This window comes from Siniperca chuatsi, linkage group LG1, assembly GCF_020085105.1.
Source record: "Siniperca chuatsi isolate FFG_IHB_CAS linkage group LG1, ASM2008510v1, whole genome shotgun sequence".
Classification (NCBI taxonomy): Eukaryota; Metazoa; Chordata; class Actinopteri; order Centrarchiformes; family Sinipercidae; genus Siniperca; species Siniperca chuatsi.
Window position 1 is genome coordinate 27,918,411 of NC_058042.1, and position 246,309 is coordinate 28,164,719.

The 246,309-nt window shown below is 40.9% G+C and overlaps 9 protein-coding genes, 1 long non-coding RNA gene and 1 pseudogene across 16 annotated transcripts; 5 read left to right on the forward strand and 6 right to left on the reverse strand.

Moving 5' to 3' along the window:
• Positions 1-10,704: 10,704 nt before the first annotated feature.
• LOC122865408 lies at positions 10,705-20,203 on the forward strand. Its single transcript, XR_006375476.1, has 3 exons — positions 10,705-10,778; positions 10,893-10,996; positions 20,028-20,203. It is a non-coding gene; the product is annotated as an uncharacterized LOC122865408 (long non-coding RNA).
• Positions 20,204-41,070: 20,867 nt separating this feature from the next.
• On the forward strand, positions 41,071-55,416 carry pepd (peptidase D). Its single transcript, XM_044174718.1, has 15 exons — positions 41,071-41,221; positions 42,668-42,851; positions 43,433-43,560; positions 44,495-44,558; positions 46,848-46,895; positions 47,446-47,507; positions 48,317-48,361; positions 49,314-49,389; positions 50,104-50,150; positions 51,216-51,284; positions 51,950-52,027; positions 52,120-52,268; positions 52,695-52,879; positions 53,648-53,839; positions 54,860-55,416. The coding sequence occupies exons 1-15, from the start codon at positions 41,205-41,207 to the stop codon at positions 54,992-54,994; spliced, it is 1,479 nt and encodes a 492-aa protein (XP_044030653.1). The 5' UTR covers positions 41,071-41,204; the 3' UTR covers positions 54,995-55,416.
• Positions 55,417-60,907: 5,491 nt separating this feature from the next.
• On the forward strand, positions 60,908-68,533 carry LOC122877433 (annotated as a pseudogene).
• On the reverse strand, positions 68,058-110,136 carry LOC122865443 (thrombospondin type-1 domain-containing protein 4-like). 3 transcript variants are annotated; one of them, XM_044173910.1, is made up of 19 exons: positions 109,802-110,136; positions 109,293-109,341; positions 109,112-109,166; positions 108,799-108,868; positions 107,193-107,515; positions 105,614-106,040; positions 104,543-104,645; positions 102,207-102,343; positions 77,968-78,172; positions 75,081-75,256; positions 74,783-74,879; positions 74,389-74,490; positions 74,042-74,171; positions 73,267-73,471; positions 72,488-72,661; positions 71,770-71,943; positions 71,421-71,600; positions 70,447-70,591; positions 68,058-70,054 (listed from the first exon to the last, which is right to left on the reverse strand). In XM_044173910.1, the coding sequence occupies exons 2-19, from the start codon at positions 109,306-109,308 to the stop codon at positions 69,912-69,914; spliced, it is 2,862 nt and encodes a 953-aa protein (XP_044029845.1). In that variant the 5' UTR covers positions 109,309-109,341; positions 109,802-110,136; the 3' UTR covers positions 68,058-69,911. The 3 variants fall into 3 exon arrangements, with proteins under 3 accessions (XP_044029845.1, XP_044029932.1, XP_044030023.1); XM_044173997.1 differs by lacking the exon at positions 109,293-109,341; XM_044174088.1 differs by lacking the exons at positions 102,207-102,343; positions 104,543-104,645; positions 105,614-106,040; ... (3 more) ...; positions 109,293-109,341; positions 109,802-110,136 and adding an exon at positions 88,654-88,849.
• Positions 110,137-117,039: 6,903 nt separating this feature from the next.
• Positions 117,040-155,720, reverse strand: LOC122865567 (leucine-rich repeat-containing protein 49). 4 transcript variants are annotated; one of them, XM_044174219.1, is made up of 20 exons: positions 155,586-155,720; positions 154,446-154,575; positions 154,240-154,305; positions 154,088-154,157; positions 153,807-153,932; positions 153,460-153,565; positions 152,716-152,919; positions 151,801-151,867; positions 147,922-148,065; positions 147,383-147,454; positions 142,465-142,526; positions 140,121-140,268; positions 137,857-137,940; positions 136,152-136,327; positions 133,980-134,075; positions 124,876-125,110; positions 123,894-124,079; positions 122,873-122,982; positions 119,663-119,816; positions 117,040-117,884 (listed from the first exon to the last, which is right to left on the reverse strand). In XM_044174219.1, exons 2-20 carry the CDS (start codon positions 154,533-154,535, stop codon positions 117,669-117,671), a joined length of 2,412 nt encoding a protein of 803 aa, XP_044030154.1. In that variant the 5' UTR covers positions 154,536-154,575; positions 155,586-155,720; the 3' UTR covers positions 117,040-117,668. The 4 variants fall into 4 exon arrangements, with proteins under 4 accessions (XP_044030154.1, XP_044030240.1, XP_044030406.1 ...); XM_044174305.1 differs by having other exon boundaries at positions 155,592-155,610; XM_044174471.1 differs by lacking the exons at positions 153,807-153,932; positions 155,586-155,720 and having other exon boundaries at positions 154,446-154,755.
• Positions 155,721-160,431: 4,711 nt separating this feature from the next.
• larp6a (La ribonucleoprotein 6, translational regulator a) lies at positions 160,432-166,165 on the forward strand. The gene is made up of 3 exons (XM_044174591.1): positions 160,432-161,335; positions 163,104-163,296; positions 164,212-166,165. Exons 1-3 carry the CDS (start codon positions 160,557-160,559, stop codon positions 165,307-165,309), a joined length of 2,070 nt encoding a protein of 689 aa, XP_044030526.1. The 5' UTR covers positions 160,432-160,556; the 3' UTR covers positions 165,310-166,165.
• A 3,390-nt stretch (positions 166,166-169,555) lies between these two features.
• tm2d3 (TM2 domain containing 3) lies at positions 169,556-174,854 on the reverse strand. Its single transcript, XM_044174851.1, has 6 exons — positions 174,222-174,854; positions 173,624-173,725; positions 172,381-172,541; positions 171,919-172,093; positions 171,083-171,158; positions 169,556-170,948 (listed from the first exon to the last, which is right to left on the reverse strand). The coding sequence occupies exons 1-6, from the start codon at positions 174,325-174,327 to the stop codon at positions 170,783-170,785; spliced, it is 786 nt and encodes a 261-aa protein (XP_044030786.1). The 5' UTR covers positions 174,328-174,854; the 3' UTR covers positions 169,556-170,782.
• A 568-nt stretch (positions 174,855-175,422) lies between these two features.
• On the reverse strand, positions 175,423-188,040 carry tars3 (threonyl-tRNA synthetase 3). Its single transcript, XM_044195300.1, has 19 exons — positions 187,672-188,040; positions 187,265-187,351; positions 186,786-186,973; positions 186,370-186,493; positions 185,904-186,028; positions 185,418-185,535; positions 185,011-185,075; positions 184,800-184,878; positions 184,453-184,599; positions 182,209-182,307; positions 179,530-179,696; positions 179,240-179,402; positions 178,949-179,086; positions 178,402-178,479; positions 178,209-178,309; positions 177,529-177,633; positions 177,104-177,176; positions 176,852-176,966; positions 175,423-175,980 (listed from the first exon to the last, which is right to left on the reverse strand). Exons 1-19 carry the CDS (start codon positions 187,990-187,992, stop codon positions 175,832-175,834), a joined length of 2,442 nt encoding a protein of 813 aa, XP_044051235.1. The 5' UTR covers positions 187,993-188,040; the 3' UTR covers positions 175,423-175,831.
• Positions 188,041-189,781: 1,741 nt separating this feature from the next.
• ulk3 (unc-51 like kinase 3) lies at positions 189,782-204,130 on the forward strand. 2 transcript variants are annotated; one of them, XM_044195312.1, is made up of 17 exons: positions 189,782-189,936; positions 190,681-190,825; positions 191,153-191,293; positions 191,599-191,719; positions 192,057-192,152; positions 192,492-192,635; positions 193,379-193,461; positions 194,785-194,940; positions 195,164-195,269; positions 195,412-195,452; positions 195,645-195,747; positions 196,354-196,418; positions 196,812-196,890; positions 198,431-198,471; positions 201,046-201,093; positions 201,357-201,420; positions 202,997-204,130. In XM_044195312.1, the coding sequence occupies exons 2-17, from the start codon at positions 190,721-190,723 to the stop codon at positions 203,011-203,013; spliced, it is 1,410 nt and encodes a 469-aa protein (XP_044051247.1). In that variant the 5' UTR covers positions 189,782-189,936; positions 190,681-190,720; the 3' UTR covers positions 203,014-204,130. The 2 variants fall into 2 exon arrangements, with proteins under 2 accessions (XP_044051247.1, XP_044051256.1); XM_044195321.1 differs by lacking the exon at positions 201,046-201,093.
• A 3,777-nt stretch (positions 204,131-207,907) lies between these two features.
• On the reverse strand, positions 207,908-211,351 carry si:ch1073-459b3.2 (growth arrest-specific protein 1). The gene has a single exon (XM_044202280.1). The coding sequence runs from the start codon at positions 210,640-210,642 to the stop codon at positions 209,893-209,895; it is 750 nt and encodes a 249-aa protein (XP_044058215.1). The 5' UTR covers positions 210,643-211,351; the 3' UTR covers positions 207,908-209,892.
• Positions 211,352-213,083: 1,732 nt separating this feature from the next.
• cplx3b (complexin 3b) lies at positions 213,084-219,794 on the reverse strand. Its single transcript, XM_044203604.1, has 3 exons — positions 219,180-219,794; positions 216,144-216,231; positions 213,084-215,904 (listed from the first exon to the last, which is right to left on the reverse strand). Exons 1-3 carry the CDS (start codon positions 219,335-219,337, stop codon positions 215,680-215,682), a joined length of 471 nt encoding a protein of 156 aa, XP_044059539.1. The 5' UTR covers positions 219,338-219,794; the 3' UTR covers positions 213,084-215,679.
• Between the last annotated feature and the right edge of the window lie 26,515 nt (positions 219,795-246,309).

A 246,309-nucleotide genomic window follows, 5' to 3' on the forward strand; every position in this document is an offset into this window, starting at 1 on the left:
CAAAAGAGGGCAAGGAGGGGAAGGACTGCAGCTTGTTTTCTCTACTGAGCACATTGTTCACTTCAAAATTGGTTAAGAAGTCAAGATACAGTATCATTATAATTCCAGAACAGGATGACCCAGACAACACAGATTTTAATATAACAAGCAAAAAGACGTGTCACTGATAATGTGATTAAGGAGAATATTAGTGTTTCTGTAATCAGCTTGTATACAAAGGAATTATCTACCTTGTACTGTTAATCACTTTCAAGAAAGATACTGTTAGGTGCTTTCAAAGTCTGTATCCCTCGCCCAGTGCCAGTATGAAGATTAATGGACATCTTTCTCAGGTTATGACCCTGGAAAGAAGTTGCCTCCAGGTCTGCCTGCTTAGCTCTGTCCTCTTCTCTTAGCTGTTTCTTTTATGGAGCCTTCAGCCTTTTATTGGGGTGAGTCGATACTGCATGTGAACTCATGACCAGCGTCAGACACAATCTATAAATCTTACAGTGTCATAACATAGCTGTCTCATATTGTGTTTGGCTGATAGGCAGGCTAATGAGTGCCAGTATTTCTTGATTAGTATGTCTTACTGTATATCATGTCACCTTATTTACTTTTTAATGCCTGTAGCCCACTCACCTAGGCTACACAGACCAACCAGCAGCATCAGTTTTCTTGCAGGGAAAAATTTATAATAAATGATTTTGTTAAATCTGTTGGCTCTGGTTGTTTGAGTGAGCCTCTGATGAGTCATAAATAGTGTTTAATTCAAGACACTGAATTTACATAATTAGTTTTATGCAGTGCCACTCTGAGTCAGCAGCTATGTTGTCTTCCATATGAAGGAAGCTGGCACATTACTTGTGGACACCAACCGCAGATTACGGTCAGCTACTATTCCGAGTCTTAATGCCACAGGGAGATCATTACTATAAGTGAACAGTGATCAGAAACATTTCTCATATATTGGTGACTATGATTATATGAAAGGAATGTTTGGAACAATTTTGTATTAATCACTTAATGGAATTCACTTCACTTTCTGAAACTATTTTTTGTTGGGGACTTCAAAGACTACACAAAGACTTTGTGTCTTTTATTTACTTAAAGTTCAGTTTCCATTGAAGCATTTCATCACTTCAGATACACTTTCGAAAGTATTTTGGCATAGAATGAGGACTGTGGATTTTGTCCCCCATCACTTATACTGGAAGTACATTAGGAAGGGATCTCTTAAAGACCAGTATGAACAGGAGAAATGATTACAGCAAGCAAAACCTGTTTCACTGTTCATATGGGGACCTTACTATTGTTTCAAGACAGACCTGACAAATTGTGAACCTATCCTTTAAAGAGAACCTATTATGCCCTTTTTCAGCTCTATATTTTTATTCTGGGATTCCACTAGAGTGGCTTTGCATGATTCACAGCTACAGTAATTTAGCTTGGAAAATAGCGATATGTGAATATTGGATGAATTTACTGTTTATCAGACCACAGATGAGACAAGAATTAGGTTGGAAAAATGATATACGCCATCAGAGCAGTTTTGGGGGGCCGGGCCTCACTGCTTACTGTACAAAAACACACAACTTTTATAACTTTATTCACTGATTTCCTTCAAGTAACTAATTAACTTTCATTCACAACCTTGAAAGCACTTTCTGCGAGACATACTGAACAACCTCCAAAAACTTGAAGAGTAGTAGAGCAAAATAGTCTCGCAGAGGCAGACCTATCTCCACACTTCATTTTAGCGCTAATAACTCAGAAAAAATGAGCGGGTGGATGGACGCGTCCCTGTACTCTGGCACGCTCATAGCCTCTCTGCCAATGACAAATGTGTGCCTTGGTTACGTAACCAAGGTATGGGACAAGATGGTGGAATTCCAATGAGGTGTTGGAAGTGGTGTCAGGCAGTGTTTTCTGAGAGAAGACCTCCCTTTGGCACAGACTTTTCAGACCTTTTGCATGCACAAAAATGCTATACAACACAATCAAGGGCAGGGAAAACTCGAAAAAGCATAATATGGCCTCTTTAATAACAAACAGCTATCAATGACAACATTACATTACATCATCAGTTACTGCACGTTTTATAGCCTCAATTGCCATTTTAATGTGTTACATTAACATAATGCAGTCACAATATGGGTCAATTTCAAATATGTCTAACAAGGCCTAACCTAAACAACCAATTAGGTTGGTTGTAAGTATCTTCATTCCAAAAATGATCTGGCCCTTTCTACAGAAAGGTTAAGTTTAGGCAACAAAAAGAACTTGGTGAAGGTTACAGGAAGATCATGGTCAAAGTAAAAGTTGGGAAATCATGGGCATCATGGTTAAAAGCATGCACTGTTCGTACAAGACTGGATATGAACATAAATCTGGAATTATACTTTGCAAAGATACACATAATCGTATCTTTGAACCTACACAGAGAATGGTGCTATGGGTAATTGTAGAATGCAGGGGCTAGAAGAGGAGCCGACGCGCACACCTCCCAAAACTCAACAACACGTTGTGTTGATCAGAGCGTCAAGCAAGCTGATAGGCTGTTCCAACTCCCGTCAGGAGGAAGATTTGAAACAGAGAAGAAAATTGTTAAGTTGTATGTACAAGTATGTAATACACAGCCAAGCTAACGTTTCCAAATGACCCTCATGCAGCCCGGTGAAGCATGTTTCAGCATTAGGACATTTTGCTACGGTCAAACTACAACATCATGCAAAGTCAGGCCACTTCCGCCTTTGCTACTTACTGAGGACAATAATTACTCACAAGACCACAAGAGGTTGCATCAGGCATACTGTATAAACATAGACTATTTTAGGGGTTTAAACAACTGACCAGTGCTGTTGTTATTAGCCATGCCAGTGACGTGGCTGAAGGGATGGTAATGTTGGTCTGTCAGTCTGACAGACCAACATTACCATCAACCATTTTGGTCCACACTGTATTTTTCAACAAATACTGGATTGCATTGCCATGATCATGAATTCTGTATAGACATCCTACTTATTCTGGTGATCCCCTGACTTTTCCTCTAGCCCCACCAGCAGGTTGACATTTTGGGCTTGACAACTACTGCCTGAATTGTCATGAATTCAGTGACCCAGAGGATGAATCATAATGACTTTGGTGATCCGCTGACTTTTCTTCTAGCACCACCAGCAGGTGAAGACTTATCCCAACTTATCCTGTTGCAGCTAAATTTTGTGCAGACATTCAAGGTCCCCAGAGGATATATCCAAATCAGTTTGGTAATCTCCACCATGAGGTTGACATGTGGTTTTGAGTGAAATGTCTCAACAACTGTGATGGATTACTGTGAAATTTAGTACACGTTCATGTCCCCCCTCGAGATAAACTGTAATGCTTTTGGATGATCTCTTAGCGTTTCCTCTAGCGCCACCATCAGGTCAAAACTTGTCCAATACTTTGGCATATATCTGCAAAACTGATGACAATCCCAGCAGTCTCAGCTGTACTTTGTGTTTTGTCCTACGTAACAAATGTTAGAATCATAACATGCTAAACTAAGATGTTGAACATGGTAAATAATAAACCTGCTAGACATCAGCAGGTTAGCATTGTCTTTGTGAGCATGTTAGCATGCCGACTTTAGCATGTTGCTCAAAGCACCACTGTGCAGCCTCAAAGAGTTGCTAGCATGACTGTAAACTCTTAGTCTTGTTCTGGTGAGGACAGTCTTGCATCCAAGCTTGTCTGTTGCTTACTTTCTTAGCACTGCTCCTTTCTGGAAGCAGTACCTGTCAGTATAAAAACACGCTGCCAGGCAGAACTCTAAGTGTTTTCTACTATGAAAAGAATGATTCTGCCTGACGTAACTGTAATTGTAAAGAGCAATGAGACTCATTTTAATCAGGTGTCTAAAGCTGCTTTGTTCAACTTTGTGTGGGCAAGGACAAGTAATGCTTCCATAATCCATAACAGCTTTTGATGCTACACAGTGATACTATAATAATATAATAATAAAACTTTATTTACAGAGCACTTATCAAAACAAAGTACAAAGTGCTTCACAACAAGAGAAATAAAGATACTGGTGTATAATACGTCCTAAAGTAGAAGGCCACAAGCGATATGTTTATGTGACTGTCGTTTCTTTTTTCAGTTTTACACTGCTCAGAAAATCCAGCATACAAACTGGTATTCACTAAGCCCTTATATTTGTATGTGTATATCTCAGAGTAATATTTTTTTTTTAATTAGTATTGCACAAGGACAAACATACACATGCCCATAAAGGAACAGAATAACAATACCATACATATATACAGTATGTACAGTACATACATATACACACTCTCTTACACATACTTATTTGTTCGATTATACAGACAAAAAAATTACATATTCACCTTTAATAGACCTTCACCATTCTCCATGTTATATTTAACTCCAGCCTTTACCCTGACTCAAAGTATCTGTTATTAAATTCTGTTATTTCTTCTTATTATTATCCTTTTCAAAAACCCACTGATACTTTGTTCAATGTTTAACTGTTGTCTTTTTATATCTTAAATATATATATGCTTTTCCCATCATAATGATCATCATTCATCATCCCATAAATCACCAAACATTATAGTTAAGGGTCAACTGTAAGTTTGAGTTGTAAACAAAGATCCAGTGGTTCTCAATTCAATTTTAATCCAAAATAATACATGAAAATCTGACTCCTCTTCCTCCCCACAAAATCTACATAAGCCGCGCTGTTGAATGCTCCATTTTTAAGCATTTTCCTAGTAGGTAAATAACTGTAAATTAGTTTAAATTGTAAAATGGAGACATCAAAGGTACTTGTGTAAATGCATGTAAAAACAAATCCTCCCATTTTGACTGAATAGCTACCAGTGCAGCACATGCTGTAATTGAATTTAAAATTGAATACAATCAAACAAAGGGTTGTGCTCTTAAAATATGAGTCATGATTTCATGGACATGTCACTTCATATTGTGTTTGCCTCATGTGATGCACCCCTCTGTGTATCTCACCTTCTTTGACCCATGACTAAATATAAACATCTCCTCCAAAAATCTCCCTCTGACAACAACGTTCACTGCAACCCAAAAATGAATTTAAACCATGAAACATCAGCTAATGGTGTTGGCACAGTTATAGATAAATAGATGATACTTGGAGGGAAGCCTAATTGTATTACAGCTTTGATGTTATAACTCTAAGAATTTCATGTTCTCAAGCCACTAATTTCATTACCCTGAATCAAAGAGCACACTCACTGAGCACACGATTGACATGAAGTTAGAGAAAATTAGAAGTTTTTTTTCCCAGTCTAACCATGGCGACTTCACTTCATATTTATCCCAACATGTGGCCTAAAGCATCAGCAAGCAAACACTTCAAGTAGTGATAAGTAAAACTAAAAGCAAAAAGAAGTGCTCTTATAAAGCAGAGGAAGTGTTTGATAAAAGATTAAATATCACATTACTCTTTCTAGCAGACACATCAGGAAATAATTAAGTCTCTTTAAAGCTTTTCCTGTGTCTGTGGAGAGTGGGTGCTTCTCTCCCACTCTTACATTGGAAACCAGAATCTTTTTATTAGTGCATGCACAGTATGTATTGGATTGAGTCTCATTAAACATTGGTGCAGAAGCATTTGGCTAGTAAAGACAAACAGACAACATCCTGCTGTAGAGCAATAAATAATGACACAAGGCCGATGGATGATAGGACTTAACAGCACAAAGGACATTGAATAAAATATGAAAAATGAATAATAAATGTGCAAATACACATACAGCGATCAATCACTGTGCATTCAAGTCTGCTCAGTGTGTGAGAAATGTTCCTTTCCTCCACAAATTCAGTATTTATATCCATCCCATATTACATCACACAGTGCATTGCATCTGCAGAATTGTACTGAGTGTTTGACCATGCATTGGTCGAGTGTACTGAGAGGTACTTAAGAGTGACTGCAATAAAAAGCTTCAGTATGATATGAGAATAGAAGGACACAAAACAATAGAGGCAGCAAAATGGCACAGTGTGCAGGCCTCTGCAGATGTTGTAAAGTAGTCCAAAGCTTGTGTAAGTACCATAATAAATAGGAAGATAATGGTGACGTATGTGTGATAGTAACAGGTTTACAGTCAGTACAGTGGTTTGGGAAGACTAGTGCAGACGCAGTGTTGTGATAAACACAAAAATCCACCTTTGCCATTTTATTCAGCTTCTACTTTTATCTTTCTCCTGTTAGTTGTGCTCACTGTAAGGCTGCTGGCAAGGGGAAGTTAGGAATTAGATAGCTTTGCAGCAGCACCTCTCTGTGTGACCGTCCTTTACGTACAGGATTTCTCAGCATTATGTAACATGTGCTTGTATGTGTAACCTTGAGCCACAAGGGAGCAGTTTGTGAAGTCTGTCGACTTAAATTTAGAGCTTTTTCCATACTAGGAAGTCAGTATTTAGTTAGCAGGCAACCAGTTTTGACTCACTACCAAATAGTGTGAGATACAGTACAGTAACTGTGTGCTGTCAAAGTCCAAGTAAATTAAATACAGTTAATGGAACTTCTTAACAAATCACTGTCTGCAATTTTCCTTTTCAAGCCTCAGTGCCATTTCAAATGACTTCCTGCATCTCATTTTGTGCAAATTATTTCGCTATGTGCTGGAAGATCTCAGTGTGACTCTTCCTTCATTGCAACTCCCCTTGAACAGCTACAAAAAAAAGTTCCAAAGTTAGAAGTTGGGGTGCTTTTCATGTTTTGTGATTCGTCAGCTTAGAAAATGCCTGGCCTCGAGGATTTATTTTCACTAAATGCTATCAGTTGAAATTACATTACATAGTGTAACAGATTTAACATTAGTTACCAAGGAGGGAGAGAAAAGCATGCATTTAGATTGCAGTTTTAGAGTATCCAGAGAGCAGTTATTTTTAACGTGAACTGGTTGTGGCATTTTTCAGTGCTTTTATTTAACATTACAAAGAACAACCTGAGATAGCAAGACCCATTGCTTCTAGCATAAGTACATTGTCTGTCTGCCCTACTCTGCCTCTCTCCTCTGTCCTGCTGTCTTGAAGAAATGCTCTGGGGAGTGCAAAAAAACAAAACAATTCTAACAAGTCCTCACCTTTGGCACCAGAAGGAAATATCAGATGCAACCTCACAAGATAATTGTGTCTGCAGTCAGAAGCAGGTGGGGGTGGGGGGCTTTCTCTGAGCTGTTTTTGGACTCCCAGACAGAGCTGTAAGCCAGCCTGCTCAGCTGTAATGGTCTTCGTGCTTGCCTGGCTGCCCTTGGCATTAGACGCAGACCTTTATTACCCTGCAGGAAGCCGATTCATTATGGCCACGCTTCTCTCCTCTGCAAACTTTCTATCCCCCCCCCATTATCAAAGATTACCAAAGAGAGTTCAAGGGCTGAACCGTTCTGATGATGTAACATTTCTCAAATGAGCCGGGACGCCAGTCAGGCACATCTCCCACTAGAGAAAAAATATTGACTTATTTTTCCAGGGTTGGGTGGCAGCAAATTAATTGAAATTGTGTTATTTGTTGTTTTATAAATGAAAATGACTTTAGCGACAATACATCCTAACACAACGGGTTGTCGTCTCAGATTAATTGGAACTTGGGAATTAAGTGTAGAAGAGATCAATGATACCAGGTGACGTCATCTTTGTAACCATGGGTTACTGCTACTGCTGTTATTTCTGTGTAACTATTTTTGTAAAAACATTAATCATCTCTGGTGTCTGTTGCTCAGTGAGTCATTGGAGGTGGTGTCACTGGTGAAGAATCACCAAGCAGGAATCATAAGAGAGTGACTAAAGATAGACCGTTAGGAACATCTCGCTAACAAGATAACAACTGATTTCCCTGACATTTTGAAGGAATCAAAGGCCGCCTGGCAGAGAAAAGTAAGACTGCAGCATGGTGCGGAAGAGAAGTTGATGCTATGATAAAAACTACACAGAGATATACATATATATATATATATATCTATATATATATATATATAGATATATATATATATATAACTTTGCAAAATGATTCTCTCTATGAAATCACAATGGTGTACTATATGGAATGATGTCAGTCTAAAACAGTGGGTACTCTTACACAAAACAAACAAACAGGGGAATTATTAATAGTTTTGTCACTTATTGTATAGCTTTTACTCTTGCTGACATATTTTAATTAGTTTCTTGTTGACGGGGAAAAAAAGGTTATTGATACTATGAGCGACTATAAGCACCAATGAAGTAAGTGTTTAAAATGTACATTTAATGTGATGTAACTGAAATTCAAAATCCAGCAGGAGTGTTCCTTGGCTGAATTCATGTATTGAGAAACAGATATTTGATAAATATTCAGCTAGGAGGGTACATAGCTGATGTAATGATCAGAGAGAGCAGATCTCACACTCGCTTGTTGCTGTCTGTTCTCGCAGCCTCTGATTAAGACAGATAAGGAGCTGGAGGTCCTGCGTTACACTAACAGGATTTCCAGTCAAGCCCGCTAAATTGTAAAACCTTGCAAGTCTGGACAGACCTGCCACAGGGGAGAAGAGCTCCTTATTCAAACTCATCACATTTTTCAAAAACCCATGATCTAAGCATTTCGGAGATAAGAGGTCAGCATCATCTGCAGCACTGTGTTTAGGCTGTTAGAGATTGGTGCAGCAAATGCAGAAACTAGGAAGTCAAGCCTCTAGCAATACAAACAGAGATGACAACTTTTAAACTGTGTGTGCAAAACAGTATGGTTAACTTGTGTTTTTATGTGTATTTATTAACCTCCTCTTATCAAAGAAATGTTTGGTGAGCGTATGCGCTAAGAACACTTCAAATTTGTATTCATAGATACACTCACTCCACAGAGCAGCTCCTCTACAGCAGCTGAGATTAAGGCCCGCTGTTTCCTCAATACAAACAAAATCACATTTGGTATGCTTTTGTCAAATACAAACACACTTATTACATTTAAAGGCATGTATCCACGATCATCAGGCTTGCAGGTCACAGTGTGAGCAAAATATGCAATCTGAAAATAATCCCATAACACTGGCGACCAGTTGCAGCAACAGAGCATTGGGGGACAGTGAATCAAGTTGTGCAAATAGTTTGATTAGTTCTACTTGCCAGCCTGCATGCACAGAGCTGTGATTAAAGCCAATGTGGTACTTAGTTTTGGTCACAAACCCATGATTTCTGCCAGTAAGAAAACCTTACCTTAACAACAATATGTTACTGCTCTGTTATATATAGACAGGATATTTATCAAGTCTGACATTCAAACAGAATGCATTTGGCAGACAAAACACATCAACTAAACATGTTTCCTGCAACGGCATTAATGTGCTCTCACAATCTATATAATCTTTTTCACTCAAATGTGGTTTGAGTAAAGCTGGGTCTAACCTAACGTATAGTTCTGTGTTAAGATGTTATGGCGTATAGCTATGGAGCCTCCACACATAGCGGCCAAAGCTACACTGTAGCTGATGTGTGCCTCTTCAAAAATCTACATGTTGGGGCTACGGCGGTTATGGAGACACTAAGTGAACACTGCAAGAACCGTGATTGGTCAGCTTAGGCTGCTTGTGTTTCTTCCCACAAGTTTCTGATGCCCCTGGTTATCGTTCAAAGTAAGTTAAAGTAACAGTATTCTCCTTTTCAGTAACACACATCTAACAAAGCCATCTGCACTGCAAACCTGCTCATCTCCTCTTTCTCTCTCGCAAAATAGAACTTACCTGGATATGACTCCACTTAGATAACTGCATGCATAGTCTGCTGTCCCAAAGTAAATGAAAGAATGTAAACACAGTTACTGTGGGCAATATAATTAAATCACAAGTATAAATCAAAACCGACAATGTAGTTATCTACGGCTTAAGGCAAAATGGTGCTTTAATTCTTTTTTCAGTATTAGAACACATTCCAACCAAACACAGAATATATCACTGAAAAAGATACATATTTTCTCACCTGACACACAGTGATTACCATGTAGGGATTTACTATTCTCCTCTCAGCCAACTCCAATGTAGTTAACAGTGTTATTGTATAATAAGATGTGAGGTGAATTTTGAAACCTCTAGCTGCTCTATTAGGTCAGTTTCAAAGTTTCTTCTTGAAAAGTTTATGCAAGGAACTTTACAACAGTCTTGCAGAAGAGGTCAAGTGGAATGTGCATTTAGAAACTGAGCCATAGGCTAATTAGAAAGTCCAGATTGATGGCATGCACTTTAACCATGAGAAATAATTGCTTGTCATATCTAAATTGATTAATGAAAGACCTCAGAGAAAATATGAATGTTTTTTTCTTTCTTTACTGATTAGAAAGTGAAGATGTTATTTAATTGGGCCATGGCAAGATAGGGGAAAAAAATGAAATCTCTGAACTACTTTACCAGAAGATTCTGGTTGTGCATAATGTGACACACTAAAACACTTAATGATTACAACAATTAATCAGTTTTAGACGTGCTTGTGTAAAACAAGAGGGAGATCTCCTTTCGCGACATATTCTGGTGCAGATAATTTGTTGTTTTTTTTAAACAATGAAACATGCACTGTGTTAAAGGGCAAGAAAACGGAATAGGCTGGAGAACTTTTCATAAACTGTTGCCTTTTGGACTAGAATAACACATTTCTACTTCCCTCTGCAGTTGCAGAGGTGGCCTTGAAAGACAAGGCTGATTTCTCCTCTTGCCTCCTGGTTAGACCAACCTTGAGCTGCCTGAGGCACTGGCTTGTGCTTTGTGCTCCCATTTTCAACAATAAAGCTGGTGATGTATATTAAATGACATAGGTCTTCATAAGTGTCATTGTCTCACTGGTCTGATGAAGACTAATATCTGCACTCCTTTCACCAGCTGTGGCTTTCTCTTTTATCGCTGCAGGGATACTCTGAGAAGTGCATGGGCAGCAATGGAGTAAAAAAACAATAGATTCCACATGTGGAATAAAAATGACTCAGCTGTCTTCGAAAGTGTCTGGGGTCAAGGTAAGTACATATGAGCAGGCCCGTGCATATTTATCTGAGCAGAATGTTATCTGTTATCTGTATCTGTAATCTGTTAGGATGCTCCTTCAGGGACTTAAAATAACATCCAGTAGAGGTCTGAGTGGGCATAAGAAGCAGATACTTTGTTAAATGCAGCATGTCAGTGGCCTGGAATAAAATTACTGTTATTAATTGGTACAGTCATATGATGTCATTAACGTCTTACAGTATCTGTTTATTTCCCTCTTGCTTACAAAATTGAATAAACATGTTATTAGACATTTCCACATGAACACTTGGATGCTTTAACTGGCCTGTCTGTTAAATTGAAATGAAGCTCTAGAGTAAGTTCAGTCAGGAAGACTAGACTTCCTCACGCTTAAGGCGTAGTTATTTTCACTCCTCTCAAGCATGCTCACTTACATTTCCTGCTGTCATTATCTGGGGCTGTCAAATCGGGACATCAGCTGCTCCATCAGCTGGTCTCATCTATCCAATAGCACAGTGACACACCTTCATTGTCACATCCACTTCAATTCCCTAGCCCCTTACCCTAACCTTAACCATCACAACTAAATGCCTAACCCCAACCCTTACCCTCACCCTAACCATAACCTAATTCTAATTTAAGTAAAAAACTGCTTACAAATCCTGCTTACTTTCTCATTCCACACATCTGGAGCCAAGTTCAATTAAACCAGACTCTCTTTGAGTTACCTGACTTCCCTGAGCCTAACATTGGTGATCCTGAATAACTGCTATCATGAAGCTGGTTATCAACTGGCTCTGTTAACTCCGGGATTTCCAATCCAGCTAGGAGCGTGTTCTAATTACATACATCATCATCAGAGCCACAGCTATAAATAAGTGTGGGAATTACTATATATGTCTTTAAAATAGAGTGAGTATTTTTGGCTTTTTTGTCCAGTGATGAACAAACTATTATGAATATGTGATGGACATTATTAAGTTAAAAATAATGTAAGACTGTTTCTGCTGCCAAACCAGAGAAGAGAGGAGAAGAAAGTAGTTAATGCCTGACGAGGTCTATCTGACCAAAATGTTGCATTTATAATCATGGGAGCTAATTAACAGTGAGTGTATTATTTTTCTAATAAAAGGTTAGCCGTCCAACATCCAGGTTACCATGGTGATCTACCCTGGTTAAAAGTGAGCCAGCTTTGTGATATCGGAAAACCTGAGCTTTGTTAAACGTTTTTTTTTTGTGTGTCAGTCTGTTAGGTTGTATGTATTGTTTGTGACCAACAGAATTTCCCTGAGGAGACATTAAAGCCAACCTTGAACCTTAACCCTTGGGTCAGCTGACATCAATACAGAAAAAGCACTGATTTGATTTCACCTCCACAACTGATGTTAAAGGGTGGTGCATTTAAAAAATACTGCATTGCAGATTAGCCTGAATACTCACAGTTAAGGTGACCGCAGTGTGATGGGCTGTACATAGTTTGAGGTCGACATAATTTTTGCTGAGTTTAATTGACACAGTGAAGCAGGAAGCATCCTCAGGGTCAGTGGGAAAATGTAAGAATGTGTCTCAAGGCCTCTCGTATGTTGTAAATCTGACAAGAGGTGGACTGCGCAGCCATTTGACCCTTGGACCTGCTTGATGAGAGGGTGCTGTGCAGGGTTTGGTCTGGGGAATAGAAGCACACATTGTATAAAGTTGATGTAGTGTGTTATAAGAGAAGCCCAGTGTGAGGTCGTCTGACTTGCATTCGCATTAAGTCAATATATATGGAGGCAGGGACGTTCCATAACATCTTGGATGTTGTGTCCTTCACCATTGTTTTCAAGCTGACCGCACCATCTGTCACTGTACAAAAAGCTTGTACAGCGCAATGACAGAAACACGTTGCATGTCACCAGCATGTCTGCGCTGCATTTAATTCGTTTCACTTTACTTTTGGGATGCTGTAGGAGAAATCTACTCTTTTTGACCCCAGATTTTCTACACATTTGACACCAAACAACAGTGCACAACCATCGCACACACCACTAAACTTTGCTAGTTGCACTAACACTTTAATGAGGGAGATTATTTTGGTTCATTGAAATGTCAAAGCGTGAACCGCGACAAGCCCATTTACATGTCCCGTGGCCTGGCAAGGAAACTATCCTTGGCTTTGACTTGACAGGGTCAGCCTGCTTTGGCTTTGTCTTCTCTTGGGACATCATTAAATTCCTGTTTCCAGCACCTGAACCTCTTTTAGGCATCTGATCACGTTCCTCCCTATCTCCCTGAGTTGTAATATGATGTCCTCTTTCCATGCCCTGGCTAAATTTTTAAAACATAAAGTTTCTCTGGTCACTTTTTATTTAGCCATGTATGGAGATCAGGCTGTGTTGGATGGCCAGCTGACCTTTTCAAATCATCACAGGGCTTGGCCTAGATTGTGCCACTTAGCTAAAACAACTAAAGAATGGTTCAAGACTCACCTGAGCCAGCTTTATTAAAGAGGAAAGTCTTAAGCCTACTCTTAAATGTGGAGATGGTGTCTGCCTCCCGAACCCAAACTGGGTTATGACTAGGAGCTATGACTTCCTGAAGTCTTGTCCTCACTGTGACTAAGCAAAGTGGCTGCTGGGTCCAGCTTCATGTTGAACAGCCAAGTATGTGAGTGGTATCAATCTTCTCATCTAACTCTTGGCAAGAACACTAGTAAGTGTATTTAAGTGTTGAAGTTATCTTCTAACAGTGATGGTTCTTTGAACCCGAATTTGCTTTTGACCGGCAAACCTGTCTCAGTTGTTGACAATTCCCTGGACAACAGTGTACACATATCAATACGTCAATTCGGTAAATTGATTAGATACACATAGATGTGATGACACAGCGCTCCCTTTGTGTTGTCTTTTGTTCTGCAACAGTACTGTCAGGCACGTTGACCTTGACCAGAAGAAAGATGGAAGGCAACAAGTTGTGTCTTCCATTTTAAACATTTACCTGGTGATGTTATTCTGAGCAACTTTCTAAAGGACAATTGAGCAGAAGACATGGCTTTTGATGGACACAGTGTCAGAACCCTGTAATTTGTGGCAACTTTCTGCTTCGTATTTTCAACCTTCAAATGTAACTCAGACCTACAGACCTACAGTCACCTTTACAAGCCGCCAGTGAGTTAAAGTGCACATCATTATTTGAAACTGTTGAAGGTGGGTGAAAAAAAAATCAAACAAAAACATGTTTGATAAAATCAAACAAAAACATGCTGGGTAAAGATCAATGGATAAAAACATTTTACAATCTCTGCAAAGTACATTTTCTTGAGTATCTGACTAATTGAGGAGCAGGAAAGCTTCAATTCCAGCTGTCAGTCATCTGTACCCCGATTGCCACTGGCTCAGAGAACAGTTGAGGGACAAATTAAGTGCATTTGGTGTTTATCTTCACATTTCACAAATGCAGCTTCAAAAGCCAAAAAGTGTGCATGTGTGAAATGAGGATCTCAAGTTCATCTACTAGAATGAGGCTGACTGTTCTTTTTTTTTTCTTCAAACATACTGAGGACTGTCTTCCTTTTCACCCTTGCCTTTGTTCTACATGTCATATCACGCTTGACTTTAGCAGAAATACATAAGCATTTGTTACATCTATTGTCAGGGTTTCAAGGATTTTGTCTTTTCTCCTTTAGTCCTACTGTTGGAGTCATAATACTGTGCCTTTGTTAATGCTGAGTGATGAGAGCTTTACACATCAGCTAAACACCTGAAATGTAAAAAAACAAAAAAAAGTGTGTTTATGTGATTAAGCCATTACAAAACGATATTGTTCATGTGTGTTAAATTGACAATAATGAAACACTCAGCAGGATGGATACTCAGATTTGCTCAGAAATGCATATAGTGGGCTCTAGAGATGGATTTTACCAGAAAATATAAAGTATTAGAGAATGGTGAGTGAGTGTTGGGGGACTGTTAAGGGAAAGTAGCTATGGTACATATCCTTACAATATAGTTAAATGTGTACTACCCTTTCTCCATCGAAGGAACATTATGTTACTCTTCAATATCAGCCTTTGTTTTGCAGTATATTTATCCTGACGCAGATAACGCCTCTCTCACAGCTATATCCAGAATTTCTTTTGCTCTTCAAACCAAGCCAAGATAAGATTTTGTGCTGGATTTTGTCTCCAATAAATGGATGGGTCCAAACAAAATGCTACAGGGATGCTTAGGTAATTGTTTTAGCCGATCTGTGGCAGTGCTGTATCTAGAGCCATCTTCTGTGTCAAAACTGCGACTGCTGACCACAGATATGGCACAGTGCTGTACGTCTCATCTCGTGATCAGACTGATTTCCTCTGATACCATTGTCAGATGCTCCAGTATGTGCTCAGCTTGTCCTGTTTGTGTACTGGAGCATGATAAAATGGGATTGTACCTGTGATCCTATCTGTTTCTCTTATTGTAGTCCTGTTTCCGTGTGGATGCAGCATTTGACCTGAGGGCTGATGATTATAAAAGAAAAGGCACATCGCCAGTGGGAGCTTCTTTATCTCTCATCAGTTCCATTCGGGCACTGAGATATTGTACCGGGCATTTGAGAGGTCTAATGACTATGTGCTAATTAGAAAGCAGACAGAATGTGGCAGAGCAGGTACAGGTGAAGGAGAAGTACGGTGGACGCAGGAGGACTGCAGGGCTTTGTGAAAAGGTCATGCGAGGCAGCTGTGTACCCACTGTGAAGGATAGTATATGACACAAGGACAGAACCAGTGACCCAACACTCACTGAGTGTCCTGACACTCCACGCTCTGCTTGGCATACCTTTCATACGACACACCTGGTTTCTGACCTGCTTTCATATCAGCAAATTGCAAAATGACCACTTCATTTCAAAAACATTTGTTAAAGCTGCACATGGAATTTTTTTTTTCAGCAGGACCAATTCCCTTGATTGCAGTGACAAGCAACTTTGAAAATTGTAAAATTCATTGCCCAGCATAATGTGATTAAAGTAAACTCCACACAGAATTTTCATGCAGAGAAGTACAGATGAAGCAAACACAGTGACGCCACAGGTACTTGGGACTGCAGCCCTAATTTGTGATTCTGTCTGATGAGTCTGGAGTATTTTTGCATTAAAACAGGCCTAGCGTAGCTTCAAAGATAAAGTACCAAAAACTAACCATTGTATGGAGTAAAAAGTACATTCCATTTTAAAAAAGTAAGTTACAGTTCCACAATTATATGCATTTTAAGCACTGATGGGCTCAGTGGTAATCAAACCAATAAATCTGGAAGTGCACCTCCTGAGCTGTTCATGATGTTGTTTGATTCGTTGTGAAAATGGGGAAAGGACAGAGGCAGGATATTTATTATCCATGGGGATTCAATCTGTGAAGATGAGAAAGCGTTTGGTGATTTCATTAATGAGTTTTGTTGCATTGAGTGATCACAGTCAGAGGGTCTCCACAGTCAACAATGGTGGAAAATGTAATTACTCTGAAAGTAATTATTCATTCGTGCTTCGCTTGAAGGATAACTTTGAAAAGATGGTGGTTGCCTGATGGTGGTTGATGCCCTTGCCTTGAGTTATAACGGTACTGTCAGCTGATGCTAGAAGGGATCACCCAAAGACATTTTTTACCATTGTGGAAGTCCATAACCTGCATTTATTCTGCATTAGCACAGCAAGTACAGCTTTTCTTTGGTAGGTTTTGTAACTGGCATATCATTTTGACCAGCCAGCTTCCAGACCAGTTTTTGTTGCTTTCTGACTGAGAAAGAAGCAAACATTGATTTTAACAGAAATTCCTCTTGGGGCTGGAGCAAAAATGTAGTTTGATGTGGCTCACTAAGCAAACAGCAAACAATTGGTTCCATTTGGAATGAATTTATTTTCAAATGTCTGTTAAAGTTTGATAGTAATTTATAGTCAAACTGATATTTGTATAAGAAAATATCATCTAAAATGATACTGCAGCTATTGTGCATAATTTTCCATTTTTTTTAAAAGAGGATAAATAGACCAATTTGTGGATACAGCGTCTAAGCTTCAGGACTCTGGGGGAGCGTTTCCCATGGAAGCAGTTGCCTGAGCCAGCATAGAGCCAGAGCGCAATTAAGTCCCGCCCACACCGGAAGGTAAAGCAATTCATCACTCTCCATTGACTTTGTATTGCGTGAAGGTGCCTCCTTGGTACGTTGATCTGCCAGCAAACAACAGAAAAATGCCTAAAAGCTGCTGTGTGGTGGGATGCACTACCAACAGGGTAAACAACCCAGAACTAAGTTGCCGAACCAAAGAATAGGAAAACTGTGGGATCCTAACACTCAGTTACGTAGCAAGCATTTTGTCACGGGTCAAATATCCAAATGCCAGGTTTAGGCTAACTACACTTCTGTAAGTTAAGCTAAAGCATTTTGACAGTATGCAACTTGTGTTATAGTAGAATGTGGATAAATCAGAAAGCTATGCAGCATTATGTTTGCAAGTGCCTTAGCTAACTAACGTTACAGTACTTCTCCAAGAAAAGCAAGGTATGGAGAAGGGACACTTAGATAGAGTTTGTCATTATACCTTTCCCTCTCTGGTAGACACAGGGTGCTAAAATAATCCTTTGACATGCTGAAATCTAATTTAGCTAGCTACAGGAATTTTGTTAGTGTTCCAGCTCTTGGTTGTATATTGTTGCGCTGATTGTTTTCCCTTGGGCGTGGTTTTTGGGAGCATGGCCCGTTTCTGGAAGTTTTTATTGGACTTTATTAGATGTAACCCACACAGTCCACAAATGTATACCACGACCCACAAATATTTCACTATGCACAAACCTTTATACAGTCTATGGCACAAACATGTATTTTTTTATTGTGTTGTGTAAAGACATTTCCACAAAAATACAGCAACTTACTATGTAAAAACGTATTTTAATTTCACATAAAAATGATAAAGGTTTTACAAATGTAAATAGTTTCACCACAAAAAGACATGTAAAGTGATATTTACGCGTTTGTGGATCCATGTGAAATTAAAATACGTTTAAGTTATGCTCATTTGCAAATCACTCTGTATTTTTGTGGCTATGACTTTACACAATACAAATTAAAAAAAAATACATGTTTGTGCATAGTGAAATATTTGTGGGTCATGGTACACATTTGTGGATTGTCTTCTGTGGGTTACAACTAATAAAGTCCAACAAAAATGTCCATACACATTGCACTCTGTCTCTATTGCTAGAATTCATGCTATTTATTTCTATGGTGCACTACCAACTGGAGCACATCATAGCCTCCTACAGAGCAAGTATCATAGTGTATTGAAGCAAGAAGCAAGAAAGGTTGTTTGTGTTTTGACCATTACACACAGAGTACTCAGCTGGTGGTTTCTTTCCAGGATGGTAAGGGAACACCAAGTATCCGCATGTCAGCTCTGCTCAAGATCTGCAGGTTGTCTTTCCCCTTCACTGTGCATCATACTACTTGTTGTGTTGGTGTCTGATAAACATCATACATCCCCTCATCCCAGCGTTTCAATGCCAAAATCATGCCCTCCTTCATCCCTGTGTGTCTCTATTGCTGTGTTCATGGAAGGATTACCAGCTGGGCATGTGGAGTACATGGACTAAAGCCTCGGACTATGTGCCAAGGAGTCTTTTTGGCATCGCTGCATGAATTTGTAATATCTCATGAACTGCACTTGGAATATGAGTCTACATTGGTTGTGTTGCAGTAATCTATGAGGCCTCAGGCTCTTACTTCTGCTGCATCATGTTATCATGATTCCATGCTCATTCCCATTGGTATTTTTGTTTTTGCCTTCACGTTGATACTGGTAAAGTGTACTGGCTATTTGCTGTTGTTTAGATCATTTCTAATGGATTTACACTGGAGGTGATAAATGCATTAACGCTATTGATTTCAGCCTGATCTCAGCATTCAGCCTGCACTGATAAACTTTTGCTAGATCCTGGAGGGGATTTGTAGTGGGCAGTTGTTTTATTCAATGTTGTTTGATGTGCTATATATATATATTTTACTTTCTGGACTTAGCTAATACTTTGCAGTGCAAATGAATTAAATGTTATGAAGATCTATCAGTTTCTTGTCCTCACCATGTTTTATTACTGAAATTTACTTTGAAATGCAGTATGGTTATATTCTGTCACCCCTAGCATTATTATTAAGGACTATATAATGTACTTAACACAGGACAAATAATGATTTGAGTACAATAAAGAAATTTTAGGTGTGGTCACACCGCGATGCCACCAGGGCCTTTTGTGTCTGCGGACCACGCCGTCACTCGCCGCTGCCGATTCACTGCTCGGTTACCTTGCTGTATCGCCACCCTCAGTTTTTCCCTCCATCTCCAGTCACCTGACCTACACCCACCTATACACCTACCTCTTGTTCCCTCATCAACCACCCAGTGTATATTTACTGGCCCCTTTTCCTGGTTTTGCCTGCCTCGGTGCCTCTGTTTGGTTTTGTTTGCTTCTGCTGATTACCTACCTGTTACCAACCTCTGCCTTGTTTTTCAACCAAATAAACACTTTTTTAACTTCACCTTTCTGGAGTTTCAGTCTTGCTTTTGAGTCCACACAACTTGATACAAGCTGTTACGCCTTGTCTTGATACAGAAGACTCTGCTCAGTCTGAAGTTCATCATTGTTGGGATATTGAGCACCAACGCTGCGTACAATACACTGTGGTATCTGAATGAGGCTACATGGGGTTATGACCCTGTCAAAATAATAATTTGATGACAGGATTAAACTCCTAGTTGTCAAATTTGCCCCAGCTTTAACTATACGGGTGCTGTATAAAGAAAAACAGTTGTGCTAAGCTTTTATTACAATACGCACTGAAACATTGTGGTATCACACAATAATTAATTTACAGTGAATTAAGATCAAGTATCGATCTCCAATTCAGTCTTCTGTTAAGCCACAGTCCAGTTTCACAGTTTCTTTCCTGATGTGCAGTGTGAATGTGTACTGTGTTATGTTATGCTACCCATGTAGTGTGTGAGTTTGGTGAGATCTCATGAGCTTATCTGTTCCAGAAGCAAGGCTGCTGCCACACCAGGTAGGATGACAAAGCAGGCTGGACACTCACGCCCACACTTCTGGGATGGATGGAGATCTTCACAGTGTTGGGAGTGCCCTCTAATGGCCGGAAAGGGGAAACAACCATAACTTCATGTGTGAAATGTACGTGTGTGGATGTGTTAATTAAGAAATAAATGGATTTTAATAATAAATCTGAGGTGAACTCTGTCACTATAAAATAATGAAGAGAAAAAATGTATATAATAAGTCATTTATTCTGTTTTAGGAAGATATCCACAGCTAATTATAATTAAAATACATTACATAACTGTTTACACCAAATAATTGTTTTGCAATGTTTTATTTTTACTTTGTGGCTCAGTCCCATCCACCAAGCTCTTAGTCTGCAAAAGAAAGCACTCAACCACCATTAGGCAGCACATTCAAGTTTTCCAGTTAACCATTTCAGAGTAGAATTTCACCTGCAAGGTAAAATGTCTATATAATAAAAAATAGCGACTTACAGACTGGGCAGAGGAGGATTAGGCCAGGGATGCTGTGGTGCTAAAAACTGAGTCAGTGGCCTGATGTGTATTAGATGTGTATAGAAACTGTATTTAATGTGGATCAGTCACATCTGGCCTCACCTAATCCTCTTAAAAAGGACAGTATCAGTGATACCGTTCTGGCGTATCCTTAATAAATGTCACTAGATAGAAATGTCATGAAAACATGTTAAAGGGACAGTTCACCACAAAATTAAAAAGTGTTATTCATGGTATTATATCAGCATTTGTTCATGTATTTGTTTATCACCCTACACAGCAATGCAGAATGACAACATTTAAGTATATACATTACTTAACCTATTGATTATCACACTGAAATTACATAATATTAAATTGAAATGAAAAGTGTAAAATTGTAGACCACTCCAGTTTCAAACCTGTAACCCTGCATTATAGCGCATAACTATAACCACCACGCTATAAAAGGCCGCTCAACTTTCCTCTTGCAGCCTAACGTTTAAGACTAAGGCAATATAACTATAAGGCTCTGTTTAAATTAGTCTAGGTAGAGCAAAACCTGGCGGACTTATCACAGTAGAAAAATTGTTTTTCTGTGTTTCGCACAGAGGCTCTCCACTCTAACATGTCACGTGAAAACACTTGAAGTCTCTCTGTGAATGCCGAGAGCTGCAAAGTGGCCAAAAGTCTTTTAGTGGCTGAAACAGAACATTACACTAAAACAGCTTTTGTTCGAAAACTATACAACGTATCAAAAAGCATCAACATATGTCCAAGTCTCATGTGTCATTTAAAATTTAAATGGCGTTTATAGGTGAAATATTGGTGAAGTTCCAAACTTCCAAAGCTCCAAAGTGAAAAGGCATTTTACATTGAAACCTATGGAAGATTTTTTACTTTTTGGCGATTTGTGTAAAAATCATACATCAGATTGCTATCAAAAGTCATAGCACACATGTCATCGCTGTTGTGTCCTATTTGGGTTTCTCATAGCAGGGATGTGAGCTCTTCCCACACAGTGTAAACAACTGACATGCACCAATTTATGAGCAGAATGTTATCCAAAATATGTGTACTATCCCATCCAGTTATGTACTCGACGTTCATAACCCTGAAGGAGGTGATACGTAATAATAATACTAATGTATAGAGTTAAAATTGTGATTGCTATCAGAATGAAGTAAATGTACACAGATTTTTCTTGGTGTCAAATAGTTCAGAGAAATATGGAACTGTGAACTGATAATTGGTTTTTAGAGGATGTTTTGTATTGCATAAAGTACCAGAAAGTTTCTGAGGCTTGCGGAGAAAGAACCTCCTTGTTGTAAAAGAAAAACAAAAACAGATTGATCACCAGTATATACCCACTACAACTCAGATTTTTTGATAATGTCCTAGCATTATGAAAACAAATATATGCTTTATGAAAGTATGAAAGTAGTAGATTGTGGCTTACATGTGCTTACCATAAGTTAATACACTTAATATGTTATATTTCAGCGGTACAATTGGCTAAATGTTTTTGAAGGCTTACATACAGAATGCATGGCTCTCAGAGAAAATAAATCATGTTTACTGGCTTCTACAACTGAAACAGTATTGAATTGATTTTCAGCATGCCCACACTAAGTAATCCTGTTTATGTATCCTCCTGTGCTTATTGCTGGGGTGATTCTTAGAGCATTGAAAAGGAATGAAATGAAATGAAAAGGAAAAAGGGAGATTTTTGGAAGCTGCTCCATTTTAAGCTGATACAATTTAAAGTGGAGATTATTAACCTACAGCAAGCAAACAGAGAGCTCTTGGATAACAGGAGAAAGCAGATGCCTCAGCTACACTTCCCCAGTTCAGCTTCTCCAGAAATACATCCCCTATGTCCTTGAACAGGTTAATTAAATGCCTTTTAGGTCTCATTAGCCCTGCTAAGAACATGTTTTGCTATATCACTTGTCTTTTTTTAACTCTACAAATGTATCACCTCGCTCTCTTAGCAGATTTTGTGCAGACCAACGGTGTCAAACAAGAAGACTGGAGAGGTCTGCACGCACTTCTTGTTTTCTTTTCTTAAAAGCAGCGGGGGGGGAATAGTGACATCGTCACCTTTCTGTGGAGGTGATGATGTGATTGAACTAGCTGATTGTGTGTATGCACCTGTGGTAGAGTACAATGCTGTAAAACTATTAGTGCTATTATTCCCTACATTGATGGCAGGCTGAATGTCTGTCATCAGATCTCTGCACTATTCCCGTGATGCTTTTAAGAAAGAAAAACAAGCTTGATTGTACAGTGTGTCAGCAGACGAACACAGGACACAGAGGTAAGTGCAGATACGATGTAGGTTTATTGCCACAGTAGTAGATGTACACAAAGTAGTAAACACTATTGCAAGGACTGGAAATGTCCATGAGAGTCTTATCTGCAGTAGAAGTCCATTCTGCTCACTGATAGTGACAGGGAGCAGGAGAAACAGGAGACAAGGACACACACACAGGTTGAGGGGAAGCCAGAAGACAAGGCGTTCTTAAGTGAGTCAGGTAGTACCTCATGGTAGCGTTGAGACCAGACAGGGCGTGCACCGGAGAAGTGTTGCTTTATAGTGCAGTGGGTTGATTGGTGGCAGGTGTGTGTAATCAGTATTCAGGTGATTGTGATCTGATGACTGTGGTGGGTGGAGCTGGTGGTGTCTGTGTTGGCTCCCTGACAGTGTGCATGTGCTTCCTCAAAAAAAAAAAAAAAAACAGTAAAAACTTTAAGAGTTTAAAAATAAATGGAACCAAAACGTTAGAAACCATTGTTGAAAATCTGTTTTATGATGAGACAATGGTTAAGGTTCGGATAGGTTTAGGCACAAAAATAATTTGGTTAGGGTTAGGCCAAGATCATGATTTCAATTAAAATAAGTACCTTGTTATGGAAACATTGTGGTTTGGGTTAACATTAATATTTTTACAGCATTTACTGTCGGTAGGAAACATGAAATGAACAGCAAATGTCTCACATGTTGGTCCAACGTTTTGTTGAGCCATCCACCCACCCCGACCTCCTCCCTCTGCTGAGTTTGTCGCTCTATCACTCTATCACTTGATTTCTTCCTTTGGACTAGAGTCATAATTCCAGCTAAAGGGCTTTGCCACTTGAATGCAAACACATGTGGTTTTGAGGCACTTGCTGTTGCGTTTCTTTGGGAGGACAGCCTCGAAAAAAACATTTCTAATGTGCTGCGAGTCCAGTATAAAAGGTTCAGACTTTTATACTGGACTTTTCAGAGTCTGAAAATTTCACCTTAAAAACTTTCACTTAAAAACTACATATATAAAGCCAGTAAGTGGCCGTGGTGACATTTGTGCCATCAAAGTTACATATAGCAGTAATGCTAAAATAACTGTTAGTTAAATTCTGGCAGAATTTTTAAAAATGAATGTTTACAGTAAATGCAGTGTTGGGAAACTAACTATTTAGATAGATAGATTGAAGTAGGGATGCACCCATCCTACTTTTTCTTTACCGATACCTTAACATATCAGCTGATACCAAGTTTCGATCTAATGCCAGTGTTGCAGTCTTTGTCACGCATGTTTTATCGGTGAACCTCACTGCGTGGAACTCATTGGAATCATTCTTAATAAGGAGGGATTGCTGCAGCCCTCAGTAACTGACTGTATGTAACGAACAGCAGAAACACTTCATTTTTACAATGGAGTCAATGATATTGACAAAGAAACTGTATACTGTGACTGATCCACATTGAATACAGTGGACCGGTCACATCATGGCCGATGCCATATCCACTTAGTCATGTCGGTATCGGTGACAACACTGATCCAGTGGACCAGATCTGTGCATCGGTAAGAGGGGGTGGGGGCGGATCGATACCAAAATATCGCTACTACAGATATTACGTCTCGTTTTGAAGATCGATTCTAGCGTCAATAGGATCAATACTGTTATATTTTACTATTTATATTTCATCAAAGAGTAGAACTGTCTGTGCAAACAACATTCCGTTGTCGTGAACACATCTTAGTGCACGTACTCTTTGCTTCTCCACTGCTGTTGTCGTGTTGTGTGCACTCAAACAACATACGCGTTGCGCACCCTGCCGAGTTTAATCCGACACATAATTGCAGTGAAAGAGGAGCATCATTTGGAGCTATTTCACAGCTGTGACTGAAAACGTTGCTAACTGCAATGTGTGTGTATCAAACTCTGGTCTCACAGGTGGCAGGTAGAAGTTCTACCACTCAGCTAACCTTACAATGATTGCTAACCTTTGGCAAATCATTTAGTGGTCATGAAAATGTATTCAGATTTAGCCTACTGATGATGCATACACCTCATTAATCATGACACACTGCTCTTCCCTATGAAAGTACACACGCCGCTTTTAATAATAAAAAGAACTAGTATCAGTATTCTGGTCCAGTATTACTTGGTATTGGATCGAAACCAAATTTTGCGGTATCGCCCCCCCCATTGCTAAGTACACTTTGTCATCAGATTGCACCTTTAACCTCATATCCTGCAGATAAGAGTTTGGTCACCGGTTCTTTTTTTCTTTTTGAGACATTGCAACATTGCATCATTTAAAATAAATAAACTGGTTGAATTTAGCTCAGTATTTTCATATTTCTGATGTCCTGTTAAGTTTGGAATAACAGATTGGGCCTTTAACTGTTCAACCTTGTACTGGCATTGAAATGGATTGAATCGTTATTTTTAGCATAACATTCACTCTGGTCCCTCTGCAGACCACTCTGTTCCTTAATTTGAGAACTAGAATGTGACTCATCATAATCTTTTAAGGCGCTCCAAATTACATTACAAACAAGGTCAGAGCACATTCAGAAATAATAAGATTTTGATAATCATTTTTAATCCCCCCACCCCATAAGATAAATTGCGTCGTTTATTTATTTTGCATCAGTGCTGTTGCAAATAAACAGTTTTGGTTTCCACTCTCAGTGAGGGGATGAATGCTCCTGTGTCTGCCTGTGAGATCGCAACGTTAGACAGTGGAAACAATCTCCACCCTACCCCACAATGCACTTGGGTCAGGTTCATTTAAGTGTGACCACGGGATTGGTCCCTCCGGGAGCAATTAGTTCTCACTAAAAGATCTGGTATGGTGGGAGCAGCGAGATGTCAAACAATTACTTCACCCTTCGTCAGCTAAACGCCTGTTACCCTCGGCTCCTGAGAGGGTGAACTGCCGGTGTTTTGTGTTTCTGCGTGACTATTCCCTAACTGCATACAATGCGGCTCAACATAACCTGTATAATGGGAGGTGTGTGTGTGTGTGTGTGTGTGTCGATGCACACATGGACTGAGTTGCTTAAGTAAAAGGGATAAAACAATTGTGTTGTTTTAAAATCCTTTCACCCATAAACCACGAGGTGCTTGTTTGTTAATCAAACTCTCAAACATGCATCAAACTTGTTTACTTTTTTCTTTTCATCAAAACCTTGACGAAAGGAGCAACGTCAGATCTGATCTGCCAGCTCTTCTCTGTCTTAAAAACTGATGCAAAGTAGATGAAACTTTGCAGAAAACAATGCCTATGCGCTCCATCACATCAAAGTCTCATTCATCTCAGTCATGTCAGTCAACCTGACAATGTTTTCATCACGTAGGAACAATGTGCCCCATATTTGCTCTCTCTATAAGATAATAATATAAATCCCTGCTAATAGCCGCAGTTACCACCATTAACATGTTGTGAGAGTAAAGTTGGCTTTGACAACACTGATGAAAGTTTTGCCGTACTATGACATTCTTTTCATCTGAAGCACAAAGACACCTAGTGACAGGAATTATTTTCGTTTGGCAAAGAGAAAAGACCAGTTGTTATGGTTACAAGTTATAAATAGAGCAGCTAGGAGTGTAGGTGACAGGGGAATAGAGAGTTTCAGGATGAAAGATGCAGATGAAATCCACCCCACAATCCCTTGCTGCAGATCTGCTAACTTACAGGGCAACATCCACGCAGGCAGACTTGGGAACATCAGCCGACAAAAAGAAACTTGTGTTGCATCAATTAAAGTATGCATAAAAGCTCACCTGAACATCATGTCATCTGTTCTTATTTCTATTTCCTGTTGCTGCTTTGTCGAATGATATCGATGGCAAGAATTGTGTTAATGGCTACTGTGACACTGCAGTTTTAAAGTTCAGTCTTGAAATAGAGTAGCATGGCTTGTGTCCCCAGCCTCCCCTGTGATCTTTGGCATTTGTGTCATGCACATTGTTCTCTGCCCCAGTGCCCAGCACTGAGGGCCTCCTGATACAGCCCGTAATTAGAAGCAGCTCAAGGATTTAATGAAGAGGCGCTTACTTGATGGCAGCAGCGCTTGAGACATTGCCAGTGGCTCTGACTTCAAAGCTGGAGATATGGCTCGTCAGCAAAGGCCGGGGGAAAGCTGCAACAAGATAACAAGTCATGGCTTTCTTTTGATTTGTGGCATGCCAGGGCACTTACTATATAGGTTTGCAGCCAGCAAGGGCATGCAAATGGTTGATCAGTGTGGCATTGCGCTACTGGGCAATGAGTATCATCAGCAATAGAGCCCAGTAATGATGCGAGTGGGAGGCAAGATAAGATAAGGCTGCGTGACTTTTCTCTCCCTGCTGATTCCCAGTCAGTAACTACCAGGATCATCTACTTTAGAGTGCGCTGCCTTCCAGAAACAAACTCTGGAGGAGCTTTGTGATCAACCCAAGGCTTAGAGGAGGAGGATATGTTTCAAAGTCATTTTCAACTCTCTTTGACTGCTGCGAACCTACGAAAAAAAATCACTGTAGTTCCTCAGGAAAAGTTAAATGACATTTGCAATGTCTGAATGAATATTAATGAGAGTTGTCAGGCTACACCCCACTACTGTTTGCTTGTAAGGCAGGTGAGTGTTGGTTAAGTGCAATGTTAATCATACAGTACATGGTGTTGTGTGCTGGTCTGTGAGGATTAATGAAGTAGATAATGTCCTCCGCTGCAAGAGTTTCCACCCCCACATTCATTTCATATTAACTACAGCATATTCCTACAACTTCACCCCGCTGATAAGATACTTTCTTTTTCACTTTGAGATGCCCTCAAATTGCATTTAGCTGTTTCATAATTCCCTTTTTAAACTGTTATATAAGATCGTTCCATAGGGTATATACTGTACACTTGTATACACACTGACTTTGAAGCATTTGGGAGAAGGATTTAAGATCTCAGGCGTCTTTTTTTTCCCCAAATTGTAAAGCTCTAGATCTGATTACAAATGTGCGTCCTAATCTCAAATGAGGAAGAAAAAAAGCAAATGACAGACGATTTCTTCTCTATTTCATGGTGTTCAAAATTGTTTCAGTAACACAGTCATTATCTTTCCCACTAGGCCCCCAGATCATCCCTGTCACCAAAGAAAGACCACTTGGGGTTTGAAGGCAAAAAGTCTGTTGAAAAAAGATACTAGCTACATCTACTTCAAACATGGAATTACACTATATCCAACATGATTAAGTTCAAACAATGAAAAGTTGAGGTAGATTTTCTTAGTTTGCTTTCTTTTTCTTCTGTTAGCTCAAAGCAGGTCTAGGATTTTTGTTTTATATTCGAGACCCTTTTGAGGATCATGCGCACCACCTTTAGTTCTCAGCTGTTTTTATCGTTGGTTACATTAAACAGCCAATACTTTGGGCCCACATGAAATAGATGCATGATGCAAGATGCATTCATGAGCAGCACTTCATTGATGTTTCTTTGTGTGCAGGCTACGTTCTCCTGTCTGGGTGCTGGATAAGAATGTCATATAAATAAATAAATTAAGATGATTTAACAACCCATACTAAATGATTCCATCCATAGCAAACAGTACTCACCCACTGATAGAAATACAGGTATAGAAGGCTTAGGAAGAACTTAGGCTGTACAGGAATAAAGGCAGCCTCAGGTTTCTTCTTTCAGTCTATTGTATGTATTAAAATTACATGCTAATTTTTACATGCACAAAGTAACATGTCCAATGTGTTATGAAGCACATTTACCATCCAGAGCAATATGTTACCCTTAACCTGAGCAGAGCACAGAAGTCTATTTGTGCTCTCTGGTATCCTGTGTTCATTTGTGTCCCAGAGGACAGAAAGTGTCACCTGTGTGATTTGGATGAGGCAGAGAATGAAATGCATTTCATATTCTGCTGTCCACTGTGTCATGATCTTTGAGCTAAGCTTTTCCTGAAAATGTCTCCTGGGCATCCCAGTCCGTTCGGCATGACTGATGAATGTAGATTACAGTGCATGTGTACATACAAGGCTTTTGACTTGGCTCTGTTAAATGACATCAACGTGAGAAAGCGTTTGATGTTGAATTTGTTAAGTATATATCTGATGACACTGTGTTTTAAATCATATGTAGGGCTGTTACAAATGATTATATCATTAACAATTAGTCTTCAAAATACTATTTTATGATTAATACGATTAATCATTTGAGCGATGAAATTGTGTTTTGTCAAAACAACACTTCTAAACCCAAAGCTGTTCAGTTTATTATTGTAGCAAGACAAAGAAAAGCAGCAAATCTTCACATTTGAGCAGCTGGAACGAGCCCATTTTTGGCATTGTTTTCTTTAAGAATCATCCAAATTGTTGCTGATAAATTTTCTTTCGATTGACCAAACAATTAATCAGCTAATCCACTGGGATATACTATACTATAGTATGGATACAATACCATGTGTTTTCTTGCTCCTCTGTATTAATAGAAAAAGGTGTTTTGTATGCTGGCACGGCTGGGCACCCTTATATGTATGACATTTGTATAAACGCGTTCTTCTAGTTTACATTTCAAGCTGTTCACATTTTGACACTGCCATTGAGTGTCCCTGTTTACATAAATCAAGATAACTCTAGGTTTGGCTACAAGTTGCAAAGCTGAAAATATCTTTCCTTGGACACGTCATCATGATAAAAAAAAAAAAAAATTTAGCATGCATGATCTGAAAAAATTATATTAACATTTTAATCTCATATTATCTCTGGCAGGAGAGGCAATTATTTTGTGGTGATGGAGTGTCACAGCTAAATGAATAACCAGTTGTCACTGCACACCACTGAGGACAGGGGGCATCGCTGTGTGAATATAAAGCCCAACGTATCCGCAATTAACTTCTACCCTCCATTCCCCTCCAAAGCATAAATAACATTTATGTTCCACAGTTTCTATCAGTTGAGCTTGTTCTGCAGGGTTAGGGATATTATCAACTCATTACAATGGCACAGACACAGCCTCCTTTATTCTCATTAATCTGCCAGTCTCCACCAACTCCCACTATCTTCACCTAATGAGTATTTATGACCTAGGACTATCAGCTGTGATATAAGAAATTACACATACAATACATTTTACATTTGGGGCATTTTCCCTAAAGCTGATGTTTAAAACAGTACAGAAATAAAAGTATTTGAGTGGCAAAACAGCACATTTATAGACTAGAGTGACAGATTGATTATTGACTATAATTCTTTAACAGTATATTCCAAATACAAAAGCAATGTAAAACCTCAATGGTTTTCATTTGTAGCATTTCCCCACCTAGCCATCTCTCACCTACATTGTTAGTCTGCAAATCACATCCCATCTAATGAACAAAGCAGCAAGGCGAGTTTCCCTCTTTGTTTTTTCAGTTTCCATTTCAGTTTTGACAGTGTTCACTACGTAGACTTAATTGATCTAAATTAGTATAATTTTCTCTGCAGTGTACCACATCAAAATCTGATCTTACACACTCTCACAGCTGTTCAACTTCTCAACCAAACCAACTAGGACGTTAGATTAACAAACACTGCTTCTTTTAATGTCATATTCTCTCCCTTTCTTAGGTTCACGAACACATAACCGGCCTTCAGACTGCTTACGTATTTGCATATATAGTATGTAGAGCAAGGAGAAGCGCAGATTAAAGTCCTGGGTGGCCTCCACTTTCTTAATTTTAAAATTCACAAGGAGAGAAGGGGGAAGGAGGAGAGAGACAGACAACAGAAGAGAAAGACTCACTGTGTGTGCATGTGTTTGCTGATGTGCTGCTCAAGGACTCATGGAGCTGTTCGCCCATGTTGCTCTTTCAGACAGAACACGTGGCCTTTCCAGCCTGATGAAACCGGTACAAATGGTCGCTTTCTGATTTGACGTCATCAATTGTCAGTGCCTTCCAAAAGTGTTACAAATGACTCACAAACATGTATTGTAATGTGGTTTGTCTGGAGTAAGACTGTAATACGAACCAGCTACAGGGAACAAGCAGCCCAAACAACGGTGTTATGGGTATTACAAGAACAATGGAATTCTGACAGATGGCGTGAGGCAGGTAGGTGTTGGTACAGTGCTTTTATTGTATAACAGCTGAAGGTATATGACATACACTGAAGTGTTTAATCAGCTACTGTAAGCTAAGTTATTCTATTAAAGTTGATCTAAATTAAGATTTGTATATTCTGTTACGTGTGCATTGTGTCAAGGGATCAGTTTCAAACATGCAAAGACAAAAATGACTTGATGGCAAATCAGAAAACAGCTCCAATGTATCAGCTGAAGAGTGATAACAGCAACGCAGGAGTGGAAGGAAACACTCTGCATGTGTAGTTCACACTGGATATTACACTGTACCAAGACATTCTGTAAGGTGCCTCTGCACCACACCCATTTCTGGCCAACCGTGTCTGCTTTTATCAATACATGGCCCCATCTCTGCATTTACATGGAACTGGCAAAACAAAAATGAATATTGTGTATGAAAAGGAGTGAAAAGGGGAGAGGAAAATGAAAGAAAGACTCTTTCATTTCAATGTTCTGATAGATATTTTTAAATGCATTTATTTGCAATTTTACCTTGAGTTTTTTTTCATTTAATTCTGAAGCTTTCGTCCATGTTATTATTTCTATTAAATATTTCATTTTGACCTGATTAACACTTGTAGATGAGTATACATCTACATTTGGGGTTAAAGGGTCCACCATTATTCAGTGTACCATACTGTTATTGGATGATAAAAGCTGCATTAAAAAAAAAACAACCTAGACCTCTTTCCCCTGGTTGTCTCTCTCAGCTTAATGAAATGTCTCACACAGAGAACTCAGACATGAAAGGGTCTTTACACCGTAGTAAGTCCACAACAGACTCAGGGTCACAGTCTTTCTAAAGCTCCCCTTAAGTCCTTGTATGTTGATTTTGATTGACTATGTCTATGTCTGAGAGAAGCATTTGTGTCATTGAAAACAGATGGTTTCCATTCTTTCTACTCCTGCACTGTAAAACCTGAAGGACATTTGAGGGTAATAATGACTGATCTGCCAAATGCCTGGGACACTGGCACAGCTGACCTCCACTGGAAAGAACTTGCATAATAATTGAAATTATTTAGCGGCTAAAGTGAGAAGCTTTAGAGCAATCCAGTTTTAGAATTTGACGAGGATAAATCCTGATGAAATATGTGCGCTGTCCCTAATCCTCTTCAATCATAAACAGCTGTCCTGGGTTATGGATGGGACTGTTGCTTAACCTGCCCAGAGAGCAGCATTAGCTCTGTCTACACTAACCCGATCGCTTTTCCCCACCATCTGTCAAACTTTTATTCCTCTTGTTTTTTAAAGTAGATTTGGCAAACTAAACAGCATTTAAAAAAATGGTTTCATTACTTTATGAGCCTTTATTTGTTTTTTAAGCTTTTCTTTAAGCACACTTCGCTAAGCACACACACACACACACACACACACACACACACACGTGTCCTAGTTATTACTGTATTCTCACTTACCCACATTGGCATCTGGGTGCTACTGAGTGCAAACACAGACAGTCATCACCTTCCTTAAGTTAGTTACAGAATGGTATAATGTATGCCAATTCTTGCAACCTGCAGGGAGATAGTTTTGCTGTTCGAGCTAATTATTTTGGTCTGACACAGTGTTTACATGTGTGAAGGTCAAGGCTGGAATTTATCCCGAAGACCCTCTGGTGTGAATTTACATGCAGAGGATATAAAGAATATGACCATTATCCTGCTGTATTTATTCCCTTCTCAAGCAGCAGCAAATGTCTCATAGTGCATTCTGCTTTCAGTTTCCACTATTTAAGCTTCTCACTGGAACTTTGCAATTTTCCCAAAGGACTACCTTTTGTGTCCCCATATTGTCTCTTGTGCCATTTTTACATAAATATTTGCACATTGTGCTCATAAATATAAGACTAGGGGATAGGAACTGTAAAAGATCAGTAACAAGAACAATAATTAATATTCATAAATGTAACTTCATCATTTTTAAAATTCTTGAATAACATATTGAAGTTATTAAACTACTTTCTTATATCGTTCTCAACGCTATGGTTAACACTGATACATGTTTAGAGGTATTATATGACTTACAGTACATGTCCTAGTTAGCATGAAAAGTAGAAATCTCAACATTTCAAATAGGTGTGGCAGGAGCCTGATGTAGAACTGTGAAAAGTGGTCCAGTTTAATTCCACTAACCTGTTGTAATTACTACTTAAAGTAGTTGCAAGTGGCTGTGAAAATGTTATCAACTACACTGAAAAAACTACAATCCCTTCCTAAACCACTTGACTGATACTCTCAGGTCCATCAGTGGATGGACGACTGTGATTGTACAGGGACAGCTGACAGGTGTGAAGGATTTAAACCAATTCTTATAACATGGGTAAACTGATCTGACATCCTTGCTTAATAGGATGAACTGCAGCTCTGAAACAACATTGTCAGCGTTCCGTGTAGAAATGTAACACCATCGCCACCAGACAAGAACATTGATATTGAACAATTCTACAAAACCCCAGATTACGCTCAATGACAGTGTTTTTTTTATGTCCACGGTGTTTTTGTATGTCCACTGCCAATGTTTTGCCAATGTGTCTTGGCAACTATGGTATGGTTAAGGTTAGGGAAAGATTTTGGTTACAGTTCATAAAAAGGCTATAAGATGTTAACTGTAGGTCCATGCACTACACGTCCATCCACTACCACAACCTCCAGACTTAGGGCGCACAACTTCCTGCATTGGTAGTGAACATTGCACTGGGTGTAAATCGTGAGGTGCGGAATCATCCAATATGGACCTAATTTCTTGGGACACGTGATTGGTAAATGTGAATGCTGCTGCCGATCATTTTCATTGAGAGATTGTCATGATGTTTGTGCTGGTTCTAACACACATTCACCAAGTCATCTCTCATTGAGAGATCCATGATAAACAACAAGGTACAGTCTACAAGAGGATACCAACTAGGGAAAATAGGATTCAAATGAATCATCTCTATTAATTATCATTATGATTCCTTTAATAAATGTAGGTCTGTTTGAACACTTTACCAGTGAGAAGTAAGACTGTAATCAGATATGCTTATGCAATGTGTAGAGACAGAATCAGACACAGTTTAGGACATGTTCATGAATAAACTGAGTGAAATTAAATATATTACTGCTAGGAAAGCAATGATGAAGAACTGGCTCAGTTCAGTCCAATTATTCACACATGTAAAATAATAAAAGAACACAATGATAAGTTATTATCAGTACTGAGATTGAGATTAAATTACAACCTGACCCATTATTTTTTGTTAATTCAGCAGTGCATTGAATGACATGAGAATTTAATGAGAGGCTCTGTTAGAAGTAAAGCATGCCTCGCCTTGGTGTCTTTACCCAGGTTTTATACTGACATGCTAAACTCTAATGAGGGCATTGGTCACATTGCTTCAGTTAAGAGTGGTGTAATACTGATGTGGAGTAAAGAGTTGCCACAGAAAGCAGGTTTATAAATCAGGATGTAAGAGATTATGATAAGGCTTAGTGATTTAATTATATTAAACTCTTTGAACAGGCTGTAGCACAGCACAGGGACATGATCAGTCCAATTTGGCTATACAAGGCTTTGGTACTGGCCACCTGGCAGGTGTGAAACCTGCCTCCCAATGCAATTAGTTTTCCAACGCATACTGCACATTCTGTAGCTTACATAGCTAAATCAGCTTGAATTAGAGTTGTATTGAGCAATATTTTGTATTAACATTGAACAAAATGACTCTTGCTAATGTCAGGCTGCTGACTGCTGATCCAACTGAGAAGCACAAATCCAGCACCTCTATGCAGCTTTCAGTCATTTTCACCTCATTATCTTGGTCCAGTAAACCACGCATGCTGGTTCACAGGGAATTGTGGGCAGCTCACCCACAACTTCACACAAGCCGATTATTAGCTGTCCAGCATAAAGTGGCCAGGTAGCAGGGTTCAAACTGCAATTAAAATTCAACTTTTGGTTGGATGGCCAGAGAGAGGACTGCTCATACAGTGTTTCTCTCTTTCTGATGGATCCTTACGTTGGCCATTGTTTGCTAACAAGTCATCCATAAGAACTTGATTGGCTCCTATTGTTGACTCGCAGCTTGATGCAGCCCTAACTAGTTCCCTCTGTGCAAAAAGAGCAGAGCAGAACAACTTGTTCTCTACTCCGTACAAGGTTATTTACGCAGCTCTGAAGGTCTGCACTGCCTCCTATAGCCATGTTTATCTTGTTCAGCTCTCTGGAGATCAGCCTCTAGTGAGTCTCCTGACTACAGCGGGCCTCTCAGAGGCATATTAACAAGATGGAAACAAGCAGAGCAGACTCTACTGGACCATTCATCTCTCGCTCTGGCATCTCGGCAGATGGAAAGGAATTGGCACATCATACTTGTGCCACCAGCATTGCACACATGGGAATGCAAAAAATAGTGACTGTCAAACTTTGAAGGATAGAAGTCTCATAGTAAAGACGACAGCTCACTGTTTTTTCCCAAATACAAGACTTGCTAAGTATTAATATTTCATTTCAGTAAACTCTATGTGGGTGAGTGTTGGTATGTTTGTGTTTTTGTCTGTGTGCATGTATTTCAGCTGCCAATCCCCAAGGTCACCTCGTGGATAGTTAGTTAAATGTCTAAATAAATGGTCTTTTGTGTGTTGTGAAACATTATGTCCCATAGGCTTATAAAAACATGTAAACCCATTTTATAATGAAAAAATGCGATGAAATCAATCAGATGATTTCCTTAAGGGTTTTGTCATGCAATCTGGACGTACCATACATGAGGAGCAGTGTACATGGGGCCTCAATAGATCAATTCCACCTGCCAAAGCAAGATAGATTTGTACTGTCACACATGTAAATGGTCTGTACTTGTATGGCCTTTCATGTCTTCTGACCACTCAAAGCGCTTCACACACACACTACATATCACATTCATACACAGAATGCTAACTGCTCATCAGTCCAAACTAACTAATCATTCACACACACCGAAGGCACAGCCCTCGGGAGCAATTTGGGATTGCCCAAGGACATTTCAACATGTGGGCTGGAGGAAGCCAGGATCGAACCGCTGCCCTTCTAATTGGTGGACGACCCGCTCTACCACTAAGCCACAGCCGCCCGAATGTGACCACAAAAAATGTTTCCCCTCCTACAGACACTGTGTATTTGTTTAGAAAAAGCAGTCTCATCAATAAATGATCCAATCCAATACATTTCAGTCAAATACATTAAACAGGTGGGAGAAAGATGATGGATTTTCATTGTTATTAATATAACCATATTTAGCCAGAGTGAAATACAGAACACAAATAGTAACAGCAGGAAGCTTAAAATATGCACCATACCAAATGTACCACTAAGCACACTTTTCACTGTAAGGAAAAGTGTGATTTCCCCTGTGCTGTTCTTATGTGTCTGAGTCTGTCAAAACAACTTTGGTTTAATTTCTTAATGGAGTGTAGGGTGTTGCAGTAATTAGCCTAGTACTCATCTGCTTCAGGAGCTACTAATCTACCTCAAACAGACCCCCTACTGAGAGAGCCTTAGCTACAGTTTCCATGCTTTTGTTAACTCAGCCCTTTGTGTGGTTGTTCAGATAGTGATGAGTGTTTCCATGCAGGTCTAGGTTCTAGGCATTATGTAGCACAATTTTCAAATCAGCAGTGCTCTTGTTCCTACTGTGTAGGGGCTGATTTTTGTTCTGAAATCAGAGAACAATGAAACTGTTAGTGCTGCATGAACAGACTTATCAGAATAATCTTAATAATTAGCCTTGACCTACCACCCGCTATGTTGTAAACCCACATTCATATCTTCCCTTGCTTTGTTGCTAGGCCGTTTTGTAGATTACAAATGTAATAAATACAGCTTTTTGTCTTAAATTGGTGGAAGAATTCCGAGGGCATGCTAACACATACAATGCAAAGGGAGAGTGCATATCACAAATTTAATTCACATCTTGTAGAAGACATACTGATACTAATTTCGACTGGTCAGAACAGCAGAAGCATTTGATGTGCCTGCTTGTGTGATGATTAGAGAACACTTTGTAACATCTAAAGCTGCAGACCAGGAAAGGAGGAGTAAGGAAGGAAGAAAGTGCTTCAGATGATGAAGATGTATAAGACCACTCTGAGGTGATTAGCATTTTCTCTGATCTTTGACTGCTGTCATCATAGACACAAAGTTTAAAGTGTGTCCTGTTTCTCACCTTAGACAAAATTTCACGTTATCGCAACTAGTCTTTTTCTTCTGCTATGAGTTTACCTCCTACAGGCAGAGAGAAATCTCACAATCTTTCATCCGATGAAGTTATACTTTAATTTAATTAACAAAAGCAGGTTTTTTTATATTTATTTAACAGCAGTGGTGTAGTTGTGCCCACAAGCTATTTTACATTTCAAGATTTTTTGTGTGTCTGTTTCTTTTTCAGCACTCCCCTCATTCACATTCATATTCTTGCTTGCCTTCACACCTGAGCTCTCCGGTAAGTAAAGCTTTACACTGTTATCCAGCAGCTTGGGAAAAAGTGCCTCCTGCCTTGCAATTTATATTTCCAATTGGCTGAGGGTCATGCGCTAGCTAAAACTCAGAGATTGGGAGTATGACTAAATATATAAATGAAACTTCCTCAAGGCACATTGGTTACACAGACAAGAGATGTGAGAGACACACAACAGTTTACTATTACTCACAGTTTACTAATTTTCTTATGTAGTATACAGTGGCTGGTAATCCCACCTCAACCTCAGTTAAATCATCTAAACATCCATAATCTTAATTTTTATCACCTTCATCCCATAGTTTAATTTATAGAATTCATATACATTTGATGCAAGTGACCTAAAGTTAAAACTAGAGTTGGAGGGGAGCCGCCAGATTAAGCTCAGTCAGTAACATGAAAACAATCTGGAATTAAATCTATTTGAATAATTAAGTTTTTGTTTATATGGTGGTTTGATGCCTTGTGGCAGAAGTTAATACTTTACCCACTTCTGTCACAGACACGTGTGTCTGAGACACGATCACCAGAAGGTATTACAGTAAGAACCCACTCAGCAGAATCCATCTGCCTTCAGGCAGCTTTTTGTGTTTTAATTAAACCCTCTTCTGGTCATTTGAAGAGAGTAAATAATTAGAGTCAATAGTGCTTCTCACCACACTCCACTATCTGCCTAATTGACTGAAGCATTTTTGTAGGAGAGGGATTGGCTTAGTTTCTGGAGGAAACTTAAAGTGATCTGAGTGTGAACTCTCACCCCCTGTTGACTTGAAAAGTGGCTGTAATTGGCCAACTTGGATTCATGATGATTTTAATGGATTCCGGTAGTGACAAGGCATTGAAATGGATCAAAAGTATCAAAATGTTCACAGAGCCTTGTCAAATTACTCCTTTGGACTTTCCGAGTCCTCACACAAGTGGTGAAAACTGCTGTTCCTCCTGTGGACAAGAAGGAAGCATTACCAATATTCACTTGGAATATACAGTAACTTGCCCCTTTTTTCTATGGATTAAGTACATCTTGCTTTAGAAATGATCTCTTTTTAATATCTTTCACCAGAATTGTTATGCTAGTGTGTGTCCCCAGCCACCCTACAATCTTGCTGGCCTACACATTTATTTATTTTGGCCCTTTTTTGTCCTGGAAGTCTTAGTGTCTTTGAAGACGCGCCTCCTTCCATTGCAAATGTCCAACGCCCGCAAGGAGTAAAGTCAGGAGTTGAAAGCTGAGCAGTTCAACTGTATCAGCACAACTTACAGCTGGCACCAGAGATAAAATTTAGGATGCAGGGGAATTGGCACTCAGTCTACAGTGACAGTGGTGGCTTGACGCCTGGTGTCCCAGAGTCTTTCTTTGTACTTCCAGCAGAAACACCTCCTCTCTGCCAGGGGGCCACTGAGGGGGAACAACTAAATTATGAGTCTACATGAGGATATATTCCTGTGGCGTGTCAAGAAGGACTGTGAATCAAGCCATTGATTTGTCTATGAACTAATCTGACTTTTCTGTAAGGTTATTATTGTATTTTGCAAGAAAAACAAGGATGACTATAATTGGATTGTACTTTGGCCTTTTTAAAAGTGGCCAATGTAGGCTATGCACATGAATATAATGAGTACTGGGTAGAACTGCCTCTAGTTCAAATTAGGCACAACTTACTGAGAGCAATTGCCTCATTTAACTGAGACCACACTGGTAGAAAAGGTGGTGGAAAGGTTAGGAGTGTTATTAATAATATCTGGAAATCTAAATAAGTCGTCAGTGTTCATTTTTCAGCAAAATACTAAGTCCAAATAACGAGTGCACACTTTAAAAGAGTTTAGACATGGACAAATGATGTTTGCAAGTACTTTATACTCTTAGTCTTATTGACTACTTAGATATCTTCCACTCCAGACGTTCCAACAGTTTTTGGTAAATTCCCCATCCACCTCCATTAAGGTTAAAATACACGTTAAAGATGACTTCCATCCACCTGGATTGGAAGTGTTTATGAAACTATCAGAAACTTTATTTCTGCAGAAAAACAGATAGGTGTCAAAATATCTTGTCTCCATATACATCTACCTGTCATGATAGTGAAAGCTGCTCGTGTTTCATTGTCAGTGTGTCAACCCTCTTGACAGTCTGTCATCTTTGCATGGATGCTGTCTTTTATGACACATTGTTACCTGCATCATGTATCTGCAGTCATTCATAATAATTAATTATTTCTCAAACTCTCCCTGCATTGTGAGAAAAGAGAGTTGCATCTCCCCCTACTGTTTTTACTGTAAAAGCACCATTGCAGAATCAAATCAAAAGAGACATGATACTGTACCTTTCCAAAGATGTGTATGTGTGCCTCTGAAGGTCTCACATCTCACTTTGCTTTAAGAATATTAAGGTTTTAGTTTGAGTTTGAATGGAAATGTATATAACTGAGAGTGTGTACTTGTAGTTTTAAGGGCATGCAAAAGCCAAACCTTAATCAGAATAGCCACTGCTGTCTGGGAAAAACAAAGAGAGTAACGTTTTCTCATGTTTCATAGTTAAATTGAAGGCTGCCTTATGTGTTTAGCGAGTTTCCTAACCCCTGGGCACTTGATAGATTAAAAATGACTTCTTTAGTCCACTTCTAACTTGTAAACAATGAAACTGGTACACTGGTTATAAAGCGTCTCACCATGTATGCATGTGAAAGTGTAAACACATTGTGTTCCCTGTAGATTATAGAACAGGTTCTAATTCTCTTAGTGTGGACTCATTTATATTCATGACCATGCATACTTTCACTTCCTCAGCACATGAAAAAAAGGAACCAAAAGCAGATCTCCTGTGTGACTCTACAAGGTCAATTGTGCTCCTCCTCTTTTCAATAAAAAAACAAAACAAAACTCTAATGTACAACTGTAGATGTATCTCAAATGATAACAGGGGAAAAAAACAGTTTGGAACTGAGAGCTGGATCATGTGTGTGTATCTGTATAGTATGACTCTGTATATTATGGCCTTTATATATATATATATATATATATATATATATATATATATATATATATATATAAAACACATTGATATGGTTGTTTTAGCTACATTTATCTAATTAACAGCTCCAAAGCAACAATGTTTACATGTTAAGTCATTGTAGCTCTCAGCGGACTTGACTTTGCCAACATGAACCTGATGGCTCATTTATCTTCATACCTAACCAAAGCACTGTAAGTGTAGCCATAAATTGAAAAACGAATAAGTACTCAAAAATGTATTAATGTGGCAAAAAAAACCTTACATCCTATTGCAAAAACATGTTGAGTGTGGCTTCTGTATTATTCGCTGCACTTGTTTGCCATGTTTTTCATAGTTGTTTGCATCTTTCTGTAATAATTCAATCAGAGAATTTTGCTGCCCCCTTATTGTACTGTATAGTAAGGACGCAACACACCATCAGTTTTATACCTATATTATATATCACTGACAACTATTAGTACTTGCAATGATGTGACATTTAGGGGGTGAAGAATTTTCACCAGTATTTTCAGTAGTAGCCTAGCTCATGGGACAGTATTGTTTTGAGCCTCTTTCTTCTTTTTAGCTTTTCATTTTACGTGTTTTTAATTTGTTTGATGGTGTTTTCTCCTATTGACTGCAGGACTTTGTTAACGACAGCCGCAGTAACATCATAGGAGGAGCCTCTCGATGCAACTTCACTGTTGAGAGTGGTATTTCCTAAAGACCTGAACGCAGCACAATGCTACGTCAGCTGACTAGCGCCAGAGCCGCATGAAACTCACGTGACTAGTGTCAGCACGTGACAGTTTGGACCAGAGCATCAGTATGGCTGCTGCACCACAGTGAGTTGAGTTTTCTGTTTTCTGACAGCTCTTTGACTGACTACACTGTGTATTTATTTAGTTTAAGTCAGAATAGAGTCGCGTTAGCTTTTACTTTTTAGTCAACCGGAACATAAAAATGTCCCTTCGCTAAGCTCGCGAGCTCGTCTGATAATAAAACTGTTGCCACGTAGATGTACCGTTACTACACTGTCAACCTGTGTAACTAATACCAAAATGTTTTGAAGTTTAGTTTCGTAAGGTTGTAGCGACCTTTCTACAGCATTGATCCAATTTCCAAATTTTTAAGACCGAAGTAAGCATGCCTGCAGCTGCTTTGAAAAACATTTCTACAGTAAATGCATTAAGTTCCCAACCTTTTTGGCTTGGGGCCCTTTAAAATGAAGCAATGTGACCCCTCATCACAGAGGTGCCTACTGTTTTATTTGAAGGATGTTTAGAGGACTGAAGGGCTGAACGTATTCCAATATTTTAAAAGATAAAACAAAACTTTTTATTGACAATAATTTAGAGAAATAATTTTGTGTAACAATTTATTTCCTGTCTTATCCATTTGCTCATGTTTGACACCTCAGATTTATCTTGGGATCGCTAGAGAACAAGCTTGTTTTTCGTGTGATCACGACACAACCCAGGCAGACTGCTTGTGATCATTACGTAAAACTGTATAAGAAACTGCTGTGGTAATCAAAGTTGTCAGCAATCAGCAGACATAAAGTGATCTCTGCCAGAGATTGGAACAAACATCAGACACACCTTATCACCTTTTTTTATTCCTGGGCTATTGACGGGCAGGGTATCTGGATTGCAGTGTAGTACTTGGTCGTCCTCCTTCAATAACATCATTTACCACATCACTGGGGCTGATCTGTCCTCACAGATACACAATCACACCTGTACTGTATACTCAGCCAACAGTAAATGATACAGAAATCCTTGAGCTATAAAATTCTATGAGGTTATGGATTAACCTTTGGTAAAGTCCAGGCTGAATCAGATATGTCTTGTTTGTTATCTTATCAGCAAAGCCACGGACAGAGACCAAGATTTATAACCAAGACCTATCAGTTAAAAGGATATCTATCTGTCTATATCTGTCTTAACTCTTTCTGAAGGTGGATTGTGGTTCATGATGGGTCCGCTCTCCTTGCTGTGTGTGAGTGTGTGTGTGAGAGAGAGAGACCGTAACATCTTCAGCTCAACAATTTAGAAGACATTAAATTAAGTTCTTCCCACTGCAGCTGCTATATACTTTTGTGAATAAGCACTAGGATATCTGAGAACAGTTGAATGATGGTAGGGACAGTGTGGACAAAATTGTCATTTTAGGCTTGTGCACTTTATGTCAAGGAAATCCTAATCCAGACCTAGAGTCCTTCAGTTGAGGGTCAGTCTCTCCAACCACTACTCCACTCTGAGCCACCCTATCTCTCTCTGTCCTCTCAGACCTGTCTACTGGCTGGGTAATGACACCCTGAGGGTGTCTGCAGCCCTATTTGCAGAGAACCGTCGACGACTATGCAAAGGGCTGAAAGCCAAAGACGGAGTGGTGCCGCAGTCAGTGGTGGTGCTGCAGGGAGGAGAGCAGAAGCAGAGGTACTGCACGGACACAGACCTCCTTTTCAGGCAGGTAAGTAGTCTTGAGTCGACTCTGGGATTGGTGCAAAACAGAGGCTGAGGTGGGGCGGGGTCCTGCGTTTATTTATCCATCCATCCACCCATGATCCCCAAGCCAGCAGTGAGTTTAAGTCCCTCCAGCATGTCCTGTGTCAGTCTCCTCTCAGCTGGTTGTGCCCCGATCGCTAAAGCGCCCAGAGGGCGTTCTATCGAGGTCCCACAAAAACCTCACCCAGCTTCTCCTAAAGTCAAGTCCAGTTCCAAGCTCCTCTGGCACTGTTAATCTCCTCACTCTGTCAAACATATGTAGGCCAGCCACTCTGCAGAGAAATCACTCATGTTTTTGATTTCTTTTTCACTCCCACCTAAGCTTGTGACTTGTAACGAAAAATCAATGGGCACATTGAAAGTTTTGTTTTGTTGCTGAGCTCTGTATTCAGCTCTCTTGACGTAACTGGCCTGATCAGGGACAACGTCTATATATTTTTCAGATTATGTAATAATCTGACCAATATTGGCTAACTTCCTGCTTTCTTCTAGCTGACTATTATTTTCTCCTCGCTAATGCTCTGGCTGATTCTTTGAATTCTGCAGGAGTCTTTCTTCCACTGGGCTTTCGGAGTAACCGAGCCGGACTGTTATGGAGCCATTGATGTGGACTCTGGGAAATCCATCCTTTTTGTTCCCAAACTGCCTGAAAGCTACGCTACTTGGATGGGAAAGTGAGTCACACTAATCTTCAAAGAGCTGTGTACATGGCCAACAATCATCACCAGCTGTGAGCTGTAACTTGAAGAAAAGGTTGACAAAGTCATGTGCTACACAGTTACATCTTTTACACCCAGTATAAACATGTTTTTATATACTTGTTTGTATTTAGTTTATTTATTGTAAATAACACCAAGAACCATTTAAGACTTAATATATTTGTCATCACCCAAACCACCTCAGACATGTTTGACTATACTGATATCAAAGCCTGCTGCAGTATTTCCAGTCCACACTGTTGTATTTATTATTTTTTTATTCAGTTTGTTTTGGAAATTATGAATCCTCTTGCAAATGGTCAAAAAATACAACTTTGACAATACAACTTTAAAATGACATGAACTTGCGGATGAATAAGACAATTTTACACATTTGGCTGCTTTCTCTGAAAACCTGACAACCAGTTGATTGCTGCGCTAGGTGAATTTTATGAGGACAGGCTGTCGACCTGGTAGAGCGCGCGCCCCGTGCGGCTCAGTTTCGAATCCAACCCGTGGCACTTTGCTACATGTCATCCCCCCCTTGCCCCCCACATTTCCTGTATAAAGGCAAAAAGCCAAAAAAAAAAATCTTAAAAAAAAAGAAGTGATGCATACAGTGTTACAGACTCCAAACCACCGGACATAAGATCTGGAAATAACCTGCAGACTCTTGACCATGTTTGGTGCCCACTATCTGACAGTAAAACAAATCCTTTTCACTCAGGAGTTACTTGATCAGCACTTGAATGTGCTGGGTTCTTCATTAGTTTTGCTTTCTGCCTCTGATCTTGGTTCTGAATACTTCTGTTAGTGTCTAACCCCTCCGTTATGTTTTTACAGATCTAATTCTTTTTGTTTGTTGACTGTACTTTTCTTTACCAGTTGTGTGTTTTGCATCTGTTGACAGGATCTTTCCTAAAGAGCACTTCAAGGAGAAGTATGCTGTTGATGAGGTGCAATACGCCTGTGATGTAAGTCTTGGTGCCGGTCTTAACAGCCTCTGCGTGCGTGACCTTTTTTCTGTGCAGTAACTGAACCTTGATGTTCAGTCACTGAGCTGTGAAGTTACAGCAAAGGACATTAGTACCTCCGTAGACTGTTTTAAAGGTGAAAGTCATGTCTTTCATTTAAACTTCCTGGCAAAGATATCGGTGGTGCCAGATAGTAGGACCCATATTAGGTTCGTACTAGGACCTCCTACAGTAGAACGTGACATTGCAGATGTTTTTAGTACAGAGCATTTACATCTACTCAACTAAACATGTCAAGTAAAATCCAACTGTGAAGCCTTTTGAGCCAAACATATTTGTCACAATGTGTTATTCAAAGGGATTCAAAAAGAAATGGACATGCATGGAACATTTTAAGATACTCTTTGAAGCCTTTGTGTGTTTGGGGCATGTGCACACGGCATGTGTGTGTGAGAGGATGTAAAAGCTTTGAGGCTTGAAGTCCATGACATCAATGGCTATTGTCTGAGAAAACGTGGGCAGTAGTTGGGCTCACACAAAGCACATGGAGCATCATACTGATAATTAAATTGGTAGAACAATTAATCAGTGTGCATACATCTTACGGAGATCAACCACCGAAATTCTCTGAGGACTTTTATTTTGAGTGGGGTTTGGGTTTTTTTTATATTTGTAACCTGCAGCGCCATTATCTTATCTTCAACAGCCTAGTCTAAAACATACTGTACATTCCTGTTGAGACTGTCTGTAATTGCCTATTTTGAGAGTTTGGGAAAACAGTCATGTATATCGGTGTTGACAGCAGATTCCCAGGGGAGCTATGTTGGAGGGTTGACAGCTCCAATGCTATTTTGGAGGTGTGCATGTTGACAAATCAAAATAATATAATCAGACTCTAACAGCTTTCACTGGCAAACAAATCATTTAGAAGTTAGCATTTGAAATGCACATACAATTTTACATTCATTTCTAGATTTACACTGTGACCTTTGGATGTCTCATCCTGCTGATATTTCTGGTATTTTTACATCTCCGCACCTGCCTGAGGTGTTAGATTTCCTGATTAGTCACAGTTTAAGAATCCAATTATCACTTCAACCAACAGCCTGTTCTTCCATGTAGCAATAGCAGCTCAACACTGCAATATAATATTAGAAAACATTATATCATATAATAATTGCCTCAGCATTTGTTTAACTAATAGTCATCTAGTCAGACAAAGAAATCGGTTGCTGCTGATCAGCATTCAGTTGGCAGTGCTGCCTACAGAAGGACCTAAAGGAAAACAATATTTCTTTTCTTTTATCAGAACCAGGTCATGAATATTTGAGCAGGTTTCAATTTTTCAAACACTCAGACATGGGAGGTGTTGTTGCACACACACTTTTATCAGCACTGCCCTGCTTAACATGCAAACAGTTCACCTTTAGATTGTTGAATGCAGCATTTTGTGGAGAAAAATGTGAATGTGTTTTTCATTCTTTTTAAAGTATCTGGCCAGTCTTCTGAGTTTTCATGATATCCATATTTTTGGATCTGTGATGATATTTTAAGAATATTCCAAGTATGTGCAATGAGTGTGTTTGTTACCACTGAATTTCCAAGTTTTGTTATATTTCAGAAAAACTTCAAAGTTATTTTATCTGGCTTTACTTGACTTGACAAGTGTGTTTTACTCCAGTGGTTTACAACTACTGCACACATGAACAAATCTTCATGCATAAACGACATTTAAAACTCAGATGTCTCCTATCAGATATTTTCTGTCAATAAATGAAACAAATGTCAGATTTGTAACTGATCAAATGGTTGAGGCAACTTCTTTTTTACAGGTTGAAGTTGTTGTTGCAGCTAATCGTTGACTTATTGAATCACTGTATAACTGAGAATGATATCCTCAGAATGACATTAAAAACTTTTAAGCACAATAGCAATTATTCCAATGTCTCAAAATTAAGCTCCAATTCACATCTAGATTTTAGGCTGAATGTTAACAGTTAATGTTTTAGGAAGTCCATTTTAGTGGTATTAATAATAACAATGCTCAAATATCACCACAGTGTCTGTGAACACTGAGTCAGGGATCGGTTATCTGACATTTAAGCTGTTGGCAGGAGTAATAAAGTCACTTGAGGTTTGTGTTGAGGAAGTGTGCTGCTGAGGAGCAGAGAGGCCACGTAGCCACAACGGCGTCTGCCGGAGTGACCTTTATATGCTGCAGCCTCAGAGCAGAAGAAAACTGGTGCTTGTTGTATCTGCCCTAATTGCTCCCTGTCTGCTTCCTTGCAGATTGCCGATGTCCTGTCCAGCCTGAAACCAGCAGTGCTCCTAACACTGGTATGCTGTTGGCTTGTTTTGCAGAGTGTCGTCAGAACAGTGCATCACTCATTCCTACCTGATTACAGCTAGTGATATATGGTTTTATTTAAAATCAGACGACTGATCACAGGACTAATTCTTCAGGTGTGGTGTGGGAGTATTTTATTTATTTTTGAACCAACTTTAAGGATGGTAGTCTGTAAAAGGTCCAGTCAGATCTGCCTCACCCTACCTCACCTTGCCTGATGTCATCATATAAAAAAAGTCCTTTCATTTTGTTTGTGTGGAAGCTGTAAACCATTGACACAAAATATCTACTGAAAATCTGAATCTTTAACATCAACTTTCAAAAACCTGATAATTATATTGATCAACTGCTAAAAAGTGCAGTGTGAGAATAAATGTAAACTCCTTTTACTAATTCTACAGCTTCTACAGTCCATCTGTCTTTACAGAATAGATCATCAGCCTGGATATAAACCAATTGAAAGTCCTGTATTGACATTTGAATGCACTTGGTGGTGATGTCATTTCACTTTTTGTGTGTGTGTTTTTTTTTTCCATGCAGCGAGGACAGAATACAGATAGCGGGAGCATCTGCCGTGAAGCCTCCTTTGAAGGAATTAGTCGGTATGTTCAATTGGCATCAATTTACATTAATAATTATACTTTGTTTGGGGAGGTTATTGTTTTGTTGTTGTTTTTTTTTTTTTTCTTCTTTTATAACCAAGGATACAACAGACTCATGCATACCGATTGTTGCTGATTAAATTATATTCAGAATTAGGTTAATTAAGCAAACAATCTTGCTTTTGCTTGTTAGTTATCAATTAATGACAGTGTTACTGTTCTTAGCACTGGTCTTTGTTCTTTTTTTAAACCTCATACATTACACCATTTTATCTGTTCTACACTTTGACCCCAAATGCTTTGAAAAAGAAGTCTCATATACTTATTTCAAAGCTAATATAGACATTTGCATCACATTGCATTTCAATAAGGAGAGTTCAATTGGAAGTGCATAACAATATTTATTGAGGTTAGCAACAGAGAAAATATTTTTTGGCGATTAGACTCCATCGATGTGAAGTGTCACCATTAAGCGTAGGCACATATAAAGATAGGAAAGAGGACAGGATCGCCCCGGAGACTAGATGCTGGTGGTGGTAGAGTAAAGCCAGCAGGTGGTTGATCGAAACTTGGTGTTGAATCTGGCTGGTCAAGTATGGTGATGTCAGAGTTATTTTACTGTGACAGCATAGGAAAGCGGAAGTGACAGAGAAAGACAGAACAGCAGGAAATAGCAGACATTCACCCACAGAGGAACAAAGGCCGAACGTCAAGGAAGAGATCTTCCTTATTGAACTTTTGCCAAAACTTCATTTCTATTTATAATGTGTCTGTTTCTTGTTCTTGTTTTTTTTTTTTTTTTAAATCAGCTTCCAAGTGAACAACACTTTTTTACACCCAGTCATTGTGGAATGGTAAGTAATTAAATGTTTTATAATATTATTCAGAAAGCCCACTCAAGATGAAAATAAAGACTCTCCCTTAATTACCTAAAAGTTTCTTCCGTCAAATTCTGCTACCTTTAACTCACAAACCTTGGCAATTACAGCCACCCAGTCAGGTAATTGTGCAATCCTCCTAGCATGTCTTTGGCTTGTTTTTTACCCTCTTAGAATCAGAAGCCAGTTCGCACAGATGTAATGGACTTCGTGCTCGCCTGGTTGTCCTTGGCATTAGAGTTTGCACCCCCCAGATGAATTGACATTTTCTGAAATAAGGAGGAATGCTTTTCAGGCACACTGCCTGGGAAGAAAGACTTCATTGAACCCCTCTGCCCCCTTTTCTCTGCGGCGCTTGCATGGCTCTCATTTAATGGGACATTTATTATTTTTTTACTTTCATTAGTGTTACTATTGGTTACCACTGCCTTGTGTTATTTGTTTCTATTATTGTAGAAGTCCCTAATATTCTCCAGTATCTAGCCATCAGCTACTGCTTTCCTAACACAAATGAATGTGAAATGGTAAGATCAGCAGGCAAAAAGCTTCAGCTCTAACATGGTCTTAAAGCTGAGCTTGAAATCAAATATGGTTTAAAACATTTTCAGCAACGGCAGATTAGGAGAAAGTTTGCCACTGGAATTTCAATAAATGACAGGTCTCATTTATATACAACGTTCCTGGGAATGATGGAGGACCATCTGCCAGATATTGGTTCTCTACATCAGTTACTGCATCAGCAGTGTATATTAGAAAGATGAATTTCAAAAATGTCTATTTCTGCCATCACAATACAGAAACTGTATTCCTTTAGCTCAATGTGAGAGTTGTATGGATTCTCTATACTGTTAAGCTGCACATTCATCGTACTGTGCATTGATAAACTGGCAGTGATTAGAATGAGAGGCTGGTCTGTCTGTGTCTGCAGCCGTCTGATTAAGACCGATATGGAGCTGGAGGTCCTGCGCTACACCAACAGGATTTCCAGTGACGCCCACAAAATGGTAAGATCTTGCTCTGCTAGACAGAGCATCTGCAAGGGTGCTCAAATGGGGTGCTAACATTTCGAACAATAAAGGAAAGGAATAGAAAGAAAAGACAAGTTCAGAGCATGAAAATAAACACAAACAAGTACCAAGCAGCTTACTGAGCTTCAATCTCGCCCAAAGGATCCAAGATGTCAGGATCCTCTAAGGCTATAAACTGTTTAAATGCTATCAATTTTACCTACATCCCGTAGCTTTGAGGCCAGCAGTTAACAGAGATAGCCTTTGACCAATAAGCTTTAACATTAAAGCAATACTTTACTTCAGCACAGGACTTTATCGCCATGAATAACCTCTTCAGGGGTTGAGGAGCAGTTAACCACTCAATGTTATCTGTCCTCTGAAATCACTTACCATGAGCGTTCAATATCGTTTTCCTCCTGTTACGAGTGTGATCATTAGACTTAGTTTTCAGAGGTATGTTTTTACCCTTGTGTCCCAATGAAACTACATTACAAAAGTGTTATATGTCACGTCAGAGGAACTGTGACATGCAGAGGGTCGAGCATTTTGAGCCACTGCTCCGTCAGGTACACACACAAAACGATTATGAGAGTTTGGTGCTTTGTGCATATGGTGAACATTGACATCCATTTCAAAAGAGTCAGTAACGGTTTTATCCAGTAGTTTTTAAGTTTGCTAATCACATATAATCACACTTTTTCTCTGTAGGTCATGAAGCATGTGAAGCCTGGACAGAAAGAATATGAAATGGAGAGGTAAGTGATGCATTTTGTCAATTGATCCTCGTTTTTCATGCCAGAGACATATAGGCCCATGTTTGGTGACAAGACAGAGATATAAAAGTCAAGACAGACATTCTACTTCTAAGGTTATATCTACAGTATATGCGGGGATTGAAGCAGTCCTTATTTTATTTGACTTTACTTTCAAATAGTCTCCTGATAATACATTTTATAGCATATGGAGACCAACTCTGCTACAGTCATGAAGAAATGTTATGCCTCAGTGCATGTCGACGCTCCAGTAACTATCATTATTACATCTTATTAGGTACAGTGGAGTAAGGACTCTGAGGTTCTTGCTTGTTCTGGGTTTGCTACATTATGTCACATGCTTCACAGCCCACGTAATGACACTGGCAGACCTGGCGCTGTCAGTTGTGGATGGCCCTTTACTGTATGCTTAGGTAAAAAGTCACAAAGTAAAAAGTCTATGAAATATAGAATGAAATACTAAGCAGATAGATTATTACAGGAGCAGCGTTATAATCAGATGGAAGATCAATCTAGATTGAGAACTTAGTTTTCGTCATGTTGGAAATTGTGTCACAGTGAAACAAGTTTCTGATTCACCAAAAACACAAATGTCAACGGTGAAACACAATTTACCCATAAATGGCTGTCAAGCTGAAGAGGCCGGGAGCAAAACACAGAGTCATTTGAATGGTAATTGAATGAATGTCTTTTAATGTTTGTATATTTTAATAAGATTATTTGCTGTGTTTTGTTTTGTTAAAAACAATGTTGTGTCAGAGCAGCTGTCAGTCATGCTCATTTGCCTTTGCTGTGTAAGAAGAACCAGGAAACGTGGACTCATCCTCTTACACAGTGTTGCAATGCTGTCGAGATCCATCGAAGTGTTTGATGTGCTTGACCGTGTGATGATTAAAGAATGAGTGCTGAATGAATTCTTAAAAAGCATGGAGTCAGGAAGAGGGCAGCGAAAGTCCTTTAGCTAATTAGTGTTTTCTGTGATCTCTGCTGAAATGTTTACTTTCCTTTTTCTTACTGGGTGCTTTTCTTTTTTTCTTCTCTTTGCAGCCTGTTCCAGCACTACTGCTACAATAAAGGAGGGATGCGCCACACCTCCTACACCTGCATCTGTGGAACGTAAGGCTTTGTCAATTAATGTTTACCCGTTTCATTCCTGACTTAGGCTTCTCCAAAGATACATGTAAATGTCATAGGCTGCAGAGGCGCTGACGCACACACCTCAAACAAACACCATCAAATGTTGTCTTCACGTCAGGCAGAGCATTGCTGCAACACTTTATAACATCCTTTCAGCCTCTGTGGAACAGAGGAAGTTGAAGTCTGTAGCTCTGCAGTATCCCGATTGGCTTATTGGCCAAACCACCATCAAATTCCTCTTTGTTGCAGGGTAACTGTTAGCTAGCAGCATCATTATGGATGAAGAATTCTGAAATATTGCGATGTTGTTGCTAATCGGGCTTTGGCCTTTTGTATTAAAGGCCATGCGTAATGAATACTTCCTGGCGATTAGTGGTCAGTGGATGCAAGCTATTTTCCTGTTCAAATTAAGAGCTTGAAAAATGAGCACCTGATCATCTTCAAAGGAAATTGATGAAACGTTGAAAGATTGGAACCCCTCTGATGATATTGAAATACATTATTTAATTCAAATTATTTTTCATGGTAGCTTTATATAAGTCATATTCAGCTTTATATAAGTCATATTCAATGCAATTACCACCTTTGTGTAGTAGTTGTTCATAGTTATACTATTTATGTATTGTGTTATTGTTTAACAAAAGAGGCGATAACTCCTCCATTCTCCACTACGGCCATGCTGGGGCTCCAAATGACAAGACAATTACAGAGGGAGACATGTGGTGAGTAGCCTTCAGTAGTTTTTAACTTTCGGCTCCAAAACACTTTGGAAATAAATTTGACTGAATTAGTTTTGATGTTTTGTCCCCCGCAGTCTGTTCGACATGGGTGGAGAGTACTACTGCTACTCCTCAGACATCACCTGCTCCTTCCCAGCCAACGGCAAGTTCACTCCAGACCAGAGGGCCGTCTACGAGGCCGTCCTCAAATCCTCCCGAGCTGTCATGGCTGCCATCAAACCAGGTTATCATCTTTTAGTCAGTTTAACTATTGAGTACACTTTACTGACCTACGAAAAGTACTTAAAATGTAATCTTCTGCCCTCAAAGAAGTACTACCAGCACGGGGTTAACTGCTAATTGTTTTGCATTTTATAGGCATCTTTTTTGTTGTAAAAACCATAATAATGACCATGGTGACGGCATTTGACTTTAAATCTCCAAGGTTTTCAGTACAGTTAACATTTTTTAAATTACGGTTGCTGCGGTCTTGTAAATAATATTTCTTTGTAAACTACACTTGGAAATAAAATGGAAACCCGGTCTTAGATTCATAGCTACATATTGAGAGGCTTTCGGGCTTAGAAAGATAACCATGCATACTTAAATTTAAAGTTCAAGACAAAAAAAAACCTTCTGTTCTTTATAAACCATGCTGTTTGTGTTGCAGGTGTGAAGTGGACTGACATGCACCGCCTGGCCGACCGGGTCCACCTGGAGGAGCTGGTGAAGATCGGCATCCTGAACGGCAGCGTGGAGGACATGCTGAAGGTCCACCTGGGCTCCGTCTTCATGCCCCACGGCCTGGGACACCTGCTGGGCATCGACGTGCACGATGTGGGAGGATACCCTGAGGTGAGAACGCAAGACGTAACTTCTGAGATTGCCCACATCACAACCAACCAGTAGTTAGTGCTGTAACAGGCACAGTCTCCAGAAAGAAGCAGAAGAAGACACAGTCCTGTTCCTCAAATATGGATGTGTCATCAATAATAGAGAGACCCTCTGTGCAGAAGTGAGAGCTGAGCAAAAAGAGGCCAAGCTGCAGGAACAAGTTCAGGATGAGGGCAGGAGAGAGGGGAAGGGGAAATGTTGTCTGAACACTGGACAAAATTCTCCACCACAACCTGAAACCGTCTGTGTTCAGTTATGCACTTCTGACAACTAAATACAGAAGACATTTAACCCACAGTAGCTCCAGTGGAACTGCTGAGTGTTCCCCAGCAGAAGGTGTCAGTAATACAGGGCTAAGTCCTGGCTTAATGAACTGACATCATTTATCTCTAATCACAGTCTGAACCAGAATTTTCTTTCTTCTTATCTGGGTGGAAAAGTTTTGAGCACTGGACTCAGCTGAAACACAGTCAAAGGAGATTCACTGTGACACACTCTGATATTTTACTGTTTTACTGAAGAACTGATTCGCATGAAAAATGCACAAAATCTAAAGTAATGGTGGTTTCCTGTAGCGGTGCCTCCATTTAGTCTGGGCTACAGTTATCCTACAGTATATTTCATCCAAAATAAAAAAGAAATACTATCTCAATACGGTTATCAAAAAAAAAAAGTTACCACAGTTAGTTTTTTGTAACTGTGGTTTTAACAAACTGTACTGTTGTCCAGGGGGTGGAGCGTATTAATGAGCCCGGACTGAAGAGTCTTCGGATGGGCCGCCTGGTGCAGGAGAGGATGGTCCTCACCGTGGAGCCCGGCATATACTTCATCAACCACCTGCTGGACCAGGCCCTGGCCAACCCTGCTCAGAGCTGCTTCATCAACAACCAAGTGCTGGCTCGCTTCCGCAGCTTTGGAGGGGTCAGTCTGCTTGCACGGTTTCATTTGGTTGTGTTTGTTGGATTGGATTCACCAGAGCGGTAATAGAAATGAATCAAGTTTTCTACAGGAAAACCCACTGATACTGAAATTAACTCACCAGAGAGCTCGCAGGGCAACACTTACTTGATTCTTGGTCCACAGAATGAAAACATTGTTATTCTTTCATGTGTTGCAATAGGCTACATGACTATGACGCTAAAAGCTACAAGTAATGTCACTTTAAACATGCAAAGACTACAATGTATTACAATGTATTACAGTATGAAAATTAAGGCTTAGACCTGGAAAATCAGGGAATTTGATAAATCCTTAAGGGAAGTCGTGATGGAACCAGACTGTTTTACAGTTAATCATAGAAAACCTTTCTGAACTAAAAAGTATCACGAAGGATCACAGATGTGCTTTGACTAATTCATGTAAAAGTCATAGATTTTTATGTCAGAGCCATGATCGCGATCAATCTTATGTCGTGAAAATTCATGAAATCTTAAATCACTTACTTAATTGGTGAGATCTGTTAACGTAGTAGCTCCAATGAGCCCATACAACACTACAAGGACTTCTGCAAGGTCCAAGAGACGTTTAACAGGGGCAGGTTTGGTTCAGAATTTTAATGTTCACTTTTTCACTTAAATAAGTAGTTTAGATAAAATGGCAAAACAGTGGATTTGCATACAACTGTTGTAAGTGTAGGACTTACTGTGTCTGATCATTAAGTTGACAAGTTATCATAAATTATATAAGAATGATAATCAATATTATGAAATTGTACAAAAATTGTTGAACATTCCTTAACACACACTTAACATTTTCCTTGATGACCATTTAGTTAAGTTAAACTTCTGCCATGTGAATAGAGATTTTTCAGTGACCGATCCAGCTCATAATCAACATATGAATTCTTTACATTTTTGCATTTACATTGACTGAGTTTGCCTTTGAATGTCTTCCGCTTTGTTTCCGCCGTGTTTGATTGACTACTATGTCACTGTGGAACAGGTTCGCATTGAAGATGACATCGCAGTGACAGCTGATGGCATAGAGCTGCTGACCTGCGTCCCTCGCACCGTGGAGGAGATTGAGGCTTTCATGGCAGACTCTGCAAAACCCTTCAGCCCTGTCGTCAGCAGCTAGAAATTCTGACTGACGTCTCACAGTAAAGTCTGAGCTGTACTCTGCGACGACATTAACTACTGCAGATAAACAACAAGACTATTCTTCGGTAAAACTGAAGTTATTACTCATATCTCACTTATACAACAGATACACAATCAAGATTATTATTAAGCAGTACAATTAACACGATAAAAAGCAAGGAACATGAAAACTTTCATACAGTATCTTTATAAAGCTTTCATAATGTTTTGAAAATTGTGATGCAGTCACTTTAAGGGACAAACTACTTTAATAAAATAAATGTGTTCATTTATGTGCGTCCCGGAAAAATAAATACAATTTTTTGAAAGTAATTCTTATTCTTATATTTTCCTCTTTGTAAACATTGATTCACAAAAAAATGCTGTGAAATTAAATTAAATAAACATTTTAATTTGCAACTGTGTGCAGCAGATTTGTTCATTTATTTAGCTGGTATTTTGTACAAGTATTCTTTCATACAAATACATTGGACCACAAATGTTCTTTATCCACACAGTAACCAGAGTAGTCCTCTTGTCCTGACAGAAGAAAATGTCCTGACAGTTCCTCTTTAAGATGGATAATTAAATCAACGTATAAGAAGTGGAACTTCTAAAATACAGTATGTTTGTTGTAAGACTGCTATTGTCCTCTAGATGGATGACTTAAATCAGAGACATTTCTTCGATGTAAAACTGAATCAATTCAGGAATCGCACAAGGAAAGTAAGCTGTAAAGTGTACAAATATTTAGTGATTGTGTTGTATTTCAGAAAACCACAAAACATGAGAATCAGTCTGAACATTTGAAATTTAAAATGTATTCTGTGTTGAATTGATGGATTCTGGTATTTTTGTGAATGTTCTTTGGAAAAATCAAGAGTCACAATAGTTATTTCCCTCACAGATTGAACAGATTGCATAATTGAGTCATCCTGAACTTAAACATTGATGCACTCGGTATACAGTACTCATGGATCAGATGGAAACAGTGCTCGGGAGGCACTGATAACATATAAAAGCATGATAACAGCTGAGAGGCGCGGTGTTCAGGTTTTGAATGGAACTGAAAAAAGGTGTTAAAGCAGAAACTCTAGATCACAGCGGGCCAAATACAGTAAAATGATTTCGTACATAATTTCGTGGGGCAGATGAACTAAACGTAAAAGACACACTTGCATATATTGGCCACCAGGGGCCACTGTCATTCAATTCAATGAAAAATTATTAACACTGCTTACTACAGACACTGTTGCACCAAACAGCAATATATCTCAATATCATTACATGAGTCAACTTTTATGAACTCAATATCAAAGATGGGTGATTTTGCTGTCCCTAGAAGCTCACAGCCAATAAAATATCATGCTGGGGGCTTAATTGATAACTAATATTTCCTTCTGAATATACTGTATGTTGACACAGACCACAGTATTGAAACAAGTCAATCAACGTCGAATTTGTCATTCCAACTATAAAATTGCAGTTGAAATGAAATGTTGTGTCTTAATAAGGAGGGTGCCAAATGTGACAAAAAGTCAGACAAACATGAAGCCAAAACAGACATTCACATTTGTCATTTTTTATGCACGATGCCTGCAAAAGTGACGTTGACCAGGACGAAAATTTGAGCCCATTGCTGGACAACAGGTGCGCAAAAACCCACAGGTAAACGAAAACCGAGCCAAAGACTGCCTACAGAAAGGACAGTAGAGACTTCAGGTGGGACACAGTGAGAACTTGACTTCAGGTACAGCCATTTCATCAGTCCAAAACCATTGCAGTCTTTCCAACAATGCTCAGGTAAAAACAGGCAGCACGTGGTACATAGCACATAGTTGCTTTTAAAAAAATAAACTAATAAACTCGTATCATTGTTAATTAAACGTTTCTCTTAAAAAAAGCCGCACGAATCAGCTTGGATGAATAAATTGGCATATTTCAAGTAAGTGTTTTGCTGCCACATTTATTTATGTATTACGTTATTAGACCAGGGAACACAATTATTGAATTTCATTGTAAGTCAGTACTTTAATAGCCTAATAGTTACTGATTTTTAAATAAACTGTAAGAAACTCCTTGATCATTGTTAATTAGACGTTTCTGTTAGAAACAGGACTTTTTCTTAACAAGTGTACGCACAGATCAGCTTTAATGCATAAATTGGCCTACTAAGTGTTTTGCTGCCACATTTATTTGTCTATTAGCCTACGTGAATTCACAATTATATCACTATTTACATGCTATCTCAGCCTATCAGAAGTCAAGACAGGACCCGAGCTGTCACTTTTATTCTTTAAATAAAACTGATAATCTTTTGTATTTTATTTCCCTTGTTAGGACCTGGTGAGTCTTTCACACTTTGGCCCTAAATATCAATAAATCACGCTGCATTTACAGATGCCGCCCAAAACGGACTAACATGAAAAAATACAAAAATATAGTCCTACAATTTACCAGAGCTGAATAGTTAAAAAGACTGAACACTAAAAACATTCAGAGATCTAAAAGTTTATGTTCACATACAAGTTCCACATTTCTCTAGTTAGTTGTAAATGCTAATGTCCACTACACAGCTTAAAACCAAAACAATAATTAAAGCTGCAAGCAGCGACGGACAGGCCCTCACACCTGGCCGCGCGTTGTGGCTCGAAGCAGCCTCTGAATTTTCACATGTTCTGGACACTGCAGGAAGGAGTTAAATGTAACTTCCTGTGTCCACTCTGTGGCTCTAGAGAACACCCACTATACGTCATTTTCCAGTATATCAAGTGCATACCACACCCTGACATTTTCATGTGAATCAAATGATGATTGTCACGCAAGGCTTACTTCCTGTTGCCAGTAGGTGGCGCAATGACTACAACTCCTAATGTAGATGTCCTCAGACCGGGACTCTTATCAACCATATGAAATTTCCCGGATTGGACAAAGTACACTGAAGTTACAACAACTTCCTATTTCACGGAATAATGTGTCGCCACGGAATAATGTGTCGCCACGGCAACGGCACACAATCTTCACAATGAAACATCATCAAGGTCTTAAGACTCTGCTGAACAAGTTTGAGATGGGTGTGGTTAATCTGCTAGAGTAGTTTGTAAGAGTATAGGGCCTGTAACTTCCTGTTGCCAGTAGGTGGCGCTATGACTTTGACTCTTATGAAACATGAAGTTTGGAACAAATATTACCACGTACACTTAAGTTACAACAATTTCATGTTTCTTGGAGAAACATCAATATTCGAAGCCACGCCACAGACACACCCTTCAAGGAAAACTCACACTTAGCACAACTTTTCATCGCGAAAGTCTCAAACATGTGAAGTTTGAGGCAGATTTGAACATGTACACTCAAGTTACAACAACTTCCTGTGTGGATCCCCTGCCATTTCAGAGCGCCGGTGCACCGCTTAACACCTGATGGCGAAGGCGGGAAAACTGTTTAAATGGAGTGCAATCTGTCAGCCAGCGGCAGCAACCACGTGACTGTCAGCTGACAAAACAAACAACAATGTCGGCCTACAGGGTAAAAGCCACGGTAGCTTTCCTACCTTCTCCATGGACAGCAATGTTCCCAATATGATTTTATTTAAGCCTGAATGACATTCAGCAGTTCTCTGTCTTTTAAACCGGTTTGTGTTTGTATGGGCCATGTGATCGAGGTAGGCATACACGCCGCTGTCGCCGCTTGAACTGAGCGGGACATCTGGCGTACGCACCGGCTGAGAGGCCTTTTAAATGGTGTACAGACTCCGCCTACTCTGCGCACACATCAGATCTTTAAGAGAAGCTAGTACCTTCCGACGTTGTCTTTTTCAGTTTCTTATTTCTTCATTTAGCCACAGCAGAGAAGAAGATTTCAACTGTTTGTATCTGACAAGAGCTATACTCGCAAATATATGCAAAAGCTATTAAAAACACTGACAAGCTCCTCTACGGTGAGGCCCTCATGAGGCATGGGTACTAAAAAAAAAAAAAAAATATGGCTGAGGAAAAAGCCTGACAGGAACCTGGAAAAGCCCAGCCCCATCATCAGAGATGACATCTTCCCCACAGAAACCATGAAATGTATGACCTTTGTGATGGCTGGGATGTTTGACATATTGGGTAAGATTAAAATTATCTAAAAGTTTGATAAAATCAGAAGTAAAGGAAGAGGGGCAACAAAAATGGCCATTAAAATCAAACATTTCTGTGTATTAGTGCAAGGCCACCGCCTCAACCTGTCAATCTTGGCTGGTGGGAAAATAACAATTCTTGGGGGGACAGAGGGGCACAATCCTCAGGATTAATCCAAGACTCTGTCATGATTAAATCCTGGCAGATAAACGATGTATTAGCAAGGGATCTTACATTAAGGAAACAATAAAGAGCTGTTTCAACCAAATCAACCATACCTTTAGATGTTGAGTTAAACTGCCTTGTTGTTTCGATGCTGCATACCTTTAGGGAAACAGAGTTCACAGGAGTTCATGAGTCAGGACGAGCTCCATCAGGGAAGAAACCAGCGAGCAAAGAGACAGACAGATACAGAGATGTAACGGTAGGTGACAGACGGACGGAGGAAGGTAACTTAACGTTATCTGACTCACGCTATTTGGCGTCGAAGCCCATTCTTCTTTGTTTCGGGGAGCTGAAGCGTCAACATCCAGATAACTATTTCCCACTGTGGGGCCCTGCTGCTAGCTAACGTTTGCTAACGTTTGTGCTTACAAAAGCACGGTAGCCGATAACTTATAATTAACAACAACGGGAAACAAGCTAACCCACCAGGTTCTTTCATTTCAACGATGTTGTTAGCTTTCTTTTGGTTGTACGACTAGCTTCTCAATTCACTGAGCGTTTCTTTTCCAGCGACCTGTCCAATTTGTAGTTTCATAGAGGTATGACATGACAGTGACGGCAGGCTTGCCTGCCTAGCTAAAGGCCACCAGTTTAAGATGTCATCTTTAACCACGCTGGCTGACTAACATTTAACACAGAGGGCGCTGTTTCACTCTTTTGATGAAACTCAGTGGGAAAGTTTCTGCCAATTGACATTCATGTGAAGAGTTTTCATGAATATAATATACAGTCACTGGTATAATCACTGTCAGTCCATTGGCTTAAAATTGCCAGAAATTCGGCCCTCTAAAATGGTCATGGAGTGCAATCAATACCTCTACAAACCATTGGACATTGTAAATTTCACGAGGTATTTTTGAGTCTTGCATGGCTGGACAGGGTAATGGATTGTATTGTAGTGCATTATTGTGTCTACCTCCTCCTGTAAGTACTCAGCCACTCACGCCATCTACCACCTCAGTGCGGCAGATCTGTCCTCGCAGTTATACCTGTAAACTCAGCCAGCAGTGATACAGAAATCCTTGAGCCATAAAATCAGTCAATCAAGGCTGAATCATAAACGTTGTGTTTGTTATCTTATCAGTCAAGTCACGGGCCAGAGACCAAGATTTATAACCAAGAACCATCAGTTACATAGACAAAAGTGTGAAAAAAACAAAAAAGTATTCTCCAAAACAGAGAGCGAGAGAGAGAGACAGAGAGAAAGAAAACAACTTCTAACTATTGAAATGCCAATGTGGAACACAGAACTAAAAGTATCAGATAACCGCTGCTTGGCGCAGAAAGTCTGCGGTGAAATTATGGACAGGTTAAGGATGTGTGAATCCACTATGTAGCGCCACAGTGGCGCACTTTGGTTTCTTTTGGCAACCAAATTCTCCATCGTAAGCTGAAATCACAACATCTCCAGCTCAACAAGTCAGAAGACATTAAACTTAATTCCTTACACTGCAGCTGCTATACATCTTGGTGGATATCAGTTTTATTTTTGCTGTCATTAATAAGAATTAGTTTTGCCTATAAACAAGGCTCCCTGAATGCATAGGATTTCAGGAAATAGCTGAATGATGGTAAGGACAGTGGGGAAAACATGCTGTGTAGGCTTGAGCATTATATGCTACTATTGATAACACCCATTATAACAATCTTAATCTAGACCCAAAGTCTCCAACCACTACTCAGACCTGTCTACTGGCTGGGTAATGACACCCTGAGGGTGTCTGCAGCCCTGTTTGCAGAGAACCGCCGATGACTGTGCAAAGGGCTGAAAGCCAAAGACGGAGTGGTGCCGCAGTCAGTGGTGGTGCTGCAGGGAGGAGAGCAGAAGCAGAGGTACTGCACGGACACAGACCTCCTTTTCAGGCAGGTAAGTAGTCTTGAGTCGACTCTGGGATTGGTGCAAAACAGAGGCTGAGGTGGGGGCGGGGTCCTGCGTTTATTTATCCATCCATCCACCCATGATCCCCAAGCCAGCAGTGAGTTTAAGTCCCTCCAGCATGTCCTGTGTCAGTCTCCTCTCAGCTGGTTGTGCCCCGATCGCTAAAGCGCCCAGAGGGCGTTCTATTGAGGTCCCACAAAAACCTCACCCAGCTTCTCCTAAAGTCAAGTCCAGTTCCAAGCTCCTCTGGCACTGTTAATCTCCTCACTCTGTCAAACATATGTAGGCCAGCCACTCTGCAGAGAAATCACTCATGTTTTTGATTTCTTTTTTCACTCCCACCTAAGCTTGTGACTTGTAACGAAAATCAATGGGCACATTGAAAGTTTTGTTTTGTTGCTGAGCTCTGTATTCAGCTCTCTTGACGTAACTGGCCTGATCAGGGACAACGTCTATATATTTTTCAGATTATGTAATAATCTGACCAATATTGGCTAACTTCCTGCTTTCTTCTAGCTGACTATTATTTTCTCCCTCGCTAATGCTCTGGCTGATTCTTTGAATTCTGCAGGAGTCTTTCTTCCACTGGGCTTTCGGAGTAACCGAGCCGGACTGTTATGGAGCCATTGATGTGGACTCTGGGAAATCCATCCTTTTTGTTCCCAAACTGCCTGAAAGCTACGCTACTTGGATGGGAAAGTGAGTCACACTAATCTTCAAAGAGCTGTGTACATGGCCAACAATCATCACCAGCTGTGAGCTGTAACTTGAAGAAAAGGTTGACAAGTGCTACACAGTTACATCTTTTACACCCAGTATAAACATGTTTTTTGCATTGAGTTTATCTTTAAAATGCAACAAAGACTTAATGTTAGTCATCACCCAAACCACCTCAGAGACATCTTAGACTACACTTATTTTGCTTTCTCATTCTGATTTTTCCCCCAAACTGTAACATAACCCGTGTATTGTGTTTTTATAGATTATGACTATTAAAAACAAGAGTATCATCCTGAAGTCTTCATATGTATATTGTACTTCTCTTTACCAGTTGTATCGTAGAAAAGGTTTCAGTCGTAGTCGAATGAGGGACTACACCATCTTTACCAGTTGTGTGTTTTGCATCTGTTGACAGGATCTTTCCTAAAGAGCACTTCAAGGAGAAGTATGCTGTTGATGAGGTCCAATACGCCTGTGATGTAAGTCTTGGTGCCGGTCTTAACAGCCTCTGTGTGCGTGACCTTTTTTCTGTGCAGTAACTGAACCTTGATGTTCAGTCACTGAGCTGTGAAGTTACAGCAAAGGACATTAGTACCTCCGTAGACTGTTTTAAAGGTGAAAGTCATGTCTTTCATTTGAACCTTCATTTGAAAGATATCGGTGCACCAGATAGTTGGACCAATATTATATATATATAATATAATAATGTTATGTTTTTACTCCATTTACATCTACTCAACTAAACATGTCAAGTAAAATCCAATTATAAGGCAATTGCTGTTCAGCAATCAGATGACCTTTTTTTTTTTATCAGAACCAGGTCATGAATATTTGAGCAGTTTTCTATTTTTCAAACTAATCTTCACAACTGCATTTTAATCATTTAAGCAGTGATTGCACTTCAATATCAATCATAGCAATTATTCCAGAGAGGACACAACGGCATCTGCCGGAGTGACCTATATTCTGCAGCCTCAGAGCAGAAGAACACTGGTGCTTGCTGGATCTGCTGCTCTACTGTGTGTCTCAGCCTTCTAATTGCTCCCTGTCTGCTTCCTTGCAGATTGTTGATGTCCTGTCCAACCTGAAACCAGCAGTGCTCCTAACACTGGTATGCTGCATTTAAGCTACTATTATCATCCATTAGTAAAATCCCCTCAGTGTGGTTTGGACAGCGCATCACTGCAGGTTCCTCTGAATACAGCTACTGAAATAAAATTCTTATTTTATATGAGATGATCGTGATCATCTGAGGCCAGACTTGCCAGACTTTTCATTTATGATTATAGAATAGATCATCAGCCTGGATATAAACCAATTGAAAGTCCTGTATTGACATTTGAATGCACTTGGTGGTGATGTCATTTCACTTTTTGTGTGTGTGTTTTCTTTTTCCATGCAGCGAGGACAGAATACAGATAGCGGGAGCATCTGCCGTGAAGCCTCCTTTGAAGGAATTAGTCGGTATGTTCAATTGGCATCAGTTTACATTAACATAATTAGACACCTATGCATACTGATTAACTTAAATAATTTAATTAAGCAAACATTCTTGCTTTTGCTTGTTAGTTATCAATTACTGACAATGTTACAGTTGTTCTTCGCACTGGTCTTTGTTCTTAACCACAGCCTTTTCTTGATTCCACACTGTGCCCTTAATTAATTTTAAAGTCACGAGTTTATATTTAAAATGGTAACATCATTCTCTGCTCGACGGAGCATCTGCAAGGGTGCTCAAATTGGTATATTTCAAATTGTCATCTAACTAAACAAGAAAGGAATAGAGAGAGAAGACAAGTTCAGTGCTTTGATACTTTAGGTGTTTATTGTCGTGCTCTGAACAACTTATTGAGTTTAAAACTCGCCCAAAGGATCCAAGATGTCAGGATCCTCTAAGGCTGTAAACTGTTTAAATACTTTCGATTTTAATTTCATCCAGTGGCTTTGAGGCCAGCAGTTAACAGAGATAGCCTTTGGCCGATAAGCTGTAACATTGAAGCAATACTTTAGCAATATTGTCACACAGTTATGACCCCTTCTAGATGTGTGTAGTAAAAACTGAAAATCAGCAAGTGCTGGAGGGCTCTCTTCCTGCCTTTTTCAAGCCTTTATAAACACCATGCTAGTGGTGAAATATGGGATTCACTTGACTGACCACAGAAATGTCTGTGCCCCAGGTTGCATTTGATTTCACAAAGTGTTATATGTCTGGTGTCTGAGAGGAGCTCCACCGGCAGGGCGTAACAGGTTCATGCATTTTGAGCCGTTGCTCCGCTCCATGTAGACACATGACACATAACTATGTACAGGATTTTAAATGTTCTTTCTCTGGCGCCATCGGGTGGTAGTACAAAGAATGACACCGTGGTAGACAGCAAAGCCATGCCACTAAGGCAACATACAGAAGCACCAATTTTCACTGGATTGTTTCTACAAACAAAAACTCTGAAAAATCTGAAAGATGTTATAATCACATAAATATTCTATACAAAATAACTAATGATTTTAGTAAATTTGTGGACAGAGTCAGTAATGGTTTGGCCCAGTAGTAGTAGACGTAGTATAAGGAAGTTCTTGGTATTCTTTTTCTCTGTAGGTCATGAACCATGTGAAGCCTGGGCAGAAAGAATATGAAATGGAGAGATAAATGGAGCATTTTGTCAATGGAACTTTCATTTTTTCATACCAAAGTTGTGTATACACCCATGTTCTTGCCTTTGCTGTGTAAGAGGAACCAGGACACGTGGGTTTGTCATCTTACATCTTGTCATCAAGTGTTTGATGTGCTTGACCGCGTGATGATGAAAGAATGAGTGCTGAATGAAAGTAATTCAGCTAATTACCGTTGTCTGCCATCTCTGCTGTGCTGAAATTGTTTTAGTTTCCTTTTTCTTCCTGGGGTTTTTCTCTGAAGGGGGAGCTTTTTTCCCCCCTTGCAGCTTGTTCCTACACTAAAGGAGGGAGGCGTCACACCTCATATCCCTGTATCTGTGGCACGTAATGCATTCAGCTGTCAGCTAGCAGCATCATTATGGATGAATTTTGTTGCTAATCAGGCTTTGGCCTTCTGTATTAAAGGCCATGTGTAATGAATACTTCCTGGCGATTAGTGGTCAGTGGATGCAAGCTATTTTCCTGTTCAAATTAAGAGCTTGAAAAATGAGGACCTGATCATCACAGAGGCAAAGTAAAGGAAAATTGATGAAACACTGAAAAGACTGGAATCCCTTTGATGTTGTACTGAAACACACTATTTAATTCAAAATAGTTTTTATCGTAGCTTGGATAAGTCACACGTCATGTGAGTATCACTTTGTGGTGTGTACTTACTATTTATCTCTCTTTTCCGTCCATGTATTGTGTCATTGTTCAACCTCAGAGGCAATAATTGTTCTGTTATCTTCCACGGCCATGCTGGAGCTCCCAATGACAAGACGGTTTTGGAGACATGTGGCGAGTAGCTTTCAGCAGTTTTTAGATGCGAGCATGGAGTTGATGGACTTGGACAAATTCCCCCGCATGCCAAACTGCTCCACCAATGGGAAAGCAATATAAGCAGCAGTTTAGACCTTCAGATGTAGACATGTCAGCGTTGCCTTTCACAGGTAAAGAAATATATAACTGCTAGAATCATAACACTTGTGCCACCTGCAGGCAATGAGTGGTTACAGTTCTACATTTAGGTTTACCATTTGTATCTCTCTTTAGCTTAAATAAAATAATAGAAATAGAACATCATTATGTCTGACTAACTAACCTCCAGAAGATATTCAGTACTCAAACAGAAATACATAAATACTTAAATAGCAAATGTTAACTTTTGAAGATTTTGTAAGAAAATTCTTACATTTCAAGACATGAATTGTGCACATGCGAAAGTCAGTCAGTTTAGTAACTATTGATTACGCATTACTGACATATAAAGAGTGAACTACACTTCAAATTCTCATCAGTTTATCACCAGCATGGAGATGAATAGCATATTGTTTTGTTGCATTGTGTTTTTGTTGTTGAGAAATCTAAACCACAGTGATGACTATAGTAGTGATCTTTGACCTTTAGATGAGCCTAAAAACTATTTACATTTCAGTACAGTTAAACAGTGATATGTTCTTTTATTACCCTTGCTGCGGTCTTGCAAATAATATTTTCTTTGTAAACTACACTTGGTAAACTAAACCTGGTCTCATACTTTGAGATGCATTCAGTCTTAAAAATGCAAACATGCGTAGGTATATCACTATTTTTGGTTGATACTGTAATGGAAACGGACCTTCTTGTCAGCCTTGCATAATTTCTTGCCGGTATAAGCTAATTACAGGCTGCACAGGGATGTAGGCCCTGAATCATATATATGAAATATATTGATTTAATGTAAGCATGGTAAGATGTATTTAGAGTTCAAGACAAAATAAACCTTCCGTTCTTTATAAACCATGCTGTTTGTGTTGCAGGTGTGAAGTGGACTGACATACACCGCCTGGCTGACCGGGTCCACCTGGGCTCCGTCTTCATGCCCCACGGCCTGGGACACCTGCTGGGCATCGACGTGCACGATGTGGGAGGATACCCTGAGGTGAGAACGGAAGACGTAACTTCTGAGATTGCCCACATCACAATCAACCAGTAGTTAGTGCTGTAACAGGCACAGTCTCCAGAAAGAAGCAGAAGAAGAAGAAGAAGACACAGTCCTGTTCCTCAAATATGGATGTGTCATCAATAATAGAGAGGCCCTCTGTGCAGAAGTGAGAGCTGAGCAAAAAGAGGCCAAGCTGCAGGAACAAGTTCAGGATGAGGGCAGGAGAGAGGGGAAGGGGAAATGTTGTCTGAACACTGGACACACACGGTTTCAGGTTGTGGTGGAGGATTTTGTACAGTTATGCACTAAATACAGAAGACATACTGTATATTAACATCAGTCATATTTCCTGGTTTCACTAATGATAAGACCTACAGGTGATGGCACAATGAAATATCAGTTTGAACCTCATCATCTTTTCAGTCACATCTCAGTAATCACTGAACAGAGTTATGAGCTTTTGATGAATACCAACATCTGTATTCTTAGACAGTAGCCTCCGAGGTCATATTTTGTGGTTATATTCAGTGTTACAAAGTTTTACTGGCTGCATACAAAAAAATACAATGATTCACTGTTTGAGTCTGGGTGGAAACGTCTTGCTCATCGTCGGACCTAAAGTCTCGCCTGAAACCCAGGCCAAGTAAGTTCTTAAATGTAAGCAATGCAGAAAGAGAAACTGTTTTAATTTAAAAATGTCTAAAATTAAATGTAATTGCAGGTTCAGGTAGCTGTGTCTGTGCTCAGGGAGCAACCTCCATGTGGTCTGGGCTGCAGATATTCTACAGTATATTTTATCTCAACTCGTGAAAAAGTAATACCATTTTTCTCGTATTTAACAAACTGGACTGTTATCTAGCCCAGACTGATGCATCTTCTGATGGGCCGCCTGGTGCAGATAGCTGCTTGTGTATAGAGCTGCTGACCTGCGTCCCTCGCACTGTGGAGGAGATTGAGGCTTTCATGGCAGACTCTGCAAAACCCTTCAGCCCCGACAACAGCAGTTAGAAATTCTGAATGACGTCTCTCTGACAGACAGACAATTAAAAGGGACAAACCATTTCAGTAGTTTGAAAAAATCTTAACTCAAGGTCCACTTACTAGCTTTTTTCTGGAGCTTTTAACTGCATCTCCATCTTGTCAGTGGTTGTAATTGTTTAGTTGTCATGGAGATACCTCGGTTGTCATCACATTAAAACTAAGAATGAAATTTTGGTCATGTGATTTTTACCTAATGTCTGTGCCTCCGGGTAAAATACCTTTTTTTTTTATAAAAATGACTTGCATACTAATGAGTACATTGGACCACAAGTTTTGTGTGAACCAGACAGTCACTAGAGTAGACCTCTTGTCCTCTGATGTAAGAACATTTCCTGACAGTTCTGGAGTTCTGGTGGAACTTCTCCTGTAAATCTGTTTGTTGTAATACCACCTTTGTCCACTAGATGGATGACTTAAATCAGAGCCATCATTTCCTCATCTTCTATCAATGTGATGTAAAACTAATCAGTTTAGAAATCACACGAGGAAAATATGCTGTGAATTATACAAATAATTAGTAATTTTGTTTATTTCAGAAATCTCAGAAACACCTCATGAAGATCAACTGTTGAACACTTGAAATGTAAAATAAGGCAAAGACAGATGTTTTATTAGTTGCAGTCATATGTTGAATGCTGAGGGATTCTGGTATTTTAGTTCCACTCTTGATTGTTTTTGGGAAAATCAAGGGTCATGTCATCACATTCAGGACAGGAGGTTTTTTTGCTCTTAGAGATTGAATTAATTGCATACTTGAGTCTTCCTGAACTTTATGGATGTAGTGAGAGAGGACATGAAGTTAATTGGCGTGAGTGAAGAGGATGCAGAGGACAGGGTTAGATGGAGGCACATGATTTGCTGTGGCGACCCCTGAAAGGGAACAGCCGAAAGGAAAAGAAGAAGGAGTCTTCCTGAACTTAAACATTGATACATATACAGTACTTATGGATCAGAGGTAAGTTTATAGTGCGTGGAGGGAGCTGATAACATAACACAGAAACAGTTGAACATTTGAGAGGTACGGTGTGCAGGTTTTGTATGAAACTGAAAAGGGGGTGATATGGCAGAAAAGGCTGGTTTAGAAATGAGGATTCACTATTAATGTAAACCTCATATATACACCATACCAGACTAATAGTTGTAAAATACTGTCATGATTTATCTTTACAATCAAATAATATTTTACAGATAATTCAATGTATTTATGATTGGTGATTTATCAGGAATTGTACAATTGTGGAACAATCTCCCACAGGAAAAAAAAAAATAGTTTGAATTATAGTTTGTTTCACCTTTACAAAAATACGTTGGGTTTTTTGACCATCTGCTTCTACCATCCAGCAGGCTGTGGAATGCCTACATTCAGTTCAGAGGCTGTGACTGGTGGAGAGGCAGAAAAAAGGTTTTATCCCCACAGCTAAAAAGGGGGCCACCGGTGGCCGATAAACCAGCGTCCTCCCCGGGGAGCCACACAAATAAATAAAGAGGGATTTTTTTCTCTTCAGTTGCTAGGAGGACTGTCGGAGAAGCTTTAAAAAAGACCTATATCATTCACTCTGTCATACATACATACTGTATATACATACATATTACATAGGCTGCATTTACACCTCATGGCTGCGCTTAGGCAATCAGAAAAACCTCTTCTATGCCACAATTCTGACATTTTTCTTGAATCCATGCTGCGTAAAGGATACACCATCAGCACCATGGAGGGTTTCATGCACAGTATTTGTTTCTTAGGAAAAAGTGTTAATTTGTCACTGTCTTTAGTTTGATGAGGTTACATATCTTTGGTCAACAAAGTGGGTGTTAAATAGTTGATTATAGGTGAGACAGCATCGACTTCATATGACCTCATGCCATAAATCTGAGCATTGTAGAGTAAAGAACCATATTAGAACATATACTTTCTATATATAGTCCACCTTAAACAGTTTACAGGTGCTCTCCTCTTCATATCATGGAATCCACAAGAGCCATTATTCGTAAAAGACAGCTGCAAACTGCTCCCCTGGAAACAAAAAAAGATGGATTCTTTATTTTAAACGTGGTTAAAATCCATAAAGTTTTTTGTAGCTTCCTCGGTTTGCTACTGATCTCTCTCACCCCACCAGCGCTCTGTTTATCCAGTGAGTGGATTCCTGTCCTCTACTGTTCTAAGATATTCCTTTCTCCCAACAGCTGTCTCCAAATGAACCAACAGAAATGTTCCTTCTTCAGTTTCCATCCTTGGCAATCAAAAAAAGTGTCCAAGGTCCAGCCGGTCCACTCCCCTGGCTGGCCCAGGAACAGAGTGCCTGCAGCGGGTATTGAGTCTGGCCCAACATGGAGCTGAGGGACGCTAGCGCTAGCTGCGGCCCCGATGAATCGACTGTCTGTGGGCCACTTGTGAACACGAAGCACAGCACGTCATCTTGTAGTAATCGTACACGCAGAGGCGAGCCTGGACCACCACATTGCAGTTAAAGTATTTGTCTCTGCAGTTCTCATCTGAAACAAAAGAAAGGGTTGATCTTGTATTTCTAAGTTGCAGCATATAATACATGACCCTTATTTAACCAAGGGAGCTGACTAAGAACACATGACAACAGACCCTGGGTAAAGTGTTGCAGGAGATGGGAGGATTACCAACATTTATAGCTTCCCAGTGCTGCTTGAACTTCTACTGTTGACTAAAGTTTAGGGTTCAACGCCTTGCTTAAGGGGCAATTTCCATTTCAAGCATTCAGAGATGGCACAGAACATTACTCATCTACTCCTCATGCCAGGAGTTCCCCAGCTGGACATTACAGTCACAAAAATGACCTTTGTGTTCCTAAGGGTGCTAAAATCATTAGGAAGAGTCAGTAATATTCCAGAGAACATGTTGGGAGATGACTGACCTATGTGAGGTATGCAGGGCTCTGGGTTGCAGTCCTCCTTCTTTGCTGGTCTCAACTGCTCTTCGCATCCCTCGCTGGACTGCATGTCGTCAGACAGGCAGCGCACCTCCCGCACACGGAAACCTCCCCCACATGTTTTTGAACACTGGGAGGACAGGAGTCAGTAACAGCAGTCAGTCCCAGGTTAATACAACTCCACCCTAAAGTTGGTCTACTGCTGACACTGCAAATATTCTTAATGTTGTGATCTGAACCTTTAAAAAAAGGACCTGAAAATGTATTTTCTCAATTAGCTTCTTGCTATGAGTGATGGGATCCTGCATAAACACAGTATTTTCTGCCAAAGGTAGAACAGTTTAGTTATTTCACATGGGAGATTGCAATATTTCTTTTTTTCTTTGTGCTCTTCTCGCTGGTTTGAAGTGGGCGGGGCTCAGTTGGAAAAAGGTGATGGTCATGTACTTCAGTACACCAATCAGCGTTTAGAAACATTTGAATCAAAATGGCAATTGGTGGGTTGTTTGGTCACTGTCAGTCAAATCTGATCAACCCAGAGAGCCCTGATGAGGCAGATTTGCAGAGTTTTGTATTATTTATTAACTCTGATTGTTGAAGTTAATATTTGATGTTATTAGAGAAATACTTAAGATTTGAAACCAAGTTTTTTTTGGGGGGGGGGGTTAAATACTGTCATTCATACATGATAAAAATAGCATACTATGCTTTTCTATATCCTATTCTGACAGATCAAAGGCCTGCTGTATAAATGTAACTGTGAATGTTCGCTCAGTGTATACTACAATGTGTCTACATAGGTTTTTGAGTGATTTCTTCAACTGGAGCTACCCAGATTATCAGCTTTGTTGGCCAATAATATAGTTAAGAGTTAAAGAGTAGTAGAGAGTAGTGAGTAGATGCCTTGCTCAAGGTCATCTAAACAGCAAAAAGGGGCGAGGGTTTCATATCTTACTCACCACACTCCAGTCAGTGTGGTACCACTTTGCTCCACAGGCCTTGAGGTTGCAGCTCTGCTGGCTGAGGGGCCGCTCCAGGGAGGAGCACTCATACAGTGGCATGATGGTGAATCCTTCATCTGACTTCATCAGGCACACCACTGACCTCTGCTGGCTGCCTGCGCCACACTCTGCAGAGCACTGGGTCACGTACAACAATAGCACAAACCATATAGATTTAATTACACAGTGCAACAATTGAGACAGGAAAAAAAAATAATCCTGACATGTCGACGCAAAATCACTGTAAAATCCCAAATATTTGGCTACTCCAGACAACGTCCCCTTAAGCGCAGGGTCATCTTCATACCTGGCTCCAGGGGCCTGTGAACCACTCGATGCGATTCTCACAGGGGCCGTTGTTGCAGACCTGAGAGTCTGCGGGCTGCTCGCTGCCACAGCCCTCCAGAGGAAGGCTGCTGATGTGGTTGGTCAGGCAGAGGATTCCCCGGGTTCGTACACCCATCCCACATTCAGCTGAGCACTGTGGAGCAAACACTCCTTTTACAATCTATGTTGTTTAGCGGCTGACTGGCAAAAATTATTTCTCTTTTTATAAACCGATATCCCCATTTAAAAGCCATTACTGCATGCTTTTATTTTGTGAAGTCACTAAAATACTGGGCCATAACCTGATTTAAGTGGAACACATGCATCTCAAATGTATTTACATTATTTTCTATATTTAGTCATTCTAATATTCTCTATTTTACAAAAAAATAATCCCTATTCTCTCTCTTCCTAACTCTTATTTTACTCATTTCCTTTTCTCACACTTTTCCTTCATGACCATTCTACAGTAAGGGCAACAGATTATTCACTATAGCTTGGACTCTTAAACACCTACTAGTTAGTTGTGATGGAGAACTAAAGCTTTATCCAAGCTGTCAAAATCTATAAAAGATCTATATATTATCTGGTTTTCAAAAACAGTTGCTGGATGCATGAAGACAGACCTGCACAATGACTACCACTGTTATTAGAAATGAATGAATGTTACTATGCCTCCCATTGACTCTAACACCTACCCTATTGCCCCACTCGGTGTAGAACCAGCTCTTGGCACAGGTTCCCATGTCACAGTTCTCTACATCGATGGGCCGCAGATTCATGTTGCACTCCTCATCAGGAACAAAGTCGCCCACGTTGCTGACACAGCGTACCTCTCGTGACCTCTGACCCAGCCCACACGGCACCGAGCACTGTGGAGACACAGGCTGCATGGTTAATACTGTGCTGTGGAGATAAGCACTGCTGGAGAGACTGGATTGCTCTTTAGCTTTATTCAGGGCACCGGTGTGTCACTGAAAGAACTGGATTCCGTTTGTGGTTTTCCTAGGTGGGCTGCTTCCTTTCAATGTTTTGGAGAATTACTATATATCTTCTTTATGCCCTGCAAAGCCCATAGAGGAAATATAGTGTGCACTCCTACCTATCCATCTATGCAGTGCCTGAATGCTCACTCTGTTAACATACTTCATTAACTTTAAAGGAGTAGTTTAATATTTTGGGAGATACACTTTTTCGCTTTCTTTCTGAGAGCTGGATGACAAGATCGATAATACCGCCGTATCTGTCCGTTCAAATATGAAGCTTCATATTAATGAGACGACAAAATGTTAATACAAGTGTCAAAGGGAAAAAAACTGTTATGATACTGATGTCAGGGATAACATTTTTAAAACATGCACAGCACTTCCTGTTAAACCTCATCTATTTTTTTAAAGCTGTATGTCATCAAAGATTATGTTGTACGCTAACCGTAGAGACACGTCAGACAGGTACAATGCAGTCACATGTGACTCACAGCGGTCCACTCGGAGCGGATCTGCCACTCACTGCAGATCTTCAGCTGGCAGGTACTGGCGATTTCGGGCCGCTCCAAGTGGCGACAGCGGCTCGTGTGGACATTGAGGGTGCGGTTGGCGTAAATCTGGCGACACAGGACCTGCCGGTGCTGCATGCCCAGGCCGCAGGTCTTACTGCATTCTGACCACTCTCCAATATCCCAGCTGCTCAGGTGAAAATCACAAGAGCTTGGTGTAAGGAAGGTATCCCAGTGTATATTACAAACATTTATGTATGTATATTATGTACATTTTGTTGTTTATATTGCGATTTATTCATATGAAATAATGTTTTGACCACCTATGAGAATGAGGCTGTAAATGGTTCCATCTGTAAATCTTGTGTTTCTACATTTTGAAAGAACTATTCTTATATCAGTCTACCAGGTACAATAAGACAGCATTTGGGTCCTCTCAGCTAATACCATTATTTGACTAATGATCTTAAAATGTGAAAAGAATTTGTGAATACACCATTCTTCATTACCTCTCAGTGGTACCTAACATGTCTGGATACTGCTCATTTTCAAGAGACAGGAGCTGCGATTACAGCAGATATAATCACATTCCTGATCTGATTAGCAGATATGATGCTTTAAGGGTCTTTACATAACATTACATAACAGTAGTGTGTATACTTTTTAGTCAACTTTCTTTCGGAGTGGAACGCCTTCTAAATTTAGCAGTATTAGGCAGTGTGCACGAGTGTGAGAACAGAAGAGTGTAGTCTCTCACAAGGCTGGGCAGGGCTGCAGGTTGCAGGCCTCTTCCTGCGGAGTCGGTCTGCTGCTGCTGTCACACAAAGCATCTGATACCTGGACATGGTTCAGCCGGGAGACACAGTGAAAGATGGAGTATCTGAATCCTAAAAAGCACACAAAACAGATATTTAACTTGACTTGACAGCAAGATTTTGGACATGTGGAATTTAATGTAACATTATAAAATATTACATTACAAGCACTTCTGGTTGCTTTAAATGTTGATAATGTAAAAATTCAAGTTTACTTTCCTTTGGCTTCCTTTGCAGGTCACTCTGTATGTCTGCAACTAAAAACCTAAATATAAATGGTTTGACTGACCTTTACCACAGGAGGCGCTGCACTCTGTAGCACCAGCCAGTTTCCAGTTGTACTCTCTCGGGCGTCTGGGTGGCTGCACGACGGGAACCTGGTTGTCGTTCCCTAAGACGTGGACACATGAGTTTAGATGCACTAAGAAATGTAACAATATTCAGAGTAGAGTCACTGTGGTGAACAGATGGGTAAAGTGAAATTAGATATGAGGATGAATAAATGCTTGCTTGGTTGGGCAAGTTGTATGAATAGATGGATGTGTGTAGGGCTGCAACTAACTTTATTCATTTAATAATTCTGCCGATTATTTTCTCGATTAATTGTTTTGCCCATAAATGTGCAATCAGACAATGCTATAGTAATAAGCAGTTGGGGGGGGTACAAAGTGGGTCTCATTTACCATCTGGTCTGTGGTTTGGTTGCTGAGGGTCAACTGGTTTCTCAGAGGGGAGAATGTACTCATAGTGAACACCAGGGTTTGGCTGCTGGAAGATCATCTGAGGTGAAGTAGATGAGACTCAGTAACAATCATAAAATAATGAGGCGTGTCCTTCTAAAATGTGATACCTGCTCTGAAAAGTGATCATACAATGACAAACTTTAGCTCCTCAGGTTAAACTTAAGCCTGTCAGTATGAATAAAAAGAGAAAGAGTCACTACTGTAAGTATCTGGAGGTCTGAGTTGATTTGTTACTTACATAAACGTCCAGGATCTCATTGGTGGGCCCTTCAGCAACAAAGGACTCCCCAGCTGTGCTACGGATTTCGTTGGGTCGGCGGTAGGTGAACATGGTCCCCCCTCCCTCATACTTCCCTGGTCGGTCAATGGCCCAGTTTCCATTAATGATGGATCGCCCTGATCGGCTCCGGAGCGCTGGAAGAGACAGAGAGAACAACCACACAATCACCACTGACAGCCCTGAGCTCCAACGAAAAGAAAAATACTGCCACAACCTCTTCCACATAATTATTGTTTAATGTAAAACCATTTAGGCATAATGAGAACTGTAGTACAAAAAACCCCTCTGACACTGACTTTCTCCACCCAAAAAAGTAATTATAGCTAACAGAATAAATGCTCTCACGTGCACTTTCAAAGCAATGCCTTTTATAAACGTGACAATCTGTTTGCGCTGGCAAGTCTTTCATGCAAATCCTGTAACAAAATATCCCAAGATGTTTTCCATTGATTTCATGGATTAAGTACAAGAGGCCATTAGGAAAGCATTACAAGTGTAACATTAGACAGGCTTGTAAAAGAGTGTTTGGACAACTAAAAGCACTTCAGAGATACACAGCGTCGAACAGAGGCCTGTTGAGGGAAAATCAGGGACACGGTGAGGATACAGTAGGTGGCTCCTGCTACACTCCTGCCCTTGTCTCATATTCTTGTTTGCATTTGAAAACCTATATTTCCATTTTGAAAAAAAAAAAATAATAATTGTTGCTCCCTGGAATTTTGAACCCTCAACATCAATTCAAAAATAGCATTTTAAGATGACTCCTGTTTATTTTATCCACACAGATGTTTCACAGTTTCTTACATTGGGAAAGTGAAAGGAGCCATTGGTGCCCGCATGATTTACGCTTCTGCTTAAAGAAGTGTTCCAAAATTATGCTAACAGTACAGTATGTGTGTGTGTGAATGTGTAAATGTGTGCGACTGAGTGAGTGAATGTTGCAGAAGGTGCTTATAAATGTGCATGTGAACGTGTGCATGTGTGTGTGGCTGTACATCTCTCAGTGTACTTGTGGGTATAGAAATGGTCACTTCAAATTAAAGAAAGCAGAGCGTACTTGGCATCTAAGTAGTTGGGATTTGAAAGGTAGCCACTGAATCCATCCTCAGAGTGTTCCTAGTTCTTTTATTACTGAGTGGTGAAATTCCTCACCTTAATTAAAAAGGATGGTGAGGCTTTAGGGGTAAGATCCTCTAATGAAAGCGTGTTTATGCACTTTCCTCGAGGGTAGCGGCCGTGGGGGGAAAATCATTTCCCCTCTTCCTCCGAACTTACTGCTGAGTTGGGGCATGGCTCTCATTAAACAATGTCTGACATTCCAACAGTCACTTCTGAAAATAACCCACTACTGTGTCCCACTGTTGTACCTCTATAAAGATGCCAATTATCTGTGTAGTGCGTTTCACTCACAGGCTCCAATGAAAGGCTACACCACAGTGGTGGATGGTAATATAGGCTGCACGCTGGAGAAATCCTGAAAAAGTGACACTGCCACCTGGTTGATCTGCCTTTTCAGACAAATCTAATTCATTTTACAAGCAGCTGCTGCCTGCACAGCTGGAACTAGTAGAATTGTCGAATGTCAGCTTATCACATGACAAACATTTGTTACATTTATCATTTAACTATTCCTACCATGACACTCTATGAACTTTTTTTTATTTTACAGTGGTGTCATACTTTCAATCTGTAACAATACTATATGTGTTGGATGGAGATTCCCATTTTTTCTATGTGTGTTTTGAGCTGGAATGAAGGCAGAGCTCTGCAGCAGACTGCAGCTGATGAAACTGTAAACCTGGATGGAAACTGCAACTAGCTGCGACAGAACACGAGTACCCCAGCTAACACTGCGAGGCCTCATATTTAACAATATTTTCAGTTGAAATATAAAAGTAACCAAGATTTACCAGCTCAGAGCAGAAGATAGAAGTGAGATACAAGTCAATACAACTGCCTCAATGATTAGAACCTGTTCTTGAATAAAAACTCAAATGCAATTTCAAGACCTTCCCAATCTCCTTCCATTTTCATGCATTACTAACTGATGTTATTCATTTAGCAACAAAAACCCTGTTCTCAGGCAAACTAATAAATGCCAAAACAGTATTATTGTAGTCTGATTTTAACACAATAACATGAAGAACAACAAGACACTATCTCTGTTGGATTTCTGCCCAAATGTAGTTCACTCAGCCAACTCACGTGGAATGGATTATTATGTAAATGCAAAATATGTACAGCATTGATATTTGGCCTCTAGGCTCTCCCAGAAGAAAAACACCAAGCTCAGCCCAGCAGGGACTGGGGCGTGACGATGATTACTTCCCTCCTTGGAAAGACAGACTCAGAGCCTACAGGTGGAGGCTGAAGCTTTTCAAAATGCTATATGAACAGCAGCCGCAGTGGCAGCAGAAGCAGCAAGTAATGACATAGCTTTCAGGTGGCAGCAGGCACGGCAGTGAAAGAGTGAGCAGAGCACTGACATCTTAAGTACACCAACATAACGAAAAAGGTATGCTGGATATATGTTGCAGTGAGAAGAGCATGCCGTGTGAATGTAGCTGCTGACTCAAGTTGACTGCCCGAACTCGCTCATTTTCAATCCTAGTCAAAGGGTAAAGCTGTTTTTGTTCTATTGGTAGTTAACTGTAGTAACATTCACCCAGATGTAAAACAGTAGCTAGAATAAAAACCAGCAAACCAGCCCTGAGCAAGAAAACGGATGACCACTGCTTTCATTAGCTTAGGTTTCTCTGTTGTGAAACTACAACCATGAGTGCAAACACTGTGTGAACTGGTGCTGTGGAGTACAGTATCAACGTGACGAGCGTTTTTTCCCCACCTAGGTAGTTTCTGCTCTTCACCATTTCTGTGACGTTGATCTTGGTGGCTCCCTCTGGGATCTCCATTATCTTGTGGTAGCCGACCTTGGACAAACTGTGTTTAAACACTCCAGAGACCAGCCTGCAGGTTGTGTTGTCGCCTCCACACACACCGCACTTGTCCATCACCTTTCCTGATCCCAGATACTCATCGCAGCCTAGACTCTGTGAGACAGAGGAGAAACAGAAGTTAAAATGAATGAAGTGTGGAGTGACGAGCGTTACAGAGTGAAACAGCGGTAGCTGAAGTATCAAAGTGTGCACTAAAAGTGTATAGAATAGCTGTTTGATTAACTGGATGTGTGCAAGTCCATTCTGGGTCAAATAAAAAAGAGCTAATTAGGCATAAAAGATTATATTTACAAAACTAGGCTGCACCTGCAAAATGAACTCCATAAACTCACATCATTAACTACAATCATAGAATAACTAATTAGCAGAGATCTTGTTACTTTCCAGAAGGCATCATTTTGGAGTGACTGTCTTTGAACTGATCCCAGAATTTCCTTCCTAAATCTCTACGGGTGTGAGTTTTCTGTGTCACATTGGTGGTAATAAATGACAGGAAACCTGGGCACAGTAAAAATAGAACAGTTAACATCAGCAGTCCATAAATCCACTCAAATCAGCAGTAAAAGCAACTTGCTGTGCAAACAGGTGGTGAAGCAGCCAAAACTGGTCTGTCTGAGCTACCGTACAGCCAAACACACTGCGCTGTGTTTATTGCAGTCCACAGACCACAGGTGCCAATAAGGAAAAACAGTGGGCATCGGGCGGTGGGGGGGGGCCTTGGTTTCCATGCGGATTCCCTGATTGAAGCTGACATTTCTCTTGCTGTGTCTTGGAAGATATTTCCCTCAGAGCTAATGCATGAATGGGTCCCAACATTCATAAAAAAACATGTTAAATTATTAGAACTTCCTCATAAACCAATGTGGGACTGCTGAGCTTTACATGTGGTGGTGAAGTGCCAAACCTAACTCTAAAGAAGAATGACAAACACATTTGAAGGAAGTGTATAATAAGTCATAAAAATTGCGGTCATCTCCATGGGTTGAGCTGTACTAGAGCAGCCGTAAGTCAGCTGCAGGTCATTGGGAAGATGGATAGAGGGAAACACAGAGAGCAAGGAGAGGACAAGGCGGTGGAGAAAGATAAAGTAAAGGGATGAAAAGTGGGATAGAGGGAGGTATAGTAGGAGAAATGGTGGCCAGAGGTGGACTGAGGCAGTTGGGGTGAACTCAAGAAGAGAGTCTGGCTCCCTCCCACCCGTAGCAGCTCACTCTGTTCTGGGCCAAAACAAACATGAAGTGCCTCCTTCCACACAGGAAATAAGTGATGAGAGAAAAGAACAGCAAACTGAAAGTGCTGGAAAAAAATAAAATAAAACTGTGGTCACTGTGGAATTATGTTGCAGTACAGCAAGGGGCTGAATAAAGCCAGGATAAAAATCACTAAACATAACACAATAACATTCAGGGGAAAGCTGCTGCGTATCATGATCTTGCGTTACAGATCAGTGAATATAAAGCAACTCCGAATACTACAGACTAGCAATGAACACATAACGCAGGGCAAAACACATTTTGGGACATTTTGTCCACCGTGGAAAACATAAAAATGCAATCAAGGAGGACTGTTAGTGACATGACTACCAATGAATCTCCCCCGCGTCTCCATTTTCACCATAAATTCAAACTAAAACAATTATAGCAGCTAGGCAGCCTTTGCCTGAAAAAGGGAAAAATGTTCCTCTCATAAAATAGACGCTGACATGGTGAGAGGTTATCTGTGGCCATTTGGATGGGAAAATGTCTGAATCAAAACATTAATGTAGGAGTGGAGAATAAGCAGTGAAAATTATTGACCCAAAATCTGAATTGTCAATGTAATATCATATGACTGTGGATTTAAAAACACACTGGGTTTTTGTTCTTCTGATATGGGAAGAGCCAAGAGGTTTTATGCCTACAACGCAGGCAGCATGAGAGCGTTAAGGGACTACTTGATATCTAGTGATTTGGACAGTTGCACCATTGAAATCACTAAACTGTCAAGACAAACTTTTCAGCCTCGGAGTAGCATGCTGCACAAAACACTAACATCCTAATCTGTCCCTGAATAATTGGCCAAATTGTCACATCTGCCCTCCAGGTTGTCTCTGAAAAATATGACCTCGACTGTGAACCCATCAAAATGAGGTGTCTCCGGTGTCAGGACACATGAACGCAGCCACGGCTCGGCAAAAGCCTCGCTAACACTGAGAAATCTCAGTGTTGTTGATGAACGAGGAGGCAGCTTTGGAGTCTTGGTCTAGTTTCTTCACTCAGAGACCACGTCAATGCATTTTTCACCTTCTCTCTGTGGGTGGCTTGTGCCATCTGGTGAGGGAAATCGCCCTGTTTTCAGTGGAATTACAACAGGATTTTTAAAATGTCGCTAAATCTCACCTTCATCTGTATATGGTTACATGTGTCAGGACGGTGGAGTCGACTCCCAGTCAACTCGCCAACACTGGAAACAACATGATATTAAAGTAACTCCTGATGGTGTTGTCCCACAAGATGCAAGATGGGTTAAACTCATCATAGTGCAGAGTTTCTGTAACAAACTGAACTCTCACACAGCCAAAGGCACTTGTCACTGGAGATTTCTTGTACTCCCACAAAACACAACAAGACTTTTAGAATTAGACACAGACGTCCAGAGGTGAGTTTTAGTCTTTAGTCTCTTTCTCATTGAACAACAAGTTTAACCCCACGGGCCTATAGATCAATGATGGCAGCACTTCCAATCACTTTAAGACAGCTTTAATGTTTGAATGCAAAAATTAAAAAAAAAATAAAATTAAAAAACTATTAGGGGAGAGACTAAACCTTGGTGGCCAGTGGTCAGCATTCTGGTTATTATACGTTACCTGTAACACATAATTGAGTGCGCCTAAAATGAATAAAATTCCAACTACTTTCTGGGGTCTTGTGAATTTAGGGACCTTAAAAATAGAAGGGGCTTTTACTTCGTATTTTGCTTAACCTCTTAAACCCACAGCTGTCTTTCACTTATTTTATTTCAAGGCTTATGGCATAGCCACTATATGTCTTAGGAAATGTTATTTTAAGGGCAGGTTAGCCTATTCACAAATGGCATCATTTGAGTGGTACTACATATGTATATGGAGAATTTAAAAAATGAAAATAGTATTTTAAAGCAGTATTTAATTTTTGTGGCCACTTGGGGGACAGTGGAAACAAGCTGTACACACAACATTTACATTAGTTAACAGTTGCTTGTTCACAAATTCAATAGACTTCATCTAGAGTCTTGTTTCAGGCAACCTGACAAATGTCAATGCGATGCTCACTCCTTTTAGCTCTGTTTTTGTCTCCACCAACTCTTGAGAGAAATATCTGGTTCTTTAGCTGCTAAACACGAAGCTTGAAAGCTCCGTTTTAGCTACCAAGTAAGGCATCTTACTTCTATTCGATCTTTGTTGAGAGTTGCACATGTGCATGTTTAGATGTACTTGTGGAAACAGCTCAATTTGTGCATAATGATACGTGTTACATAGTGACGTAGATACATTACAGAAGATTAGGCTGGACTACAATCGAGCTGTTTTCAGGCAGTTCAGGTGCAATGTTTTCTGTGGGAGAGAGTAACTCCCTTTGGGGTGGACTTTGGGCTTTTTCACTATGCAAACCTATTATGTGCACAAAAGGATATAACACAATAAAGAAAAGGGTAAAAGCCAAAAAGCATAATATGACCACTTTAAAGGGGGTAAACTGTTACACACAATAACTGTGTTGGTGATATTTACAGACAATATGCAACGAAAGGTTTGTGTTTTTTTTTTAAATAAACAAAATGAAAAAAATCACATGCACTGAAAACATGTACTGATATACACTACTACTAATACTAATACAGTAACACCTCTAACAATTTCAAGCAACTAGATTATTATATAGGCCACATACTTAATACTGAGTATCACACTGTAGCCCAGAAATAAGTGATGATTTGCAAAGGCCCCTTGATCTGTCTGTTAGAGCGTGATTGTAGAAATGATTCCCAGTTTGCTGTTTCACTTGCATGTGTACAGAGGAGTCTCCTCTCTGAGATAAAGATTTAGAGGCAGCAAATAACTGTCTAAACCAATATCAGAGAGTTGGGGGGAAAGAATGACAAATAGACATTTGTATCATTCCTTAATACTTAACATGTACATTGTCAAGATATACAGTTGCACAGGCACTAAATCTCTTCCCGACAGCTTTGGCATAATGTTACAGTTGCCTTGCAATAATAGTGCTTTTATCCATGTAGGAGGCCTGGTTTGTGGCTCCACACTAGGAATGCAAATATGAATAAAAAGCTAATGCTCAGAGGGATATCATGCTTAAATTAACAGCAGTGGTAGACGCAACATGCAGGCTTTTAACTCCTCTCTACTGTGGTAAATTAACTTTGAGATGTGGTGGAAAACAGGCTCTACTTGGTGCTGGAATGTCTCAGAATGTGAGAGTGTGTCCGTGGACCTTATATGAACTCGTTAGTTTTGCAGCGGTTCAAATCTTCTGTGAGGTTCTGTCAGACAAGATTATTTGTCTCTTTACCGGGTGAAGTGGGATGTCATCAGGCATCACAGCTCTCTTGTTACATCGGTCAAGATGTCTGATGCAGTTCATTCTGTGACCAAGATTATACTTTTATTTAGAAGGGTTATTTATACAGGCTTATTAACAAGATTTCGTCTGCTCAAACTACATTAGCGCTCCTCTGTAACAGACTGATAAACGGCAGTGGTCTGGAGTCTTTCTGCAACAGGGCTGCTGAAGAGACTAAATCTGAGACCATGAGTTATGGGATTAAATACAAAATGTATTTAAAAACTACAAAGCATGTCAGAGAGAGAGAGATTGGAAAGTGAAGGCACCAGTTTCTGTGTCATGTACACATGTTAGACACTGTCAGCCAGTGTTTAGGGTGTTCAGACAGAATAATCTGCGACTGACAGACACGTCAAGCCCAAGGCTGACAGACTGACACCAGCAGATGCTTATGGCTGGACCACAGCCTTAAGCATCTGCTGGTTTTGGGCCATATACACTAGAACAGAAGCTATGCACATTACATATTGCACAAGGCTCAACATGTATCTCTCTGTCACCTTTTTTCTCTTGCCCTCTGAATTTTATCCAACTGTCTGTGTGATGCATTTTTATTACGTTTTAGGGTTCAACGTAAGTCAAACTGGTCTGGTTATACAGTAAATATGTAAAGCATGTCAGACATTAGCATCTTACAGCCTCCATACAAAAATACAAAATGATTGACAATGAAAAACAGTCCTAAGACAATAATTCATAATAAATAAAGTGTCTTATATCCAAATCACATTGTAAATCAGCAGTAGTGAGGCAGTGTGTCAACATACAATGTCATGTTGTTTATAGGGGCTTTGACAGACAACTCAACAGTTTATGTTACTTGCTGGCTCTCTCCCATGTCCAGAGCAGCGTGCCAGGCTTCCCCACAATAGGTTAGTACATTTCTGTTGGTACCAAGGCCACACTAGACATGAAAGGATTTTAACATCGACAAAATGTAAGGAGTCAGTGTAAAGTTCTAAAGCGTCACCTGGATATTTCCCTCCTGCAGTCTGTATCACAGCAGCTTTTGATAGTAGTTTCAGTTAAAAATGACAATTCACAGACCTGACAGACTTGCCCAGAACAACTCACATGGCTGCATGCTGCTGGTCCAAAAGCTGCAAAAGGGCAATTAAATGGAGGAGGTTATGAATAAAAGGATGTTTTCTTAGTCTGGAGATGGTGCAGTGGTTAAGTCTGAATCCACATGAATCCACGTTGGCTGAGGCTCAGATCCCACCAGAACCTTCTAACCTGTGTCTTGGCAGTTTCCCTCTCAGCTTTCCTACTGACCGCAAAAAGCAAAATAAAAAACAATACTGTGAGACACAGACTGCTGTCTCCTTCAAAACACGTTTTCACCATCATCAAATGTAACATACCAATTACCCGTCTGCGAAGACAATGAACAATTAAGTTCTATTACAATACTGAAGGGTTATCTCATTCATGTCAACAGACAGTGTGCTTCCTGCCAGGCAAAGCTAGTGGGATATTAGCACGGCTGCTCACAGTAAACCTCTGGGGGAAAGAGGGGGTAACTACTACTACTCCTACTGTAAAAAAAAAAAGGCATCCCGGGATGGAAGTAGTGCAGTATTTTAAAACATATTTATGAGCGTTGGGTTAAAGGGGGCTGTTTGGTGAACACGTTGGGGATTTCTACAGCTCTTCACACATAGAAAGGTTGTAATGTTCTTTGGCAAACGGCCAATGAAGTTATCATGACTTGGTCAGCTGTGACACACCAGCTCATCTGGAAATGCAATATAGCCCTAACTTGGCTTCCAGGTTGAGAATAGAGAGGCAACATCATCCCAACGACAAAGAATTTATAGTGGAAGTGACCTCAAGACACAACGCTGAGTCTGGAAATGACATTACGGAGATTGGACAAACATCTCATTGACAAAAACATCAAATAAGATTATAGTTAAATAAAGTATTAAAATTAGGTTGAGATTGGGATGAAATAAGATTTTGGTATGATAATACACCCCCTCTCTTTCATATGAAGTTCATATTGTGGTTGCCACGGCTACCAGCATCTGCCTCCCACATGCTGGGATTCTGTGGATCTTTAACTGGTTTTAATGAGCGGGGGCAGGCGACTTCAGTCAGCACTTCAAACACATCTGTATCTGTGGAAGCCACACTGCCATCAAGTTCACATGTGACATTCTCACCAATAAACTGACTGAACCACTGACTATCCCTGATTTACTGTTACATCCTGTGAAATAAACACTGTTAAGTACAATTTATTAGAGAAATTTCCTCTTTGAGGATCGCACTGGATGTGATTCAGGGCACATCCATTATTTTGATCACATTTGTCAGAGACAGCCTGGAGGATTATTGGATTATTGGAATGCCAACATTAATGGAATAAATTACCTAAAAAATCGATTTCTTAGCTGTAATACAATACCGTTCACTAAACTCCTCCCCCCGAACAGCAATTGTCCAATCACAGTTTAGCATCCGTAACTAGGCACATCAGGTCTGTCAAGCTTTGGATTTCTCTACATGTTGAAGCGGAAAGCATGGTGCTGTAGTGAGAGAGATACTCAGGATTTAAAGAGATTGGAGTGTGGTGTCTTTTATAGTCTTTCCAAAACCAAAAATACAAGTGCAAACATGTAAGGAATGGGTTACACAGCGAGTTTATCTGCTCTACCGTAAGCTACAATCCTTAGCTTACTACCTACAGTAGTAATAGAGCATTACCACCAAGGCCAACGAGCACCTCATTAACTACATTAATTCATTGGGTTACAGGTTATGTTAAAAATGGCCACTCACGACTACAATGTACACTGTTTAGTATTTCCCTTCTGTGTAGAAAGCATGCTATCAGAGTTTAGGTTAATATTAGCAACTCTGTCCTGCTCTTTAATGGATTTAACCCCAGCCAATGTTACAGCCGAGATAAACAGAGTAAGGCAAAAAGAGACTCTGATCTTAAATAATTCCTTATCATACTTATAAATACTAGGACGACCTGTCTCTACGCTGCTATACAAGAACAATGCTGCTTCTTTATTTCAATGTCTTCTACATGAACCATCAACTGGTGAGGATGCTGACTTTTTGCCTGGGACATACAGCTTCAGGTGGGAGTCTTTTACCACAATATCATGTATGTATCCATCAAGTGCATATTTAAGACCCCCTTTTTTAAGAGTTTCCCTTTTAAAATAAGTCAACTGGAAACATTAAAAAGTCTAGCAGAGACAATGTTTTCAACCAACTCATGGAGCTAATGTTAGCTTAATTAGTTGGCTAGCTATAGCTGATCAAATCTGCTAGCAACAGTTGTCATTTCAGTAGGAAAAATCAACTAGAAATGCGAGACCTGATTTTGTCCACCTCTGTCTGAAATCACCGTTATCATTATAATCTACATACAGTAAGTAATGCTTTCATCAAAAAGTGTGAAGAAATATGACACTACATGGCAAACTAGATTAAGCACTTTGCCTAAAAACAAACTAACAAAAAACAAATTTACTATCATAACATACTGTTCAGTGGACATTTTATCAAAAGAACTATGCAGATACAGCCTTACAGGAACTCTGACTATGGCCTGTTTACGCATGTACTACATGGAAGATGTGACTTCATCAATAGCACAAAACTTGCAGATTTATTCAATGTGTTCCTTTCCCTGACACAGATTTCACTTCTGGCTCTGGTATGATGGGAACACTAACTAGAAGACTAACCGTGGTTTGTAACCACAAATAGAAACACAAGTTCTGGTATTTTGGATAGTAATCACTCAGCTTTCCACTCTCCACAACATAGCATTTCATGAAATCAATAGCAACATGTGTCAAACCAAAATGGGAACACAGACAAACTGGGATTATTTACTGTAACGTAGGAAGAGATGAGTTGAAGACAAAACAAGTGGCAGTTGTGGTTCCAACACATTGCATTATAGTGCTTTTTGTCCCTTTTTAAAATGTGTAAATAAGCAAGTTCCCCAAATTTATTTTAGTGTTGTATGGATCATTTTGCAAGACTAAAAGTCACAAAATTCAAATCGGGTTATGATATCTACAGGATATCTTCCAAGCTGCAAGCATGAGCATTTGTAGCCAAGTGGTAAAGAGAGATGTAGGCATGAGTGGCGAGCCCTTTGATCCCAACAGTAAAAAAAGAGGCCTCATCCACACCACAAGCTGCCCTCACAGCCCGGGGCGAAGGGCAGACTGTCTTCGTTAAAGGCTCCCATGCTTGTAAAACACTCAGAAATAGCATTGAGGATGGAAAATCTACAGCCATAAAAACACATAGGGTTTCTCCTGACATCACTGCTCTGATTCGGATGCACTGTTTTGGAAAAAGAATGACCAAATGGTCTCTGCTGAGCATTCACACTGCAAGGTAATGAGGTTGATTCCACTGGAACATCCACAAAAAAAGACAGTAGATTGATGAAATGATAAAAGGACGACTTTTCAACATGTCACATAGTTAACGTGAATTATTATATATTATATTAACACAAGCTCTCCCCCTCAGGCCCTCTTAAAAACAGCTCAAAAATCATACTGAGTTTTGGCTGATAGTATCAGGTATTCAGCTTGATACTTCAAAATCACATTTGCTAGCAAATTCTTGTTAAATTAGGAAAATGCATGAACTGATGACATGTTTCAGAAGTCCACTACAGCAAATGAGACATCGATTTTGCAAATGTTGATTTTACACGAACAGCAGGGGGATCTTTGAGATCTCACATAATGAGGAAGTGAAGCCAGTGTAAAAACAAAAATACCTGACAGATCTCTAAAAAAAGATAAACACAACATAGAAAATACACAACATAGAAAATACACATAAAACAAGGTGTAACACTGCCATGCTTATACAATGTGATGTCAGCTGTCCTTAGTCTGTAGTTGTTGAGACAGTGAGGGTGGACATGACAGGGTAGGATGAGGGACACTACATTACTTGCTTGTTCTTAGTGTAGGATGAATGTCTACTACAGTGTGGACTTCTGATGCTAACATTAACTTCTAATTCTAACAAACATTCACGAAGACTTCTGTCAACTGGAAAATAAAGACACAACCACTCTTATTCAATCTGCCCTTTTTCTAACACCCAAGTAGGTGCTGTCACAAAATATCACAAGAGTAACTCAGCCTGCATTTTGTCAGATTCCAACATTTATATAAAATTGATGGCTATGGAGTGTAGTATGTAGAGTCACATAAAATTGGCACAGATGTCCTCATCAAGACCCTGGCACTTCACAAGTTTGCATTAACAACCTCAGGCATCTCACACCAGCCTCATCAATCATCAGCAAACACAGGTGAGCTAAAACTAGCTGAGCTGAGCCACAGGCAGCGACAGGCTAATTCAGGCTTGTAGTCTATCCCTAATAGAGTTCCAAGTACATCTTTATAGTCCCAGGACAGGCCTGACTCACTGAGTCTTACACTAGGAGGGAAATCTAATCCCACAAGTAGCCTGTGAATGTGCTGTGGAAAAATAAACCGCTCAGAGAGCAAGCAGAGCCACAGTGAAAACAGCCATACTGTAAATACTTCCACTCAGTAGATGGACCACAGGATCATGGAGCCACACTGACAGTCCAAGTTATGGATTGACACTGTCCAGTGCTGCTTACAAGCACTAGAAACTGGCTGGAAATGAGTACCAGGTTTACTTGCATCTACATTTGTGAATTTAGATGTCTTAATCAGATCTACTTTAATTAAATTTAATTTAACTTTACTTTAATTACCAAGTTCAATAAATGCACAGCATTTCTCTTGGTGACATGCATGTGGCGGCACATCATCAACTTCCAAAACCTCAATGCAAAGAGAGAGTCCAAAACAAACTTACACTGAGTAATGCATCATGCAATGCAACTCTTAGAGCCAGAGTGTTAGTATCAATGGGAATCCCCACTCTCTCCCAGGTTCCTCCAGGACCCAACAGAGGTGAAGCGGGTCCTACCTGTGACCGCGGCTTCTCCTGCACACTCATGTGGAGGCAGACGAGCAGCAGAAGAGCCAGTCCTGAAAGCATTCTCTCATGTGGCCACAGAAATGTTCGACCAGTCTCTCAGGCTTCCACACGAGTCCAGTGGCTGCTGCCGTCAGCCTCTTCCTCGCCTCTGTAGCTCTGAGAATGCCCAAAAAACCCTCTCACTACAGTGCTGATCTCTACGAGATCCCCTTGTAAACTGAGCTAGGGGAGGTGCAGCTGGGGGAGGTGGAGGGGGGGACGGGAATGGGGCTCTTTTAGAGGAGGGAGTGTGAGAGGTAGAAAATGAATAGGAGGGAGAGAGAGGCGGGAGGGAAAGGAGGCAGAGAGGAGAGTGTGGCAGCTACTGCTGACAGTAAATTGGAACCCACAGAGGAAGTTTTGGGGAATATTTTCAATGTGACAGAAAAAGTAAGAGAGCAAGGAAATTCTTGCAGGGCTGAAATTAGTGTGTAAGCAAAACCACTATGGTTAAAATTGTGTGGAAATAATGGCCATGCCATCTTCTAGGGATGCCAACAAATAGGAATTACAGAATTACACACTTAACTTCTTAATACTACAACACCACAAACCAGAAAATGGAGCAAAATAATAAAGTCCCAAGGTCTCATGAACATCCTGAAGTGGAAATAACCCAATATGGAAAACATTTGTTGTTTCTGCTCACTCTCAGAAGCAACAACTCAAAAACAATACGATCCCTTTGCCCTCTTTGAGCCCCCCAAATACTTAATTACAAGCCACGTTGCAACACTGGAAGCACGACTGCGGCAGCCAAAAGGACCAGACTCATCATATGGTTTTCCTATTGCGCCACCATTGTTTCCACGACATTAAACTCTAATTCACCAGGACATACTAAGTAAGGAGTACACTCTTCATCCTAGTAACTGACAGTTGGTTTTTTCATAAAATTATATAGGCAGACTGAGCGCATTGGGGATATTGTGGCTGGACTTGTTTCTACATAAAGACTTCTGCAAGCACGGGCCTGGAATAAGCATGACATAATTGAAAACTTTCGTGTTTTGAAGTGGCACACAGAGACCACAACAGGCTGCTGCAAAGTCTACTGTATGCACCGAAAGGCTGTTTCTCAGATGGCCGAGCACCAGCGCACACATGGTGGGACTTATATAAATATAAATCTCTTCGGGTTTGGAAGGTATTTGGCCTCATCATTTCTCTGCTTATCTTTACCCCCTCCTGCATAGCACATCCTATCAGAGCAAGCCAGAGACACTTTGGCCAAACTGATGCAACCAATATATGGAGTTATTAATAGTGGAATAGATTTGATATCAAGTGGGTTGTAAATGAGATTTAATGGATGACTGACCCAGTGTCAAATAATGTTTTTCCATGTCTTCATCATGAGTGCCAACATGGCTGAAGAATTTGACAAAAATATCTAATTAAACTTTTTCTAACCAATATTGCAATTGCAATTTAAAATGAGATTATTTTCTACAAATTAAACCCCAGGCATGTATTTGTGTTCTATATAGTTTAAGAAAGACGTGCTTGTGCCAAGCATAATCACAAACTTCATCTTGTTTTAACATGAAAATAATAATATACAATAATGCAGTTGTTTTTTGTCAAAATCTTGTAAGTAAACTAGTGAGTTTTTTTAATGGAACAACTGACCAATTTAGCTCACATTTAAGCATTATAATATCAACCATACTACGAATGTAGTATGGTTGATATTACTCAATAATACTGAAATACAGTCATGACTTGACTACTTGAGTTTTATGTAGTTTGGCCAACTCAGAATCAACGTTAATTAGCTATTAGCTAAGCTACAGATGAGTAATTTTGTGTGTTGCCAGTTGATATGTAGTGTAAGTTAAAATTGCACACTTTCAAAATTGCAATTAATTTTTCAGCCCTAAATGACAGTAAATGACAATTACAGCAATAAACATATACCGTACTTAGCTGTGCAGACAAAATTTGTAAAAAAAAAAAAAAAGAAAAAAAGACAGGTGCAAACTCAGTAACTGGGAAGATGACAAAATTATACCACTACAGTCCTTTAGGAGGATGCAAATGTGTAATGTTTTAAACACCAGCTCACAGTAATCTATCCCCATTAAAATTAACAGCTATTATAAAGCTATAATCTATATGTGCACTCACGTGTAATGAGTCAGCTGAACAGATTGCCAAATATTTGCTTGGAAATGATATGCTTGTTGGCACTTTACTTAATAAATCACACCCTGCCACCTAATATTCTGTAAAGCCGTTTCACAGAGCAAGCAGAGGCATTGGGTGCAAGAAAGAGTAGCAAGAAACAAATATCTCCACACCTGGCTTGGTTTATGTTGGAACAGTGTCAGCTGACACACACACACACACACAAATATATCTGTCTGGCCTAGTTCATCCTCCCAGTAGCATGTGTCCTTCTCAAAACAAAACAGTGAAATTGTGAATGGCTTTCTCAAATAGCTTTGTTTTCATAGTTAAATCCCTCGTCCTCCACCCCCATCACCTCACACACACACACACACACACACACACACACACACACACACCATGAAGCAGCATGTACAGTATTCAGTATGCAGGAGGGGAACAGCTCTATTCAGCAGCCCATCCGTCATGATGAACCTACAGACATCGTCTCCTGTTCCCCTGAACAGATCTCATTATGGAGCCGTAGCGCCCAGAGGTCGGGCGGGGCCAGACTGACTCTCCAGTACACCCCGGGGTCTTTGTTTCCTTCAACAAATGGGTCAGCCCTGAAGCAACCTTGGCTCCAGGCGCCTGATTCCAGCAGTCTCCAGCCCACACACGTCAGAGTCGTGCTCTACAGCAGGTGGGCTCAACATTACTGTACACTGTCAGGGTCCGGCAGACACACGCTCATACAATAGCTGTATTCAGCTCCTGTTCTTATTCTCTGTCACATTTCCAGCCTGTCTTGGCGTTAGCTGTTTGGAGGACTTTTAAATCCAAAGCTCATTAGTGGAACCATGACTCCAAAACATTTTTAGCAGGTGTGGCCTCAGTGGGAAACACTCTACCTGGCAGCTGTAATGCCTCTGTCATTAATCTACCTTACATCATGCTTCATACATGCTCACACTGAAGGATGGGAAAAGAGGATGCAGGGCCCCCGAATTGCAAACAGCAGTGCAAACATACTTCTGCAGCCATATTCACAATCTAACAAATCTCCATTGCTTTGCTTTCCAATCATATTTCAACATCTCCATTTATTTTATCCACCTATTCTAAACAGTCAACACTTTAAATCTGTTAACTATATCAGTACAAGTTAAGAAAAGGCAGAAAGGAGGAAGAGAAAACACATGATTTTTTGAGCATCTGGGATACATATTAGTCAGCAAGGCCAGGCATGTAGGTCCCATGATTGTTTCCTTTGAGCAATGTATTTGACTGAAAAAGGCAGGACCAGAGTGGAGATAGGCGGGTTAATGAATAAAGCAGGTCGAGAGGGATTTGGGCTGGGAGGGGCAAGGTGTGGCTGAGGGATGCTGCTTTTCTGTGCTGCTTCTAGCACAACAGCAGCTGACGGTGGATGAATAGTTACTGTACATCAGAGGTCTCGTACCAAGTGCACAGATACTGTATGTGGGGTTTCATTTCAACTAAACACTACAGCAGATGATATCAGTGATTAGTTCCCCATCTCTGCCTGTGGTGTTTGAATGGAATTTAAAAAAAACGTCTCTCTGTGGCACATAAATCACACATGCTAGTCTCCAACACTGTGGCTTCATGCATGTCTTGTCCTACTAAACAGAGCTTTGGCGAAAGTTCAATCAAACATCTTTTCTCTCACATCCCTTTAATCCTCTGTAGGCGAATTTCTGCTATTTCTTCCCATCACTTCCACTTTCCCACACTGTTAAAGTCCCCACATTCTGATGTCATAATAGCTGGTCAATGATTGTTCTGCCTGCATTCCACGTGCCAATTGGTCCTTGGATGCTGTTCTTTAAAATATCATTGCAACACACCACCGCCCCATCACCACCATGACCCCCAGGTTGTCCAGGGAGATTCAGGCTTTACTTCACCACCACCAGCATCTAGACTCTGTGGACTCCTGTCCTAACTCCTATCTTCAAATGGGCCTATGGGCTCCACATTGACAAAGTCTTTCTCCCTTTCTCTCAGCTGATGTTAACGGCTAACCCAAAACATGTCACAGCGTTATATTGCTTACATTTCACGTGGGACTTTCATAATGCATGTGACTTGGTTGATGCCTTGGTCTATTCTGACCAACTGTGGATGATGTAAGAAGTGACAAGGGAAATATGTAGTTAATAATGTAATATGTGCTTGTTATAACTGTGTGGTACAAGACACCATATATATGGCAAGACTCAATTACAGAGGAGATACAGTAGACAGAAAAAAAATTAATTAGAATTTTAAAATTTTCAATAAACTGCTTTCAAGTGTAACCACAATGATAGATGCAACTGCTGTCCACGAGAACTAGACATCTATGAACAGCTGAGATGAACCACTTGTCAATTTTGCACTTGCCAGGTAGTATTATGAATTGTTGACCATCTATACATCTTGGACTTGATTTGTTGATAATGTTGCTCACAGTGTATAGATACGGGTAGACTTGTAACCCCTGGACCTTTTAAAGCTGATAGGTGCTCGTTAAGGTGGAACTTTGACAATCCAAACACACATAAATTCAAAATATAGTATATGGTGTTATCCATCTATAAAAAGGCTTGACAATTCAGTGACAACTTCTCTTTTTCCATTTTGTAAAAGTTGATCACAGACACAAACTATGGCCTGTAGAGGCTCTGAGGCCCGTTCCTTACTCAGTAATCTTGACCTCAACAAGAAACTTTTGTGAAACCCAGAACTGTGACTGACTGACCAGACAATGAACAAATAGACCAGATACGTTCAGCTTTAACTCATTTACTTCTGTGTTTAATGTCTTTATACACCTGCTGGAGGCCTTGTGTCAATAAAGCTGTTAGACGCCATCAGATAAGAGTCTAATTAACAATGGGGTTTGACCCTGAGCAGCAGGGAACCTACAGCACAGACGCACTCTCTTAATAACAGATTTACACATTTACAAGAACACATATAAAACATCCATTTATAAATAGGCATTTATAATTAAGGTTGTGTACACAAACAGATATAGTCTCACATAATATTCTCAAACACCTAAACACACATTAAGTGCGACATCCACTCACACACACACTCGCACCTACGTTTCTTATCTTATTCTCAAATGACCCTAAATGCCCAGTGAGCGCTGACCATACGTTGAGAGCTCCAGATCTCCGACATTCCAAACAAACCGATGAGGCATAAAATGTGCTCAACTGTCTCTTCAATTGACAGCCACCCAGATAGCAGCCAATCACTGTCAACAGCCGTCTGTCTGATGGAGACCTGTGTGACCGCCGAGTGCTAAAAATAGAACCTTGTATCCGTATAGTATACCCTCATAAATCTGTCTCTGAGACCGGACACTGGGACTCACTGCTCTCTGCCCTCGAAACACTCACTATATATCAACTATCCCCAAATCACCAGCATCCATCCATCTTATCAGCCATCTCTTCATCTATTTACAATCTGTCCACCTGCTTAGTCTCCACACAGAACCACACATGCTGAACACATCAGTTCACTGTGACGACACAGCTCGGTTGACCATGGCTCGGTCATGATATCATGAGTCAGCGTGCTGTGAGGGAGATGCACAATGATCATGGCAAGGCAGGGCTAAAGACTGTGACAATGGAAAAGCATCACAGAATAGGAGTTCAGTGTATATAGCACAACAAAATGCTAATAATTACAAATATTGAATATATATTATAAATAATAATAATAATAATTTCCACACCACAGCCAACTTTGCAATGTTCCCATTTTTTTTCTCCGTTAGGGCGTAAACAAGGTTAAATAGGAAAGGTGTATGGATCTGATTGTGCAAATACTTTCTTTATTTCTGCTGACACCAATATTTGAAGGCACTGGCCCAGCTGTTGTTGTGCTGAACTGCCAGAATACGATCAGGAAATGGAAGTTCAACCCAGAGCTAAACACTGGCTGTCTTTTACTCTCCCCGTAGTCCTGTGTGGTACCAGGAAAATATAACCCAGACAATGTACCAATGTACTTTCACTGAAACTAGTTCACGTTTTTTTATATTAGCAAACAGGACTAAAAGTAAAGTAAGGCAGGACTGAGCAAAAAAAAAACAAACAACATTATTCAGAGGAAATTAACACACCAAACGAAAAGACAGGATATAAACAGAGGAACCACCACCAGTGTGTTGGAAACACATCAAATGGAGATCCCATCAAGACACTTGCTTTTTCACAGCTTGAAGGAGGCCCCACTTACAAGGTTAAACACTCCCCTGTCTCCTGAAGACAGACTTTATGAGCTGTAGCAGAGGTGTGGCGGTGCAGAACAAGTGTCTGTCCCACAAACCCAGAGCTCTCAAGCCTAGCGGAGTTGGACAGGTGAAAGCCAGTAGGGGGGACAGCAGGGCCGATCCAGGAGGATGAAGATCCAGGAAGTTTAGGCCAAGCTAAGACATCAATCTGTCATCTCCTTCACATCTTAACTTCTCAGACACCGTTTATCTTAACTGTCCTCCAACTGGAATTCTCATATTCAAGCCCTCTTGACAGCAACAAGCGTCCTAAGAAGTGTCATTAAGGAGGATACTATATCTCTACTAGCTCCGGGGTTGCAGCTCTATAGTTATACCTGACCTTTGACTCCGTGTGGAGGGGAGACAGAAACAGTATCTCTCTTCCAGGGATTAAGTGAGCATTACATAAAGAGCTATATTTTTATTAATTTATGTTTTCTTTTCATTACAGACAAATACATTGTGAAACTTTAATTTTCAACTTTAAAATGCACACTTGCTAAACCACTGTTACACTTGCACGGCTCTTAGCTAAACGCTAATGTCAGCACGCTAACATACTCACAATGACAATGCTAACATGCTGATTTTTAGCAGGTATAATGTTTACCATGTTCACCATCTTAGTTTGTCACACAAAGTACAGCTGAGGCTTATGGGAATGTCATTACTTTTGCAGGTATTCGTGTATAAGCCAAAGTATTAGACAAAGCATTAGATGATGTTGCTGGATGAAAAATTCATCCTGAGGGGAACATGAATGTCCGTACCAAATCTCAGGGCAATCCACATCTAATAGCTGTGGAGACATTTCATTCAAAACCACAAATATCACCTCATGGTGGAGCTACAGGAAAAGTCACAAGTACTAATTGTAAAGACAGCATTTTTCTAAAGCAAATGCCCATAATAACTATTAATGCATATGTCCAATAACTGAAGACAAGCTCTGCTGACATGAATCCATAACCTTCTGCAGTGGGTAATGGTGAGGGAACACCCTGTGAGCGTGCAGCTGGGGCTTGTCGTGACAGAGATGGGATTGAGGTATCTCCACCAGTCTTTGCCAGGCAGGCTGTATATCAAAGCACTCATCCCCCTTTTAACAAGTCTGCCTGTCCACCACAGCGGGGAATGCATAAAACAGATGCAGCTGTCAGAGGAGAGAAGTGAGGAGTGGCCTGGGATGTTGTTTGATGAGTTTGGGCCTGAGCTGCGCTCTTGCTGCTGGGAAATATGCCAGTCAGAGAGGAAGACTGTGGCTGAGACCTCGACACTGCTCTGGGTTGGACGTAGCTTCATTCTGTCATCTTTATTGAGAGAGAACAATATGTCACCTAACTGTGGACAGTGGCAGGGAGTAGTGCAACTGGGATTAGACTAGTGATTGCTAGATAGATTTTTACCCTCAGCTGGGCCCACCACCGCCAGCAGAGAAGTGTGTGGTCACCCTTAAAAAAATACACACACACACACACACCCTTCTCAAATGCCCTTCCTTGGTATAAAAGAGAGCGAAGTCGCAGCTCAATGGAATTCTCACCATAAAGGGATCTTTCTTTCACTGTTCATCTGAAATGAGTAGCCACATTCAAAGGGGTTTTGGTGCCTCAGAGCTGGCTTTTTCAACGTGTTCGTATACACATTCATCAGAAGTAGTTCCACTTTTAAAAAGACAAATGGTGATCCTACGGAAACTGATCAAAGGATATCAAATATACGCAACATAACTCAAAAATCATGGCCATTCATAGTCCTATTTTCTAATTTCACTAAAATGACAGTGCTTTCCTTATTTCCAGTTATTTTTAACTGCATTATATCATGTGTTACATATAAACTAATTGCAAATTAGTGATATGATAAACTTAATCATGTCATTATAGTACTGTGGTTGTTTGAACCAGAATTGAATCAAATAGTATTTACAACATATAAATCTACTTTTGAGATTAGTTTTATCCTATGTAAGTGTCAGATGAGTGGGATTTGCCACACTGGACAAAACAAAAAAAAAGATGCTAGGATGGTCTGATAATTAAATGAAAGTGTCTGACACTCCATTGGTCAGCTTTTTAGCCATGCAAGCAGTATGGCTCTAGGGATGACAATGTCGTCCACTCGATCAGTCCACCACAGAAATCTCTCAACAACTGTTGGATGGATTGCTATGAAATCTTATACAGACATTTGTGTTCCTCAGAGGATGAATTGTAATCACTTTGGTGATCCTTAGGATCAACTTTTGTGGTCTGCTGACTTTTCATTTAGTAACATCATCTAATGCTTTGCCCAATACTTTGGTTTATGACCAAAAACCTGCAAAACTAATGACATTCATCTTTCATTCTTAGCTGCACTTAACTAATTAGTAAATGTTAGCATGCTAACATGTTAAACTAAGATGATGAACATGGTAAACATTATACCTGCTTAACATCAGCATGGTAACATTGTCATTGTGATAATGTTAGCATTTAGCTTAAAGCACCGCTGTGCCTACAGTCTCGCAGAGCCGCTAGCGTGGCTGTAAACTCTCAGTCTCGTTAGTTCCTTAGTGATCATTAAAATAATGTACAGAGACTACATGCGGAGAGCAAGTATCTAACTTCTAGCATAAAGGAGCTGAAGGCTTTGAAGATATTGTAATGAATCTCAGATCATCCCTTCAGAGTCTCAACACCAATGATAAATCTCTCTTGAAAACTAAAGTGACAAAAAATGGTTTGTTTTCCATTTTATGTGGACAAACAGGTAAAGGCAATGCACTGACTGTCTGTCCAAACCGATTTATTTCAGTTGTGTGCTGAGCCATCCAATCCAGAGTGCAGTGCTACTCAGCAGTTTTGAAGCAGCTTCTTGGAGGCAGAACAAAACATGAAGGAAAGCAAAGCCCCAGCAGCGCACATAAAGAGAGCTGAGTGTCCTGAACAGTGAGCAACTGTTCGGCTTGCCTACACTCTCTTAAATTCAGGATGTAGACTGGGAGTCAGCACAGGCACTAAAATGGAATGAAAAACATTGGCAGGCCATTTTAAACTGTGTGGGCACACCGTACACCAACATGGAAAAAACAATACCTTGAAATCTGCCATGTTCTTTTACTATACTTTCCAGACCTTTTGTTGGGCAAGAGCACTGAAACCTTTGTTATGAGCTGGTCAAAGTGCTGGCGACCACATCACCAAACCCTCACTCCATCCCACAGACAGTTCAGGACAAGCAGGTGCCAATACAACAGACAATTTCCGCTGGGCAACAATCCAGGCAGTGAGATGAGGATGAATTCACACCATCAGACAAAAGCTGAGTCCAAGTCCAAAACTATATGGTACCAACCTTGACTTGCTTAATTAGTTTTGGTTTTTAAACCTTAAAGACACTCTAATAGGCCAATTTGAGGGAGACTGAGAAATATGAGATGAGACCTGCAGTGGCACCAGGGGTCTAAGGTCAAATGAACAGGTTGTTATTCATGCAGCATGAAAAAGGTGTCAGGGAGAAGTATCAGGGACCACACAAACTGGCCTGTGTGCTAACATATTGTGTGAGTAAAATGTAGGTTCAACCTCAGCTCATGACATTGTTCCTTTTCTCTCTAATTCATTCAGTCATTTTCCAAAAGTCACTAATAAAGTAGAAAAAATACAATTTCAAAAAACACATGTGATGTGTGAGTGTGCACACAGTGTATGTGTCTGTATAAAGAAAAAGGTGTAGGAAAAAAAAAAAAAAAGATTCATTCAATATCGTATTAGGTATAACAGATTCAGTCTATACTAAGGGTAGTATTGTGCAACCAATTGCATCTGTTATCAACTAGGCTCTGGAAAGTTCCATAATATGTTTAGTGTGTGTGCTTTCAATGAGTGGGCTACAGTAGCTGTTTAAATGATGAATGCTTTGAATGTTTCATTTGAATAAAAGGATACACAAGTATTCTCCCTATTTATACAAATAGCAAACTTTGACCTTAATATTTTTCTCCCACAAAAACGCACACAGTTGGACAACTGGCTGGTTTCTTGACAATGTCATCGATGTGTTTTTGGGCTTCCAGAAATATGTACTTCAGTATCTCTGTGCTATGCAAGGACAGGCTCCGACCTGCTGGATCCCCTCTGTTTGAATAATTAGAAAGCAATTATTGTATGGTTTGGCGCTGATCTGAATCAGAAGTATTAGAGTACCTGGTAGGTCGGAGCATATCACTTCTGAGTGCCTTGGGGACAGTGCACCAGTTTGTACAGTAGCTGTGTTTGAGATACTACTAAAACCTGCTGATCTATATGTAGCAGTGTTTTAGTTTGGTTAGTTAGGACTTAAATAGACAAGTGTTTAGTTTATTGCACTTTAGTTTTATATCTCTTTAGTTTTAACCTTGTTACTGTGACTGGTCTGGAAAATAGCCAACAAAAATAATTTGATGCAAAAGACCACATACAGTTTTTGGAGGAAATGTGACAAAGAGATCAGTGAAAACTGGACTTTTAAAAACCAGAGCTGTACAGGGTATTGCTATAGCAACCACACAAATAGGGATCAAACAAAATTTTCCATGACAGCTTTCCCATATGTACCAAAATATGATATCCATCTTGGTCTGTCATTGTTGTTCGTCAGGTCAGAAAAGGATTAAACAGTCTGGTTTCCACTCCCGCAGGGCTTACCATAGAGAAACAACTGCAAACCGCATTCTTATGTAATGAATGTGTTAAACATGTTGTAAAATACAATCTGGTATATGCTTGTAAAATTCACTCATCCAGCTTGACTTTCCTTAGAAGAGTTCAGCAAATTTTACTCACTCACTATGCATTAAACACACCTTTCAAAATACTGGTGCTATGATATTCCTGCAATTCCAATACTAGAGACCATCAAACAGTTTAACACATATAGTGGACTGTGCTTTGCTGCAGTACTCAATCCTCATCCACCGAGCTGAGCAGCTGGTTGGCTCCTGGGCAGAGCTGAAAGCCGCAGGGCCACATCAAAACAGTGCACTTACTCCACATGGACCCTGCCTTCTGCAGCAGCCACAGGAACTACAGCCTAAAGGTTAGCTACTGACAAGCTTGATCCATCACTTATTATAGTATTTTGACAAGTTATGAAGTATCATGTTAGGTCATGCAGAGTGCACCAAACCAGCTGACCATCAGCTGATTCAAACAGGCACCAATCATGACTGGCACTTCAAACAAACAGTCTGTTCGGTGCTGCCAACTCCTCATTCCTCCCTGTGGTTCCTTCCTGCTCCATGCTGCTGATGAAGAGCTGTGCTGCTTGCTCCCTCTACCAGCCCAACCTCCCCATGTTAAGGTCTTTTTTATCAATATGCTTGCAATGACATCTCTGGCATTATGTATATTCCATATGTCATGGTATGTATCTGCTTAGGGCAGAACCTGTAGCGCTAACTACAATTCCCACAACAATGTTTAACTTCAATGATGAGATTTAAATTAAATTATCCAGATGTTTTTACATTATCTCTTGGGCTCGTAGCTGGGGTGGGGGGGTGGGGGGTGGTGAGGGGTGTCCTTTTCAAATGGCTGGACCAGCTGAGAAAATCTCAGTGGGGAGAGCGATGAGAAAAAAAAAATCTCTTCTCCCTGAAAAACTGCTGATGAGTTTGAATCCTCAAATACTCAGCCAGCAAAGTCTGAGGCAGGAAAATAAATGATTAATACCTGCAGATCAATACGTTTTGTATAATTGCTTTATTTAGACTCATAAATCACAATTTAGTTTCCATTATTAATAATAATAATTCCATACCCATGTGAGGGATCACCATGTCGTGTGTGTCAACAGTGGAAATGTGATCAAGGCACAAATGAGAGATCAGAGGGCTTTCTAGCTTGATTAAATCTTAATGTTGCAAAGATTGTCGCTGGATTACAGCGCATGGGAAATACAGAGCGAGGTCAGCATGACCAACTGGGAAGGAACTCTTTCCCCAACATATTTCTTCGAGTTAAACCCTGATCAAAAGAATGTTAAAGTGAATCCAGCACACTGAATACATAGCCTGCCTTGTGCAGCGACTTCTGTCTCTCCAACTCTGTGCTCACAGGTGTGTTTTCACAGTGTGTATTAAATACGGGGTCACAAGTACAAATATCTCCTACATTGAGATCCCAGATCTCCTGCTTTGGCCCAAGGGGGTAAAAACTTCCTCCTGACCTCCACTTCACTCCTCCACATCGCATAAGAAGAGCTCTGACTCTGATGCTGTGCTGCCCTCTGCTGGTCACAGCCATCATTACATCAGAACTGCTGCCTGAAGTGTATTACATTTTGGTCATATAGGAGATTAATGTCCAGTTCTTATTCACCTTTTATAATCAAGTGGTTATGATGTGTCACTTAAATGTGAGTTTATGGTGATCTCACAATGTCTGGGTTAGGATTAAACCTGGGTTATTATTATGGTATGGTCGTGGTTTACTTAGTCGGTAGAGATATAGCAAATAGAAAAATGACTCATTGTCAAACATGAACCATATTCCAAGACTGCAGCATGGAATATCCAAATAAAGTGTCGTGTTGTACCACCTGCTCATTCATTGAGCAAATTTGGGTGAAATAGGTGATCCACTATTGATTTCGACAAATAAGTCTCAATCCAACATACATCCTTCGTGTCCTCTTATTAATTGTAATTTGTATTAAAACTTGAAGGACACACAGGGATCCAATAACAATGGCAACTTATAAAAACAAAGCTTAAGGAAGCTCATGCTAGCATTTTCTGCAAAACACGTGCCTGTGTTATTTTCAGGTATACATCTTCACCAACACTAAGGATCTGGAAGAAATGGGGACAGTCGTAGGATAAAGGAAGCAAAGAAGCTGGCTTGTGACTAAAAGGTTGTTGGGTCAAATTCACAAATGAATAAAGCTTGTAGATTGATAAAGCCTTGGCAGCGAACAGCCACAATGAAGCTGTGTAGCAGCCAAGAGTAAAAAGCTCTCACTGTAAATACAAAGTCGCATGAACATGGAAGGATGATGCCGGTGATAAAGAAAACAAACAAAATAAAATGAGTAAAAAAAGTTTTATACTGTGGCCTACCGCACACTTTCCCGCCACACAGAGAGAAGTTTCATTCTGCCCACATGGCGTCCCATCGATCACTCTGTCTGACTGCCGCACGTAGAACCTGAACCCTATGGCCCGGCAGTTCAGTTCACAATGCTGATCCCCGGGAACTGAAAGGAGATTTAGGAGATTGTGACAAATATCCAGAAATTTAGATAAAATATTAGTATCACAGTGCATAGTGATGAAACTCAGTAGAATAGCCACAGAAGTGCATACAGTCCAATGAAAGACATTTGATGGACAGCACATAGTACAGCTTACTAGCTTAATAGCTTACTTTCATACATTCATCATGTGTCTCAATAGATACAATGTAGTACGTGTTAACATTAAATTCAATACTTAGTAACTATGAAATATAAAGAACAGATGGATTTGTAGAGCACAGCGAATGCACATTCAAAAGGATGAGAACTGTAAATATACATTAAGACCTTTTTGTAGCATAAGAATATTCAAGCACAAGTCTTCAAATACTTACTTTCTCAAAAGTTTAGAGTTGAGTGGGGCAACATTATGTCACCATGTTACAAACCCAAACAATGCCAGGGCCACTATTTCACCCTGGGGCTGTATTCTGTCAGATTTGAGTTATAAGTTTAAATTTCTGTCAGTCAAAGCCCTACAACAACAATATTTGACTAGACGAAAAATAACATTTTGTGTTTTTTTGCCTCAACCACTGCATTAAAATGACAACATAGCAATAGTTTAGAAGTAGTGTATTTAAGTAGCTGAAAGAAGCAGATAAATGGAGTTTATAAATTCAGAAAGTATCTAATAAGTTATTACTAAAAAAGTACTAATTCATAATGTAGAAAGGTTATATGAAAATGATTCAGTGTTGCATTTGATGACAAAAAAAACAAAACAGCAGTGAGCGACCACAAAGGATCATGATCCCTGTTCTTTACATTTTGTTCAGGTGCTTTATCAATTAGATATACTATAAGCCCAAAAGCAAGGTATTTCTTAAACAGATCTACAAGAGTATGTTTAAGCACTGTTCAAGATGGGTGTCAAATAATCCAGACTCAACCTCATACGTTTACCTGAGGTTATTTAATCTTTACATCTGCATTACCCGTCAGTCAAGGCTGCAGCACAAAGACGAGATCTCAGAATACACATCGGTTTGACAGGATGTTAATTTGGAGTCTGTTATTTCCATTAGTGTTCTCAGAGAAATTACATTTCAGGAGGTGTTTTGACTGTTGCCTGGATACTTCAGGTGAGTAAGGTCAGAGAGTTTCTTTGAATCTATCAGTGAGCTTACAGACAGGTGACATACTGTAGTGCTTAACATCATCACAACACACCTCAGTTCATATAGGTCATAGGTCAGGCAGCTGAAGATGTAAATGACAGTGATGTGATTAATTGTGAAATATGTGTGACCTTAAGATTGTGTAGAGTACTTTTTTAGGTTAGGTTAGGATCCTGATTATCTCAGACATCTGAGCATGACCCATCATTTTCTGTCACATCTTAAACACATTTTTATAGGCAGGTCTTACTTGTTTGCTCTAACTCTGTTATTTTGTTTTCTCTTTCTTTTGACCCTCTTTTAAACTCATGTTTGAGTTTTTTTTAGCCATGCTAGAGGCATGGCAATGTTGGTCGGTCAGTCAGTCCACCACTTCAGTCCATGCCATGAGATTTTGTACATTCATGGTGCTCAGAGGGTGAAGCCCACTGACTTGTGAGATCCCGGGACTTCATTTTCACCATGAGGTTGACATTTGTGGTTGAGTGAAATGTCTATTGGATTACCATGACATCTGGTAGACGCATTCATGTCCCCCTCAGGATGAATTGTAATAATTTTGGTGACCATAAGCATCATCAGATTAATATTTGAATTTGTCCAGTAACCTACTTAAGTTTGACCAAATATCAGCAAAACTACTGATATTCCCATCAGCCTCAGTTGTAGGCTACTATGTTTATTTCAATTAGCAAATGTTAGCATGCTAACACCCTAAAATGACATGGTGAACCTGGTAAATATTACCTGCTAAGCATTAGCATGTTACTATTTCAAATGTGAGCATGCTAATTAGACAGACAGATTGGTTTTCACAGCTAGCATGCTGATGTTAGCATTTAAAGCTAGCTCAAAGCACCGCTGTAATGTTACATAAGTACAGCCTCACAGAGCCACTAGCATAGCTGTAAATTAGCCTTGTTCTTTTTTTTTATGTACGCATGTTTAGCATTATTGTGCCAATATTTACCATAATTTAAAGTTTTTAATATTAATGTTTATTTTGTTATTACAGCGCACACACACACATACAACCTACCCTCATTGAAAGGTTCCCACTCATATAGTCTGCCCATGAAAGGTTGGTTGTTGTATGATGAACACTGAACAGCCCTGATGTGTCTGCTGGATGGAGGACAAGCCTGAGGATGGACCAGACACACACACATAAACATACATTTATTTTCCACAAAGACAGAATCCAACAAGTAAACATTTCTCATTGTCACGCGCCGTAGCCATTGATTGACTGCTGCAGTGGACCTTCTTTGTTTTAACCCTGTGCTTGTAGGTCAGCATTTCTTGCCAAAAGTAGTTAGATTCCAGTATTTATGAAAGCTCGCCACTCCCCTCCCTGACATCTCTCCATATCTCCTTTGTCTAAACAAGCCCCTGGTCTGCTTTACTTTGCTTGAATATCTGTGTCACCTCACACCAGAGACAATATACAGATCCAGAAACTGTTTGAATTTATTTTAAAGCACAGGATGGATTCCATAACCTCGGATCAGAAAAGCAAAGCCCATCCACATACTTGTGCATTACAGCCGGGGTTTAACGGTTAAGGTTTCCTAAGCAAATAGCTCCACCGCCAAGTGTAAGTATTAAATAGCTTTAAACTCTGACAAATGCGTCACTCCAAAATAATGCAGAAAATCTTAAGTGGGCTATTTGCCAGTTCCAGTTGAGTTTTATAATGAAGGGACATGTCACCTTGTGCAACGGTGTGGTTCATTGATGTGTTTTGTATAGTTTTTGGACAACAATGGAGCTCTGTGCAACAGAGGAATAACAATTAATAAAAATTCCATCTAAAAACAACATGTTACTGGTTAAGATAAGTGTGTATATTAGATTGTAATGTGCATGGAATTACACATTTTCTTTGTTCTGATATCGGCATTCTATATCGGCCATCGGCCATTGAAAAACTCATATCGGTCGACCACTAATATACACTTACTATATTTTTCCACCCAATGATTTATCATTTGCAAATGCAAATGAATCAATAACAAATCAGAATAAGCAAAATCAGTAATGTTATTTATCCATTAAATGCCCATGACTAGCCAACATGCTAAGAAGAAGAAGGTGCAGATTCGCATACATTATTGTTGCAGATGCTGTAGCGAGCATGCTCCCCTATGCAGAAGGAAGTAGGCAGGGGGTTGTAGGGTCTCTCTTGGTGCTGCTGGGGTCCAGATGTCTGGCTGCCTGATTGTAGCTCCTGCTGGACCTGAGCCTGGTTAGCCGAACCAGGCTGGTAGAGGGGGGCCCAGACTTGGCTATTTTTGGGCTGCTGTGCCCTGGGCTGCATGTAGGGTCTGCTGTAGTGATGGACGATGTTGGAGAGGTCCATGCTGTTTGACCTGTGGCCACCATGGCCTCTAGTGGTTTGGTGATGGGTATCAGCCGCAGCAGAGTGTCTCTGTCTGCGAGCCTTCCCAGAGCCCTGGCCTGTATCCGTCTGCAATGGAGCAACGTAAGGAGCTCTCCCGTAGCTGTACCTCCCCGGGATGATGTGAGTGACCCTCCTGAAGACACAAACATGAGACAACATGTAAACTAATGACTGTACTAGTTATCACATCCATCTCTATACCTACATGCCCCTGCTAACTAGCACAGAAGTGAATCCAGTTACCTATCGTCTTTTTAACTACAGAACATATCATCTACTAACCCTCCTTAAACCAACCAGAGATTGTACAACAGAGGCCATCCAATATATCTGGATCAATATCTTCTTTTATTAAGATGTTTTAACCAAATTTCTCATTTTACTGGGGAAACTATCATGGGCGAACTACGAGTCCAGATCCCAGTAGCAGAATTCTGGGAGCTTTTCTCGTTACTTGGCTCCTTAGATTCCAACTCAAATAACCCCATTACTCAGCTGTCAGTGCTATTTGTTTAAAGGAAAGCACAACAGGAAGGAGGTCACAAAGCTGCCAAGCACAAGCCGAGCCTTTCACTCCATCCATAAAAGACTAGCTTTCCACTGAAGGGCAGTCAGATGGCCCACAGTGATGGCTCAAAAGAGTCACTTTTAGACCAGGCTGCTCAGCATGCAGCACAGCCGTACAGGCTCTTTAAGGACTTGCAGATCTCGACAAAGACAAGAGCTGCAATACTGAAAAAGTTCTTCATTGACCATCATGATAGTCAAATTACTTCCAACAGACGTTTTTTCACAGTATTTATTTAGTGCTTAAAATGTAACACTCAGGTTAAATCAATAATTATGAATTAAAATAAATTATATTATAGATAATAATTATTAACTCTTTTGCACTATTTGCAGTGCACCTTGTGTCGGACGCTACAGATGGGTGACAAGTTAAAGTGCGCTATCTAAAACGGCGCCCCAAAATCTCCCATGAGTGTTCAACTGGTTTGGGATTTGGTGACGGTGAAGGTCATAGAATATCAGAATAACTTTATCATTATCATACTCAAACCATGTATTGACCCCTCGTGCCCTGTATGAAAGCATCTGCATGTTTCTTCATTTCTTTTATATTATTTCCTTTGGTCACCCATCTGTATCTAAACACTTCCTCTAAATTAAAATAAATAATAGATAGAAAATAAAATAATAATAGAAATTTCCAGTTTAAGTACAGGGATTTCAACACCTCAGTTTTGTAGCTCCAAACCAATCCCTGCGCAGGATGATACGGTACCTGCGTCCACCAGACCGAGTCTCCTTCTCCTGCCTCGGCTCTCCACGACTGCTGCTGTTGGAGGACCTGCCTGTGTCGCGGGGCAGGGGAGCTGTTGGCCGCAGGGCTGAAATGACACGGCCTGGTTGCTGGGGGAGAACGCCAGCTCTTCTGGAGTGGTATTGGGATGGAGTATAAGCAGGCAGGCAGGGCCTGCTCTGCTCTTGTACCCCTCTTCCACAGGTACGGGAGCAGGTTGACCACGGCCCCCAGGTGCCCCAGGAGCCCTGGATTTCTCCATGCTCTGCCCTGATCTCCTGTTGGGGCTCTGCCCTCTGAGTAACCTGTATGGAGATAAAACAACCACGATTAGCAACACCACAGAGTGCAAAGAAGTGGGATAGAGCCACGCAAATGAATGCCAAGGATTGATGGAAAGCCTCCATCAACGAGACTTTAATCTCCCCAGATCATGGCCTCGTATAAAGGCTCAAGTCAGTGACCTCATCTCATCAACATGACTATTCTGCCCCTCCACGTCCCACCACTGTCCATGAAACAAACCTCTGTTCACGGTTATAAAGCCCTGATTTGGCTGATTAGTGGGTGTCTGTTAGTGGCCTATCCCCTATTGGCTACCTGCTTTTCTCACTGTTGACTCTATCCCTCTGTGCAACTTTGCCAGGGCCGTATTAGCAGTGATCACTGCACTCTCTGTTTGAGGAACCTGCCAGGAGAAGCCCTGTGCCAAGCCGGCTTTATCCATGGAGCCGCGTGGAAATCCTGCTCTTTAAAAAGGAGCACTTTGTCTCCATTCACAGCAACCTCTCTGGGCAAACACATGGCTGTAGTAAAAGCTCAGCTGCCTTTGACTTTTAGCGGATGGAAAGAGAATACAGAAGCAGTAGGGAGAGTTGGCAGGAAGTTATTCTCCTGTCAATCAGCCTGTGCAGCTATTCAGAGACCTCAGACTCCCCCCCCCACACACACACACACACACCCCCACCTCTTCTACCCTGCTTCAGCCTTTGAAACTCAATGCCACTGTCATCTCCCGGGTCAGCCATAGGTCACACAGCTGGACGCCCGGTGGAAACACATGGAGCCGACTTGCACCAACCCCTTCTAACCTGACTGGATAGTTGATGTGTCAGTCAGCTTCAACCACGAGGTGCTTCCACTAGTTTCTTCCATGTGGTTCCTGTGGCTCCAGAGGTCAAGAGGTGGTTTGCTGACAGCTGACTGCAACCAACAGAACTTTTCACTCATGCTCTCACGACAAGTTAACAGATTAGCACCCTGGTCAAGTTCCCCCTGGGAATACTCTCGCTGTTCACACATACTGGGACTGAAGAAGCAAGATTGAAAGTCTATAACTTAGGGTGGCATTTGGCTATGCTAACAAGACACAGTCATGCATGCCATCTTCCACTAGTGGAGCGTTTCACTAGCCTGTGCCAAACCATGCAATTAGCTTGATAAATAAAAACACCAAAAAGAAAAAAATCACAGAAATATTCAAGGGAGGTCTACCATCATGTGCATGGGGGCCTTAAACAGATCACGTGTTAGAACACAGATTTATTTTTTTCCCAGTAACACCAACTGCTATGCAACTGCTGCTCACCTTCCTGTGGTCTGTTGTGTGTTGGCAGTCCAGGGGGTCTGACCAAAGCAACAGCAGGAGGACAGAAACTCTACAGAAAACAGAGAGAAGTGATTACTGGTGATACTGGTAGTTTTACACAAATGTGGCATTAATGGTTCAACATCAAGAATATACACTGCGGTGTGATGCTAATGAAATATCGCTAAATTTAGAGATTGATGGATAATCAGAGAATGAGACAGTTACATAAAAAGAAGAAACACAGACATTAATCAACACAAAACCTTTGACAGAAATAAGTAATCCATAATTGAAACATAATTGACATTACCTGACAATCCAGACACAGGCTCCCTGCATGGCTCCTGGATTCTTCAAGTGGGACACTTTAAGTGAAAATGGAGAAGTTTACATTAGCATACACCTGAGTTGCACTAACATTTTCAACACAAATGCTTTCTGTGTGGCCGCAGTGCAGAGGCACTGGAGGGTCAAAACCCACAGGAACTCACCATTTCTAATCACCATCCATCTACAGAATAGAGTCCACACCTCGTTAGTCTGATAAATTCCCAGAACAACAAATAGTGAACAGTATTAAAATGTAAATTATATGACTTTACTGATAGCTGTGTGCCATAAATATCCCACAAATGTCAACATCCTGCCAGTTTTTCATTTGCCACTACATCCTTCTGCCTGACCTTCCCTCAAGACACTGACTAAAATAAACGACTTCTACCCACTTGACCATGTGAGTTGACCTCTCTGACCTCTGGCTCCTAATAAGGAAGCCCCCCAGCTGAAAAACGGCTAACCCATTAGACAGCAGGTCTGAGGTCCAGCTAGTGAAGGACTTTCACCCCAGACCATATAACTCAGCCCTCCTACTTTGCACAATGATTATAGTAATGAAGAACCCCCTCCCATAAAAAGGTAATTATTCAAAATCGAATAATAATATCATCATTAGAGCTAAGTAATCAACATTAACAGCCCACATATCATCATGTCGACGTACCTGTAGGTTACTGATGCGGGTATGGTGAAGTGGTTGCTACTTCACTGTACTTTCTAACCAGTCCTACACTGTAGCGTTCATAGATCCATTTCCAAGCGCAGGTATCCTCATGGTCGAGACATTAATCCAGGTGGAAATGCAGGGTTTCCCTCCGGAGACTTTGTGCTAAGCCATGCAAGTCAGTAAACCCGTACCCAGAGTTGTGAATCAAATCCTGGCGCAGTAGAAACTCCGGACCGTGGTCATCATGGTGATTTTGCTTTTACGCACACAGAATGACAGAAAGCTGGAAACCGACACGGCGGACAGAAAACGTCCTCTGCTGCGCCCCCTGCCGAAACAGACACTCTTGTGTGTGTTTGAGTGCCATGTCAAATATGTGTGTGTGTGTGTGTGTGTGTGTGTGTGTGTGTGTCCTTTTACCACTCCGTGAGTGGCGCGCTTGGATGTGTTTGTGTGTGGAAGAAAGAGAGAGCGTTCGTTTTTCTAATTCTCAGCCCCATTGCCACTCATCTCTCTCTCACACTGAAATGGCCATATTGGAGCCACAGGCAGGTAAATGATCTCATTTACAAACTGAAATGAAGCCAAGGCTGCACCTGGAAACTCTGTTGGTGGACACAAGAGGGACATCTCAAAATTGATTCATTTTTTCCCCCCTCATCAATCCACACACAGTACTCTACAATGACAAAAGCAAAATGTTTTGTTAATTTATTACAAATAAGACTAAAATATCCCATTTACATGTATTGTAAGTATTCAGACCCTTCACTTAGTACTTGGTTAAATTAAAGCACCTTTGGCAGAGATGCTCTATTGTGTTCAGGTCCAGACTCTGCTGGACCACTCCACCACTTAGAGTTTTCCGGAAGCCATTCCTGTGTTTTGTTGGCGGTATGCTTTGGGTCATTGTCTTGTTGAAATGTAAACCTTTTCAGCCCCAGCCTGAGGTCCTGAGCACTCGGGAAAACGTTTTCACTCAGGATTTCTCTATTTTTCTGCATCCATCTTTCCTTCTATCCTGAGTAGTCGCAGAAAAACATCCCCACAGCACGATGCTGCCACCACCATGTTTGACTGTAGGCATGGCATCAATGAGGTGATGCTCAGTGCCTGGTTTCCTCCACGTTGGGAATTGTGGCCAAATAGTTCAATCTTCGTTTCATCAGACCAGAGGATTTTGTTTCTCATGGTCTGAGAGTCGTTCAGGTGCCTTTTAGTGAGGAATGGCTACCGTCCGGCCACTCTACCATACAGGCCTGATTGGTGGAGAGTTGCAGAGATGATTGTCCCTCTATAAGGTTCACCCATCTCTACAAAGGCACTCTGGATCTCATTTATAGTGACCACTGGGTTCTTGGTTACCTGTCTGACCAAGGCCCCTCGTCCCCGATTGCTCAGTATGGCTGGGCGGCCAAGACCGCTGGTGGTTCCAAACTTCTTCCATTTGAGAATGATGGAGGATACTGTGCTCTTGGGCACTTTCAATGCTGCAGACATTTTCTTGTATCCTTCCCCAGATCTGTGCCGTGACACAATCCTGTCTCGCAGGTCTACGGACAATTCTCTCGACCTCACGGCTTGCTTGTCACTCTGACATGCACCATCAACTGTGACAGTGTGTGCCTTTCCTAACTGTGTCCAATGAATTCATTTAGGCACAGGTGGACTCCAGTCAAGTTGTAGAAGCATCTTAAGGATGACTGATAGAAGTAGTAGAGCTCAATTGTGAGTGTCATAACAAAGGGTCTGAATACTAAGTAACTAGTAAATGGGATATTTCAGGCTTTTATTTTTAATAAATTAACACTCCAAAAACCTGTTTTTGCTTTGTCATTGTGGAGTATTGTGTGTAGATTGTTGAGGGGGAAAAGAATTGAATCCATTTTAAGATGAGTCTGAAACATAATAAAATGTGGAAAACTTGAAAGGGTCTGAAAATGTTTAGTATGCACTGTATAAGTGACTTTCAGTTCAGATCAGTTAACTGCATTCAGTGTGGTCGTATTAACCAATTTGGCTGCTCTGTGATGGTGTAACACAAGACAGCAAAGAGGCCAGTAAACTTAGTTCTCTTTTCTGTTTAGCATTAACTTTAGCAGTTTGCATGGTGTAACTTTTGATTCATGACACTCTACAACATTGTTAACATTTTAAAGAAGAAGTAGAATCAGCAGTAATCACAAAAGAAGTGATTACTGCTGAATATAAATATATTCCCACTTACCCCTGTGGTATCTTGCCATGCAGATACTACGCAGAAGTAATTTGTCGAGTTGATGACACGTTGGCCGCACTCCTCACACTTTTCAGTTGATGCTTCTATTGGCTGATGGGGTGGGTTACTGAACACTTTAGTCAATGGTCCAAAATAGGACCCTGAGTGCACTGAAGAAAGCAATTCCTTGAAGCTTTCTGGTGGACAGACATCAAACTTTTCTTTTGCATTAAGCTCAGAACAGCTGTGTTTTCTCAAAAGGTAGAAAAAGATGGAGGGACATTTATAGTGGTCTATGTAGTGGTTTATAATCTGCTCCTGGGCATCATCACCACAATTCATCCATTAAGGGGAAGCATGTCACCCGGACTCAGCCATGAGTTAGTGTCCAAAAACAGCTTAACAAAACTGGATAGAAGACTTTTAAGCAGAAAAATGGGACATGGTTTGTTCAAAAGCCTCCTAATTTATGAGGATGGTCCCAAAGTTTTGCACACTCATGTATAAACAACCTACAGGCTTAGTGTACTGTTCTCTTTAGCCTGTTTGTTTAATATGACAATATTTACAATGTTTACACCACACTATGTGACATACAGTATGCAGCTCATTACAGACATTGTCTGTAAACACGCTGGCTTGACAATGGCTTCATTATGTAGCCAAACCTAATCAGTAAATTCTGTGAAATCTATCAGTGTGTCAATATATCAACAAATGTAAGTCTGTATCTACAAATACATCCACTCATCCATGTGCTACTGCACCATATGTTTGTCCCACTGTATGTATCTGCAGGGGAGCTGGTCCTGTTGCCCCCACTGACCGTCCTCACTGATGCGTAGATGTTGATGCTGCCCAGGAATTCGTCTTTAACCCCAAGGTTTCAAAACCCTTCAGAGGCAAACAAGCCTCCAATTAAAGCATCTTTAATGAACTACCGTTCCGGATGACCCATCGAAGGCCTCTCCAAACGAGATTTAGAGAGGGGAGTCGCTGTTGATTGACACTGGACAAAAATATGCATTGACTTGTCACTGGATATGTGCTACACTGAAAAAAAAATATCCATCGACACTTCAAGAGAATAAAATATTGTACAGTATTGCTTCAGTATTTGCAATAATAAATGAATGGGTTAATATAACTTCACTTGTTTGCATTGAAGGTTTATTTGTTTAAAAAAACTCTTGAACAAACCAGCCAGATTACTGCCCTGGTAACTAAGATAATGTAATTTGATTCACAATAAATAAAAAAAGAAAACAAAGACAGAAAAAACCTGTTATTTTAGAAATAAGCTAAATATGTTGCTCATTTGTGTTATCAGATTTTATGTTGCTTTAAGTAAAAAATATGATTTCAAACCTCCAAACAAATTGAAATGACATTTTCAGATAGTTATGTTTTGCAGTGCACGTCTAACAATAAACAATGCACTTGGTTCATTCCAGGAGAAACTAATAGTTGGTCCTGTGAGGTGGAACGAGTTGGCAGCCATGTCTCCAGACTAGACAAAAGTCTATCTGAGGGTCGAGCACATCAACACTGCAGCCTCCAGACCAGCACTTAGGTTTATTGCTTTTCATTCAACCAAACACAAATTGTGAAGATAATATTGCATGACAGTAGTCTTTTGGTAAGTCCATATTAACGCAATAATGCTGCTGTCGCACCTTACTCTAACCTCCTCTGTGTGTCTAAAATACTTAGGACAACTTTACTCTGTTAAACAGATACAACTATAAAACCTACAGCTGAATGAAACATGGCCTGCTCTCTAGGAGTTATCAAAAAGTATTCTGGGAAATGTAGGTAATAACTGCTGAAACAGAGGTACACAAGGCAGACTGAGAGAAAGCACATCCTACAAGCATGGCATTACTTTCATACATTTATATGAATATTTGAATAATTATGTGCATCCTTGAAGTTATAGTTCCTTCACAGGCTTACAATACGTGCGTCATTTTGCTTTTCAATACCTGAGCCCTTCTTGACCGATCTCCACTGAGCATTGGCAGGCCAGAGGCCTACAGTGATGCTGTTGTGACAGAAAAAAATATTGCTTTGATTTATCATATGTCACTTTCATCTGTGAACCAAGAGTTCAGTTAACAACTTAGATTTTTTTTAAAAAGCCATTTTAATGAACATGATAACTGAAAACCCGTATACAGTCAGCAATTAAGCTTTTGTAGAATTTTGTACTTATGTAATTGCCTTTTAAAATGGATATATGTAAATATTGATGAATTTAAAGCTACCTCTCTCCCCTAAATACATAAGGAATTATACTTTGAAATAGATCAGTTGGTGAGTGGAGTCTTGTAACCAAGAGGCTGCCACTTCAGTTGCTGCAACAGCCAACAGACACTAATTTTTGCATTTTGCATTTTTCATTTTGCCATGGTCCACTTGTCCCCTTAGAGGGAAGGGGCACTGCAAATCAATACAAAGTTGTTCTGAGTGATCACCTTTATCCTATGATGAAACATTTCTATACTGATGGGAGTGGTCTCCTCCAGGATGGCAATGCCCCCATCCGTAGGGCACGAGGGGTCACTGAGTGGTTTGATGAGTATGAAAATGATGTGAATCGTATGCTTTGGCCTTCGCAGTCACCAGATCTCAACCCATCTGAACACCTATGGGAGATTTTGGGCCGACAGCGTTAGACAGCACGCTCCACCACCATCATCAAAACACAAAAATAAGGGCGTCCATCTCTCCAGTAGAGTTCAAGAGGCTTGGAGAATCAATACCAAGGCGCACTGAAGCTGTTCTGACGGTACGTGGTGGCCCAACACCTTACTAAGACACTTTGTTGGTTTTTCCTTTAATTTGTCACTCGTCTGTATAAATAAGTACTTAAATATGCCAGCGTCAATACTAAAATGGCTTGATTTTAGAAAGTAGTGTGGACTGAGACTTCATGCACGAGATAACAGAAATGGAGGAGCTACTTACAGCTGGCAATAGCTCAAAACAAAAAAACTATAACTATTAAAAAATATTTTTGCCAAAAGTAAAGTTTACAGAGGTTGACGTCCATTGGTGCAGACTTTATACATAGTACAGTACATAATGTTTTGTGCACTATCAACATTGGAACATAGTATTAGGGCACATTATTTCAGCCACTAGAAGCTGAAATGTTAATTACAACAACAACAAAACTAAAGTTTTGGATGGAGCAAAGAATACACTGACGACTTTGCTGTTCTTAGAGAGTGGGACCATGGGTTAATTCAAATCAGAAGTGTTTTTCCCCTAAGCATATGCATCAAATCATCATGGCAATCTCCATATTTGATTTTGGGGTCTCTTAAACGAAAAGCTGACATTTGGCTTGAAGGTAGCACAAGCTCATCGAGTGTCTGAAATACCCTGCTCTGGACCAAGATGTTGGGGGGATAAATGGATGGAGACACCTGACACCACCATCATAATCCTTAAGCCCCACCTGACGCAGCACAAACATTTGCTAAATATACAGAGGTTCTTATGCACTGACAGTCAGCACTGCCTTTGCTCTCTATTTTTAATTTTAACAGATTGATTGTGGGGTTATTACTCACCAAGTCATATGGACTTCATGTTAATGTGTTGAGCCTTCTTAACTGTGTGGGCCTCAGGCATTACTGCGCTGTCTGGACTTCTAAACGATGCTTTCCAACGATGAGACATTGTTCTCGCTCTCTGTCTCCGCGTCTGCATGCTGTCACTAGTCATGGAGTTCTGTCAGTCCTTTGGGCCAAGACTTCTCTCACAATGTTGACAGCCATAGTCCCATAAAATGACAAAATGTGTCAGCACAAAGCAATGTTGTTTATCAGAATAAACTTGCTGTAGCTTTTTGATAGCAGACATTTGCACCGAGGGGTTTCTTGTCAAAGCAGAAAACATGGCAGGTGCCCCAAAAAGCAGCACATCATGTAGTCCTACTTGCTATACAACATGTTTAGGTATTTGTCTTTGTCTTCCAATTCAGATTAACCAATCTGTTTGAATTTGTATTGTGATAATTAGCGAGGGCAAAAACTTAAGAAGGTGGTAGGGACAGTTTCGTGAGGAAAATCTGGGCCACAACATCTCCAGAAGATTAAACTATTAAGTTCTAATAGTCCACTCACACCACTTTTCAAAAAATGAAAAAGTGTATGTGCTTACTGTATATGTCTAGACAAAGTACCGAAAGTACTTAACTTAAGAAGCCTTTCACACAGCACACTAAAAGTCTAGTTTGGATTCCACTTTCTTGTGACAGTGTACCACGTGGATGATTGAGATGAACATGAACATTCACAGATAGACAGCAAAACACATCTTAAAGAGCTATCGGTCACCAATACGACTGAAAACCAGAAAACAACAACCCAGCACTGAGGGGAGAGTTTTTCTTCAAGTCAAATACCTGTGAGCAAGGCATTGATCTCCAGTGGAGCGGATGACACTGGACAGCAGTACCTGTCAACTCTTTGGTGGGTGTGTGTGTGTGTGTGTGTGTGTGAGTGGAGATGTTTGACATTCCATCCCCCTGCAGTTACTCCTCCAGGTCTGTGCTGTGTTCTCTGCCAACATGCCTGATTAAGTAAGGGTTAAAAAAGTCATTATGGGATGGTTTGAATGAGGGGAGCAGGGACAGGTGGTGAGAAACTGGTGAAGCCTCTACGCCTTCAGGGACATTCCAGTCTCAGTTCACACTACCCAGAAGACCCTTCATGGTTTCTGGATCTCCGAGCACACACACACACACACACACACACACACACACACACACAGACTCTGCCTCATGGGAGACCAATGGCCTATGAAGTGTTGATAATGCAAGCGTAAAACTGCCTAAGAGGAACCAGAAGAGATGAATTTGAGCATTAACGTACTTTAGAGGTGGAGTCATGTTATAAGAACAGGGGAACAAAACAACTGATCTAAACCAATCTGATGCCTGATTAAAGACATGACTTCTTCACTCCTGTAGACATATCTAGGAAAAACAATCATGCAAACCATATACATGTTAATACAGAATCTTTTAATACTAAGTACAATACAGAAAATCAGTGGTAAACAAAGAAAAGTCCTTGTCCTTGTTTGTGCCCTTCTTTTTATGTCAGGCAGGAGAAAGTGAGAGAGTGATGCGTGAAACAAGATTTAAGACACAGAAAAATCATTCTAGTCTCGACAAAAGAGACACCGGCCATTTTCAGCTGATGACAGTAATGGTGAAGAGGGGTCATTCAGAAGGCTTTTAAAAGTGCAGAGGATGCTCCGTAGGGACCACAATGCACCATGAGTCACTAAGTCCCTTTAACTTTCTTCAAGTATGTTACAGCTCCAAGCAATGAAGAATCAAACAGTGTGTTTTCAGTGAAAATCTACATTCAAACAAGATGCCTTTGTCATGATAATTTCTTCAGACATCTTTAAAACAGTCTACATCCATCTTAAGAAAGAGCTTCCCACACACTAGGGAAATACACCCTTCGGTTTCCAAAGATTTTAATAATTGATAGTCAGTGATAAGTCACTAAGTGATGATGTGTTATAGATGAAGTTTGAGATGAAGCCCTGGAGGCGCCCGGGAAAGCTATGTCCATATGTGCGTGCGTGTGTGGTCTAAGAGCGAACCTTTGGTCCTCTTCACTTGGTCTCGGAGAGCTTTGCAAGGCTGGCTTGGCGGAAGGCCGTTCGGTCCCTCATCTCCAACACACAGTCCCTCACCATCTCTGCAAACATGGAGGGCCAGAGCTTGTGTAGAGCCTCACCCTTCAGATTGGTGTCTGATGCCCTTTGGACCAACTCCTGGAGGTACTGCTCTACCATGGCAGCACGCTCCGATGACTCCACAGTGCCCTCCTGTGTGGAAAAGAAGAGAACATCATTCATGTTGATTCAGTTGTTATAAGTACATTAAGGTTTGGTGCAGTGGCAAGAAAATCACAGTAGGAAAAAATTAAGCTTGCACGGTCAAGGTGTTTCAAACTCAGATGTCCTTTTTTCATTCCTGTCCATGCGTGCTGATATAAAGTTATGTCTTAGAGAAATGTGAAATAATATCATCATTAAACTACTTTACTTTTGATGACATGAGATGAATAAACTTTAAAAAGAATGTTTTTCTGATTTCGTTCATCATGCAGTTGGCAACACCTCCAGCCCTGAAATACATGCTGTATCCAAAGCTTTATTTTTTTCTCTTTTTCATGAAGGGAGGTTAGTTTGCGCCCAAATTAAACTGTATTGCACTGCATTAGTGTTAATGCGGGGTGCACGGTGGCAGAGCGGCTAAAGCTCCTGCCTCCCAATAAGGAGATCGTTGGTTCGTGGGATCGATTCCCGGACCAGACCAACATCACACACAATCTCTCTGGGTGGAGTCTGCATGTCCTCCCCGTGTTACCGTGGGTTCTCTCCGGGTTCTCCGGCTTCCTCCCACCGTCCAAAGACATGTATGTGTAGGTTAATTGATAACTCTAAATTGCCCGTATTGAATGAATGTGAGAGTGAATGGTTGTCTGTCCTTGTCTGTGTCTGTGTTAGCCCTGCGACGAGTTGGCCACTGTCCAGGGTGTACCCTGCCTAAGGCCCAAAGTCACTGGGATAGGCTCCAGTCACCCGCGACCCCTAACGGGACCAAGCGGTAGAAAATGGATGGATGGATGGATAGTGTTAATGCCAGCTTTCTGCCAGAAAATAAATTTGGCCATAGTAGCTAAAATGCAGTGATACTGCTTTAAAGGTGTAGGTGTAGGATTTAGTGGCATCTAGCGGTGAAATTGCAGTTTCGCATCACCCTCCCGTTCCAAGCGTTTAGGAGAAACTACATTGGCCGCGAAACTAGCAAAAAAAGGCGAACGGCCCTATCCAGAGCCAGTGTTTGGTTTGCCTGTTCCGGGCTGCTGTAGAAACATGGCAGTGCAACATGGCGACCTCCGTGGAAGGGGACCCACTCCCTCTGTACATATAAACGGCTTATTCTAAGGTAATGAAAACACAACGATTCTTATTTTCAGGTGATTATACACTAATGAAAACCTACTTATAAATATTATATTCCATTTCTGCCGATAGATCCTGATGCAAATGTTGCAAACTGGTCCTTCAAATTCTTGGCATTGTTTGTTAATAGAATTAACCTTCTCAAATGCTGAGTGGGCTGTTATCCCAAATCCTATTTATCTATTGCAGTGGAAATAAAGATTGACTTACATTTGGGACTAGGAGCATAGCATAGTTTTTAACTAGGAACCACAACACAATAGCATAGAAAGTAAAATCAGATGTGCTGTTGAAATAGTGCATTCAGCAAAACATCTGTGATGGCAGGTGCCCACATGATAACTCCTGTGATATGCACACACCAATTATACAGGGTGGATGGTGAGTGTTGATTCCTATCTGATGGTGCACTAGATTTATGATAGCATACCCTGATGCCTTTTACATGGAAATACTTGAGAGTTGGTAAAGCATTAATTTGCCACCTCATTTGGTGACATGTGGCAAAACACATCAACAAATGGGTTGATGTAGGACGCAAACTAGCTTTTGCTAACTTTTCAGTCACTTTCAAGCGCTGTTGCAGTTTCTCAAACCACATGGCCATTATTAAAAAAAGATAAAACAGAACGGACCTCAGGGCTCTCTGGGTTGCAGTGTCTGCTTGGGTAGTTGAACAGCGCTCTGCTCAGGCCTTCTCCCAGGAGCTTCCCGTTGTCTCGCAGCTCTTCCGGACTCAGCCCTGCCCGCCGGCCACGCCCCTCCAACAGGAATTGCAGCTGACGCTTCCTTCAGGGTGAAGAGAGAAGAGTGAGTCAGACACGGAGCGAAGAGACACACAGACACCTGGGCAGAAAGCGAGTGACATCAAGGTAATAAATGTGTAAATTACACTCTCTCACCTTAGTACTGTGAAGCAAGTTTCTAGATAAAAATTGCCTTGCTTAAGAAATCCATCAGAACTGACAGCAGATACAGCACAGAGGATCGGCCAGCAGTAAATTCTTTAGAAAAAACACCTTCAAACTGTCACTAAATGAAATGTTAATTTTACATTTGATTAAATGTCCATAAATGTCAGTGTTTTAATTTCATTCTTATCACTCAGCAGCAGGATGTGTATATGTATACATGTATAAAAGCAGAAGAGGACTTTACAAGTGATGTAAACTACATCAAATGTTACTGTCTATCAGTACGAAATCTCATGTGATACACTACTGCACCAACATGTTCCACAGGCCAGTGCCAGGATGCTGAAATAGTCTTTTCAGAGGAGGCTGGAGGCAAACATTCCATATAGGATAAGATAGTTTGTAAAGTGTGTGTGAGCGTGTGAGCGTGTATGTATGCCAAAATGCATTAGCGTGTGTCAGTCACATGTCACGCTGACTAACAAGCTTAAGAAAAGTAGACCTGCGTCTGTGTGTGTGTGTGTGTGTGTGTGTGTGTGTGTGTGTGTGTGTGTGTGTGTGTGTGTGCGCGTGTGAGTGCATGTTACTGTCAGAGAAAATCATGTGGGCATCAGAAAAAGTAAGTGTTGTGTATCATCAAACCAATTCTATTTGTTAATAGAGTGCAAATGAATGTAAACATCCCTTGAGAGAACAGCAGTTATGATCAGATTGTAACAACAAGTCCAATTCAGTCAAACAATTCTTGTGCAAAGAATTTCAAATGTGTGATAAACACCTTGTATCACTACTTGTAGAGTTCCTTTTTCTCAATTTGGGATTTTAGCCCAAAATTAACATGATACTTTTGTTGCTGCTTGAGTTTGACAAACACAGAGCCAATGAAATGTATTTAAAAAGAGCATTAAACATTATAACAGGTGCATTTGGTTGCACTTTAAAACAGTTTTCTCTTGATGTCTTCCCTTCAGTGAGACCCCTAGTGATGAAATGTGTTAAGTAGAAGAAGTGAGCTCTCCTCATTCTCAAAAAGGGCACATGGTCAAGGGATCAAGTGTGTTGTCCTAAAACTTTTTCTAATTAAAAAAATGCTTTAGGCCTTTGTTTCTTTTTACTACAACTTGTACATGGTGCAACATTATAAATAAACAGCCAATGAAAGCAGAAGAATCACAAACGACAGCATCCCACCAGTGGGACCTCATGTTCATGTTGTAGGATACGCGTCATGCTGGTGGCAAGTATTGTTTACCCTTGCTAGAGGGGAGGCAGGAGAAACAAGGGGATAAGGGAGAATATTACTGCCCTTCATAAAAATAAAAAACAAATTTCTTTTTGTTTGGTGGTAACAGTCTTTCATCTGGCCACCTTGATTCAAAGGAAGACAACATCCAGTAGCAAACATTTTGCATGGAATTGAGACATTAGCAAGCTAGCATTAGCTCAGCAACATCAGCAATGGAGTGATGATTGCAAATAGCCCCGTTCAGCAGAGAACGGAAGCGGTACCATAAATTCTTGCCCTTCAAACAATTTGTCATGCAAAACCTGTCCAAATGATCCATTTTACAGGTGCCTGTGTCCACAGCAAACTGTAACCACAATCCTACAGCTAAAGATTACATGCAACATAAATAGTACCACATCTGGGTCAAACAGAGTTTTTAGATACATTTTACTTGGAGCACCACATGTGTGGTTTAGAGCATTAGGGCAACACAGAAACTAAATTGATATTTGAAAGAATTCAGTGTAATGAGATCATGAATTCCATAAGGAAGTGTAGGTTAAAGTGATTGTTGACAAGAAAGCCTGTGATGCACACTTACATAAGCAACAGCTTTAAATTGCAGTCACACATAAAAGAACATCCAAGGCATCTTACAGTAGTAGGATCCTAGTGGTAATGGATCCTCATACCGTGTGATGTTGGAGCCTTCCCCAACACACTGACCTATGCAGGAACCATGACAACAGTGTTTTCGTGTTAAACCCACAACCCACTGAGCAGCACAAGAGCTTTGTGGGAACATGAAACATAAACTCTATTCATTGTGTTTTCTGCAGATGTTATAATGGTTCTCTCGTTTCCTATTTCCAGTACAGAAAATACACTTTATATGACATACAGTCTACAACTGGAAGGTTTTGATAGATAAGAGGTCAAATCTAACAGCATTAAGTGTAACAAATGAATATATTGACTGAAGGGGTAACGCAGATAACAGTGATTAAGATTTCAGTACGGATGTGAAAATAATCTTCGGCCTTGGGCTGTTGTGTATTATCTATCCATAACAGTGTCTGAATCAGGGTGAGTTGCAGCCAGTTGTCCTAAAGTTTACTAGCTCATTTTCGACATCATTCTGAAAGGGCAATTGAAGACACTGAGGTGGCTCGAATTCATTACTACATTCACATACTGCTATACTGCTCAACAGTAGGTGAACTCGAAGTTTTATGAAGTTATCATAATCTTGTGCGTGACAAATTCAGCAGATTTTTGCTTTGTGAGGATGTTTTTCATTAAGAGTGACAAGAGCTTTTGGCTGGGGAGAGAGGAATGTTTGTATCGAAGTGCCAAGTACCCACCCTTACCCTGAGACACATAGTCTAATTCCCCTGGCTCCTCGGTGCCAGGCTCTGTCTCGTTGTCTCACACAAATGTGAACACACACACACACACACACACACACACACACACACACACACAAATGTATACACGTAAAACGCTAAGCACAGGCATGCACATACATGTACAGGAGCCTACACACTCACAAGCTGTAAGTTGTAACTCTAACATATACACATTTAAGAATCCACACATTTTTGACATATCTAAACAAACAACATACACAGTCCAGGACACACCTGTCATTAGATTGTAGTTAATGTTATGTTGTGGTTAAGTGTCTGAGATCAAGTTCTCACCTGGACTCCTCTAGCAGCAGGAGGAGCCGGCAACGTGGAGTTTCGGTGGCTGCTATATGACCCAGTGTCCCAAACACACGCTCTGCAGCGATCACATCATTCATGGTCACCTGAGGTAGACACACAAACAAGAACTTACACATACAGCACAAGATGCTTGATTGGCTGGCTACTTCATATTTGTTTCTACACTCTGAAAGCACAAACGTAAGACTTGCAGATTTGTCATGGGTTATACCATTTTGTCAAAAGTTACATCCTCAGCAAAAAAGTACAACTCTGTACTGTACTTTGTCCGAGTACATTTAACAGATGCTGGTTGGGATAAGACAGCTGACACAATGAAAACAAGGTAAGAAGCAAGAAAAAAACAACAGGTATAAACTAATAAAAGATAATTTATCAAGTCTATAAAGAGTTCTAATTTAGAGGCAAAATCCTCAGGTAGATTTTTCCAGGAGACATGGGACCATAATTCAAGGATGGTAACAGTAAAGCAATAATAGTTAGACATTTTGAGAAATACACTTATTTGCTTTCTGGTGGAGATTTAGATGAGAAGAGTTTGATATTTTGCACGGATTCAACAAACAAGATATAACGTGTTAATTGGCGATCCTTAGATGTGCTGGACAGAGCCAGGCTAGCTGTTTTCCCCTGTTTCCAGTCTTTGTGCGAAGCTAAGCTTACCAGCTGCTGGAAGTAGCCTGACATTTAACTGACAGACTTGAGAGTGGTATCAATCTTCTCATCTAACTCTCTGCCAGAAAGCAAAGCGTAGTTCCCAAAAAGTCAAACTATTCCTTAAACCTTCAAATTTGCTCATTGATAACATTTTGCTTCTAAAATGGCATATTAAACTCAACTAACTATTTCCTCGTACACAATAAATGATACATTTATGCCTTATAATTAAGAGTGAAATTTGTTATTGGTTACTGTATTTGTATCTTACAAAGGTGGCAGGGGACGCCACCATTACACAGCAGGAGGACTGCATTAAAAACGAGCTGATCCTCACCTCCTGGCCATTGATCCTCTGCAGGTTGAAGTGGTGGAGGCGGTAGATGACGAAAGAGCGCCATAGAGCCAGACTGACCACGGGGTTGCCCTCTGGGTGGATGGTCAGCTGGTCCAGACGTCTCACCTGAGCCAGGGCCGCCAGCTGGGGCAGACGGCTGATGTTGGTTTCCAAGAAGATCAGATGCTACAGAAAAAGTAACAAGTTGGTTTCAGATAGGTACAACCATATAGCTACTGTATATTTGTTCATGACTGTAACTCACTAAGTTGATCATGGCAAAGATTAACAGGGTTATTGACTGTCTGGGCAAAATTAACTTAGCTTAGACAATGAAAGGCTGACCAGTAAAACTGTACTTGCAAAGTTGAAGTAAAAATAAATGTTTATATCAGATATTGTAGGCCCTAGCTTTTGTCCTCACCATGACCAATGACTGCTTAATTAACTCTTTTCTTTCCCTTTGAAATCAGTGCTCTCTTTACCACAGCACACAATTTTGTAAGGATGACAAATTAGGTTGGGAGTTGTTCTGCCACAAAAATTTCTACCGAGGAGAAATTGATGTGTTTATGCAGGTGGAGTTTCAGAAATACCACAACTAGATGTCCAACACCTTTAGTTATCTGCCAAGGTCTGACGATGATAGATAAGCTTGGGAAAAAACTTGTATGCTGGGTTAATGTGGTGCTCTAGTCCTACAAGATCCATTGCCTAATATGGGAAATGGTTCAGTGGATAATGGCAAAAGTTGATGACAAGCAAGAACTATTTGGCTGTGAGAGGGCAGGCATCCACCAGACAAAACCTCCAAAATCCTCACTCTTTGTGTCATGTCATGGGAGTTTGGTGTTAGATGACATTCAGCATTTACTACAACCACATCTAAAGGTAAAATGAAAAATGTATATTCTGCTTTCATGTACATTTTAACATTAACATTATCCCATGGCTCATTATGGTATGTGGCCAGTGCCCTCACCAATAGATTGGGGAACTTGACCCTTATTCGCGGCAGTGTTGGTACAATGGTGTCAAAGTTGATGTAGCGGAAGGTTATTACAGTTACAGCACCAGCAGTCTGAACTCCCCAGCCCCTCTCCAGGGCCTCCAGGGCTCCAAGTCCGAATAAACGCAGGGTGTCTCCATCCAGCTCCGCCAGGTGACTGTCAGAGAGGGACAAACTCTGAACACTGCCGATCCCTGTCTCCACAAGCCTGCAAAGTACACACGCATACCCACAAAAAGTCTTTGTAAATCAGTCTTGATATGCTGAATGCACAGAATTTGTTGCCTTGTGAAACTTTTAGAATATCTTTGGGCCAAAAGTGCTTTGCTTACATTTGTTTGAAAAAGCAGGCATTGTGCTAAAAGAAGGAAAAAGCAACATCGCTACAGGTCATGCAGTGGTCTAGTCAATGTCCTATTTGTCTTGCCTAATTACTTTCTATTCTCCTATACGACAGTTGAAGTGCCCTTCCCTGATAAGAGAGTCGTGAGAATGGAGAATCAGGGTGAGTCTCAAGGAGACATAATCTCCCTGCCCGAGCCAATGTGCTCAGCCCTCTGGGTCTACACTCACTACACTCTACTGACACTCAGGGGACTTTTCAGTATAGCAGGGCATCAGATGGCTACTGGCTGCATGCTACTTAACACTGATCATTTTGGGTTCAGCCTGCCAACAAACTAATCACCCCTATTCATATTTCACACCCTCCCAATCTTGCTGCAACAGAAAGCCATAGTGGTTAGAGGACTAATCCTTTGATTACAGAACTCAAATCCAAGATTCTTGTTGAGACCAATTTTTAGAAAGTGTGTGTTGAGGGACAGAAAAAGAAAAGGAGATGAAAAAGGACAGCAGACATACTGTAGACAGAGGTACATACATAGGGAAACAAAATGAAGCTGTACTGAAGCTTCTTTGAAAGGGCCACCTTTGTTGCAGGCACAGTAAGACTGATCCCCCAGGGGTGCTTGGGAGAAGGAGCAGTTTCTTCTCCTAACTGAGCAGCAAAAAGGGGGATCAAAGATTTGGAGAATTATACCAATAATTAAACTGGATTATTAATGGCCATCTTCAAAATGAGAAGTATGCTACAGCAGATTGGAGTCTTGGCCAAATAAATAAGGAGGTCCAGGAAAAGAAAAAACAACAGGGAGACAAGAGAAGAGAGGAGTGATGGAGACAGATCTACTTTTCAGTGTCAACAAAAACCACCTCTGCACATACTGATGTTCAAAGTATAAGATTGTAAGTAATTATAATTTTCTTTTTTGTCCTAGATACACATTTGTTTGTTTTAGAGTATATGAGTTTAAAAAAATCTTACAAAGCCTTAAACCTAATGCGTTGGAAGATAAAAATATCATATTAAAGCTTTTGGTTTATTACATACAGTTTATAAAAGTCATGTGAGTCATATTGAAATTAGTTTGTTGGTGTATCATAATATATATATAAAAACTTTGTCCTTCACCCCCCGCGGGTGGTCTCGTCCTTCGAGCTCGGGTCCTCTACCAGAGGCCTGGGAGCTTGAGGGTTCTGCGCAGTATCTTTGCTGTTCCCAGTACTGCGCTCTTCTGGACCGAGATGTCTGGTGTTCTTCCAGGGATCTGCTGTAGCCACTCCTCCAGTTTGGGGGTCACTGCCCCGAGTGCTCCGATGACCACGGGCACCACTGTTGCCTTCACCTTCCAGGCCTTCTCCAGCTCTTCTCTTAGCCCTTGGTACTTCTCTAGTTTCTCATGTTCCTTTTTCCTGATGTTGCCATCGCTTGGTATCGCCACATCAACCACAACGGCTTTCCTCTGTTGTTTGTCAACCACCACGATGTCAGGCTGGTTCGCCATTACCATTCTGTCAGTCTGGATCTGGAAGTCCCACAGGATCTTGGCTCGGTCATTCTCTACCACCTTTGGAGGTGTTTCCCACTTTGACCTCGGGGTTTCCAGTCCATACTCAGTGCAGATGTTCCTGTACACTATGCCAGCTACTTGGTTATGGCGCTCCATGTATGCTTTTCCTGCCAGCATCTTACACCCTGCAGTTATGTGCTGGATTGTCTCAGGGGCCTCTTTGCACAGCCTACACCTTGGGTCTTGTCTGGTGCGGTAGATCTGGGCCTCTATTGCTCTGGTGCTCAGGGCCTGCTCCTGTGCAGCCATGATGAGTGCCTCTGTGCTGTCCTTCAATCCAGCCCGCTCTAGCCATTGGTAGGACTTCTTGATATCAGCCACTTCAGTTATGTTCGGTGGTACATCCCATGTAGGGGTTTGTCCTCCCATGATGGTCCTTCCTCCAGCACGTCTTCCTCTGTTCCCCATTGCCTGAGACATTCCCTGAGCACGTCATCTGTTGGGGCCTTATCTTGGATGTACTTGTGGATCTTGGATGTTTCATCCTGGATAGTGGCTCTCACACTCACTAGTCCACGGCCGCCTTCCTTACGGCTAGCGTACAGTCTCAGGGTGCTGGATTTGGGATGGAACCCTCCATGCATGGTGAGGAGCTTTCGCGTCTTAACGTCTGTGGTCTGTATCTCCTCCTTTGGCCACCTTATTATTCCTGCAGGGTATCTGATCACTGGCAGGGCGTAGCTGTTTATTGCCTGGGCTTTGTTCTTGCCATTGAGCTGACTTCTTAGGACTTGCCTTACTCGTTGAAGGTATTTGGCCGTTGCCGTCTTCCTTGTTACCTCTTCGAGGTTGCCATTTGCCTGTGGTATTCCAAGGTACTTGTAACCATCCTCAATGTCTGCTATTGTTCCTTCTGGGAGTGAGACCCCTTCTGTGTGGACTACCTTCCCTCTCTTTGTCACCATTCGACTGCACTTCTCAAGCCCGAATGACATCCCAATGTCAGAGCTGTAGATCCTGGTGGTGTGGATCAGTGAGTCGATGTCCCGCTCGCTCTTAGCATATAGCTTGATGTCATCCATGTAGAGGAGGTGACTGATGGTGGCCCGTTCCTGAGTCGGTATCCATAGCCAGTCTTGTTGATTATTTGGCTGAGGGGTTCAGACCTATGCAGAACAGCAGTGGGGACAGAGCATCTCCTTGGTATATGCCACATTTGATGGATACTTGTGCAAGTGGCTTACCATTGGCCTCAAGGGTGGTTTTCCACAGCCTCATCGAGTTCGCAATGAAGTCCCTTAGAGTCCTGTTGATGTTGTACATCTCTAAGCATTCAGTGATCCATGTGTGCGGCATTGAGTCATATGCTTTCTTGTAATCAATCCAGGCAGTGCACAGGTTGGTGTGTCGGGCTCTGCAGTCTTGGGTGACTGTTCTGTCAACCAGGAGTTGGTGTTTGGCTCCTCTGGTTCCTCTGCCAATGCCCTTCTGTGCTTTGCTCATGTATTGATCCATGTGTCCACTTATCTTAGCCGCAATGATGCCTGACATGAGCTTCCATGTTGTGGAGAGACAGGTTATTGGCCGATAGTTGGATGGGACTGTACCCTTTGCGGGATCCTTCAGGATCAGGATTGTGCGCCCTTCGGTAAGCCATTCAGGGTGCGTCCCATCTCTTAGCAGCTGGTTCATTTGTGCTGCTAGGCGCTCGTGGAGTGCAGTGAGCTTCTTTAGCCAGTAGGTGTGGATCCTGTCAGGGCCCGGTGCTGTCCAGTTCTTCATACCTGAGACTCTTTCTTGGATGTCTGCCGCTGTGATGGTGACTGGATTCTGTTCAGGAGGTTGCTGTGGTCCTTTCTCAGGGCTGCCAGCCACTGTGCATCGCTGTTGTGTGATGCCTCCCTTTCCCATATACTTTTCCAGTACTGCTCCGTTTCCAGCCTTGGTGGGTCTGCTCTGCTGTTATTACCCTGCCATTGAGCGTACACTTTCGCAGGTTGAGTTGCGAACAGCCGGTTTATTCTTCTGGCTTCATTATCTCTCGTGTATCTCTTTAGGCGGCTGGCCAAGGCTTGGAGCCTTTCTCGCATCTCGCCCATTTCCGTCTTGTTCCAGTAGCCCATTTGTCGTCTCGATGCCCTGGTTCCCCAACACCTGACGCAGACCTTGTTTGGCCGGGCGACGTCTGAGCCGGCATGTCAATCATTTCATCGTCACTCATCATCATGAGGTAGGCAGCAGCGTGAAGGGTCTTGCCTAAGGACCCACACTGGATGATGGGTCATTGCTCATTGCGCCCCGAGGGGGATTCGAACCCTTGTTCCCCCGTGAGTGTCCCGTGGCCTATCAAATCGAGCTATCCAGCCTTTCCGCACTGGATGATGGTCATTGCTCAATGCGTCCCGAGGGGATTCGAACCCGAGTCCCCCGTGTGAAAGTCCTGAGACTTACCAATTGAGCTATCCAGCCGCATTGAGCTATCCAGCCGCATGCTGGATGAAGTATTGGTTGGTTGCAGCCCTAATCAATAGTGTGTGTGTGTGTTACCAATTGAGCTATCCAGCCGCATTGAGCTATCCAGCCGCATGCTGGATGAAGTATTGGTTGGTTGCAGCCCTAATCAATAGTGTGTGTGTGTGTGTGTGTGTATATATATATATATATATATATATATATATATACACACACACACACACACACACACACACACTATTGATTAGGGCTGCAACCAACCAATACTTTCATCATTGATTAATCTGTAGATCATTTTTTTCGATTAACCTGTTAACTGTTGATCTAAATATCTAAATGTCAAGGTGAAGTCCTCAAATTCCTTTTTTTGTCCCACCAACAGTCCAAAACCAAAAGAAAATGAAAAGGAGCGAATCCTCACAATTGAGAAACAAGAGAGTTGAGTACTCTTGAAAAGTGAAGAGATTGAGGATGGTCACTAACCAGTAATCAGCCCACATCATATGTGTAAGCTGCTGGAGGAGGAATGTGACACGATGTTGACATCAGGTTCTCAGTGGGTGATACTGAGTCACTTTCACTGATTCAGTCTTGTGTAAAATACAGGTGAATGGTCAGGTGCCTCAGAAGACGGCAAAGTGCAGGACCAGTTTAGACCGTGGCTGTTAGGCCTTTGGGAAACTTTCTGTGTGTGTGTGTGTGTGTGTGTTGTCGGCTTGTATGTGACTATATAAGTATACGGTGTGACAGAACTTTGAGGCCATAGTCTTCCTTGGAGTCAGGCTGTCAGTTTTGAATTAGTTCAGTTAGTTTTAAAAGTACCCTTTGGAAGAGCCTAACAAAAAAGCCATAAATTACACTTGCCAGTAAACACAACAACCGGATTAATTGTGTAATACAGGGAACATCCCACTCAATCATCATATTTGTATCCAGACACATTACTGTTACATGATACCTAAGGTAATCCTCCATGCACCCTGTATGAAAGCCATTCATCAAATGTCAAGGGATGGTCATGGGAAATATAGATACTAAGAGGAGTGGATCAAAGACCATGGTTACAAAACACACATCTGTAAAACTGTTGACAGGTCACCTTGAACAACACACAAGGTCAATTATTACTCTGGTTCCTTGTTACACTACTAACTTCTAGAATTGACATGGGATGTTAAAAGATTTTAAAAGGCCACAAAATGGTGTATTCTTTCAATGAGTGCAGCTACAAATGCAGGTATAAGTACATATGTGTTAAAACATGAGTGTACTCTTTCAGATAATTAAATGTGCATTCAAATGAAAAGAGCATTGACTGAGAGAAGGTGTAATACTTAAAGTATGAAAATCAAACCTTTTAGTGAAGACATTTTAAAGTTGCAAGTCTGTTGTGTTGCAAGCACACACATGGACAGAAACATGGGACTTGGCCAGCAATAGATTGGGAGGTACCAGACACTGAAAGGCAGTTTAATCATCAGGATATGCCACGCCTCCGAGATGTAGGATTGCCAAAGGCAGTAAATCAGAAGGAGTTGGAGAGCGGTGCAGGAGACGGAGCGTAACATGTAGATAAGTCACGTAAAGAATGAGAGTAACTTGTGTGCGCCTGGAAGCGTGCCATCAACACACTCTGCACTGTGTCACATATTATTCCCCCATAATCATAGCTGAAAGGCTGCCAGGTGGCCCTGGATCCTTTTCTGACATGAACCCAGCAACGCGCTCTGAGAGAAGAAGTGAACAAGGCTGTTACAATTACGTGGATCTTGCTCTGGCCTATTAGACTCTGAATCTAATTCAATTAGGGCTATCTCACTTAATCCTACAGGAGTTGTAAAAAGGACATCTGTCATCTCTCAACAACTTAATCCCCCCCAAAGACATGGCTTGTAGCATTCACATGTCTCCAATTGCCTAAATACTGTGTGGTAGTGACGTGTATGAAACATTACTCTCTGAGCTGTCATTTCAAAAGAACATTTCATCATTTCACTCTGTTGAAAAGTGAAAACAAATAGTCTATGTGGCAGTTAGTGGTGCGGTGCAGATGTTAGGTTTATTGGGTTCTGTGTCCTGCAGACTGTTACTGTAAAGTGTGTTTCTACAGTATATGGTGGTTTTGGATTTCAGGTTTCATTTGAGGAGCCTGCTGAACTTCTTTTTCACCGTTGTGAAGATAACTCATTGATTTATGTGCCTGAAAAACCACCTGTTCAGGATCTCAGCACAGCTCTTAATAAATGTATGAATAGTACAAAGGCCTTTCCATCTCCTCACATGGTGACCAATCCCACTATTGGATTTCTAAGTAATAACTCTTCCATTGCCATACACCCCTACTCCCATCTCTCAGGGGAAATGAGATCAAATAAATCTTAACTTGTTTGCATAGGAATAAACTTGGGCCTGCATCACAGTCACACTTTGGCAGTGACGAAAGCTATTGTCCCATAACTTATTGTAGGAACACATTGACACTGTCATGCTAAATGTGCAGTCAACATTCACTTCAACCTCATTCTAATTTGTCACCAAACTAGGGCTGCTAATGCCAACCAGATATGACATCATGTTCATCTTTTTCTCTATTCATCACAATTAACTATATTCTGAGGCAGTGTAGTAGTTTTTTAGTTTTAACTGTTTTAACCTTTTGTGCAGAACGCACAAAACGTTTTGTTCACCATAGTGACTTATCACAAATATTAATTTGAAAAATGTGTGTAAATATATTGTGTTATTGTAATATTTGCAACTCTCTCTTTTTCCCTCTCTCTGAACACTGGCCATTTTTAAATATGTAATTTTCAGAATTCCAACAATACAAACATTGCACATTTAGCAAATGTAGAGACAAAAATTTTGTTTTTAGAAATCCTGAAAGAAAGATAAGAATACATAGCAACAGATCCCATCATAAGAAAAAGGTCACTGTGTGTCAAATGCAATTGACAGTTTATATGCAGTTTGTATTTAGTTCTTATCAGAATTCTTACAAATTGAACTGAACACCTTTTTCTCCATTTCTAGATTTTTCTTGAGAATAATTATATACATTGTTCTGACTTTACTAAACTTAATCAGTTAAAGTTGTGTTTTACTCTTAAATTGCCTCTAATTGAGATGACAGTTCTCAGCAGCAAGCTTGGAGTGAAAGAAATAAAGGACAGTCCTCAGTTTGTGAGCCAGGAAGAAACACACACAAGCACCAAGAGGTTGCCACTGAGCAGATCCAGATGTGTGGATGTGCCAGGTCCAGCCCCTGACCTAAATGGGAAACCAAGAATCTGTTGGGATTCTGGAGTAACAGGATTATGGCTATAACAAATCATATACTATCTCTTCAGGGTGCAAAAGAATAAACCTAAAAGTTCATCCATCATCTGGCCCTTCATGCTCTACATTGGGGAGGATGGTGATTCTTCAGAATCTAGTACTTCAACAACTATCTGAAGTCATCTGGGCTGCACTGTGTAGGCATTATAATCCTTCAATAAACCCACACACTGTTGAACAAAACAACCTTTAAATTTCCCACCTACTGAACATATACCCAGGCATTTTGGGGATTTTACCCTTTGACCTTTCAGTCACAAAGATGCTTCTCTTTTAAGTTACTGGTGGTGCCAGGGTTTGTAAAGGCCCTTGTTATTTTTATCATTCAATACAAGCCAAAGTAATACAACTCCCGAGTGTGGTAGACCGAATCGCGTGAGTCCTGTTCGTCACCATAACCTGTTAAGCCACAAAACTGAAGTTATAATAGACCCTGTAAAGGAAAGCCATTGCCATTGAGGGATTGTGCTTCGGGGGCATTTTCATATCCTGGTGCAGGAAGGAAAAGCCGTCTTTGAAACATGTAATAATAGTCCTTAACACAGCCCCCACTTTCATCTCAGCCCTCCCCCTCATAACTCATCCAGACCTGGATCACAATCTGTGTAGAACATTTTATCAGAGCCCTACGCTCACATTAAACTCAGCACAGATTGTTGATTTAGAGCACTTCCAACATCATGTTATAATCAGTGGAAAAAGGCAACTGTCTCCAGACATCTTAGACATGCATGTACTGATTTTACCTGAGAGCTCACAGAGCTCAGGAGCAGCCAAGACCCATGCCCCTAGAGTAAGTAAAGGGGTCACTTTGTTGCTCATGAATATTTCAAGATGTGTTTGATGCACCAGCTGTTACAGGGATCAAATCTGTAACCAGGATGACCTCTCTACATGTTCTATTTAGACTATTCTGTGCATTGTAACTACACTTTTTTGCAGATTTCAGTATTCAAGTTGATGGCTAGTACTCAGCAAACCTCTCTCATGAATGACAATGTTAGCTTTCTTCAGTGGTCTGTATATTTGTGTGTATGTATCTATGAGTGTCTGTCTGTCTGTACACCCTTTTTCAATGTTACTTCATGTAGCATTGCCTGAAGAGAAATTCCATTCTACTGATACAATAGAGGTGTCATAATGGCAGATATCTCAAAACCTTGGCAAATAAAACCAGAAGTATCTGCATGGTTACCATGAGGGAAGATGTGTTATTTTGCAATTTGTGTGAACTGATCCTACAAAATTTTACAATACATATGTCAGTCTCTAAATCGTCCAATAGAACTCATAAAAGCTGCAATCAGTTTGTGTCTCATAAAGTTACTGGTTACCCAGGGTGGGTGCTTATTTTGGACTTTATGTAGACATAAAGACAGGGTGGGTGTTTACACACATGCATTTTTGTCTTACTTGGGATCTCGCGGGCTGTTTGGACGGCTGTTGGTGCGGAGTCTGCTCTCCGTTCCCCCTGATGGTCGCTCTGGTCCTGAACCTGGGCTTACCCGCCTGATAAAAAGAAAAAAACAAAAACAAAAAAGTCAGCATCAGAGCAAACAATTCTTTTCTGAACCCTCTCAGATGAAGGAGAAGCAAGCCTGTAATGCTAGGATCAGATTAGAGGGGTTTTAAAAACCAAATCAATTTTGAAATCAGCTGAATCACAAACATTAAGAAGACATTTTACACTCTCTGCTCTCTAATTACCGAAACATACATTACATGATTAGAAATAACTGCATCAGTTAGACACAAAATTATTATTATTACTATGCCAGAAAAAAAATGTACATGCTTGTCTCACCCTCGCGCATGCTTCCCTCTCTCTCCCCAAATGTTTCCTTTCCTTCATCTCAGCTGTCAGTCAAACTAAAAGCCAACACCATCTTGACATCTCTTTGTGGTTGTCATGTTAAATGTTCTCCCTTCTTCTACCTTGTTGATTTGTCTCTCATTGGCTATTGTGTGTCCATTCAGACAGCACTGACATAATTGTCCAGATTTTTGTAAACATGAAACTGGTTTAAAAGTATCACGGCGCCCCAGGTGAGTCTGCCAACAGCTCTGAGGGGTTACAATTTTATCTGAAAATTGCTCCTCTTGAACAGATATTCCATGCTAAACACCAGTACCAACCACAACCCCAGACCAGATTTCCCCTCCAACTGTCAGGAGAGGAGACTCATGAGTATTATATATCAAATCAAACCTCCTGGAATCCAAACAACAAGATACATTAATTCCTCATGTTTTCAGGTTCCCATCTGATGAAATTTCAAACATTTAGTTTATCATGGGTCACTAAAACCCTCCACTGTAACCCTTAGTAAAACCCTTACTAACTGAACTGCCTAACTAAATGAACACTTAATTGAACAGTGGCTTGAAAAATGAAAATGAAAATAAAATTCCAGAGTCTCAATCTTGCTGTGACTGACCAATATAAAATATCTAATAACAAAACTAAGAGTCCACGGCCATGCTAGCTGCTCTGTGAGGCTGTATTAAGGCACAGTCATGCTTTAGCAAAATGCTAACTGCTGAATGCTGATGTTAAGCAGGTATAATGTTTACCATGTACACCATGTTAGCATGCTAACATTCGCTGATTAGCACTAAACACAAAGTACAGCTGAGGCTGATGTGAATGTCATTAGTTTTGCAGATATTTGGGACCATCAAAGTTATTATAATTCATCCTGAGGGGGGCATGGATGTCTGTACCAAATTTCATGGAAATCTATCCAATAGCTGTTGAGACATTTCACTAAAAACCACAAATGTCAAACTCATGGTGGTGATACAGGAAAAGTCAGGGGATCACAAAAGTGAGTAGGATCCTCGGGGAGCATGAATTTCTGTACAAAACTTCATGGCAATCCATCCAATAGTTGTTGAAAGATTATGGACCAAAGTGGTGGACCAACCAACCGACAGACAGACAATGTAATCCAAAAGGCCAATAGACCAGTAAAGTTCAGCTAAGTTAGCTGAGCCCTACAAGTTGCCTGGATTTACTGTGTTTTTCTATAACTGACCCAAGGTGCATAAATTATGCAGACCTAAACCACACCAACCACAATTACACTGCTGAAACCATAATTTGCTTTGGACCAAACAGGAATACGAGTCTTACCAGCCAGTGACTCTTTTAGTTCTAGAAATGTGACTTAAAGGTCCACTGTGTAGGATTTAGTGGCATCTAGCGTTGAAACACCAGTTTGCAACCATTTGAATACCGCTCGCCTCACCCTCCCCTTCCAAGCATGTAGGAGAAACTACAGTGGCCACAAAACTTGTTAAAAACATGAACGGCCCTATCTAGAGCCAGTGTTTGGTTTGTCTGTTCTGGGCTACTGTAGAAACATGGCGGTGCAACATGTCGGCCTCCATGGAAGGGGAACCGCTTCCTCTGTAGATAAAAACGGTTTATTCGGAGGTAATGAACAATTCATATTTTCAGGTGATTATACACTAATGAAAACATACTTATAAATATTATATTCAATTTCTGCCAATAGCTCCTCCTAAATGTTACACACTGGACCTTTAAGTGACTTAATCTTCTGCTGATGTGGTGTGTACCTGGGTTCATCTGGAGAAGGCTCCTGTGTGAGGCCATTGGTCTGGGCGGGGCTGTGGGCAGGACTGTTCTCTGGACTAACTTCTTCTTTAGCACCATTTGTTGGTGGCAGCTCCAGGCAGGCCCTAACGCCCTCCCACTGCTGTGCTGCATTACGGATCGCCAGACGCCGCTTCTCCTTGATGAATGAAACACACACACACACACACACACACACACACACACACACACAAAAGGACAGAGAAGGTTTCAAGTGACAATTCTCTTGAGCAGAACACAGAGGGCATATACTAAGCTAATGGAACTTCTCTGTCTATCTTGACATGATCACAGGCAAACTTATTCCTCCTGCGTTGCTTGTCTCTGAGATACAGTATGTTATTTAAGAGAATATTTAAACAGCTTACTGGCCTTACTGGCAGATATCACACTTCACTAAAGTTTGATCTGAAATTGTATATGCATGTGTTGGTCCAATGTATTTGCTTCTGTTACCGCAGCATTGTGATTTAACTGCAGTTGGCTCTTTTAGCAGTAAAAGTGACATCCCTACCCTGCAAGAGAGAAGATTTCTGCTCCTCTGCTGTCTTTCAATAGTGATTTCCTGGCCAAGCTGTAGTTTCAATATGCTCAGTTATGGAATGTGCCACTCCCCGATGCAGAGGTGAGTCAGTACCAATTCGTAGTGAATCCTTCACCCTTACGAACTCTTGGCTGTGCCATTCAATATAACATTTTCTCAACACCAGGGATTAGCAGGAGTTAGGTTACTGAGAGACCATGTGTTCTGCACAGAGACCATCTCTCAGCACTCAGCAGGAGGACATTAATATATACTTTCTCTCACACACACACACACACACACACACACGCGCGCACGCACACACACACACACACACACATCTACTGCAAAACAGATGCATGTGCAAGACCATTTAAAGAAATAAAGTATAATTTGCAGACCCATTTACAGATACAGTACCTCTGTGGACCTTCCCCATACATTAACAATATTCCCAAAGGTCACTTGCGTTGTGTAGCACTGATGTGGATACGTTTGAAAAGTTGAAAGTCCATTTCAGGATCCAAAAAGTGTATTTAATGGCCCACTAAACCACAGCCTCAATAATCACAAGACACATACGTTAGAAGACATGAGAAGAAGGAAAAAAGTTGGGGAAATCTAGCAACAAATCCTGAGCATGAACTAAATATTTTAGAGCTTTCTCATTACATATGTTTTAATGGGCAAGCTGATCAAAATGAAAAAGTTGCAAGTACCATTAAGAGAGTTGTTATTGTCCAAATACACACTTAATCCTTACTTTAACCTGGATCCCATAATTATAAAGGCCTGATGCTCGCTAATACTGTAAAAAATTGGATTCAAACTACAGGATATACAGTATAACATTCAGCTGAGCCGGTTAATCACATCTCATCAGTAATACAGTATGTGGTAGTATTGGAATGCTACAGTATGTAGCTTCATTTAGTACTTTGAACCTTTGTAACTATTTAACATTCTTTCTACCAAAAATAACTAACCATACATCACCCAATGTCTGAAAAAGGGCACAAGTGGGTTCCAGAGGACAATTGTTAATCTACTCTCTGAGATGTAGGATGTCACGTGTATTTGCTCATATTTGAAAGCTAAATCCAGGCAGACAAAGACAACTACAGCAAATCAGATCAGAGTGGTACCTTATGAATGGTCTGCTTGTGACTCTCCCTCTTCTTCTCCTCCTCTTTTCGAGCCTGTACACCAGCCATGCGCCGATCCTCGTCCTGAAAAAGATAGCTTGTGCAATCAGAGTGTTGCTCCATTCATGAGTTCTGAATTATTCAAGAGAGAGGGGAACCACAAAAGACGCCGCCAGGAAGACTGTTCTCTACACCAGAACTGGACCACTGTGGAGGATGGGAGAGATTCTCACACTAGCCGGCTGCATCACAGGATTATCTGTCTGATTTTCAGTTTCGGATCAACTGAGCCCAGCTGTTGGGGAAAGCCAAAACTCCCAGAATGCAATGCTGCCAACACAATCTGAGTGTGCCATCTGAGAGCTGGGGGATATTCTGCTGTGTGACGAGCTAGCAGAGACGATGCTTCAGTCTGATCAATAGAGGCAAAATGCTAGCCTCACTGGAGTCAAGACACTGCTGTCAGCTAGTGGAGACAGATTAAGATGCCAGGCCTATATGTCACCACTATTTTGTGAGAAGAACAACTTCTAAAAGGGAAAAATGACCAAAGTGCATATGCTACTCTGTGAAATTGATTGCAAAGGGTGTTATTTTTAAGCAATAACAATGTCTTTGTTTGGGCTATTAAGTTGATTATTTGGCGCTTAAGGTTTCAGTCAACTACAATCCAGTTTGATAATGTAATTATACCATTTGAAGTTATTTCCTGAAAATTATATATATTCCCACAAATATAATAGTTGTCTTTGACATAGAAGCTCTATTTGCCATATTAATGTATTTGCAGGTAAATATTATAATCAGAGTGGGTTTACATGTTTTATTAATCAATAAAATTTAATGACTATATAATACCTTCAGTCAGAGACAGCTCCAGTCTACTTTTTGTGGTCTTGTTTGAACTACCTATAATTAGCTTTTGAAATAATCCAAACAGTTCTGGTGCATATATCCCCAAAGCAAACATTTAATAATTTAGCCCAGAGCAGAAAAAATTTATTGTATCTCCTCATTTGCTACTTCTACTGACAGCATAGTGCACTTGGGGCAGGTTTTTCCAAATCAGTTTTTAGGGGAAAGTCTAGATTTTCCATGGCAACTTGTCCCCAGCAACATCATGACAAGGTTTGAAAAGATGGAAACTCCAGTCCTAGGCGGACGTCGTTATTGTCAAATCAAAACATTGCATCTTCCAAAAGTAAACTTTCTGGAAATAAAACACCATCCCTGTTTTCAGGATTGACAGCTACAGACAATAGTTTGTTGGAGGGGTTTAATGAGCCCTCGAGATCATGAAACTTGCCAAACCTGTTAAGGATCACATGTATCTTAAAATTCAAGTAAAAACATGAAAAATGTTGAAATTGGAGTTATGAGGGTTTTTTTCATAGTATCAGCAGTATGTTTTGAGGGCAAGGTGTGTGGTACTAACAGATTCCTTTAAAGTACAAGCTCAGACCTGGGTGCTCCCTGCTTGACAGCCTCTAAAAGCATGCTGATATTTCACTGTAGCACTTTGCTGGCATGCTATATAAATACAATGACTTCATATTTATGTTTGAGAATGATCATTGTTTTGTTAGACTGGATATACGTTAAGTCACCGATACATTTTTGCAACTGAGAACACGATGAATGCTGCACCAATGTCAAAGAACAAAGACTAACGAGTATAGCATCATCAAGATGTACAGGAGCTTGGAGATGCCCCATTGACAATGAATAGGAGACTGCCTATGTCTGTTCATCATAAGTTGTTTTTTTTTACCTGTGAAATCATCAAGTTTATCATCAATCAAGTCAATGTCAAGTCACGCTCAAGAATCAACATGTACAGTGCTGTCAGAAACATATGCTCAGACAGTGACATAAAGGTTTTTGTCCCATTAGCTGAACATAAATGTCAGCTCAAAATATGACATGCAACACAGGCTTTTGTAAATACAAAGTACAGCACAGTCATGAGCTGTGAGGTTTTATAGCTTTAAATTTGTCATAACTCTGCATGAATCATCCTCTTTGCTGTTTAATATGTTTGATAATGGCAATATAGCATGATAAAATATATCACATAATCTCCCATTCTGGTCATGTCAGTCACTGTCCTAAATGTGTAGAAATTAAGAAAAAATATCTGAAGGGACAATAAATAAAAAAAATTTAAAAACTAACAGCTACAACTAGAATTAGCAGCATTTGGGCAGTGGCCCGTTTTTCCTCCTATAAGCACACATAGACACAGTTAAACAGTTCAGCCTTACTGTGATGCGCTTCATGTCCAGCTGTCTCAGATGAAGCACACAGCGCAGGACGGCCTGCTTGTACCATGTCTCCAGGGCTACGGGATTCCCATCCAGGGTGAGCTCAGAAAGGGAGCGCGACTCTCCAAGGCAGGCTAGCTGATCAAAACTAGACACAAAGAAAACACATTTTCAATGAGATCAAGAGTTAAAGCTACACAAACCCACAAATGTTTTCAATACAAAAACAAGGTACACTGAATGCTTCACAATGATACAGAGGCATGGTGACCTAACTAAATATCGGGAAGCCTGAGTCATCCCCCGGGTTAAGTCAAACAAGACAACTTCCCCATCTATGTTTTGAATCTTGAACTCCTTAATCTAGGCCTGTATTGACAGAATGGAGCCAAGCTAAAACAAGACATGGTAAAACTGGTAATTTAGCAGGCACACTGGCAGCCTGACATTACTCAGGGGACAATGAAGAGAGAAAAATCCACTACACTGTTGATATCACCCTGTGGCTAAGGGAGACATGAAAAAGCACAGTCATGCTATGTAAAGCAGTGGAGATTCTATCTTTTGCTAATTTGTGATAATAACCTTGATGAATCATTTGCCTGGAACTACTACTACTACTACACTGGCACTGTGCCTGATCCTGGCCAGAGGTTTCTTTGGATATAAAAGAGGGTCAGATAATAACCTCTGATGAACTGTTAAAGAAAGCACTGTTGGTGCTATAACAAATGCAAAGCAACATTTCACTATTCACATTTCATTAGGTGTAGCCAGGAAATGACACTAATTAGCAACTTGAGAGATCCCAATGGTGCTTGATTGCATCTCATGCATTTTGCATAATTGTTGCATTCATAATCACAGTGACCGATGCCCTCTTGGGTACTGTTACTATGGTACAACCGCTCAATAATAGTCGCAGTAATGAAAAGTATACATGCACCTGTCCCTGGATACTAACAAAAGGCCCAATAAGAAATGAATATCAAAGATATTTGTGTGATGTGTGCAGACTGAGGCGAGGTTAAAAATTGTGTAGTTTCCGAATTCATCTAGCACTACAATCCCTGCACCTTTTTCTTTACTGACTTCTCATTTTTAGGTCTGCCTTGCTCTGGTTTCATAAGGTGTCTAACTTAATTGAGGAAGATAAAATCAAAAATGCAATATTCTGATAAGTGAAATAATAATTGCAAACATTCATGAGGGATTCTTTTTGCTTCAACATCCTCTACTGGGCAAACTGACTGCACCATATAGACAAGTGTGTTCTGTCCCTCTACCTAGCAACAGAGCACAACCGTTCTCCTATCAAAATGGAACAGTGTCAAAAGGTGCACACACATTTTTTATACGCTGCCATTGTGAGCATCCATTCAAAAGAGTAGTTTTAAATAAAGTGCTTTTACCAGAAGCTCATAATAGTAATAAGAATACGAAGGAAAAAAATATGCGTGTACATATTATGGAAACTAGTGGAATAACCACACTGTACTTAGAAAACAGTGTCACTTTATAATGTCATAAGGAGTTTAAGAATACAAACTGTTTATTTGTTGCCTATTTCTTTGTCATGATTCTCTCTGTAACAGTGTGCCAGATACAGAATCATGCAGACACCAGAACAGCAGGGCGGGCTTGAGACGTCAGGTCAGATCTATCACAGCACAAGGTGACTATGGTCAAGGAGGCTCATGAACACTGTCCCACCCTGAATACCACATACAGGCCCCTCCTCCAGGCAAACACGAAGCAATTTTAAAGTAGTCTTGTTCAGTGAGAAGGCTATGCTGCTTTAACAAGTTAACTCTATGACATCTTTATTGCTGGGCTCAGAGAGTGGCAAGCAAATAAAAAACACAGACTTTGGAAAAGGTGTGTAAAGTAGGTTGACATTTGCATCAATGAAACTAACAAAACACACCTCTCATTCATCCTACACACCCTCACCTAGCAATGCTGCTCATGAATTCACTCAACCTTCAAATCTGTCATTAATTTTCCATGGAAGTGAGCTTCCTTCTCTCACCCTGCTTCTCTGTTGTCTGAATAACTTTAAAGTATTGGCACACCCTTTTTTTTTTTTTAGGTAACAGCATGCTAATTACTAACAACAAAGAGAACACATCCAGGTTGATGTTTTCTAGGTTACCGAAACTGCCCACCACAGCAACCCTGTGTGTGTGTGTGTGTGTGTGGCTGTGCATGTTTGTGTGTATTCTGCCTGCAGCTTGTTGGCCAGGCGCTGCCAAGAGCCAAGGGAGTGGACGTGGAACTGTCCGGCCACTATCCCTGTCCCTGCCCTGTGGGGAGGAAGGAGTTAAGCGGTACAAGCTCTTACCTGGTGATGTTGTTACTGCTGAGAAAGAGACGCTGCAAGCAGGGCAGGCGGTCCACCTCAGTCTAGAAAGAGAAAGAGGGAGAGGGAAGAGAGAGAGATGGAGGGATGTGAAGAGGAGAAGGTGCTCGGGAAGAGGGCACTGCATCGTCACTGTCGTCAGAGCTCTGTATCCCTCTCCATTCCCTCAGTCACCTTGCAGCTCTCAGCTCCAGCATACAGCATCCCCATCCACCCTGCGCATGCACACACACACACACACACACATATACACACACACACGCTGCCTTGTCTGCACATGGAGAGGAGGGGCAGGAAAGAGAGAGAGAGAGCATGAGGAGGAAAGGGGGAGGGGTGAGAGAGCAGAGTGTGTGCTGCGCTAATGCAGAGATCCCCTACTGCAGGAGGCTAACTCGCAATGCTCACCAGAACACATCCAGTCGCACACACCCTGAGCAGCTAGCTACTGTACCTCGTCACGCAAGAACAATAGCTAGGGTAAATACAATGGAAACTGACTCAGATGGGGGTTGTTTCTTCATCAGGCAGGCTCAGCATCAAAATCAATGCAGAATTTAGTGAGGGGGTGGGGTGAGGAGCAGCAGCTGGCCAGCTGGCAAACTAAAGAGGATACACAGGAACATAGTCAATGTCACAACCACAACGACTTAAGCTAATCAGATGGCAGTGTGGGAGGATATCATGTTCAGTAGTGTCAGGTCTGTGCTCTGTGTGTGTGTGCGCGCGCATGTGTGTGTGTGTGTGTGGACGGCCAGCGTTGCACATGCTGTAAGCAAAGAGGACACTCCCAGCAGCAATCTGAATGAGCTGCGTCAACGTCCGCCCATATTGCAGCCACCGCCTCGCATCCTCCACCAGAACTGTTGCCAGTCTCCGTTCAAATGAGAGATCAGCCAAGCATTTAGGCTATGCTAGCTCCTCTGTAGAGAACAGTACAACACTGCAGCACAGAGAAGAAAACCCCTACAACCCCCATCCACACGACCACATAAATATAGTACACAGTTGCTCATCCTTGTTTTATCCATTCCAACGGTCAAAATGCTCACTATAGTACAATATGCAACGTCAGCAGCAATGCTAGAGAGAGCCCCTGTCTTTTTGTAAGTGTTTTGTGTGTGTGCATCATTGTTTGATGCTCAATCTGTGGAATTAATATAATGAAATTATTTTACCTGTGAATCTTCAGTGAAAATTTAGTACACCGTATAGAGTAGTTGCATCCGTTATTATATGTGAGCCATGGGATTCTTACAACAAGCTAGTATGCAATGAGTGATACCTCACTTCTCGCTGTATATTTCAGTCTCACATCACTACACTCTTTGGTTACAGCAACCACTCCTCACTTTTCCCATCTGCAGACATCCTGCTTACCTTTACTAGATCTGGGCTGCCTGCTTTTTCTTGACTGGTTGTTTATTTAGCAAAACATAGCGAGCATAGCTCTGGCACAGCACTGAATGAGATTTATATATCTCACTAAACTATTTTCCAGGTGTCTAGTATAGACCAGTGGCTGTGGTTTTGTAAGCATATAAAATAAAGAGTGAGGCCCACACAAAAGGACACATCAGAACATGTACTGCACATGCCTCAGCTTATTAAGACTAGCGACAAACTTTTATGGTGAGATTCTACCATTCAAAGAATACTCACTCATACCTTATGAATTAGTTTAAACTTCGTGGTCCATCTTTGCGATGAGAGCTGGTAGAAAGGTGGGCAAGCAAGTAGTGTCTTTTAAGCAAAAAAGACACACAGCACACCCTGCGATCCTCCATACGGATTCATCCTGCTTTGTTTTGTACATTCTGCTCTCCTTCCTCAGCCCTCTACGTTATCAAACACCAAAAATAGTTTAGTATTATTTTTGCATTATAACTGATAAAGCTGGAAGGGTTACTTTACAATATGACCGGAATTAGTTGTTTTCCCAACATTAAAACTCCATTAAGCAACACAGTACAGCACAATATGGTGGCGAGACAAGGTATGTGAGTGACCGATTAAGAAAGTTGAACATCTAGCACGCCAAAGCAACTGAGACATTTTTCTCTGCACCGAACTTAAACGTTAAAGACAAGTGATTATTGGACATAACGTTTGTCAGGTGGCTTGAAACACAACTAAAATGGGATGATAATGTTCTGTGATTGTCGAATATGCAGTTTGTCAATAGTATGCAAACATGCTAGCCTGAGCGCTTGATAATCCAGGCTTATTGCTCCATGGTGGTAAAACAAAATCAGTCATGGGCAGTCATTTCTGGAGCAGCTTATTGAACATATTGATTATTTTACATTGTTTGCATTGAGACTAAGAATGTGTAGGGATTTTTGTTATATTGGCTGTGTAATGCTTTAGTGTGCACCTCAGCAATACAGGGGATTGTTCTCTTTCCTTCTTTTAAAAAACTGCAAGTCATGCTATCCAGTGCTAGCTTAATCTGACCCTCCACCACACTCCCAGAGTCTCTGTCTGTGCCAGTTCCTGTATGGATGCTGGTGAAGAGGCAGCCACTGCACGATGTCTGAGACTAAATATAGCAGCCCTGTCTCAGACAGAATGATGTCATCACTGAGCTGATGTGCTGCATAACAATTGGCCACCAATGTGGTCTCTTTTTCAAAAAACCCGATTGATCAGAACCAATCGGCTGACAGGATCTGGTGTGAGGTTGGGTACAGCTGTGTTGCTGTGTGTGTGTGTGTGTGTGTGTACGCCAGTATGCTTACGGGTGTGTATTTTTGTGTCTGTGTGCCCGTGCCTTCACCTCTTTACTCCAGCTCCACCGTCTTCTTACTGACAGTTTGCGTGTCTTCATTTTTCACACTCATACTGAGCTCTGGCAGAGGCGTTACTCCACAAACAAAGAATTACTTTTCATCACCACTGTCTCTGTTGCATGCAAAAACACACCACAAAAGAGCATGAAAGCTGCTCAAACAAACACACAGGTACATGTGGATGCTGAGGGGGTTTCAAAGATTGTAAGCTGTTGGGTTTTGTGGTTGCTCGGACTTGAGGTGTGAGCTTAGCTTAGCTCACACACATCTGGCCTCTGAGCTAGAACTGCAGGTGCTGTGCATTATGCTCGTAAACATGTTAAGACTACAATCTGGTGTTAAGTGCTCATTGCTGTGTTGTTCTTGCACTGCACTTCACAGAGATCCCTTATCAAATCAATAGTTTGGATTGGATTTTCAGTTGCAAAAGTTAGCTTGCTTTGTAATGAATTTTTGTATGCCCTTTGGCTTTTAACTTCATGTTCTGAGGACTTGGGCATTACAAAAAATCCTTATTATTGCAGTTATATTGACCCTGTCTTTGATCATTCAAGTTTTAATTTGAATATTTTCCACAGTGCTTTGAGGCAGCATGTTAATTTATTATATTTTAAAATTTCTAAGTATATAAAAGGCAGAACAGACCTAAGTAATATTAGCAGAGGGGAAACTATGTATTCAGGAGACATGAATTTATGACCCCATCTCACACACACAAGGGTTGACTAATCTAAAGCAGAGCTACCATGCAGCATTGAACATTTTTTTCATCATAATTTTCAGTTGTAGTGATGCTTGACTCACTACTGGCCCCACATGCAGACAAGCCCAGAAGGAAAAACTCCTGCTAATCCATAAACCCAATCTGCCTCTGGGTGATGCCTTTTTGCTTTGTCTGTTTTATCAATGCTCATGCTGACTACCCAGCTCTTCCAAACAAATCACTGTTCCTGCTGCCAGAAATGTAAAAGGCATCACTTACTGACTGCCACAGAATGTCTCAATGGAAAAACTCACCTACAACTATGAATAAAAGGGTAGATGACACCATTTAGAGAATGCTCAAAACAACTGCACTAGAACAAATTGATGCAGATGAAATAGGTTACCAGAAATACATGTTTAGATGCATTAAAGGATGACCTAAATACTACTTGTCCTGATGTGTCAAAACATGTAAAAGCCTACACTTTCCTGAAATAATTAACTTAAAAGATAAAGTATGCATAAGTAACATATAATGCTAATATAATATGTATTGGATGACTAAGCCTAACGTATACGCAAGTCTTAAACTTATTTATTGTCACTCACAGCATTTTCTTCTAGACCGGAATTCCACTCTTCATCTGCCTTTAATGAAAGGGAAAACCTGGACACCTGAAGGATGGTTATTTACTTTGTCATCAGTGGTGTTTGTTGCCAAGTGCTTCTTTCAGGCACAGGAGACTAGAGAATCTGCTGAGGGGCAGCATTTTTACTCTCCTGTGTATCAAATAAAACATTACATCCGATAATTGGGACTGGAAGTGGTTCTTGATCAGAACTTGCCAGCAGAGGACAGGGTGAGTGACGAGAAGAGGTTTCAAACAACACAATGTTGGATTCCGTTTGTATTTTCTACCCCAAAAAGCAGGAAAGGGCTTGGGGGATTTGCATACAAATGAAGGGGCCTGTTTTGGCATGCACTGTTCTGTTTATCAGATTAAAACTATAGAAACCAAGGGGAGTGAATTTCCATGTTTAGAATATCCAGTTCCTCTTTCACTGCGCCAGAAAGTCGGTGGGAGGTTGTGGGTAATGAGCTACGTCTCCCTAGGTAACACCATCGAGATACATTTCACCACAGACTTTCTTACAAAGATTCTATTGATGTAATTTCTGTGTTTGTTATTTTGTGACAGCAAAAACTGCTACATGATCCCATAACAGAGGAAACAGTAACCATCCAAAGGACCTGGTCCAAAGGATTGACATAAAGATGAAAGATGAAGCAAGCTGCTGGCACTTTTATCCTATGAGGAACATATTCCTAACGAACAGTTGTCAGGGTGCATGATTGTGCTTATTTGTTCATCAAAATGCAGAAAAAAAAAATACTGTGAATTTACCATTGGCAGATGCAGGAACTGAGCACCGTCCTCAGCTCTTACAAGCCACAAGGCAGCTGCAGTCTTTACAATCTGGGACCAGGTTAGAATTATTATATACATTATTAATCATTATTATATAACACTGAGCCAATACATGTGTATGATGCATTAGTACAAGGTGTACAGATCAGACACAGCACAGCTGCCTCGATGCACATTGTCAGACCTCAGGGTGCAAAAAACTAGTAAATCCTGCTATGGCAATAGCCAAAACAAAAGTTCTCATGTCTGCATCTACTGTATCCTGCAACTATCTTACTTACTACTACTACTACTTCCGGTTAACACATTTTTATAATATTTCTAACTCCTCCTTGCATAGAAGAAAATGGAAGCCCCACAAAGGGAAAGGGCAGAAGCTTCAGTTTTGGTTGAAAATTAGATTTTGTTCACTGGGAACAGTTGGTGCCTTTTCCTTTATATGAAGGAGTAGAATAGTGAGCAAGCAGTGAATAAAATGCTTTAAGCTGTCGCTACTTGGGAAAGGGGCCCCTCACCACAACAGAGATGCAGTTGTGTCGTAGGTTGAGTTCAGTCAAACAGTCCAGGCCCTGCAGGTTTTCCACTCTGGAGATGTTGTTTCCTGCCAGGTTCAATACTCGCAGCTCGCTCAGGTGAGACATGTTTTCTATCCTGGAGATCTGGATGAAAGCACAGTGAGACAAAGTGTGCATAACATAAAATTATGTAAAACGGCAATCTAGATAATCAGTTTCTACATATAGAGAGACACAGAGGGAGGCAGGCCTATCAGAGCATAACACACTTGAACTGTAAACATTCAGTGCTCGCTCTCACATTCAAATCATGTATTTAAAGATCATCAGATGGTTCACATTTATTTAGAATTCTTTAGCTTACACATAGATAAATGTTTTTGGGGTGCAAGAAAGCCAAAGAGCAGTGTGCTCCATTTTCTTTGCAATGCCTGAGGCTACACCTTCTGCTAAATGACACCAAAACAGAAATGACATTTCCACTGCTCTCATTTACCGCAGGGTGAACCATTTCACAGCAACAGTCTCTATCACTTGTGAACAACTTGAATGACTGATATGCAGTCTGTCACATCAAGCCGTGACTCCTGTTTGACCTCCCAAATCATAACAATAAACAAGTAGTTGAGGGTCAGTCAATGGTGAAATGATACCCAGTTCTCTCCCCTCCTCACTCTGGGAGAGAAGAATTAGAGGCCCCTGACATAATGACACTTAAAATACTTCAGAAGAATTCCCGGTGAATGTTGTGTTTGCCCCCTATAGTGCACACAGCACATGTGAGGATAAGGCTAAAAGGGCATCAGGGGTTCAAGGATTCTGTCAGAATACAATACCCAAGGATCACTGCAGTTCAAGTATTAAATGGGTCAATTGGAATAAAATTTAGCTAAGAATTAAATAATAAAAAGTAGTTAAAATTAGAAATATAGATAAATATAAGAAGCAGATGTCCATTGTCATTTTCCTCAGCTCCTCTGTTCTGAAAAGGTAACTATTTTAGCTCTGTAAACGTTTCTGGGCTTTGGAGTAGTAGGTACAGCACTCCCAGATGGTGAGAGATCTCACAGGTTCATACATGTAAAAACTGCTAAGATTTTAAAATCAATAATCAAACCTACAGGGAACCACTAACATGAGGAGTCATATGTGCTTTCCTTCTGGTCCTAGTCAGCACTCTGGCCGCAGAGTTTTAGATATTAATTACAGTTGATTTATTTCTTGTTTTAGGGAGTTCAGACAGGAACTCATTACAAAAGAAATAAAAGTGCGTAGTAGTTTCTGAATATTGGCCACAGAGAGAGATTTACACATTCTGGCATGAACAAACATCGGATAGGTGCTGGCTCAGATTTTTCAAATTGTTCTGACAGTGGGTGCGCATATACAAGTGACAGCATAGTTAAAAGAAAATGACAATAAACTGGGGGCATCTAATCCACCTCAAACACCACCATTAAGCAGTCTCATCTGGTGACGGATACAACAGAGCGAGATCATCATGCTGCATTCAAAGACAGTAGTTGTATTGTGGTGTCACAGCTGACATCAGTACTTTCAGTCAAACATTAAAGTAGAACATTAGTAGAAAACTATTTGAAACGTGAATAAAAAGATATTGCTTCACAAGCAGGACAGAGGCCTGTTCTTGTCTGGGGAGTTGAGAGTGCCAGTTAAGAGGGCCATGCCAAGAATGGGAGACAATAACATCGGCTCTTGGCTTGTTCCTTGTAAACGATACAGTAATCACATCTTAAACATTTCATATAATGGCCTGTATTGTCAAAGAAGAGGACACAAACAGATAACCTTGTGTTACAGATGTCATTAATGACAACAAAGCCTAGAGCATCCTTCTGGGGAGTCTCTGTTCCAGCTTCACCCTGACCCAAAGTGCTATGCTTACCACACATGACAGATTCAGTCAAACTAAATCAAAATCATCATCTTGATTTATAGGAGGGATATGACCTAAACCAACCTATCTAACTCTGTGATACTTTTTCTTTGTTTTACAGACCCTGTAGGGCATTCTCCACTGTCTTTTGTGAGTGTTCAAGTTAAATCGCTCACGTGGAAAACATCACCGCCTAACTAAAGATTGGTTATCCAACAATGTCAGGTTGCATTGTAACCCCAACACTTGGTCACTGAGACCAACCAAGGTTGGATGTACACTCCCAAAGAGAATATCTCCTTTTGAGTAGTTCCAGCAAAAAGCAACATCCTGTTCCAGAAATAAATGGGTAAAAAGATAGGTTGGGAGTGATGTGAGCCTCCCAGCTAAAGGATGGGAGGAAGAAAGGTTGACACTGATGTAGTGTTTGTGGTTAAAGCTAGCACACAAAAGGAAAGAGGACAGGCAGCTGGTGTTCTATGGCCAACAGTGACTAAACAACAACCTGACTGGGTAGAATAACCATGACTTTAACATTATTTAAATTCATTTATCCATTAATTCCCTCGCTGACTTCACTCACTATATCATCTTATATTATCATTGTGCAGCAATTCACATTACATTTGGGTGGTCAGGTCTCTGGTGAGTTTGGGAAAAGTTTAATATATAGGCATATAACATTTATTAAAGTGCATAAAACAGGAGGTTTTGAAGTCAGTGAGTGAAAAGCAACCTGTCCTGGTCGGAATAATAGATTTATCATCTGCTACTCAACAGGCACCTGCCAACAAATGGCTACCTCTGAATGGGGAGGACATGCCAAGGACAGCACAAAAGATTCTATTTATGAATTCATTCTAAAGTCACTCATTCAACTGTCACACTATCAGAATTGTTTAAATTAACTGTAAAAATGTAGTTTTACACACAAACACAACAAGTGGACAGAGCTTGAGGCAACAAAGCATCCTCTGTCAGGAAAAATAACATAAGACTGTAGCACTCATTGAATAGTAATTGGGACGCCTGTTCATGCAAAGAGCAGCCAACATCAGAGAGGGAGGGAGTCTTACCAGGGCTCTGGAGTAGCTCTCTGAGGAGGGGCGTAGGCGGCATGCTGGCAAAACACTAACGCTTGACCAAGGGAAGCCTTTCTATTCTATCTCCCTTTTCCAGGAGCTGCTAAAATCCTCATCTGACATCAGTGTTACTTACATCATTTGATTCCTCAGGCTTTTAATATCAGCGAGCCACGCTCTATTGTGGAGGCTGAACAAACAGCCCCCAATAATAGATTTAGACTCAAATTAATTGAAGAACAGCATAATCTGCTTTAATTCTGCTCCTAAACATTCCCACTGCTGAAAACATACAAACAGTTGTGCCTGTTGAATAAATTATGCCAGTCTGTGAGGACACAGATGTAGGAGTAGACCCTTGACAAGAGCTTGTGGGTTCTGATGGTTTTCAATCCTTTGTTCTCTAACAGTGCTGGGAGCTAAAACAAATGCTTAAGTGCCAAAAAAATGAGATAGGTAAACTGATGAACACCCATCAGATTTCTGACTTAAAAAAGACATGGAAATATCAAATGGACAAAAGAAGGCTAGACATGACCTATTTGTTCCTAATACTGTTTAGGTCACAGTGACAAGTGGACAATTTGGCTATAATGTGCACCCTGAATAGACATTTTATAGGCCAGTGGATTAAGATGAAGGGTTTAGAATGAGCATGAGTACATGAATTCTCATGCCTGGCCTCCTGCTGTCATGTCTGTTTGACTCTAGCATTTAGAGAGCTGCATCTCACATAGCAAACCACTAGTTAGCCACAGTGTGGAGGAGGTGGAAGAGGCAATCTACTTCTGTTGAACTTCGCAGTTGAAAGTCATGATCTCCAGCTACAGTATCGGCAACTAAATGAACACGACTAAACTCACACATGCTGTAGGTGGGAGGACAGTGAAGGAACAGTACCTGATTGTCATGCAAATCCAGGATATTCAGTTTGGACAGGCTTTCCAGGCAGCATATCTTATGGATTCTGAGAAGTATCAGGAAAAAGTGTACATGAAATATAATTTGTCACAATGTGTATGTCAACAATCAATAACATATTTTTGTCCATTCTTAAAGGTACCAGGTCCCAACTATAAGTGCAAAGGAAAATCATAGGAAAATTGGAGAGTGTGTGTGTGGGCGGGTACCAAGCGGAGGACAGTCGACTGGCCAACAAGCTTATTAAAAAGTTACATTCCCTGAGGAAACCGAACATACATTAGTGTACAGTGACTTATTGTTCAGGACTGTCCATATGGATTTAGATCAAATTACATGTAAGGATGAAATACTGTAGTCTCTGCCAATGGAAACCTAAATCAGTGGTATTCTTTACTCTTCAAGAACCAAGCATGGCCCTGGATCTAGGTCTAAAAAGACAAATGTCATGTTTTACACAAAGAAAAACTAATTCCAGTTTGTCTGTAAGATCTTGATGTCATTCACAGTGATATGTGACTTTAATCTTCCTCCTGTCTACCTTTTGAAACAAAAACAACTAACACCAAAATGAACGGTTTTCCCATTAAACTGGGCACCTGCTGGAAAACACTCTTCTCTGAAGCTTACCATGTAGCAGCAGCTAGTATATATAATGTACAAAACGCTACATGCAAACAACAGGATGTGTTGAATAACCTACTAGCAACATTTACACTACATCAGAACAATATTCCATTTGATGTCTATACACTATAACCTACTGTACTGCAATTTATGCTTTACTACCACATATTTGAACTGCACAACACTATCTTTCTAACAGAGGCACTTCAGACAAATGTGACATATTCTTGTGTTTGTTTGCTTGTGAATCCACCGATGACAACTTACCTGTTCTTCCCCAGCATAAGGATCCTAAGAGAGCTTAGAGCTTCAATGCCAGTCATTTCAGAGATGTGATTGTCATACAAGTTCAGGAAAACAAGCTGTTGCAGATGTGACAGATGCTGGATCATTGTGATAAGATTGTGCTGAAGGTTGAGAAGCTGTAGTTCATCCATAATGCCCAGCTGGGGGCATTCCTCCAGACAGCGCCTGGAAAATGAAAAGAAGATTTAGCACAATTTAGGCTTTATATGGACGACTACAGTTCAGCACTTAATTTTCATGAAATAACAACTGTATTTCACCTTCAAGCCATGCCATTCAGTGATGCAAATTGCTGATTTAGTATTTCACTATACATGTTGACTGACTTATTTCTGCTCTGTCACCAGTGAACTAGTTCTTTGTCAGCAGCCACTTATCTTTGGAGACAAGGGGTGGGTATTTTAAGTGACTTTGCTGCCCCCTGGTGGCAGTCTGAAGCACTTGCCATTTCGGGCAAAAGTCTTATTTCTTCTGCAAATACTGTGACAGCCAGACTGAGTTCATAAAGCTAACACAACCTAATGGCATTGATAGGGATGACACAAGAATATGAAAGACACTGCAAGTAAAGATACATAAGAACTGCCGTGACACATGACATGTCAATCATATGTCCAATTTACAGTGATAGCCAAACCAACCATGTTCTGCACTACACAGATACAATTCTAATCTGTTAGAATATCAAAAAGAGACCAGAGGTACCTGTCCAAGTCGATTCGTTGAAAACTGGATGCAAATCTGTCATAAGGCAATCGAGTGAAGGGAAAACCAGGGAAACCAGTGTTGTACTTATATCCTCCCGAACCACCTGACATGGACATTACACACCAAGTTCAAGATACATAAAAGTTCATAGTGCATATATTTGTATAGACAAACAATAAAACCAGTTCCCCAATTCCATAATATTTGCCACGTGATATTGTTATATTTAGCTGGTGGCTTGGGAAGGTTTAGGGCATTATGGTAGTAAGTGGCCCCCGCACTGTGGTTTGGTTTTCTTGATTTGTCTCTATCTTCTTGTGTAGCATGTGAGAGTGCATCCATACCACTTTGAGCACCACCCGCTAGTGGTACTAGATTATGTGCATATGAATTTGTAGAGTCACTGGCAAATGATGGCACCGGAGGTGTCTGGACAAGTCTTCTCTGGCTGTATGCATGCAACCTGTTTTCTACAGAGGGTATGGTATAGTGAAAACTGTCCACAAGATTATTTACATACCTTAGCTATTCATACAATACAATACAATGCTGAATCCTACAAAAACCTCTTGGGCAGAGGGGTGGTTGAGTGAGTATGTGAATGAGTGGACTGGCTCAAGTTTACCTGGGTTAGAATGACTCATTGTTTGGCCGGTATTCATGTTTTTTTCTTTTACAAGATCTTGAGAGTCCGTCTGTAAAACGGTAAACATGATAAACTGTGAAGCAAGCACTGGAAAGTCTAGGCAGTTAACCATATAGCTTGTCATTACTCACCATCCTCTGGGCTCTCTCCGGTACTTGTGGTTTGACAGTTGTAAGGTGCAACTTGCAGCTGTTGACCTGCAAACATATTGTACTAAGAGATCAACTGTGTTGCATTAAATAAAGACGCAGACACCTTATTCAAACATTATAATATGGCTAGGCCATAGTAGCCTATATAGCATTATACCGTGAAGCAATGATAAAGTGGTATTTACCATGGGGGTAAGAAACACCCATCCACCGTTGACACTGGTGTTGTGTTTCTGAGATCGCATCGTTTTGCCCTCAGTCCGCTCCGGCTCCATTTAGCTAACGTTTGCTAAAGTTAACAGTTAAGAGAACAACCTTGAAAAAAAAAAAGCTCTATTTCAGTAGCGGTACTAACTTCATGAATATTCAAAAGAAATACGCGAACACATTTGCTACAGTGAGCTACTTCTAGAGCGTCACGCTAGATTTGTTATTCCAAAACTGATATTCATCTTTAGGCACTGCGCCTTCCTCGGAGACAATCACTGTTGCCTTGGCAACGACGGCGTAGCTTGAGTTACACTCACTTCCCGTGTCACTAAAAATCACTCCGTTAGGAAACTAGTCCTAAAATCGGTCCTTTTTCTAAAAGGTGGGCTTAGTTTGGCTTACTAAATTAGTTATCAGATACCTACACCAAACATCGTGGTTTTGTCTTGTAGAAGCGACCTGTGTCACAATCTAGTTTTAAAAGGCCTGTTTTATTTCAGTTTATATTGTGTTTACATCGTGTAGATTGTGAACAAATTTGTCTTTAATCAAATTTCCAAAAAATATAACACACAGCAAAAGGAAAACAAATGGTCTGATGTACACAGTAGCCTTAGTAAACACTAGTAGCCTCTGCCATGGTCAGTCACATAGACCTTTGAGATGTGGGTCCAGTCAGCTTTTTCCAGCAACACAGACGAACTGGAGTAATCATGTCACATTTAGAAAGAAATTAGAAAGGCCTATATTATAAAGAGTACGGTCTAGACCTGCTCTATAGGAAAAGTGCAATGAGATAACTTCTGTTATGAATTGGAGCTATATAAATAAAATTTAATTGAGTAAATGAGTAAAATGTTGGTGTTTAATGCAACTATTCGGTCAGACATTATCCTCAGAAAAGCCTAATCCTGGAGAAGTCAGTATGGAAAAGAAAAAACGTTTAATGTGATAAGGCCAGTGGGTAACACCACAAAACACTGACGTAAACTGTATGACAGAAAAAGTACTGTAGGCAAATTACACATAATTGTATTGCATGCACTCCCCCCCCCCCTCCATCATAATTCTAAACATAATTAAAACAAAACACTTCAAAAAGTAATTACTTGTACCTGCACCTGTGAACATTTCATTTCGACTTGTTCTCTGCTCCTATTCTGTACTCCACATAAAATTGATGTAATGCTGAGGAAAGAGATTGCTATGATAACGACCACAAGAACATTGAAAACAGACCTTTCTCACAGTGAACATTTTGTCATTACAGGAATAGGCACAGGTGCAACAAATAATACTAATGCTTGCTCTGTTCCAGTTAGGCGTGTCAGTGAGCCATGGCAGTGAGTCACTTGCATTTCTCAGATATCTTGGAAATATTTTATGCTGATTTATCCCTGCCATTTGCCTCCTGTTCAATATATCTCAAAATCGACCCTGACTGAGCATCTTGGTGCATTTGATTGTAGGTTTATTCAAAGATTACAGACCAGCACATTTCACAATATTCTTATACCTACACAGTTTGTGCATTATTAGAAATTGTGCATTACACGTGTGTGTATTGAATAAACGCGTAAAACTAATTACCTGGCATCATAAAGAAATAGCCCTTTCTCCTGCTGAAAATTTGACTTGTTATAGGCACAGGTGTAAGTAATTAGATAAATTATATAATGATTCATGACAAGTCAAATGTCCACTGTGATAAAGGATTATTTCTAAGTGGCCAAGAGGTTAATATAGACTTTGATATGTTGCTGTAAATTAAAACGTATGAATTCTTTGTCATGTCATGAATGGATATGATTTTGGGCTCTGTGTTTATCCAAAGTTTTGGTCCTCTTCCTTTGCAATATAACAATATAACCCAAGTTACTACCCATTTAATCTCAGTCAGTAACAACACAGAACACCAAATGTGGTCAAATAGATTGTGTTGTGTATTTTCAGCCTTTTTACTCTGGCAGTAATAAGTGGTTGCTCAGAGAACACAAGTCCAGATTCATCAAAGGGACATCCCACACACTGCCTGTCACAATCTATTCATGAAGCACAGGCTGACACATATTATGGGAGGTGATCATCAACAGTTTGTATGACAGGCCATATTGAAAAAAATACAATGTAAATTCCAGTTGTCTACTTATTTGCTTTGCTACATAAATAGATAAATCATACATGATTCCCAGAAGAAACACAGACACAGAGCCAATAAAAGGTGTTATTCCTGTATTTTTCACTCTATATTTTATGTCCTTGCCCTAGTCTATGATGTGTATTTCTTCATTATTTTATCACCCTGTGCCCTCAGGAAGACCCTTTAAAACCCAGTCGAGGATCTGTCAGCAGGCAGATGGATAAATGCTGGAGTGAAAATGAATGATCAATCAATGTCATTTTTTCTCAACACTGGACATGGGGACAGAAAACTATACACATTCAGTCTGATATACTGCACAACAAAGGTGATATACTGTTGGTTGTTAGAAAAACATAGACATTGGCTTTTTTTTCCCACAAGAAATGCAACAAGTCAACTCAGTGTAATTGTACCAGCAGTGCTGATTTGTTGGCAGCAGCACAGTTTGACCCGAGCCTTGACAGGACATTATTTGTAAACATAGTCTCACGTTAAAAAATACAACAGAAAAATGACGGTAATAGGTGACGTACATAGATCTGCTGATTTTTACCATCTGGCAGTGAGTGTGTGCATGTGTGTGTGTGCGGGAGAGAGAGAGAGAGAGAGAGAGAGAGAGAGAGAGAGAGAGAGTGAACTGGTTTTTCCTGTCAGTCAATCCATTTATCAAGAATTTTTATTTTTGTTTGTACACAGGAGCTGAAAAGATTTATGCCGTTCACAGTCAGAGGGAAAAATAGATTACTTGACAGCTCTGGGTTAATGATTTTAAGCTTCAGTTCATTATTTATGCATCGCCCTGTGTGTAAGAATGACTTTCACTTGGAGAAACCAGGATGGTTGTAACACTGGGTTAAGTGTGACATTCAGTATGTTCACACATGAAGAATAACAGGTCCAGGTAGTAGATTTATTGTAGCACTCACATGGTTCACAGTAACCCAAAAGTACTTCCCCAGTAACCTAGACTTTACATGATTTGTTGTTTAATAACAGAGTCAGTGTGATAAGCTTACAGAAAACATATCAGCAGCACAAGCGAAGGGAAATGAAGAGACTTTGTTGCATTACATCTATTTTATATTTTGATTCATTTAATGCAAGATCTCTCTTTAGTTGAAATTGATTGCATCCATGCTAATCACAAATTCACATGCCTAAACAGCACTGTATTTGCTGTGATGGCTGCAAGAGATGGGGGTTGCATACATTTCCTCAGATGGTTACAACCATCCCCCATTGTTTGCGGTATTCCTCAAACACGAAAGCAGAAAAAAGACAGGGGGGAAACAGATTGGTTGCTCCTTCCATCTGCCGCGTCACACCGTATCAGTAATATCAAGCTTTGCAAAGACAAAGAGAGGAGTGCTTCTACCAGTGGAAAAAAACAACAACTATTGTTTCCAGTGACCTAAAGTATTCAAATTCTTGTTAAAATTGTTGTACTGTACCTCCTGCTTACAACAACAATTACTGCAACTATGCAAGTGGCATGGCAGGTTTTAACAACAGGTATCTTACATCTAGAATCACTACTTCAAAGGGAACTGGATGTGCTGTTCATCCAAAAAGCTTAATTTGTTCTAATGGGTGATGGTGGGTGGGTCCGTTGCATGTCACATAATTACTTATGTCACATTAAGCTAGTGCTTTTTGCAGTAAGAAACAAGACTAAGAGTCTACAGCCATGCTAGCAGCTCCGTGAGGCCGTACTTAGGCACAACAATGCTTGAAGCTAAATGCTAACATCAGCATGCTAACATGCTCAAAATGACAATGCTAACATGCAGTTGTTTCAAATAAGAGTCCTTAGACATCTACTGCACAGACACACATTATGTGAGGTAAAGTCAGATGCAAGTTATATGAATATCGTCAGACTTCCAGGTCATACTCAGGCAAAGCCAGTAAGACTCATCTAAGAGGCTTCAATTCTACTGACTGGTACCGAGAGTTGTGTCAATAGGATCGCATGAGAGTTATCACAGTCTCATAGATTAAGAGAATTCCAGTTTATTTGTATAAACCGTATACAATGTTTCAATGGGATTTGAAGGTCCACATCCGCAGCCCTTAAGGCACAAGACATTGGCACCTTTAATAAAAAAAAACTCCCGAAAAGCATATAAGGGACAAGAGAAAGGGGGGAAAAGAAGAAAGTGAAAAAGTGAAAATCCTCTGAAGACTCCTTAGGAGAGGCAATTCAAAGAGAGATTCTACTTGGAGGATTGGTGGTGCAAGAGGAGCCAAAGGTGGGAAAATGACCAAACTGTGTTAAGGTGCGAATGAGAAGAAAATGCCCGGAGAGGGATTTTAGAATGGCACCTTTAAAAGATCACATACACTGAGTTTCCAGCTTATTAGTACACCTAGATAAATTGAATTCACTCTAATACAACAGCCCTGTAATACGTGACATACTACTTCATGAAGTTCGTCTTATTCACTTTCTGTCAAGAATGCGTCAGAGGTGTTGGTCATTTTGAAGGCTGTAGTTTGTGGTGCTGTTGAATTGTATTGTATTATACTGACAGGAGCCTCTATTTTTTATCCACCCCTAGTGACATATAAATAACGGTGGACAAAATAATATACACGTCTTTCAATATGTATTTTTTGCACAATTTTTGTGGATCTTTTTGTACACATTGTGGACAGATGGTTGGAAAAGGACTGAAGGAGGCCATCTACGTCAAACTGGGACATCTATGCCTGAAAAGAGGAAGTGGCCTTCAACACCACTTAGAGGTGCTTACAGTGCCATCCTGACATCACTTCCTGGACAGTTTGTCTCTAAGTTTCATCTTAATTCTGTTGGTTCAAATTCAATAAGAAATTGGTTTGAATGAAATTAAACAAAGCAGAGTAAGACGAGAGGCGTGATTCTAGAAAATCCTTGACGTTGTTTTGCACTGGAAACAGTTGAAATGACCCTGCTGGCAGACTCTTTCACTTGATCTGACAAAATAAGTCCTCAATAAGAAACTAAATCCCCCCCCTTTCCTCTCACTCATTGTCTCTCTCTCTCTCCCACCCATGTTGCATTGTACACAAACTGGAGCACTGTATGGCATGTGGTGCAGAGAATGAGTCAGACTGCCCACCAGCTGTGAGCATGGCTTGCCAGTGGAGAGGAGTAAAGATATTTCATGTAGGGCAGGCAACAGCCAACAACATCGGCGTGGGTGATTTACAGGGCTATCAGGATGGAGGCCAACAACAAGCTAATAAAATGGACATGAGGTATAGTTTACAGAGAAATATTCAGATGAGTAATAATAATGCTCTCAGCTGAACACATATGCTTTTGTGCTACAAATCAACATCAGTGAAATCAGTGATTCTGGAAATGAACTCTGAACCCCCACACCTACTTTTGGAGGCACCAGTGGATGTTTTAAGACAAAAAAATAAAAATAAAATAATCGCAGGTTACTTTCACCTTTATTTTAGTGAGGATTCACTGGTCCCATAGGCAGCAAGGCCACAGCTGCCATTGAGGACATGTCATGTTTCTGGGAGTTTTAGTGACTTGAGGGGGGTTATATATTTCCATTACACACAAATTACACGTTTTTAATGAATGATTTTGATCATTTTTTGGAGTCAATATATTTCATTAAACTGAAGAAAATGTGAAACAAATCTGGAGTTTCCAATACCCTACTAATTGTCTGCAATCTCTAATTTGACCTCCATGAATATCTCCTATTAATTGATGTGTTTCCTCTTTCCTTGAGGCACCTGAGTCTCACGCTGAAAGCCTATTATCCAATTAGCGGCGTTGGTGAAGGGGTAGTCCTTGACACGGCAATTTCCCAATTAGAGAGGACCACGTGAATTTGCCCCCCTACTTAGAGCCACGTGAAGGCGGCATTCGTGTCTTCCCAGAAAAAGACGACACTGTGTGTAAAAATCCGTGTGTGAAAAGAGAAAGCGAACTATGCACGCCTTGGTGAACGCCTTCATGCGCTGCCTCTCATTTCTCTTGCCTCCCCCTTGGCTTTGTGTCAGCTTTTGCTTGTGGGTTGGGAATGAGTGCGAAGAGACGCTGCCGCGGCCCAATCCCAGAGCTTGTTTCAAAAGCAGAAAGCCTCTTACATATGAGGAAGTAGCAGCAGTGGCAGCAGCAGTAGAAGCCCAAGGAGGCTCCAGCCCGTCGCGCTCACCAGTTCCAGGCTGCGTCTCGCTGGCTGCTACAAGCCCCGCTGCTCCTCAGGGCCCTCCGTCGGGTCGGATCTGGATCGGGGGTCTCTGGCTAGCCGTGGAGCGCGTCTTCGGAACCCCCTGGGTCATTCTCCGCCATCACTGGTGCCCGAAGAGGCGTCGAGCAGCTTTACGCACCCCGTATCCTGTCTGTGCCTTCGAGTCGAGCAAGATTAAAAGCTTCCAGGGAGGCGCTGCTGCTGCTGCTTCTGTTGCTGCTACAACAGAAGAAAGGAAGGGAGCGGGAGGAAGCACCTTGACCTATTCGAGGAACATGAGTGAGTCCGTGGGGATCCCCAATCCGAACCCGGCGGAGTGCGCCTCAGATGCGTCAGCGGAGCAGAGCATCGATGAGGTAATCACCGTGGATCAGCACACGCAAGAGATGGGGACGGTGACGATAACGGTGGCCATTCAAGCGGCAGAGGACGAGGAACCCGAGGAAGTGTCGCCCAATATTGACTTCCTTGGCGGCAGCTGTAGTGAGGACGAAATCGGAAGACACGACAAATCAAGGTTTGAGTTATTTGCTACTTTTAAGTTAACTGTCTTAATAGCCAGTGATGCTTGTGGCGACAACAAACTATAATTTAAGTCAAATAACATCATTTGGTAACCAAATGGCCTTGACAGACTTATTACTTGTTATTTGTATAATTAGTTTTATTCAGTAAATGTGAGTAAAGTGGATTCCCCAAATAGCATGGTTGCAGACTGTGTTCAGTAAGGGGGGGGGCTTGAATGAAACGTTTTCCTCTTGGTGTCAAGGTTATTGGAACCCTACCAGTCTATTTCTGCGTTGGATTTACACTGTAGGCCGATTGGCCGATAACTTACGTTGAAGAACTGCCAGTGCAGGAGCAGCGTGTGCACCGCTGAATTGCTTTTGTTTCACTGAGAGAATGCCAGGTGTGTAGAAAGATGCTGTACAATGCTGAACTACAATACCGACAGGTGTATCACAGTGACAACAAAAGCCCGTAGTTGAACAGCATCACCGTGTGAGGACAATAGATGCTCAGTTGGGAGTGTAAATCCTCAGATATACTTGAGGGATTTTATTATCTCTTGGGTGGGATGGCAGAGAAGTGTTTAACCACCTGTAGGCAGCATCCGTGCTGTAGAGAGGGAGAGGACTGCACCTTCACTTTAATCTAATTCCCCTGCGTCATGGCCTGCTATTTTTATCCTCTGGCCTATAAGTTCCCTACTACTCAGACTAGTGCGCAAAGAGTGAGTCAGAGGTAGAAAGGCCAAAGGGGAAAACAAATCACACTGTCCATACCGAGCCTTTCAGTTTGCTTGTAGGTCAAACCTTAATGGCTCTCTGGTGTAAAGTTCTTCTGTAGCACCTGTGAAGGCCCGTGCTTTGTGGTATGTTTTCACACAGGATGTAGTTTAACATCACTGAACATGTGATAGGAAGCATGCTTGGAACTTGAGAGTACATGTGGCTGTTTTTCACCTAATACTATACCTGCAACATTCCTAAGTGCACTACTTAGTGATTTGAAAGTGAACTTCACCTACATTAAAAATTGTCTAGTATCCCTAACATCTGTGCTGTTTTTTATTTATTTTACATATTTAAATTCTCTTGTATGTGTTAACAGTGACAGTATTCTCTTCTAAAAGCTCAGTTCTGTCTTTTGATCTGAAGTCCTGAGGATGCAGTGGGCTTGTGCCAGCTGTGCGGTCAGCCGGCCAGAAAGCTGTTGACGAAGGGCGTGTGAGGGAGGGGAGGAGGCTGGAGGAGGTGATGAGTCATCCGCAAAATTTCATTCAGACCCTCACTCTAATCTGCAAAGCTACCTGACTGTGCTGCTTCACAGCTCCAGCCAGGTGCCTGACTGAGATCGAATTGTGCCTGAAAGCCTCAGCAATGCAGTGTTAGTACCAGTTTTTGTAAATTGTGTGAAGTCGATTTGGTGAGCCACCATATTCTGTGTGGGAGGGAGAGCCTGTGACTGCGCCCTTCAGATGGAGAGGTCTTGGCAGTTTCAGAATTGGTGGGACACTGTGGTGTAGAGGTCTGGCACTGAGGCATGGTGACTATGGCTGGAGTCAGTTTGCAGTTTTCCTTGCAGCAGTTGACAGAGGGAAATGGCAGGATGAGGACGTATTCCTGCCAACAACTTGTAAGCCACTGGCTTATTGTATTAATGAAAGTAAATGTGTAACATTTGTAATGTTGGCAGTTTAGGATATGAAGCATTCTGTTTTCAGTGATGTACTAGAGAAGAGTCTCTGCTGACCACGATGCATGTTGTCTTCCCACACACAGCGGTGCCGGGACCAGTGGCGGGGAGGAGGAGAGCTGGCAGCCCCCAGATCCAGAGCTCATCCAGAAACTGGTCACTCAGATCGAATACTACCTTTCGGATGAGAACCTGGAGCATGATGCCTTCCTGCTCAAACATGTCAGACGCAACAAACTCGGGTTTGTCAGCGTCAAGTTGCTCACTTCATTCAAAAAGGTAACAATCGCTGCAAAGCACTTGAGTATAGTCAGGAAGTAATTGAAATTCCCTGTCCTGCGGAGACTGGGAATTGCACACAACTTTTTTTTTTTTAATTATGGGCTAAAATAGTGTACTACATGCTATAGTAGTACTAGTCCACTGGTGGCTCATTATGTGCGTTTAAGGTTGTATATTGATATTCCTGAGCAAATAATCAACTGAATATGATGTAAAAGAAATTACATTCATATTTGAACACTAACCAGAATGTACAAATGAAGTTAAAGCAAGGCTGAGGAAAAAGATGTTTTAGAATGGCAACCTGGATAAAGCTCAATGCCATTTTTAATTCTCAGTGACGTAAAGGCTCAGAATTAAAGAATTGAAGAGCAATGGCTGGCTGTTTAGTGTCAACATATTCATCATGATGCTGTTTGGAAATGCAACGGTATTATCACATTGATTCACAACAGCTGGTGCTACTTTAGGCTCATGCATGCAGATTTGGGTTTTATTTTATTTTTTTGTTTAATCTGTTTATGCCACAAGTGATCGCCCCATGCACATGATCATTTTTAATATAAACAAGGATTCGAAGATGAGCTTGACAACATTGAGGTGACACATTTTAAACATGAGCAAATTATACAGCGACGGATTGAGTAATGCAGTGAAGCCAGGATGTCGGTGTGTTGAATCTGTAATGCTATCAGTACACATTGATTCAGGAAGTATGATTGAAAGGAAGGCAGTAAACACTACTGATTAATCCTACTCACAGGCTTAGGTTATTGTATAATGTTTTATTTGCTTTTTTAACTCTCAAAGAGAAGCTGTTGCAGGGATCATATTTGAGATGGCCCTTTTTTTTTTTCTTTTTTTTTCAAACCGCTTAGCATCACCCGTGTAACACAAGCATTCTCTTTGCAGGTGAAACACTTGACTCGTGACTGGAGAACAACTGCTTATGCTCTGAGACACTCAAAGATACTTGAGCTGAACGATGAGGGCCGTAAGGTGCGGCGTAAATCTGCAGTCCCAGTCTTTGCCAGTGAGTCGTTGCCTAGCCGCATGCTGCTGTTAAGTGATTTGCAGAGGTGGCCAGAGCTGGCTGCTCTCACTAAGGATAATGGAGGCAGTGAGGGAGGAGCCACACAGCAGGAGCAGCTGATGAAGCTGCTGCTGAAAGCGTTCGGAACATACGGCACCATCGCCTCCGTAAGAGTCCTGAAGCCAGGGAAAGACCTGCCGGCTGACCTGAAGAGGCTGAGTGGCCGCTACACTCAGCTAGGCACGGAGGAATGTGCCATTGTGGAATTTGAGGAGGTGGAGGCTGCTGTAAATGCTAATGAAGCTGTGGGGAGCGAGGATGGAGGGTCCAGTTCGCTGGGGTTGAAGGTAGTCCTGATTGGCACCAAGCCGCCCAAGAAAAAGGTACCTAAAGAACGGCCGCGTGAGGAGGGAGGGATGCGCAAAAGTCGCTCGCTCAACAGCAGAGTACGAGAGCTTAAGTGCCACGGGGATGACTCGGCCTGCAGCTCCTCAGAGACTGAGAGCACTCCTACGTCTCCTAGGCTGACCAGAAAGTCCCAGTCCTGCAACAAGCTCAGCCCCACCACTGCAGGAATCAGCTTCCAGAACAATCACCTGAGTCCTGGCATGTCCCCGCGTAACAGTCCCTGGTCCAGCCCCCGTGCCAGCCCCTGTTCTCAGCGCAAATCTCCTCATTCCCACAAGTCTCCCTTAGTCAGCGAAGGCAGACTGAGCCCCGAGCCGGGGCGCCGCTGGGCAGACTACTCCTCAGACAGTAGCCTCACCCCTTCAGGGAGCCCGTGGGTTCAGCGGCGCAAGCAGGTGGCTTCTCAAGAGAGCAGTCCGGTTGGCAGCCCGATGCTGGGCAGAAAGATCCAGAACGCTGACGGCCTGCCACCGGGGGTAACGAGGCTGCCAAGGGGTCCCGACGGAACCCGCGGCTTTCACTGTGTCACTGTTAGTGAGAGGGGAAAGACTGCTGCTACCCAGACTTGATATGTGTAGCATCCTTATGCATTCCTTATCCCACAAAGTAATGAGAGATTGGAAATTTGAGCTGTTCTTGGCCATGTTGCTCTGCCCCCACCTCACATTTGAGACTGTAGATATATTTTTGTTGAGTGCATCAGTTTTCAGTCTTTGTTATATTTTTATACAACATTTTGAGTTACCATGGTAACATTAGTAATTTACTAATGGAAATTTGAGTGAAATGTAAATTGAAATTGCTTTGAAATGGACCATGTCAACTCCATTACTGTCTAAACATGTTATACATGGGGCGGGTTGGAGAGGGACTTCCACCTTATTTTTTCTTTTTTTTTCTTTTCTTTTTTTTTATTGAAGAATGTTGTCCTGTCTTGTGTGTAAAAGCTTACAACTTTGTCGTGGATGTGTAAGTGGCATGGGCACATGGACTTGATAGAGATATCACCATATGCCTTTTCTGTATTTGTCTACTGTGAGTTCCATTTTTACATGTTATTTAAATGGAGGCCATAATCGCTCCACTGCCATAAAGGTTGGACAGTTAAACTTTGACGTATGTTTTAGTTTTTTATTTAGCCTTTTATTTTTTTATTTCACTATTTTCAGTACGCCTTGTCACTTAGGAGGGGCTCTCTTCTAGCCCTGTAAATGTTAATTTGTTCAACAGGTAGCTGCTTTATTTATTTTAGTTTTGTTTTTTTGTTTTTCCTTGGCATCTGTTTCCATCAGTCTAAGCTCACAGTAAGGTTGGAGGGATGTTCAGGTCAGGCAGAATAAATGCTCATGTTCTTGCCTTTACATCTGAGCTGGGGTATTTTGACAGTGCGATTCCTATTGTACAAATAAATCACTAAAATTGCAATTGGCCTGACTTTGTCTCTTGTTTGACACATTTTGAGGTGGTCAAGATGGTCTGAAACAACAATTTTTTTTTTTTTTTTGTTCCAATATGTAAACACGATTTAAGTGAGATTATTGCTGTGCCAAGACTGTAGAAGCAAGTCCAGACTTGGACAGCAGAATTGGCACATTGTGTTTAAAAGAAATAAATAAAAAAATAAAAATGCATTGGACAGATGGGAGGATGAGAGTTGATGGAATTATAAGCTACATCAACCCTCCACGAGGAAGATAAAATTGATAAAACAGTGGAGACCAGTTGCACAAATTTAATTGCCTTTATCTTGGTATGTGCAATGCCAAGAATTTGGTTTTCACTACCCTTTGACCTATTTGTGCTTTAGTTTTACATTGAGTGTAGTGGGTGTAATTTGGCTGTTTCTGACACACAACAGGAAAACAGTAATGACAGAATGTCTACAAATGATCCAGATTAAGTATATGAAACAACTGGTTGCATAAGTATTCACCACCTCCAGTCAATATGTAGCAGAGGTACCTTTTTTGACAGAAATTCTGTGCATCGGTCCATATCAGGTTTGCACATCTGGACATTCCCATTCACCCTTTGTCCAAGCTCTTAGGCTGCATGGAGACTGAGTAAACAGCAGTTTAAGTCGTCACAGTTTCTTGATATGATTGAGGTTTGTTTTCTGAATTGGACGGTGTCGTCTTTTTGAATACCGTACATTCCCGTCTAGCTTTGGCTCTATGTTTGGGGTTGTTGTCTTGCTGGGAAAATAAATCATCTCCCACAGTTCTGGTGCGGATTGTCCTCTACGATTTGTCTGTATTGTGCTACATTTATGTTAACCTCTCTTTCATAAGCAGCACTGCCTGCTGCAGAGAAGCATCCCCGCAGTATGATGCTTCATTTAGGATTCTGTATGATGGACAAACTTAAGTTGTGGAAGACCATCTTGCTTTTTGTGTCAAAGTCTCCCACATGCCTTCTGGGAAACACGTGCCCAGACATGAGCCAGGTACAGCACTTGCACAAACATGAACTCCTGCAACTCTGGATCAGTGTCCATAGAGCTCTTGGTGGCTGCTCACTAATGCTCTTCTCACACAGACATTTAGTTTTTTAGGACATGCTTTGAGGGATATTGGAAATTTTCTAGTATCCTTCCACAGATTGGTACTTTTCAATATGTTTGCAGGTGTATTGATCTTAAAATCACTCGTCATTTCTTGATTATGCACAGGTGATCTCCATTCAACTAATTATGTGCCTTTAAAAACATTATTGGCTGCACTAGTGATTTGTATGTCATAGCAAAGGGCGTGAGCACTTTTGCATTTTGTGTTTTACATTTGTTCATAATTTAGATCATATTGTAGAGCTTTGTTTTCGTTTTGTCATTAAATGGTCCTCTCTGCTGATTAGTGTCACAAGATTTAATTACTCCATTGTGATGCAATGCTGTGTTACGAAACAAAATGAAAAAGTCCAAGGGTGGTGAATATTTTTATAGGCACTGTAATTTCTGTCATGTCCTCGGGGGGTTTCAAATGCTCGGCAACCGTCCAAGTGTGAGAGAAAAGAGCACGCAGTTGGATGCTTATAGAGTGGCTAGACTTCTGAATTCATGTGCTTACAGGATTCTGTTTATTCCCTTTTTGTTAGAGATGTTATCTCCTGTAGAAGTGAGCATAATGGGAGGACAGCGTTGGATACAGAGGGTCAGAACCGATGCTCCAAAATTCAGAGCTGCGATGGGACTAAGTGGGATTGCATAAGAGAGAGATGAATAAACTTTTGTTCTCCTCTTTGCATGATTAGCAATTCAAAATCAGGAAGTCGTGATACCGTCTGTCTTTGACAGACAATATTTTGGCTCAACTCCCAATGACTGTTCATTCTAACAGTGTGAATAATGACTGTTTGGGAAAAGTACCATAAAATTAAACTATTATTCTCAGAAGAAGAAGTTCTGTATAATTCCCGTTAAGGATGGTTTCATACTCACAGAAAATGGAGAGTCATAAAGAGAGATAATGGCAAAACCAAATACCACTCTGGCCATTATTTGTAATTGGGCAGTAGCCATTGATGTATAAATAAAAATCTATTTAGTGCAGTAATTTAGCTATTTACTCCAGACTCCAGACTTCCCAGACATAATTAGTAAGATGTGGTGATCAGATTACATCTGGTAAAGAGTAGAACCTTCCAGCTTTGTTTGATCTTAGTATTGTAGAAGTTAGTTTATGTCATGTCATTGTGCATTCAGCTTTGTGTTATACTAAAGTATTCTACCATCCCCATATTATTTATCATACAGTTTTATATTCATGTATCAAATAACAATTTACTCATATTTACATGCATATACACATACTGTATGTATGTACACATCCATTCAGTACGCTTTAAATGTTATATCTGTTAAACCTATTCATGCCTACACAGTATGATTCAAACAAACTCCATGCTGGGCCAGTCAGTAGCAACATTCACAGGGCGTATCTTGTGGATGCAGGATTACAAAGTCATTTGTCAGTATTTAAATCACAAGTTTCCAAAAGGTGAAAAAAAAATCACTTATGTCGTCTTGCAGAAAATAACGTGAGCATTTCATGTGTGCTTCTCAACTCAGAGTATATGACAAACACTTGCATCAGTCTGTGGGAGGGAGCTGTAGTGGCTGTGAGTGGGCAGTGCCAAATTTGAGGAACTAGAATAAGGGTGGAGTAAATTTACAGCAGTCTCAGCAGAGCAGCCAATTGGAAACGTTGACACAAAAACCAAGACTTTACTGGAAAGGAAATTATCCCCCCTCCATTATGCAGCTTGAGCACACATATATCTATATGTTCCTCAGCCACTAGGTCACCCTCCTGACCCCCCTCCTTCTTTCACACACGCCTGTGGGTAACATAGGCTTCTGGCACCACTCACTCCGTTTAATGACATCTGTGACCATTACCTCAGCTTATGATAGAGCTCTGAATTCCTATCAGAGGCTGCAAGGAGAACAGCATTCAAGCAGAAGGTCCAAGATCATGGGCCCTTGAAACAAAGCATCTGTCCTGCTCAAGTTCCCCATACTGAGATGATGCTGACCTCTGACCTCTTTTTAAAGTATTGATAGAGCTCCAGAAAGAAAAAGAAAAAAAAGCAGCTTTTTGTCCAGGATGATTGTGGAACTAAGAAAACAATGCTGCTTGCCCTTTACAAATTAACACAAGAAAGGCCACATGAGTCATTAAAGTTCTGCTCTTCTGCATTTTAGAATTTAAACATCGTAGCTTTCAGTATGTGGTTTTTCAACATAGAAATGACAGTCAAAATTGTGTTTAGTCTCTTCAACTGATGGCTTGTTCACCCTACAATTAAATACAAACACACATTTCACAATTTTATTTACATAACTTAAAAATTGTCATTTACAGTGTTCCAACAGATTTAAATGACCTGACACTGAAAACAGAATACATATTTACATGTAGTGAGAGGAAAGCCCATTTGTGCCACACAGTCTCAAGCAAAGATCTTACAGTGTAAGTACACAGAGAATTATTTTACAATGTGAAGAATGATAATGAAAAATACCAGCTGAGTGCACAGGGAATCTTCAATATCTCCAACACAGGAAACCAAAAGTAACTGCTGTTTGCTAGTGCAACAGATTTGAAGTGTTTCAACATTTATCATGTACAAACATACTGTTAGAGATTATTATCTGTGTGTTTCCCAAAAATCAGACCACATGTTGCAGTAAGTGATAACATAAATTATAGTCTCTGCCCCTGCACTTCTTTCTGGTTTTCTACCACTTCCAGTTGCTGTTTGAACATACAGTAGCTCTTATGTATTTATTTATACAACATATGAACTTTATCAATGAACTTTGAACCAACATTTGATTTGAGCTTTTGAAATGCCATGGTATCATTTATCTAGCCCTCAGGGCAATGTTCTTACAGTTGTGGCCTGTGCTGCTGACTCAATGTAGGGAAAAAATAAAGTACATGCAAAATAACCAAGAACGATCTGTTGTCAATAAAAAACACCTGAACATATTCCCTTCTGCATATTCATGCTTTCTTTACAGATTTAAATATTACCTTTCAGCTTGTCTATTGTGACTAATGTTACCATATACAGCTGTGTAGCCATGGTTACCCTTTGACCCCACTGATGCATTTACCTTGCAAAAAGGGAGGAGCAACACATGGCTCCAAGGTGACAGGATGTCTGTGAAAGCACTGCTCAACAGGATACCAAACCTATCTATATATCAGCACGACAGAGCCTAACCGCCGGTTAAGTCAAACCAACCAGATAGACATAATGACTGGCTCCTCGTCCCCCTGCACAGCTTCATCTGCAGAATCGCAACAGGAGACGGACACAGAATGATTGGGATTGATCTGATGGTTGTGTGGGTAGAGTCATCATTGGTGTAATGAGGAAAACACTTCCTGCCTGTTAGCAGATGGGATGAGGATGTGTTGCACAGCGAGCTCGGGCAGGCAAACGTGCTAAGAACACAGCATCTCAGATCTTCAACCTTTGAGAGTGAAGCGGAAGAGGGCACAAACCATCCAGCCATGTCTCCAGGGCTTTGCTTCAGATGTAGAGCGAACCGTCAGCAGGTCCCACATAACCAACCCCTATCAAAAGAACATCTATCAGAGTCCAAATGCCCAGGCCTCCAAAGCTGAACAGTTTGCCCAGGCCCTCTCTCCACTGGCCCAGATAAAACCGATCCGCCCCAAAACCACCAAGTGTGATGCTACAGAAAGAAATGAGAGAAAACACAGAGGAAACAAAGTCAACGCTGCTGTTAGAGCACACATCATGATTCAAAAAGAATGTTTCCAGCATCTAAGCTGGTCATAACTCTTGAGACACTAGTGGCAGGTTTACCTGAGTGCTAATGCTGTTGACCATTTGTATCCACCAGTCCAGTTACAAAATAAACGTTTCTGAAAACGTCTTTTACCTACGGAAGACATAAAGATATTCAGTGGACACAGACAGTGATCCTGATGTTCAAAACATTTCCCAAACAAATTAACAAAACTAAAACCACAATAACATTTCAGGAAAACAAACAAATTTACAATATATGTAGAAAATATTTTTAAAAACAATGCTTCTTTGGGATGTACAAATACTGCTGTCAAATCGACAGTTACAATGTTAAGTGTGATAGATGCAATATAGTTGTATACATTTAAAAAAAAAAAAAAAATCATATTTCTCTGTTTTATTTCTCTGCCTAATTTACACCTGGTAGACCTTAAAGAGTGAAATTAGAAAGCTTGTAGGACAGAAAGCTATTAGTCCTCACAAGTCCTGAGGATGAGGACTGAAAACTGTATTGCCATAATTACTCTACAGTATTATTTTTAGATACCACAACATTAAACATTTCAGTGATTCTACAACTACATATATATGATTCAGCACAGAACAACTGCTTTTGTGATTTATTGTTCTCCATACATGTTGTACATTTAGTTTGAAAAACTGTTAATAATCAGATTAATTAACACCTAACAGACTGCCTAACCCTGCATAGGAAACTTAAGGGCAACCACAAATGGCTAAACAACACTTTTTTTGTTCTAGGCAAAAAGGTCATTTTGTAAACTTCACCTTGATGAGAAAATCTGTTCCCAGCTATGTCTACATGTGCCTGACTGAGACACAGTTTCCCCCACTGAAAGTAAAGAAATCAAGCAGAGCCTCTATCATACCTAAACAATGTACATGGTCTAACACGTCACAGGTGGCGTTGTAGCGCTTGCGTGGGCAGGACACTGTCATACAGTTGGTAGAGTTTGAGCAGCGGTACTGGGACGGGTCCAGCTGCCAGCAGAACTGGCAGGTGATAGACAGAGAGAAGTTGGTTTGCTGCTGTCCCGACTCTCCCTACAAACACAAGAAACATCAGGCCATCACTACACAGCTATTCCTAAATTAAAGCACCATAAGCTGTTTCTTAACATCACTAATTCTATCACCATGCACAACTATTTGTATAGAGGACTTTTGTCAAGGAATATTTAGAAGACTTCCAGTTTCATAGCTGACACAAATGATACAAGCACACCATGTTTAATTTCCCCTTTTATCAATGAGCTAAACAAGGTATAAACTACCACCCTTACTCTACCTTTATGCAGCATAGATCTATCACAAGATGAACTGCTACTCACTGTACAGTGAACCCCTTTTTTGGGTTTACAAGTGAAGGACGCTGGTTTCCTGTAGGTGCAGTTGTGTTGGTAATTGCAGTGAATGCAATCAGCTGGCAGGCGACTGCACAACCCCCCACTAGGACACTTGGAAGTGTAGCTCTCTTCATCTCCAGGCGACACTGCAAAACAGCAAACATGACGTTACAGGTGTAACTAGCTAGAATAATCAGTGTAATGTAACAAAGCTTTAGTGCAAGTTAATTTTATGACTTCATGTTTGGGTTCATTAATGAGTGTGGCAATAGGCTTGTGACCAAATTGAGAAAATAAGGCCGTGGGAGGTAAATGACTAACGCTCTGCATGCAACAAAAAGGCCATCAAAGAGTCCTTCAGCAAGGCCATTCACTCCTGATTGCTCCATTAATGCTGCCTGCTGGCCAGCAAAAGAAAATTATTGTTGCTCTGTTGAAAAATCCTTAATTCCTCAAAGCCTGGACAACAAAAGAACAATATTCTCTCTGACTAGCCGTTGTTTATCTGGTCTTGTTTGCATGTTATAACACAACACAGACAAATTAGGTTTAAGAAAGATAATGACTGTGTAAAATGACAGCGGTTACATAACCAGAGTGCCAGTATGGATATGCACAGATCTGCAATTTATGATCCCAGGCTATATATATATATATATAACGTAGGGCTGCAACTAAAGATTACTTTCATTCTCGATTAATCGATTAGTTGTTTGGTCTATAAAATGTCAGACAATGGTGAAAAACGTAAATCAGTGTTTCCCAAAGCCCAAAGATGACGTCCTCAAATGTCTTGTTTTGTCCACAATCCCATAGACTTTAAGTTTACTGTCACAGAGGAATAAAGAAACCAGAAAAGCCTTTTTTTTCCTTAAAAAAAATGTACTCAAACCGATTAATGATTATCAAAATAGCTGGCGATTAATTTAATAGTTGACAGCTAATGGATTAATCATTGCAGCTAAGGAATGAGGAATCTCTTTCTATAGTGTAGCGACTCCCTCATGTAAGAGGGTCATGAGCTTGTATGTATGATTTCAAATACTCAAATTTGTGAAATGTCAACGCGTTTTTAACCAGGCTACCTACTACTCTCAATAGTGTTGTATTTCTCTGTAGTATGTGCTTCAAAAACAATCAAGAGTTTTTGATTTATTTGTGGTCATTGTAAAATAGTTAAAGGTTACAGTCAGTATGATAAATGTTGATTATTGATTGATGCGTTTACCTGAGGCTGCAGCAGGTACCACTGGGCTGGTGATGACAGGTCCATGCTGGGCATCTTTGGTGTAGGGGGGCTCCTGGCCAACATGAGGAGAGCTCAGGTACCCTGACAAGTACCCAGGCAATAAAGAAGACATAGTTACGAGTCCAACTCACTCATCTGCTATGACCGTGTTTATAAAACCTACTTTACACTAGACACACACGTCAATAACGTTATGGTTAAATATAAATTAGCCTAGTAACGTTAAATGTATTAGTAATTAAAAACGAGGTGCTAACTGGCTAGTGACACATCTTGCAAATTAGCAGGGACAGTAAACAGTTAGCTCTCATATAGTGTAAATTACAAACTATATAACTAACCAAAAACGCCTATTTTATTAGGCAAACAGCTGTTCAATCAGCGATATCTACAGCATCCCACGTTTTCATTGCCAACTAGCTAGGTACACTAGTGTTAGCTCGCTAGCTAACCAGTTAACGTTCATGCTAACTCTGTGGGAGGAAGCTAACGTTAGTACGACAACGACAAATAGCCCAAATGTAAGCTAGCCATATACGCAGGCCAAGCTCATGTAAATCTGTCCCCATACACATACCGTTAACACGCTGTAAGACCAGGTCCATAAACAAAACAATAAGAATTCCGTATGTTTTGAAGCACCGTCCTCGGTCCGGTCTCCATATCTGACAGCTAGTTGCCATTGTTGCTGCAGAGGAAACTACAGCTGCATTCAGGTGATGTAGGAAAAAAGCGAATATCAGTTATCCTCTGTTAGTATGAAGCAAAGGGAGGCACGTGCTCGCGAATATAGCAATAACTTATATTTCCCCGGTTGTTTGGTCAACTAACAGTTAACTAAAGCCGTGAAGATGCCATGGAAGAAGTATTCAGCTGACACTTTGCTCATAATGCGTTTGTTACACTCAACCATTTGTTTGAGTATAGACATTCCAGCAAAAATACTGCAATAATATCAACCTCAAAATCTTTACAGTAATCTTGAAAATTATAATAACTGCATTGTTGTGACTATACATATTTAATCCATTCAGTATTCTTAAGCTTTATATCCTTCACCACATCTATAATTACAGCTGGTGGCATCAAATTCAAGAAGTTGATAAAATAGAGTTAGCCTATGTCATCCTTGTTAAAGTTAAATTAGTGTGATTAGACTTAAAAAGAGGATGGTACGGAAAAGGGTTTCTATTCGCTATCTTTCCCAAGAGTGTGAACGCAGCATAACAAGCAGCAGAACTTCCTGCTCCTCATCTTGCCACGCCCTCCGCGCTCCACCCACAAAACCCTGTGGTCCATACATTATAAACTGTAAACATTTTATTACAGTTTTTCTTTTAATGATGTCTCATTTCTGGTCAGAATGTCACCGTTAATTTGGTGTTTGTAGGCTATGAATTCTGTAGACTACACTAACACTGTCCTCTCATAAGCACCAGAGAACTAATGCAGAAAGACGAGTCATGGGAGAAATACATTTCACTGCCAAATGCCATTGTATCTGTCAGTACATGTTGTATGAGGATGTGGTCCTGTATTGCTCAATAGGCAAAGACAATCACTACCACTGATGAAGGTTGCATTTCCCTTTTTGAAAACTGTAATGTCCAAAACATCAATTTCATGAGACTGTGAATGAGTAAACCAGTCAAGCATGACAATTTTCCAAAAGGCTGCATATCTCTACAAAATAATCATACTGCTGTTTATCATGACATCTATTTCTTGTAAAAACATTCACCACTTCTGCTGTAAAAGTAAAAGAACCACACACATCCTCACATTCAGTAGATTTATTGTATTTCTGGGTTTCCCCATGGAGACATACCTTTGTGAAAAATGAGTGCCAAATCCACAAAACGATCACATTGTTTCCTTAAATTAACAAGTAACTTCCCTTCAGATGGACTTAAAATCACTTAATTTGATACCCACACCACGTACAAAACATTGTCTTTTTCTACCCTTCACACATGATCATGTGGGCATTTCAAATTTGCTTTGCAGCCCCATTCAGTACATTTTACTTACACAGAATATCAGCTCATCAGTTCCTCTGTCTGATTTCTGCTGTATATACTACACTTTCACTGTACCATCTATACATCTGCCATTTGTCCCTTTACTGCTCATCTGACTGAAGTTGAGGTATTCAAATGCAAGAGTCTGGATTGTTCTTTGTCTTGATCAGAACTCCTCCTCTGCGTTTCGACAGCGGGATTGTTTGAGCAGGGTCAGGCGAGCCAGCACCTCGGCCACCGACAGTTCTCCGTGGACTTTGTTGTCCCTTGTGCGCACATTGACGCCATTAGTCATCTTCTCCTTCTCTCCGACCACTGCCAAGACACGAGAAGACACAACAGCTTGACATGGGCCAAGTCATACCACATACACACACACACACACACACACACACACACACACACACACACACACACACACACACACACACACACACACACACACACACACTAACACATTCCCTGCTTTGTGCTGCTGAATTCAACAACTGTGGGTGGTTAGCCAGCTTGGAGGTCCATTTGCTTTATATTCAACCAATTAAGAATGTTTATTTGGACTCATTATTATTCTAATGGTGAGTCTACTGACAATCCCACAGTTTAAAAAAAGATCATAGCAGTTTTTTTTTTTTTTCAATCTACAGTTGTAACTGCAGATGGATTTTAAAAGTCTGCAGTGCTTCTAATGCAACAAAAACTTTGATAAAACTAAAAGCAGATATGATGGAAAAACACAAGCAACAATGTTATGTCTTGGAAAATGTTTGGCAGCAGTGTAAAATATACATGACTTTTGAAGAATGAACTAAAACATGCAAAATAATTGGTACGGTCCTTTCATTAAACTTGCTTTAGTTTCCTGAGCTTTACTGATGCTGTTTTCCCTTTAAACTTACAGACACTGAAACTATATAGTATACTTCCTTTGTCTATATTGTGGTGCCTCCTAGTAATTAAAAAATAGAGTGGATTACCCATTATCATCATTACAAGGGAAAAACTATTTTAGTAATAAATACAATAAATACTGTCTTTAAAATAGACTGCAAATGTTGTGGGAGTAACCAATTAAAAGTATTTTTGAATTGATTGCAGGCAACCGTGAGAGCAGTAAATATGGGGTGAAAATGCTCACCCCCACTCAGTCAGTGCTCCCAAATGTACACAGGGTAGTGCATTTTCTCACCAAGAATGAAGTTATATTGGGCCAACTGAGCGTTACGGATTTTCTTGTTTAGAAGACAGCTGGAGTCTAGATCAGCATCTGCCATGAAACCAGCTTCTGTAAACTGCTTACACACCTGACAGGTGGGAAAAAAAACATTTATGAATATACGGTTAATGAGCATTCTACAAACCTGAACGCCACAGATAATTATTGTCTGCATTCCTATGATCATACTTAAATGTGGTCAAGATGGGGAAGTGGAAGACATACCCTCTTGGCGTAATCCTCACAGGAGGGGTTGACGGGCACTAACATCACCTGACGTGGAGAGACCCACAGAGGCCTGGTGGAAGGACAGACAGACTATAATGAAACTATCTTCACAGTTATATACTGGTGTAAAGATAACAATTTTACCACCTACATTTCTCCCTGACAAAAAGGAACTACTGGGTGAAATCTTTATGGTATGGGCAGAAAGGGAAGAGACACTCATGGTTAAAATGTTACTAACAAAACAGTGGATAGTTTGGCATTCCAACAAGATGGCACTCAAAACCAGCTTAAAGATTATATTGTAACACAAAATACAGCAGATCTAAGCAGTGGGCCATATCAGCATTGTAGATTTAAATTTTTTTTTTTTTTTAATAAAATTTTTTCACAAATGCAAGAACTACCAGAAAGCACCTCACCATTTCCCTGCATAGTTCTCTGTGAGGATGGCAATCATCCTCTCCACTGAGCCCAAGATGGCTCGATGGATGATGACTGGTCGGGCTTTGTCATCACCATCCTTCCTGTAAGACATTGCATCAGAAAGATGAAAGGGTTCCTGTGAAATGTGTGTGAATGTAAACTAGACGTATTCTTGGCCTTTCATATTTACTGCTGTGTGCTTTTAAATGACAACAACAGCACAATGTTCCATCACTAACGGCACAATCACTGTACCTGTATCATCTGTTTCTACCTACTGGCTCTAAATCTGACTGTCTGCCACTTAAGTATCAAACTCATCTACACAGCCAGCCCCCTCCCTTCTCATATGTAATACTGGGCTGACTGGACTAATACACAAACTGTAAATACTAATAACTGCCTGCTGTCTATTGCTGTATAGAATGTGCATTGTTTTCCCATGCTAGGTTTACAAATGGAAGTTCCTGGTGAGGTGATGAATCAGCCCGTCACCTGCTCAATGGGTTCAAACTTGCATACAATTCTTCACCTCTTAAACACACGACTGTGGAACACAGTGCGCAAGCTGAGACATCTTATTATAAAATACTGGGGATTAAAATACTGTATAATCCTTGGTGCAGTAAAGCACACAGACTCAGCAGTGTGTCAGTGTTTTGATTAGGTGACTCACCCCACAAAGGTCAGGTTGAAGCGGATAGGCAGCTGGAAGTCCAGCTGAATGGTTGCACACTGGTGGTAACGTCCAATTGCATCTTTGATCTTAATGTCAATCTGCAGCAGCACAGAAAGAATTACTTTTCAGACCTCAAAAGAATTTAATAGATTTTTTTTGTTTGCCAGGAAATATCAAGAAATGTTCTAACCTTGGGTCCATAAAAAGCACCGTCTCCAGGGTTGAGTTTCCATGGCTCCCCAAACTCATTCAAGCTGTTCTCCAGTTGCTGTCAAACATGAGGCATAGGTTAACACATTATTTAAATCTAAACAATGAAAGGCAATTACTATGAAGCAGGAGGCCAAGTCATACTGCAGTACACAATTAAGGACAGAGTGATGCCCTTATGCAACTTACAACTGGACAGTATTACAAATGAGTAATGTATTTTATTGACAACACACCTCCTACAGAAAGTCAAGGAACTTCACAATGACTCACAGATCTGATACTACTGTATGATCACACAGCAGGATGGAGCTCTTTCATCAACAGTGCCAAGTAAGTGTCAACATGAGCATTCATTTGCTAAAAACAAAAAGGTGCGGCAAAGTCCCTGCATTTTTTATTGTATGCCACCAAATCAGTGTCTTATACAAAATCCGATCTTCTGCTGAATATTTACCAGAATTCGGCTGGTACCTGGAGTTACTTTTCCACCATCAATCGTAACTACCGTGCATTATGCAGTTTACCTTCTCAGCCTGGTTCCACACAGCGATGTCGCCCAGATACTTCTCTGGACGAGTGGAGAGGTGAAGCTGGAAGGAGAATCCGAACACGTCGTAAACACAGCGGAGGAAGTCAAGACAGCCCTTCATTTCTGACTCGATCTGTAGAAAAAAAGAAAAAAAGATGATTCAGAATTTAGGAAATGACTCATAATAATTACTTGTTTTTCAAAACAGTTTTTCACATGTTCAAAGACCAAAATAACTGCATGGATAACAACCCTAGAAAATGCTGAAAACTCTTGTTGTGGTCACCTGATCCATTGTGCAGAAAATGTGAGCGTCATCCTGCTGGAAACGCCGTACTCTGGTCAGCCCAGTTAGTGTTCCTGACAGCTCATTTCTGTGGAGGACGCCGAAATCCGCCAGCCTCAGAGGGAGCTCCCTCCATGAGCGAGGCCTGTGGCTGAACATCAAACTACAGGACAACCAGAGAGCAGGAAATCAAATGACAGTGACAAACAGTAAATACTGTACATACTGTTTGATTTACAGCATTTGGGAAACGGAACGGAAATTGTTTACTCTGAGTGCTCTAAATTTACCAGTGCCCGGGGCAGTTCATGGGCTTGAGTGCAAAGATGTCCTCTTCCACAGGGAAGGAGAACATGTTTTCGCTGTAGTGTTGCCAGTGGCCAGATGTCTCCCACAGTTTGCTGTTATAGATGTTGGGGGAGGCTACTTCCTGAAAGCCTCTTCTCCAGTACTCATCCTAGGAAAAACAACAAAACCACATAAACAAGCTAAACCCGCCAGTTGGATTACACAGGTACTTCATTGAGCCGAGATGAATCATGACTTCTGGCAAGGATCTCAAGCTACTGCAATGGAAATCAGATTCTGGTTTTATTTATCCATTTGTTTACCCTAAGCAAAACATTTAATGTCCAGTTGAGCTGTTTAGCAGCCAACAGTAGAAAGTAACTGGTGTTACTGGAAAGATTTCAACCGTGAATATGTGGAACTGTGAATATGAAACAGGAAGGAGCGTAAAAATACTGTGCAAGCTCAGTCAGCTTCTCCGGAATAAATACAATTTAACAGAAGAAGAAGAGAGATACAAAACCTGAATGTCATGTGCTAGGTGACAACTGACTGCATCTCTTCCATTGCAGTCATTAGCAGCCACAGTGAGTTCTTACTGTTAAACATTTTAGCGATATGTTTGTAGAGGGAATTGCTGATTGCTGGGGGTTTTTTAAACTTTTTTTTTTTTAACACAGTAATAACAGATTTAAGCGATGTGATAATGATCTTGCACCGTTTCTGTGCTATGTATGTGAGGTCTTCTTGGCTTGGTCTGGCGTGTGGGTGTGTCATGTGAAAGCCTTCAAGATGTTAACACATTTCTTCCAGTTCCTGTACAGCCACTGAACTTGGCAAAAGAGTTCAAGTCACTCTGAAGTCTAAAGTTTGATCAACTTTGGCCAAGACTGCGGTCTGCTCTTAACTGAGAACTTCTGCCACTCTAGAGATCATCCAAACTGCTGTGCTGCTGACAAGCTCATTAGGAACACAATCTGAAAATCTTGACATTTTTGGGTCCGACTTTATGATGTTAAGTATGTTACATGTTTGGTGTTTGACTGAAAACACCTTGGGGGCCATAATTCAGACTGTATACAGCAGTCAGGACTGGCTCAAGCTTTTCTGGGGCTCTGAGCAGAATCTGAGCAGAATTAAACTATTCAGGTCACTGTTATACTCGCAGCTTATCTTGAGCTCTGTGGTGATTGCATGTTTTGCAGAAGTTAACGGTTAGTGGTCTGCATGTCAATGAGCCGGCAATCATGACAAGTACACTGGAAATGTTAAGCATAGCCTGAGCCTCATGGACTTGAGAGTGATTATAAAGTGTTTTTGTGTTTCAGCATCTCTGGAGTGCTTCTTTTTTTAAAACTATATAAAAACACTATATAGATGCTGATTCTGTTTGTGGATTTTGTTCTTAAAAGTGGTCATATTATGCTCAATTTTATTTTGGGGTTGTACCAGAATAGGTTTACATGGTTTATATATTTTTTTTTCCTCATACTGCACATTGCTGCAGCACCTCTTTTCACCCTGTGTCTTAAACGCTCTGTTTTAGGTACCTAGTGAGGCATCTTACATCTATTCGATCTTGGTTGGGAGTTGCACATGTGCAGTACCCAGGTGAGGACTACTAGCCAATCAAAAGTAGAGTAGGGCGGGTCCTGACAAGCAAGGTAGTGTGATCCAAAACAAAGCCGGTAACTATGGCTTCAGTTCAGTCGTACATGTTGGAGCCCAAGTCTGATTCAAAAACACAGGCAGAACAACCTGAACTTCACAACCGAGACTGGAGCAAGAGTTTCAGAGTGGTAAGTTATTAATTTGTAACTCATTTATCTTCCATAGGTAACGTTTTAACTGTGCACTCTCTACATCACAGTAACAACTTTATACCCATTGACTGCCTGGAAGGTATCTAATGTTACTTTAATTTCATATTTAGGTGTACTTGTGGAAACGGCTCAATTCGTGCATTATGACACGTGTTACATAGTGACCTAGATACATTACAGAAGATTAGGCTGGACTACAACCAAACTGTTTTCAAACAGTTCAGGTGCAATGTTTTCTGTGGGAGAGAGTAACTCCCTTTGGGGTGGACTTTGGGCTTTTTCACTTTGCAAACCTATTATGTGCACAAAAAAGATATATAACACAATAAAGGAAAGGGGAAAAGCCAAAAAGCATAATATGACTTTAAAATCAATCGGTGTTCAGTGATCTTGACAGAACTTCCTTAATGAAGATCCCAAAAAAATTGTTTTTAAATGATAAGTCAACATAATTCCTGTAATGACAAAATCATGATTTCATAATTACCAACCAAAGCTTATTATGATAAAGAAATGTTTTTCACCATCACTAAAAAACAAAGCTTGCTACACTGACAGCACAAAAAATATTTTGTGTAACTATTTGAATACAAATGTCCTCTCTACTACTGTAGGATGGGAGACGTAAAATTATACCCAATAAAATAGCTGTACTCGTTTTGGCTATTGTAATGATATAATATATGCAAATCAATATTAATATATTGAGTTCAGGTTACAGTGAAGACTGAACATTATCTGAAGGCTTCTGTAGCTTACATCTGCCACAACTGAATTTTCTGTCTAAAATAGAATGAAACTTGGCAAATATAGTGTAAACAAAAGAGGCACTGATAGGCATTTGGCCACCACTCCTACCCTGATGAACTCTGTGAGTGTGTTGTAGATGTAGGCTCCGCGTGGCATGAAGAAACAACTGCCAGGACTGAGATCATGGAAGAAGAACAGCTCCTGATCCTGTGAAGCAGACAAAGCACTTAAGCATTTCACATATCCTTATTATCTGCAGGCACAGGCAGCAAGAAACTCCTCCATACACAGGAGGGAGTTATCCAGTCCTCACACAGCAGACCATCTGTCAGCGAGTGACTGCCTAAAAAAGCTCAATGGACACAGGTTTGGTGTGCCCTGGAAGCTGGAAAGCAGGACAGACTGTTTCCTTGCAAGACAGTGAAGGCATATCTTATTCATTTCCCCCTTAAAAAACTAAAATACATTAGTATGTGGGTGTCAGAACGTCCTGTGATTTCTGTAACAACCAAGGTGATACAAGTTGCCTCCTTGTGCACAAGTTTATAACACAGCCCCCACCTCACCTTTCTTTCTTTCCATCCTTTTGAGCTACAATAGTTAATAATTGAAGAAACAACATCGCAGTTTGAGATTTACAGCAAAAATCCAACAGAATAAACACGATAATGATGCTTTGTTCTTTGCACATTAATTTTAAAAATGAGGCTTTGTAACTGAAATGTCTTGCAATGTCAACCAGCTATTTCTAGAAACACCCTCGATCACAGACTATTTGAAAACCAAAAGTAAATTAAAGAGTGGGATTAGACGTTTGGCACCTGAGGCGTGTTTCATAAAAGGTGGCTCAGAAAAGCAGGCCGTATTGTCATAAAGCCTGTCTTGATTAAGCCGAACAAACAGAACCGCAATTAATCTGTATCAAAAAGCCAACCCTGAGCTAATGAGTTCAGACTAAGTAAAGTCTGGTTCAAGAACTGACTTTGAAACACAGACCTGAGACATCAAGCACTGATCCCATCAATTCACAATGAAGAAAAAGGACGTGTAAAGACAAAACTGCAATGTTTGAGGCCACAAGCAGCACATATTAAGAGTAAAATATTACAGCAAAAACAAACAAAATCACAGCATGTCATAGTCTGTTGCTGCATTCTGCTTGTAATCATGGCATTGTGGGTTCAAATCCCATGTGAATAATGTGAACCAACTTGGTAATAATAAGTGCTTAAAATGTATGTTTAAATATTATACATGCAGATGTATAAGATGCAACACACCTTTAAACAACTTTGAAATGCATTTTATGGCAAACAAATGAGATAATTAGCATTTTGTAGAAGTATCTATAGCATCAACTCCATCACTTGGATTGTGACATAACAGCCTGAACATGGCTTATTTAAATCCCCTTTATGAAACAGAATTTCTTGAAAATTAGCCTCAATTACTGAAATAAGTCTGGTTTCAATAGTAATCTTGCCTTATGAAACACCCGTCAGGAGATCTTTTTTATATTCACACGAGTGCTTTTATTTATTTCCTCTATATACGCATGTCAAAACTTGTGAGGTATAACCATCCTTGCTGGTGCACTTGATGGGATATTTTTTTACTCCAGCGCTATTGGGTAATGAAATTGGACTGCATCTAGGAGGTTTTCAAAATGTTGTGCTTTCACGATGCCCTGTGCAAATGATGAGGGTCGGCTTGGGATCATGCCACAGAGCACCATCTTTAAAACAACATGCCACTGTTGTCACCTCCCTCCAACTGGCTTCAACAGCAAAATCTTGACTCTCGTATTAAATATGGAACTGTGTTGTTATCAGCGCTGATTGGGGTGCTGCCGTCTGCGTCTCCCAAGCTGGGAAACCAGCTGGAGTGCTCAGATGACTCACAGTTGTCCTGAGAGTACCAATATGAAGAAACACAGTGCCCTCAGCTGGTATAAAGCAGCAACACACGATTTAATGCAAAAACATGTCCATGTTGTTTTGCCATACTGGTTTGGCCCTGAAGCATTTTTGGTTATGCCAACTGGGTTACACTAGAAAGATAATTTTACTTTACTTAACCCCTGCGTAATGTTGTATTTTGTTTGTATATTCAGTTCATGTGTGCCTGGAGACTGTGTTCTTGGTCCAGGTTCGTTTCAGGGTTTCACCACATCTATAAAACCACAAAGCTAGACTCACGAGGAAAAACTCCTACAAAAACCTCAAAGGAGATGTGTCAGCCATCATGTTACACAATTACCAATCAAAATTCATTTTGTACTGGGTTTCGGTCTCCAGTTCTAGGCCTCAGCCAGCTGGGTGGGCTTGGATCTGACTGCCTACAGTGACTCACTTTGCCGATCTTGCGATGGTCTCTATTCTTGGCCTCCTCCTGAAAATGTTCCCACTCCTTCAGCATCTTTGAGTCTGGGAAGGAAATCCCATAGATCCTCTGTAGAGTCTCCATGTCGGAGCGGCCCTCCCAGTAGGTTGAAGAGTTCTGATGAGGTGGAAAAGTGTGAAATATTAACATTTTTACACATGTTAGTATAAGATTAGCTTTCCAGAAAATATTCCTAAATAAAATCAGGTCTAATCAAATTCACTCTGGGAGAAAATTTGTAAATTAAGGTAAGAGATGACAACATAACATGATATTAAGAAAATTAACATTAGACCCCGCGTGTGTTTTCCACATACCTTGTAGATCTTCATAGCCTTGATCTTGCCTGTATGTCTGACATGCGGACCTCTGCACAAGTCAATCAAGGGCCCACATCTAACCAGGATTCATAAATTACACAACAGTTAGCTTTACAACTGTACAAAAAGGCCCAAAAAGAACTCACACATCCTCTGAAAATAAAAAGATCCAGTTAATATTTCTTCTTCTTTCTTATAAGCAACTTACCTGTAGACTGTAGTAGTGGGGGTGGCGACTTTCTCATTCAGAATGCGGCACTTGAATTTGTTGTACTGAAAAGATACAAACACCTTAGGTTTGTTAGAAGTTTTCCTGGACAGAAGGAATATTCTCCACACACACACAAGTTTTTTGTCTTGATTTAAAGATTTCATTGTGTTATTTTGCCATATTCCATGCATGCAAATAACAGTAATAAGAGAACCAGGCTATGTCACTTTATGGCTAGAGAACAGTTTTCTCATCAGTGAAACAGTAGTAGCACAGGAAAAAAGCCCCTGACAAATTTCCAGTTTTGAACATTTCAAAAACACAAATATGCCTTAACTCATTCTTCCACATAAGCAGAGGATCTCAGGCTGACAGCAGAGGAGAGTGCTCTCTCTCGCACTCACCTTAAACATCTTCAACAGTGTCTCCTTGCTGATCTCAAGCCTCTCAAAGGGCTGTTTTTCCTTCACCACAGCCTTACACAAAGTCTCCAGGTCCCCAAACTCAGCGCTGGACACTCCCCTGGAAATAGCAAACATGTTCAGTATCAATACAAGTACTCATGGTCAGTGCTGCTCTCACAAGTATCATGATGTTTCTGTAATGACCTAATCTTGTTTGACATGATGATCCTGTGTTTCGACTTAGTAGGTTTTAAAGGAAAAAACACAGTCTCTTTTCTGCTGTTCTTTTTGGCCCGACAAGGCAAAACCATCAATAACTGATCTATAAAGCAGTGAAATACATGATTAACACTGAAATGTATACATTTTTTTAAAGACCAGAATCCATGTCTGAAAATTCTACGATATTCCAGAGAAATCCACATAGATAAGGAAATCTGGCCGGAGCAGAGAAGACACTGGAAGATAGTGAAAATACTTGCTCACTTCTGTCCATCCAGGAACATGTCGTAGTAGAAACCATTCTCAATGGGGGGTCCATAACACAAACAACCTCCATAAAAGCGCTCCATCGCCTCCCCAAGGATGTGAGCACTGGAGTGCCAATACACCTAGGACATGAGATGATGATGTATATATTACCTCTTCAAAGAACAAGAACAGTTTAGTCAAATTAAAGCACAAAGTATGTTGTCTGGACGCTGTGGCTTGGACCTTTTTGATACATCAGACACTAAAGTGGGATTGTACATTACTGATGATGATAAAAGAAAAAAAAAAACAATTTTCAGTGACTATAGTAAATCAAAAGATTTGACAATGCAAAAATAGATTTGCAGATCACAGATATTGCAGTACAACAGAATACATCTCCGAGGTTTCCCCTTTTTAGCCACTAGACTATGTGTTGAAATGTTTATTCATTTATTTATAAAAGGTTCTATGTACTCACAGCCTGAGCATCCTCATTGTCAAAGCGCAAGATCTCAAGAGAGCAGTCCTGCTCGAGTGGTCTGTCCAGGTCCCAAAGCTCCCCATTCACCCGAGAAATCACGGCGTTGTCAGCCAAGCCCTGGCTGAAAGATCAAGTGCAAGATGGTTGCCTCAGAAAGGTTTTGTCCAAATTTAACAGAGTGATTACTATCATCACAATGAAAAGAAAGATTGAAAACAATATTGGGGGGCGGGGGGAGTCACATGTGGGAAATAGAGAGTTGAGCCTCCCTCTAGTGTGTCTTCTTATATATCGGACAATTTAGTGTTTTATAGGTAAATAATTCATTATATTGATCATATTGGCAGCCATCAATTGATGATACAATTGTAGACTGAACGTTAGTGGATCTGGCCAGTGGTTTAAGTACTAACCTGATGTCACAAGCCAACTGGTATGGTGTGGTGAGCCAAGCCTTGCCCGCCACCTTACGTCCGTCTGGCAGCTCCACAGTAATGGGCTTGCTGTCTGCAGCTTTCTTTGCCAGCAGTGCATCACTCTCCCTCTTCAGCTCCTCATAGAGGCTGAGGCGCTCTGCAATGTATCCGGGCCAGGGCTTCAGCTACAGCGGCAAATATAAAAAAAAACAATCAAAGTCAAGGATTTGCCTACACTTAGGTACATGCATTTAGGAAAACTCCTAAATCCATGACCAGAGCTTTGCATGTTGTTTTGTTATACTAACCATCACAGTATTGATATTTAACACCTCAAGTGTTGTGAAGGGCAGGGTCAAACAATGTTTGTTGTTTGTGATAAACTTATTTTATAATAAAAGTTATGTCCCTGTTGGTACAATGGGCGAACAGGGGAGCAGGATAACTTCAAGGTCCTGTGCTTCTTTAATAATCACCTCTTTCACACCTCCACCTCCTTGTCCCTTATCCTGCTTCTTCTCCTTCTTGTTCCTGTCACCTGGTTTGGTATCCGGTGTTGCCACCTGTCCACAAACAGAGAGAGTGGTGTGTGTGAGTCTTTAGTCTTACAATAGGCTCTTAACACTATTTACTTCTGAGTCACATTATCAGCTTATTATTAATGTCAGTGAACATGTTCAGCATTCAAAGTGTGCACACACTGTGACACTGAGTGGGGCAGCTATTTCTGGAAATGAGGTGGTAGAGTCTGTCGTTTGGCTTCACGGGACAGAGGCCCACTACTCATAATAGTCAGCACGACTACTACTCACCCCCTCATCATATTACAAATGAAGTTATGTTTAAACTGGGTAACACTTATTGTCCCCGTCTTTATTACTACCTTATTATCAGTTCGGTTGTTTGTCTGCGGCTCTTTGCTGGTGTTTTTCTCCGGCGCTTTGCCACACTTCACTCCTTGTTGTCTCTTGCCCTGCGCCTCCTCCAGCTCCAGCTCCGCCCGCAGACCCCGCCGGAGGTGCAGAAGCCGGTACCTGAGCTTCTCATTCTCGGTCCGCAGGGACTCCAGCTCCGGGGAGACCCCCGCAACGCCGGGGCCATCCAGACCTCGGCTTAGTCCATCCCGGAGAGTGGAGATTTCCTTGGTGAGGAGCCGAATTTGCTCCTCCTGGAAGGCCAAACGTGCAGCCAGGCGCTCCGCCATCTTTAAATGACCACCATGGCTACGATGACAGTTAACTTCCGGTGAAGGCTTTTGAAAATAAAACTAACCACAATCAACATGAAACAATGTGAAACAATATGAATACGCTATTCAATTTTTTTTTTAAACTGACATGTATGATACAGTGGATACTCATGAATAAGTATTGCTTGTGTTATGAGTTTCAAAATCAGACTAAAGCAAAGTCCAATTTATGTGGACGAGTGGAGAAAGTAGTGATAGTGTAGCCATCAGACAAAATACTATTTAGTCAAAGTTATGAATTATTACCCCCTTATGTATCCTAGCTATGAGGTAATAACATAACATAAAACATAAATACATAAAAAAATAATAAGATACTAAACAATTGGATTCATAACAAATAAAATAGCTATACAACCACATATTCTTAGGGGTTGGAGGGATAGGTGAGTTGGGGTTATCACTACACTAACAAGCCCGTCTGGATAGTTGGGGTTAGCATTGCATCGATCAGCTCATATGGTGAGTTGAGGTTATTCCTTATCTGCTCCATCTCATAGATATCCCAGATCCTTTGTGTCCATCCTTTGGTACGTGGGTGGCTCAGGCTTTAACCACATTTGTAACAGCCTGCATTTCATTGCTGTTAGTAAGATCTGCAATAAATCATTTTCAGCTCTTCCCTCTATGCCTTAGGTTTTACCCCTAAGGCGATCCGAGGGCCTTAATACCCCTCCATGCCTCTTCCCAGAATGGTCTTAGTTTGGAGAAGGACCGGAATATGTGAGAATGATTGCCTATTTGCGCTGCACAATTTCTCCACCATTTGTTAGTGTGTCTTCGCCATTATCTGTGGTGTTCGAAATGATCTGGCAATAACTTTCCATTTGAATCCCCTCCATTTGTTTGAGCTAGTTACCAAGTGAGCTTCAGAGCACATTACCTTCCAGTCCTCTCTTCATATCTCTTTTTGCATCTCAGCCTCCCATCTTTCTTTAATTTATACTGAATTATTCGGGTTCAAAAGTAAAAAATCCTGATATAAGCTAGAGATTACCTTTCCTTCATCATTCCCCAACTCTACATTTATCAAGAATTTCTCTGCTCCTCTGGGATTTACAATTGTGTCCCAGTCTTTGTGTTTAGAGCGCCCCTATCGCGCAGTTGTTATACATAATTAAGTCCATATTCTGACCAACTTTTAAAATTCCTATATCTTATTGGGAAGGTGTGACATTTCTAATTGAGCCCATGCTTGTCAGAGGGGAAATTGATCTGGAAAGCCTAAATGAGGAGTGTATTTCTCTCCAAATTCTTAAGGTGAACGTAGGCAACTCTCCCATTTCAGTCATTTTCAGAGAACCATCTCGAAAGGGAATAGCACAGATAGATGATGCTGGCATTGGCTTTGTTCAGTGTGAAGCCATCGTGTATCTGTGAGGTCTCTGATCCACACTGTCAGAGGTTTTAGTTTGCTGCCCAGAAGTAGTAGGCCTATCTAAGATTTGGGAGTCCTAGTCCTCCTGTTGTTTTGGAAAGTTGCAAAGTTTTAAGTATGGCTCTTGGACGTTTTCCTTGCCAAATGACTCTGGAGAACAATCGGTCCAATTTATCAAATGTGGATTTTGGTATCTCATGTGGTAGCATTTGAAATGGGTAGAGCAACCTGGGCTGTAGCCTACATTCATCCGTATGCTCTCTATGCGTCCTAGTAGGGACAATAGATGGATCTTTCAAATAATATACGCATGCTGAATAGTGATTTACATGTTGCAGGCGTCGCGCCTTGTTTGATTCACGTCAGTTCCTCCCGTAATTTGCAGTAACGGAGTACCAACGCTAGGAGGCAGTAACATATTTTCTGCTTCATTTTAATGTCAGCTGGTGCGACCAAGTCTGTGTGTCGGCAATGTAAACATTAACTTTCCATTCATGTGCTGTGGATTTGTTAGCCTACAGGTACGTGTCAACTATTTACACATCTATTTTTAAAACTATTGAATGAACGCGGAAAGCTCTAACTACTTCAGCATAGTTTTTGGCTAACGGTTTACTAACACTACATTTAGAGTAGCATAACGCTAGTTGTATAGTTACATACTAGCTAACTGTACGTTGCCAACAAAGCAAGTGCAACGTTAGCTAGCTAGCTCCCAAACTGAGGTACACCAAATTCAGTTCAATCAACGGAGAGTTTACAGTTTCCTTGCTTATCAGGAAGACAAATACAGAATACGTTTCAAGACTTTTAACGAGCCTGTCTGAATATGGATTCTTCATGTGGGATAAAGCGACAGCAAACAGTAACGTTAAACTAATTCAGTAAACTTTGAATTTGTTCGCGTGGACAAACATCAGAATAAGAGGCGCCCCTTACATCGAAAAGCATGCTACAGTAAACTCTGTAAATGACTGACCAACACAGTGGTGAAATAATTAACTTGTCTTCTTTATTGTTTTAAAGTGGAATGATGTACATAGACTGTCTCTTAACTAGAAGGTCCATGCACCCCTCTTATAAAGTTACAAGTTAAAGCTACCCCTCCTTGTGCAACACAAGGAAGTGTTAGTGTCCCCACCAGGTCAAAAGATAGCATCACTATTCTGTAGCCGACCTTGACGTCTGACCTCCGACCTCCCTTTAGAAGGGTTAGGATCAGGCCATTTATTTGGTATGAATAGCATATTGATCTTACATTCCAGCCAAGACCTACTTGGGAAATTTGATGTTGCTGTCATCAGCATGGCTTCAACCTCCAGCTTTGCTCCTCCAAAACTGGCTGACTTCATCCTCACAGAGCGGCTGGGCAGTGGTACCTATGCTACAGTCTACAAAGCCTACAGAAAGGTGAGATTGTGGAGGAGTCAGGGGAAACATCACATAAGTCCAGCAATTACTACAACATTCATATTTATATTTGAACTCAAGGTTTGACTCAGGTGGCCAGCAATTAGGTTCCCTGTACTTTTCTTGACTTTGCTTACCATGCCTAATAAACTATGATATTTCAATGACTGTGATTATAGATATTAGCCATTATTAAATGTGCTTTCTACACTCCCAGTTTTGTGTTTTACAAGCTTTTACAGTCCACATTGAGCATTTTTCAGTCTAGTTTTGTCATTAAAAGTGAAAGCAAAAGTTGAAGTTTAGTTCTTGCCTGTGATGTTGCAGGGGGGCAGTCGAGAGGTGGTGGCAGTGAAGGTGGTTGCAAAGAAGACTCTGAACAAGGCATCTACAGAAAACCTGCTCACAGAGATTGAAATCCTCAAGACTATGCGTCACCCTCATATAGTCCAGCTGAAAGACTTTCAGGTAAGCTCATTTATTGCTTTTAGATTTGTTGTAGCTTATACAAAGGATCTGTTGTGAATACATTTTTTCCAGTCCATAAGATCTACTGAAATGAATGCCCTGTGTATTTAAACAATGGTGTGTGCATCTATCCATGTGAGCTATATGTTGATTTAGGGGGCCATGGCATCATTAGAAGGCACAGCAGGAAAACATCACAAGATGGTTACGAATTTTGTGTCCAAAAAGTTTTCTGGAACAATAGCATCAGTCCTGGTCTTGCTTCCAATCTTTCCCTGAGTGTCTGAATTCTTCTCTTTCATCAGTGGGATGCTGAGAATATTTATCTGATCCTGGAGTGGTGCTCTGGTGGCGATCTCTCCCGCTTCATTCGCAGTCGCAGGATTTTACCTGAGAGGGTGGCCCGGCGCTTCCTGCAACAGATAGGTGAGTCAGTGCCAGACTGGGTTACAATCTGTTTGCAAGTAAATGTTCTTGTTTATTTTGACTTTAGTAGATAGGATATGCATTTTTACATTGATTCCTTGTCAACAGCTTCTTTTCGTGCCTTCTTTTTTTTATCTAGAGAGTTTACACTTATTTTCAGCCATGCATATGTAAATTGTTTGGAAAAATTGGTAGACTTCACTCTTGTGGTAGAAATAAGGTATATATTCTTATTTAGTGCAAGTTTGTGCTTGGTGCAAACTTTAGGACTGCATGATGTGAGTTCAGTATCACTGTGTTTCTCTCATTGTATTTGTATGTGTGTCTGCACAAACAGCCTGCGCCCTCCTGTTTCTTCATGAGCGAAACATCTCACACCTGGACTTGAAACCCCAGAATATTCTGCTCAGCGGCTCTGTCCTCAAACTAGCAGGTGAACGCACATTGATTTGCATGCGATTGCTATAATTTTAGCAATGTAACAGACACCAGAAGAACTGAATCATTGTCATGCTATTGTGCTGTTATGTTTGCAGAACATGAAAGTTAACTTTTTTTTGCTGCACAGGCCACATTTGCTTGTTCATGTTGTATTAACATCATATCAAAGGGTTCTTAAACTGGGCTGGCTTCAAACAACACCCCTTTGTGTATTTTGCATTATGAACATGTCAGTTGGTAGAGCTATACAAGAGTGTAGGACAGTTTTAGGGGGATTGTATCCACTGGAATCGCTCACAGTGAACTTGTTTACATTCTGATTTCCTCTCAGATTTTGGTTTTGCCCAGTACATGTCACCATGGGATGAGCAGAGTGTCCTGAGAGGTTCTCCTCTTTACATGGCTCCTGAGATGGTGTGCCGCCGCCAATATGACTCCAGGGTAGATCTCTGGTCAGTAGGAGTCATTCTTTATGGTGAGTACTTAGTGTTTACCTTTTCATCTCTCTTTTGAATGTGGAAACCCCTCAACATGAATTACACCCTGCTTCAGACGATCTGTTAATTGTAATGCTGCTTCATTATATATTCAGGGGACTAAAACGTATTTCCATGCACAGAATCTGGTGTAACTGAGTCTTGTGCTGTGTCGTGTGAGTCCCCCTTAATAATAAGTTCTAACATCTCAACATCCCTTCTTTTTCAACAATAAAAGGCTAATCAGTTGACTGGCCCTGCAGGCTTCAAAGAGCGCACTGAGTAGGTCGCAAACACAATTGTGCCATTAATCATAAAATGGCAGCCTGATTTGCCCCCACTTTTTAGTGGGGTACAGTAATTGTACAATAATAGTGCAATAGCACACTACAGTAATTGCACTGTGTGGAGTGACAATGTATATAATACATAGTGGGAGGAGCGCTTGTCACTGTCAATCATGTAAGCCAAATAGAGTAGCATGTAATTTACTGACTCTTGGCTGAGATTTTTTCACTAAAGACCAAAATAATTCATGTCAATGACAAGTGTAATGGAAGAGATAGTTAAAGTAGCTAAACTAGAATAATTTTTAAATACGGTATAAGCATCAGAAAGCATGCATGCATACCCTTTACCAGAAACATAATGCACAGAAGGTGCATTTGTTTTCATTGATTAAAAACACACTGCAGATTCTCCTTTTGGAATAGTCTACTCAACATTGTTTGTGTGCATGTAGAGGCACTGTTTGGGCGAGCACCATTTGCATCAAGGTCATACGCTGAATTGGAGGAGAAGATCCGGAGTAACCAACCTATTGAGGTAAGCGTTGAGCAACAAACAAGTTCCTCATTAGTGAGTTGCTGGACTGAGACAGTCAGCAATCCTGCTGAAAAAAGATGAATGACTCACTTCTCGCACTGCTGTTCTAAAATAGTGCTACATTGTGTGCTACATATTTGTCATTTGACGGATGCACATGTTGAGCGTACTCCAAATGTCGAATACTGTATTATCTCTAGAATAATGGAAATCTGTAAAGCGTTATATTTCATTTAGTAATTGTTTCAGTAACTGACACTATGCTACGACAGCACATTAGGGTGTAACAGTTTAAAAATAAAATCAAAATAGATGAAATCATCCAAATGTACATACATCACCACATCACCTGGGAATTAGAGAACTTAAAAAACATTAAGTAGTACTTTTAATGGCCTACGTCATCTCTATTATCCTTGTAATTAAATTTGAAATGCTCAAACTGAATAAAAATCAAAATGCAAGAATTAACATTTCCTGTTAAATGTATGTCCAACCCTGCTATAGAAAGCAAAGCAGTATGGCACCAAATGTTTCATTGATATGCCCCTGTAACAGTTTATTAAAACACATTGCCGCTGAGTATTGGGGGGTTTTCTCACTGTATTTGTGAATTTTCACCATTAAACCACTAGATGGCATATTTTCACAGCATACTCTTATCCCACTCAAGGATGACTGGCAGTGGAGGCGCTCAGCTGAAACAAGGACTTATTGCGTATCTCCAGTTACCTATCTAAAACTGATAGGAGCAATCTGGGATACAAATGCAAAAAATAGTTTTATGTGTTTGTAAACATGCCTATATAATCAGTTATGACCTGTTAAGAAACACAAATTGGTAATGTCTCATCTAGAAGTCAGTTGATTTAATGATATATGTGTAAAAACACAATTATTAATATTGATTAAAATGCTAATTAGGTGTTTAAAGACTTCAAACAAGACTTTTTTTCTTGAGTTTAATATGTTGAAATGAAACCATAACTGATTGCTGGCAATTAAAAGTCATAGTTGGGTCTCGATTTACCCGCTGCATACACAAACCAAATGTTAATTACATTGCGACAGTTGGGGCTTTTAATGATGGAGGGCTTTTAAAAACACTTGAATTCTTGTGTCAAACATTAGGCTTGAGCTAAATGGATTGCATTAGCATATGGTCTATTACCCAGGGATTCACATAAAGAGTTTTAAGGTCATCGTTTGATAAAAAGTAGCAATGTGAGACTAGAAGGTCTCTGGTAACAATCTGCTGTCCTTTTCCCTTGGATTGTCCTGTGGATTGAGTGCAACATAATAAGGTCGTGTTTTGTGCATCAGCTCCCTCCTGGGGCCAGGGTATCCAAGGACTGCAGAGACCTTCTGTTGCGACTGCTAGAGAGAAATCCAGATGCCCGGATCACCTTTGCAGAGTTCTTCACCCACCCTTTTGTGGATTTGGAGCACATGCCGAGTGTAGAGAGCCTAGTGAAAGCGGTAAGAGAATAAGAAGAAAGGGATGTATGGGCTGGCATGTGTGTGTCTACTCTAGATGACCATGAATAATGTGTGTGTGATTGACTGAGCACATGTACACATTTGTTAGTCTAGCTCATGCCTGCCCCACATGTGCCTTCACACGTGACTCTATGCATGCATAAGCAATGGAGAGTTGTGCATTTTGCATTCAGTGATGCTAGTTCCTATTTCCTCTTTTCAGAAAGAGCTGGTCCTGCAGGCCATTCAGAAGGACCAGGAGGGCGAGAGGTCCGCTGCTCTCTGTCTTTACTGCAGTGCCCTTGAGCACTTTGTCCCCGCTATTCACTGTAAGAGCGACATCCACTCTAATATCCTGTCGGTGGCTTAGGCCCTTCAACAATGCACCACCTTTGTTCCACCACCATAAACTGGCAAAGTAAACGCACTAAATGTAAAACCAAAACATCTCTTCCCTTCCGCCCTCCCCAGACGAGACAGACCGACAACGTAAAGATGCCCTCAGGCAGAAGGTAGGCCTGAAAACACTCCCCACATTCACATTTGGATTACTTTCTATTTTCAATTGGTCTTTTTTTTTTTTACACTCCAGTGGCTTTCACTTGGAATGAATTCTCCTTTATGAATACCATATGGTGTGGATGGAGAGCATATGGCGTGGTTGACATGATTAAGTTGAGTCAATGTAAGAGGACTTCCCGCAGGTCAGCCAGTATGTGTCCAGAGCCGAGGAGCTGAAAGCCCTGGTGGCCTCAGACAACAGACTGAGCTTTGAGGAGGCCCGGACCTCCAGGGATGTCCTCCGAGGTAATGAGCACAGCTCAGTGCAGAGGCAGGGCCACTGTATGTCTGCATTAGCCTTGTATGATCAGGAGTTGTATGACAGGGCAACTTGAGTAATGCAATGTTTGTTTTTGTACATGTTTTTAATATAATAATCTGGGTTTAGTAATCCCCCCCCCCTCTATAATTATTATTCCTGGAAGTACATACATCTTCAATAATGTGCTATTTTAGTCATGGAAAAATGCATTAAACCGCTGTATACAAGAGAGCAAAGATGTTTGATCCTTTCTGCTACTTCTTTAATGAATTCTGTGAGGAAAATTTAATTTTCTTTTCCCGTGCCCCAGAGGTCAGAGGTTAGGGTCAGCAACAAAATGGCAGTTCTGGGTCTCTTAGGGATTTGATGTTTTGCTCAAGGAGACTTATTCTCTATTACCCTGTTGCCCTAAAATAAATATTATGAAATCTTAGGTATCCCAAGTCCATAATACTGGCGTCTTAAGATACTGTAGGGGACATGCTGATTACAAAATAATGCACATTTTCTAGTAGAATGAATTGATGGTGCGTTTAGACTGATATACAGTAGGACTCAAAGTAGTGTTTACTGTTTTCTTTCAACTCCAGAAATGTCTCGAGACCAGCCACGACTTCTGGCTGCTGTGGAGATGGCCTCTACTGCCATTGCTAAGGTTAGAAGGGGGTACTGCTATATGATGCTACTGCTATAGAGATGCACACAAAGGCAGTAATACAACAGAAAAAAAAAAACAGCAGGGTACAAACCAATCCCCTCTCACAGATTGCTTTCCAAACCACATCCTTTAAGGTCATTGGTAAACCAAAAACATCTATTTTGCGGTTTTGCTCGTCTGACACTTTGTTAGTTGTGCAAACTTTGTTATATTTGTGTGTCTCTGCTTTTTACAGCCTAACATTTTTAGAAGTGAACAACAACGAATAAACCCATTTTGCAGTGCTAACCGACTGAAATAGCTGAACAATGCAAGTACTCGAGTAGCCCATGTGTCTCTGTAGTCAGATATAAAGCAATGTTTTGCCTCATTTTCAACCTGTCATTATAGGAGGAGAGTGGATTGGATGATCATGAGACCCTGGATGTGTACCAACAGTGCTTAGGAGAACTACTGTTGGCGCTAGCAGGTAGATAAAGTCCTTTCTTTCCATACAAGATGTCTTTATGCAATTATCCTGTCCTTTGCTGCTGTTTGAGACTGAGCCCCTCCACTGGAGCCCAAAGTTAAAGTGCCTTGCTCAGGGACACTTTGGCAGTAGCTGGTGACCGAGGAAGAAATTTAAACCATATTGTAGTCCCACATCTAGTACTTCTTCTGCATTCAGAGACATCACCTCAGACCTCAGGCAGCTGTGTGTGTGTTTGCACACATTTGTTATTAGAGGAACAGAATAATAGAGACTTTCAGACACAATGAGCAGACTGCGAGAGAAATTCATTTAGAGTTGAGGGTACAGCCAGAAACTGAGACAGGTCAAGAAATGGCAGAACAAAGAAAATGATACCCAAGGGAAAAGCTGGAAAAGAGAGACAAAAAACCACTTGGAGAGAGAGTAAAGATATAGGGACTTAACTGTAAACAGAGAGAGACAAAGTCTGAACAGGACAGAGAGACTGAGAGAGATAAAAACGACTTGGAGAAAATCTCAAAGAGAAGGAAAATGAAAGTGATTTAGAAAGAGAGTAAAAGATGAACTGACAGACAGAGACAGAATGAAGCAATTGACTTGGAGAGAGAACGGGGACACTTAATAAGCGACAGACAGACAAACAGACAGGAACTACAGAAGAGACTCCAGTGACTCTGTCTGTGGCCTGGCGTCCATTAGGCCCGGCTCATGAGCTCATCTGGAAGATCGGCCTAATGGAAGAGGTGGGATAGAGTGATCCAGATGTGGCTTTGAGCCGGGATGAGACCCGGTGCCAGCACCCTGTGTGTGGTATGAGTGCCCTCCCATCTGCTTCCCATTCAGACAACACACTTTATTTCTTTGTGTTATTACACACTGGAAACAAATAAAAACTATTATCTCTCTAATAAACAAGAGCTCTAATCATCCAGTGCTGTTGAAGGTTCATCCACTAGGGCTTAAAGGACCGAAAGACTAGAGTTGATAGATTGTAGATGTTACACTTATTGCCTAATGTAGCTGAAGAAATAGTTTACAAAAACACAAGAATTGATGTGAGCGTTTTTATTAGATGTGTTAAGCAGAACCTCATCTTGTCAGTGGATCAATAATATATGATATACTGGTCCAACTAGTCCCATGCCATCCTAACGAGCCTCTCTCTCGCCTCGATGTGTGGCACAGCAGATACCACCAAGGGCATTGTGGGGAGAAAACATTGGTTCTTTGTTTGGCTAAGAGCTCTTTGTTACACACCAACATGCCTTGCCACCAGAGAGCTCTCCTCCTCCCCCTCCTCTCTCTCTCTCTCTCTTCCCTCTCTGTCACTCTCCCCTCCAGGATGACTGACTGTGAAAACACTGGCCTACATTAGAACCAATTCCACCCTTGAGCCCCCAGTCTACACGCTAGCGAAATCCAATCTAGTAGTTGATCTCTTCTTGAACAAACAAGGTGATTAGGTAGTGGACTCTCTACACCCTTCCTCTCCTCATTATTCTCTGTATCTGTTTTATTTTTTCTCATGATGAGCCAGCTGAGCCCCAGGGCCGCAGGAGAGAGCTGCTCCACAGCGAGGTGAGTAGGCAAGGAAGGGCTTCTGGTTGAGTGCTCACGGTAGGAATGACTATCTGTCACCTCCAACGAGCCCTCGGCTGATCACCTAGCACAGTGGCCACTCCATCACATGACCCGTGAGCCTTTTTCCAGCAGTCACATGTGCATGTTTTTTGTGGTAAAGGCCAAATGACGTAATCCATCATCTATATTACTGTTACATACACACTGTCCACTTTATAATTGGATACTTAAAGCAGCTGTAATCAATGTTTTTTTTTTGTTTGTTTTTTACATCATCAATGGATCACATGACCACTTATATGTGTAAAGACTCACACAAACAGAGAATTATCATCCAACTCTGCAGTTCCCCTCCGCTCTGCAAAGTTTTATAACACTGTTCAGCTCATTGGTTTGGTTTTATGTCCCACAACTTTACTGTTTTGGTTCACTCTCACTGCTCTCATTAGCGTTGTTTTGGGCCCCAGCGGGCAGCTTTATTATTATTATTCTTTTAGAAATAGCCCTACAAACCGACTGTACGCTGTCCGCGACTAGCTGGTGAACATAGTGGAGCAGTAAGCAGCTAAATAGCCAGATATTTCCCTCAGGAGTTGGTGGAAACCAAAAAAAGTGACCACCTGAACATTAGATTCATCAGGTGGCCAGAAACGCAACTCTAAATGGATGCTAATGTTGCTTGTATCTGCTGGATGTGTAAATAGACAACTGTTTGCTAACAAGTTCACCATATTAACTTAAAAGGTGATATTATGTCATTATTGTGTTCGTTTTGGAGCTTGTTTCTGCTGCACCCAAGTGGCAAAAAAAAGAATCTGTTTAAACTCCCTCAACTAAAGATTAAACTCTGATTGTCACTGTCATTAACAATCATCTTAACTGAATTAAAGTTGAAATTGAAATGAACACATCTAGGTATCGTGAAAGAACAAAAAAAAAAGATGTTTGCTTTAGACAGCAAAATGGCTTTTGTGTTCCAATCGATGGATTAGATAAATAATAGCAATAATAATCAACCTTAATAAAAAACAACAAAGTGCCTCTATTTACCTTCTCTTGTCTTACTGCAGTAATAAGACCCTTCCTTTAGACTACATACATGTTTTTGGACACCAACCCAAACATACTTGAACAAACCTTAAATTTTGATGGTCCAGTAAATTTGCTGGCTCTAACTTTCGGGTAACAAAATACTGAGTAGTAGCATTGATATTGTACTTATTGTAACATATGCAAAGGACTTGTGAATGTCGGCCGTTAATGCTCCAAACCCTTTTGTTTTCGTGTATTGTTTAGCCAGCAACTGAGCCAACAACAGACAACAGTATTTCACCAACAAAGCCCAGAAGGGGGATGGGGGTTTGAGTGGGCCTCATAGACCTCCCTATTTGAAGTTTTATGGGTGCTTGTCTTAAGTAAATTCAGATGCGGCTGTAATAATCTAACACAGCATTAGGGAGGCGGGGGTGGGGGATTAGATGGAAAGCATGTGTATATGTGAGAACCCAAAAGAGCCAACACATGCTGCCATGGCTGGCCTCCATGTGCGATCATATCTACTGTAGAGCACACTTTAGCCTTTCAAATCTGTAATTCAATATCCCATCTTCTCATATGTGAGCCACAGCTTTGATCTATCCAGTGTATGTTGACATATTGTCATTATGGCTGAACATACGTGAGGTCCCATGGCCTTTGTTTCAGTATATGTACCTTAAAACTCTGCAAGTCATCAATACGTCCCATGAACCATCCTCACCCATGTAGGTTTCTTCCACATTTATTGTACTTGTTGATTAAAGGGATAGTGATTTAAAGTTGCTGTGGTTACTTAGGGTTGGGGTCAGGGCTGGATACTAAAAACCTGTGGTCAGAATGATTATTCACTGCAGCAGATCGTTGTTTTAAAGGGACATTATGGAAACCATCAGCTTAGGTCTCCCGTGATTATGACCCTCAGATTTTACTGCAGTAATACCCAAGATACTGTGACATAGTGATTATACAACTAGGTATGAGGTGCAGCCAAGAACCTTCATGATCACCAGAGGACTGATTACCACAGTAAAGAGCACCCTCAAGTATATGATGACAGCAGGCATGAAATGTTTTCAAAAAATAACAGCAAGAGCAAGAAGCACATCGGCAGAGCTGATCAGTTTAATCTGATTTTGACATGGCGTTTATGTCCCCACGCATCTTAAAGTTATTGTGTTTCCTGCTGCATGAAGACATCGTAGTTTACAGTAAACAAGCACAACTCAGAAAATACATCCGGTAATTGAAAGTAAACTAAAAACCTAAAAATGTCAACTTGTTGGTGGTACTGGAGGAAAACGTTAACACACAAAAAGTTATGTTATGACAATGCATCCAATAGTTGTTGAGATATTTCAGTCTGGACCAAAGTGGTGGACCGACCAACCGACATTGCCATTCCTAGAGCCAAGCCGCAAATGTGGCTAAAACCAGTAGAACACATATTGCCAATACATATGAAAGCATGAGCTAACACTTGCATTGAAAGTGTAAATTATAATTACATTTATTGGAATTTTAATCTATCACCAGATTAAAAGCCTCATGACCAGAGCTGAATACCTCAAAAAGCATGTCAAGGTAAGCATGCATTCCTTCCAAATATTCAGCTGAAGGATTAGACACACATCTTCAGACTGAGTAAATCTGAGTACATCTGCCACTGAGAACACAGAATATGTTTGATTTAAAAAAAAAAAAAAAAAAGACTTCTTTTTGAATACTACTCAACATTGATGATGATGTCCAATGAAGATAGTCAAAACATCATCTAAAAACCTTTTAGTCTCTACATATGTATTTAATGTCAATGTTTCGATTACAGGTATGTGTTTATTTTTCAGATGCAGGAGACTCAGAGGGACGTGTCTCTGGATCGAGAACCTCTTGCAGACTCTGTCAGAAGCTGTGAGTTTCCCTGCCGTGTTTCATACACTGCTCCCCTCGTCGTGAGAGTATGTTTTTGAGAACCTTGCAGCCATGCTATATATATATATATATATATATATATATATATATATATATATATATTTACTCTATGGAGTTTTGGTATGGGAAGGTGGTGGGGGTTAAGTGAGGAATTGCCGCCTAAAGTTGTAATGAAATGTCCGTTCATAAAAGGTTTTTCCACTTGTAAAATATGAGCCATTCTCTTGCTGTGCTGGCCACCCCGCAGGACTGTCTGGCTCTTTGATTTCATTTCAGTGCAGCCCTGGGCCGCTCTGTCCTCTGCCCTCTTGTAAAGCCTACCTTGTGAAAGTGAGACTTGGTACTAGCAAAGAGTTACCCTCCAAACACACAAACACCAGAAACGTCGACAGCACACACACGTACACTTCATTCCTTTCACATACTCACATGTAAATTTGCTTTATATATATTTTAAGAATCAGTGTACATTCAGTACATATAACATTTAATATACTGGAACTTCCCTGTCTGTACACTATCTAAACAAACTACTGAACTATATAAAAAGCAACGTATTATTAATATAAGTTACATTTTAATATACTTGAACTTCCCTCGCTGTAACCTATATACAGCCTAATTCCCGGTATTTTCTGGGCTCAGCTCTGGATGGATAGTGGATACCTAAAGCCTAGACAATATCCTGTTTCTGCAAGAAATTCCTGGGGAATTAAGAATTTCAAAAATGGCGATGGGGGAAGGGCACCAATGGCTCTAGAGGCTGCTCAAGTTTCATGAAGAACGTGGCTTCTTATTCTGCTGCTGTTATTTTAATAAAACCACTCCACAGTCAGCCATACTAGCTCTGGCACCGATCCAACAGCAGCTGTACTAGAGAGGGTCACAGCAACGCCCAGGTCTGTCTGCTGACCTTAGACTACACCAAAACATGGAACAGAGTTTTGCTGAGAACCATCACACTGTAACCCTCAGACAATTTACATTTTATGTGTTAAGATGCCCGCAGTATTTCAGTGGCCCTGTTACAATGTCCCCCTGATGCCAATCATCAATTTTTTTGTCACAGTCCTTCAAATCAGTGAGGGAAGGCTAATTTTTGGACTCACCATATTACACCCGTTGTTGAATTTGGGGTCCAGCTGCTGTCATCCTAATGTTCACAGACTTATGGAAAACATAGGAAATCAGCGATTGAAGTAGAAGTCGACAGGATAGGTTGAGGAAATAGTAGGTATAGAGAAAATGTAAATTTAAACCATTTTCTCACATAAGCTAGAAATTATCATCTAACAATGTTGAGAATGTTTAGTCCAAGGATTGGTTTTCCTTTAGACATAAAAGTGTCCAAAACAAATTTAGAAAATATTATTCGGTGTAATCCTGAAGGCAGCAACAGACAGGCCACCTTTGTGAAAGACTAATGTGGTTACTGATCGCATGGAGTCGCCTTAGCTTTGTTATTTGAAATATAGTAAGACATTGAAAAGTGGAAATGTGTTGGTATTTTGAAAACGTGAAACCTGACACACATCAATCATTTCTGTTTTCTCAGCTTGTTGTTTGCAGTGAACTTGACAGCCACCATGGGAACTGGCCTGGGACGCCCAACAGAGCATCAGACTGATCTAACCTGCATCACACCCTAACCAACTCAGAACGCTGTCCGAGTGGGATATTCCAGTTGCCAGCCAAATGTGGTCAATGTTTTGATTGTTGCTGGAAATTTGGCAGCTTGAGAACTTGTGTTTATTCTTTTTGAGGGGAAAAAAAAAACGTTTGGCTGGTAAAACATTGAAAGTAGCTTTTGAATTTTGCGTTTGCACACTGGTGAATGTGAAAGTGAGATCCCTGCTCTTTACACTGTGTTGTTGCACTGCTTAGCCTTCAAATCCCTCCTCCTGACACACCATTGATATGTAAATGCTGGACAGCTTGTATGACAATACCACACTGTCATGGTAAACGAGTTAAACTGAGACTGCTGCATTTATTGTAGGGCAAAACTTTCATTTGCAGCACACCAAAAAAACTGTGAAAACCTGAAAATACAATCAAATGGGAACTGTGACGTTAAGAAGTATCAAATCAATTTGAACTGTAGTAATAAGTATATTATATCGAGGCCTCTGCAAACATGCACATACCACCCCCCCCCCCCCACCCCTGCCTTTACTGTGGCTCAACCACAGGCTCACCATGCCCTCTCCACTGATGGAGCCCTCTTCACCACTATGAGGGGAAAACTGGAGAGGTGCGGCCTCTGCCTTATTTACACTAGACTTGCATTTTCTTAGGTTTGGCACTGGCTGGGAATTTGAGGGATACAGTGAGTTTGGCACTCATGCAAAGCCTTCATAACTAGGCCTCTGTGAAATGGTAAAAAGCTTAACAGTCGGTGGCAGGCCGATAATCCTCGCTGTTGTAGGTCTTCACAGACTGTTTTGATTTCAAACAGGTAAAGCGCTTGAATATTCCAAAAGGGAGCTTTACTTTATGAATTAGATTTTTAAGGCAACTGGAGAAAATACCTGAAACAGGAGTCAAAGGAGAAAAGTATAAATATGTCTGATTTCCACACTGCTGTGTTGTTTTATTTTTTATCTGAATGTTTTTACAGCTGTGATTTTATATTTTATGTATTTATTAAATGAGAAATTTGGTGGGAAATAAAATGGCAATCTCTGAAGTCTCTGTAGTCTGGACGTTTTGTCAACAGCACAAGGTAAACACTCGTCTTTCAGAACCTATGGAAAGATTTATGTGCCGTCGTGGGAGCAACGCTGCTGGTCCCTCGCCATCGTCATCATCTGGAAGGCTGCTCTGTAGAAACAGCTGGCACATGTCCACAAGAGGAAAGCAGGCAAGGGAAAGTAAGGACACTTGATAATTATATGATTCACATGAAGTCTAGAAAACTATGAAAACTGAATTTGGAAATTTCCAGATCTCAAAAACTATGGCAATTACACAAAGAATTCATTACAAGTACATTATCTTTTTTCCTTTTATTGCCTTATATGTCTCTTCTGCCATGTATGATAGATGTAGGTTTTTTTGATTGTACTACATACTAAGTGTATTTTGCTACTTGTTCTACTCTGGACAAGAGAAAGGTAACTTTTCAAAACACTGAATTGCAAAACAGTGAACCATTTTAGAAAGATGGATGTCTTCGGGGTTATCTGGGCTTGGAGAGTACAAATGTTTAACAGAAAGCCTGTGTTGTGAACTGGAGGTGTGGAGTTTGACAGATGTGGGTGTTTACAAGGCAGTGGGTCTACTGAAAGATGCTATTGAGTTGCATTATGGGAAATGTAGGAGCCAGTGGTTTTGGAGCTTACTCTCACGTGGAGAGGCCCGGGTGCATGATGAGAATAATGTTTTTTGACTTTTCAAGTGCATTCATCACCATTCAGCCACTCCTGCATGCAGAGAAGCGTACAGCCATGAAGGTGGACTGGGCCATGGTATGCTGGATTCTAGACTATTTCACCTGCAGACCGCTGTTTGTCCGGCTCCAGAGCTGTCAGTCAAACGTACTGGATAGTAACATGGGCGCACCTCAGGGAACTGTTTTGTCTCTCTTCCTGTTCACCCTATACACATCTGACTTCAGATTCTACTGTACCGTACCGTACCGACTATGCATGTGGACACTACTGGCACTGTTTTTATACATTTTATACTATATTGATGCATATCATTGCACATAGACCTTACATATTTCTATTAGTATTCTTAGGATTTTGTATTCTTTCTTTTGTATTCCTTATCTATACATTATTTATTATTAATTTTCTATTCCCTACACATCTCTGCTGTTGTGAGCCTGAAATTTCCCCTTGGGGATAAATAAAGCGCTACCTACCTACTAGGAAGTAAAAATCAGGATATCTCAGCCTCTGTTGCTTCGACTGACTGATTCTTTAAAAAAAAAATCTGTTTCGTGTGAGTCCCTCAACTTGTAAGTAAGTTGCAATACTAAATCTCTCTGGAGAACCCCATTAAAATAGTGACTCAAAACATGATACAATCTTGGGAAAATCATCAAGGCATTTGGGGAAAAATATATCTAGTTCTAAAAGCAGTGAAATACAGAGTGTGGCTGTAGTTGCCTTAGGTTTAACAAGTGGTTTTCTAATATGCCCAGGACTCACAGTAATGTTTGTTTTCTGCCCTACCAGCTGGTTAATGACATTCACCTGGCATGCCAGGTGTAAATCACTCCCAGACTGTATGGTTAGAACAGCGAGCAGCATGGCCCCAAGTCCTGGAGCAACAGGATGGAGAACCACCACCGGGTGCTGCATTTGTGGCTGTGCTGTGGAGGGGGCTCTAATTGGCTAACGGTGCCCATGGTGTTGGCTCAGCTTCATTGCTTTAATCATGACATGAGCATGTTGCTGCCAGGAAAACTTTGGATGCAATGTTGACCCTTGTGCTTGCTTTGTTGCTTGTTTCTAGGAGATCTGCCAATTTATATTGCCCCCAAAAAGTGCATAGAATATCCTTACAGTAACGTAACCCAGAAAGGGAGATTCTGAAATGGAAATCTTAACAACCCCCCAGTCTCCTCTCCCTAACCACAACCTACGGCATTGTGGCTTTAATTGGCTTCCATTTCACTGCAGCTCCAACAAACACTACTTATTGCCCTTTCCCCTTCCAGGCTCCATCGCTCTCTCTCTGGCTCTGTTGATACTGTTAACGGGACAGCGGTCGAGTCGTATTGGCATCAACGTCACCCATAAAGAGGGATCTCTATGTTCTAGACTTGAAGGAACTGGGTGCCCTTGACTCCAGCACCCCCTGCACTGAAAACAGAGAGCAGGTCAGCCATTCACTGTGGCGTGATGGCGATCATGAATGGAACATTGTACCTATGAGAGACAAGAGCCTCCTAAATCCCCGGGTCACTCCCACTTTGGAGCGGTGAAGAGAGAGTGGGGGTCGGGTTGTTTCAGAGAAATGTTGAATAAAGATAATTTAGAAAATGGGCTCCAGCACAATGCTGCCTCTGTATCCCCCTGTTCCCTCTACACACTCAACTCCCCACGGCTGCTCTGCTCATGTTTGTTTTGATTTTGCTCCCAGAGTTTGGGGGGGGGAGAGGTGGGGAGGTGGTTATGTTGGAGGACTTTAAGATGCATGGCAATGGTTAAGACAGATTGGACCATAGGCAATCTAACTAAACTAGAGGGAGTCATGCTATACTGTAGCTGTAGGCCACATTGTTTCTCTATCTCCTTGTTTTTATGACACAATAGACAGTTGGAAGTGCTTGAGGATTCCTGTGGTTAACGAAAAATCAGGAGAAGCTGTGCAGAAGTTCTCTCCAGGCTTGGAGATGTTGAAATTTTCCACCTGTAACTCAAGTAACAAACTTTTAATTACTCTAATCAAATGTAAGTCTACTTTGTCACGCAAGGCTGGGGACATCCAGGGGGGTTTGCTCCAAGTAACAGAAAGGAGCTTGATGAAAAGGTTGAAGGCAGGTTCAACTAAATCTGTTCCTTCTTGTCCTGGAAAACACTCCACATTTTCTCTCAGTTTGTTAATTTTCTACTCTTGCCACTGCACTTTTGTTCCTTTCGGACATGACTGGAGTTACCTTTGCAGAACAGGTGTACACCTTCCACCTGGCTATAAAGCTAAATGACTCTTTTACAATTTGTTAATGACTTGTAAATACCAAAGTAAGTGTGGAACAAGCCCCAAATGGTTGCTGGCTCTGAAACCGTTGGTTCATTAGAGTTTTGATCATTAGCAAGGATTGTGAATATACTGAAAAGTGCTTCTAATACTAGCTCAGTTGGATCAATTGACATGTTTCATTGACTGTCTCTCTGCCTTCCTCCTCTAAAAAATCATGGTGGTTTAATTACAATTTGAGCCTAAATCCTGATTTGTCTTTTTACTATGAGGATGTATTGCGCAACAACTAGACACTTAGACACTAGACACCAATTTTAAGTTGCACTGACCCAATCCTCTAAATATTAGACAGTGAAACATAGCCACACGTAGTGCTTACTTTGGAGTCACTTGACTGACTTGAGGACAACATATAACCTGCCATCTGATATGGGGAAGTATTCAAATGCACTCTAGTCTTCAAAAAGTAAACTTTCAGGAGTTTGGAAAAATAACTCTTAAAATTAATAACCATGCATTGTAAAATGCATTGTGGTTAAACAATACAGATTATAGCCACTGCTTTTTCAAAGAGAATTTAGTCCATCTACTTCCCAAGCACCACTGAAGCATATACTTCTTTCAACATATCATTTAACATATTCATAGGGTCATGAAAGTTCCCCTGAATCAAAGACACAGTGACTAAAAGTCGCAGTGGATTAAAAAGCCATCTTAATAGGGCTTTAGAGAATTGTTAGAGACACTTTCTTGATCACATTAATTTCTTTCTTGATTTCTCTGTGGACAAATCACATCATTACACAACTTGAGGTCATAAACATTTTATTATAATACTCACCGTCCCACATGGAAGACACTGCTCTGAAGTGTTTACTGCTATGTTCCCGCAAAATGAGATGAAAAATTGAAAACTAAATCATGTCAGGTTTTGTGGCCAAAATCTGAACTACATTTGTGTTTATAATGTATTAAATGCATGTAAGTGACAGTGGGCAGACACTGGCTTATTTTACTGCATATAATTGTAAAATATATACACATTCTTCATATTCTAGCTTCATAATTTAACATTTATCAACATTTTTCAAGACTTCATAACAAAACAAAAAGATTAGTTTGGACATAATTTCAAGTGGCAAAGACACAAATTGGCAGCTTCATTACAAGTGATCAATATTAACAAAAACATTGTTTTTACTTTCCCTCTTTGCTAAACAGCTTAATGTGGACTATCGGTGTGGGCCTTCAAACAGGGAACATTAGCTGCTCAGTAGCCGCACAGAGCATCTCGTCATGTATGTGTGTGCAACTACAAATATGACTCTGATGCATTATTCTCAATCTCTTGTTTGAATTAGTTTGAATTGTATCTGTATTTGTGCATTTCTTTAGAAAGCACTTGGTGCCGATCCTGTGAGTTAAAAGCGTAATACACCTCTTGTTTAGTTAGCAACACTCGTGCTTCTTTGACAAACACTGTGTGTCGCAAAACGGTTAACATTCATTCAACCCATGTTTGACCATTCAGACTACTGCTCATGAGTGAATACCTTGTTGCTCCTGTTGACACACTGTTGGGACACTGCTATGTTCACTGATTATTGTGTGGTTGCTGCGGTGTGTTGCTACACTGGAGATTCAGTAAGGCAGAGCATGACCTGGTGTTTGGTCCGGTGATCCTTAATATCCATAAAATGTACTTTCTTTGTTAGATGAGCTCATCAAAACTTATTCCAACAACTTCCGTTCGAATCACACGGTTTGTTTAAAATTGTAAATCGCATTCATCCACACAAAGTCAAGCCGTGTCAGGCCAGGTAAACCTCTAATCATGAGCAGTGTTGTGGACAAAGTCCATGTGTGATATGTTGACCTATTCGCACCAGCAACAGACAGCTTTTTCTGGCTTGTTGCTTCAGTGTGAAAGCAGTAATAAGGACAGGGGTCCTTTAAAAGCGTGAAAGGGGGCAGGCAGTAGAGAGGAGGAAGAAGGGGTTGGGGGTGTCTCAGGAAAAGTGCAATAAAACAATCATGTGGGGGAGGGGCCCCAGACAGAGTGCTGGAGAGGCGCTTCAGTTAATTTCAGTACTTGATCCCACACCATTGCCTGTCCTTTGACTGTTCCCACAAATATTTGAAGTGTGGTTGCTGCAACAATGCAGAGGCCCCTGAAATGGAGAGCAGAGCAAACAGAGACTGGATGGGTCCAATGTTTGTCTAAGGTCTTAATAAAGCCACACTCCAAGTGCCATTGAAACCAAACCAAACAAACAGGAGCTGGTTTAAGGCACACAAAATGGCAATGCCTTGCAACAAAGTCTGGTGTGGTTCACTGAAAGTATTTCTGCCATTTGTAACAACAGGCCTTCAACTTAGCAACAAGTGAGCAGTTCACTCCGAGCACTGTAAAGGCCATCTGTGTGAAGATTTGAATCACAAATCCAAAAAAAGCAGTTTTCCTGAGTGAGATGTGCACGGAGAAGAATTACTATGCAAACTGTAAGGTTGTGGAAAGCCTACACAAATCACTACTGTGCTCACTGTCACCCTGCAGCTAAAATGGAATGGCAGGGAGACCTGGGGGTGAAAAAATAGCTTCCCTTATCTAGCAGACCTGGGTTTGAGTCCTGTGCCAGCAAGCCAGTGCCCTGCTGAAGAGTCTTTGATCAAGTCACTGATTCCATATCAACTCCAGCTGGACTCATAGCTACCTGGAGAGGTTAAATGAACAGATATTTTTTTTCACACTGTCATTTTTAAATCCAATAAATGTTTCAGGTACCCATCATCTCAGTACAATATCCGTGCTAGAGGAAGAAAGAGGAGCGTCATGCAGCTGGACAATCTCTGGGAAGAAGAGGAAGGATCAGTATACACATCCTCTCTGTCACTTTTAGGGTCATAGTCTTCATCCTCATACATGTCATCCACATCAGGCTGGTCTGAAATAATGTGGTCTCCTATGGAGCAAAGTTTGCTCATGTTCTCCTTGACCACTTCACAGAAAGGCCTCTCCACCCCATCGCAAACACAGCGGTTCAGCAGCATGCCATTTGGGATGAACAGCATCTGTTGAATGGTGGCTTTACACTTGGAGGAGCACTTCCTGCCGTTGAACAGCTGCCCGCAGTATGACAAGTAGGCCGTGAGGGAGGTGTGGCAGTTGCTGTCTTCCTCGCAGCGCTGCCGGGCCTCCATGCACCCTATACCCCCGGCATCGGTCGGGTGTCTGCGGGGGAGACACGGCTCTATGGCTCGCTTGGCGCTGAGGCACTCCAGGTCCTGGGCGCAGTCGCAGGTCTCCAGGTCTGGCCCGCTGCGGGTGTGATTCAGCCTTATCAGCGCGTTGATGCAGTGGCTCGGACACTGCCTCCTCGTTCCTCTGATGTTACCTTCACAAGCTGCTAAGTATTGACTGTATGCAAGATCGCACTCGGGCTCGTCGTGGCACCGAAGGAGCGCCTGCCAGCAGATTAGCTGGGCATCTAAGGCCACCAGCACCCATGGGAGAAGTGCCAGGGCGCTGCACCAACATTTCATGCTTGGATGGAGTTCTAGTTCGGTGTCGTGCACTTTCTCCACCAGCACATTAGGATCAGGTCAATTTACACATTGGATCTCACAGACTGAAGTTCATAGATAATTCCATACATGCGTTTTGCAAACAACGCAGTCAGAAAAAAAAAGTATAAATAAAGTATCCACACACTTGCACGAAAGTTAAATTTGCCTTCTCCCGGTGAGCTTTGCCACAGTGGAATACAGGATCCAATCTGAGTCAGGGAAATCACCACGCGTGGCTGCAAAAAAAGAGGAACAGCGCAGTAACAGTCATTCCGGGAAGCGTGGCCGTTCAAAAGTGGGACAACATACTCCAAAGTGCAGCCTGTGTCTGCTCCACGCCGCCGGTGCAGATCTGAGGCGGACACTGAAACGCGCCGCAGGGCTATCCGAAGTTAACGCGCACTCTAACCACAGTTATTGTCCACAACTCAGTTTGTACACTTGAACTCATCTTTCTTGCCATTGTTGGTTTCGACTCCTCTGTCCAGCTCTTCCAATTTTAACACACATCCATTCCGATGTTGTTGTTGTTGTTTGTTTTGTTTGTTTTTTTTTTTTAGGTGGAAGAGGTTTCTATCTGTCGCATTCTGTCCCGCTATGTGCGTCTTTGTCCCTCTTCTTGCTGTTACGCTTCACGGTCCGCCGAACATTTCCCCACAACACCCCTCCTTCTGTCGAAAAAAAGAAAGAAAAGTTTTTCTCCCCCCCCCCCTCTCCCTCTCCCTCTCTCCCTCTCTCCCTCTCTCATTTACAATCCTGGCCACCGATTGGTCGTCATAGAAGAGTGAGCCGTGGGACCCATTTCCAGGCCTACAGCAGCACAGCTCTGCGCACAAATCCTCTCAGTACACGACGAGATAGGCTGGATGAAAATGTTTATGATTTGCCTTGCATCAAACCCAGGATCTGTGTGGTCCCCTCTTCGCTTGTAGCAAAACACAAATGAAATGGGGGGGGGGCAAAACGCATTCCTTTGCAAGAACTCACATCTGCAACTTAATAGACATAAACGAAGCAAGAGGAAACCTCTGCGATAACTGCCCCGTCGTTTAGGATTTCCCCCCTCTCCCCGTCCTGCCTCTCATTCTGCAGAGTTTTTAAGCCCGGATTGATTGAGAGAATGGGAAAGAATAGTATTTTCTGGCCCGTTTCACCCCAATTGTGTCAGATTGGCCATGCAGTGGCCCAGTGTCTTTCCAGGCTGCATATTGTCCACGCACTGCGGCCTATCAATAGAGAGGGGTTTCAGCATCAATATATTTTACAGCTATCCCCTTTCACACCACACTTGAAAACTACCAATAGCCCAGACTTTTCTGCCATTGAAATGGTAACTAACTTGATTTCCCCCCCGCGCAAAGCAGCTTCAGGTCTGGCCCCCAGAGGCTGTGCCAGTTTTGCACAAGCTCCACAAAACCAGATGCATGCCCGACCTGAGACCTGTTCAAGACTACAATATGACAGATAGCTGCTGGTAAAAAAAAAACAGTTCAGTATCTAAAACATGCATAGAGTTAGCATTAGACCTACAGTGCACATGTGTATATACTAAGGCTCCATGTACTGTATGTACACCAGGTGGACAACAGAAACACCAGAATGTGTAATGCAGTCCAATACAACACCACAAATGACAGCTTCTAAAATAACCACAAAGTGGTTGTCTGAGTCTATACATTATAAGTGTCACAAAGTAGTGTTTTTATAGGGCCGTGCTGTGTTATCTTCTATATATCCACCTACATACAGTACATACATATATTCACTCAGTGGCCACTGTATTAGGTACACCTGCACAATCTACTGTAATTCAATACAACAGCTCTGCCATAAATTCTACCCTTACAAAGTTTATAACGTTCAGTTTATGTTGACATTGTCTGAAATATGTCAATTCAATGACATGTTTATTATTGAGGTCATAGTTAAAGGTGGTGTTGTACTGGACTACAGCTACTAGAAACACCTCTCAGTGTAATGCAGTCCAGCACAACACCATCACTGACTATGTTACAGCTAAAACATATAATTGAATGAACACATTGCACCTAATAAAGTGGCCTCTGAGTGTACATACAAACCTGCATGAATATTTATTTTTATCTAGGCTTTTAGTACACACTGGTATATATGGATTACTGGACTTGTTCTATCACTGCACCGTTGCCACAGGATGAGGATGGTTTCCTCCATATGAAATGCTTAATTGTATCATTTATCTTTTAATAGTAACTGGCCACAACACCCCATTACTGACATGTCAGTTATAATTATAATCAGCCTCTGTCTGCAGCCTCCCTCTTGGATGCTTCTGTAGTTGTGAGTGTATTTTTGTCTCCACCTGGTGTTCCGGTTGCTGCAAAAATGAGTACTGACAAATCACCGCATACTGTACAGTAAATCACACAAAACAGAAATGAAGTCCATTATCCTAAAAATCAGTTTATTGCAGCTAGAACTCAAAAAATCACTGAAATACTTTCAGAGACAGAATGATAGAGACACTGTGAAACAAAGAAACAGCCAAAGAACGAGAAGAAACTGCGTGTCATGGCAGCCATTTCCTGAAAAATCAGTTCCACAGGATGACAACACAAAAAATACGTTTGTATATTATTATTATTATTATTATTATTATTATTATTATTTAGTTATTGAATTAAGTCACACACACTCATACAAAGCAAACAGTTTGCTTTATGGCTTCTGTTCCACCCATTAATATTGTCTCATGATCGGATATGACAGATTCTAGTAGCTCTATTATAAAAGGACTTATTGCAACGTTTCCTCTGCTTTATATTATTGAAATGTTACAAATATACTGTTCATCTATCACATGACAATAACCACTGTACTGATGATGTGTTGCCTCAGTTTTCATTCAGCGGCAGTGTGGCGCCTACAGCAAGGAAATTACCACTCATCTTAGAGAAAACAGTCAGTATATTTTTGCCCACATTTCCTCGAAAATAAAATGTGCACATGTAAAATGAAAACTTTTCTAATCATAAAGTACCAAAAGAAAAACATGTTTTGGCAGCAGAACCATCACAGGAGTCAAAGTGGGGACAGATATGAGATCAAAGCTGACATCACCCTCGGCTACATAAAATTAAACACGGCAAAAATGTAGCGCATATGGATGTAACACAACATCAACAACATCCCCTTTTGATTCGCCCACACCTTCACTTACGCTTGGCTAGAAAACAACATCGACAGAATACCGAGTTATGCAGTAAGCCCACACTGACTGTGTGCTGTGTAACACTATAACCAGCACTCTCTGCCACAGGACGAGGTTTTTACAAAGACACCACTTGACATATCACGTCGACTAAACGACACAAATTCACCAGCACAAAACAGCACCACTGAGACGCAGGGGTCAATGAGATGGAGGACGGGTCAAAGGTCATGTGACGGTCGACAACACGCAGCAACGACGCAGCAAGTTGATGAAAACAGAGTGAAGAACGACCCGCTGTCGACAGTATAGGTCAACAGCAGACACATTTACATCTTATACAACACAAATATTTGTGGATTTATGCCCACATCGCAGTTACACAGTTCAACATAATTGTGCCATTTCCTTTATGTTGGTCAAAGTATTTTCAACAAAGGCTTTGGCATACAACTTCTAAAGCATTTGCATTTCTCTCATCTGAGCAGCTTTTCTTTTTTAACCTCAGCACGATGCAGCACAAACACAAATTTGCTCCCTATGTAGTTGATATTGACGCTAGGTTAAATTTGGGAGCGCAGTAACTGCACACACTTAACTGCAAATTCTTAAAACAGACAAAAGGCAGCAAATCCATCCTGCCTTTAAGTAAGACATAATTCCCGCCTGCTCACAAATCATTTGTTGCTTTTAATCAAACTAAAAGTAAGAAATCTCCTGCAGAAACAAACAAACAAGGAGGCCTGTCTTCGTAAAAAGTAGCTAACAGATGTTGGAGCTCTAGAGAAGACAACCTTGTACGGACGTCCAAGGCACACTGAAGTATGGAAAAAGCTATTAAAAAAAGCCTTTATAATGATATATCGAGGAAAAGATTAGAACTAAGATTAATGCAGCTCACAGGGAGCTTTCATCAGGGCACCAGGGGGCCAACACCAGTAAGCTACTTATGACAAAAATCAGCCTCATTTGTTGCTCTAAATGAATATTTCCCTTTTCTAAGATTTTGTGCTTTTGAACGTGGAATATGAACAACCCCACAAATAGATCCTTCATTTTATTTTTCCTAAACTAGATTACCAAATTTCCCAAATTCAACATAACACACATATGGCCTCCTCACATGAGCCAGTGTCAGCCTTGTGCATGTGTGTTTTCATTCCAACCAAGCAGCTGATCTCAGCGATCCTATCTCGTTCAAGGTGCACGTGTTCATCAGTGAAATCATCTGCTGCGTGTTTGGAAGCAATGAAAACCTGCACACACACACCTGAGACCTCTGCTGAAGAATCATATTGTGCTATCACTGGTCACATGAGGTACAGAGAGTGCAGGAGGTTGGGGAATGAAAGGAGTAAAGGATTTAATAGACAAATATTTCTCAGGGGAGGAATTGCTCTAAAGGCAGAAATAATCTCATTGGTTAAATCTCAATGGGAGGAGCCAGAGAACCACAGTCTTTCAGAGTGCAAGTTAGCTCATTTCAATAAAAATATGAATGACATGACTTTTAGGATATCTGAAGGTCAAAAGGAACGCTAACAAAACTAGACCACCTAGATGACACTGTGGCTAGAATTCCTTTTTTCCAGTTAGTAAGACAAGCCCCATATTTCATAATATCAGCTTCCTCATCTTTTACTTTCTTTTCTGCAGGGCTTCTGTCTAACTTTGCACAGCTAGGAAAACTGTTATTATGTGACTCTGCCAACTGACATTCCACTCAAGCAATAAAAATATTTCTACCTCCAGAGCAGCTTTGCCTCTGAAAAATATTTGTACAAGTAAAACTCTAATCTTCTGGGACTTAGAGTTGAGCCAAATCACATGAGACTGCAATTCTCCGTCTGCTTTTTGAGGTCTTCCAGTGTGGCCTGAGCTTTGTCTTTCAGCTGGTCGATGTCCACGTTCTGGATGTTGGACAGCTGGCCCAGCACCGACTGCTTGTGCGTTTCCTCCTGGTTGTCCTCAGCGATCATCTTGGCCAGCTCTGTGGGCAACACCACGTCGTCCCCCGCCTGCTGGATCTGGGTCTCATCCATCTCGTTCTGAGGCAGATACACACATGCATGCATGTCCATGTTGACACACCCAACAGGACAGGAGAAAGAAGGACGAGAAGTTTAGAACAAAAGGTTCAAATCCCACTGTAGTTTATAGAAATACAGTATTGGGCAGCAAGACTGTGTGGGTTTTACAAAGGCAGTGGTCCTGTTGGAGACATTTTTATGTGTGTCATGAAATAGCCGTTACTTTTCTTTGCAAAAGCAGAGCTCGATTAGTTTACCTTTGGTAGTCTGTACTTTTCCCGGAAATGACTTCTAACGGTGGCTCTCTCAGCTTTCTTCTGAGCAAAATTGGCTTCTCGTTCTTGTCTGCAAGAAAGGAGGAAAAATAGTTTTTTGGCAGAATTTTCTCAATCCCACTCAACACACAAACTAGAGATAAACTCCAAAGGAAATGTCTTTTTTAATCAACTGTGCATGCTTTCACCTGTGGGAAGCTTTGGAATAGAAATGCTAACTCCAAGCACCACGCTTTTAAGAGGGAATATCCCCCAAATATGACAAAGAAAACACACGTGTTATCTGAAAATGAAGAAAGTCAGTGTTCATTATTGCCATGTGCAGATGCATCTCTGCTTTAAGAGCATCATAAGGCTCCTGCTGGATCTGGACCTTGGAGGCCTTGGGTCTTAGCATTACCATGTCTCCTCTTAACTCTAACTGCAGAGTAGAGCCAGCAGAAGGTGGAGCAGCAGCAGTGATGCCATGGGGAAGCAGGAAGAGATGTTCTGCTTATGTTTAGGAGCACCAGATGCAGCATCCTGTCAGTCCAGCGCTCCCCTGAGGGATTTTAGTCCTCTTGGGATGTTGACTACTAGAGGTAACCTACTAACTGCAGACTTACTGCCACTCCCCAACTGTCAACCCATCGGATTTACCTCACTTTAGCTGGGTAGCTTTGCAGTCTGCCTCCCTAGCTGCACATTAATTGCCTGACTTTTAAAGCTGGAAACCCTCAAAAGAGCTCCGTAACTGTCTTTGAAAAATGGGCAGTTTACGTTTAAGGCAAACCATCAAAGAAATTAAAGATCACCCTCCAACCATCTTCAAAATTGCCTTAAGTCTGCCTCTGGATACAAGGGAGGTATTGAGGCATTTCTGAAATTCTGCACGTCTCTTAGAGAAACCTAATGGTGTGAGATGTCCAATATTTATCTGTTAGCTTGTTGTGATTTGTCTCTTAATACTCACTCCAATCCAGCCTACAGTATGTGATGCCTCCAGCAGAGGGCAGTCAATAGGCTGCTGGCACTGCTCTCTCCACTCAACACCACTGGAATATTTATGGCTTCAGTGAAGTTCATAATTGTCCCTTGTAAATTGCTAAATTTTCCGAAATGCCTCGAACATCATGAGTCAACAACATGACATAATGCTTAACAAACTTGCTTGTATGACCTAAGGCCAAATAAAGCATGCATACAGTGACAAAAGACCACATTATACAGTCAGTGAAATACAGTAGGTGCTTATAACAAAATAAACACCATAGATGATATTCTTCAAAGCTACAGTGGCAGAGGTTGCATTGTACGCCTAGAAGGATCAAATCAGCTGCATAATCTAAAGGCGGGGTGGGGGGGACACTGGAGGACCACGGGCGTGATTTGCAGTTGAAGTGTTGGCACCCATTGTGTCAGCGGAAGGTCGTTTTATCTGGAGATGCAGCATTCATGGTGCTGTCCGTGTGAGCCTGAGTTCACTTTGTGTTAACATGAGCGGGCCAAACACCAAATGGCACATGGGCCCGTGCAGCGCTCACTTGCAGCCAATGGGCAGAGCTTTGTGTCTTCCCCTCTCAAGGGCATCAGATGACCAGGGTTGTCACTGTGGCCCGGGTGCTGAGGGTGATAAAATGTCTACATGTGACATGTCAGTGTGAGCAACCCCCCAACCTGATTCTGCTTTAATCTGAGCAGTATGGGCTTCTCTGTGATCTATGCTCATGTTTAGCACCTCTCACTAATAACTCACTTCCACTGAAGGTCACATTATGACGGCAGAGCGTTAAGCATCTCGCCATGCCTCCTGTAGAGCTCAGTGGGCTGAGCTGAGTGTTAATGCCGCAAGAGTTAGGACTTCACTTCCCACTCATGCTTAAAATGTCTGCACACGGTTCTGTGAGGCACTTTGGATAAAAGTGTTCATCAAATGTGTTTGTGCTGATGGAAACGAGCCAGGGATTGGAAACAATCGGATAACTCTTTCTTTATGATATATGCTCCTCCCACTAAAGAGCAGGCAGTGCTGCTATAGATGCCTACAATTTGTGTAACAGCTGAAATATATAACCAGAATTTACCATTTTTTCTGTAGAACTCTGGTCTGAATTCTTTATTCCACATTATTAATCTATGGTAACTTATTCTATGACCTGGGCAGTAAACATCTGATATGGGATGTGGAGTCCTGCTCTAAGGGAAACATCACACAAATCAATTGTGAGTTGTTGTCTGCTGGGTGAACTCTGTTTACCAAATGACCTTGCTGTTAACTTATATTGTCCTCCAGTGGCTCAGGAGATAAACACCATAACAAATATGTAGGCTACACTGGGGGGGGAGAACATCTAAATAATTCAGTTTTGCAGGTGAGACACAGAGCAAAGATTTAAATGATAGAAGCATGACAAAATAGCCTAATTAAAAGGCGCACAGCTGGAACCACAGCTGTAAATATATTTATATATATATAAAAACCAAATTTGAGATAGTATAGAGGCCATACCATTCTAAACCCAACTGATCCAGCTTTTAGTCTGCAATATATTTTTATAATATAAATGAATCGGAAACATCTAGAGAGTAGGCTAAGAAAGACAAATCCAAAATGAATTCATATTAGTTTATACTGTTGGCTGTTTGCCCTCTGATAATATCCAAATAGAGGTTTGACTTTATTTACCACACAGTCTGATTCATTATTGAGCCGCACGCGCAGCAGTAGGAACATGTTTCGCTCCAGGCACGAATCCCTCTAGACTTTTCCGTGGAAGAATAATTCCAGGAATCCCAAATTAAAAACGGCGCTACACAATTTGCCGAAGCTAAGAGACCGAGAGCTCCCTGGGCGAGAGGAGCAGCTGTGTGTGGAGCGCTCGTGTTATTGCATTGATGCGTAAAAAAGCGCGCGGCGCACTGGGAGCGCTCTGCTGTTTACACACAACAACGCACTGTTTAAATATGCAATGCTTTCCCGATACATACTGTAGGTTTTCATTACAACGGCACAATCACAAGCTTCAATCATTGCCTTACTTTTCCTCCTCTAACTGTTGCTGATATTGTTCAAATTCCTCTTGAGTCATCCCCTGCGCGGCGGCGTCTGTTTTCTCCCCTTCGGATTTCTCCTCCGTCAGGCCGCCTGTCAGGTTCTTCAGCTGTCCTCCCACCACGTGTTTTACCATGAAAGCCATGGCTGCGACTCGGAGAGTCCTCTATTTGATCGGCTAAGAAGTTGAAGGCTTGGTGCGCTCTTGGATAGAGCGGTGCCGGTGGATAAATATCCGTCAAGTGACGCTTAAACCAAACGTCTGGAAGTGTTGCACAAGAGCATCTAACTTTCAAAGGCTCGGTGGGAGCAATCAAACCGGGGGGGGGAAAAAAGACGGAATTATTCCAACGGCGCGTCGGAAGCTGGCAGTTTCAGCACCACTGGCCCTGGACAGCTCCGCGCCGTGAAGGATGGAGAGGCGCTGCTCAGATATGAGTCAACAAGTTTGGCGCTGAACTCTACCAATCCTGTGACTCCGTCCGCAGCCACCACTCCCTCCACCCAATCCCAGGCACCGCCGGACTGGGTGTGCGCTTGCATGGCGCGCGTCTGCATCGTGGGCTGCTCCCGTGATTCGCCGTCTGATTATAACTCGCGATGGAGTCAGGCAGGACTCCGGGAGGGACAAACGACACGTGACGAGCCTCAGTGTCTCCTGGCTGTTTTGGTGCATCTCGTCTCTCTCAGGGTCATCTGCGCGCTGGAGCCTAACACACAGTTTGTCAACACACAAAACGCTTCCTAATTGCAAATTAGTTAAATGGCTGTCTATTAACCCACGGCATGAGTTCCGTTTATTGGCACGATCACTTAGAAATGATGAGTGGCTGTTCTATGTAGTAGGGTTTGTTTGATGTATAACAAGCTCGTTTCCACAAGATGAGAGGAGACTGGAATGATGGAGCATGTGTACAGTGCGCAAGTAAATGCATCTTTCAGTCTGAGCAGATATTAGTCCTCCATGCGCATTTAATACCCTTGTAAATATTCCTTGCCCCTAACTGGAGCTGACATCCTAAAATTAGAAATTTTGTCTCCAGTTGCATCACCATAATATTCCTCAGTGACTCATGAGTCTGTAGTACCCACAAGTGAGTTTATAATATCAGTGTCTTATGCTTATTAGGCCTCCTATAGGATTTTCTGTGCTGCTCCCTCTCATGTTTCTTTGAATGTGTGTGTTTGATGGGGGCGGGTGAATAGTTCAACTTCCATCACCAGAAAAGATGATTTATTAAAAAGCTGGGTGCTTCTGGATGACACTGTGTGACGCAGTGTTCAGCTGGAAAGCCTCACTTCTAAAAATATGACCTACGTGTGTGTCTGTGTGTGCGTGTGTGTGTGTGAGGAATATTTTAAATCTCTCTCTCTCTCTCACTCACTGTGAGATTCTTGACATCCGAAGTGTGAAAAGGAACTTTGATTACAAGTCAACAACTTCAGCATCCTGATCCTCGCAGCAGTCTGACACCGAGCCTGGCCTACTTTCCCAGTCCCTGTGGATCAGGAGAGACAGAGCGCGTCTCAGTGTCTTTTTGTCACAGGCTTAGCGGGGCCCTGTTAGCCTATACCTGGCTCTCTCTTAAATCTCTCTCCAACTTCAAAGCTGCCACCGGTGAATAGATTGAAACGTAACGCAGTGAATAAGATCAAAACTGTAATCTCTGTGAAATTTAATAAAAAGAAAGAATTTGCCTAACCAGCATGTTTCAACATCAAATTATATCGTTTCGCTTGTGATATTCACACCCATGGGATCTGTTCCCAGCCCAGGGCTCAGTGATAATCAGTGAGACCTGCTACAGGTGCTCTGGCAGGTACACAGCAGGAGGTTTTAATACAAGATGATGTAAATTACACACACACACATACACAGGCTTAATGGTGAAATCCATATATTTCAGTATCCATACATTTGGCCTAAAAAGTGAGAGCAGAGTCCTTTTCTGTAAGAGCATCCAACAGAGGTGTTGTCTTGCCTGCACTCTTACGGTCACACTCAACTTCATATCGAAACCGCTTTTTCCCCTTTTGTAAGACAGGTCCAGGGACATGATTCATGTGTGGAAAAGTGTCTGATACCAGAGGAGTTGCTACTTAGTAGCCACTTGTGAAACTAGTAGAACTAGACAATCATTGATGGTGGCTGGACAACTGAGCGGGCCATGGCATTCAAATTAAACTGCATATCAAGCCAGTAGGGCCAGCCACTGTAGGTTAGCCTAAGCGGATACAGTGAAGATATAAGTACTTTGCTTTGGTGAGAGTAAGATTCAAAGGCATTTTCAATGTGCGTTAGATCAGCGTTCGAGAATGGTATCGCCTGTCAGAGGGCTCAGGAGAGTTATGATGGCACAGCCTGATACCCACTGCAGGGCCTAGTGATAGGTCAAAACATCGTTTAACATGCATTCTGGGCTTCCATAGGAATGCTCACCCAACTTTTGGCACAGTTCAGTGTGTGAATTGTTACCTAGAAAACCTGCGAAATGCCAGTGCATTTCAAAACTGCATTTTCCATTCCTACTGAGTACATACAAGTCAAGTGAAAAGAAGCGAATTTTTCACATGAAATCAGTGCCTGATGAAAGCTATAGCCGACCATTACATAATTTGGTTCCATTAAATTGCACCTTCACCAAATAATAACCAAAAAAGGGGAACATAGGTACCAATTCGTAAAAAAAAAAAATTGCTTTGTAAAAAATACTAGATACTGAAATAAGACTGACTTTACACTCTCTTGTGGTCTCTAAAGAATGTGTCACGATCAGTGAAATTGTTCCACATTACAGGATATGTTTGAGTCCTTCACTTGCAAAAGAGGACGCAACTCGCTGTTTGTTAAATAAGAGCATGTGGCATTGAAATGAAACCTTCACGGTTAATACAGAAAAAAAAAACAACATTACTCACATTACCTGATTTAAAAATAGGCTCATGTTAATGCTCTCTTGCTCCTGCCTGTGCTCAGTTAATGTTACTGCCTACTCAGCTTTGATTGATTTCTCACAGCACTGTAATAAACAGTTTGGTCTATGTTTAGCATATATGGAGCACTATTGCATGCAAAGCCTTCACACAGATGTTTACTGTAATAGCCATGCATGGTTGCACACAAACCTGACATGTTATTTTCCCTTTCTGCATAAACATCTGTTTAGACTTCAGAAGTGGGTTTTTTTTTTAAATCTGCTATTAGTCAAAATCTCATTGGTGAAAAATAAGTCAAAAAACAATACAGAAGTTGATGATGACGAAAAATGCAGATTGTGCCGAAAGCAACAAAAGGTTACAGAAGCATGACATATTGTGGTTGTTGTGAGGCAGGAGTGATCACGGTGTGAGTCAACATAACCGAAAGCATCACGCCGGCTCCCGCTCAGTCACACTGCCAGCCCGGTTACACTTGATCTTCTAGGATTAGGATCCTGTGTGGGATTGGGAGAGATGGGCTTATGTACACCATCACACACGCTCGCTGATCCTCAGCAGCCGAGCGTTACACCTTTGTTTCTTTAGACATGGGATGACAAGGAATTAGACTCATCAAACAAATGTACCCTGCAGCAAACAATATGCTCATTCAGGGAGTTTTTAAATTCACATAGGCGGAGATGACGCCATTAGCAAGTCACTGGGATGCCTGTCTTAAGTAGAGCAGTGTGTGAGTGGCACCCCCCTCGTGAGATGACAAAATATCCCGCTAATCCCATTAGAAGTGAAAAGTGCTCTGTGTACTCAGTGATAAAACTAGTTTTTGTATCAAAAAAGCATCTGAGACCATTTGGATTGGCTAATGATTTGCTGAGATTTATTTCTACCTGCGTCAGGTCCTGACCGGAGATCGAACAGACAGGTGGGGTCACAGCAGCATGGCACCGTATGGTGGCAAGCGAGGTCACCCCAGCAGAGGTGGTTTGATGCCCCGCAGGCTGTCTAGGAGGTGCTGAACTACGCCGCATGTCAGCATGGCAACTGTCCCCCTTAGCTAACATCAACTGCTTCCTCATGAGCTGAATATTATTGCCCTGCAACAGAGCAAAAGAAGAGCATTTCAACTTTTGAACTTGATATTTAAAGCTGCATTAAATTGGGTTTGAAACTTGGTTTGTGTAAATGTTGCCCTTAAAGGATTGGTTCACTCAAATAAAAATAAAAAAACATACTGAAATAATTACATCTAAAGAATTCACTGCAACGTGTCTTCCCAGAATCCCTGTTAGTCTGGATAATCCACACAACACACTGCCAACTGCTTTCTCTGGGACTATTTCTTCGGTAGAAAGTAGTTGTTAAAGTGTTCACAGTGAGCTCTGTGGATTATCCAGAGTAATGGGTACACTGTTTCTGGAAAGAGATGTTGCTGTTCAGTCATTTAAAAAAAAACAAGAAATCTCAGAGACGGATATTTTAAAACCCGGGCAAACAAAGCCGGCATATCTATATTTATCTTAGTTATATCCGTCCATATCTGAATGTATAGATACCACATATCACAAGGGGTAAGTGACAAGATTTATTTTTTATTTCTTTGTATTTTCATGCCTTTTGTTTTTTCTCACAAACAGCTTCTTATATTAATACTGTATTTTTACTGGAGCATGTCCTCAGCAGATAAAATCTAACTAACTCCCTTTCCCCGCTCATTCCAGTAAACTTTGATGAGAAACAGTCTATTCATCCATTTCAGTGTTTAGACATTTTTTTTATTATTCCTCAACAATCTGGTGTCAATGAACAAGTTACCAATACGAAAAGTATTGTGGGTGAGTTAACCTTTAAGAATGTTTGTCTGGTGGGTGTGCCTGTGAGAGAGTTTTTAGAAGGGTTTTTCTTTTTCCTTTCTTGTTAATAACTTTAAAAAACTGTAAAGTTATCAGTAATTAGATAATTACTATTCTTAACGGAGGAGCTGTGCTTTTTGGACACTATAAAGATTTTTGCTGTTATCACTGATATCTCCTTGCTGTTATATTGGTATGATATCACAGTGGGTTGATATGTGGATGGAAACCTAAAAGGCAAAGGATGTGTCACATTGAGTGGATGTGAATGAAATCAGACCCAACCAGTTGAGGTCTATTCTCTTGCTGTATTGTGAATTCAACAAAGTGGCTTTTCTTATTTCAGTAGAAGTATGTATTTTGTGATTTCCTTCAGATTTAATATGTACACTTTCACAGAGGGGCAGTGGAAGACAGAAAAAATACATTTACTGGGAAAAGTGGCAACTGAAAACAGGAACCCAGACTGGGATTCAAATGACACATTGGCATTGCTGAAAGTGTGAAAAGAAGCTGCTAAGAGACACACTCAGCGACAGAATTCACAGCAGAAAAATGTGCAGATGAAAAGTGAGAACGATGAAACGATGAAATATTCAGAGAATTGGCTGAAATGGGTTGTGAAACAGAAACAAAGGCCCAAAATGGTCAGAAACATTGCAGAATAGCTGCCTCCAAAATTGCAATCAGATAGGTCTGGGACTGCAAAGTAGAAATCAGGAAGACAAATCATCACTGAAATAAATGGAATCTGGTCTAAACTGTTGAGAGACACTGTTGCCGTGAACTCTGCCACAACACTTCGGACAGCAGTATGTCCTTTGCACACTCACTAAACTGTTTTATTAAAAGCTGAAACACGCAAAACCAAATGATCACCTTTTCCATGATGCTTATTACAAGGACGATACAGTGTTGTTTCTGATAGCTGCCGCACTGAGACAGCAAAACCCTTCAGAGAGACAACTCCAGCTTCTGAAGAAGCCTCATCGAGAGAAGTTAGAGAATCAACAACAGGATATCAAACATGATTGTAACCCTGACAGTGGAAAGTTAAAGGAACTCAAGACAAACAGAACCTCCTCGTAGTTTAGGTGTGGAGCTGTTTAATGGTTTGGACTATAGTAGTTCAATTTCTTAATGTCACAGCATGCCATGATATTTTCGACAATAGTGCGCCTCCAACTTCGTGGCAACATTTTGGGGAGGCCCCTTTCCTGTTTCAACAACAATGCCCTGATGGATAAAGTGAGGTTAATAAAGAAATGTTTCTCCCAGTTTGGTGTGGAGGAACATGACTGTCCTGCACAGAGCCCTGACCTCAACCCCATCTAACATCTTTGAGATGAACCGGAACGCCGACTGCGAGCCAGGCTTTATCTTCAGGCTTCACTAATGCTCCCTCGGCTGAATGGGAGCAAATCCCTGCATCCTGGTTCCAAAGAGTGCAGGCTGTTATAGCAGCAGATTAACAAATAGTTTTGGAACAAAAGGTTCATCAATTCAATACATGTACCATGTTTGATTGTCCACATACTTTTGGCCATGTAGTGTATTTTACTACAAAATCTTGTCAATGCACCTTTAAGTCCAGAGTGTCTTCAAACTTCTTATCATGTGTGCCACCCTGTCAGCCATTCATTCATTTGTTTTTTTACTTACCCGCAATCCTGTAATTGCACTTCCTGCAAACTGCAGTGCTGTTATAATGCACACACATCTGTCTTTGACTCTTTGTTTTCAACCCACGCTTTAACAAGTGTTGTTTAATCCATATACTGTGTTCTTTATTTTCTGTAAAACTGCTGCCAACCTGTTCAAACCACTTTATAGAAACCAGCCTACATCAAATGCAGCTCCTATCTCCATGTATGCACGGACTAGTATTAATATTTGCATGCTCCACTTCTGTGCATTCAAATACATGAACTTCCTATTATTAGTGTAAGTAGCTCTGGTGGGTTTAAACCTTCTAAGCATTGCAGCATTATTGCAATGCTGTACCCGCTGGGCTACAAAGTGGGCTAAGTCACTGCACAGTGAGACAGTCTGCGATATCATCTGTGTGCTGGACGTCAAATGATAAAAAGGAGGGGATTTTTATCCACATTTAGTTAAGTGGTTAAAATGACCCTTAGCTGCAGCTCTTATCCAGCAGAAGAATTGCAAGCAACTAGTAGTAGGGAGTGAAAACAAAAATGAAAGAGATATCAGTATGTTATATAAGGAAATTGTCATTTTACAAAAGACATTTTTATTTTCAGGAGTGGAAAGAGAGGCAGGAGAGAGAGAGAGAGAGAGAGAGAGAGAGAGAGAAGCAGGAAAGGTCATGGGTCAGATTTGAGTCCACATTATGAGCATATGGCTGGCTGCTGAGCCCGCTCAGGCGCTGTGATGTCTCTGCTTATTTAGCTTTTCTTTCCCCGCGTACTTCTTTTACACCTCTCCCTCACTGCTCTCACACATTTGCTTTACTCTCTGCCTTTCCCCTCTTCTAACCCTTCCTTCTTATCCTCCTTCCCCACCCCCACCCTCCTTCCTTCCTCCCTCAAATCCCTACCATCCTCCCTCCCTCCATCCTTCCATCCCTCCCCCGTCTTCCCTGCCTGATTTAGACCTCTTGCCTGAGAGGAACATCAGAGCACAATGGGTTAGTGCTGGCTGAGCTTAAATGGAATGAGAAAACCGGAAAATTCTCTTTCATGAGTAGATGCTAACAATCGGCAGTGTGAGGGTGAACGAAGGAGAGGAGGATGAGATAAAGCAGGCTGGGAAGTAAGAGGAGTGAGACGAGGATGGAGAAAAATGGCTGGAGATGGGGTGAAGGTCAGTGGAGAGGGGCCAGCAGGGAGTGACAGAGAATGATGAAGGTTTTTAATTCCAAAAGCCATTTTAGAACAAATTGTTTTGTGACATTTGTGGCTTAATAAAATGCTGTAGATAATCCCACGCTTGTGTATGTGGAGTTTTTTTGCAATTTGCAAATACTTTAAATAACACTCTGCTTTGAGTTTCATATTAGCTTTACACAGATTTTCTAAGTTCAGAAGACAGTCTCCTCCTAATTTCTCTACACCCTGTTTCAATTTTAATAGTGTATACATGAGTACATTTTTTACACAATAATGCATCCACTCACATTAGGTTGGATGCTAGTTAGCAGTGTTGGTGAATGTCCATCAGGTCCTTCAATATGTGACACAGGTTCTTTTTTTGGCAGTGCAGTTTAGCAGTGTTTGACATAAGCTGTTATTAATTTCAAGACTGATAAAAAGTAAAAGTGAGACTATGTCATTTTTTAAAGAAATAACACAATTGTCCTCTTCTTTGACCTCAAAACACACAATCAAAACAGTAGCTAACTAGCTAATGTTAGCTACTGTTAGCAGACTTTAGATAGATATTGCTGAGTAACTGACATTATTAAGTCAGTTTGTTGACTTCTGTTACACTACATCTTAGCATGTCACAGATATATGATAATTTAATATGAATAATATCAAGCTAACAACAAGCTAAGCCTTACATGGTCTGGTGAGACCATTAGCTCATGGTGGCTAAAGTTAGCTAATGTTAGCAAACTTTACTTAGGTTTTGCTGTGTAACTGACATTACTGAGTCAGTTTTCTGACTTCATGACTCTTCTCTACTTGTGCAACTTTTACACTACATGTAAGCATTGACCTGTAGTTGTCACTGTTGTCTGTTCAGCAAAAGTGACACATGATTGCTTAACCAATGCTTCTGCAGTTTGGGCACAGATGAAATGACCTCATTAGACCTCTGTCTTGAGCTGATTTGAAAACTCAAGTGTCAAAGTGTTCAGAGCTCTTTTATGCAGGCAAATGCTGCAAATTATCATCCATTGTGATATGACTCAACTTTGTAGCAGCGTTTGTATCATTAACTTTCATCAGAATTCATTTTTGTATTTCCCTGTTATTTTATCAAGACCTATTAGGCTAAACTGATCAAATGGTGTCCTGAACCTTCACTACAATGCAATTCTCAGTGGACTCATTACACACTATACACTATATACTTTATATCTCCCATCATGCAGCATGGCATATCTTCTCTATACATCTTGTCATCATGTTGTGACCCTGAGGTCTTGCCTGAAGCCTCGTACTCCATCTGTTTCTTGTGTGTTAGAGAGTTACAGCTTCATTCCTCTCTCTCTCACGCACACACATACACACACACACACACACACACACACACAGTCAGACTGAGAAACAGTCACAGATGCACACGAAGAAGTCTCAAAATCATCTTCTGGCAACTAGCTACGTTAGCAACGGCAGCTACGATGGGGGTGTTGGTGTTCAGAGGATAGTGACATCTTCATCTGCTGCCATAACACACACACACACACACACACACACACACACACACACACACACACACACACACACACACACACACACACACACACACACACACACACACCAATTTCCCCATCTCCCCACATTCGCAGCCATGCCAGCAACATGCATCCTTTTGTCCTTGTTACATAACTCCCCTCCCCACCAGCATAATGAGAACGTTATGATAAAAGTTATGACCCCTAAGTCTGTAACACGCTCCTCACTCCTGTTTCTCCTGCAAACACCCACACAGATATATACTCACACACATACATGCAGGCTTTGCTGTCACTGAAACGATGATGTTTCCCAGCACAGAGTCACATGCAGTTGAGTCACAGCAGAGCTCGGTAGTGTTTTTACATTCAAATAAACACAGTCTAGGTGTGTTTACACTACGAGCACCAACTCCCACAGTCTGACCTCAGAAAACCTGCTCTCAGGCCTGTCTTTACCCTGGAGAAAAGGGCAGAAAAGAGAGGGTCTGCCTCAGGAATGAGAGCGATTTTCTGCATTTTTGAGACCCTTATGGCAAAGTGTGCCGGCTGCAGCCTCTGCAGCCCAGTCTGCCACACTGACCCAGCGCCCGCCAAAATATCCTCACTGACATATGTTTGTTTGCCTTTGCGTGCAGCCTCTCTGTCTGTCCATTCACTGGAAATTCATGAGTGCTGATGTTTACACAGTCCCAGCGGACACAACCGATCTGAGAACAGCTGAACCGCTGCAAACATGAGGTATTGTGGAGTCGGGACAGATCGGACTGGGGGTATTCTTATATGCTCTTATGTGCTATAAATAGGTGTCTGACATTTGTTTACACTCATGTAAATGGCGCTCTATGAGCTTATTAATAGCAAAATGTGTGTTTTAACTCTAACTAGTTATAGTCTGAAGCATGTACACTTTCATACTCATGTCACTGACAGGCAAGACTTTATGGGAAAAAAGCAGATTAAACACCCGTCTCCACCCTCTCAAACTGATGATTTCTATATTTGATCTAAAACATGTGTATTTCGTATGCAAAATGTTTGACAAGTCTTGTCTCTACTGTCAACAGACACTAAAATGTCAACATCCTGACATATGCTGTAACTAAGAGTATCCTCTCCCCTCCTCCCCCCCCTCTCTTGGTGTACCTCTCTCAGAAAACCACACACAGCTGACTTCCTCACAGAGCTGCGGCTCGGGACAAACTCCTCTAAGCTCGCCATCCCTGATGACCTCATCTGATCTCAGCCCTCACACATCACTGCCTCTGAATCCCAGTTATCCTTAGAGGTCTCATATCTGTAAACACCAAATATATATACACACACACACACACACACACACACACACACAGTGATTTAGTGAGAGGCTGTGTTGTTCCCCATGTGAGGAGAGAATATGAGTCGGTGTGTGTCTGTGTGCACGTGCAGTGGGGTGGGTGGAGGTGGGGCTAATCGCCCTCATCCTGTCACTTCCTCTGTTCCTCTGTCTGCTCAGATAAACAGATAAACAACAGACTACAGACACAGAACAGGTTATAGACTGACTGATCAATGGGCTTCTTCTTCAACCCGCACTGATGGCCTCAGAAAGTCTTTGCTTTTCCAAAAAGGACATTTGCTAGATGCGTCAAAACACAAGACGTACAAGGAACAGAAGAGCTTTTATTTGCACTGAGATCTGACTCTGAGATTTCTGCCACTACATCATAACAATGAACATGAATAGGATTTCAATTGTTGTGCTCAAAGCATCAACAAAATAGCAATTAGAAAAATCCACAGTAACAAATCTTTCCAGAAACAGTGTCAGGGTTATTCTGAATAATCCACAGACCTCAAGGACTATTTTTCAGTAGAAAGTAGTTTTGTGCAAGGCTGGATTACCAATTGGGCAAAGCGAGCAACTGTCCTGGGAACTCTCAGGGGCCCTGAAGGCCCCAGGTTGTCAGCGTAACAATTACTTTGTGCAAATTTGTTTGGAAATATGCACCACTAAAGCATAACAAAGCAAAACTGAAATGATACGGGCCTTCTGCAGTTTTACATAATCTTGAGGCCCTGTCTTGTAGTGGAAGATGTGTCAAGATCTAGTTTAAAAGCTTTAATAAAATGAATTAAATCAAACTTTTTAGTTGATATCACGCTATATGGTTCATTTAGTTACACAAATGAGTATTTAAAAAGCAAACCTGGGGCAGGTAGTATGTAAGCGTAGAAATACTGTTTGGTTTCTGGGCAAAATGGGAAATGCGTGTATTTGGGGCTTAATATGGCTTAAATGAGATGTTGCATTTGAATTTCTAAATATAGTTTCAATGCTGTGAACCCCACAAAGTAAAATAAATTCACCTCCATTGTATTGGTGTGGAGGCAGAAATGTCAGCGACGATATCTTAAAACCTGGACAAATAAAACCAAAATTATCTGCACAAAGATAGGTACTACTAATTAAGAAAGTGTGTTTTTCTGTAATTTGGGTGAACTGACCCTTTAAAATGTTGGCTACAGAAAAACAAAACATGATAACACTGAACTCCCCTCTCCTCTAACATTCGAGCCAGGTTTCTCCAGTCCAGCACAAGGAGTAGTTACATAAGATCCTGTGTATTGGTAAATGTCTCTGCCCAACCTCACGTGGCCCCTACCAAACCCAAACAACATGAGGCCAGCTCTGATGAAACCCACTGAAAACGGCTCATATGCTCTACTGAATCAAACCCTCACCCCAAAGGCAAACTCATCATCTTCATCCCTGCTGGAGCACTTACGTCCCTTCCTCTTCTCCCTCTTCCCCAATGTCAAACCTTTGCTCACCGAATTCAATTAACTCTGGCTCAATCAGAGCGTCTCTTCGCGCGTCACGGCTGAAGGTGAAGGTAAGGTGAGCTCCCAAAGGAGGCCATTGACGTCTGAGAAGTCCGGGCCGAATGCTGGAGCCATCAAATTTCCGGAGGCTGGACAGGATGTGGGATTTATGTGACAGGCTGCCTGAAAACGTTAGCATTCCTGGGCGTCATGGACCTCGCCAAGGCGATGGCCTCCTTGCCACGTGACATAGACGGCTGCACATAGGCTGTGGAGACGTTTCCCTCCCAGCCAGGAGAGAGTGTCCATCACGGCTTGTCCCCCCTAACCATGCAACCTGTGACAGTCCAACACTACACACCTGGCTGACATATCACAGGAAACACAGCAGTTATATAAACATCAGAACAAGACAAAACACTTTACTTACGTTTAGCTGCACAAATAATCAAGAAGAGCATGATATAAACTATACCAGTGAATCAAAAACCTTCACTCAAAAAGAGAGAAAAACAAGAAAACACATATCAAGATGGAGTATGGTACAAGAGAACATGGAGAAACAGGAAATATTGTTCTTTTTACTCCACTACATTTATTTGACAGATATAGTTAGTAGTTACTTTACAGATAAAGATTTTTTACATTAAAAACTATGTAAGCTTAAAAAAAACAGCACATTCTTAAGATTAAACCGCTGACTCCCAACCATTTGGCTTGTGACCCCTTACAATAAAACAGTGTCTGGTTGGGGGGCCCCTTGCCGTGTTTACGATGTGTTGTTAGCACGTCCACCAGAGAGATATTTCCCCTCTAAACTTCTCACATGGTTTAATTTCAATAACTGTTAAATGATGAATTTTACCAAAGAGATACAATTATCCAATATTTTACACAAAAAAAGCAAAGATTAGAGAAAAGTCCCACCAAAATGAAGAAAGATTTGTGTCACAGAACTTAGATATTTCCCTAGACCCCTAAGCTTTATCTTGTGACCCTTTGGAGGTTTCCAACCCCTAGGTTGGAAACCACTGGACAAAACTACCAGCATTTGTACTGCACCTAAAGTAGCACCACCTCAACCAGCTACAAGAGTAAAATGCTTCTTACACATTGATGCATCAGTATTAAAAAAGGAATAATGTATAATAATATGGCAGTGACAGGGGCCATTTTCCTGCAGAACATGTACTTTTGATACTTTAAGTATATTTAGCTGATAATGCTTCTCTACTTTTACGTAAGTAGAATTTAGAATGCAGGACTTTTAATTGTAATGGAGTATCTCTGTATTGATACTTTTATTTATGTAATGAGCATTTCTTTCACCACTGAATAATATGAACAATTTCAGACACACATTGTTTACTCATTTACTCATAATTCATTCACATTTCTTCACAATCATTACACCCATTCATTGCATGGCCGTGGATTCTACAGTTTGTTCGTTCAGAGAATTTGATATGGCCTCTTCCTATATCAGTGGAGTGTTCAAGTGGACCAGACTGCGGGTTAACATTTTTAAGCTTCAGTTAATTCAAAATAATCAAATGTTTTGTTGTACCTGCACCTTTTTTACTGTCATATTTTTATGTTTAATATACAAATGTATGTTTTTTTGTGTGCTTCAGGGGAAAAAATAGACATAGAAGCCTGTGTGCAACAGAGCTGCTATATGTAATGTGATTGACAGCAGCACTTTCACACTCTCTTGTCACACGTTATCTGAAATGATAGATGTTCTGTCTCTTTCTCTTTCGTGACGTTTTTCTCTCAAGTCTTCCTCAGGTCTAAAGCTGAACATTCGACCCATCTCCTGTCATCCTCCTACAGGATACAAATTGTTCTTATTTCAAAAGGCACGAAGTACAGCACAGTAAACTAATAACCTGCAATAGTTTTATATGAATAAATAAATATAAATATCTATTTTGTCTAGTGATGTACCATGAAAGTGATTCAACTTGTAGCCAGTGGATATAAACTTTTCCATTTGTAACAAATGTACAAGGTAAATGTTCAGTTCGACACCGAAGAGGACATGATGTGTTTTAAGATAAGTATATTGCAATAAAAGCAACCATTTATTTGAAATGAATAGAAAAAAAAGATGAACTCGTAGCTTATAGCACCCATGAAGTCCTATAAAGTCTCTGAAAACATACATTTGACTGGTAGGCTGCTGGTTTAAAACCCTAGGCTTGCTGGAAAAACCTGGACAGGGAACATAAATGACAAACATTTTAAATCCTTCATTCTGAGGTGCTCCTGAGCAAGAATACAACTCCAGAGTGCTCCAGTGGTGCTGTTAATTGGCCAAGGAGATTTGAACTGGTTGAACTGGGTGGACAGTTGCTCGCTTTGCCCAATTGGTAATCCAGCCTTGCACAAAACTACTTTCTACTGAAAAATAGTCCTTGAGGTCTGTGGATTATTCAGAATAACCCTGACACTGTTTCTGGAAAGATTTGTTACTGTGGATTTTTCTAATTGCTATTTTGTTGATGCTTTGAGCACAACAATTGAAATCCTATTCATGTTCATTGTTATGATGTAGTGGCAGAAATCTCAGAGTCAGATCTCAGTGCAAATAAAAGCTCTTCTGTTCCTTGTACGTCTTGTGTTTTGACGCATCTAGCAAATGTCCTTTTTGGAAAAGCAAAGACTTTCTGAGGCCATCAGTGCGGGTTGAAGAAGAAGCCCATTGATCAGTCAGTCTATAACCTGTTCTGTGTCTGTAGTCTGTTGTTTATCTGTTTATCTGAGCAGACAGAGGAACAGAGGAAGTGACAGGATGAGGGCGATTAGCCCCACCTCCACCCACCCCACTGCACGTGCACACAGACACACACCGACTCATATTCTCTCCTCACATGGGGTGGTGAACTCAGTGGATGTGGATGAATCTGGATCAATATGTGGTTCCCAGCAAGAACATTCACCAATAAAATGGATCAAGGTCAGAGGTAAATGGTGCTGTACATTTGTGGGGATTTAGATTATACTCTCACTCAGACTGACTCACTATGAATGCAGGTAAAGTGCGTCACCTTGAAATTTCTCCAAGGGCCAATCAGGAGCCCTTTGTGTGCCACAAACGTCTTACATCTTCCCCCAAGTTTTCACTGTGGCCACAGCTAATGCTTCCATCTCTTCTAGCCAGTGCAGAGTTAAAATTAACATTCTTTGGAGCCACGTGAGTCACGCATGACGTCGCTGCCCACGTCTGTGTGTGGGGGCTGATGAGTAATCCAGCTTGGACTGAGGCAGGAGGCGAGCCTTTGAAGCCAAGTCTCTGCGGAGTGGGGAAATATTAAAGCACAGACGGGCTAAACACACCGCTAATGCAAATCTAATGCTAGTGAAGGCACAGACAAGTGAGTTAGTCACCTTGATCAAAATTTCTGTATGACTGTATGATGTAGATTTGATGCCATTCAGGGTTTCACACCTCAATGAAATAATATAATAATAGGATAGCAGTTGATTAATACAGCCAGCTGAGCAGCAATAAACTCTTGACTCACTTGACCAAAATGTCACCATTATGGCAGGAATAATCCGCAGCAGAGCGGCAAACAAAAACATTTTAAGCCCTGATATAAAACTGAGAGTTGGAGCAGATCTCAAGTTTTCTGGGAGTTTGTTCCAGACATGTGGAACATAAAAACTGAATGCTACTTCTCCATGTTTAGTTTTGACTCTGGGGACAGTAAGCAGATCTGTCCCAGATGATCTGAGAGGTCTGGACAGTTCATAACAGAGCAGCAGATCAGAAATGTATTTTGGCCATAAACCATTCAGTGCTTTATAAACCAACACTAGAATTTTAAATTCTTTGACAAATAGGAAGCCAGTGTAAAGATCTGAGCTGACTTTGTAATTGTCTTAATGTGGATGTTAAAATGTAGGTCTGAGTCGATAACTACACCAAGATTTGTGGCTTGGTTTGTGGTTTTTAACATTAACGATTGGAGGTGAGCACTGACTTTTAACTGTTCTCCTTTTGGTCTACAGACAATTATTTCTGTTTTATCTTTGTTTAACTAGAGAAAATATTGGCACATCCAATCATTGATTTCTTGAATGCACTTACTCAGTGCTTGTATGGGAACATAGTCACCTGGTGATATCGTTATATAAATCTCTGTGTTGTCTGCATAATTATGTTAAGGTATTGTGTTGTTTTCCATCATTTGAGCCAGTGGTAGCATGATGGTAGATGTTGAACACAAGAGGCTCGAGAATGGAGCCTTGGGGAAGTCCACATCATTTTTGTATGCTTGGATGTGTAATTACAGATCGACACAAAGTAGTCCCTGTCCTTCAAATAGGATTCAAACCAGTTTAGCACTATGCCAGAAAGTCCAACTCAATTTTCCATTCTGTCTAGTAATATGTTTTGGTAGACAGTGTTGAATACAGCACTGAGATCTAACAATACCAAGAGTGAAACTGTCCCATTGACTGTGTTAACTGTGGTGCGGTCGAAATCCTGACTGGAAAACATCAAAGTATTTTTTAGGGCCAGAAGTGTGTTAAGCTGTTGAAAAACTGCTTTTTAAATGAGTTTACTTGAAACTAGGAGGTTTGATATGGGCCTGTAACCGTTCAACTGTGAGTTGTCTAGATTGTTCTATTTAAGAGTGGCTTAATAACTGCAGTTTTCAGGGCCTGGGGGAAACAGCCTGAGAGTACAGATGTGTTGACTATTTGCAGACGATCTGATGCCATGTAGTTAAAATTACAGACCCTATACCTGATAAGGAGGAACTGACAGCTTGTCTAATTTTCTGAATTTTATCAGTAAAGAATGAGGCAAATTAACTTCATGATTTACTGGATAAAAGTTCAGGGGCTACTGACACAGGAGGGTTTGTCAGCCTGTCAACAGTAGCAAATAAGGCACATGCATTATTATTGTTTTTGGCAATGTCAGAGAAGGACAGCCTTGCATTTCTGAGTTCAAAATTATGAATGCAGTCTCTCTCCAGATCTGTTTGGGTGGAGGCCATCTGCCCTGAAAAGATGCTTGCGTCCCGAGAACACATTGAAGTTATGAATATAGCTGATCCCTTCCAAACCACAGGTTTTGCTGAGCCACGTGTTGAGTCCTAAGAGTCTGCTGAACCTGTTGATCTCTTTGTTGACTGTTGACAGTGGTCCACTAATAAAAAACTGGGCTTCCAGTTTGTCCAGACAATTAAACAGTTTAATGAAATCCTGCTTTACTTCTGATTGCTCTCTGCAAACATCATTGGCCCCCACATATTTATTATTTATCAGCTGAGGAACTTTCATGTTATGGGTAGCAGAGGGGCAGTTCAAAGGAGATACTCACAACCCAGAGTTGTCATAAGCTATCCTCCAAATGATGTAGTTGATATAGGAAACCTCTGTAAATGTGTTGTAGTTTGAAAAAAGTAGGAAGAAGTAGCAAAAATAACAACTTAGCAGAAAGCAAGTGAGAAGAGTAGCACTGTAACAAAGCAGGAAGGGCACATTGGTAACACTGGTAAAGATACTTCATGTCTGTTTTGGTTGAAAATAGTCAGGAAGTGAATAGAAGATTCTCAAAATGCTGTACGATCATTACAGTTGATAATAATAATCATTATATTTCACAAAGTAATGAGGATAACCATAATCATGCAATTATGCAACATCTACCACACACACACACACACACACACACACGAAAGGCAGTGGTGGTAGCATGCTGTGATGATCAACAACATGATTTTAAATAGCTGCTTTTTAATGATCACATTATCACAGTTCCCACACAAAGCACCCTCTAATAAAGCAGCAAAGATGTATAAGGCCCATAAATCAGCACAGGAATACATTTGCCATTATCACTGAAGCAGTGATCCATTCAATTGAGAACACAAAGTGAAAGGGTCAAGCAATGCCCTGAGTGTACTTCACGTTAGACCTACTGTACAGAGCACGAGAGCAGCGGAGTCATCCATATTAACACAAGCTTTCATACAATCAAAAAAAAAGTTACTGTATATTGCCTTCTGTTTGGCGATAATAGAGAACATGTGTGCTCGCTAACAGCTTGCTTTACTGCGGCTATGTGATTATACATGTCGGTTCACATGTGAGTTGCCACGATGCATCAACTTAATTAATGTGAATGTGCTCGGAGTCATTCCTGCCCACGGTAGAGAGGCTGTTACATCACTCACATACAGAGCAGAAAACTCAGGAACACACACATTGCTATTTGGAGACATTTTCCTGCCTGTATATGTGGAATAATGTTCTCAGAAAAATCTCTATTCATTTGCTGTACTTGGTGAGCCATTCCTGCCTAATTTTCCTTTTATTTTCTTCTTCAGAGCAGCATCAGTGAGGAAGTCTGTGCTGTGTAGCAGCAGCTGCTGAGCCACACACTGACTTCTGGCTGCATTCATTAGCTCCTGTGTTTCTAGGAGGGTCTGGCTAACAACACTGCACAGGCTTTCAGTCCTCATCTGTGTCTCTCCTCCCCCTGCCCTCCGTGCCAGGCTGCAGGAGTAAAGCTCAGACGGTGTGTGTGGTCCCCCCCCCCCACATGGGTGCACAGGGGTACTGGGTGGGCAAAGGGAGGGGGTTATGGGTGTTAACAGAGCACAAATTTGTCCTCACAAACAAAGAAAAATCAATCGGTCATATTTTTTTTTTTTTTTGGAAAGCTTATGTTTTTTTGTTATCATATGAGACTTTGTTTCAGCCTTTGAAATAATCCAGCCCGGAACATTTTGATAAATGTTGCTGCAGGAGTGAGTTGGGCTGCTCTCTGACCCCAAGGCAGTCCTTAAATTACTATATCACCCCCAAAAAAAAAAAAAAAAAAATGATCCAAGAATGTAGCTGTGAACGTACAGTTGTGACAAGCCTTTGACTGCACGGTTTTATTTGCAGTCTCCAAGGCATTTCGTGAACCTTAGCATTACTCACGGTTGGCTGCAGTTCCTCGTGTGTCACAACAGTTTATAGTCTGTCTTCTGTGGATGCTCGTTAAGTCTCCGAAACAAAGCCTGGGTCATTTGTAAGGGTGGAAACCCTGAAAGACAGAACATTCATTTTCATTTATGAGACAGGAAATGTTCAGACGTCTTCTCCTCTTCAGTTTATCATTACATCTCTACAACTGTCACACCATGCACGTCAGTGTGGACAGTGTAACTCTTTGTGGCGAAACTGTATTCTTGTATGTTTCCTTTTACAGATAACTGTGATTGAACTGTGATATTCAGTATTAATTCCTACATCTACGTGTGAATGCTAACAAACCTGCATGTAATCACTAGTTTCTAGTAGGTCCTGTATGTTCTTACTAGGTTCTGGTATGGTGAGGTGTAGTGTAAAGTTAAGAACTCAGGACGTTGTCGGCTCAGGCAGCCTGCCACCCAGCCCGCTGCTTGTCTATAAAAAGCGATAACAAACTCCTACTTCTGAATGACAGCAAGCATGACAAGTCTTCAGTGTCAGACTGTTGCTCTGACTCACACAGCGAGGATTCATCAAACCTCACATCATCTGCCAGGCCTGTCAGGAGAGAAGATTCTCTCAAGCTGAACCAACAAAGTTTGCACACTAGCGTCTCCAAATGGCAGCGAGACGTCCCTGAAAACTGTTTGAACTTCAAAACCCAGAAATCCTGTAAGTTGACGTCAGTAAGCTGCAGTCAGCCTGTTCATGTTCACCAACCCAACCAGTATGTGTTGCTTTATACCACAGGATACATAAAAAAAGACAGAGGGAAAAGGTCTAATGTTAGTAAGTCTTTGGAAGGGGCTCTTGGAGATGGCTTTTGCTTTATTGTTGAGTTTCATTTCAACATTTCATGTTTTTTTCAATGTTGACATAATGATGGATGGGAGGCCTGCGTCTATTTCTGTAAAAGATCATGTTATTTTAGCACAAGGGCTAACTAGCTTGTTTGTCCAGTGCACGATATAACGTCATATGATGAGTTTAGCACTGTAAATGCACTTGTTGCACTTCTTAGTAGCATTTCAATAATTCACAACACCAGCATGTTCATAAAGAGGACAAACTGATATGAATTCGTGCAGAGCACTAAACAACCTACCTCAGGAATACCTCTCATGCTCTGACAGTTACACAGCTACCAGTGAGCCACAAACCTATACTACTAGATTAATGGCGAGTGGGACCACACACTATACAAACCCTGATACATTGGTCCAATGTTCACTCTCCTTTTAGCTCTGTTTTGGTCTACACCACCTTCTGAGAAAAAATGCTCCACTATTTTCACCAGCTAGTTACTATGTCTGTCTGTTGTTTGGTGCTGGGCAGGTAGCGTACCTGGGTTTATCAGAGAAACTGAAACAGCTGCCTGCTTCGGTTGGAAAACCAGGTCAATGAGAGCGCTCAGACTGAACCAAAACATTAAAGTTGCAGTTGACTAAGTTATTTAAGTCATTAAATAATGACTTTAAAACACTAAAAAGCTCCATAGGGCTGAGGGGAACTGCAGACTTGAGTTATAAGTATCAGTGGATTTGTCACTATTAGCGACCCCTTCCGCATTATGTGTAATCGTCTGATCCATTGTTAATATGGAAACATTGATTAGAATAGCTAGAACAGAAAGCATCTTTAATATTTAAATTGGGTGAAATTCTTCTCTGATGCAGCTTCTTTTTTTTTTGTAATTTTATGTTCAAGTCTTTCCTGTGCAGATTAAATGTTTGTTCCTCTCTCTAATGTTGCCATTGTCTGTATTTTTAAGACAGTCAGGAGGATAATGTAGGTAGGAAAGTTACTACGTGGGGTGGAGTGGTATCACAATGGTGGCTCTCAGGGGCCGCGGGGCCCTTCACCCTTTCCTTATTTGGATGTGTGCTGGCACAGTTCCCCTCCGCTGGCAACCAGCAGGCTGGGGGCCGGGGGCAGAGGGAGGTGAAATGTCAAGAGCAAAATGCAAATTCATGCTGACAAGCGGTGCAGAAAACATGTTCTCTGCGACTAGGGGAACCTTGATTTTTCAGAAAGTCAAATGAACATGTCAGCCAACACTACAGGGCAACTATTGGGTTATTTAAAGAGGAGGTTCAGAAAGCAGGCCGGTGTTACATCACAGGCAGCAGGGACTGTTTACGTGCAGCTCAGAGGACAAGGCTCGTCTTTGTTGTGGTTGTTATCCTCCTTCTCCAGTCTCCCTCTGTCTGTGAGCCATCACTCACTTTCAGAGTGAGACACAATGAGGGTGGGCCGATAGAGGAGAAACATACTGGTTCACATTAGTCCGTCATTACATCACTGCTGCGCTCTCATCCGCCAGATGTCGGGCCCAGTCCCAGTGTGTTGTCTGTCTCCAGCACTGGACTCCCAAAAACACTATGCGGCTCACAGCTGGAGCTTTGATTAGCAGCAGGACACCATCAAGACTTAAGAAGCAGATTCAACCTCAAACATTATTAATTCAGGCTGCTGTTGCTGCTGAATGCAGTTAAAATGGGGATCAGAGTGTGAAGATGCTCGTAATGTACAGCTAACCTTGCTTTGCTGGACAACCATGAACCTTAGCAAACTTCTTTTTTTTTTGCACCAGTGACTGGTTATCACTTTATAAATATCATAACGCCCTCTACTATGATAATGTGATTCTGAGGGCAGTCAGCTCATGTCTCTTGCATCACCATGATGCAAGAAGCGTGGCTCTGTGGAGGGCAATGTCGGTCTGTCGGTCAGTCCACCACTTTGGTCCACAGTGACAGTACAGACATTCATAGTCCTCAGACGATGAATACTAATCAGTGATCCTCTGACTTTTCCTCTAGCATTGACACTTTGAGTGTACAGTCTCAACAACTATTGAATGAACTGCCATGAAATTTGCTGACAGTATATTCAAGGTCCCTGGAGGATACATTCTAATGACTTTCTGATTTTTTATCCAGTGCCATCAGCACATGAAAATGTCAGTATGCCCAATAGGCCTACTGTGGTTTATGACCAAATACCTGTAAAAACTGATGACATTCCCATCAGCCTCAGCTGTACTTTGTGTTTCGTGCTAATTAGTTAGCATGCTGACAGGCTAAACTAAGATGGTCAACATAGTAAACATGACCTGCTAAACATCAGCTTGTTAGCATTGTCATTGTGAGCATGCTATCATGCTGATGTTAGCATTTAGCTTAAAGCACTGCCATATAGAGCTGCTAGCATGGCTGGAGAGTGCTAGTCTTGTTACAATATACAGTAGGCTATATGGTATCATCACGAGTACGGGAGCCTGTGTTGCTACACAAGGAAAGCCGGGATCCTCGTTCGGTGTAAAAAAAAACAAAAAAAAAACATTCTAACAGTCAGCCAAAGCTAATATGAGGCTTCAGCAGTCTGAGTTAGACAAATCAAGTGGGTATGTTCCCAAGTTACAGTCTTATTAGTACAAAATTCCCTCTGTTATGCCTCAACTGTAGCTCAGCAAGGAATGAAAACATTTTTGGATTGGACTTTGGATTTTGTTATCCATCTATGACAATAAATTGCATTAGGAAAGTTTCTCTTCACAGCTAATATGGAGAAGACAAATGATTACAACCAAAAACTGTTTCACTGTACATGCGGGCATGTGGATGTTGTTTTACAATAGACTGGAAAAAATGAAAATCTATGGTGTGAGGGGTTTAATTCAACATGTATGCACTATACAGTATGTACCAAATCTAAAATACAATTTCTAAGTAAAACATCTGAATAAGCCATGGGGTCATTATGCCTGCATTAAATTCATAGCTGAAGATCTGTTCCTTCAGTACAGGATGTCCTGATGACGCACTCTGACTCTGTGACGTCTGAGGTCGTGCTCCCTTCTGTCTTGGAGTCTGTGGATCGTCGCTGTGCTCTGTTTACAAGATTATGCCTCCTGCAGTAAGACATGAAAAATATACTGAGCTGTCGGTGCAACTGAGAATCAGAACTTCCAAATGTGACGTTAAGACGTCAACGTTTACGTGGCAGACACAACTGATGCTGTATCGGAGTAAATAGAGCATGCGGTAGAATAAACTCCATATGTTGCATATGGCCAACAGTGGAGTGATTCAGGCTGCTAGAACCACTACACTGCTGTGATACAGCACAAGGGCAAAAAAGTGGCACCCGTGTCTGAAAGGCTAACATCCCTGTCTGTGTTAGTGTCCCCAAATAGAAGCTAATTGCAACAGGAAACAGCATATTTTTAGGCTGTTCAGCAAAGTGGCGATGGGCGCGGGCCCAGACAGAAGAAGGCATGTGATGCGACCAAGAGATGTGTCCATGTGAGAAGATCTCTGTCACTGAGGCCATGTGCACATTTGACACAGCCAGCCGCACGTAGGCCTGATAATGTCAATATCTTTTCCTTCATCTCCTGTCAGCTCGACGCCCACTCCTTGTCACTGAAACGGGCTGGAAATGGAGAACTCCCACACTCACTCAATGACAGTGCTAGAGCTGTATAAACAAAGCCCTCAGTGTCAGTAATTCAGGGGTATCCAGACTTTGTCCCCTGCAGTCTCCTGCATCACTGACCTGCCTTTAAAGGAATAGTTCGACATTTTGGGCAAAACACTTATTTGTTACTTCTTCTGATAGTTTGATGAGAAGATGGATACCACTCTCACGTCTGTAGGGTAAATATGATGCTACCGCCAGCAGCCAGTTAGCTTAGATTAACATAAAGGCTGGAAACAGGAGGAAACAGCTAAAGATAACAAAATCTGCTTACCAGCACCTAAATGAACATGTCATATCTCTATATCTATGGATTAAACAAACTAGATGCAGTATAATGTGTTAGTGAGCTTTAGAGGTGCTGCTAGGTGGATTTTGTTACCTTGAACAGAGCCAGGCTAGCTGTTTCCCCGTTTCCAGTCTTTAAGCTAAGCTAAGCTAAGCTAAGACAACAGCCTGCTAGCATATTCATATTTATCATTTCATATTTACCGCACAAATATCCATCGTCTCATCTAACTATGCAAAGAAAGCGAATAAGCGTATTTCCCAAAATGTCAAACTATTCATTTAGTTCCTACTTTTCTTTCTTTTTTGTGTTTATTGGTTTTCAGTTTTACAGATAAGTTCAACGCAATAACAAAAGCGTGAAAAGGACAAAAAATTAATAACTTATTGACAGAGGATTAAAAACAAACAAAAGATACACACACACACACACACACACACAAAGGGGGGATTCAAGTTGCTTAAGAATTCATTATGAAAAGTTTCATTGATGTGGTGTGTCCAAAAATAATGACAATGACTATAGGTCTGCAAACTACATATGAGGAGATGTGAAGCTTAGATTCAGCGTAGTCCAGGAAGGGACACCACATTTTCTCAAATTTGTTGGCAGAACCACAAGTATAAACCTGAGTTTCTCTAGTTTTAAGTGCTATATGACATTTCTTAGCCATAAAATATAACTGGGAGGCTGTGGGGTTTTCCAGTTTAGGAAAATTAGCCTGCATGCTAATAACATTATAAAGGTTGTAATCGTGTAATTAGCTCCTCTGAGAGGACTATCCTCTATCCTATCACTTTCCTCTCCTGGTGAATATGGCAATCAAAGGATCAGGGTCTATCACCTGCCCAAAAACATCTGCTAGAGTTTGGAAAATAGATTTCTATTGTTTTAATCATTCAGGACAGAGCCAGAACATGTGTGCCAGAGTAGCAGGGAGCTGCCTACATCGGTCACAAATAGAGTCTACATTAGAATATAGGCTTTTCTTTTTTTAACGGTGGCTGAACTGGTATAAAACCTCCAAAGGGTGCTTGGAATGACTGTGTCAAGAGATGGGATTTGACCGGTTCAGGTTCAAAGAATAGCGAACAACACTCGCCCCACAATTAATAACTACTGTTGTGGTGCCCTGGAGAAAAAACATTAAAATGTTATTATTCAGTGACATATCCACAATGGGTGTGAAAACATGCAGTGGTTTAATGGATTCACATATTGGTGTTAAAAGCCTGAGAAACCTGGGCAAGACTCAATGACCCTTCTGTCATTGTGTACTGAGGTGCCCTTGATCGATTTGTGCAACCTCCAGCTGCTCCAGTCTAACTGACTGGTTTTACTGGTTAGTTTCCAGATGGAAGTGGTCCATCTGTGCAAATATAAAGCAGGGTTGTGGTCCAAAAACTATGATTCTTGGGGAAACAAAGTCCCACTGAAACCACTGATGAAAAACAGTTAGTGCTGAGTGATCCGGGCCAGAGACAACACACAGATCCGTGTGTCTTCCTGGTTGAGTCATGTTGCTTCAAGAAATCTGCCATCATGTAACCCACAACAACAACTCAGCCAATGCTGACTGGAAGTAAAAATAAATAAATAAATAAATAAAGACCTGACCCCCACCTCACCCTCATTCTGTCACACATGTAAATCTGTCAGGTCCGGCTTGACGCGCAGGAGGACAATGCACATGTCAACTCCACGAAAACATGTGCAGCCCTCAGCAACTTCCTCGGACTTGCCCAAAAAATTGTGTTGGCAAAGAATCACAAGATTGTGTCTCAACAGTGACTTCTGTGTCCAGCTTTGACAAAGCGTCCTTGAACAAGGCATTGAATGTCATTAACGGATGCAGCTGCCTCTGACCTTTGACCCCTCCAGTGGAATGTCCAATATCTTGAGTAACTCCCTCCCAAATACAATTTAATCTAAAATTAAAGCTCTGTGTTGCTCTTTTCCAGCTCCCTTGAGAACTCAGACTGTATGATGCCTCCCGGTGGTGACTTTTGGCAGCCAGGCGACATCCAAAACTGTTCCCTCAATCTGCTAATGAGCTGTACTTTTTGCCAGTGAGCCGAGGAGACAAACTGAGTGGGGGTGGGTGCAGCAGGCACGTCTCGTGCGGTTGTAGCAGGATGGTAAGTTGGAGCTGGCGTGATAGGTCCTGACAGCAGCACAGTCTTGGCCATGAGCACAAACTGCCTTGCTTACGTAACCAGCCCATTGTTCCCACCATGTCACTGCCATTAAAACTCATAGGAATCACATGAAATTACGACCCAAACAAGTGTTTTGCTGTAGCAACAGAAGATGCAGGGTTTGGTCAAAGTCAAAACGATGAGATTTGAATGAGTTAAAGTGAAAAGCTCAAGACAAATTCAGTGAGACTCTAGGTCTCATCCCACCCTGTAAGTCACTGCACTGGGGGGTGAGTGGGCGCTCTCCAAAGAGCAGAGGCGGCACAATTAACTGGACTGAACTGCTCAGCTGACGTAACACAAACACTCCTTCACACCTATAAGGCTCTGCTGACACTTCACCACCTGTTCATAGCACTTCTGCTATCAAAAGATGATCACAGGAGGATTATTTATAGCTGTACATCTGTGAAGAGATTGGGCTTTGAGACAGACGCAAGACACACCTCTTTAGAGCATCATTTTGTCTCGTGATCGTCGTCACAGGTTGCTCATGCAGTGCTGAATAGTTAAATTAAAAGAACTATTTTCTCTTATGTTGTTTGATGCGATTGATGAGGACAGGGAGGCTAAAAATTTGTCAGCAAAACATAAGACAGCAAAACCTCTTGGGAAAATAGGTGTGATGACAAATTAAGAAAAAATATTTTCCATCCTGTAAGACGTCTCAAACGCCTCACATTTATCTTGCAACACACTGAAGGGTCCAGGCACTCTGTTTGAGAGGTACTAACATAAAGGTAGCTAAAACCCAGATAAATATATTTAAAATAAGTGATATTTCTTTGTATATTTCTGTTCTATTACAGACTACAAAGCATGTTGCAGTTTGAGCTGCTGGCTAATGGTCTCCATTTCGAAACCTGGTTGGGCCTCACCACTCTTTTTTAACCTATTATTGTCCAAGTTCCCTTGAGAAAGGCACTTAAAGGATAGATTCAGGTTCTTTTTGTCTTAATACAATACTCGCATGCTCATATGTACACGGAATGAGTCCTTGGTCACTGTAATCATTCCTCCTGTTCATACTGTTCATAATCCCTTAGCAGCATGACTCCACTCTCAGAGATGGGGGACAAATCTACAGTCCATGTTTTGTGCAAAACTGTATTCAAAATTTCAAAAGTTGTTTGTACAAAATTCCTTCTTTGTGTTACTATCCCCTTGTCCCAGCTCAGCAAGGAAACACTGTCTGTGGAA

Coding starts and splice junctions, on each gene's coding strand:
- pepd (XM_044174718.1), top strand. Junction 52,028..52,119: donor ATTACAGAGGGAGACATGTG/GTGAGTAGCCTT, acceptor TGTCCCCCGCAG/TCTGTTCGACATGGGTGGAG. Junction 52,880..53,647: donor ATGTGGGAGGATACCCTGAG/GTGAGAACGCAA, acceptor ACTGTTGTCCAG/GGGGTGGAGCGTATTAATGA.
- LOC122865443 (XM_044173910.1), bottom strand. Junction 78,173..102,206: donor GTGTGGCGGGAAAGTGTGCG/GTAGGCCACAGT, acceptor TCTGTCTCACAG/AGTCTAGGCTGCGATGAGTA. Junction 71,601..71,769: donor TCACAGGCCCCTGGAGCCAG/GTATGAAGATGA, acceptor TACGTGACCCAG/TGCTCTGCAGAGTGTGGCGC.
- LOC122865567 (XM_044174219.1), bottom strand. CDS start 154,535: ATGGAGCCGGAGCGGACTGAGGGCAAAACGATGCGATCTCAGAAACAC. Junction 134,076..136,151: donor CCTTCTCCAGATGAACCCAG/GTACACACCACA, acceptor TCTTTTTATCAG/GCGGGTAAGCCCAGGTTCAG. Junction 124,080..124,875: donor TCAAGTTCCCCAATCTATTG/GTGAGGGCACTG, acceptor CTTTTTCTGTAG/CATCTGATCTTCTTGGAAAC.
- larp6a (XM_044174591.1), top strand. CDS start 160,557: ATGCACGCCTTGGTGAACGCCTTCATGCGCTGCCTCTCATTTCTCTTG. Junction 161,336..163,103: donor GGAAGACACGACAAATCAAG/GTTTGAGTTATT, acceptor TCCCACACACAG/CGGTGCCGGGACCAGTGGCG. Junction 163,297..164,211: donor TGCTCACTTCATTCAAAAAG/GTAACAATCGCT, acceptor TTCTCTTTGCAG/GTGAAACACTTGACTCGTGA.
- tm2d3 (XM_044174851.1), bottom strand. CDS start 174,327: ATGGCAACTAGCTGTCAGATATGGAGACCGGACCGAGGACGGTGCTTC. Junction 172,094..172,380: donor AAAAAGGGGTTCACTGTACA/GTGAGTAGCAGT, acceptor TTGTGTTTGTAG/GGAGAGTCGGGACAGCAGCA. Junction 171,159..171,918: donor AGACCATGTACATTGTTTAG/GTATGATAGAGG, acceptor TGTCTTCCGTAG/GTAAAAGACGTTTTCAGAAA.
- tars3 (XM_044195300.1), bottom strand. CDS start 187,992: ATGGCGGAGCGCCTGGCTGCACGTTTGGCCTTCCAGGAGGAGCAAATT. Junction 186,494..186,785: donor CAGTTGGCTTGTGACATCAG/GTTAGTACTTAA, acceptor TTGATCTTTCAG/CCAGGGCTTGGCTGACAACG. Junction 179,087..179,239: donor TTTTCTGCACAATGGATCAG/GTGACCACAACA, acceptor TTTTTTCTACAG/ATCGAGTCAGAAATGAAGGG.
- ulk3 (XM_044195312.1), top strand. CDS start 190,721: ATGGCTTCAACCTCCAGCTTTGCTCCTCCAAAACTGGCTGACTTCATC. Junction 191,720..192,056: donor GCGCTTCCTGCAACAGATAG/GTGAGTCAGTGC, acceptor CTGCACAAACAG/CCTGCGCCCTCCTGTTTCTT. Junction 198,472..201,045: donor GAGAGCTGCTCCACAGCGAG/GTGAGTAGGCAA, acceptor ATCTATCACCAG/ATTAAAAGCCTCATGACCAG.
- si:ch1073-459b3.2 (XM_044202280.1), bottom strand. CDS start 210,642: ATGAAATGTTGGTGCAGCGCCCTGGCACTTCTCCCATGGGTGCTGGTG.
- cplx3b (XM_044203604.1), bottom strand. CDS start 219,337: ATGGCTTTCATGGTAAAACACGTGGTGGGAGGACAGCTGAAGAACCTG. Junction 216,232..219,179: donor CAACAGTTAGAGGAGGAAAA/GTAAGGCAATGA, acceptor CCTTTCTTGCAG/ACAAGAACGAGAAGCCAATT. Junction 215,905..216,143: donor AAAAGTACAGACTACCAAAG/GTAAACTAATCG, acceptor TATCTGCCTCAG/AACGAGATGGATGAGACCCA.